We start from the raw sequence: 215,039 nt of genomic DNA, 5'->3' as shown, positions 1-215,039 counted from the left end.
ATAAGAAAGTTAAGGGTAGAATTAAAATTTTTCATAATGTTGATATAAAAATGTAGGTACATGCACGTATCTAGGCACCCTCCATGGATTAGGATTTTCATGATTTGCGAATTTCCTTTTTTTGTTTGCTTGTCAAGATTTATTCTGGATGAGTATGTCCCCTTTCAAAAACGATGCTACGTGCCTGTATTAGAATGGCTAGCATAGGCATTGCATGAGCCATAGTTATCGAATTTTTTGACGTTTCCCGCCAAACATTTTCGGAACCCCTCGTGCTTTTGTTTTGCATTTCTAAAATAGACTTTATAGTCACTCATTGATATGCTGAGTGTACTATCTGAACGACTCTTTATTGTGTGTAAAAAATAAACTGTGTTTTTCGCCTTTTCCGATCAGAAAGACGGTGTTGTGTGACTGTAACGTTAAGTGTTACGACATGGGCAGCGAAAAGAAACCGACCATCATAATTACAGGTAATTAACATGCATGAGGTTATTATTTAGGTCCGTAAATTCTATTTGTTTCCCACTTCACATACAGAGTGGTTGGGGTTTTTTTTTGTTTTTTTTTTTTATAAACGTGAAGTGGCCTTTTAAGATTTAATGGAAAGGCATGTCTGTTCAGGGACGTCCCTGGTTTGTTTTAATAGTGTGTTAAGCCGGCCTTGTCGGTCTGTTACTTAAAAAATGTTAAGGCCAATGTCATAGTTCTAAGACCCAAGGATAATAAATTCTTTAAATAGACTATTCATAAGAAAAAAATTATGTTAGTTGACTAAGTTAGCTAAAACTAACACTTCAAACAATAAAAATTCATATAACTTGTCTAAGTTAGTTTAACTAAGAGCAATTTTCTTAAAAGGCCTAAATTCCAAGAATCAAAATTCGAAATTCAAATAATACTCTGTTTTGTATAAATTACAGGATTTGGACCATTTGGAGAACATTCTGTCAATGCAAGCTGGGTGGCTGTACAGAATTTAAAGCGAAGGAATCTGTTGCCTCATCTCGATGTTCACATACAGGAAATTCCTGTAGATTATCAGGAAGTCAGCCAAATTGTACCAAATTTATGGAAAGAAAAAAATCCTCAGGTTCAGTATATTAAAAATTATGTGCTTAAAATGGAATGAAATATTTAATTTAATGATATCAATTTTTTAATTTCCTCATCTGTGTTCAAACATTGTGAATACTGATTTTAAGTTTTGCTTAATAAAATATGCACATTAGTATTCCTTCTTTAAAAAAATATTTCTGTAATCTTTTGTTCTATCAACTTCCTGGTATGAATTTAAAGTACTTCTGAAACTTTAGTATTAAGGTGAATACTTAGAGAAGGGTAGCATTCAAGATCATAGCAGCTACCTAATTCTACATTACCACAGTCATCTTGAATGATATGATAGCTTAACAGTAACATTATTATTTCTTTAGATGCATTCAGTAGGACCTAGATATCTAATCTAGCCTCTAGGTTAGCATGATCTTCAATGCAGCCCATTCTGCATGGCTAGGATATATGGACATTAACAGTATTTACCATTAATATGGCCAAGCAAGCTCAGTCTAGGTAGAAATGACTGTAAATTTAGAAAAGACATTTGCTAAAGACAAAATCAAAGTACCAAAGTGCTGACACTGCAATAACATTACATATTTTTTCTTACCAGATGGTTTTGAATTTATAAAATGAAAATAATGCATTCATAAGATTGTTACACTGTTTTATTTCTAGCTTGTGGTCCATGTTGGGGTCTCCGGGATGGCAAATAAAATCACCATTGAACAGAGAGGTAATAATACAGGCTATGAGAGGATGGATGTCAAAGGTCAAAGACCAAAGAAGAAGTGCTGCATCAATGATGGAGAGGAGTGTATATTGTCCGGAATTGACATGAGTCAAGTCTGTGATGAAATAAACAAGGCGGAGAATGAATTGGAGGCCGAGGTGTCACACGATGCGGGAAGGTGAGTCCATGACATCAAAGCGTAAAAGTTAAAAGGTGGAAGATATGTACTGTAAAATTGTAAAATTTGTGTTAAGTGTTATATATTTATTTCCATTTCACATGTTTACATTTTTGGTCTTGAAAAAAAAATTATTCAGAGTTTCAAAAATACATGTACATCCATATACCAGATATGTATATACAGTCAAGCTTTGTTATCTTGAACTAGATTGGACTGTTTTTAAAAAATTCAAGATATCCAAGTATTCTAGATATCGAGGGTAAAATACTTGAAAAATAAGTAGTTGGGTCTTAAAAATCACTTCCACATATCCACTAGACATCAGTGTTCGAGATATCAAAGTTCAACTGTATTATATAGAATTAATTGATTTAAAAGTTTAAATATTCATCAAATTTAAATTAACACTAACATTGAGAATGATTCCTATTTTCAAGGTGTCCACAATCTCCAACAAGCATGTTTGGAATGTATTATTGATATTCCTGTGTCTCTGATTTCACACATAGGTACCTGTGTGACTTCTCCTTCTACACCTCCCTGTCGATTGACAGGTCTCGCTCCGCCTTCATTCATGTCCCGCCCCTCGGACAACCCTACAGCGAGGACCAGTTAGGAGACGGTTTGGCCATAGCTGTGTCTGCCATGTTGAAGCAGCTAACAGATCAGAAGTCTTCTTGATCCACTGTAGCATCTGAATCTGCATTGTATTCTGTGTTTTAATACCAAAGACTGTGAAGCAATGCATAATCATTTTTATCTGTACGTTTTATTCCCCAACTACATCTATTTTAAATTTGTAATATGTAACAGTAGACATAAATTGATTTCCCTGACTAAGATTGAAAATCAAATTGAAAAAGAACTGTGTCAGACTGTTGCAAAACCAAATTTCTTGTGTGTAAACAGTGTATATGTATTTGAATTGCATATCCCAGAGAATTTTTCATCTTACGAAATATTGTAAAAAAAAAAGAGGGAAACTTCCCATTCAAATCATACGGAGCTTTTTCAATGATTTTTAATGATATTTTGAAGAGTTTTTCAGTGTGCCATTAATTTATTTTGCCACTTGGTAATTTTTTTATTGTGTGCAATATATAATATTACATGCATCATTTACTTCATCGGTCTCTTTATTTGTCCATTCATCTATCTGTCCACTCTCCTCATCTGCAAGTCGGGTTCATAACATTGAACAGAAGAAACATTAGGGGCTCATATTTGGTACAAATTTTGCACATGACCTTCTTGGAAGTCATGACCTTGATATGGCAAATCTGATTTGAAGTGAAATTAAAAAGATTAACTCACAAAGTAAGTAAAATAGATTTATTGCCTCAATCATACAGTAAAAACTAATTAAAATTAATGATAAGTAGTAGTATTGAGAGAAACAGAATCATAAATGCAGTCTCTACATTTAAATATCTTTCAGGACTTAATATAAGATATTAATATTTATTAACAAAAGCTAAACCTGTAATTTTGCAAAGAATTCTAACAATTTCAACAAGCAATATTATGGTAAACAATAAAGTAATGAGTAACAAAACAAAATATAGAAAATAAAGTCAAAGATGATCCACTTAGAACAAAAACAAATAAATAGAAATAAAGATATGTATCAATATTGTGACATTAATGCAAATTATATAGAAGTGATCGTTTCTCAGATATTGGGTCAATCACTTTGGGGTAACATTAGATCAAAAATATAAAATAGTGTGAACGTTAGTGTTAAAAATTCCACCCAAAATTACAGTGATTTTTGTTAAAGGGGGAATTTAGCTTTAAACCACAGTAAATATAGCTTTCTTCCAAAAATGACCACTTCAGCCTCAACCAAAACGAGTTCTAATATCTATTACAAATAGGGTATTATTTAGGTTTTTGCTAATTTAATATATTACATATATATGCATTATTAATTATGCATTCTAATATATTGCACAAAGAATTCATGAAAATCATATTCAGCACTTATCTGATATTAACTCATATTTTAAAAAGTCTACTGAACATGACGGGGCTAACTATACTACATGTATATCGTACTTTAGTATCACCTTCAGTTCTCTAACATCAAGCATTCCTCCAGAGCTTGGTATCATAATACTTTAGTTAACTGGTGGTATAAACAATATAAAGTCTGTCCCAAGTTATTTCTTCCATCACTTTTTGATTATTATTAATAAAAAACGCATACCTGTGAAAGAAATACACTTGATATTGATGAAAGGGAAAATATCCAAGATATCTTCATTAAGACATTTTCATTTTTCACCCAAAAAAGTTCACAGGGAAGAAAACAAATTTCTTACGGAGATTTATACTGGAAAATGTTTACATCTTTTCACTATTCAGAACTCACTCCAAATACCTCGCACAATTTTTCAACTTTATCATCAAGGCTATTTCATGGCTGATGTAGTGCAAAATCCTTGTAGACTTTCTATTTTGATCTGTGTATTGAAACCTGCAGCGGTAGAGGGGGCATTTCAAAACAGATAATCTGGACATTTTTCATATTAGTGAATGAACGTAGTTTGAGCACAAAGGTATTCATGATTTTCATAATATCAAGCGAAAAGTGGTGGAAGCAAAAACTTGGGAGAGAGTATAATAAATTTCTGTAGTAAAAATATGTGTTTCCCATCCCATGTGCTTTTCGAAAAATTTAATTCATTTACATGAAGTGAACATTGGACCTTAGAAATCTATCTATAATTGCATAAAAATAATTATCCACAAAGAATGAAAATGCATACAGTGGCATGCAGTCTGTGAAATGCCTCAAATATATATATGTCAACAGTCTCGTACAAGGAATAGCTATATAACAGTAACAGTGGTTAACTCGCATGCATACCCGTATCCATGGATAAAATAGGTCTATAGAGGCATTGGCCCCAACTGCTTCCAAAAAGTTTGCACAGCTGTCCATGAATAAGTAATATCGACTTTAAGGGAGACAATAGCCTTTTGAAAAAGGATTTTTATCAGATCCATGTAAGTTTTTTGTTTGTTCAAACTACAAAAATTAATTCATCTTGTTCAAATCTTTTCAAAAAATGCCATTTAGACCGAAGATTCACTTCCATAAAAGCTTATAATAAATATGAAATGCATTGGACAGGAAGTCAAATATGAGTTGAGGTCAAAATTCAAATAAATTACTGTACATATTAACACCCCCCTCCAATATTAAGTGTTAATTTTCATTGGAAGCTGCCAAAGAAAATAGAAAAATAAAGGGTCACTTGAGGGGAAAAGCAGGTTGTAATATAAAAAAAAGAATAGTTTTGAGCAGCTTCAGTGTTAAAATGAGAGAATACTGAAATATTAGAGAATATAAATACAGCTTAAAGTATATCTATTTTCATATCTGTGAATTAGAGCGTGATTTTAAGGACAGGAAGGTGTTTAAAAATGTTTGTGATCATGCAAACATGAACAAGTATAAAAATAAAAAGGCGCAAATACAAAAAATAACAATCAAGGTTTTAATCATGGATAATGGGATAGCCATCACCTTGGTAAAAAATTTCAACATAGAATTTGGTTTCAAAATAAATCTCTATGAGCATACCCTCTTCGTATATCATAAATTTAGTGACAAAAACCTCAGATTTAATGAATGTCAGTGAATATACATACCAGGTATATAAAAATTCTTTTCAAATGCCACTAATCTAAATAGCTAAGACATCCATTTCCTTTATATTCTATAAACCCTTGACCAAATGTACACTTTTTTGCTCTTACAGATTGTCTGAATTAGATTTATGATATCATTTATTACACCAAAAGAAAAATGTGTTCATGTACAAAAGTAAACGTACATTCTTGTAAATCAATGGTACTTATAAAACAATAGAAAATTTAATTAGACAACCAATTATGAAGGACACAGAGAGGGAAAAAAAAGAAGAGATTTTAAATAGTGTATATAGTAGTTCATAAAATAAGTAGGGTAAAATAAAAGTCCATGTGCATTCATAACTTGGCACTTAAATGTGAATTAATGATCAATGGAGTAAAAAAATCCTCTCAAAGTTTGTACTTAAAATTCCATTACGCCGTAATTATGTTCACTAATGCCAGTTTGATATGAATTTAAAAAAAATTCAAAACAAAAATCTGAAATGATGATAACAATATTGAAATCTGATTTGTAAATAATAGCAGTACAAGTTTACATTCATGAAATAACATGCAACATTCATAAGTCATCTATCTAACAATGTCCCTATCTATAAAAAAAACAACAAATAACAAATCTTTTATGTCAAAAATAAATAATTTGTTTTCCTATATATAACCATACATTAAAGCTTCTCGCAGAACACGACATGTCTGTCTGGGTCGTGGTAGTGGGGGTGGGAGGGATTGTGGTTCTCTTCCACCCCCTCTGTGGGGCCGCTGTCACCTGTGGCTGCATTAGAGGCGCTGTTAGAATTGTTGTTCTCTATGTAGAGGTCATTATAAGAAGGCAGGGGGGCACTGTCGATTTTGCTCACTTTTGTCAACTCCACTGGGTTTTTTTGCTCGCTTTTTTCCACCCTCTGACGCATGTTGAGTCCACTTGTAATGAGTTCTCCAAAACCTTCCTGGTGGGCGAAAGCGTAACCAGAGCGTAGAGACCTGGTGCTGCGACGAAGCGTTGAAGCGCGACGAATGTGAAAGTCTTTGGAGCGTGACTTGGATTTCGTTAGTCTCTGCTTGAGTCGGATACGCTCCGTGAGTGTTGGATGGACGTCAATGTAATAGAAACGATAGGCGATTATAGGCAGCAGCAGTATGGTACAGGTCAGAAGCAGTGTAAACCAGAACTGAGCTGAGGAGAACACCTGGTAGGCCACGCCTTCATACGTGTAGTTAAAGGAACTTGCATACATAGCCACGATGAAACAAAAGTAGTAGATGATACTGCCCCAAATAGCCACATGATGAAAGGCTGTCCAATAGGACATGTCCAATGCACACTAAAAAAATTAATGGAGAATTCATTAATTATTGCTGTAAACTTGGCTTTTTCCATTAGTAAACATAAGAAAAAGATTTGATAGGGAAGTTGTATCACTTGGCTATATGTAAATGCTTATGAACATTGCTAAAACTAAGTTACCAATACTAGAATATCTATGATATGCACAATATTCGTGATTTTTAGGTATGAAGTCTTAGAACATTTATTAAGTTGATGAAATTTTTAAAATTTTCAAAACTAACATTTATCAAATGGCATTATATCAAACAGACTTCAATAAATCTGCCTACCCTCAGATTGACAGCTACGACTAGTGTGCTGGCGACAGCACAGCCCAGCGACTGATGGTCAGACAGGTCTGTCCCGTCATAATGGACGCCATTTTGAAAGGCAAAGTATGGTATGAAGAACAGAACTAATGATGTGATGATCCCCTCTGTGGCGCTGAACACGAACACCTTCTTGTTGAACCCCGAGTCCAACAGCCCCGGAGTGTAGAGCTTCGGGTATCGTATTGAGTAGTAATCATCCACATCCTGTCATAGATCAAAAGTTAGAGGTCATATAAGTTTTCTACAATATTTAATACATAGAAATAAATTTAATTTGTATGACAATAGTACACACAACATACTTTTGTGGACAAATTAAAAAGAATCTGTATCATCTTTTCCTTTTCTTCATAAGATTACAACTGATTACAAAATTTAATGCAACTGATGTGTAAATCTACTTAAAACATCTTTATATTTTAGTTTCTTTATCCTTCCCCCATCAACGATAGTCTGCTTTATAACCACATTCTTTCACAAAAAGTTTGTAAGTGAGGCATGTACATTGCTCTAATTTTCATAATATTAAAAAAAAATTGGAGAAAAGGACAAATTAACCACAGATCTACCGGTATTCTTATTTTAATCAAAATGAAAATGGCACAGTTCAAATTTCTTATTAGAACATATAAACTGGGAAAATTGATTTGTTCCTCCTTTTGAATATATCAATAAAATAAATCAATGTGACATCTTTGACATAATCAATACAATGGTACTTTAGAAACAATAAGTTATTTTATCAAATCTTGAACTTATCATAGAAAGATCTGTCTTAAAAATTTACTATTGATTAACATCCATTCACTAAAGAGTGCATTAAGAATATTGCATTCAATACATGTTTCATATTTTGGTCACTCACCTGATCAAAACACGCCAAAATGAGAATTGGTATGGAGGTATAGAACACATTATAGAATGAAACAAAATAAGGATCGTACAAAGTCTGGGCCGAGAATCCACAGAAAAACGCAAACCACAGGTGACACAAGGTGAAGGCAAAGTTCTTGTAGAAAAAATACTTTAAAAATTTGCACATTCTGAAATACGACCAGCGTCCATGCACCAGAAGTAAACGTTCGAGATATCGGAACTGTGCTATTGCATAATCACTGGCTAAAACAGCCTGCATTCCTTCCTGTCCACTGATGCCAACGCCAATGTGTGCAGCTGTCAAAATAACAATGTATAATGTCATTAAAATCAAGTATTACATGTAGGTAAAGAATCTACTGTTATAAACACCTGCTGAGAATATGGCAGTGATCTGTGAATTTGGACATGAATATTATTAGTAGAACGCCATGCACTTGTCATGTTTAAGCTAGTAAAAAGCAAATAACTTTCAAGATCTTCTACAGATAAAATAATGTGAAAGAATTCAACACTTCTAGGTAGAAAATTGAATTATTCCTTCATCAGTTGAAAAACCCAGAAGTCTTACTTTTGATCATGCTGACATCATTAGCCCCGTCGCCTATAGAGAGGGTGATGGAGTTTTGGCTCTTCTTGATGAGGTCCACCACCATAGCTTTCTGCAGCGGGGTGACACGGCAGCAGATGATGGCCTTACAGCTACAGCCAAGCTCCACCAGTGTATCCTCCTGGTCTGGCCTCAAGGCATGGTACTGAAAACAGTGACCAAATACACTAAGTACATTTATATAGACTCTTGTATAACTCTCTCTTTTACTGTTCTTTTTTTTTGGGGGGGGGGGGGGGGGGGGAGGGGGGTCTTTCTTCAAAGTGTCGTTTACAATATATTTGGCGAAAAATTAAGATACTATAGGAGCAGAATATTTGTTAGGGATTGATTTTTGTTGTCAGTATAAATCAACAAAATTAAATCCATGACGAATTTTTAACCCAAATATTAATAAACACAGTGCTGATACGATATGACGAAATTTAATGCCTATGAAATTTTATTTTAATAAAAATTTTAACCCAGTGAAAATATGTGCTTCTACAGTAATCTGTAAGGTTTCTATTTGCCTGTCATATTTTGTAATTTTTTAGCTCACCTGAGCTGAAAGCTCAAGTGAGCTATTCTGATCACATTTTGTCCGTCGTCCGTCTGTCCGTCCGTCTGTAAACTTTTTACATTTTGAACTTCTTCTCTAAAACCGCTTATCCAATTTCAACCAAATTTGGCACAAAGCATCCTTATGGGAGGGCGAATATAAATTGCAGAAATAAAAGTCCGATCTGCATTCAAAGCGGAGAAAACCTTGAAACTGTAGAAAAAGGGGGGTGCATTTTTAAAAATCTTCTTCTCAGGAACTACCGATGCAAATTCAACGCAGTTTAGCATAAATTATCCTTATGGGAAGGAAAATATAAATTGCAAAAATTAAGGTGTAATTCTGTTTCAAATTTGAGTTATTACGAAAATAATAATAAAGGAAAGGCGTGTTTCAATCAGTTTAATAGCTTCGGGTTCGGCATGCGGTAAAATTATTCCATACTTCTAAAACGAGGTTCTTTGTTTCAAGCAGCCATGACATTATACGAAAAAGGGTCGATCGGACTATGATGAAATTGCTTGTTGTGCAACAGTTCGCGTATGAAGGGAAATTTTGAAACATGCAAAATATATTAGTGCCGATTTTGTGAAGTAAATTGAGGCTAAATATTTCAATGCGTTGACAGTTTTCACACATGACGTTGGTGTTAGCTTGTTCTGATTTTCGTTTCGTTTTCATTATTTATGCTTTGTAACCTGGAAACTATCGTCTGTATTTCGTGATTTTTACGTATCAAATCAAACAGAGACTTCGGTAAAGCAAGCAGTTAACTGTTTTCCTGCGCAAATTAAGCAAAATCTGATGTAGGGGTACTGAAATACAATTCATTCTATCGGTAATTCGGCATTATCTTTTGCGTAATGGAAGATTAAATTAATGCAATAGGTTTTGTTGAGATGCTCGGCATTTTCTCGAGTTTATTCAGTTTAAATAGAGTTTGATATCGCTGCCGGAAATATGTAGGTATATACATGTATCATATATATGATTCATTTCGAAAAAATAAATTGTGTTCTTTATTTGTTATACATGTAGTGCATGTTTCTTGTGTTTAATTGTTTACAATTTCTATTTACTAACCATATTTGAGTGTTAAACTTCGAATTATAAGCAAGATACATAGATTTGCTCACAATTCTATGTTTGTACACAGATCTTAAAAACTAAAGATTAAAAAAGTAAAAAAAATGTCAATATTTATTAAGAAAAATTTCAAAGTCTGTTCTTCCAGAAACCAACTTTAACAACTTATTGTATTGTAAACTTAACACCTTTTTAGCTCACCTGAGGGTGGGCCACAATGGGGGGTCGAAGTTTAACATAGGAATATATAGAGTAAATTTTTAAAAATCTTCTTCTCAGAATCTTATCAGCCAGGAAAGCTGAAACTTGTGTGAAAGCATCATCAGGTAATGGAGATACAAATTTGTGAAATTTATGACCCCCGGAGGTAGGATGAGGCCACAATGAAGGATCGAAGTTTTACATAGGAATATATAGAGTAAATCTTTAAAAATCTTCTTCTCAGAAACTAATCGGCAAGGAAAGCTGACACTTGTGTGGAAGCATCCTCAGGTAGACTAGATTCAAAGTTGTGGATATTATGACCCCCGGGGGTAGGGTCGGGCCACAATGGGGGTCGAAGTTTAACATGAATATATAAAGTAAATCTTAAAAAATCTTCTTCTCAGAAACTAATCGGCCAGGAAAGCTGACACTTGTGTGGAAGGATCGTCAGGTAGTGTAGATTCAAAGTTGTGATAATTATTACCCCAGGGGTACGGTGGGGCCACAATGGTGGGTCGAAGTTTTACATAGGAATATATAGAGTAAATCTTTAAAAATCTGCTTCTCAGAAACTAATCAGCCAGGAAAGCTGACACTTGTGTGGATGCATTCTCAGGTAGTGTAAATTTAAAGTTGTGAAAATCATGACCCCCGGGGGTAGGGTGGGGCCACAATGGGGGATCGAAGTTTAACATCTTTAAAAAACTTCTTCTCAGAAACTAATCAGCCGGCAATGCTGAAACTTGTTCGGAAGCATCCTCAGGCAGTGTTGATTCAAAGTTGTTAAAATAATAACCCCTTGGGGTAGAATGGGGCCACAATGGGGGGGGGGGGTCGAAGTTTTACATAGGAATATATAGAGTAAATCTTTAAAAATCTGCTTCTCAGAAACTAATCGGCAAGGAAAGCTGAAACTTGTGTGGAAGCATCCTCAGGTAGTGTAAATTCAAATTTGTTAAAATCATGACCCCCGGAGGTAGGGTGGGGCCACAATGGGAGGTCGATGTTTTACATAGGAATACACAGAGTTAATCTCAAAAAATCTTCTTCTCAGAAACTAATCAGCCAGGAAAGCGGACACTTGTGTGAAAGCATCCTCAGGTAGTGTAGATTCAAAGTTGTGAAAATCATGATCCCCAGGGGTAGGGTGGGGCCACAATGGGAGGGTCAAAGTTTAACAAAGGAATATATAGGGTAAATCTTTAAAAAAATCTTCTCAGAAACTAATCAGCCAGATGATTCTTCATAATTGTTAAGACTTTGGCCCCAGGACTATTGGCCTCCCGAGAAGGTTCAGAGTTTGATGTACGTTTATATCCCTTATATAAATTATATTGTTAAGGATCTTTTTGAGAACTGCAATACTCAACATATGATATGACTATAAAATCATCCTGTTAGAAAAGGGACTAATGATTATAAACATAAGAATATTCAAAGGAAAAAAAGGGTTTTTAATTATACAGGATCTACATGTATTATTATACATTGTCCAGATAGTTTGTATTATGACTCCATTAAGCTGATTTTATCATACCTATTGTTCCTCAGGTGAGCGATGTGGCCCATGGGCCTCTTGTTTTATAAGTTTTTTTTTACACATATTTCGTACAGGCAAAATATCTAAGTGTTTAATGTTTTGCATTGATATTAATGATCACAAATACATGTATCAAAAAAAAAATAAAAAATAGAGCATTGCAAAGTAAAACACTCGGATCTACTGTTTATCTCCTTAAATGGCATGATTATCTTCAGGTTTTCTAGACCTTATCCTCCTTTGTGAAAAATAAATATTCATGGAAACAGTTGCGTTTGTAACTTAAGAAGCAGTGAACATAATATAAACTGAGAGGTACACATACCAAGCTATGTCCATTGATAACCAAAGCAAAGTCTGGCCCCGGTGTCTCCATATTTAATTCTGTTGCCGATCCATTGAAGGTGACCCCGCCGTTCTGCATGTGGACGGTCTCCTCATGGTTCCGCTCTTCCTTGTGGTCCTTGATCGCCTTCAGAAAGTCCGTCATCTGCTTCTTGACATCTTGTTCTGTTTCTCCATCCACAATGAAAATCTCCTCCATTTCATCAGTAAGCAGACGACAGGAGTAACCAATGTTGATGGCAGTTTCTGAAGAAAATGAATACAACTTCAGGTTCCTCTTCACTTAGTTTTATAATGATGTACATGTACACAGATTAAATTGTTTGTTCTAGCTACAAAATTGATATACATGTACTTAGTAGCTATATTAAGAGACAGGTGAATCCCAAGCGATAAATTTGAATCTGGCATATTTTTTTTCCATTAATTTCATTTTCATATATAAATTTCACACTGTTAAAAAAACCTGTGTCGAAATCACATCTTAAATAATCTGACTACCAGTAGGTCCTCTTTGGTGAAAAAATATCTGTGCTTTTGACGTGCAATCAATTTAATAAATTTATATCTATAGATAATTTTTTCACCAAAATTTCCCATAACTGCATCTTAAATGTTTGAATACAAATTTTTTGAAACGCACAGATTTCAAGTGAGAAAACAATGCTTTTTGCTTAATCGTACATACCCTGTTTGTCACCAGTAAGCACCCAGATTTTGATGCCAGCACGGGCAAGGTTAGCAATGGCTTCAGGCACTCCATCCTGGAGTTTGTCCTCAATGGCCGTGGAACCAATCAACATCAAATCCTGTTCTATCTCCTCATACACCTCCGACAACTTCTCGTCACGATTCTCCATGGATGTACTAAAACAGAACATTAGAGAGTATAGATGAATTCTATCATGTCCTTTCTGTGCAAATTATTTATTTTCTACTTGGTACATGCTTTTGGGTTGAAAATTACTGGTATTTAAGTAACAGTACTCCACTACTGCTCAGTCATGACCCTCATCGACCAAAATTTTCTTGGTCAATTACTCGTTATTAAAGGAATATAATTCATAACATTTGATTTTTTTTCATAAATCAGTATTGAGGGCTCTGAATGAAAATAATTAGCTTTAATTTTTTTCTCAACAGAGTTACAGAGTGTTCCAGCTAGGCATTGCATGATGACCCTGTTATATTTTTTATGCGGCTACTATATAGGTGTCCAAGATCTCTTGAGATTTTGTATACTATATACCTCTGAAAATAAATCACCAAGTTTGAAACTAAAAGCCACTAAATGAATGGATTGTTACCTTGCTTCATGATGTTTGGCACTCCAGGTTTTCCAGTAATCCTCAGGAATATCCTTGGAAGCCAAACAGAGAGTTCGCAAGCCATCATTGGCAAATTCCTGTCGAAAATTCATCAAATTACCGCATCAAAAAAAATTCTACATAATCTACACAAAAAATCACTGTTCATTATTTTGGTAGGAATTTATCATTTTGGTTAATATGAATAATTGTTAAAAATGAATATTATTGTATTGCGTTGATGTATTTGTTGTCGCTTTCTTGAGGAGGTTCCAGATATCGTCATAGTACATAAGATACAACAGTTTTCATTTCTCTACAAGGAATCTAAAGACTTACATTCAAATGATGAGTAATGATTTCTTTGGCATCATCACACTTTTTATCCAGCCTCTCAAATATCACATTGTCTGCCCCCTTACACAGTAACTGAAGTTTACCATTCTTTCGAACAACTACCTAAAAACAGATAAAACACAGCATCTAGTACATTCACATCCATATAAAAAATGCCAGACATTGGAACTTACAAATTGTTTAATAAAACTAAACATGTCTTGAGAAAACAACTTATATGTTGAGCATTTCAATTTTACCTGGATATTGATATACACGTATAGTACCGGATTTCTATAAGGAATACTATAAATAAGTCATTTTAGACATTCGAAATACTACTCTGGGGGAAACTATGTTTTCAAAATGGTAATTTGTGTGTCAAGCAAGCAATCAACACGAAAAAGAAAATCAAAATGTTCAGAAAGATTTGCAGAGAAAAATCTAGAATCTGTGGAGAACTTGGGCACCTCATTCATAGAATATTATATCCTTTCATGTTTAGTCAAAGTAAATGACCTTTCAAATACTCATATATTGTATACTCATTCAACAGACAAACAGCGCAAGACCTTTCTTAGAATAAATTGACATCAGACACAGTATTTCTTAATGAATTAATGTATCTTTTTCTTTACTTACAGACATTCGTTTTCGGACATTGTTGAAATCCAGAATGCACAGCAAATCATAGACTTCCTCTTTCCCGTTGATTTCAATTGTAATTGTGGTGGGTGTACGAGACTAAAAGACACAAATCAAATAGCATGATAACTAAAAAGCTTTAAAGGTACATAAGACACTTTAAAAAAAAAATAATAATAAAATGCCAAGTCAGTTTATGACTGCTGTCTGATCATGAAGAAACAATTACGGATAGTTTATGATAACTAAAATCATAAAAAATTCAAAAGAAAATGAAAATGAATCTATAAGGAAAATAACATATAGTGAACGATTCAACAGTCTCCCAAATGACTACCAAATCAGATCTTAACAGAGAGTAGTATAGCTAATTATTAAAGGCCTATTGCTTCTTACCTTGAACACAAAGCCGAAGTTCCTGGCCGCTGACACTAGCGCCCCCTCATCAGGAGACTGGGCCTGGTACTCCAACACACCATCTGTAGAAGACACAAATGTAGGGACTTGTAACGACTGTGTATAATACATAAAGACTTGAACAGGTTACCTTCAGGCTGATAATCAAATGCATGTAAAAATTCTCTAACAGCATCTTTATAAATTTTCAAGAAACTTGAAAGTCTTCTACATTTTGCAACTCCTAAATAATGTATTAGTAAAGGTTTAAATATACTGTTACAATATTTTACAAGATATGTCAAATAACAGCATAACTGATCTATGGAAGTATTATTCTTAGCATTAAAAATCAAAATCAATATCATTCAAGTTGAAAAAGATTCACAAGTATCTGTATCTTTTGAATGGTGATTGATGTCTTGTTTACCTTTGACCTCTGGCATCACGGTATGACAGAGAGCGAGGATTTTGAAGAAGTCGTGAACCAGTGGCTCATTATTCTGTACAGCATCCAACAGACGCTGGTCAAAAAACTCAAAATTCTCTTCCGCATAGGGATTATCTGGGAACTCCACTTTCGCTGTTGCCTGAAATTTCCATTAAAATCATAATCCTTATACTTCAGGATGTATTTTAAAGAACTAAAATGATAACAAAATATGAATAAAATCAAATACTGTATGTGTATGATCCAAATCTATGTCTGTATGAAACAGACTGTTTTGTTTATATCTTTCTTTTTTTGTTTAATTTCCAAAAAATGCATGTCTTTTTACTTATAGTTTGAAAAATATATGGCATGTTTGATAACTTTTAAACAGATCAAATACTACCGGTATATCATATTTGAGTACAAGTAACAACAAACCAACAACATTGCTGCATAAAAGAAGTCACCCTTGAAACTTACACATCTCATAAAGTCTAATATGTGTACATGTAGTAAAACATGCTTATAATGAAGTGCCAAGGATGGGCAATTTGGCTTTGTTATAAACGCAATTCGTTATATAAGTTAGATTCACAATATGTTTCAAACCCACTAAAAATCACTTCACTGTAAGCGTCAATTCATTATAAGCATGTTCACTATAAGGGTATTTTACTGTATATTGATGTCTTGATCGTGTTGTTTGTTGGTGGATTTTTCATCACTTTTTTTTTTTTAAATAAGTAGTGTAAGTTTCAAGTTTGACAAAACTTCAACTGAACCAATTCATGAACAAATTAATAGCATGAACACAATTCACAAAATGCACATACTCACTCTGTCAAAGTCAAACACAAGGATCTACAGTTTAATTGATACAAACAGGATCTAGTTTCAGTTAAATTGATAAGTAATTTCCTTCACCCAAATCATTAGGTACATTAATGAAATACAGTTAAACTTTGGTATCTCGAACACTGATATCTCAAATACAATGAATATTTCAAAGTATTTGTAAGTCCCAACCACTTATACTTTAAGTATTTTACCCTTCACATCTCAAATTCTCGGATGTCTCGAAGTTTTACAGTCCCATCTAGTTCGAGATATCGAGATTTGACTGTTGAAGACTACCGTACAGTAATATCTGGTGAACAAACCACTGCCAAAATACACCATCCTCAAACAAGGCGTCCTGAATTTAAAATGTGGGTTGCAGTGATGTATACACTGTAAATAATGGTCAGATAAATCGTGTGTGCCTACCTCTGTGATATCCATGGGGTTTCCATACTCATCCACAACATCACCATAAGCCTTCCCATTAATGGAGCACTTGTTGAAAGTCATGATATTCTGCAGTTTATAGATATTAGTTAAATACAAAGTTAGACACCTCTTCAGAACTAGGAGAGTTATCATACCTCATAAGTTGTTGATAGTAAGCTCACAAAATGGACAGTGAAGCATATGGTAAAAATGAAGCTCCATGAAATCGCAATTCGTATTCACTATATAAAATGTAATTTGTGATATCTACAAACTGGGAATAAAATTCACTTAGCTAAAAGCATGAATTTATTAATAAATGTATTGTGTTCACTGTGATCCATCGTCGCAATTAAACCACAGTTTTGAGTCCACAATGTGATGATGGAGAGAATCAATGTGAATCACACGTGGGTCACCAACGATGACTGTGATCATGTTTTTTCTGTATTTGAAAACTTCTTGACAAGTCACTTTGAGGAGGAACATAAAAACAGAAGATTTAGACAAACTAACGACACAAACCTGAGTTAATGTCCCTGTTTTGTCAGTGAAGATATACTCGATCTGCCCGAGCTCCTCGTTGAGTGTGGTGGTGCGAGCTTTGGCCGGCATGTTTGTCTTCTCATAGTACATTTTGTTGTCCCAATTGATGAGAAAACTGTTTGCTAATCTTATCATTTCCACACTGCAAGCCAAGAATTAGTGATGTCAAATGAATGACCAGATCAATTAACACACGATCTTGTACAATGTACATCAATTCATTTAATTGACACTCAAATATAAATAGTTTTTTTCATAACATTTGCACTGGTATTATAGTGTCAATAAAATGCATGCATTATTTAAAAAATATTTCAAAGTTACATTTATCATTTTCAACAGAAGTTGTGCAAAAAAGCAGTATGCATAATGCACTAAAATATGATCATTGCTAAATTAAGACTCATCACTGTATACACATGAATTCCGTTTTTTTTTTTTAAATCCTGTATTTAAAAGCAATAAAGACTGAGTATCAAATTAAACCTAATTTACATAAGTTAGATAGGCCTACGCAGTCGCAACCACATACTGTAGATTCCTAATTAAACATGAGGAATAAATATCTGCGTAAAATTGTGAGAAGCAGCCCTCATGGATTTCAAAATCTTGCTTTTATTTTTTCACACAGTTTTGAACTATAGGAAATTATAACAAAAAATTGGTGCTCGCGATTTTATATTAACACAATTTGATACAAAATAGCGGAATCAGGGGATTAAGTACTCGTGTAAATTAAGGATTTTACAGTATGAAAATGAGTTGCTTTAACTGCTTTCCACTGTTCATTAAGTTAACAGTGAGTTAGTGGCATGTACCTGACACACACAGAGAGATGGGGAAGACCGTGTTGTAGATGATTTTTTTTTTTGTGAACAGAGATTCGTACCTGACATAGAGAGAGATGGGGACGACCGTGTTGAAGATGATGATGTAGGAGAAGAAGACTAGCAGGGAGATGGTGGTGGCTCCTTCCTCCATGTTTCCCGCTTTGTCCGCGGAGCCGGGAACAAAACTTTCCCAGGGAAGGTAAACGGTGAACTTGCTTCCAACCAGAGTTTCCCAAATACCACAGGATATGGTCATTGTTAAACACATTAGGAGCAGTAATATAAAAATCTAAACAACAAAGAAAACAAAAATTTCACATGCATTTGGTAACCTTTCCTTGAATAAATAAATAATCTCTCTTGATTTAAAGGAACTCTTCAGCTATCTTGCATTAGTTGTTAAAAAGAATCAACTTCACCAAAGATTTATCATAATGGAAATTTCCATTTCATTTGGATTTTGGATTTTGCATTGCGAAATACGTGTCAATTAGAAAATAGGTCTAGAACTGGTACATACCCCTATAATGATGAGATTCATAAGTCGGTCTATATGCGTGCGTTTAAAGACCGTCTTTCCACTGTTCATCATTAGCTTGGTGTCTTTCCCTGCGAAGATGACCAGTCCGTAGCACCACTGGGTGTTCCTGAGAATACAGCCCCGCAGTAATATCTTCTCGTTGTCCAATGAATACTTCTGGTTATGCCAGGTCATGGTCCCCTCAAACTTACTCAGGTTGTTGTTGGGAGCCTCACATTTGATGGCAGCTACAAAATAAAACAATTCAGATTTTATAGTTATCATGATTTCATTTGGTATAAAAAAAGGAGTGCCTGGGAGAAATAATCAGAACTCCAAGTAACAATGTACAATATAACTAACATCAATAAATATTAAAGGTGTAGAAGAAGATACATGTATGTGCAAAAACAGATTCTCTGAAGTGTAATATATGTACCCCATAAGCTGCATTTCATAGATGCCATATAAGACTTTCTGAAGATTTCCTGCTTATATAATAATGATAATTTTGCATGTACATGCAAATTGTTTATCCATATATGGAAAAATACTTGCTAAATTTGCATTTCCCAGAACTAATGGTTAAAACCAAATATCGAGCATCATTTCCAGAAAACTAAATAGTTTTCCAGAAATAACCACATAGTGAGTAACAACACCCTAACTGTTATACAATCATAATAATTGGCTTCCCCATTTAGAATGAAATTTATGAGAACAACACTCTGTAGATATATTTTGATAAGACTTGTAAATGTTCGTTATAAGGAAGCAATTCACATACACATATAGAATGATAAACAGGGATGACATTGATGAGACTTTGTTCCATAATAGCAAATTTTATTCCAATCATTACAGGAAACACAACTATTCATTTATAGCTCTCAGGGTGAGAAACAAGGCTGAGTATAAATATGGGAAAATAGCTGTTGGGCTCATTTGAAAAATAAAAGGCCAAAGTGTCTTTCTGATTCCAGAACAAAGGAGCAGCCATTTTCGAATGGACCCCAACAGCGCTGCTCAAAATGCCTCCCGATGTGAAATATGTGAGACCAATGTGGTACAGATGTACTGTCACACCTGTGAGGCTAGTCTGTGCAGAACTTGTGTAGGGAACCATGTCACCCTAAATCCAAAGATTGAACACCAAATTCTAGGACTAGGCTTACACAAATCCTCTCTGGTATATACAAGGTGTGGTGACCATTTACACAAGTGTTGTCACTTCTATTGCAAGGAATGTGATGTCCCAGTGTGTGCAATATGTATTTCCACCAAAAAGCATTGCCACCATGTTTTTCTGCAGATATCCCAGGTTTTTGAATCAAAACAGAAAGTGATAGAAAAAGATACTCAGATCTTGGAAGAGGTTGTCCGTCCAAAATATGAACATATTGCAAAAGATACGGAGGATATACTGGAACATCTTGATGTACAGTTTGGAAAAACAATCACAATGATATCTGAACATGGCAAAAAATGGCATCAAAAAATTGATTTGATCGTCACCGAGCTGAATGCTAAACTGCATGAAATTAAAAGTGAACAAGTTTATGCTATGAGGAAACACTTATCGCATATTAAAAACTCAATTCTAGCCATAGAGGATGCAATTGTGAAAAACAAGGGCACATTGAGTTCTAATGAAGTTATCAAAACACTTAATTGCCAAAATAAATTTTCCTTGTTCAACAAGCTGCCTGAAACACTTAAAATTCAGAGTCCTATTTTTTCAGAAGGATCAATCCAATTAGAGGAAGTTGGCGCACTGTTTGGATCACTGCAAACTTTTCCGATAATAAAACAAAATGAAAATGAAACTCTTAATCTCCCCGGAGACTTGTCATCGTCCCTGCTACTTGATGAACCTGAGGTTGTGGCTACTTTCCACACTGGTTTTCAAAGGCTTTGCAATGTTGCCTGTACCGATGCAGAAAGCATTTGGACCAGTGGTAGGGAAACCATAATCAAGGAATTCAATCAAAATGGTTCCTGCCTGAAAAATGTGATGACCACCTCTGGAATGTGGCCGGCTGACATAGCATGGAAAGGAACAGGGGAGCTCCTGTATTCCGACTCTGTCGCTAAGACGATAAATGTAGTCAAATGGGGACCAGTGCAAAAACTGATGAAATTCAAATCCTGGAAGCCAGGAAACATCTGCCTCAGTTCTTCTGGTGATTTGTTGGTAACTTTATGTAGTGAGGATGAAACACAGGTAAAAGTTGCACGCTACAGAGGGTCTGTCGAAAAGGAAAACATTCAGTTTGACGAAAATGGCAAACCTCTGTATTCTGGGAATTCCAAAATCAAATACTTGAAGGAGAACAGGAATCTGGATATCTGTGTGGCAGACAGTGAGGCAGGGGCAGTGGTGGTGGTGAATCAGGCAGGCAAGCTCCGCTTCAGATACACTGGTCAGCCCTCCCATGCCAAACGCAAACCATTTAAACCCTATGGCATCACTACAGACACTCAGGGCCACATTCTGACGTCAGACAGTGACAGTCATTGCATTCATATCATAGACCAGGCAGGGCAGTTTCTGTGTTACCTACGGAACTGTGACTTAAAGAATCCAAATGGATTGTGTGTGGATCACAACCACAACTTATTTGTGGCAGAGTACAACACTGGAAAGATCAAAGTTATCAAGTATCTCCAGTTACCAGACAATAAATGGCATTCAAACTGAACCCAGATTCAGACGAATCCCACTGAAACTGAATGCAAATCATCAAACAGATAAAGAGGTTAGATAATAGATACCGGTACTTAATTTTAACTCTGTACTCCTATAGAAATGCAAGTGGAAAAAATTTTTGGTGTCATAATACAAAAATAACATCAAAATGAATTTGAACAACTGCCAATTGAACTTTTATATTTCCATCAACAATTTCAATGGAAAACAAATAAAACCTACTTCAAAATTTCAAATATGTGCAACGATTAGCTAGGTTCTCTGCTAGAAAATACTTAACGAGGCCGGGTCTAATTTTTTCTGCCCTAGATTTTTGAATGAAATTTTTTACAAGAATTTCTAGTAATATAATTATCATTTTAAGATAATAAAATAAGACATTTACCACACCGTTTGTTTAAGGGGTCATCTCAAAGTTAGTTAATTTTTAACATAGGACCCTATGGGATTTTGCTTGAAATGTACCAAATTTGCACATTTTTTAAACTTCTGCCCTAGGGATTTCTTCTATTGTTCTACATATTAAAGTTATTGCTAAAAGGCATCAAATTGTCAAATAAAAAAACCCTTTTACCTTCTGGTTTGTTCCAGGGGTCTTATCAAAGTTATTTTTTGTACGCCCAATTTCCAAATTTGTCAGATAATGGCTATTTTTTATTTGACAAAGACGGAAATGATGATCTTTATTGTGTTATTTAAACATTACGACATATTTAAGTAATAAATAAATATTTAACTTCACATATTTAGGGTAATTAATATAAAATACATTGTAAATGTCTTGAAATAAATGAATTAAGCGATATTTAGGCGGGTTAAGAAAACGTGACAGAGGATTAGGCTTGCTTCACGTTTTCGTCCCGAGCCCAAATATATCTTATACTTCGAGACATTTATGTTTATTCCACAATATAATATCAATTTTACACAACAAACGAGCTATTTCCAACAAATTTCGCTGAATATCTGCAGTTGAAACTATCACGTCATGGCGTCAACAAAGCAAAAAGATGACGTCACAATACAAATGAAACGCTGCGCGAAAGCGTGCGTACTCGTTCTGTACTCGGCCTCGTTAAGAGTGGGAAGAAATCATCAATAGGAAATTAAGCTTTATGCACTCTACAGCATTAAAAACCATGTTCATGAAGCTTCATTATAAGATCAGACTAATTACCATCAAATCTGGAGAGCTGACTGATGTCATCCCCTAGCTCGGCTGTCTCCGGAATGGCCTGTCTCACCTTTAGATTGGTCTCCCTAAAAACCCAGACAGACAAATATAGTAGGCAAGATCTCATTAGATATTGTATGAACTTTTGAAAGTATGGTTAAGCTTATAAAAAGTGCATGTAATGTAGTAACTATGTATTCTTGTTACAGCTTTACTTTTCAAAAATTGCAATGCAAGTTGGGTTTATTTTATGGATAATGGATAACCTGTAATTTTCATATCAATATACAGATAGCTACTTTTTAGTTAACATTAACAGTTTTGTCATTTATTCTCAAAAAAGTCATAGGACTTTCATGTATAAGCTAGCGAGTACTTACCCATCTAGTTCTGCTGTTTCTATGTAACAAAGACTGTGGGGCTCGCTAGTGGACAGCAGCATAAGGTCTGCCTGTAAGCACACAAGACTTATACTGTAAACACATAGCACTCACGCTATAAACACACATCAGTGATACTGGAAACACACAGCAATGATGCTGTACATAAACACACATCATTGATACTGTAAACACAAAGCACTCATACTGTAAACCCACAGCACTAATACTGTAAACACATGGCAATTATACTGTAAACATACTTTAATACTGCTGTAAACACACATCACTGATACTGGAAACACACAGCAATGATACTGTTCGTAAACATACATCACTGACACTGGAAACATACAAGACTTATACTGTAAACACACAGCACTCATGCTGTTAACACATCACTGGTACTGGAAATGCACAACACTCAAACTGTAAACACACATAACTGACAATGGAAACACACAGTAATGATACTGTATGTAAACATACATCGCTGATACTTAAAACACATAACATTCATACTGGAAACATATAGCAGATACTGCGAGCACACAACCCTAATACTGGAAACGCACAGCACTGATAGTGTAAAAACATGGCAATCATACTGTAAACACACAACACTCATGCTGTAAAACACAAGACTAATACTGTAAACACACAGCTCTGAGACTGTAAACACACAGCACCAATACTGTAAACACACAGCAATCATACTGTTGATACACAGCAATTATACTGTTAAACATGTTAACTTTTGTGCAAGAGTCACTACTGTGATTTTCTTTCATGAAATAAACAAGATAAATAATCTACAGAAATATTAATTTACTAAGTAACTCAACATATTGTTTCTTCAAAAAATATATTTCATGAATGAAAAAACATCAATTACAATTATGCGTTCACCTTTGACTTGCACATTGTGTTTTAATTTTAACACTATACAGTAAAACATGGTTATAACAAAGTGCCAGGGATGGGTGATTTTGCTTCGTTAAAAGCTTAATTCGTTATAGCCGTCAAGTTAAATATAGTCACAGGGAATGAAAATCATTTGGCTGTAAGCGTCAATTCATTATAAGCGTGTTTGCTATAACCAAGTTTTACTGTAATGCACATACCAAGCATTTCTTTGGAAAAAAGTGCTTTCATTATCAGGTGCAACAAAAAATGCTGTTGACGCCATCAAAGTCAATAAACATAGGTAATCATAGATTACTAAGCTCACCGAGACGGAGCATCACCCTTATGAGACATCACCTTCATAAGACCACCTTTATCATTTTATATGAAAATCATACTTTATGATCTTGGATATTCATGGATTCTGTTTTGACAAAATATCGTATATCATCTGATAAATTTTTTTATGATAATCATATGTTCATATGTTAATCAATTCAATGATATAAAATTAAATATTGCATCATGTCATATTTATAATATATATCATATAATACAATAAAATACCGTTATAAACAATAATGAGATATGATATTGTAACGTATGATATGACATTGTATTGTGTTATACCTAATTGTATTTGATCACATAATACAATATCATAAAATATAATACAATATAGTATTATATTACAATATCATATTACATAATACATCATAACATTGAAACATGATATTATATTGTATAATATAGTATGATATTGTATTGAGTGACACTGAAACATATTTGATACATTATATGATATTATATCATATAATACAATATAATTTGATTCCAACATTGTATCTTATCAAATGATACAATATTATGTGATAAAGTAAAATATTATAAAATACATTATTATATTATACATATAGTATCATATGACACAATAATATATATTACAATATCATATAATACAATTTCATGTGATATCATAATATATTATATAAACCAATATCATATCATACATTATCATATGATACAATATTATATAATATTACAATATAATATAATACAATTTCATGTGATGTAATTCTATATTACTGAAACCAATATCATATTATACAATATTGTATGATACAATATTATAGAATATACAATATTGTATCATAGGATACAATATAATATTTTGCAATATCTTATGTAATTGTACCATGTGATAAAATAATAAATTAAAAATACAATATAATATTATACAATATTGTATTATAATATACAATACTATACATAACAATATCATGATACAATATCATATCATAAAATATCAAAAAAATTGATACAATATCATATCATATCGTAAAACTTATCATAATATAACATATGATATCATATTGTATCATATCAAACAATATTGTTTCATATCATACAATATCATAGGAATCATGTTATATCATTTATCAACAAACACATTTATCTATCAAGCTGGTTTGAGTGAGGTAGGAGATTTCTTTAGCATCCTTGATAATGGAGATCAGGCTCTGCATCTGAAGCAACCTCTGCGTTTAATTTATAATAAAGTTAAATCAACTATGCAGGCTTTCATCTATAAAACATGTGACCTGTTCCAAAAAACTAAACCTCATCCAGCATCCGAAACCTATGGCTGAGATTAAGCATTCAAGCCCATCAGGTGCATTGGTATCATAAGACGCATCATCCATGCAAGTTTGGTGAAGTTTGGACCAGTAATAACTAAGATATCATCATCAGAGGGCACTAACAATTAAAACCTTTACTTCCTCCACCATCCGCAACCTATAGCTCAGATTCAGCATCCATGCCTGTCAGGTGCATCTGTATCATAAGACACACCATACATTCAAGTTTGGTGAAGTTAGGACCTGTAATAACTAAGATTTATTTTTTAGCATCCTTGATAATGGAGATCAAGCTCTGCATCTGAAGTTACCTCTGCGATTCATTCATATTACAGTTAAATCAACTATGCAAGTTTGAAATAGTACTATCATCTATTAAACTTGTGACCTGTTCCAAAAAACTTAACTTTATCCAGCATCCGAAACCTATGGCTCACACTCAGCATTCAAGCCTGTCAGGTGCATCAGTATCATAAGACACACCATCCATGGAAGTCTGGTGAAGTAAGGACAAGTAATAACTAAGATATCATCATCAGAGGGCACCTGTTTCAAAAACTTTATTTAACCAGCTTTCAAAAACCTTAACCTCCTCCAGCATCCGAAACCTATTGCTCAGATTCAGCATTCAAGCTTGTCAGGTGCATCAGTATCATAAGACGCACCATCCATACAAGTTTGGTGAAGTTAGGACCAGTAGTAACTAAGATATAATCATCAGAGGGCAACTGCAACAAAAACTTTAACCAGCTCTAAAAACCTTAACCTCTTCCAGCATCTGAAACCTATTGCTCATATTCAGCATTCAAGCTTGTCAGGTGCATAAGTATCATAAGACGCATCATTCATACAAGTTTAGTGAAGTTAGGACCAGTAGTAACTTAGATATTGCTATCAATGGGCACCTGCAACAAAAACTTTAACCTGCTCCAAAAACCTTAACCTCCTCCAGCATCCGCAACCTATAGCTCAGATTCAGCACTCAAACCTGTCTGGTGCATCAGTATCATAAGACACACCATCCATGCAAGTTTGGTGAAGTACGGACCAGCAGTAACTAAGATATTGCTATCAAAGGGCACCTGCAACAAAAACTTTAACCTGGTCCAACAACCTTAACCTCCTCCAGCATCTGAAATTTAGGACCCAGATTCAGCATCCAAGTCTTTCAAGTCCATAAGTAGGTCCAGATGCATAATCCATGCAAGTTTGGTGAAGACAGGACAAGTAATAGCTTAGATACAGGACCTGCAACAAAAACTTTAACCAGGTCCGGACGCCGACGCCGAGGGTATAGCATAAGCTCTCCTTGACTTCGTCTCGGTGAGCTAAAAAGGGGAACCGTGTATTTTCTTTTTTGCGTGACATAAAATTCTTTTCACTACGTAATACACCTTAATCCATCGCATCAATGTGTGTAGGCAGACTGTGAAACTTACTGCGACAAACTGATTGTTCTCCATCTTGATGATATCACCGACGACAACCTTGTGCCATCGCTCTTCCACCAGTTTTCCATCACGCAGGACCCAGGACTGTCTGTTGTTGACCAGGGCATCATTACGATGTCTTTGCTATTGGTTTAGATAATTGTAGAATTACATGAAATAATTGTCTTTGCTTTTGGCTCAGATGAATTTTAAAAATACATAAAATAATCGTCATTCTAATAAGGACTTTAAAATTTTGCTATTTTTTTTTTTTAAACTTATCTTGTGGAAAATCAATATTTAACAAGGGTTGCCTAGCAACAAAATCCTGGTATATCAAGTATCAGGATTTTATTAAATTCAAAACAAATTCTTTGTCATCTCTGCTTATTTTTTTTCCATTGTCTTCAATATTTTGTGTTAAAAAGGAAAAGGAAATTGAAATCAAGTGTCAAATATTAGTAATAAAGAACTAGAAAAATTCCACTACGTTTACCACTACAGAATAGATTTCAATGCATGACTACAATTCACATCTCTATGCAATTTCAATCACAATGAAATCTTTGATTATCAGGATCACGATCTATATATAAAAGCTCAAAATCTCATTGCTTTGTTGCGTGTTATTTCAAATACATAGATGCATGACATAGATAAAATATTGAAGATGAATTATTAAGATATACGTTTTTTCATCATGCTGATAATAAATTTAGGAAATGGCTATTTCATTATTGGGTCAAGAATACATAAAACGTGAGAAGTGAATACTTCTGTGAAATACAGTAACATCTTTGTGAATGTGTTTAGGCAAAACCATGTAGTTAAATACAATTGCATACTTTTAAAACTGCTTGCTATATATAGACACAAAGTCTGTTCGAGATTTATGAAGGAAATTTTAATCAATATATTACATGGTTACATATTTTATATAGCTATTTGGCAATACAACATCAAACTTTTACAGTTTATATCGTTCATGGAAAAAATAAAACCCAACAAATTTCATTCAGTCAATGGTACCCAGTAAGTAATAGAAAGAAGTAATTTATAAGCAAGCTAGCAAACTACTAGTACTACTGCAACTTAGAAAAAGCTTTCAAATGATCTATTTAAAAAACAGAAAAATCCTAAAAGAGAAGAAAGCAATTTAAAAGCTAACTGATACATGCTAAAATATCATAGTTTAAACAAACTTAAAATGTGGAGTTGTTAGTGACTATAAATGGAGAAGTCAGTTTGGAAGGCGCTCTTTTATTGAAGAAAATGTGAGAAATCTATCGACTAACGAAATGAAAGTATCTTTTATTCAAGGATTAGTGAACTTAATGACACTAAATTTAAAAAAAAATAACATTATTTACTTTGGCACCTCAAAATCTGAAAAAATTCAAGAGTGTTTTATAGAAAGGTCTATGGAAATTTAACTATACTCATAAAAAGTGGTATAAAACTAGTCAATTTCTTTGCTTTTAAATAAAAACTTTTTAAGAAAGCATTTCCACAGTATGACAATTAAAACCAAACTGACACACCTCCTAATAAAATACTGAGTGTCAAAGAGAAAAAATTCCTACATATTTGATATGATATGGTATTAGCGAGCTACCTATTGTACAAGTCCACATTAATCATCCTTTCTTTATTACAATATTTACTGGCATATCAATGAGCTATTATTGTAAGAAAACAATTTTTAAAACATTACCCCCATTCGAAATCGATGTCTCCTTTTTTTCTTTGTACATTTATAAGTTTTAATTAACAACACTTTGCTTTCCTCTTAAATATGCTGTTCATTAGGTATCAGAAACCCATATATACATTATTTATCAAGAATAATAAAAATACTAAACCTAACATTATAAATCTAAAATCCACAGATTAAATGAAATAATAAATATCATTATACATAAAAGGCAATCTGCACCAAAAAAAAATCTACAAATTAAAATTAATTCCAGCCCTAAGGATTTAACAAAGAGTAATGAAAACTCACGAAATCATCAGCGGCATCTTTGACAGCGGATACGCCTAAAACTACCACCAGTGGGATAACGGTAGTTAGCGGTGTCAGGGGAGAAATTGCTGGAATTAGCTGAAGGGAGGAAGTTTAATAATCTTCAATCAGCAATATTAGTGTCTTAGTAGGGGATTTTGGGGGAGAATTGGGTAGGGTGTTTTATTTTTGTTGGTGTGCTTGGTTGTAGCTTGGAATGGTCTGCATCTGCAAAAGGTTTCGCTGCTAAAAGTTTACGTTGGAAACAAGCCGGATTTTAAAAATGTGAGAGGGTGTGCAACAGGCAGAAATAAAAATTATAAACTGGAGAAAAAAAAGCAGGGAATTGATTGCTACTCTAAAAATCAAAAATGCAAAGTTAACCACTACATGCACATGCAAAAGAGAGAAAATAAGAGCCTTATAAATCACACAATGTACAATTTACTTAAATGAAATGCCACTATAATGCATTATATCAGATATGTTGTCTTTGATAAATATCATTTACTGATGATTATGATATTGAAGCAGTACATATTTCAGATAATGAATATCAAAATCAGTATTGATATGCTGCAAGATTTTATGCAACCATCATTATGGCTTTTCTGAAGATAAATCAAACTCAGTCTGCAGAAGTTTAGCAATGCCCCCTCCCTTTCCATCTTCTTAGATATATTTCTATGACTATAGTCATTCTGTTCAAACTTTTGCATTAAAATTTTACGCAGGTAAAAAAAAAAATTGTTTTTGTCTTGTGTGTTTTCCAAATTAGTTTTCAATTGAAATCTTGCAGATCCAACATTATTAGTGGTTATTGTGATTGTACATTTTGGATTATAAGCTACAAGAAAAATTTAAAAGGCAAAAATTGCAGTCCACAAAATCAAAAACCATGGATACACATAACACAGGCTAAAGGTTAAAGGTCATTCAATGTGATGTGCAGACTTACAACATCATCAACAAGATCTTTAATGGCAGAAATCCCTAATACAAAGGCCAGGGGCAACAAGGTGGTATACCAAGGCAAAGAACTTATTTGTGGAATGACCTGAAACGAGAGACGGCATCTGTTAGTACAAATATCCACATGCACCAGAACAAAAGGAAGGAAGAGAAAACAGACAAACAAGCAATAAATGTCAAGGTCATTAGGTCAAGGCCACATATCACAGGTTTCACTGATTTAACCATTCCCTGAAAGAGAAAGAGATTGAAAGAGGTTTGTTGATTAGCTCTCAGGAGATGCATATGCATCAATGATCCTCACAATTTGATAATGACTATTTGCTTCGATTCCACTTGTGCTTCTTTAAACCTCTGGAATCATCCTAATGTGAGTCAAATCAGAATCAACCTTTGAAATATAAATTACCATAAAAAATAGCCAATCAATATCATAGTTTTCAAATAGGATGTGATTACCATAATTTTGGGGTTTTTTAGATTTCAAATGGAGTGTGATTAGCATATTATTCTTCTCTATCAAGTTTCTCAACACATCATTTGCATTTATGGATTCAAAATACAAGTATTTTTCAATGACTTTATTCAGATGATACTCATGAAGGACAAATACTTTGAAGATTAAAATGCTATGCATCTCAAAAATTTAAAAAAAAAAGTTATCATTGCAAGGGTATTTTTCTAAGAAATATGACAGAAAATATAATAGACAAGAAATGAGAAAGGTTTTGACCATGCCAATGTTTTAACTCTTGCTTGAAAAATGACAGATGCATACAATGTGTAGTAGAACTTCAATATTTCTAACACTGATATACAGAATAAATGAATGTAACAAAATGGGCTGGAACTATTAGCTGTTGAGGTATTTCAACCTCTACATCTTGAATCCTGTATATCTGGCAGTCTTCAATCACATTAAGTTTGAGATAATGAGGTTTTACTGTAAATGTATTGTACCGGTAATTTTACTAAGTAAACATTTAATGTTACACTTCCATTGAAATATATCAAGTAATTCTTCATATATCATAGAATCAAATTTAACAAAATAAATGTACTGTTTTCGACTGAAAAACAATTCTCCATTTTCAATGTGTACCAGTTTCCTGTAACCTCATGTCTAAGATATTTTTTTTTTTCAATTTTCTTTCAAACTTTTTTCTATCCTTTAATTATCCGTCTTTTGTCTTTGAAATTTCAGCATTTAATTACAGTCTCAAGTAGCAAAGGCAGCTTCCCACAGGGAACCTGATCACACTGACTGTCATTTAACAAATTGCTGTGTCGCACTGTCCTGTAGCATGCATGCATCATTATATGCTGTACCAAGCCACTCTGTCTGCTGCTGATCATAAAACCTCAAACTATTTATCTGATTAAATACAAGATCACTTCGGCAGGAAACTCAATTTGTCCATGCACATCCTCAGACAATTCACTGAGATTCATGAGATTCTGCTGCCAATTGAAACCCACCAGTGATGCAACATTTCTGCGTGGTTCCAGATATTATCTTCCATAATATCTTTACTCATTTTTTATATTTTTTAAAATAAATTTTCTCCTTAAAAGATCATCATCAATACATCTAATAAACATAACAACTTTTGATTTGCTGTTTGATTTTGAAAATTACATTAATACCAAAATTTTTATTCATATCAAATAACTCTTAGGTATGAAAAACATGCATAATCAAAAAGGCGTTTAGTGAGGAAGATGTGAAATTTGGACTCCAAAATAAATGACAAAAATTATTCGGAAATAAAAATGGCTGTTTTGTATATTACCTGCAGGATAAGGAGACATAAAAAGTAAAAGTTGGCAATCCTTTGGAACTGCTCAAAACCATTCTTTGGCAAAAAGGTGAGGACCGTATATTTGGATGTACAGATGTAGTTGTTCTGAAAGTAGAAAAAAAAGGTTAAACAGACAGCAAAGCAAAATTCTAAACCCTGACTGGGAACTCTGAAAATAAGGATGTTCATTTAGTCAGTACCCTCCCTATAATTAAAACATTACAATGTGTACACTGTATAAGATGAACATATAGCAAGCATTCTGTTCTGTTATTAATTAACAAGTGTTATCATCAATAATTTCATACATATTAAATAATACCAAACTGATGATAAATATAATATCAGTACATATATTTTCAAAATATGAATACGAATTTGTCTGAGAAAAAAAACCAGTTGCTCCATATTTTGATGAGTATCGTTTCATATAACGAAAGAGACCATGTTTGATTGACATGTGTAATATTAATGACATGATTTCATAAAAATTAGAGATATCACATGTTACCAGTATATTAAATGTAAAGACTGCTAAATATAATTTACAAAATAAAATCTCCTTATTCTTTTGTCAGGATAGAAAGGCTCTCAGTGTAAATACAGATTGGGTCATTTTTTTTAACCTAGACAGCAGAGAAAGGAGAAGTGAACTTTTTTTGCGGGTGCTTTAATATTTTACATCTTTGAACTCAGTGACCATGTGTACAAAAGTAAAGCCATGATAGATTCTGACTTTTCTCTTTAGATAGTTTCAGCTGACTTTGTCCTTGGGCTTTTTTACACTTTAATTAAATCAAGATGTCTTAGAGTTCTGACACAGTAACTCTCCAGCTGCAATATTGCCCAAATCATGTTGCCTATTTCCCTCCCAATAAAACCTCTCTACCCATATAATTAGGATTATTATCAATTTTTAAACCTTCCGAATCCTGATGAAATCCATGGGAGCTGTTTATGGTAAATTTGCCACATTAAATTTCCCCCCTCTGCTGCCATTGTAATTCCTGGCAGCGCTGTATCCCTGATTGTCTTTGTCCCTCACCGTCTCTTGTGGTGCTTTCTTTAATCACTCCTTGGACAATATTTACTTGCAGGTCCCCACCTCATTCGGTTCAATGGAATCAATTCTGAATCAGCGACCGGGACAGCCGCTGATCGATGGTCACAAAAGCATCTCACAAAACAGGTTTAATCAAAACGACCCTTATTACTTCTGCTCAGTTTAGAGAACCGGACGACCGTGGCCATTTTTATACTATATATCCATCTCCTTTACATGGAGTCTTTAAAAGCTCCATGAAAGTATTAGTAAGAATATTAAATCCAACACTGCAGACTTTTTCTTTACTAATAAATACCAGTGATTTAGGTCCAAATACATCATAGGTAAAATTGTAAGGAAGATATGATGTGTATTAATTTGTTGAACATCCAGCCTCCTCAATTAAAGAATTTTTTAGCCCCCCCCCCCCTCCCATAAATTCTTTTAAGGTGGCGGTCTATACACCAGTTTTTGATGACGCAGTACGCAAAAAAGTAAATCTGGAAGCATGCAATTCCGGTACTGGCTGATTTAAACTGAGGCGAATTGTATGGGAATTGCTCTTTTGAAAAATTTGTTAAATGAATAGATTTAATTTGATAATTGGAAAATTCATTACTTATAAGTAATGTGGTATGTGACACCTTCACGTTTTGTGGTATTATTTATCATAATAAACAATAAAATCAAGTATGATTTTTTAAGTAGTTTCTTTACCATCATCGATATTTACACCATAGCGCAGAGGGTTAGTGGGTTCACTACAATCCAGTAGGTCATGAGTTCGATTCCCGTTTAGAACAATAAATTTTTTAACTTTCCAAAAATTTCTAAAACGTATTTTTTGGTTGAATACCATGAAAGAAAATTCTAAACTAGTGAAAATATTTCAATTATAATATACTTTAATGCACATTAATATCGACACCTAACGGGGATGAGAGGTTTGCTTTGAATTTCTCTCAGGTTGGGATACATAAATCCTATTAGCCTAATCAATGTTCCCCTTTATTTATTTGACTTACTTTTGCATTAAAGCGAATATATTCACTTATAAAGGGCGAAGTCTATAATGAAATATATATTTACTAAATATTGTAATGATAAAAACATACATATGTATGTTTTTATCATTACAATATTTAGTAAATTTTCTTCAACTCAGAAATGAAAAGTCCCCAAGGTGTTTGGGCCTTGGGACTTAGGAACGATAACCCTTACCTGAGGAACTTTCATACCAAATAAAATTTAAAATATTTTTTGCGTTTATTTGCAATGGTTTTCATTTAATTTTTTATGTCACATTTATTAAAATAAATTTTCTTATAACATCAAGCAACTTTTTCAGATGATTTGTCAACAGAGTAAGAAAATATGAAAAATTATGTTTTGGGGATATACTAAAAAAAATTGCAATAATAACATTTTTGAATGTTAAGAAGTGTAATATTTTTTTTATGTGTCCGAAGGAAATATCCATCATATGAAAACAAATTTCTCTCAATATGTTAATAGCTGTCTTTTTAAAAAATATTTTACAAAAACACAAAAAACATTAAAAAATTCTTTAAAAATACCTAGAGTATCCCTATCATTATTTTAATATTTGATAAGTATATGTTTTGTGGTCTTCTATTGAAAATTGGAATAAACTGTGGGTGTATGGAGCCACCTTCAAGCAATATGAGCTGTACAGTATTTTTCAGAATTTTTTTTTTGCTGCACAAACCTGCTCGTATGATAAGTCTACATGTAACTTGAATTTAACTTTTATGATAGAAAAGATTTGAAAAAATCATCAATTTTTGTCAGAGGAAAGATTTCTCTTCTAAGGTTTACAGTATATAGCAGATCAATTTGTGTACAGGATGACAAAAATTCAATTTTGCCCCAATTAAGGCTTCTTAATAGCCTTTTCCACAAAAATATGGTTTGCAGAAATACAAAACCCATGATATTTTTTTGTCATTTTAGAAGAAAATAACATTTTCGTAAAAAAAAAAATTTTAACATGAAAATTGCAGCTCATATTGCTTAATTTAAACAACTTAAATTCAAATATGAAGCTGGTTTACGTACAATACATGTATCAGTAAGAGTTGTGAAGTCAACTCAATGCTTAATGTGGAATAACACACCTGGAAAAAGTCACTCAAATTAACAGGAAATTTTTGATAATAAAAGATATAATGATACATAAACTGTACAAATGTCAAATAAGCGAAAAATTTGCATTTTGGGTGAAAAAATGAATATCTAAAATAATTATTCTAGTAAGTAACAACTAAAGCCCTTGCGGGATTCGAACTCGGGATGTACGGATCTTAAGTCCGACACTTTATCCACTCAGCTATGAAGTAATTTGCATGTTTCAGTCCATAAAAATCCTTTTAATAAAACGAAATGTTGTTTCGATCAGCGGTCAGCCATTTTGTGATGATGTGTTATTCTACCTTAAGGCAACAATACCATACGCAAATAAGCTGAGGATTAGAAAAGGGGAAAAAACAGCTGCATTTAGAGTGTTTCTACAGAGACCAATGAGTTTGCACATGGTGAAGTCATTTGTCATTGAAATGCCTTTACTCTCCACAGAACATAATAAACAAGGAGATCCCATGTCAAAATTCTCATCCCTCATCGTTACTGTACAATAACAAAGCCCTTACAAATGTTTGTTTTTCTCAGGATAACATTATTTCTAATGTCACAAACAGTTACCCCAATCCATGCATTGAAAATCAACAGCTTGTCATTTTTTTTTATTCTCTCAATAAAATGTGTATTGCCTTGAAATATTTAATAACAATAATATTAAAAGCTTCACTACTAAAAAAACAAAATTGAAATTAAATTTAGGCATGCATCGATAAAATCAATGGAAAGGTCTTCTGAATTCCTGATTTATCCAATTTGGGAATTGCCACTGATAAGAAAATTCGGGTCTATTGCCTTATAATTTAATACTAGCTGTTAAACTTTGAACATGTAAACAAAATAATTTTGAATAGAATGAATGATGAGAATCTTACATTTGGGCAACAAAAATGATTTTTAAACAAAATGATTTTGCAAATTTAAAATATTGGAATTGATATTTGCACACAGCATTCATTAGAAAAAAAATAAAACTCTTTAGATTCAATCTAGATGTTTATGAAATGAATTTAGAACATGAAGGAAGACAAAAATTGAATTGAAAATATGGCTTGCAAAATCAATAAAACATTTAGTGTGACGTCACTCATCATAAGACCCTTTAACTCTTCAATTGAAACCAACCACTGGAATTCTTAATTCCAATTGGATTTCAATGCATTTAGCACAAATATTATCACAACTGAGTAATTATCTGCAATAATGTGTGTTTATTATTATACCATACATAAGTATAATTCTCAATTCAGCAGCATAGAAACCATACAGGACTGAGGTATTTACTGAAAGATACCCTGAAGAAATGGACTTTGATGAAATATGCTAATAAACTGTCATGGTCTACAGATGATGTGCAATAAACACACATTTGAATCTGCACTAGTAAATAAGCTCACATATAGAATATGTTAAACTTTCTGTACTCTCAAACAACTGAGTTTAAGCCAATTGTTCAATATCACAGCCTATCTGGCAAGATAAACACTACAAAAAGTTGTTGAAATGATGGACAAAGGCAACAAAAACTAGAAAAATGTTTTAAATTTCCTTCAAAAGTCATTATAATTTTGGATATTTAATAATTGAGTGTACCTGGCAATAAACAGAAAAAGGTAGATGGAGATCAGCCCTGTATACCGGTACATCCACAAACAAAAGGAACAATTTGCTCATCATTGCCTTACACTCACAAATTTAATACATGTAATATCTGTCACAAATCACCTGCATGAAGTGAAATAGATGTGTAGCACCACACAAACATATCCTCAGTATCTCTCTTGTCTGTTGCAAGCCTATCTCGTAAATTTGGAAACCTTCCTTTTGTGTAATCATAAAAAATTACAACAAAATTAAAACTGCTTAAATGAGAACATTTGGTGAAAATGGATAATGGATAGTTCTCATAAATTTCTCCAAATGGCAATCTATAATTGTGAATAAACTGACACAAGGGGGTATTCATCAATGCTTGATGTGTAGCTAGTGGCTTTATAAAGTGCAAATTTTATTCATGGAAATACAAGGACCACCATGAGTAAAATATAACCAAAAATTGCTTCCGGAGGTGTAACTGGAGTTGGGTAATTTCACTGCAGCAATGATGAATAATTGGTCATAAGGGTATCTAATTTTGCCAAACTTGCTAGCTAATATCAAAATTGTTACAGAGGAGAAAAAAATTTCTCTCTACAACAGTGCCTCGAGTTCATCTGAAACTATTTACCAGGGTTGTCTCTAAGACCCGGGAGGCGGGGAATTTCCCACCTAAAGTGACGTAATTACCCGGCTATTATTGCATTTCAAACACAATCTAGCTATAAGCTAGACCCCTAGATCCCCTTCTACTTTTTTATTTCTCCCTTCTACTTCAATTTTTAGAGACAACCCTGATTTACCATTAGTTGCTTGTTATTTCTTGAGTTTTAATTTGGTGTATGGCACCATTGAAATTGTACACCTAATATGGTAAACAAAAATGATTATGGTTGTATATACAGACAAATACCTATCCCTCCATCCCAACCCATTCAATAAACCACCATCCTATTTGTTTTCCTTTCCCTTAATTGGCACCTCCATCAATATACAATTGTTATTTTTGTTTTAATGAAAATTTTTAAAGTGCTTGTTAATTTATAAATAAGCAGTTATCTGCTGTTTCTGTTAGCTAGGTCATGCATTTCTGGTATACGTACACTGACCATAGCCATGCTGCACAATATGCTATATGCTGGTATACTTACTGCATATTCAAACTGGGCATTGTATTCTGGATCACTGCTTTTGATGTCTCTTTCTATTTCTGAAAAATAAGAATGTCAAAATATACAATTTCATGTATAGATGATTGACATAATGCTTTATGAACAGAATTTTTCAAAAAAAAAAACAACAACAGAATGATTATGATACTTTCTGCGGTATCGAATCTCAATTCAATGTACACAGATGTTCATAGCTATTGTCTTATGACAATGACAATATTAATGTACATTCATTTCTACCTTTACATTAAACTAATGCATATATTAAATTCCTACTTAGGAGGATGTTTTGAATGAATAAGAAAGGTGCATGTTGTGTGTGGTAGGGCAGGGGGGAAGGTAGGTGAAGGTAGGGGAAGGTAGGAGACGGTAGGGGAAGGTAGGTGAAGGTAGGGGAAGGTAGGAGAAGATAGGGGAAGGTAGGAGAAGGTAGGAGAAGATATGGTAAGGTAGGAGATGGTAGGGGAAGGTAGGAGAAGATAGGTGAAGGTAGGAGAAGATATGGTAAGGTAGGAGATGGTAGGGGAAGGTAGGAGAAGATAGGGGAAGGTAGGAGAAGGTAGGAGAAGATATGGTAAGGTAGGAGATGGTAGGGGAAGGTAGGAGAAGGTAGGAGAAGATATGGTAAGGTAGGAGATGGTAGAGGAAGGTAGGAGAAGGTTTACAAAATCCCTAGGCACTTCATGATTCTCAGCTCATGATTTAACTGCACTGATCATTTCCATGATATTAATAATCTCTATAATTCAATCAGCATAATTTACTAAAATTATTTTTTTTTCATTATACATTCGTACACTAGCAAGAGTTGAGCTTTTGATTAAAGGCTGATACAAAATCTCAATAAAAATATAATACATTGTATTATCATCAAATTTCCTTGATCAACCTGGAGTGACACATATATTCCTCTACAAAAGCTGACCTATATAGCAAAGCAAGAGACAAAACATTGTAATGGATTCATAGACAGTTACAGTAATAATGTATGCTTATAACCATTAAACTTCTAGCCTCTCTTTCGGAGAATTGTAAGCAACAAACCATGTCATACCTGTAATATCAGATACCTTTCCACTGCAAAACATAATCCAACATTAGATCTATCCACAAAAATTCCACACACGCAACAGTAAGGTTCTGAGCAGTTCACAATTTATGTTTTTTTTCATTTTTGCTTATTCTCGACACAAACCATATGAAATTTAAAAAAACAAAAAAATTCTTTTGGAGATTATCCTTACCGATAGGAATAAACAAATACTGAAAATCCTAATCAATATGGTGACCTTTTGCGAGTGTATAGTAACTCCACAAAAGTCTATATTTACATGAATAATGAAATCTTTTTTAACATCTTGTTATCAGTGGCACAGAATGGGTCATGAAATATTCATCATATAGATCATGTGTATGAACACTAAAACAGAAGCACAAAGGAGGGAAAACCAACGAATTGATCAGTTATCAGATTGATCTGAAAATTGTTGATTCAAAGTCGTCGTAGCTGCGAAGCAAAACCCACAGGTGAATATAAACAAGGGACTGAATGCTCGCAAGAGTGGCTAGATCCTTTTGTGATTCGCACTCAAGTGTACACTGGTCCCTTTTAGTGAGGCTACTCTGTTTGTTCAAACTAGGCAATACTTTTACGAATATTGATATCATTATATTATAGGGGAAGAATCTGATTTCACTAAGAGACTCGTCACTTGCTGCATATCAAACAAAGCCAAGCACAATTTTATTAACAAAGTCTCTGCAGAGATCTAGCTTCCTGAAAAATGGTAACTATAACTGATGATTCACCATGCCTTCAAAGTGTCCGAAAACACACTTTTCCCTCATGATTCACTTAGACAATGTGGAAATTGGAAATGATAAGCTGTACATGCTCATAATTCAATTGATTGGTTCACAAGCAGAATCAAGGAACGGAAAATTCTCCATATCAAGAATAATGATTAATACCAATGGATCTCTGATATGGAAATTCTAGGATATTCAATGAAGGAAAAAATATGGTAAAAAATTAACAAGATTTCGCAAAACTAGTTTTTCACTCAAGGCAAACAGATCCATAAATTTCAAAGTGGTGTTATCCTCCATAAGAATCCTAATTACAATGCTTTAACATAAATAAAGAATGATCAAACAATCCATGCGCGGATCTAGAGGGGCGGCAAAATTAAACAAAAAATTACCAAAAATATGCCTCGGACACCTGGCAAACTCAAATAACCATTGGACCTCCTGTTTTTATGAGTTATCAAACTTTGCTAAGGAGCAGACGACAATTTTGTTTCCTGTAGCACTTTTGTTTTTGTCCATACATGTATCTGATTAAGAATATATTTCAAGTGTACAGATATTCATTATCATATCGTATGCCCAGATTTTGCAAAGATTTTTACATCTGCAATTCAGAGTGAAAGTGTAATTGTCTACCAGTACTAGCTGAATCCTAGAATGAATGAACTGCTCAATCTATACTAGTCTAAGCAATTAATTCTTTTGTTTTAGACAAGATATACATTTAATATTTAAATGTAATATCAGAATTATATACAATATGTCACTCAAAAGTGAAAATAATGAAGGAAAACACAAATGTCATCTCCTTTGTAAGTGATGACATGTGGTAAATAAATACCATCAAATCCTAAATGTCATTGTAATAGGACTTAAGCTTCCAGAAAAAGGGCCATGGTGCCACTTCAATATGAAATGCACCCATATTACTGCCTAACAGGGTAATACATTTATACTTTGTAATAAACTGTTAAAACACCACCACACAGAGAAAACATTACTTATCTGTCTGGCCTACAAATATTCAAAACATGTCACTAGGTGGCATTAATCACAGATAAAAAGCTCAATGCTTGCCAGAAGGGTATCTCATCTTCAGATACTGTAACAATTAATTATCATGTCTACCAACATTGAAAAAAATAATTAAAACCCATATTTTCTTTTTGAGAAATGTTTTCTCCCTAAAGAACAGTTCAGTAATTTCTTCTCAATGTTTATAACCACACCTCTGAACAACTCTGCCCTTGACTTCATTTTGACTTAATTTTTTTAAGTTTGAAACTTTGAAAGTCAAAATAATTTTGCAAAATGTGTGGGGTTTTTAATTAACATAACAATATATCTTCCCATTCCCTTCTTGATCTCTAACTGGGAGAGAATTCAAACGGCTATGCCTTGCCAATTTATATACACACAAAAACTGATTATTAGATTACTGAGGATGGTGCATCAAATTTTTCTTCACACAAAGAAGCAGATTAACATATACATAGACCTTGAGTTTGAAATTAAGGCTTAATAAGTGATCCACAAAACTTTCAAACTGTTGCCGATTCACATGTGAACATTTGAAATTGGAAAATTCTGGAAATGGGATATCTTAGAATCCAGCCAGCAGTCATGGATGAAGTGATGTGCTTGGGTCCTAAGTTTTATCCTCCATCCTATGATCATTCTTCCTATGTATCTTATCAGTTTCTCCACTTACTAGGTATATGTATTGGCATTGAACAGGGTAACCTAGAGGGCTAGAAAGGCTTCTACTGACTTTTTGCTGAACCACTGGCAATCGTTTACCAGTCATTACAATTACAAATGTTGAAACCAGAATTACTTAATTTACTCTCTTCTTGTAGAAACAAAATCCTTATATTTTTTTTCTAGGGTTGTACTATGGGTTTCAGACGATGGGCGTTGTATAGATAATGTGTCATAGGAAGGGTGGGGTCTGAAGGTGAGCAGTATAAAATGAGAGGCTGAATAAAAACTTCAATGTCAAAGATGGTCAATGTCTTGTTGTAGGATTAGAAGAGAGTTTTTATCTTTAGTTTGTTGCACTCAAATATAAATCAATGACAAAATACATGAAATACGGTAGATAAGATGAGAGATGCCTTGTCTAAATAGGCAATGGTTTTGCATTAAAATAAAGAAAGTATTGTCAAGTATTGTTAGTAAACAATAAAATTAACTTGACTTTTTTATGAATTTTTTTTTTTAAATGTCATATACCAGGTATTTACACAAATGTCACATTGTTTTAAATGGGGATCATTCCAAAGCTATCCGTAATATTTTCATGAAGTATGGAATGTGACTAGAAGACATTCAAATGTAAAGATTCCATTTTCATTTATTCAATCATGTACATGCATGTTTATTCTCTCTTCAATTCAGGGGTTCACTTTTATCTATATCTCCTCAAATTTTATAGGCCTCCAACAGCTTGATAATAATTTATTGAGCATTTGTTTTTGGACTTCCCCAGCTATGTTTTTTTTTAAAAATCCAGCCATAGATAAGATTTGATAAATGCAACAATAAAGAATAAAGATACCGGTACTAATGTTTCTAGATTCTTTTGAAAATAAATGTATCTTAAAACTTTCATTGAATAATTAAAATATATACATAACATTTGACAGACAACTAAATTAGAAAGGGGCATTCAATGATTTGTTGTCAATTCAAATTCTAATGGGATTTTATTAACATTAAAATTACACCTAGCTATCTAATTAACAAGTAATTAACAACTGCATGGTCATTAAAGGCATCCCTCCTAATATTAATTTTTTAAATCATGGAAAATCAGGAAGTATATTTTTGTGGATCTCTTAATTGATCACTTTCCTTTTTTATCTAACACAAAAAATGTCTTCCTTGTGCTTAAAAAAAATTACATACCCACTGGTTTTTCTGACTTCCAAAACTGCATATTGAGGCTAAACTGTAAAAGAAAAAATACAAATGTACTGTTTTAAGTCCATTCTTCAAAATACATCACTGACAACGAATTTACAGGTAATTGTTTCAGGACCCGAAATGATACCAACGTAACCAGTAAACTGATATCACCTGACTCCACAGAGCTTTCCAGCGGAAAGGTGTGGCATGTTTCAATTGAAATCGGAGATGACTAGAGAGATTAACTTGTACACCCTTTTTTTTTTACCTGTCTCTCGCATCAAGCAAACCAGCATCGAACTTATCGGCCAATTCATTTTCAGTGGCTGAAAGAAAATGAAAACCGTTATTAATGTAGGTATGCAATATGTACAACTAATGTCCTGAAAATCTGAACAGTCAATAATGAAAAATAATTTCCATGTCTGCAACAAACTAAATTTCAAGCCATATCTCATTATTAAATGGTATACACCAACCCACATATGTAACTATTATATAAGGATAATATTGTGTGATATTCACTATTAATGAATAACCTGGTACTTTTTAAAGGGTATATATTATTATGTAATTAACAATTCCACAAAATTCCACAAAAAACAGAATAAATGAATACAGTTTCCTCACAGTTGCTCAATTGCTTAATTCCATGACATCCACATTAAAATCACATTAAAATCCATGCAGATTTTCAGCTTCAATGGTATTCTCTTTTGAGAAGTGGACAGGCATAGCCTACATCGTGGATGTAGGCTATACCTGTCCACTTCTCAAAAGAGAATACTTCAATGGCTGTATATAATTTATCTCCATGCATATATTCACAAACTTGAAAAGCTTATTGGTCAGCACAGGGGTGATGGTCTGCTTCTCTTCTCTTTGTAATGAAAAGAGGAAAGGCGTGGATTATCACCCCTGGCTTGTGAAGATGTATAACTGAGTGCTAGAAACATTTTACAGGTTCTTCCTTCAACTTCCATGCCAGGTAATTATAAAACAACTCCTCTCCTATTATTCTCTTTTGAGAAGTGGACAGGCATAGCCTACATCCACTATGCCTGTCCACTTCTCAAAAGAGAATACTCTCCTATCTGACAATACACTCCAAAATTGAATTAGAAAATAAAGTCTTACTAGTTTGTTCGAAACTCTAAATTCTGAATAACCAGGACCTGTTGTCACAAACTTTCCTTGAGCCAATACTCAGCCCAAGGTCCAAGTATTCATTATTATAGTACATGTACATTTCCAAGGATTTGAGTTGAAAACCAGTTGAGTGATTGTTGTTGGGGCCAGGTATAAAAACATATAATAAACAAAATCCAAAACATTGACAATTACAGCCTCACTGTCCATGTGATCAACATTCAGTAAAATTTCCCTGCATTTCAAACAATTTTCACCTCTAATGTACTGTGGTTATAAGTTCCTTGAAGTAGGTCACACAATATCAATAGACTGCAGGGCATAAACCTGTCATTTATACAATACAGCTCCAGTGATACACTGCTCCATCTGATAAGAGGGACATGGTTCATAGGATCTAAGGCCGGATCTAAAGCATTTGATAGATCAGTCTACATGCTCATGGTAATAGCCTGGTAAGCATGGTAAATGTCCATAACTGCAGGAACCACCTGTGTTCTACACAAACAGAGCATACATCAGCCGGTCTGCTTCAGTGTCTGCTTGGATGATGAATCAATTTCCTTATTGTCCCGAGTGTGTGGCAGTGTGGTAGAGATTTCTGCCACACTCCAATCAAAACAATTTAAGCACTGTTAACCCGTTATCTGTTGTGGCTAACGCCCACTCTACAACCCATGCAACAGCTGACCATGCAGGCCTATATACCCAGCCCTAGCATCTTGCATCCATTGAAAATCGTTACACAATGAGACATCCTTTGCATTGACATCTCTTTACAGGATAACTTATAGATCAGCTACCTAACTGAATTAAAGGGGTTTTATGGCTCATGTACAGTAAAAACCAAGCATTTAGTATGTGCCATAAAAATTTCCATGATATATTGGGCCCATTTTTTCATCACGATAGCATATAACTCATATACCAACAATTTTGGTGGGGGCTACATAGCAGTATTTATTTCTGTCCATCCATGCATATATAAATGTCAGTCTTTATTCAAGTGTAAAAATTTCGTGTAGAATATCAACCTTTGAAGTGAAAACAGTTCAGTTAGAACTCTGGTGATTATCATTTTAAAAAAATAAATATTTCATTGACAAACACTACACAACACATGCTGGTTCGTCCAAAAACAAATACCAGGCAATGACCACGACAAAGTTTAACTTCCTGTGCTCTTCTCATTTGTCAATAGGAAGAGGGATAGAATATCGGAAGATGCTATCATCAGGAAGCTGCCTTTGATACATTATCATATACATGAACATGTCTGATAAATGTTAAAAATCTGTACACAGTCGAATTCATCCATATCACGATACAAAGCTATAGATACAGCACCATAAATAAGCATCTGAAGTCTTCATCTTCCTCTGTTTTGCTTATAAATACAAGTACTCATTAACGAATAACCCCCCCCCCCTGCATATTTTTTCGCAACCTTCATTAAAACAACTGACCCATAAAGTAGTACATGTATAACCAACTTTCAGTTCCCATTGATGAACTGTCACTTCATCAATGGTATTTAATTTCACTATACATAAAAATATTCACTTTGATAAATATATATATTCATTACCAAATTTTCAGTGAGGCTTTTAATACCTCATTGACACAGGTATTCCAGAAAATGCCCTTTCCATTTACAGTATATCTCCTCCACTCCTCCTTCCACATCCCTGAGGGCATTTAATAGTATTTATAAATGCTTTACTATATCTGTGTCTTGTTTTGGTGCTAATTATCTGCACCATAGCAACTTCAGGCCACGTACAGCAAAAAATGACAAGTACCATATAAAAAAGAATAATTGGCATTTGCTTGCTTTGTCTGCAGGTTAATTGAACTTCCAACATGTACACCAGTAGGTCTTCCAAGACAATATACAACAATGATACATCTACCATAAACATTTCCCAAGGAATCCTCATTGTTTTATACGATGGTTAATGGATACCATGTGTCTCATCATTTCTTAAGAGAGTTTTCCCCACCTTCAACATTATGCTTGCTTTGGATCAATAAGATTCTTGGACAAAGATTGAAGAAAAGTATCTTAAAGACAGACAGCAGACATGTGTCTCCTCTATGTAAGACAGCTAGTCGGACAATTATCATACGTATTTGTATAATTGTGCCATCAATCAAAAGGGACCATTCCCGTAAACAGTACTTCGAACTAGTGCATCAAGTTATCTAGTACCCTGCCCCATGGCACTCGTATTCAAGTTAACTTAAACAATATATAAATTTAACTTGTAGTTGTATCCCAAAATAGCAGTCAACTTGATTTTGATTTCGACTGAGATGACCAACCATGAGGCCAAAGATTCCGTTCTGTATTCTTTTAGTTTGTATTTCCTCCCAAGTTTTATGTTTTATAATCAAACCTGGTTTCTATCAAAGCTCCCTTTAGTCACTTCATGTTTACAGTTACATTTCGAAATACCTAATCCCTGATTTCGTCATAACAAAAAAAGTATTTCAAAGTATTTGCAGGTTACTGTAGTCATGACTCTTATTTCATTTACATGTAACAAAGGACATTTCGTAATTCCTTTAAGACATTTAATTGGTAAATATCTCTCTTAATTAATTTAAATCGTGGCAATTATTTCTTTTAACATAAAACTGCAAGCTTGACATCGCAAATTCTCAACAGTGCAGTTTTAAACAATTGTAACTGAGATGAAGCTAAAATGTAAACTGGTGCTATAAACTTAAAATGAGGTTTTTTTTGTCTCTTTAGTTCATTAGCTACTAGAGAGGCCAATTTGAACATATGAATCTATTCATATGTGTACAACTAGAAGCATTTTCACAATCATCTGAACTAAATAAAAGTGTTTTGTTAAATAACCTGCACACGTGTTATCGTCACAAAAAACAAACTAATCCATTTCAAGTTTATGAAGATACAAGTTCTTAATTTATTCCATGTACCACTGATCGTACTGATTCTACACAATGTGTTCAACTTGTAGTTCTGGGCAATCTAAAGGTCTAATTTGATTTATAGAGAACATAAAAGACTCAATACCCTTTCTACATCCACTGGATAATGTCCTCATGTTACCTCTTTATCATATAGTGGTCTCTGTAAATGCCGGCAGGTAATGTAAATGTATTACAGATAAAGGATATGTAAGAGTCAACATTCAAAAAATATATGACATTTCATTATACATATTAAGTTATGAATATTAGACAAAATACAAGCAATATGATAACAATACACTACTCAGTCAAAAGGAAATGTTGAACTGATAAGGAGTGTATCACTAATGTGCTTTTTTTTTCCCTTTTACATGTACATGTGAAGACACCCTACCTCAGATCCGCTATTTTACAGGGCTTGTCTACTACATACTACATTTGAACAATATTGAGCAGGAAATGACAACAAACACTCTACCAAACTTAAGTGAAGTGTTACTGTATCTGATGTCAATCTCTTCACTATTTATACCAAGCACTGATATATATAAGTCAATATATTTTGTACACGCCGGGATAACATTAGTTTTGAAGCATACCAAAATAGAAATCACAAAGACATTGATATCATAATTAACACTTGAAAATAAATATGCTTTTTCGTTTTTAAATACTAAACATTTTTTATTCTTTACTACTGCCGGGGGATGGGTAATATGGCTGCGATAATAAACAAAATTTTGCAATCGACTCATTAAAAATAAATCAGATATTGACATGTTCTTAATCTAATAAGAATGAACCCAGTGATTATATTTTTTCTTACCTTATGCCACAAATTCCACATAAACATTACAGTAGATAATCATAATGTACACTCTAACATGTTCCCGTTCCCAAGGTGGTAGATTATTAGTTTCGAACAAAGGGCCCGGATATGAAGGGGGGACCGGTTGTTTATTTTCAAGAGCATTTGGTGTCATGATATTTATTTCGTTTATTTGTCAGATATAGGTAAGTTTTTCATCTGTTAAATGATATAGCATGCTATATACTTTAGTTTAAAACTAAGGAAATATTTACCTGACGAAAAATTCGAAACAATGGCTGAATTCCACTACGTTGTGTAACATACGGTTAGCATTGTTTGTATTTTAGTGGATAAATATGAGATCAAGTGCTTTAGCATCTATTCATATGTAGACAAAGTAGCGTTAAACAATGTATACTATATATTGCATGACGCTACTTTGTCTGATATAATTATGTCTGAAATAATTTTATAGAAGTGCTGATAGACCATGTAGACTGTCATGTAGACTTATATTGAAGATCTATCAAATATATATCTATATATTTTATAAAGGACGTTTATCAAGTGGTAGCACTAAAACACAAGAAGTCCCAGTAAGTTACAACACTGGCGAATGAAAAAGATGTTTGCCTTAAAATTGACTTTTGAGATCACCCCTGATATTTTGTATAGGTTGTACATAGTTTATTCTGGAACGTGAATAATAAATAGAAGAACAAGCTCATGTCTGTGGCAAAAAGTAATTTAAATTCGAAAATTTTGCGACCGAAGATGAAAATTTGTGTTTGTTCGCGAATATTTTGCGTCATGTATCTATTGGATATTTTCTTTAGCATCGAAAATGAGGAAATCGCAAGTTTGATTCATTTTCTACGATGGCGTATAAGTGCCGTTTCAAATGGGCAGAATAAAAAATAAATTCGTTTGTGAGGTTTTTATAAATTGTTAAAACGATTTTTAATCTTTAAAACGATTTAGAAAATCGTTTGAACGATTAGGAAATTCGTTCGTACGAATTATAAATTCGTTTGTACGATTTAGGAAATAGTTTATACGATTTAAAAAAATCTTTTAAATGATTTTTAAATTCGTGTTTGAAATAGTCGCTGTCTCGGGGGACAATAAACTTGTTATCGTCCTCATAGCCAGTAAATATATATATATATATATATATATATATATCAGTTACTGATGCGCAAGTATACACACCGTTCATATGTCCTAAAGAGGTATGTAAAAATCAAATTTGATAAGGGACTATTTATTCAATCAGCAACACTTATTCAAGTTAACAAAGTTCCAATGATTTGTTAGGGCCACGATTTATTTTAATGCTTCTTATTACCATCTCATAAAATACAACAAATAATCAGGGACGTATATACATCCATAATTAATACATATAGGTGTATGTCAACCCATGTCCGATAAATCTAGTTCGTTTATGATATCAACTTCGCTAATCCTCGGACCCACCCCTTTCACCAGGGATCAATTGCTCGTCAAAACGTTGTTGAGTAAAGACTGAATGACAAGGTATGCCTTACGTCCCTCCGTGAGATTCCGTCCCTTATATTTTCTATTAAATTTAGAATGATATAAAACAAATCAAACATTTGTTGATTTACTATTACCATGCAGTAATTACATGCTTGCGTTGTTATCGCTGTTGTTGTTATGACTAAGATATGACTCTATAACTCTTTATCTCGCATATATATCTGCAGAAATGTAGCTTCACGAAAAATTATGGTTGACGGGCCGCAATGTGGATGATCTTTTTTATTAAAAAAAAAAATATTGATTTTTTTTATATTATTCAGTTGTTGTTGTTGTTGTTTTCTTTTAGGACTGGCTCAAGTATGCCAGAAGACCGTCTAAAGCAGTTACGTAGCGGAAGTTCCAAAGACATAGGACCTTTTCCTGTTCTTACAGACAGCCCTTCCGAAATTGACATTGATAAGTTCAACAACGGAAGAAAATACTTCCAAAATAATGTTGCCATTTGTGTTTTAGCAATGTTGTGCTCACTTGTCTCAGGGTTCAGCGTGGTAAACCTCTTGGAACCGTTAGTGTTTACCAACAAATCGAACACACCCAAGAAATCGCTGAAACGATATTTAGACACAGTGCGTCACGTGGCTCTTTGGCATTATGGTGATATCTTGGACCCGTTGTCTTTAGCCAGGAAATCCATTAGGAAGGTTCACAGCATGCACAAAAGTGTTAGAGACCGTATGGTGGAAGCTAACACTGACGGTCGACATTTTACGCAATACGACATGAGCCTAGTACAGGCGGGTTTTGTGGGATTTATAATCTTGTACCCAGAAGAACTTGGACTTCAAGGCTCTAAATCTGACTTGGAAGACTTTGTTTACTTTTGGAGATGGGTTGGTTTCTTTTCAGGAATAGACGATGATAATAACATATGCATTCACGGACTAGACGATGCATATCGAATTTGCAAACAAGTCGAAAACGAAATTGTGTACCCCGCGCTTTTTAACCCGCCGAAACACTTTCATTCCATGGCAAAGGCATTTACAGATGGACTTTGCCTTTTGTCCTTTTGTAGGGTTTATACACCGGAATCTGTCATTGGTTTTTCGTTAGATATGGCAAACAAGAAAAGACGTCATGATCTGAGCTTTTTTGACACTTGCCGTGTTTTATATTTAAAGTTGTCCGTTTTCCTTTTAAAGCATTGCTCTTGGTTCAGAAGACTTGCGAACAGACTCGTAGAATCTTTAGTTTTACCGAAGCATTTTGATTTTTAATGAGTTTTTACAAACGTTTGATTCTGTATTAACAGTTAATTTTATTTCACATAAGAAGTCTCATTATAATTATTATCTCATTATAATTTTTTGTAGACGGGGTGATTTTATAGAGCTCTGCGTGTGAGAGAAGGATTCGCATTTGTTTCTAGTCATTGATGTACTGTTTTATGCCCTCCCCCCGAAAACATTATAAAATCATCATCCATAAATAAACAAAACCTCCGAGAAAAACATAAATGCTTTAATGGAGGTTAAACTCAAATAAATTGAAATGATCACAACACAAGATGAAGCTGTTCCGATGAAGTTGTTATCTACTGAGTAATTGTGAAGCTGGTTTGGGCTGTGTCGTAAATTTGACTGTGAGGATGCTTGCTTCCGCATTCACCATTGCAGATATCTGAAGAAATAGATAATGAAAATAAATGTTAACTTTTGTATATGTGTTTTAACAATATGCAGATCTATAAAACAGCGCACGGGACTTATGAACAGTAAACGTATGCATAAATTCAATTTATACTGATTAATTAATAAATAAACATTTTGATGATAAAGATGAAAACACGTCTGGCTCTGTTACTTGAGAATTAAGTGACTTTCGTGACCGAGTTAGTATATATCTGACCAGATAAGATATATATACAATATACGGAGATATAACACGGTAATACCATACAAAGGTTACAAATGTTATCAGCTATATATCGCGAATCTTTCCAAATTCTTGCATACAGTATTTGTGACCATTTCTGTCCATTATCTATGACAAACCGAATTTAGATCTAGGACAAATGATGTATTTTTCTTACATATTTTCACATTGTAATTTCCAGGCAGCCACTGTTCACATGGCCCCTGTGAGGGGTCGCAGTTCGGATCCGGTTCAGCTTTAAGGTTGAACTGCTTGGAGTATTGCCCTGCAGGTTGGGCTTCTGTGATAAACCCTCCGCCTATTTAAATGAAAGCAATGCCATACAAAAATTAGAAACACGTTTAAAACCATTCCTAAATTCGAAATAGTTGATGAAATTTCATATTTACAATTAATGCAGTGATCATTTTCACTTACTGACAGGAAGATGGTCAACAGTTTCGCACTCTAAAATGAGTTCACCCGTACCGGTGCCATTTTTAGAATCGAATTCGAGATCCAAATTAAAAGTTCCTGATTATGACAAAAACATTCATTTACTCATTATGACAATACGCATGTACATCAATTATCCTCTATGGTAATAACTTTATTTTGAATTCAAGGAAAGTGTTCGATTGGTTAGTCTGGAACATCCTTCGGGCTTTATAGGATTTGATCACGTGACCAACCCGTATTTATAATCCGATATACATCCAAAACCGATACCTTATTTCTTAAAAATACCCACAGGAATAACAATACTCTACCCTGGGGTCCAGATTGGGGGCTAACAGTAAATGATGTGATTTTGGCATCTCCGTCATCCTTAATAGGGCATGTTTTCAGGAGCTCGCAAAAATAGATTGGGTCAAGATCAGCTCTTTAAAAAAATGTGACAAAAAAGAAAAAAATGCAGTCAGATCAGAAAAAGTGCTATACACGATGTTAAACAAATGGTATTGGTTGGAAATGTTTCCGATGGATTTAACAACGAGAAATATGTGCTTACTTTTGGATAAGTTTGATGAATTCTTCTACCCCTACAACGTCACACAAGATGTTGCAGACGGCACCTAGAGCCTGACTTCCGGTTTTCTGGGCAAGAGCGCTGCAGAGAGCTCCACAAGAACCAATAACACCGGATTCTATAACCAAATGTAATCGTAGATGACATCATTGTGTAGTATGTACCCAATAAATATAAAAACGGTCATCGTAGATATCGTCACAGTGAGGGACGTATCAATCCGAAAAAAATACGAATCAATCCGGAAAAAAAAATCCTGCGAGTTTGGTATTCCAAAAATTGCTATTTGGTTGACTTACGGAGAATGATGTTCAGAAGCATGTCAATGGCTTGACCAGTGAATTGGATGCATGTTGGGCAGAGGTCCACGCCTACCTTAACTGCCTGGGGGGAGACATTAGTTATCTGACGGAAATAGCTGGGGGTTCTCTGGTGGGTGTTTACCGGGGTCTGGTTTAAAAGGCTGACCGCGAAGGCCTCAGTCAGCAGAAGTCCGCAGATAACGAACGCTGTACCCTAGAGGGAAAGTGTTCCAAACATTTTAAACTACTCCAGCTGATTGCTCAGAATTTTTTTCCTATTGTTTTAATAAAATTTGCATCAGACACTTTTATTTCAGTTTCATCTACATACTTTAAAAGAATTTTTAAATAGCTACATGCAGGAACCTATAATATTAAATAAGATGTAATTGCTCTAGCTTACATCTGTCTTAATAAATGCAACAAGGTTTTTGATTTCCATTGATTAAAATACAAAATTATGTAGATCGTTGAAAAAAAATGAAGATTAGTGATTTCACAATCAAAAAAATAAATTTTAAAACTATAATTAGAAACAAATGTAAAACAATATATCATAGCTAGACACAATAATATTGGTAGAGTCTTTGACCATATGCTGAAATACTATACCTTCATGGTGGATGGACTGCAAGTTTGTGTGAAATCGGACAGATCGTTACCCTCATTATAAATTGGGTCAGAACTATGGTGGAGTGGACGGGGGAAAAATAGAATGTCTTCCGCTCTATCTCTGTCCAATTCTAGAAATATGAAATAATATTTTGAATATCTGAGTGGATCGCCATATATATTTCTTATCTTTGTCATCCATTGCATGGAATCCTGAAAGTTTGATCACGTGGTTGGTTTTGGCGTTATCTGATTTCTGGTATATTCGACTACAAAGTTATCATGGATCTGTACATCTAATGTTTCTGTATAAAAGAAATATACTTGTAATGTTTTATATGTCTCACTTTTAGTGTATACTTAGTCGTATTTTCTAAAATTTATTTTAAAAAGTGTTATTTCTTACAAACAGTAAATTTGGTCTGTAAATTCAGCAAGGTATCCCTCACAATTATTATACCCCTTGCAACAAGTTTTGATCGAGGGGTATAATGTTTTTGACCCGTCCGTCCGTCAGTCTTTTATTTATTTATTTATTTATTTATTTATTTATTTATTTATTTATTTATTTATTTATTTATTTATTTATTTGTTTATTTATTTATTTATTTATTTATCAATGCAACTCCTCTTACTCAGCTGAAAAGAGTATTATGAAGCTATATGTAGGTAGATGTGTGTATTTTGCCAGGAAATTCCGATTCCATTATTTTTTCTGCTAATTTTGACACTTTTGAATTTAGAAGTTTGTTGTCGTTAAAGACAACGGATATGCATTAGCAGGAAGTTTTGATGTGATAATTCTTTGTTATGCTCGTTGATAGCAAATTATTTGTGTATTTAACGCATGTACCCTATCTTCCATTCAGCATTGTCAAGTAATTGTGGAGCGTGGGTTATGTGAACTTGCTCACTTTTCATTCACTTTATTAAAAAAATGAATTCATGGCACAAGTTTGGTCAGAAATCAAGAACGGTTTATTGGTATGTTTGGTTCATTATTTTTTTATAGAGGAATTGGAGAGCTGGAGTTATTTAAATATAGAATTTAGTAACTAGTATAGCTACATGTAACTTTATCTGTGTAATTTAGTATGCATCTATTTTATAAGAACAGAGGTTGTTAAAAAAATCTATATACCGGTATTTAAGAAGAGTTTTCCTAATACATGTAGTGCTATTACAGGAAAACACTCAAGTGCGTGTCATTATGGAAGGCGGTACCCAAAGAGAAGAAACGCATTAAATTAAAGTAACCAAAAAATAGCCTCTACACCCCCTCTTTAACCTCTTCTGACCCCCCCCCCCCCTTTTTTTAATATTCTAGATCAATCCATATGACTGGAAAGAACTGCATCGTATTTTGCTTCAAAAACTGGCATATAATTGTCTATCGTCATCCACAAAGTATTTTTGATAAATGTATGTTGTCATGTAATATAACCATAACAATATAGGCTGTAAATGTGGTTAATATCAATAAGCTAATGTATGAAACGGACAAACATACCGGTATATGGAGAAGTGATATTGCTGTGAATCACACTGAGTTCTTAATGGTTAATTGCTGGTTCGAACTCACTAAGTAGAGATATACATGTCCTTTACTAATTAAAGCAATATGAGATGTATTTTTTAGGTTTTTTTTTTTTTTTTTTGCTGAAAAAAAAAAACCTGCTAGTACGATAAGTCTGCATGTAACTTAAACTTTTATGATAAATAAGATTTTAAAACATCATTAATTTTTGACAAAAGAAAGATTTCTCTACTAAGGAATATATATTTAATTTAATTTAATAAGTATTTTATTCAAGTATATAAATACATTGAATTGGATTGAACAGCAGGCACAATGCCTATTTATGTTCTCTCCTGTAGTCAAGGTATAATATGAGTAATTATATAATTATATATAATATATATATATACATATATATTGCCATGGAATTTTGTATAATAGATTAATATTGTAAATAGGATTGGAAGGAGGTACAGTGCAAAAAAATAAACAAAACAAATAACTCATGATAGGAAAATGAAAATAAAAAAATAGAAAAATAATGGTTAATTGCTAAGGTTGGAAATAAAAAAGTATATGTAATGTAGGGAAAAAATCAGAAAGAAAAGAAAAAACATGTAATAAAAACAAAACAAAAATTAATAACAGAGTAGAAAAAATGGAAAGTTTGGGGGGATGGGGTGGGAGGGGGAGGGGGAGAACAAATAAGCAATAAAAAATGAAAAGAAAGGAGTGTAAGGAAAGTAAGGAATATATATATATAGCAAATCAATTTTTGTACAGGACGACAACGATTCAAGTTTGCTCCAATTAAGGCTTCTTCACGGCTTTTTCACAAAAATATGGCTATAGAAATTTAAAAACCATGATATTTTTTATCATTTTAGTAGAAAATAACATTTTTGTGAAAAACAAATTCAACTTGAAAATTGCAGCTCATATTGCTTTGACTGTCAATGAGTCCATGACTAATTAGTCATGGACTCATTGACAATGAAAAAATTGTTAATTATAGTAAAAGACATATTTGTTATTTTAACTTGACAAAGTATCACAATGGTTCACCAGCTAGCAAAGTCGTAAAGCCTATCTAGATATTATTCAGGCATGCTTCGGAATATATAAATAACCCATATATAAATGAAGGTTCTAAAGTTCATAAAAGGACATTTTAAACATCCCTAACTACATCTTGTAGAAAAAAAAATTCAATTTCTTCTTAAATTATGGACTGTTTGCAATGCTGCCTATTGTGTAAGATGGAACTATGTTCATTTTAAGAGGAAATATCGCAATTGATTTTTCAAATTCGCCTTTGAATTAAAAAAGCCGGAACATTTTATAAATAAAAATAAGTAACTTTTTCTTGCTTCAGGTTTTCGCAATGCTTGAGCAGAGCTGCATACCGTGATCCTATCAAAAATAGGAATATAAATATATGTAACCTGCAGCTCTTATAAGGATATGTTACTCAGTATTTTTATTATTTACATATAGACCTTTAATTTTCAGATGTGAGTATTATTAGTTTAAGATGATTTAAGAAATAAAATGCATCCAACGATTTTTTTTTATCAATGAAAAATTAAACTAAAACAGCAATAAATAAGACTTTAAGCCTGTTTTCTATGGACGTATTTTATCAACTTTTGACAAGTGGGTCTTCTCTTTATCCGACATTTTTGTGTTCAAGCTATCAATTGACGCATGCGCATTAGAAAAGTGGGAAATTTCAAAAAATGGCGGACCGTATTCAGTGTAGAAGTCGAAGATCAACGGAAAGTCTGTCAGCTATTATCGAAGATAGCATATCCAAAACATTACAAGCAAACGAAGATATTGATAACAACGAAAAACAGCGAATATTTGACAGGTTCAAAGAGGTTATTATGCTTTAATTATGTTGGAACATTGAAGCGGGTTACAGGTTGACGGGTTTGTTTACAAAAAACAACAATCTGTCTTCTTGTAAATACGAATGAATCTTAGTTCGTTAAGAAATTAAGAAATATTTTTGACAGTTTTAGTTTATTATGCTTCAGTTAGATGTTCACTAATAAACTTGTAACCGTTGTAGATATATTCTGGGTGTATCAAAAGCAACGTTGTGATTGACGGACAGAGATGGGATGAAGCATGTGGAGATGAAACTGCAGGTAAACCTGTGTGAAATAGTGAAACAATTTATGTTAAATATATGTTATGAAAAGCAAAATCATTGTATCTTATCCCAGCAAAACTCTTGTATCTCTTGGAATGCGTTCATAAACTGGGTACCTTAGTATAGACCAATCCACACTGCAGAAAGTTGTTTCCCTTTGCGGGGTCAACCCAATTGTTAAAAGGAAATAGACCAACAATCCCATTCTTTATGCTACCAAATATTTTGGTGTCCTGTTATAAAACTCCTTAGAGTATTATTTATCATCCCAAAGACAATCAACATAGTTAAATACACAACAGAAACAAAATGTCAATAAAAGAAATGCATCTTGTTTTTAGTTATGATGTTTTTGTTTTGCAGAATTCAAGCCAATTGATATTGAGAAAAAGAACTACCTAAACACAACTTTAGTTGAGTTAGTGTATGATTCCACCTTGGAAGTTTGTGGCCGACGGAAAAAATATCCTCCAAAGCTCACAATCAATTGTAGAAAAATTTTGGAAGCAAAAACGGTCCAATGTGTAAGTATTAATTAATAGAGCAAGAACAAGAAATTGAAGTTAAGAAATGTAAAATATAAGTAAATATTTCTACATAAATAAATTTTAATTTTTTTGTGATTCACCAGATTTGAATGAAAACCATAGAATTTCTTTATGGTCATAGATATATATATTTTAATTTCATTTATTGAAACTGTTTGTTCCAATAAGTCAACTCTAAGTGAAACTGTCAGTTGGGTATTTAAAGAAATAAAGTTGTGAAACTATTAATTTGTAATGACTAAAGTTTTACTGGATGATGACAACATATAAGCAAATATTTGGTCATATTGCACACAATTTTATTGAACTTGTGCATATATGACTTTTTTCTTGAAGGAGTTTTATTTCCAACTAATACAATTTACAGGTAAAGACAAAAATTCAGCTCCCTGGTGTTAAAGTGTGTTCACATACAACTGAGAATGGGCAGAAGAATTCTCTGACAATAGAAAAACTAGCTGACTCCTGCAAGGAACTGACTTCACAAATTAAGGTACATTGTAGTGTACTCTGTGTAGTTTTGACAGATATTCTCAATTTTAGAGATTTTATATATAATTTTTCTTATTTCTGTGACATGTGAATGATTGTGATATTTACATTATCTAGTGTCTTTGTCTGTGATAACACTACAGTCCAGTACATTACATCAATTACCATTTTAATATTAAATTGTTGTATAAATGTAAGTAGTAAGGAATCATTCTCTGAATATTATGAGGTGATCAAATAAGGTTGAGTCTGATCCAATCTATCATGTAGTCGCCATTTGGGCTTTATTGGAGTTGATCACCCCGACAGTATTTGATCACATCATAATGCTCAAAGAATGATTCCTTATTCCTTAAATAAAGTTATTAGTATACAAAATCTTTCTGTTTCAGTCTGTTCCAGATGTAGTGGTTAAGACAGAAAGACTGAAGAAATCAACAGATATGTTTAAAAACCACAAAATGACTTTGCCAAATGGTGTCTTGTTGAATGACAGCATAGTTTGCCCGCATGAAGACACTTCCCTGCGAAGCAAGCTTCTCTTACAGCTTCAGTAGTCCTTCACTGGTGTTTGATTTGTGTTTTGTCCTTGTTTTGTTCAGATATTATGTTGTGGAACTGTTACACATGTGTTACCATTTTTAAACAAATATACATATTTTTATGGAACTCTCCTTTTAGGCATGACATGTGACCTATTTGCTTTTAAAAGATATATCTGATTTTGTTAAAAATGTACATATATATAGTGTACTGATATGTTTATTTTTTTGTGTCTGATTAAAGTCCAAAGTGTGGTAATTAGACAATGAATCATATAGCTTTTAGATTTATATGTATAGAGTTGTTGGGGTATTGTTCCTCACATGCCAAAAAAAAGTATTGTCAAAGCAATGCAAAAATTATCTCTTAGTCATCTCTTAGTTTTTATTGGTATACCTGATGGGTAATTTGTTGACAACATGTGAGGAACTTCAGCCCTACAGATTGTCGGTCCAAATTAACTCGAAGATTAACAGATCTGAAGCTCTAAATCATAGTGAATTGTCATAAATGGCTGCTGTGAAACTTAAAAGTCTTAATTGTATCTTGATTCAAAATCATTGTTTCATATATTCTCTCTCTCTCTCTCTCTCTCTCATACAAGCCAAAGTATGTTACTGATATTGAAATACATGTATATTTGTTGGGATAGTGCTTGATAGCAGTTGTTGTTTTGTTGCCAAAACATCCATATTTGTATATTTAGATTTCTCTTCAGTTGATTTTGTTAACATTTTGGTTATTTTTGTTAACTTGACAACTGCTAGTTACTTGTCACTTCAACTACTAAGGATGGTTCTTGTATATAATTGTATAAAATGTCTCTCACCAATGAATTCCAAATAATGCCAACATTATGCACTATTTTCTTGATGCGTTGGGATACCAATTGTTTAAAAAAAAGAGAGAGAGAATATTCTCTGTAACATTTTATTTCAGTAAATTCGTTTCAAAGCAAATGTATCAAAATATTGTATCACATGTCTGCCTAGACTTTGTCTTGGCTTTCATTCATATGATAGTTTTCTACCATTACCGGTACACTGTTGTCAAATGGCTTGTGATTTCATTTTACAAAAGTACAAAAAATGGTGTACAAAATAAATATGATATTGAATGACTTTTTTTTAATTGGGTGCTGTAATTAACATCTTTGCAAAGGACAAAGAATGTAAAGCACACAACTTGTAGAATAAGATCGCAACCAATCGTATATTATGAAATATGATATATGTACATGTAACATACTCAGAGATATTGCACATAATGAAATGATTATAAAATATGTATCACAGCATTGTAATTGATGCTTCTTGTCAAAGTCTGCAAGAAGTAACTTTTTTTTTGCTATTGCAGTCATTATTTTCAAAGTTAAATGAACATTGAATATCATTGAAGTGGAGTCATCAGAAAAACAGGGAACAAAAAACAAAATACAAGAATATTTCAAATTGTAGCAATACAAAAAGACGGACAAGAATTTTTAAGATTCTAAACAAAGCGCTTTATGTTCATCATTGAGGGAACATCTGTAAGTTTCTTCTGGCAGAAAACAAACACTGGAATGTTAAGAATGGACGTTTTTGTGGATTTTAGTTTAACTACAGAAGCATCCTTGCTTTTTGTGAGAACCCCCTGCATTGATTGTTATGGTGGGCGTGTCATCCTTTATGTGGCCATTTTCACTGGCATGCTTGAGGTCAGACGCTAGAGTCGCAAATAGTTGTTCCACATTGTTGGAAGTTTTGGCACTTGTTTCCATTAAAGAAATGTTGTGTGTATCTGCAAAGTTCTGAAAATATAAGCGATGATAACAAAATTACTACTGTATCATGTTCACATCATAGGCGTTGAAACCGCTGAAGGTGGAGGGGCATAAGAGGTTATGAGATTTTTTTGAATCATGACTGATGTAATAGACTGGGAGATAGACCACAAAGAAGCAATATCTGACCTTAGCTTCGGCGTAATCTACCGCTCTCTTTGGGTGTAAATCGGCTTTGTTTCCCACCAAAACTTTGTAAACCTTTTCATTGGAGTAATGATCAATATCTTCCAGCCATTTGGAGACGTTTTTGAAAGAATCCTGCAAAAGGAGACGTGCGAATTACAATAAGTCCCGCATTTCTTTTAAAGATAAAGTAATATTTAAACTGTCGTTTAAATCAATCTTCTGTAATATCATCATTCTATTCTTGTTTACATATACATGTATGTCGTTTTGGATATATTCATAAAAATGTACGAAATCTATTTGTTGAAGTATATTAAAATTTCACTTTGAATTATAAAACGATCAGATATTGGGAGGGGGTGTGATATTTAACTTACTTTGTCAGTGATGTCGTAGATTATCAAGATTCCATTGGCGTTTCTGTAGTAAGCTGTTGTAATGGTTTTGAATCTTTCCTGGCCTGCAGTATCCCACTGTAAACAAAAATGCGCATACTCTTATTGCAATGAGGATATAGCAGAGAGCCAGTTTAAGGGGGTGGGCTTTTTGCAAATAAGAATGTTGATCGATGCACAATATCTAATTAGACTTTCATGACGAATTGTCAAACGGTCGTTCTTATTTTAAATAAAAAATCTGTAATATTTTTTTTTTCAAAATGTTTATTTCAAATACATTGTTTAAATCATTTTAAAATATGACACCTAATCACGACTTTTAAAAGAAAAACTAAAATACCAGATAAAAAATAAGAATCAAATTTTCTTTTAAAAAATATCTTACACTATGAACCAAACGTAAACTGAGTTGTATGTACAATGTCTCAGTTAATTGAAAGCATTATAATTGTATAAAGGAAATACTGTGTACATTACAGTATGCATAACCATCAATGCATAAGAAATCGAGCACGTAGCATCGTTTTTGAATGGGGTGGGTGGGGGTGCAGAATCATTTTTAAAAATCTTGACCGGGTGGGGGGAGGGAGGGGGGGGGCGCAAGTGAACCTTTAACTTCAATTCCACTGTTTGTTTCCTCATTTTCAATTCAATTTTTAGCCGGGCTCTGCTGAATGCAAAGTCCTGGCTATAGGCAGGCAAATCGCCAATGTTACTATAAATAGCACAACTTCAAAAGTAAACAAAAACCAAACAGCGTCAAAGCAAAAGCTTCCGCTATACCAAATAGTTACACAAAGAGAGAATTGTCTATCTTTTTTAGTTTTCTTATTAATAACGTGTTTTTAAAACAAGACTAATATGCATTTTGGACATAAACAATGCGCATGAATTTCCATGAACTACTTTGCTGCGCGTAGGAGAAATGGGGATTGAATATATAACGCTTGTTGCAAAATCCAAGGCAGCAACTGCCTTGAACATATTTTTGTTAATAGCCGCTTACAAAATTTGGTCGCTATCTGACGCTTTGCCGATATCAAAAACATGAGAGAGAGATGGAGAGAGAGAGAGATTTTCAGTCTTTACTACAAAGTATGCATAAAGACACACCAAAAGAGCCCGGCTTTCAGTACTTCAGTACTTTGTTTATATAGTCCCATAAAAGTGGGGGGGGGGGGGGGGCAACTCCATGTAAATTCAATTTTTGCATGTAAATTTTAGAAAAATCTTCGCGGCGCAAAAACGTGGAGGAGGGGGAGCCCCCCATCCCCATCCCCCACCCCGATGCTACGTGCCTGGAAATATGAAACATACCGCGTAAGTGAATGTTTAGCTATATGCAAATGAGTACTAGTATTTTTATTCAAACTATTCAGAATATCATTTTGCACACATTCAACTTGTTTTGATTGTTTCATGGTTTGAATGAACACCAAAACGCACGTTACTAAATTACTATGAACATATGTGTAGATCAATTATTATTTAGACAAGTACATAAGAGCTTGTAAAACAAGCACGTATTTTTGTATGAAAAGTTTGCACAGTCGGTGACAACTTACAATTTGTAGACGCACCGTTTTCCCGTCAACTTCTAGTGTCCGGATTTTCTACAACAAAATCATTGTTTCTCCCATGAATCATTTATTGTTATTTGTTTGAAGATGCTTATGTAAAAGCGCTTGCTGTATTTCACTGAATCGAATAGAATTATTACTTACAAAATCTACGCCGATTGTACTTATATATGTCTCAGTGAAACATTCATCCTGGAAGATAAATTGTACATGGATAATATTACTGATGTTATTACATACTACAGCGGCTTAAAATCACTTCCGTATATAATAAACAGATTAAAAGCTTTACAACTTTACAACAACAATTTTAACAACTAATATGCTGAATTTATCCTAAAACAAAGTCCTTTTGCCTGAAAGATATTAATAATTTTTGCATCCTGAACGACATACTCACAATGCGCCTTTTTACATTTTAAAAAGGAAATAATTATAGAGTTTGCTACGTTGGAAAGAGATTTTTAAAAAGTTGACTGGAAAATATGTGAAACAAGTTTAATAACTTACCGTAAAATTTAGCATCAAACTCGATTTACCTACTCCGGAATCGCCAATGAGCAAAATCTTGAATACATAATCACTGCATAATCGAAAAAAAAGAACAATTAGTATTTCTCTTTCTTTTAAGCAAGTGGAGCTTCATTTTCATAAACAATGATATATGAAAACTTAACTATAATAGTAATCAAAATATCTACCTGTCCATTTTGTCAAACTTCTGTAATTTAAAGAGCTGTAGCTACGATCGTTTGTATATATATGACGGTCCCCGATACACGCTGGAACTATTGAGCTAGTCGTTCGATCACTTCTATTTTTAGCGCAAGGGGAATATCTTAATGATTCATTCAAGTGGCATATATCAATATGCTTGTATCAATATACCGTAGATTTAAGCGACGTCACGTGTTATTTTTTGGTTTGGTGCCAGCATAATTCTGTGTAACAGACAACACACTTTTATCCTCAACGTTTATATCATGTTTGTAAATAATATTAGCTATTATTACAGCAAGTCATTGTAATAAATATTACTTACATATATATCTTATACCAAAAGCGGTTTTGTAATAAATATTAAGGTTTCTCTCTCTTACTAATGTGTATGAATTCAGTTTCTAGGCATGCAGACACGGTATATATCAAATTGAATCCTGCAGTTTTCAATGTGCTCCAACGATCGATATCTTCATACCCGGCAGAATCAAAGCATCCTCTCAGACTCTAAATTATATAATTCATTAAAAGGAAAAAAATATTTTGTTGCCTTCATCTTTCACGAACTATTATCGAATAGGACTCTTATGTTGTTGCTTGAATGTCGCAAAACACACCCAAAGAAAAAGCCAATACAAACAAAAAATAACAACCCCCCATAAAAAATAAACAAAACAAAACAAGAGGCCCATGGGCTACATTGATCACCTGACAAACAATAGACAAAACAAACTTAACTTTATGGAGTCCGTTTACAAAACATCTGGACAAATATAGTAGAATGGAGTCTATAAAAAACATTTCTCTGGATATTCTTATGTAAAACATTGAGCCCCTTTTGTAACATATGATATCATAGACATATCACATACATGTATATACTGAGCAGTTCACACAAGAGCATGACCTAACAATACACCTGACATTAACACTGAGAGAGAGAGAGAAAGGGGGATTGTTGTTCAATGTTTTTGTTATTTTGTCACCTGTCCTTTAATATGTAAAACTTACATCAAACTTTGAACCCCTTGTTGGGCCCAAGAATTGTCCAGGGTTCACAATCTATATAAACAATGCATCAACAAAATGTCAAGATTCTTGCATATTTATAAGTAACTAGACTTTGACCTGTGCGTGCACGGGTTGACATTGCATATGATATCGGACAATTACGAAATAGATACATCGACACACCGTATCTTTTACATTTACACAACCAAGCTTTAAGCCTAGAATAATGCTATTAATTTCACTACACTCTGCTAAGTTAGAATAATCTAAATGTATCTCGGGACAGGCCTTCACCACAGTTAAAATGCCTCCCATATACACTGTATCCCGTAATGTAGCAAAAAACTGCAGAATAGCTCCGAAACGATTTTGGAGAAAATTAATGAAGCTGAATTGAAAATAACAGTCAGATTATTCATAACAAACCATTTTGGTCTGTGAACACCTTTCATCTAAAAAATTTAATTCATATTAAAGAAGAATTCAACACTTTTTCACCAATGTTTTTTACTCGCTTCGAATTTACATACCATGTTGACATTCAAAACTCTCGGGATTAGTTAGAGTTATCTCCCGTATTTCCTTTGATGAACATAATATATGACAAATTTTCTATGAAAATTTACACGTATCTGTAATATTGTTTCTTTGTTTATGCATGCAAATGTGTTATCGTGGAAACACTAACCAAAGAACATCCCGTGATTTAGCGTGCATGTAATGCGCATGCGCAAGAGTGTAAAATCGAAAAAATCCAGATGATTTCCGGATTATTTAAAGGAATTTTCGTTGATTTTTAATTAGCGAAGCTTGATTGAGAAAAAATAAAAACAAATTGGTAATCTTTAAGTACCGATGTTGTTTAAAATATATAAAACAAAAGACAGTACTCCTCCAATTTCTCGGTATTAAAGCCCAAAAATTCGAGTCTATTATTTTAATATAGTAGTATATAGATACAGACACTGAACTAAATTGTTAATTCCGTAAAATTATCAAATACACGTACATGTACATGTAGTAGTATCGTTAACTTCGAGGTAAAATATCCCGAAATTTGGCTGACATTTAAGGAAAGAGATTAACATTTTTTTTAATTCTCTTGAAACAAAGTTTAAAAACCGGGAACGACAATTCACACGAATTTATATAACCGTCATGACTGACAAGTGCGAGCCCGACTTGAGTCTGTGTTTGTCGGACAGTGGTTCGAGTCTCACTGGTCGACTCGTGGTCATGATTTCGTAGCCCACCGTCTGGGGTGGCTTTGGGCGTGGTTCTACACCCCGCTCCCCTAGCTTGTACACTCTCTCCACACTCAGTTCTTTACTCGGCATATGTCCACGACTTAAACAGCGATTCTTCTTCCAGATCTCTGTCACAAAAGTAGACCCCTCACCATGCTCATTGCTGCGTCGGTTGTCCCTAGATCTGTGATCCCCTCCGAAACTTCGCTCCATGCGACTCACATTTCTTTCATTTAATTCCAACAAGCGTCGAAAACCTTCATTGCTATTGCGACCAAACTTTGGTTGATTCTGATTTTGATACAACTTATAGGGGTTTCCTAGCGTGTGAGGCCTTACAATCGGGGCTGTAGGTGCATTTTCATACACAGGTTCCAAAGTCGATTCAAAGACTGAAGCCGACATATTGGACAACGGCAACGACTCACTCGCGGATTCAAAATTTGTGGCAGAACCCGTAACGGGAAGCGACGCTAAAGTACTGGTCGATGACGCCGAAATTTTCTTCAAGTTTCCGCCTGACACAACTTGCTCTTTCTCGTCAGTCGTTCTACTGTTGTATTTTTTCACCACCTTCATTGCTATTTTATCCCGCTCCGTTTGCATGAGTTCCAACTCTCGTCTGGTTTCTATGATTTTCTTCTGAAGCTTGCGGACAATCACGTCGTACTTCCCCTGAAGCTCAGTCAAGTACTTGTTCAGCCTGGCCTCGGTAACACGATTCACTCTTGATACTAAAGAAATATCCAAATCATATAAATCTTCGCCTGATTTTTGAGAAGCCGACATTTTCGTTGTCACAACGTCTACATTTGAACAAATCTTGGTTTCGTCGAGTCATCTATACCACCAATACCAGACAGACAATCGAAGTTCTCGGATTACATGGAGAATTGACATCCGCTATGAGACTAGATTATATCACAATGTAAAAACAAAAGGTTAAATTTCTCATGGACGGCAATTTGACGGGGTGTGAAATTGTGCATCTTTGCGAAACACTGGATACACGGTCAGCTATATACAATGCTTGTATCTTAGTGTTCTCTTTAAAATGAAAATCGGCTAAGCGCTTCCTGAACTTCATATTTGTCTTATTTGTAGGTTGCATATGAGAACAATAGTTAATAATCAGTTCCATATACTCAATTGCATTAAATTGTTTTTTTTTTTGTTTTGAAACTGACTGCGCCTAACAACAAGAATCTATATATGCTGTACCAATCAGCCAATGTAATAATCAATGTAATGGGAGCTCATATATGTAAACCTCAAACTAAATCAATATTAAGGGTGCTCATATAAGTAAACTTCAACATTGTTTGTTCGGATGTCCCCATCTCCTATATCGATTCTTCCTTGCCAGTTAGTTGACATTCAGAGCCAGACCAGCCATTTCCTAGATATTGCTATGTCCATGCCTTTATCATCCAGGAAATGAACTAAGGACATCAAGTTATTTTTGGTGTTTTATGTGTGTAAATTGTACACAGGTTTATCATGGCTGCTGTGTCATCTAGGCAGGCACATTTAGAGTACATGTACTTGCAATTGAAACTCCGAACATGTTAACCAACTTGGTTAAAATAAACGCAGGAAAAATGATGATTGGAATAAAAAGACATTTTTTAATTTCATGTGTAATACTACTAAATATGAATTAAAAGTACATACCAGATCTTTTGTAAAAATAAGAATGATCTAATTCAGTTCCATTATAGGTAGTTTGGACTTTTGATTTCTGTATTAAAAAGTAATTACACATCACAAAATGATTTATTTGCTTTAGATGTCTAATGATATGACACAAACATTCATAAAACCATGAGGTAAATTTCAGTCTCACAATATACATACACAAATTTTTAATAATTTTTTTGGGGGGTGTAATTTTTCATGACTATTTCTTGATCTGTGATCACAAATAATGTCCCTTCCATAAAGAAGAGAATAAAGAGGGGCAAAAAGTTCAGGAAAAAGGGAGACAAATCAACATCCTCTACATCCGATCCCTTTCCTCTAGTCGCGCCTCTTTTTACTTTTGCTGCTGTCATAGTCTCGGCTTGACCGAGAGTCATCGGCCTTGCGCTTGTTGTCTCCCCTCTTGGCCTCCTCCAAGAACTGACCCAGACCAAAGGGATCCTCCTCCTCCTGCTCAAACTGAACAGGTCCCTCTCTCCTCGAGTTTCTGTCGCTACCAGCAAACCCTCTGTCAGGCACAAACCTAAGTGTAAAATAAGATGATTTCACGTACAACCACAGTATATATAAATAGAGAGAAAGACTAAATCTCAACTTCTTCACCCAGAAAATGAAAAGAACGAAGCAGTATGTATACCTATTGGACTTCATGATAGTTTCCAGATCGCCTCCATACATCTCCTTGTCTACGTTCTTGGAGGGTCTGTAGATGTTGTTGGCGATTTCTGACTGGCCCTTTCGCCAGGGCTGGTCATACACATTGTACGCCTCATCATCTCCATAACCACTGTCCATACCCTGAAACCAAACAACACAATGTGAAATTTTGTAAGTAGTCATAATGAAAGCTAAATTCAATTATATTTTTGCAATCTGCTTACCTTTTAATTAAATGTACAGTCTAATATATCCATGGAAACAAAATTTCACTTTGAGAGTCTTATACAAAAAGCATATATGCACATAATATACATATATATGTGCACATATGCTTTTTAGACTTCACTATTAAAGTTGATCCGTGTCATTTTAGAAAACTATCTTTATATTAAAATTAAAAAAATTAATCTATTCAATGCTTGTAAAGTTCATTTTTGGTAACAAACATAGCATACAAGATTAATATGAAGACTAAAATGAAAGAAGGTGACAGTTTAAAATTCAATATTTGACAGTTTAAAATTTAATTTGCATTGCAATTGAATAAATTTTCTAAAAACCATGAAAATTTAAGCAGTGAGGACACATTACCTTTGACTGATTGAAAAGTCGCTGATCAAACTGGACATCCCCGCTGCCTCCTGCTCTTGCGTCCGGTAAGTTGAGTGCAATCTTTTCACTGATGTCCCTTTCTCGCTCTCTCTGTATCCTAGATCTCTTGTCTGGGGCAGCCCTGGCCAAATTCCTGTCTCTCTGTCTCTCCTTTTGTCTATCTCTTCTGATTTCATCTCTTTCTTGCACCTCATCATCTGGGAATTAGGAAAAAAAAAGACAACTAAGACCAGCTACTCATCTTTACACTCGTGAAAAAAACATCAAGCAGGCTTGTTTTCTGACTATCTCTTTAAATTTTATATGGAAGCAATCATTTCCTAAGATTTTTAGGGTTTAAAATCACATAATTGTTGATATTTACTGTCATGAGATTTAATGCCCGCTCTCTCGTCCCTGGCTTTCTGGGCCAGCTGTCTGAGAGTTGCCTCCTTCTTTTCCTTTTCTCTTTGAGCTATTTTCCTGTCAATCTGTGCTCTCATTTCCACTGCTTCTCTAGCCTACAACCAGAAAAATCAAACATTCCAGAAAACCAGAAAAATTAATCATACATTACCAGAAAGCCATAGATCATTCAATGAGTCCCATGAGAAACAGAGAAACGAAACTTCAATATGAATGGAATTATTATACAATGAACCTTACCTTTCTGTCTGCAATGTATAAAGCCTCTGCAAGTTTAGCAAAGTTTTCATTGATGTGTACACCTTGCAAACCCCTCCCATCAGCTGCCAATCTCTTGTCCAGTGGAATTGTGTAACCCTGTCAACGAAACATTTAGAGCTGATATAGAATTACAATGCATGAAAAGTTTATAAAAAGATGAATTCATTTTGGATTGTATAACAAAGCAGTGAACTTGTTCTTTCAATTTAAAGAACTTAATCAAGCATTAATATATTAGAAAAAAATTGCAAGTTTCATTTCCTTAATTTTATCCTCAATTTAATAATATTGGATATACATGTATCATTGTCAACACAAATTTCTTGAAAATTTTAAAATTGGGTGAAACAATTTACATAAGTGAACGGTTAAAGTAGCAAAGGGGGAAGGGAGATATCCCTATAATAGGGGATATTTTTATGTCAATTCTGAATTCAAATCTTTGTTCTGAATCCTGTACAGTATATGTTAAAATAACAGTCACCCCCCCCCCCCCTCCCCCGGAAACTGTAGATTTACAGTGACTTAAAATCTTTATGAACAAGCTGTTGTTTCCAACAAATCATTCAAAATACACTTCATGGGCAAACACTTTGAAAAAACTTGTAAAAGTTTTGAATTTCAGTACCTTGGCGTTTTTCCAATTTGAGATACAGGGTGGAATCTTCCATTCTTGCTGTTCTTTCACAGTGACCTACAAATCAACAAGATGTATTGTTATTATCAGATGCAGAATTGAACACACAAATGTAAGACTACGTAACTTGTTCACTAATAATACTTTTAAGATAGCATACCTTTCTGTTAGGAGAGTGCATGACTGGAGCAGGGGGTGAGGGGGGGCCTCTGGGAATCTTCTTGTTCACTCTGTATGTAAAGATTTGAAAAATTGAACACTTTGTTTTGCAGATAACATAGTCCTTGCATCAGTTGTCAAATCAAAATAAAAAAAAACAACACATATCAGAAATTACTTTAAGTATATGTGTCAATAATGTATAAACAATGAACACATTAAATAATCATTTTCTGTGACACGGTTTTGCAATATAATTACTAACTTAAATTTGGGAGGTTCCATGGGGTCTCTCTGGGCTTCCACCATCCTGATAATTCTTTGTTTGGCTCCTGAATTGAAGGCAACACCTTGCTGTGATGGGGTGTATCTAGGAAAGAGAATTATTTCTTTTTTACACATGGAATTAGAAATATACTACGAATGCAATATTAAAACCCAAAATATTTCCAAGTCTATTAACTACAGTAAAACTCGTTTAGTACGAACACGGATATTGCGAATTCACGGACATAGCGAAGTCATCTTGGATCCCCAGCTATGTAAATTTAATAAATTTCTTATACGGTTATAACGAATTCAAATATAACAAAGTAATTCTTAGGTCCCAGTGACTTCGTTATAACCGAGTTTTGCTGTATATCTTTTATGTATATTTTCAAAATATATATTTCTATAGCTTACACGTCCAGTTCTTTTCTTATTACACAAAAAATATGTTTCTCTTGACTATTACCTGATATACTGGGCTGGGGCTTGCTTTTCAGCTGCCCGGACCGGCAGAGCTGCTGATATCTTAGTGGAGACCAGTTTTTCTAGGGCCTGCCTAGTTTTCTCAGTGGTGTCCATCACTGCTTCTTCATCAGGAATCTGCATGTCTGGATCATCCTCATCAATTTGTTTGGGTACCAAGTCTTGAAATTTGGAGTGAACAACCTAACAGAAGAGAATACACCATCATATAAAGTATTTATATATGTAAATTTTACTTACTTTTAGCTTTGTAGCTATTAATATCATTGGTATTTCCATCCAGGTGTTTCTTATTACATTGTATTCCATGCCCATTGCATGCAATAAAGTTACTTTAATTACAGTTTTTCTATTTTCACTCTTTGCTATATAAAGTCATGGATCTTGTCATTCTGTGAGGGAGGCAACTTGTCTTGCCTGCTTTATTTCTCCTGGAGCACTGATATGTATTCACAATGGAGGCTTTTAGATAAATTTTATGGCATGGGAAACTACAGATTATGCTTTATTAATTGTTTCATCTGTGATTGTATCTTGTGATTATAAATTTATCAAGGGTTGTTAATTTTGGTTTTCATTGACATTTTTCATGAAAAAGTAAGTCATTATCTACAATAATGTGGTTCTCTCCCAATTTCATTTTTTAGTGGAAGAGGGCTACAACTCCATAATACCCCATGAAATTAGTCAGTCATCAAAACAAAAAATAATGACTATGTTAAGTATTTACAATGAAACCAAACTCTATAATAATGCACATGCCTGCTAAAATTTACAGAAGTCCCTTCAACATAGTATTTTAAATCATCAATGCTCTTTACCTTGTCTTTTCCATGACCATATCTGGCAATGGCGTCATACTTGATTTTCCCACTGCTGTCTAGCTGTACTGCCAGTGCATTGGATGTGGACTTCTTTTGTCCCATTCCTAGGGGAAACTGTGCGACGGGAACTTCTGGAAAAGCCCCTCCATCTCCAAAATCCTGTTATTTCAAAACAGAAACATGCTACTGAATCAGAAAACTATTAAAGAATTTCTTCTATGCGAGGTATTAAACAAGCATGCATTTGATAGGAAATCATGGAAAATTAGGTCTTTGAATGTTAACAAGCTTATGATGGAGATCCATCTAAACTTACATCTTGTGTTCTTGGCACCCATCCTTTTCTGTGACCATAAGGTGGAGCTGTTCTTCTGCTCATTACTGGCATCATCTGAATAGTTTATGACAGAACAGGCTAAGTTACATTTTAAAAAAAAATACATGATATGAAAATAAATCAGCCCTTTCCCCCCTCCTATATGAATGGCCCTGAACACAGTTCTAATGTCAATGCAAAACATGCTAGATATATCCCAATTTTTAATTTAAAAAATTCCACATTCAACTGCTAAAACACAAAAAAAGACATCTTGATTTGCTTATGCATGAAATGTTTCATGAATTAAAAGAAAGAATTTTAACATTTAAATGATAACATAACATGTCTTTAAGTTTTTATAATTCTTGAATAATTGTAATTTGTTATGATAAATTCAGATTAAAATTTGTTTTATATCACTCTCATTTGGTAGTGAAAAAAAAATAAATCCTTAATTTTTTATTTGGTGCCGATATGGCTGTACCTGTGTCTGACTCCTCTGTTGTTGCTCATCATCCTCTCTATCAAACACATGCTGGCTTGGAGCCGGCAATATACTGAATAAAAAAAAAAAGACATTAAGTAACCCAAGCAAAGCATCCAATGTTCCTGCTAAATGTTATGGAGTTAAAAACATCATTAATAAACTTTTTTTACAACAGTCAGTTATTTAGAACATGTACCAGTACATGTATTGATTTAATGGTATGTAATCAACATGTTTTTAACCTAAATGTAATGTCAGAACAACGTTCAGAATTCTACGTTGGAACAATTATAACCATATTTTACTTAATCTGCATAGTGCTTTTCACAAAGAAATTGACATACCGGTACTAGTTTTGTGAAATATGATGCAACTGCAATTGTTTGATTAATGTCATTACTCATTAGCTATCTATCAAGTTATCAACTAAAATTTGTCAAACTAATATGAAACTACAAATGCCTTAGCAAGACCCGATTCTCATCAAGTATCTCAATTCTTGCCATATGACCACATAAGTTTGTGTATGTGACATTTTGATTGCAAAGGTGAGAAATGGCTATTGGTGAGAATAAATCAGTCAATCCAGTATTAATTTGCCCCACAAAAAGAGCAGCACCGGCTGTACAGCAGCTATCAGGAAAGGAATAAGGAGAAAACAAACATTACTTGCTGGTGGTTTAATACACATAGGGCATTTTATCATTTTTAGCAGAGTCGATTACTCTGTTTCAAGAAGTTAACAGGCACAGCCTTCGTCATGTTCATGAAGGATGAGGACTATGCCTGTACACTGGCAGTTCTCAAAAGATAATACAGAATGGATAACTTTTAATTTAGGTTAAAAATTCAACATGAATTATTTTGTGATAGGAAATCTGAACATATTTCACATATATTTAAAATTAATTGACCTTTTGTTTATCATGTTTATAGCACTGATTCCACTGAACATGCTGAACAATGATGGGAAGTGTACACATGTCATTTACTACATTATTTGGATTCTTCAGTTTTAAACATTTACGACCTTGTGATGATAATATACAGTTAATAATTTTTATCACATGATGTATGTAAAATCAATTATAAGCAGCAAAAAAGATTTAATTTTTCACTCACTCAGACAATTTCATCGCCATCTTGATTTTATTTTCAATCGGAACACCTCGGATGCTTACCAGTTAGAGATGAATCATCAAAGGAATTACGAAGGGAATGTTTGGAACCGTGGTAATTCGCTTCCAAGACAACTCGCCCACTTTCTTTATCCACATTGTAAAGAAACCATATTAAGACTGACCATGCCATGTTTTATAAATATTTTTTATCGATGATTCCATAATTGAAATGATTAAAATGGTTGATTTAAAGAAACATAAGGGAAAAATCCAAATTAAAAAAAAAAAATTGAAAAATTAAGACCCCCCCCAATGAAAATATCTCAATGAAAGCATGATGGCTTGTCTTACAACAAAAAAGTATATCTTCAACGTTATTACGCTTATGTCAGTTTATGACCGAGACGTGCTTTTTCTTAAAAAAAAAAAGCCTTGATATTCTGTAAGTTTAATAGCATCCATGATCACGGATTTGTCATAATTTTGGACATAAGATTAGAAAAATGGAAAAATGAATAAATATTGACCTCTGTTTAACGAGGCCGGGTCTAATTTGTTCTGCCCTAGATTTTTGGATGAAACTTTTTACATGAATTTCTACTGATATAATTATTATTTTAAGATTAAAAAATAAGACATTTACCACACCGTTTGTTTAGGGGGTCATCTCAAAGTTTGTTAATCTTTAACATAGGACCCTATGGGATTTTGCTTGAAATGTATCAATTTTTCATATTTTTTACATTTTTTCAAAACTTCTGCCCTAGGGATTTCTTTTTCTGTTCTACTTATTAAAGTTATTGCTAAAAGGCATCAAATGGTCAAATAAAAAAAAACCTTTTACCTCCTGGTTTGTTCCAGGGGTCTTATCAAAGTTGATTTTTGTATGCCCTATTTCCCAGATTCGTCAGATAATGGCTATTTTTTATTTGACAAAGGCGGAAAAGGTGATCTATATAGTATTATTAAAACATTCAGACATATTTAAGTAATAAAAAAATATATAACATCATATATTAAGGGTCATTAATATAAAATACATGGTTACTGTCTTGAAATATATGAATTAAGCTATATTTAGGCGGGTTAAGAAAACGTGACAGAGGGCTAGGCTTGCTGAACCCTCTTCTCGTTTTCGACCCGAGCCCAAATATAGCTTATACTTCGAGACATTAATGTTTATTCCACAATATAACATTATTTTAACGCATCAAACGAGATATTTTCAACAATTTTCGCTGAATATCTGCAGTTGAAACTATCACGCCATGGCGTCAACCAAGCAAAAAGATGACGTCACAATACAAATGAAACGCTGCGCGAAAGCGTGCGTACTCGTTCTGTACTCGGCCTCGTTAAATTTAGGGACTTGGACACGATTTGAACTCAAATTTATCATTTTTTTTTTTTTCATTTTTAATACGCGTAACGCCTGAAGAGTCGTATATTTAAATATTGACACATTACATGCACGTAGACGACTATATTTACAGAGCGGGTATGTTCCGTGTGTAGGCAAAATAAACAAACATTTAACGCGAATTTCTATCGAACACGGCAACCACCATTTAATTTCATAAAATTAATACAGTTAGGAAGATTACCATATATCAGAGACATTGTTATTTATGTCTCTGCATATATTCAGTATTCTAATGTTAACGTATATTGATTTGATTTCTACTATTTTTATAGCTGTCCAGCGAGTTTAAAATAAATTGAAATATCATTCTTTCGAGCTACATAAATAAATCTGATTATGGCTCTTCAAAACCGTCAGAGTTGTAATCATAATCATCGGTTTATATCTTTTCTGCATACTTATGAAACTGTATACGAATGTGTGTTTGAATTTAAATGAATTTAATGTAAAAACTTTTAAACCTGTCGACAAAAATATTTTATTTTTATTAAGGTGGTTCATTTTCAAAACTTGCTCCTCACAAAACCCGAATATTCATTAATGTCCTTTCAGATAATATATATAGGGACTATTTCAATCAGGTTATTGTGTTATTTGTATTCCTTTAAAGATATATACTGTAATTAAATATTGTTATTGTTTACAATTTTTGAAAGCACAATATTTTAGGCGATGTCATAAACTAAGTGTGTTCTACCTTTTTCCCACTTACGTATATTGAAAGCTCAATGCAAATTTTTCAGATATGAACACTGAACCTTTTTTGGTTACTTAATTATTACTAAAGACAAGGGCAATCAATTTTGTGGGGATTATTACAAAATAATATGTTATAAGTAATTAAATACATTTGAATGCATTAACCCCCCCCCCCCCCCCCCGGGGTTCTTGAATGGTTAGCGAATAATCATATCAATAATCTAACTTGAAAGAGTATTGTTATGTGTACTATATATATTGTCCATCATTTCCTCTAATTGTTTTTTTTATTTGTATATTATAGGCTCTAAATAAAAAATAAATATTCCGTTCTGTCCAAACTGTCATTTTCTCGGGACAGGTATTCTCAGACTAGGGGACGAATTGTCTTAAGGGCGAGATGACCACCATTCGAAATAAGTCGTGCAAAAGTTTTTCGACAAATACTTTCATAAAATATCATATTTTAAGAAGTTCATTAAATCAATGATTTAATATAAATTTATAAAAATCACGAACTTAGAAGAATAAAACATTTTTTGAACATTTCGTATGAAAATATGTTCAACGGAATAACAAAGAATTAACTTGTCAAATTTCTTCCACGCCCTCTAAATGTCAGTTTATGTAAGCAACAGTTGGGTAAGTGACTGGAATGTAAAGGGCCATTAGTATGTATTAGTAATATTGATGTTTTAGTTCCTCTGATTAAACATACATCTCATTTTTTAAAGAAAAGTTTCAGATTTTAAATAGATTTACACTTCATGCATTTTGTTATAGAGTAAATTCGGATTCTAAGGTATTTATTAACATTTAAAAATGAATTACACATTTATAAACACTTTTACAATCAAAAGATGACTGAAAGGATTTGTGATCAATGATTTAACAAATATTTTTGCGCTCTTTTGACTACTGTTTGTGATTACTTTTTTAAAATATCTTTAAATGTAGATAGAACATTAGTATGTTCTATCGTTTAAATGACAGATGTCCTACAGACCCGGTTTAACAATAGAAATAGTCCCCTATACCCACGTCGTAGCAAATGAAAAAAAAATATTGCATTGTATCTTGCCAAAATTTTCATATGATTGGTCCAAAATATGTCCTCCATTGTTGCTCTTTTATAGTCCCATTTACCGTTGCATCACTTTTGAAAATTCGCTGTTTACAGTTGTCATATTAGTGATAAAATTTTCTGTATGCAATTTCCGGAAAAACGGCAAGCAAATTCAAACATTGAAATAGTGTAAATGCCTTGGTCGTTATGGTGTGACCATTAGATGGATAACTTGTGGACTTAACTACATACACATTTTCCACAAGGTTTATTATGAATAAGCGTTTTTTCCCTGCAGATTATTTTTAAAAAACTAAAAATCTACACGAAGCAGATCTGCTTCACAACTGCTACATTGCAAGTATATGAGTTGAATTCTTACAATGACCTGAGCATAGCCTGGTCACAGTAAATTTATCTTTCTACTGTACATTTAGCGACATGCAGGGGCTCATCATGAACCCCTCTGATATAGCCAGTTATAGCAGGTTTGTAGTAAATATGATCAGATACCAATCTTCTTTGTTTATAAAAGTAACATATACACTCCCTACCTAGATAGAATGTTCTGTCGCTATTAAAATGACAGATGTCCTATTGACCTGGTTTAAGCGTGGTCACAGTAAGATTATTGGTATTCTATCAAAGCCATACTCCTACTAGCACTAGCTAGTGGGTTGAAACTTTAACTCAGTCGGTAAAGTGTTGGTTTTTAAACTGTAGGGTCCCAAGTTCAATCTTACTGAGGTCATTCCCCCGATTCTATTATATTGGTGCCAAAAATATAACTAACGTGGAGTGGATTGAAGAGCCTCGTGTGAGCTAGATTATAAGGGATAGAAATCTAATAAAAATGGGGGGAAAGTGTGAATATAAGCTCAGTACAGCCTCACTTCTACTAGCACTAGCTGGTGGGTTAAACCTTCAGCTCAGTCAGAAGAGCTGTGGTTTTTAAACTGAGGAATAACCATATGGGTTCTGTTAAAGTGAATTTTTTTTAATATTCTAAATGATCTAATGCTTTGTCAGATAATCAAAGTTCTGAAGTACTGACAGGAGTTTATTCTATTGATTATTATTTATCTTAAAAATCCATGATAATTCGCGGTTCTAAATACATGTACTTCATAAGCTTTAAAGCTCTATCTTTCTCTTTCTGACAGTCAAGATGGTGTTTAAACGACTGTGGAAGGTAGCAAAATATGGAGGACTGTTAGGAGCTGTGGGTACAACAGGCTATCTCCTGCAGAAGAATGACTGGGATATGTCAACCATAGGTGTGGTCCGATTTGGTCGAGCAGCATGGGCAGTATGTATTGCTATTTACACATGAATGACAATGCTACATGTTTCTTATAAAAATTTTTTTTTCACCATTGTACATTTAAACCCATCCAACCTCTTGCCGTGTCACCACCACTGCCTCACTTCTCCAGTATAAATCAGAAGATCTTAGGGAAAGTTAAGAATACTTATTAGATACCTTTAACCTTTATTAGACACTATAACCTTGTCACAAGTGCTGTTGAATGTGGAACTGACAAGGACATGGTTCTTACTGTATACATAAGATTTTGAATGTTCATCATTGCAGGCAGTGAGGCTTGTTGCAGATTACAAGATTAACCTCCGAGGCGTGGATTATGATTCTCCAGAGTATCAAAAACTAAAATCTGAGGTAAGAAATGTTAGGTATTGCATTTATATTAATGTACCGGTACATGAAATCTTTTTTTCTGAGACAGCCAGTTCTTCATTAACATTCAGGTTCTTATTTGTTTGTTGCTTTACAGCAATAGATTGTTTTTAACATTAAACCTAAATAAGCAAAATATTGAATTTATAATTTGACCACTTGCGCCTTGTTAGATTCACTTGCGGTCAGCATTGCAATTGAGAGATATGTGCTGTTTGAATGGCGGAGCTTTTATCAAGGTAGGACAGCATGTTGGGTCCTTGGAGTACTTGCTTCCAAAGGAATATGTGGAGACTATGAAGGTTTTGCATAATAAAGCACCACAGTCCAACGTAGATGAACTGAAAGGTGTTTTTGAGGAAGATTTGAAAATGAAGGTAACTTTGCACAAAGATAATATATAAAATTTGATAACTTGTCTCATAATATAAAATAAATACCAGTATGAAACATTTTTTGTTCTCTACTAAAGAGGTATAGCGCCTTTTCCCATTATTTCGCCTACACCTGTGTTTGGATGGAAAGTACCTGTTACCAAAAATAGCTTCGATCAGGTACCTAGCTGTCGCAATATGATTTTCGAAACCTGGATACACTGTACTGATTTTATAATGGTGTCTGAAACAACTGATTTCTCATAAATTCGGGAAACTCTGTGTATAACAGTAGTTGATATTCTGAACCATGATAAGTTCAAGTAATGTGCAATGGATCTAAGTGTAAATATAGTACATGTACAGTGTTAATGAAGAGAACTGTTTATGCTGGGTGTACTCATACTCAGACTGAATTAAAGAAGATAATTTTAAAAAAAACCACCAGAAGATTAGATATGTGTATCCTAATCTCTCTATTCAGTTCATGTTTCAATTTCGTGAAAAAAATTACTACTTAGTGGATTCAATCCAGCTACCACAAAATCAAAAAGACCTCCGCATTACCACTATGCCACGCATCTAACATTTTCAACAGATGCATTTTCAATATATATGGCTATAAACATGATTGTATTAGAAAAGACTAAAATTGAAATATTTGTCTAATTTTCAGTACGAAGACCACGTTAAACCAAAACTAATTCAATGTAAACCTGTACTACAATACCTGTAGAACATAATTTTAATCTGAAGTCTTTGGTTTAGAGTGGTTCAAATAGTCAAATATCCAATTGTTTATCATATACTAACCACTTTCCTATATATCCCTGACAAAACTTGAATATTTTAATGATGTCATGTAAGATAATTAACACTCTTAGAGCATGGTGATTGTGTATTTTGCGTTTCTTTGAATATATTTAAACTAAATATTGTATAATATTGAAAGTGTCTGATGTTTGCAAAAGCCTATATTTGAGGCCAAATAGAATATTAAGTGCGCTATACCTCTTTGTTCCAGATATATAGCAAAATATATATGAAAATCCACAAAATTATTTCTTCAGAAATATGAATTTTCCATGAAGTACAGGTATAATAAATAAATGTTTTAGCATTTGTGCTGTAAATATATTCTTGTCCTGGTAAAGGTCTAAATATTGTACAATGGTCCTATAGGAATTATTTGGTTTAAGTTGACTTGTGTATTGTCATTAGGTGGAAGATGTTTTTGATAGTTTTGAGAAGGAGCCACTTGGAGCTGCCTCGCTGGCCCAGGTTCACAAGGCAACACTCAAAGATGGAACAGTGGTGGCTGTCAAAATACAACACCCGCAAGTCAAAAGCCATTCCTTTGTGGATATAAAAACTATGGAGGTAATAAATATGGAGAATGAATTCCTGGTGTCATTCTCCTAACTAAATTTATACATGAAGAATTAAAATATCTAAAAAATTATGCAAATTGCAACCTAGGGTAAATTTTTTAAAGTGATTGCTCCAATTTTCTCTTGCAGCTTTTGGTTCACTGCATTGCCTGGGTTTTCCCTGGTTTCCAGTACATGTGGCTTGCTGAAGAAACAAAGAGGAATCTTCCGCTAGAGCTTGACTTTCTCCATGAGGGAAGAAACTGTGAGAGGGTTGAGAGACTTTTTAAACACTTTAGCTTCCTGAAAGTTCCCAAGATTCATTGGGATCTGTCCTCGGAGAGGGTGCTGACTATGGAATTCTGTGAGGGAGGAAAAGTGGATGACAAGGCGTATATGGAGAAACATGGAATAAATGTCAATGAGGTAACAGAATCAATAAAGGTGCAGGAGAAAAAATGGATGGCTGATACATGTACTTTGTAGTTCATTGCTTTAGAAGGGGAGAAAACTCTTACAGCACTTGTAACACAAAAATTGGTACCGGTATTCATTTAAATGACAATGTCATCTAAAATTTATTCTACGTTTAACTTTGCCTTAAAATTGAAAATAAAAATCTATAAGGGTGGAAGGAGGTTAAGCAAACAAAGATTTTAACAAAAGTTTATATAGTAAAAACCAAAGTGAATTTTGCTAATTCTTAAAAAGAAGGATTTTGTTTGCTTCTGAAGTTCGGGTTATGAACATAGAATTAACCTTGTTTAGACAATATGTAATTCTGATTATCTATGATTATCTAGGTCACAAAGAACTTGGGGAAGCTGTACAGCGAGATGATATTTGTCCAGGGCTATGTTCATTGTGACCCCCATCCCGGCAATGTCCTGGTCAACAAAACTGAGGAGGGAACTCAAATAGTCCTTCTGGATCATGGATTGTATCAGGTATAAATGTTGATATTTTGTTTCATCAATTCTTTTTAGCTTCAGGTAATTTCAAGTGATATTGAAATTATATTTTTAAATATACCTTTGATTTGTGGTTGTGCCCCTCACACCCATTGTAATATTTTCCACTGTATCATTTTCACTTATCATGATACAATACAAAATTTTAAAAAATGAAGAATTTGGTTATGTATGTAATACATGTACATGAACATGTAATGTATTTGTGCATGTTACAATTTGAACTGTCAGCACTGTAGATCTATACAGTTGCATGTGCAATCAACATGTATATCTTCAAGATTTTAGTCGTATACATGAAAAGTACAAAATGCTGACATATATACTGGAACAGTTTATCTTCAGGTCACAAGAGTCAGCCAATTAGAATATACCTGTAATTAAATAATTTTGAAACACCCCGATAACTTTTTGTATAACGTTGATTTAATACATCTGTTTTTGTTTTCTTTTAGTCATTGACAGATACATTCCGTGTCAGCTACAGTAAGCTGTGGATGTCTCTTATCAATGCAGACCTAGAGGGCATTAAAAAGTATGCCACAGAGCTGAACTGTGGCGACATGTATGGACTGTTTGCATGCATGATAACGGCTCGCTCATGGAATGCTATCACCAGTGGAATAGACAAGACAGAGATTACACAATCTGAGGTACATTATCAATAATAATTCACCCCATATAGTCCCAGCTAGGTTGGAAGGATCTTTAATATGGAATTTGACATTATGCAGATCACTAGCTGCAGGTCTGTAGCTCCTGGTCTGAAAAAATCTGGATGGACGACTTGGGAGCTTCAGTGCCTCCCATAATAAAAACTGCAATTTAACCGGCTTAAAAAATTGCGCTAGTTTTGGACTGATTAATCTCATTTCCAAACATATTCTGTACTAAGTTGCAATTTATGTTTTGGACAGATAAATCTTGTTTTATAACACAGTTATACAAATATTTGATTCCAAAAAAAATTCATGGACATTTTACTTCCTTTATCGTCACTTTTCTTGGTTCTGATATTCTATTAAACACCATCACCATCATCAGCCCCGTAAAGTGAAGTGGTGTATTTGTTTATGTTTAAAAATGGCAACTGTCAATCTGCACAGGAACTTACCTTACTTCATTTCGAGGTCGGTTTGCATGTTTAATTTAAGAGAAAGTGTTGAGGCAAGTAAAGCTGTGATAATAGCAGTAGTAAATTGCCCGAAGAATTTAATGGTACTAATTTTTCACAGAATATGTGTGGAATTAAAGTTATTCAGTCCAAAAGTAGCTCAATTTTTTTTTAGCCATAAATTGCAACTATTTAAATATAGCTTCTAAATTTTTTCAGCCTTAGAGCTACAAACCAGCAGCTATTCAATCAAATGAGCTACACTTAAAAATAATATACACAGCAGTCACAGGAGATTTAAGTTTTAAGGGTCAAATTCTTTTAGGATACTAGTATTCATCCTCAATTTATGTTGTGAACTAGCTAGTTTTCAGTCTAATAGATGTAAAAATGCCATAATGTATGGTACCCATCCCCCTAATGAAGCAATATGTTGGGTTTTTTGATTATATAACTCCTAATTGTTTATTTTTTCTAATGGACAGAGTAATGAAATCAAAGACAATGCTGCCAACTACCTAATACAAATATCTGAAATACTCAACAAGATTCCTAGAGAAATGCTTCTTATTCTCAAGACCAATGATGTTCTACGTGGGATCGAGTATGCATTGAACATTCAACCAAATGCCACATCTTTCCTCAACATGTCAAGGTGCTGTGTTCGCGCGGTTGGAGAGGACCAATACAGACAGTGTCATTCCTGGACCAATCGAATAAGAGTTCAGTTTGCTACCTCATGGCAGCTATTTAAAATCAGTGTCTATGAATTTTGTTTGTGGATACAGCTGATGTACTCTTGGTTGTTCATGTACAAGTTACCAAGTTGATGATAACCAAGTTTAGTTTACTTTTGATGCAGTGAAACCAGTCTATATTCATGTGCTTTTAGAAGGAATTCAGAATGGTCAGATTGCTGGATGTGACGATGTTAAAATTAATGAAAAACATGTAATTCTAATAAATTATAGAAATCAGAATTGTTTTTAGAATGGCCGGATACTTAGAAGAGAATGTAGATGCAGACAGGTTTCACTGTATCATTATCAATATAGATTTATTAAATTATATTTTCAAGGGTATTATGATTAATATTTTAACTCTGCTGCATGAGAATTAAAGACCCTTTATTCTTAAGTGAAAATATGAACACCCAGTTTGTTTCTGATGGGTGATCATTAGTAGCGGTAATTGTCATTACCCTCAGACTGAATTGTGCTCATTGACAATTAATGTACATCAAATTAAACTACTGGCAAGTACCTTTTCTAGATTTTTTAAAGGAGTAAATTACTTGGTAATGCATGGAAATATGGTTGCTTGATTTTGATATTAGTATGGCTAAAATCTTCGTTTGTCATAATTTTGAAGCTGTCAAAGGAGTTCTCTTTTTTCCACGTACAACATTATTAAAAACACTACTGAATTTTTATGATCTTTTGCCATAAAAACTACATGTTTTATCATGAAATGTCAATAAATTAATGAACTATGAATTACTTCATTCTGTTGAATTGTTGTTGTTTGTTTCAGACCAATGTTTTTAGATTTCACTCTTAACAATGAATAATCATCCCCATAAACAATTATTTTGAATAATTGAATATACAATATAAATGTGTTTCCCACAAAATCATATTTTTACACCAAATTATAGTAGCCCTTAAGAATTAATATGATTCCACAGTAAGTTTTTGTAATTTTTATTATTGCTAACATTTTCTTTTGGAGTCTGGATAAGAAGATTCCAGTACTTTTTTAAATTCTTCATAACGTTGTCGGTTTTCATGATGATCAACATCTTTTTGACTGTAGAATTTGTTCTTCATTTTGTAGCCTTTGTGAACGAGGAATGCGTTGTTCAGAACAGAAAAATCAAATCCAGCGACATGCATTTCACAAATCTGAAATATATAACAAGAGGCCCATGGGCCACATCGCTCACCTGAACAGCAGTCCCTTGTAACATTACATTTCGTAGCATATGCTTTTTCTATTTTAAACATTGAACCCCTTTCTGGGGACCTAGTTATGGTCCGAGGTTTATGGTTGGCTTGAACAACATAAATAGTAACATAGGAATGAAAATGTGAAGCACTGCGGTGGGACCGCATGTACACAACCTGAAAAACTGAACATAGCAGAGTTCCACTTCAAGAGGAATAACTCTCAGACTGTACAGAACACAAGAAAGATAACTCTTGGTTCCACTACATTAGAGTTTACACAATTTGAGGATCCTTGCATAGTAATCTCACAAACTGTAGCATTATAGTTCTCGAGAAAAACTTTTTAAAAACATTTTCAATATATCTTTCTATGTTAAACTTTGAACCCCTCTTGGGGCCACAGTATTAGTCCAGTGCTAAAGTTTTAATTATTTGGAATCTACATTATTTAAGGATGCTTGCCTAGTTATCTCACAAGCTGAAGCATTATAGTTCCCTAGAAAAAGATTTTTCAACATTTTCCCTCTATATTTCTATGCTAAACTTTGAACACCTCTTGGGGCCCCAGTATTAGATTGAGATCACGGCTTTTATAATTTCGAATCTACACTATTTGAGGGTGCTGACGTAGTTATCTGACAAATTGATGCATTGTAGTTCTCGAAAAGAAGATTTTTAAACATTTTCCATATATACCGGTACTTCTACATTTAACTTTAAACCCATCTTGGGTCTCTAGTATTAGTCCAGGGGTCACTATTTTAAAACTGTCGAACCTTCATTATCCAAGGTTGTATGCATGATAGTAATCTCACAAATTGAAGCATTGTAGTTCTCGAGAAGAAGATTTTTTAAAAATGTTACCTTTATATTTCTTTAATAAATTTTGACCCCATCTTTGGGCCCCAGTATTGGTCCAGGGGTCACGATTTTACCAATTAGGAATCTACATAAGCGAAGGATGCATGCATAGAAATTCCACAAACTAAAACATTGTAGTTCTTGAGAAAAATTTTTTTAAACTTTTCCTTTATGTTTTTTAAAATGTTTAAATTTTGAACCCCTCTTGGTGCCCATCAATTGTCCGGGAGTTACAATTTTTTTAATCTACATTATTTAAGGATGTACATGTATGCATAGTAATATCCCAAACAGTTGCACTATAGTTCTTGAGAAGAAGATTTTAAAACATTTTCCTACATATGTTAAAATCTAAACCCCTACTGGGGCCCCACTTTTTGTTCGGGGGTCACGATTTTAACAATCTTCACTATGTATACAACCTTTTGTGTATGTATTGGCATTTTTGGTGAAGTGGTTCTTGAGAAGAAAATTTTTAAACATTTTTCATATGTAGTTCTATGTTAAACTTTGAACCCCGCCTGGGGCCCCAGTCTTGGTCCGAGGGTCACGATTTCTACAATTTAGAATCTTCATTATACATACAAGCTTTTGTGTAAATATTGGCATTTCTGGTGCAGTGGTTCTTGAGAAGAAGATTTTTTAAACATTTTCCTAAGGTATTTCTATGTTAAACTTTGAACCCCGCCTGGGGCCCCAGTCTTGGTCCGAGGGGCATGATTTTTACAATTTAAAATCTTCACTATATATACAACCTTTTGTGTAAATATTGGCATTTCTGGTGCAGTGGTTCTTGAGAAGAAGATTTTTAAACATTTTCCTATGTATTTCTATGTTAAACTTTGAACCCCGCCTGGGGCCCCAGTTTTGATCCGAGGGTCACGATTTTTACAATTTAGAATCTTCACTATGTATACAAGCTTTTGTATAAATATTGGCATTTCTGGTGCAGTGGTTCTTGAGAAGAAGATTTTTAAAAAATTTTCCTATGTATTTCTATGTTAAACTTTGAACCCCGCCTGGGGCCCCAGTTTTGGTCCGAGGGTCACGATTTTTACAATTTAGAATCTTCACTATATATACAAGTTTTTGTGTAAATATTGGCATTTCTGGTGCAGTGGTTCTTGAGAAGAACATTGTTTAAACATTTTCCATATGTTGTTCTATGTTAAACTTTGAACCCCACCTGGGGCCCCAGTTTTGGTCCGAGGGTCACCATTTTTACAATTTAGAATCTTCACTATATATAAAAGCTTTTGTGTAAATATTGGCATTTCTGGTGCAGTGGTTCTTGAGAAGAAGATTTTTTAAACATTTTCCTATGTATTTCTATGTTAAACTTTGAACCCCGCCTGGGGCCCCAGTTTTGGTCCGAGGGTCACGATTTTTACAATTTAGAATCTTCACTATATATACAAGCTTTTGTGTAAATATTGGCATTTCTGGTGCCGTGGTTCTTGAGAAGAAGATTTTTAAAGACATGCACCCTAAACTTACTGTTTCGCAATTATCTCCCTTTTGAAAAGGGCTGTGCCCTTTATTTTAACAATCTATAACCCCCTTTCCATAAGGATGCTTTGTACCAATTTGGTTAAATTTGGCCCAGTGGTTTTTGAGAAGAAGTTGAAAATGTGAAAAGTTTACAGACAGACGGACAGACGGACGGACGGACGGACGGACGGACGACGGACGACGGACAACGGGTGATCAGAAAAGCTCACTTGAACCTTCGGTTCAGGTGAGCTAAAAACTGAAAGTAAAGAAGATGGGGGAATAAGATGGCGCAAATACCCATTCGGTTTAGTAGTGAAATACAATTTTAAATTTATTTTTCCCCAATTAAATCTATTCAAATATATTATAATACAACTTTGCAAAAGCAAAATTTCTAACTATAGTCAGTTTTTAATATATTTAACAAAAAATAAGAAAAAAAAATATTGTCGGAAATTTTGGTGGTATCGAACCCGTAACATAAAAACCCTAGATATATACGGTTAGCTTATGCCAGGTACTCTAACCACTGAGCCATTTCAGACACAACTGAGGCGGCTTTTTAAAATTTTATGTGTGACTAAGGTCACGAATCACCGGACTTGTATTATTTTTTCAATACATTCAGTTGTTGGGATACAAAATGATATTTTTAATGTATAGTGGGTCATCTCTCCACGTTTTTGTTGATTGAAATCAGTTTGTTTACCATTAGACCTTAATTAGACTATGAGAAAAATATGGAGCACAGACCCACTCTATAAAAGAAAATGCCTTGAAGTTCTTAAAAATTACAATATTTGCAGGTTTTGATACGTATACGCCTGTTTGAGTCAACATATTCTAAGTATTGAACATACCTACAGGTTACAAATCAATGACTCGTTAAATATATATTGTTTTAAATTATTTTAAAAAACCCATCAGATTTGTTGATACTTTAATTTTTTAGTAGTCTGTCCGACCGTGTATGGGCATTTTACACGCCTTATCCACCCATCTTCTTATTATGTGAACATACATGTATATTTTTAATGGTATCCTATATCTGTTAGAATTTTTTGAGGTAAATTTAGTATGTTCATGCACAACCACTATTTCCCATGGTTGAGCCATGTGGTAACTAGAACTGTGGATTCATGTATTTAATGGTCAGAATTGATCTTTACAGACATGTGCAAAAATGATGTTCTAATTAATTTTCATTGCAAAACACAGCATGTAGGTATTTGCAAAAAGAATATCTGGAAGGTATCTCATTTACCACAAAACGAAAAATACAATAGCATTGTGAGTTACCTGGCTGACTCTATTAAAGCCATACTGTTTAAATCTCTCCTGGTACAATGGTAAAGATGATTTAGAAGCAATGAAAAATGGCTCAAAAGGATATTTCCACTGCAACTCAAATGCTAGCTGCAGTTTGTCACTTTTTCTGAGATACTTCCATTTTTTATAATTGGTTTGATTTTGGCACTTTGGACACACATTTATGTAAAAGGGCTGAATGTTTCGGTCAGTTAAGAGGTCTTCCTTTGTGGATGGAATGTTATCGCCTTCACCTGTTTCAAACACAGGGACTACGTAGGCTGTCTGATTGCTTGCAATTTTGGAATTGATAATGTCTGTCTGGAATGAACTTGAAAGATTTGCAGAGGGCAAAAGGTCTATGTCCATGACTAGAACAAAACTAGTTGTCACCATTTTTAAGGCCAGGTTTCGAAGTATATTATGAGGATATTGCAGTTCTCCAATCTCAAAGTTTTCATAATGAGCTTTCATTGAAAGCTTCTTATCACAGTGAATTTCATGGGGTGTAGTGTTGATAATATCTTTATGACTCCAAACGGGAAAGACTAAGTGAAAAATCACTTTTCGTTGTATATCTTCATGACATTCATGTAATCTCCAAATTAAATACAGTGCATATTCGGCATCATGACTCTGAGTCAATACTGAAATGGAGATCTGTCCCTGCCATCTTTCATTCAACTGCACAAGATTCTGAAGATTATTTGAAGTGGTGTGAGTTGCAACAGCAACATCATGTGTGCCTGAGGATTGTGATTTTCTGCTTCCTAAAATATCAGGCAGGATAAAATAATACCCACTGCTGTCAGTAACATAGGCATCTCTAATCTTTCGCATTATTTGATCCCAGCCTGATATGTGATTTCTTTCTCCAACAATTGGGTTTCCCTCTTGTAACATGAGGTAAATGTGAAAAACTTGCAGAAATATCACAAGTAAAACCATAAATACTATTGCCTTCTGGATGCTGACAAAGCATTTTGGTTTCATTATACATGTACTTGGATCATCTATTATACTGGGTCCATTGCTAAGCCATCAACATGAACATCCTAAAATAAAAATATCTCCGATATACATGTAGCAAAGTCTTGTGCCCCCATAAAAAGTCTTAACAAATCCTTGACATGCAAAATTTAACCATTATAACAAATTTGAATATAACGAATTTACAAATATAGAGAAATGATTTTGAGCCCCAAATAGATGAAATTAATAAAGGAAACTTAAACATTAATAATGAATTTCTTTTTAGATTTAAAAGATAGCATTACTAATTGAAATTATACCGGTAGTTTGAATGAATTTATTTCACATAAATCCTTCATTTTACAGTCAGATAATTAAAGGGACCGTTCCAAAATGTTTCAAAATAATGTATTTTCATTTAATGCCCTGTAACGGGACGAGAGAAATAATGACGGACAAGACCGGGATTTAAACCCTATCTGGTACTGGTATTCAAACTGGTCTGACCATCACAGCCTCAATTATATATTGCATAAATAGTAGTCTGGTGAAAGAAAACAATTTACGGTATATATAATATATACATGTAGCGAATTTGTTATGCTTCTTATTACAAATTCATTACAGTATATGACTATAACGAATTATAAATGCAGCAAAATAATTACATTTGCAAACATGTTTCTATATATGAACCTATAACATTTTAATAGTAAAAGTGTTCAATTCTGTGTGAACTATTTAAGATCATTTCACAATGATTACTGCACACGCTTCTCTTTTGACAGTTGCAACATAAAAACATGGTTATACATGTATTATTAATTCTGAACAATTTGCCTGTCTCAAATGTAAATTTAAGTATTTAATAATTAAACAGCAATGTTAAAAAGTTCACTGCAATATGAACTTGGTTGGTACATGATCAAATCTTCTGACAAGCACTTCGGGCTTCAAAGGATTTGCTCACGTGACCAACCAAGTTCATATTCTGGTGAACTTTTTATCTTGCTGGTCATTTCTTAAGTAAATCCACTGGTCCCTAGGGCTTCGCTACAATCGAGTTTTACTGTAACCCCCCCCCCCCCCCCAAAAAAAAGAAAGAAATAAATAAATGGCAAAAAAGAAGGTCTTTTAAATACTGTAAAGCACAACATTTTGTGAAATCCCTTTGTAATTTGCGAAAATTCTGAAATCAATAATTAATACCTTTAAGAAATAGCTTTGTAACACCGTGTCAAATGCTTCTTCAAACCGGAAGTAAACAAAGATCTTGACACTTTTGACATGCGTAGTAGCAAACAAACAAATGAAAAAGGAAGAAGGTTTGTTCATTGTGAGTGAAGTTTTACTTATATATTGTACATCTACTGATTACTCTATCACAACCGTTTTACGATTATTGTTGACGATATCATAAGGCAATTCTTTTTTGCTCCTAATGTAATGAAAAATGACGAATGTTTTCTATTTTTAATTATGTCTTTGAGCCTATATTTAATATCACATGAAATGTATGAGTGTATAACCTTTAATATTCTGTAAAATTGAATATGGAAATTGACTGACGATAAGTACACTCGATCGCTCTAGTATTTGAATTCAATAATGTCCCTCTCAATTGTTCATCTTGTGCCAGACTGACTTACATTATAAACCTTTATGCATCATAGACTTGTGAAAAGTCCCAAGGTTTGTATATACTTGAAATTCTACGCTAGGTGTAACATATTCATTATTTCACAATAGGCTACAGAACTTCGAATATCTGATCATAGTTTAAGAATTTAACCATGAAACTTTTAATGAAGCTGAACATACTAGAGATCTATTAAAATTTCTACCAGCAATTCCCATGAATCTTTATATTTGAAAAATATTTGAATATGTCTGTCCTATAGTCTGTCTTAAGATATTTATGCAGCACATTTGGACGATTTTTATTAAAAAAACACATACCTGTGAAAGAAGGGCAATTAAAATAGTTGAAAGGGATATTTTCCAAGATAATTTCATTGACACATTATCATCTTTCACTCGGAAAAATTCACAGGAACGAAAACAGATTCCTTACGGAGATTTATAATAGGGAATGTTTACATCTTTTCTCCATTCGGAATACACTCGGAATACATCACGCAATTTTTCAACGTTATCATCCGGGCTTGCTGCAATACAAAATCTCCGTAGACATCACATTTTTTAGCATTGTATTGAAACCTGATAAGCTAACAGGGGCGTTTCAACTGAGAAATCTTGGAAATTTTTCATACTTTTGAATGAACATCGTTTGAATCCTGGGGTATTTATAAATATCAAGCAATTAAGCCAAATGTGAATCCAGAATATCTTGGGACAGAGTATAATCTTTATACTGAACAGTGGACACCCAGGTGCAATAAAATCTAATGGCATCCGGACATAAATGGGTCAGCCCAATATGAAACACCTCAGCCCATTAGAATTTTTTTTACATGCATTTTGTAATTTGAAAGTAAAAAAATTAAGGATTGAATGAAATTTGAAAGTAATCTCAATGATCTGAATGATCTCAAGATCATTTGAGAGTAAATCGTGAGAATTAAAAAAATATACATGTATATACATATCTAAGAAAGTAAGAATGTTAATTACAAATACAACTTCACAGTCCTTTAGAATCTCAAGTGTGCAGACAATGAAGTGAATAGCTTTTACTTAATATATTCACCCTTAGTCTTGATTTATAAATTTTATCCACCACTAATGACTATAATATTTTTTTTTCATATTAATCATTATAACAAACTTCCCTTTCTGAAGTGAGGAGGTGGTCTTTATTTATACTAGTGCTGAAACGAATACCATAAATCAGTATACTAATATTCGTGAGTGCTATTCGATTCGTATTCGAATATTCGTAGATGTCATGGACAAGGTATTAGGTATGTTTGATAGTTTGTATTACTAAGTGCGTGTATGTGTAGAGTCTAGACTGCTTAAACACCTCAGTTCATAGTTGACACTTAATGCAGGAGTATCCATTGAATTAGGTGCGCATTTATTTTTTATGCAAATAATATTAATATACTTATTTTTTTTTAACTTCCATCAACTACAATCAAAAGATTGATTACTTCTTTGATAATATACTGCATTCCTGACTCCTGTATGAGACCGATACGTAACTTCGTAAGTCATTCCAAATATTTCCGCCATGATATAGTGTTAGAAAGAAAACCAATAACGCTCATTACTCTGGAAATGTTCTGTTTATTTAAAAAAAAACAAATTAAAAAAAACTTTCGATGTACGTTTTGATATTAACACTCGGTAGCTCACACTAGTTCAAACTTTTAAGCAAATTATTTCTTCATCGTCCATTATGAATTGAAAAATCCAGAATGTTTGTCTTTGTTCGATGAAAACCCTGCTTTTACTTTCAATGTAAACAAGGCTTCTGATTATTTAGTGTATGTGAAATGGGCCAAGAAAGTTATGAATATAAAGTGTGACCTGTGTCACTTCCTCAGTATGCAACACACTTGAGAAGCCAAAAACAGGAGCACAAAACTGTCAAGAGTCAATTACTTTAAAACATCATGTATGATTATTTGATTGTTACTTGCAACACCTAAAGTAGTTATGACAGTTTAGAACCATTTTAACAAGGCCTTGGACTTTCCGTAGGACGTAACTGTCTATTTTTGCGTCAAAACAAGTAATAAATGACGCTGGTTTCGAGTGAAATATACACCGATTGCATAGTATTAGCTATAAAGCCAGACAAATCTTGTTGATTTCAAAGAGCAATGGCTGAGTGCCCTACAATGAAATAGACAGGCCTACGTCACATTGCTGTTTAACACCAACTACCCAAAGTCCAAGCTCTAATTGTTATAATGGTTCTATTTTGTGCTTTGAATTATAAATCTGTAAAACACTAAATTTGGGGTACAAAAAGCTAGACTCCAGCAAGAAAGCTGGAGAAAGAAAAACACAATTTTCTGGAAAAAAGTTAAGGGTCTGTAATTATTTAGCCTGGAAAAAATAGAGTGAGTCGGGAAACAGAGAGAGAGAGAGAGAGAGAGAGAGAGAGAGAGAGAGAGAGAGAGAGAGAGAGAGAGTATAATGCCAGAGGCCAAACTTTTAAGGTGCATGATTTAAGAGAGAAATCTGCTTACAAATGACTCATTTTGTCACAAAAACACTGTTTTCTCTTTGCAGGATGATGAAAGAAAGTTACTTCAGGCTTATTTTAATTACAACAGCATCACTTTATCATGTATGTTCGGGAATCAAAAATCCCTTGAAAGAAGGTGAGCTCATAAAATTACAGTTTTTAGCCAAATTATTTAAGACAGGTGAATTTAAAGATTATTTCATTTTAATCGAATTTCATATATTTGGTCAAATTATATCATTGAGTTAAAAATGCCATATTTCTTTAGTGGTATATTTTGATGTATTTTTCTATAGATCTTTTGCTTCATTCCTTTGAAATCCACTCTCATCCATCATGGTTCATGAATATTCAAATTTTCAATATTTCAAAACATGTAGTTAGAATATATCAAGAATGATGCATGGAATATGTTTTATCACAGGTTACGGTCCTGACCAAAGTTGCGGTGAATTTCCAGCTGTCTTAGATGGACAGATAGAATACAGAGATATCTATGCATTTGTAAAATGCAACAAGGGCTATGAATTGAAGGGGGATGAGACTTTCAAATGTGACCAACACTCAGGTTCAAAATGGAGCCCAGGAACAAGACCAACGTGTCTGCAAAAGGGTACTATGCAAAATAATTTAATTTAATCACCCAATCAATTAGCTAATTATCCCCTCACTCAACTTGTTGAAAAGGGGATATTGCACCATTGCTGTCATGTGTGTGTATGTGTGTCCATTTCAGCCTTGTAGCAAAGCAAGATTAAAAAAAAAAACCTGGCATGCATGTTTATCAAACTTCGTACACTTCATAAGCATGGTTAAAGGACAAACTCTATTCATTTTCAAGTAATTCTGTTAAATATTTATTAAAATTACGACACTTACAATATAAACTTTATATATCCGAAGTTTAAAAGTTTAAAATATCCAGAAAAAAATTTGATATCAAAAGTTTTTCTACAACATACTTTGGGAAAGAACTATATATGATAAGAGTTCAATTTGGCCCCCATAATTCGCCATTTTTTAAGTGTTTCGGGTACAAGAAAATGTTAACTTATTTTTTAGAAGAGTTGATATAAAATATATTTTTCATCTATTTATTTGATTTATTTGCACTCACTGGCAGTATATGACGTCAGAAGTGACGCCATTTCTATAATTCAATCAAAATCAGCCAAAAATTGACATTTTTCTTATCTATTTACGAATGGGAAATATAGAGCGCATGCTTGAACAAGGAATTTTTTTTTGTCACTGATCAGTCTTGGCTAGATACATCTCTGATTAAAATATTTTATTTGTTCAAGAATGCGCTCTATGTTTTCGAAAGGAAAAACTGCTTGAAAACAAGCTGTTTTACTCTAAAAATGCAAAAATGGCGGGAAAAGGTTGTCTTTACAATGTCATATTTCTAAATTGTGGGCACTTGAACCAAAATGATTATTATGTAAACACATCACATACATATCTGTACTAAGAAAACAAAGAATGATAGTAAAATGATGATGTTCATTTTAGGGGGCCATTTTAGGCCCTTATCATATATAGTCCTTTCATAAACTTGTAACTTGATTTGTCCAATATTTGAGCCTCTTAAGGTCAGAAGACACGTTCCTCGAGAATCTTTTTTGTATCTCCTCGTAATAAAGAGTTCCAATAAAAAATATTAATTTAATAATTACTTTAAAAATAATCAAAATTTACTTGGATTTGGTTATATGTCTAGATGGTCGAGTGGTTAGAACCGTGACCGCTCACTGCCAGAAGCGTATAGGTCGTGAGTTCAAAGCCCCATCCCGGCGGAGATATAGTTCTAATATAGTGAATTTCGCTGTGCTGTAGATGTATTTATTTTTATATCAGTAATTCAAGTGTATTTTCAAGAAGATTATATAGGATAATGCATACTCTAGTATTTTGCAGAAATGCCTGGTAAGGTACCCTAATGTTTTGCAAGAAAGCTTGTCAAAGTAGTAGTAAACCATTAACAAATTCCTGGAAAAAGTTATCTAAAATTGAGGAACGTGCCGTCTGACCTTATTTTAAGTTAAAAAAATTCAACACGCCTCAACATTATGTTTTTAGCTCACCTGAGCTGAAAGCTCAAGTGAGCTATTCTGATCACATTTTGTCCGTCGTCCGTCTGTCCGTCCGTCTGTCCGTCTGTCTGTCCGTCTGTCCGTCTGTCCGTCTGTAAACTTTTCACATTTTGAACTTCTTCTCTAAAACCGCTTATCCAATTTCAACCAAATTTGGCACAAAGCATCCTTATGTGAGGGCGAATATAAATTGCAGAAATAAAAGTCCGATCTGTATTCAAAGCGGAGAAAACCTTGAAACTGTAGAAAAAGGGGGGTGCATTTTTAAAAATCTTCTTCTCAAGAACTAATTAGTTCAATTCAACGTAGTTTAGCATAAATTATCCTTATGGGAAGGAAAATATAAATTGCAAAAATTAAGTGCTAATTCTGATTCAAATCTGAGTTATTACGAAAATAATAATAAAGGAAATGCGTGTTTCAATCAGTTTAATAGCTTCGGGCTCGGCATACGGTAAGAATTACCTACGGTAAAATGGGTAGGCAAGACTTGGTCTGAGCAAAACAAAAGATTGGCAGGTATTAATCTGCCAATCTCATTAAAATTTCGGGATATTTGATGGACCAGTTTATTTGTATTCGCTGTAAATATTGCTGCAAAATAATGCGTATTTGGAATTGACGATTGCCGATCTGCCCCGGCTTTTATTTTGCCACGGCCCGGGTTTGCATACCCATTTTATCAAGACTCGTATTCCATACTTCTAAAACGAGGTTCTTTGTTTAACTATGATGAATTTACTTGCAATGCAACCGTTCGCGTATGAAGGGAAATTTTTGAAACATGCAAAATATATTGGGGCCGATTTTGTAAATTAAGGCTAAATATTTCAATGCGTTGACAGTTTTCACACATGACGTTGGTGTTAGCTTGTTCTGATTTTCGTTTCGTTTTCATTATTTATGCTTTGTAACCTGGGAACTATCGTCTGTATTTCGTGATTTTTACGTATCAAATAAAACAGAGACTTCGGTAAATCAAACAGTTAACAGTTTACCTGCGCAAATTAAGCAATATCTGATGTAGGGGTACTGAAGTACAATTCATTCTATCGGTAATTCGGCATTATCTTTTGCGTAATGGTAGATTAATGCAATAGGTTTTGTTGAGATGCTCGGCATTTTCTCGAGTTTATTCAGTTTAAATAGAGTTTGATATCGCTGACGGAAATATGTAGGTATATACATGTATATATATGATTCATTTAGAAAAAATAAATTGTGTTCTTTATTTGTTATACATGTAGTGCATGTTTCTTGTGTTTAATTGTTACCCTACAATTTCTATTTACTAACCATATTTGAGTGTTAAGCTTCGAATTATAAGCAAGATACAGAGATTTGCTCACAATTCTATGTTTGTACACAGATCTTAAAAGCTACGGATTAAAAAAGTAAAAAAAATTGTCAAAATTTATTACGAAAATTTTCAAAGTCTGTTCTTCCAGAAACCAACTTATTGAATTGTAAACTTAACCTTTTTAGCTCACCTGAGGGTGGGGCCACAATGGGGGGGGCCACAATGGGGGTCGAAGTTTAACAAATGAATATATAGAGTAAATCTTTAAAAATCGTCTTCTCAGAAACTAATCGTCCAGGAAAGCTGAAACTTGTGTGGAAGCATCCTCAGGTAGTGTAGATTCAAAGTTGTGAAAATCATGACCCCCGGGGGTAGGGTGGGGCCACAATGGGGGTCGAAGTTTAACATGAATATAAAAAGTAAATCTTTAAAAATCTTCTTCTCAGAAACTAATCGGCCAGGAAAGCTGAGACTTGTGTGGAAGCATCCTCAGGTAGTGTAGATTCAAATTTGTGAAAATCATGACCCCTGAGGGTAGGGTGGGGCCACAATGGGGGATCGAAGTTTTACATAGGAATATATACAGTAAATCTTTAAAAATCTTCTTCTCAGAAACTAATCCGCCGGCAAAGCTGGAAATTGTGTGGAAGCATCCTCAGGTAGTGTAGATTCAAAGTTGTGAAAATAATAACCCCTGGGGGTAGGTTGGGGCCACAATGGGGGGTCGAAGTTTTACATAGGAATAAACAGAGTAAATCTTCAAAAATCTTCTTCTCAGAAACTAATCAGCCAGGAAAGCTGAAACTTGTGTGAAAGCATTCTCAGGTAGTGTAGATTCAGAGTTGTGAAAATAATGATCCCCAGGGGTAGGGTGGGGCCACAATGGGGTGGGGGGGGGGGTCAAAGTTTAACAAAGGAATATATAGGGTAAATCTTTAAAAATCTTCTCAGAAACTAATCAGCCAGATAATTCTTTATAATTGTTAAGAATTTGGCCCCAGGACAATTCTTTGGCCTCACGAGAAGGTTCAGAGTTTGATGTACGTTTATATCCCATATATAAACTATTGTTAGGGATCTTTTTGAGAACTGCAATACTCAACATATGATATGACTATAAAATCATCCTGTTTGAAAAGGGACTAATGATTATAAACATAAGAATATCCAGGGGAAAATGGATTTTATTTATACAGGATCTACATGTATTATTGTAAATTGTCCAGATAGTTTGTATCATGACTCCTTTGAGCTGATTTTATCATAGCTATTGTTCCTCAGGTGAGCGATGTGGCCCATGGGCCTCTTGTATGGCCTTTTACTTCCTCTGTTGATGTGTAACGTCAGTTTCAATTACATTGAATCCAAATCTTTCTGTTTCAGATGAATGTCCTATCCCTCCATTAAATCATGCAGATATCATGAGAAGAGAAGACCGTAAAGAAGCAGTCCTTTACTGTAGAGATGGATACGTTTTAAAGTCGTTGGCAGAGCCATTCGGAAGGTCATTTGAAGTATATTGTTACAAAGATGTGTGGTACCTCACTCCAGGAGTGCCAGTTAGAGACTGCGTAAAACGCACTGCATGTGAGTTTACCTGTAATGTTATAGAGTACTAAATGCTGAACATCATCAAGCCAAGTCAGATTTGGTAACTATTGTTAAATACATTGAAATAGAAACTTGTGTGAAGAGTACCAATGAAAATCTCACAACTGTATATTAAATCTTATAATCCTATGGAACCCTTCCAAGCCATGGGCAGTATAAATAATTTCACTCTGTAAGTGACAAATGATTACTAGTATCACTACCTGTAGTTTAATTTCTTCATATCATAAAACTAGAGGTGTAGACTTATATACACTGGTTTACATGTACTTAATATCATTAACAAAGTCTGATGATAAACTTCTTTAAAATTAGAAAACTAAGAAAAAAATATTATCAATGAAACTAGGCATTGTCTTGTATCAGAAAATCTTATGTTGGAGCAAAAAAATTTTATGGACCCCAAGTTAACAACAACATTGTATGGTTGATATACATGTATTGATGTTTCTGCAAATTACTCCAGCTTTCATTCATATTTATTCATTTTAATTTCAATAAGTTTTAGATGACAAATGTGAACAGCCACCAAAAGTACCCCATGCTAAATGGATATACGAACCAGATGAACAAGAAGAGCCTCCCTTTGAGAGGTTTTCTTTTGCTGAGGGTGACAAAATCCAGTATTATTGTGAAACAGGGTATAAGTTGATAGGGGAACCCACAGTTGTGTGCCAAGAAAAGGGGAGATGGTCTGATCTACCAATTTGTTTACAGACAGGTAAGAAAAGAAAAATTTGGCTATCAAATTTTTTTCTAATCTGTATGACATGAATTGTAAGAGAGTTGATTGTTTTTTGTAAACACGTTATGTAAATCATTTATTGATATACAAATGCAAACATGATATGAAAGAAGTTTTACATATTACTGTTTTTATAAAAAGTTAAACATGTATATGATACAACAGAAAAATGATAGACCTCTAACTATTTTTAGGTACTTCTGAACCTTGCCAAGTTCCAATAATTCCTAATGGAGAGTGTTCCTGTTGGACAACCAAGTCTAGCTCCTGTACCCATGTGTATCACTTGGGGAGAGTGGCGTGTACCTGTGACTCTGGGTATCAGTCCCTGGGTCAGGAGGTCCTCACTTGTAACAATGGCAAATGGGACCGCTACACTCCATCTTGTATTTGTAAGTCATGTTTTCACCTTTTTACGTCTCCTGAGTCACTCAGATGACCCTCGCAATTGGTCTTTGTCCTTTGTTGTGTGGTTCCTCCTGCATTGTCCGTTAACATTTTACATTTTAAAGTTTTTCTTGAAAACTACAAGGCAATTTGTGACTATTTTTGGTTTCAAGCATCTGTAGAATAATATGAATGGAAATTGTAATATTTATGACCGCACCACACCCAAGCCTCATAAGCAAGGCCAATATGCCAAATATGCAAAAAGGCCAAAGGTTTCAAAAATCGTCCTCTACACTCCCATACTTGGTGGAAAAATTTAAATGCATTGTCCATAAAGCCCTCTACCAAAATTATGAAATTTATTACATTTTTTACCTCTCCAAATATTTTCAAAAGCTATTTAATTAAATATTGTAAAATTTGAAATTCTAAACCAATGAAAGTATTCTAATTGTAACGTACTTTAATTCACTTAAATATCAACAAATGTCCCATTACCACCTTAATAGATGGTCGATATAAAAAATAAGGTTACCATATCATATAAATTAATGGTTAAATTTAATAGGTCAAATATTCGTAACATAAATGCTATAGTAAATATGTATTCTAATTTTAAAGTTATAAATATGGGTTAGATCATGTTACACAAATTTAGAGCATTAAAGCAGGGAAGTATTCATTTTGTAAAAAATGCATGTATAAGGAAAACTTTCTAGTTACAGTATTTTCATTATGACCCAACTTGATTTGCACATATTTTTATGTACAAAATCCGATTAAAAACCCCACCAAAGTTGATTTTTAATAAACTGCTTTTTGTTTTGTATAGCTCTAACTCCAACAGAAGTATCAGTGGAAGACACAACGCAGGACAACAGTCATATGAATACATTGGCTGTTGTCATTGCTACTGCTTGCAGTGTGTTGGGACTACTTTTAATGGTGATGGTAATTGTCATTCTTCGTCGCAAGAAGCCATCCCACCATCATCACCAGCGCTTTTACGATCAGGGTACCATGCCCCCACCATACGGACGGGTATACCCCATTGATGAACACGACAGAGTAGCTTTAATAGGGTACGAGTCTGCTAGGCTACCGACCTACGAGGAAGCAACCAATGACACTGCCTCCCAACAGGTAGCCAGCCCAAGGTCAGCTCAGGAATTTAGGCCTTTACCAAATATTCCATTCCAGCTTCGAAGTCCAGCTCTTCCAAGCATTGATAGTACCAGCAGACATTCCGTGATAACCACCACCACAGGGAACGCCGAGGTGTTCGGTTCAATAGATACAGTCAATTTTAGCATGAGCGACGCCTCCACTGCTGGAACAGTGGACACCATGGATAGTCGAACCAGTCGCCCCTCCCACGGATCTCGCACCGCTACCGCAGGCAGTCTGGAGTCCTCTAGAGAGAATTTGTCTTCAGAGGGTAATTAGATTTTAATTAATGTACATGAATTTCGAGAGTTCGAATTTTGATAAACAGAGGCTTTTAAGGTATCTCACTGGTCACATTTAAAGTTCACTGCACACAAGTATAACTTTATTCATTTATCACAGAAAGATTTTTATTTCATTATTACACAACATTCCTAAAGAAAATCAATTTAAAACTAATAAACAGGCAAGTTTTTCAGATGGTTTTCAAAATAAAAATTCAAGATCATGCATTCTTTGAAAGTTGATAAACACTAAACATTTTATCATATTTTTTAAGCAAACAAACTCAACTTGATATATTTTAAACATACATTAGGCCCTGTTTAAATTTACTTATAGAAATCAATATTAAAGAATTTTATTATCTTTTAGCATAAAACTATGCAAATATATAGAAAAGTCTGATTTTTTTTTTTTGGCCAAATGTTGGAAGAATTTTATCTTTGAAGCCCTCTTTCGTAAAAACTACATCAATGACACTCATGTTTTATTATGTCACTTGCATACTTAAGTCAAATCCAGACAAACTGGATTAGATTTTTTGAAGTTGGATATTCAGACAAATTTTATTTTAAATCATTACTATTGAAAAATTATCTTGTACTTAGTGCAGAAATGCCATAAACAATCATGTGAATTCTCTTAATCAATATAATCAATCTGATCATTGCATGTACATAATTTAAAACAATACTTGGTGTACTGATAAACATTCTAATTGGTTAGGTAAACTGCCGATATATGTCAATACAGCACAAACTGCAATTTTACTGCAACAAATGTCAAATTACATGCCCACTAACTAACCCAGAGGGATAAACACTGACCCCCCCCTTTTCTTTTTATTTTGTTGTTGTTGTATGTTTTGTCTTCAGATTTCAATAATATACTTTGTAAGAAATTCTTGCTACTTGCAACCACATTGAGGAGTGAGATACCTTAATACTCAGTGTTAATTGATGGATTGATTTAACACCTGTTTTAATTTCTCTATTTTTACAGATGCACCATTACTGGAAAATAATACTTTACAATTGAACACAGAGACTCAAGATGAAGTTATAGAAGAAGAAAACAAGGAATCTTAGATATTTCATCATGAATCTATAGATTTTGTTGGAAGACATTGGACTATCTATTTATAGTAGTTGGATCTGAGAATGTGCATTCTATATGATATTTCAATACATTTGTAGTAAAAAATGGTTTTTTTAAAAAAATGATTGTATGTTTACTGTCAGAATTATTCCTATAGGGACTTCTGTGATAAGAAATTAAATGAGTGTTGTGAAAATGTGTGTACAGTATGTAGAAATGATATTAAAAGGAATGGACTGTTACAATTTTTTTTTCAGAGATTTGATTTTTTTGTTCCCTTCACAAATTGGTGCTTTTTTGTTTTTAAAGAGATTTTTATCATTTATAAGGCATTTATGTTGAATTTGTATCAATGTATACAGAGGGTATTTTTGCCCCATCATACTTGCAATTATCTTTTCGAAACAAAGTTGTGTTTAAAAAGATATTTAATACGTTATATTTAAACTGATTGAAATTAGACCTGTTTGTAATTTGCCAACTAATGATGATTTTCAAAAGGACAAAACTAAAAGGGTTAAATTAACAAATACATGTTGCTGTACACAGTATTAATTTACATTGTACATGCATCGTAACGTATTTATATATTCCCGTACAGTAATAGACTCTGCTCTTCCTTCCTGGTTCTTTTTTAAACTCAACATAATTGAAAGGATTAGCTGTTTTCATTAATTTTTAAAATGTATAGGCACAAGAGAGGAAATACTTCAGTTTTTAAGCATAACTTTTGTGAATAAATGTTCATCAGTGAAATATCCACATAATACACCATATTTTAATCTCAACATAATTTTGTTTGTACTTAGTGTCTTGTTGTCCTAAAAAATGTACATGTATCTACTAGATAAAAACTTGACATCAAAATTAACTTATCATTATTTAAATGTGTATAGAAATTATTAAAGTGCTGTTTTCACCTTAAAGTATGTGTATTATAACGGAAATTCCATGAAATTATGGAGTTTGCTTATTTTTGACAATCTTTTCTCTCAAAACAATGATATGTAGCCAAGATCTGTATTTGAAATTTTTCCGAGTGAAGATCTCTACTCTTTTAATAGATCTAATCTATTTCCATTATTATTCCACCTATTACTTTGTGTAATAAATGATTATATTTACAGTCTACTGTGTTTTTCCATTAAATCCCGTGATTTTTAAATGCCTCTAAATGCAACACCTATTCACTGCGTATGAATTTACGAGTAATTTACATAAGTAGTTCTCAAACAGTGATTTCTATGTTATCAGTTAAAAAATGGATTTCATGAATGTTGTCAAAACACCATGTTTTATAATTATCAACAAAAAAGTTGACTTTATTGTTAAAAGCAACATTTCAAGAGTTATTTATCATGGATTTTATTTTCATGCTCGTCGATCTCATCTCAACAGTCTATGTGAAAACCAGTTTAAACCGGTTTTACAAAACAGCTGTTCTTGCTGTTACTTATTCACTCCCTCCGTGATCTGCACTTTATATCGATTTATTTAAGTAAACAATTGATTTCTTCAGTAAGGGAATGTAAATATAAGCATTGAATGATTTATTTTTGACGTTGTCGTGTCAATAACTGCTGTCAGATGAGCAGACAAATTATCATAACGCGCGTTATTCAATTTGTTTGCTCACCTGACGGCAGTTATTGACACCACGACGTCAAAAATAAATCATTCAATGCTATAGTATATTTACTATTTTTCTTATCATTCCAATTGGCACTACTATATAGTAAAATATATGAAACTGAAGTATACAGGTCACTGAGTTACATTAATGTTTTATTGTACATGTATGTACATACCAGAATGATGCAAAGATGAATGTGATGTTGTAATGATAGGGTAATTAAACTGGATAGCTTAATGTTTTAATACTTGAATAGAAAGGCAAAGGTTCTAGGTTGGAATCATAAACCAGCCATTTTTTAAACTGTTTCCACAAGGAAAAATCTGGTTATTAAAATGGTGAAAATGGCGGGTGGGCGGCTGCCTAAAGGGTATCTTTACTGTACGGATAACTCCTACAGATTTCAAGATAGGAAATTTTTGTTTTGCAGGATATCAGAGATGTGCATATCACTTGAATTTTGATATTTTATGAAAAAAATACCATCTGTTGAACTTAGTTATTTTGGGGCAAAATATGGCACATAGAGTACCCATTTCTTTGGATAGATAGTGTTATCAATTCAGAGTTGACAAAAGGATTATGGATACTGTTCACACAAAAGAAAACATTGTTTTCATCATATAATCGCTCATCCTTCATATGGTGTCATGAGACACATGGAACCATCAGGTTCAGTTTAAAGAACCTTGGATGTTGATCCTCAATAGTGATCAGTTAGGAGGGAAGGAAGAGACAGATGAGATTAATGGGCGGGGTTCCAAGCTTTGAAAAACTTTTGCCATTTAGTATTCGTAAGAAAAAGTTTTTGTGATAATTTATTAAAACTTCATATGTATAAATCTAACATGAAATTCTTAAATAAGGTATATTCAAAAATTAAAACAAATATATAACAGTGATCAATCAAGGCCATGAATACAATATAATGAGAAGAATGTTGATTTATCAAATATGTACCTCGAAAGTCGATTAAAGAATTTTGGGATTGAAGGCAATTCAACAGAATGACATTTATTAGTACTTTGTACTATAAAATTACCCGATACTCTTAAAGAAAAACTAGTTTTGCCAAGAATCAAATTACAAATAGGGCTTGATACATGTAACTGACAATTTTTTTTTTGCTCGCTTGTAAATGTATAACTATAGGGCATGGGGATTGACCTTGTGATTTGTTAAGCATCATTGAAGTGGTAGCAGCTTTTCAATGACTACCAATACATTTCTAATGCTACATTTCATTGACATATCTGACAGAATGTCTTGGTGGAATGTAGTCTTCGTCGTCTTCCACCTCATCAAACGACTCATCCACTGACAAGTCGTCTATACTTCCCACAGGGGGCAGGTTCTGGAGGCTGGCTAGCATTGTCATTGGGGGAGCTAAAAGTCAATATATTGATACAAGCTATACAGTGTACATGAACATTACAGGTATTAAACATTTACCAGAACTTTGGTATCAAATATAGGTTTATTCTTCGGGCCAATTTTTAGTTAATGTATTTTTTAAGTCTGCAATTTAATCATGTTTTTAAACTTACGAGGTAAATCTTCGCCCAGTATTGTTTTCTGTGTTTCAATATCATCATCTATAATATTCATTTGGTTGAAAATGATTAGTTTTAATCACTAAGCTACAAATCTAATTGAACACTGTTCTTCAAAGCATCACCATGGATATATATATGCATTAAATCTTTTAATCACAAATAGATACCTTCATAAAATACAAATTATAATATAAATCAAGCTTAAATCCTAGCTATTTCAGCCTATCATTTAAATTTGACTGTGAGATGTCAAATTTACCAATGTCATGCACATATTCAGAGCTAGAAATTTTTATGCACAAAGTTACTAGTAATTGATATTGAATACCTTTAGAATATAACAAACATGGTATTGAATTTGCTTGATAAGTCAATGAAACTCACCAGGTAAATCACCACCTCCCAACAGATTCTGTGTTTCATCATCCTTCCCTGTAAAATAGTTGACTCTGAATAATTACACTTGCAATAAATGGGAACAATAAAATGGAAAAATCATTGAGATGGTGACCATCTTAAAGGGACCCACTTTAATAAATGAAATTAAGATGACAGACATTTTAGAGAAATTCATTTTAACCTAAGGGATCCTTAAAACTTGACACCCTGTGACATTTACTTTCTATGAAAGTATATATACATGTACCTTCATAGAAAGTATTAATGCCACAGGGTGTCCATGTCACAATATGACGATTTTAACCATTGTGAAACTGTTTATATCGCAAATATGGTTGTCAATATATGTAGCGAAATTGGTATAGCTTTGGGTAATCCACAGGTACCCAGTTCAAATACAGCAGAGGCTTTTGTTTTTATTGATCGCAGTAAGTTTCAAAAGTTGATCTTTTCCACCAAATTTGAACCTTTTTTTCTGCCATTTTCAAATTGAACACATGCTAGAATTCCATATCTGTAAGGAATATTGAAGTAAAGGCTTTTATGCAAAACATTTCCCACAGGTTTGGATGACCATTAACTTCTGACTTATAAATTTAGTTCAAGGTCATTGCACATTCAATACCTAACAAGAACAATGCAGGTAGGACCAAAGGGAGAACAATTTGGCTGAGAGAGGTCTGCTGTAACCTTGACATTTGACAAAGCACCTTTATTTAGGGTCACTGTACAGCTTTTACATTCAATCTGTGTTTGGTAAATCTGAGCATGAAAATGAAATTATGGTGCAAATCTGGAATTTACAAAGATCATCTATAACCTTCACCTTTGACCTAGAAACTTAGTTCAAGGTCATTGGGCACCATTTACCCACAATATAAGCAAACTGAAGGATAAAGAGTACATGGTCTAAACTAAGAATAATCAAATGGGTCTTTTTCAGCCTTGACCTTAAATTTTGTTCAAAGTCACTGCACATTCTCTAATCACCCAAAAGAATCTCTTAATGTGAAGTATGAACCAGACTGGGCCAAGGGAAGAGAATATATGGTAAGGACAAGCATTTTTATATAAGTCTGCCATAACCTCCTTTGACTTTAACTTGGTTCAACATTACTGCTTGGCATTTCTCCCAAAGCATGTGCACCCTACTGGTGAAATATGAGCTAGAATGGGTCTATGGGAGAGAATTTATTAAGTAAATTCTTACATCAGACAGACAGGCTAATCACTATAAAGAAATTTGTGGGGGCCCTTATAATAATCAAATTGATGAGTTTTCTAGCATAAGGCCATAAACTACAAATAGTTCAGTGGATCTTGACCAAAATTTTTTTTCCACTAAAATTTTTTATTTTCTACACAACAGTAGCCCATATTAATTCCATTGCAATATCCAACTTCAGTATAATACAAATGTACAAGTACAGTATGTGTAGTGTACAAACAAAACTCTTGGGGAAAAATGAGAACTCAGGTGAGTTGTTTCTGTGATTTCAGATGCACTGTTACCTGGTAAGTGTTAGAAAATATTACATGAAGTTTTGTTTTTACCTTTCCCTCCTGATTTTCCTCCTTTAGCGCCACTAGGAAATAGATAGGCAGTTGAATCCTCCTCCTCCTTCAGGTTTTCTATTCCTGTCTGCAGCAGTCGTGTTCCAGTTGCAAGGGCCAACTGTGCATAAAAATGATATTTAGTACATGTAGTTAAAATATAGTATCCTATATGTCAGTGTATCAAAACTGATGTCTAATTTTATCGACAAGTGGTCAAGTTACGGTAACTTAAATTTTCTTCTTTAAAACCTTTTTAATAACCATTAATAATATATGGTATAGAATTCAGATATATTTCAAAATGCAAATTGATTTTATTTTTACAATGCTCTATTTTTCTACAGTTGGCCTGCTTTCAGCTGTTGTCTTAAATATAAAACATGTCTATGCTAAAACTATTTTATGTCAATCAACATTTGTTATTGTTTTCTGAATTAATGCCTGGTACATGTAATAAGACAAGGTTTCTACCTGAATTAATGCCAGGATGACAATGATAGCTCCCGAGGCATTCAGTATGTTTTTGTACGATTTCATCAATGCATCTCCACAGCCTCTCCTATACACAGTCAGGTCATTGGCGTAGTTATACTTAAAGTGGGTCTCATGAACCCTGGTGTTGATGCATGGTCTTAAGACTTTGAGGCTACAGCAGCTGAATGGGACATTGTCATCATACTTGCTGCAAAGTGCCTATAACTATTAAAAAGTCTGCCAACCTACTGTAAACCCAATATATTTATACATCATATTGTAAAATATTTGGCAGATATTGGTTTTTTAACAGGTTAGCATGGATTTATGTTTTTATATTATGTATATTCCTAAATGTGCCTATTAAATATTTAACATACCGGTACAAACACACATACATAGACAGAGCTAAATAAATCTCATTAAGTGATGTACACGGTACAGAATATTATAAAGCAGAAGCTCTGCTTTCTACCAAAAAGTGCTCATTAAATACACAGCCTATTAATGTACTGGTAAAATGTCTAAAGTACGTATTTGCTTTTCATCAACTTTAAAGATAATATCAGAAATTTAAATTATGGTGTAACTGTGAGGAAGTTTGCGTTCATTGCAGTTTCTTCTTTATTTTTAAGTAGATTACAAAAGAAAATTATTATTATGGGAACTTGTCAAAGATTAAATTTAATATACAAAAAATGTCAAAAAAGATTAAATTTAATATACAAAAACTTCTTTATTTATAAGTAGATTACAAAAGAAAATTATTATTATGGGAACTTGTCAAAGATTAAATTTAATACAGTGAGGTTGCCATTAACGAATCGTCTCCATTACCGAATCACTTTCAGATAAACAATTCTGTATTTTTCTATTAAAGGTTCAATACTTAACTTAACATATCCTGTCATGTAGAGTTATTCTTGTTTTAATTATTTATCATGAAATTATTAAATTTTATCTTGTTTTATGTCGTAATTTCTAAACAAACATGAACAAGCTTTTTGAAGACGCAGACAAAAAGCATGCGTGCAGCTGGCTACTTTCACTTTTCGGTTGAGCTCTGATGTGAACGGCTCATTGTATGTAAGCATATTTAGTATAGATGTTTAATAAATTTATCTGTCTACAAGCACTGAAAGCGTCAAACAATTTCTTAATCAGAGAATAATTATATTGGCTATAATGTTGTGGGTAGTCAGGGTTCCAATAACGAATCACCGAGATGCGGGGATCATGGAGGGATCATGACAAAATTAATTGATACCGCTACGATTATTTGCACATCTGCTTCAATAAAAAAATCCAGAAACAACAATATAAGATTTTAAAAACACATCTCATTCCCATTTTCTAGAACATTTCTCCATTCGATTATGATTTCAACCATATTGTGGTCTCCCCAATTCCCTGTATAAATACGGATATTTATTGATTTAAAAACCCATGCCTTACAAATTAAAGTTATTCGTATTCGATGACATTTAGTAGTTTATTTCCCAAAAATATAATTTTCCTTGAACATGGATCCAGTTTGCAGATTCACATATACATTTTTAATTTTGTTTTAAAAATATTTCATAAGTACAAACGATCGCTGAATCCATACATGTACAGGTCATGGAAAATATTTGTTTTCCTTGAACACCTATCCAGCTTGCACATTCAGTCATTCACTATACATTTCTAGATTTGTTTTAAAATATTTCATAGTAAAAATGATCGCCGATTCAAAACGTCTGTCTTCTTGGAACTTGTTCTTCCATTTCTATCGGTGGAAGTTTTTTGGTTTTTTTTTTTTTGTTTTTGGTTTTTTTTGCTGGATGTCAATACTGAGTCCTGTTTTTGTGTGTTTTTATTTTTTTTTATTTTTTGGTTGCTTAACTATACAATCACTAAACACGTTTCTAGGCAATTTTGTGTATTTTATTTTGTTTACTTTAAAATCGCCCTAGTATTTGCTTCTAGATCTTTTAAAACCTTTTTTATAATTATAGTTACCGTTGTGTATTCAAACTTCAACTTTTCTAACGTACGTGCTAAAAAATCTTTAAAAAATTCGGAATGGCTAAATTTTTTTGAATAAATAAAAAACCAAAAAACAATGCAGAAATTTAAATTCATATTTTTCTTCTTTTTTTTTTTAAATTCTTTATTCGATGAGTTATTTTCCTCGTGATAATCTTCAAGTTTCTGTATGTTTATTTTTTTTTAAGTGTCGTTGTGCCGCACGAAAAATCTATGATGTACATATATATATGTTATAAAAATCCAATCTGATACAGTATTTAATTAATATCGACACATAATTTCAATGCAAATAACGTAAACCCGTTGCGACACAAACTTCATCTTTCTGTGAGTTCTATGAACTGAATAACGTCACTTGTCAATGCAATTTTGGGAAAACCCTCGTGTGTCGGTTTTTTCTCGATCCATTTACATGTAAGCTATATTTCTTTGTAATTTCATGAAAAGATGTGCATATACATGTATCTCATAAAATTAACAATATTGATGACTTACAATAATGACTAAAAACTAAATGATTTTTAATAAATTGGTGGATCAAAGTTTACAAATCACGCAGTCATTTTTTTTCCATTGAATTCATTGTTATTTTATCATGAATTGTCGGGTTAAACAGAATGAACACTTCACTCAAAATGAAAAAAATTATTAGCTCTTCCATTTTTCTTATTCATGCTTTAAAGCATATTAAAACTTTAAAAAATATTTCGACACTGTCCCTAAAAAAAAATAATCAGCTGTATATCACGTGATTCGGTAATGGAGAAAATGATCCGCTAAAGGAGAAAACATCGTTCATCAAAGTACAGCGATAATTTTTGTTTAATCATTGGTTGTTGGGAAAGATATATATGATGTTATGAGTCAAGTATGATACAATAAAACCATGTTGTATTATGAATTTAACTCGAGCTTGAATACGTACAATCAACGCAAATTTACTTAGTGATTCGTTAAAGGCGACCTCACTGTATACAAAAAATGTGTGTCTCACGAACAAATTTAGATATCCTTGATATGATAAACTGACTTTTGTAAAATAAATCCATCTGAATCAACAGCAAACGTTTAGCTCATAATGCTTACTTGAATGTTTCTTGTTCCTCTTTTGTCATATAATCATCGTTGAGATATTTCTTTGAAACAATTTTGTAATTGAACCAATCTGTGTATCCATTGGAACCACAACACTTGTACTGGATTTGTAACACGTCAATGATATGCTTTTTATGCATGTCTGTGGAATACTTTTTCATGGAAGTTAATATTCCTTTTCCAAATAATTTGCGCAGTGAAGCAATGCTTGCAAAACAAAGCATGGATGAAACAAATACACACACAAATATTACCAAAGAAATATATACAAATATTGTGAGATATTTTTTCCAAGCTTCCCTCCTCTTTAGGTTTTGTATAACCCAGCACACGCGTGCACCTAAAACATTTCCTATCAGTCCAAAAAACGATAAAATAACCATAAACGCAGGTAAGGCGTTACGACTTCCTTCTATGAGCCCAACTTTGTCTTGTACAGCAAGCTCAATGTAAATTCCCATAGCCAGCATTATGAAATTAAAAGGAATTGTGGCAAGACATATTCCAGATGACACCTTTGAAAGTAAACATCTTTTATCCTCTGTTAGAGTAATTTCTGGTACCCCCATTTTCACATTATTCTTCCGGAAGTCAAACTGACGTACGTAATTTTGAAACGTCATAAAGATGACAAAATGGCGCCAACATGCGCAAAGAATACTAGACTAGCTGGACATAGTTTATGGTTTTGTTTTAATAAACGAGAATATAAATCTTAGAATAGGCATTATATAGATGATCATAGTATCATCGCGAGAATCATGCACCTAACCTAGCTGAGTGTAAGTTGGTTTGAAAAAAGGCGCGCGTTCAAAGTCTACTGGAGCTCTTCTCTGTAGAAGGGACTTAAACACAAACGATGACATGGAAGGCAAACAACTACTCGTGTTTACATGCCTTGTTTCATGTTTATTTGCAATTAATGTATACGATTTAGAAAACATTCATGTCGAGAACGAAGATGGAACTACCCAGATATTTGAAGTTAAACGCTTGGAGCCCATGAGTGGGGAGGCATGTGCCATTTGTTCACAGAACACGGCGAACTCGTCCCCTCGGCTTGCTCCCATTCGCTCTAACGTTTTCATTGCAGTTGGAGAAGTGGCAACAGAATGTGGTAAGATTAAGCATTACTTTTTAAGCATATTTAAAGTATTTCAAATCCAATGTTTTTTATTCACATTTTCCGATTAGAGATCTGATAATCCTATAGAATGCAATCATTTTATCTATGCAGTGCTGTGATCAAGTTTTATATATCTACATGTAGCGTTTATAGATCCCTGATAATGCAAGGGATTAAAAGTGTGATGGGTTGATTTATTGAAGATATTGTATTACATGTGAACTGTAGTCATTGATAATGCTTGTCGTTCAGATGTTTGTATGATGCATAATTTCCAAGAACAGATATTCATTCTGTTTATCACTTATGAAGTGGCCACTTAGTACATCACAAAAACCCACTCAAAACATCATCCGCTTGAAGCCACAATAATCAGATAATGGCTTCATGTGAAAAATGGAATATGATGATACAATTTTTATTGCAGAGGAGAACTCGGCAAAACTTCCAGTTGGTCTCTGCTCAAATGCGAAGGACCAGGGTCACTGCACCAGGGACGGTGTCTCTTGTGAGCACTCCCCAGAGGTATGTGTGTGAAGAAAGTTACATCTGTTTGTTTCCTTACTGCAGAGACATAAATAACAGAGATTGGCAACTCTGTCGTTAGCGTGTTTAATTGTTGAAAAATGTTTCAGAACCAACCTTACTTATACATTATTATTACTAATACATATTAATAAATTGATATATTGATCTTAAACCAAAAGTATACTGTTTTTATGAAAAATGTGCATAGGTTTTAGACATTTTTGAAACAAAAAATTGAAAAATAAGATTAATATATCGAAAATATATTGGCCAGCTATAAAACATCTACAAAATCTTGAATGACAGGTAGCCAACTGCCTCCTAAAACTCGTCTTTTAATATTGTTTATAAGACATTAACTCATGAAAATGTAATATATTGAATGTTTTGGTAATAGGTTTTAGCTGTTTATATTTTGATATAATTGTTTTAGTTTGCATTGGCACTTTTTCACTGGCTAAAAGGTCCTCAGCAAGATCCTGTAGTAAAAATTATAGTAAAAACCTTTGGTTTAATATGACTATTAGAAAGATATACTAGCTGATCTAAACTGGGAATACTTTACAATAGGGACTGCAAGATTTCGATCAGTTGCCGATCTCTGTTATTTATATCTCTGCTTACTGTAACTAACTTTATGTTACATGACAGTTGTTCCACTGCTGGTGCTGCAACCTTAATTTGTATATTTTTAAATTTATCTATTCAAGGTTCAAAACCTTTTCCTTTTTAAATAATTGCAAAATGCCCCTTTATTTAGTGTCTGTGTGTGTGGGAGGGTTGGGTTGGGGGTTGGGGGGGTCAAAATATTGAAATATATATAGTATAGTATAATAATGCATTTATTATAATGGTACATGTATTTGTATACAAATACATGTACCAGTTTAATAAACGCAATATACTATTAGTCTGTACTTTGAAATCAGATCTGTAAGTTTATCTGACACCTGGTAATGTTGAGTTGCTGTTCATATAGAAAATACAAAGAAGTACTAGTACAATTACAATGATTAGTAAGATGTTTATATTTCGCATTAGAACATGTATATATGCATATACTTGTACATGTATTTCACCAGTCTGTCTACAGGTTTTTGATGTATTTTTGTATACAACATGTATGACAAATATTGTGTTATACGTTTTATAATTACTGGCATGCTTTTTTACTACAGGATCTTGCTGAGGACCTTTTAGCCAGTGAAAAAGTGCCAATGCAAACTAAAAATAATGATATCGATTCCAAGTTGGGTGAGATTTCCAGATGTGTATTTTTGTGATATACTGCAAACATTTATATTCTATGCATCGGATTGTCTTTAAAATATTGTAAAAGATATAATTATATTTGATGAAATTCATTATTGATATACATGTACTATATCGGTATTTTCCAATTTCAGCTCTTGGATTTGTGTCTATAAATGTAGGAAATCTTGATGACGCTATGCAAATATTCAACAATATCCTTGTGGTATGAGACTTTGTATATTGTGAAGTATATTTGTATCATACATTGCTACATTTGGTATATACTGTAAACCAACTTTTATTCGTGAAAACTTTATTTAGCGATTTGCCAGAGATAAACTGGTTCGCGACGACTATTTTTGGCGACCACACTTGTTTTGATATAACACCCATACGACAAAGACTAATTCATGGCGATATATATTTGCGATGAAGAGGCCCTCGCGAATCTTGCAAATATTTCTTGCATGTGAATAAAAGTTGGTTAACAGTATTTGTACTAGAAAAAGTTTTGTTTATTTGGTTTTAAATCTACAGAGTAATGAAAAAGATAACTATTATCTATAGTATCCCATTATCAACTACATGTATATAATATACACAGTATAAGCATAAAATATATTTGCTAAGAATGATAAAATAATATTTCTCTGAAATATATGAGAGAAAAAAAATATATATATTTTACGGCACTTGGCAGTATACCTGGTACATAATAGGTTTTATCAAACACTCCTATGTCCACTCATGTAAAAAAAAAAAATTGCTTTGATTTAAGAAAAAAAAAGCTTATTAACATTTAAATTTCACATTTTAAGTATACATGTACCTTGTGGTTCAAAAACTGAATTTGATTCTTGTAGTTTTTAATTTCAGAGTGACATGTACATTATCACTCAGAGAATTTATGAACCTTTTAAAATATTTAAAAAGTTCAGAAAAAAGGATTACTTGTTTTTTGTATAAATCAAACACTTTTATTGATTTCAGTATCACCCTGACTCGGTTGGTGCTTATTATGGGAGAGGCATTGTCTATCAAAGAATGGGTATTCAGGTAATACTTAAGATTTCTATGAAATTCTTTCATTTAATCATTACTAAACAAATTCCAATATACTTTGCAAGTAAATGCATGATTATGCCTATATAAACTGAAACACTTAAATGTGACTTAAAATATTTTTGTTTTATAAACAAGGAAATTGCGAATGCAGCAAAGAGTGTTCGTGAATTCACTGAGGCCATAATGAAAGATGAAAACCACCATGAGATTTATGAAAGGAGAGCAGAGGTCTGTCTTTTGAATTATTCAGATATTCACTGAGTGGAAAGTAAAGCTGATTTTTTGTTATAGATAAGGCAGAAAGTATCGTTAAATCTCATTTGATAATTTAGCATGTACTATTATTGAATTTCTTTCAGTCATACATAGCTCTCCAACATTTCAATGATGCCCTGAAAGATCTTAATATTGCTGCAAAATCCAGTTCATCCAAACGCCTGTTTTTTATTCGAGGAATAGTGCACCTTTTATTGGAAGTAAGAACTATTTATATGGTGCTTATGGGAATTGAAACTTGCATATACACTGTATTGTTTTATGCTGAAGAGTTGATTAACATTGTTATGATTTTGACAGAACTTCGTGGAGGCAGAGGAAGATTTCAGGAGGAATCTGGACACAGACAATTCCTTGTATGTGGGATCTTACTTTCACTTGGGATTGGCTCTGTATTATCAGGGGAAAGTCAGGGTAAGCCAAGCAGTCTAAACTATAAAAAATAAAAATGCATTATTCAAATATTATTATTAAGTTCACTCATGTGGATTCATCAACTTGTAAAAGAGAAGAAGAAAGAATTTAGAATGTATTACTGTAGATTCCTTATTTTACGCGAGCACTTAATTCCGCGATTCATAGGTTTTCCATCAAATCGCGAGAACATTAAATCGCGAAATTAAAATTTTATCATAGTTTCATGTAGTTTACATATGTTTGAAAATTAAAAGCGAGATTTTAAAATTCACGAGACGGGCTTCTCGCGATTTTAAGCAGATATTAATTCCTCGCGTTTAATTAGGAATTTACAGTACTTGTTCATGTACTGGTATTTCTAATGGGTCATGACTAAATGTATTTCATTTGGATATTTTTTGTTTTTACAGAATGCAATTGAAGTCTTTAAAGATGTTTTGAAATTAAAACCTGACCACGTAGAAGCCTCAACAAGTTTAGGTCAAGCTTTCAGGTATATATAATTTTTTAAGATCGTTACTTACCTGTATTTAATTTCCTACGGACAATGGATGCACGATTCTTACAGATCTGTACACATATATAGAATCAGTGAATCTTTAATATTACCATTGTAGTGATGTGAAGTTCATGGTTTACAAATGATGTTTACATGTAAATGTTCTAATTGACAGAGAAATAGGAAATTTAAAACCTGCATGGAAGAGATTTAACCAGTCAGTTCACATGAACCCTAATCATGCCCAGACGTGGCAGCTGTGGGGCAGTATGTTGTACACTCAGGGCGAGCATCGGGGGGCCAGGCTCCACTTTGACGTATGTACATGTATATTGAACCAGAGATTAATTTATATGGTCAGACTCAACTTTGATGTATATATTTTGACCTCTTTATGAAGAAATTGATCTATATGTACAAATTGGATATCAATTTAAATGATGCCTGTAGACAAATTTGCGATTCTTTTGGTAGAAATGCCTGGATATTAATCCGTCCAACATCAATTGCCAGTATATGAAATCATTGACCTATATCACCATGGGAAAATACTACCAAGGACTCAAATCATCCATGAAAGTAAGTAAAGCTATTTTAACGAGACCTTGGACTTTTGGTATGGTGTAACTTCTTTCAGCAATATATGTTGAAGCGACATGGTCTCAAGTACAAAATACACAGATAACACAAGAGTGGACAAATCTTGTCTTTTCAATGAGCCATGACTAAATGGCCGACAATGAAATACACAGACAAATGTCACATTGCTGTTTGACACAACTACCCAAAGTCCAAGGTCTTGGTAAAATGGCTCTATTTTGTCTAGTCAGTGATCGAAACAAATCTTCCTGGATTTGCGATGTGCTTGTAAAAAGAGTTTATCAATTGTTTTAACATTCTAGTGATACAGTATATCATTTTATTGATTTGTAATAAATTATGGGTACAGTGATATGAAGTTGAAATAACCAGACTGTGCTTTATTTGAAGGTCATGATAAATAATACTCCAGCCATTAAAGCAAGTCCTGAGTTCATCAAAGCTCATTATCTTAGAGGTTTGTAACTCTGACTCCATTTTCTCCCATCATTTATGAATATTATCCATTGTGAAACTTAGCTTTTATTTTACAAGATCAAAGAGTAAATATTGTTTTAATTCTTTTACTACAGAATATGCAAGATTCCTTCATTCAAAACTTGACACCCCTTTGGTCGATTTAGACATAGATAGTTTTCATCCGGAGTTTAAAGATAGATGGACAAAGCAGTTACCTTTTCATTTTAAAAAAACTTATAAAGAGCAGCCTGGACTCCAACCAGAAATCAAGTAAGTATGGCACTTGTTAAGTGCATGAACCACTGGTATTTCAATGAAGAAAAGGGTAAATTCCCACTTGTTAAATACCGGTAATTCCCCAAATTTAATGGTACCATGTAAGTTCTAATAAGAAATTAACACCCAGGACCTAGTTTCTGCTTAGACCTGTCTGATTTGAGGAAAAGGTGATGCACATAAAAAGCTATTTTTTTTATGCATGCCTTAATAATTTGATGCACATTGATGACTGCTTTCTGAATGTGTATTGATTTTAAAAAGTTGTCAAAGTGAATTAATAATTGTTGGAATGCATTGATGGCATGTACATGTTTAAATGTCTGCTGTATGTAAAATTGTTATTTTATGGGTTAGTTAAGGACAAAAATTATTTGTAATTATGATTTTATAAAAAGCTTTTCAGCGATGTGTCTTATCATAAAAAACTTTTCAGCGATGTGTCTTATGTCTCCATCATGGATTATGGCCGAGAGCTACAAGGCCTCATCTGTAAAGCGCACAGAGTTGGTTTTTCCATGCAGGTTGCGGCAGATGGATATTTGCCCAGCAGGAGACATAATTTTGCCATGGGATTAGCCTCAATGCACATTGCTCAACTTTTAGATGTAAGTGTTCTGACTAGAGGAAAATCAATTACTTTCTGTACCATCCACACCATTCAGTGTTTTATGAAAGTTTTTTGCAAAAAGAATTTGGTGGAAAATATGTGCTTGTGAACTGTTGTGTCTATATTCTAAACCCCTTTTTTCTTTCAGAAAAGATGGAGAGAAATTAGATTAAATAAACAAATAGGTATGAAATTGATGTTGCATTAAGGCAAAAAATAATAAATTTCTATACTTTATAGATATGCTGCTACTTTGATGTTGATATTCTTTGATTTCATACATACAAACATGTAGGTAAACAAAAGATTGCTGTTATTCTTTGTGTATATTGTAATTTCAGATAGATCCTTAGATTGGAGAGAAGTTTTTAACATAGCTATCCAGTATAGGAGATTAGTTGATCCAGAGCAGCCAATTTTCTGGGTAGATAAGATGCCGGATTATAGTACAGAGGAGGGCTACCACACTGAAATCAACTTTATTAAGTAAGGAATAAATGTAGATGAGTTCCTTATGACTTAGTAACTTAAATATTTTTTGTAATACCCTTGCCTTTATCTTTCTGTTGTCATAGACAACTAGATGGTATTTAGTGGTTTTTGAATATCAATCATGTATATAAAAGATATATCTGATAACATTAAGTATTGGTGTTGCAGGGGAGATGTGCAAAATATAAAAGTAATGCAGTATTATGACCTGGTGTTCAAGCTTGCAAAAACGATGCTGGAGCATTATGCAGGGTAAGCTTATTTGTATTTTCATGTGAAATATTTGTACACAGAATCAATAAAATTGCTAATATCTGCAAGAAAATTCATGTGCATATACAATATATAATATTTTCCGTAAACTTTCTCCATGTCCATTTAAATAATGGTAAATCATATGAATTTTCCTTTACTTAGTACATGCTTTTTAACTTTAACTGCTAGCTTGATTTTAAAATATTGTGTACCAGTAAATAAATATTTTTACTATTTACAAACTTGAGTTCTGGTGGAATGGTAATTTAATGAATATATTTAGAATAGATTAAATGCATCAAAAGCCTTAAAGTAACAATTTTTTCATTTTTTAGAGAGGAAGCAGTATTTTATCATGATCTGCGACAAGATGTTGAGAGGGCAAAGACCTGTGATGATTTACTCATGATAGCCAGAGTAAGTATAACTCATGATAGCTAGAGTAAGTATAACTCATGATAGCCAGAGTAAGTATAACTCATAATAGCCAGAGTAAGTATAACTCATGATAACCAGAGTAAGTATAACTCATGATAACCAGAGTAAGTATAACTCATGATAACCAGAGTAAGTATAACTCATGATAGCCAGAGTAAGTATAACTCATGATAGCCAGAGTAAGTATAACTCATTTTAGCCAGAGTAAGTATAACTCATGATAGCCAGAGTAAGTATAACTCATGATAGCCAGAGTAAGTATAACTCATGATAGCCAGAGTAAGTATAACTCATGATAACCAGAGTAAGTATAGCTCATGATAACCAGAGTAAGTATAACTCATGATAGCCAGAGTAAGTATAACTCATGATAACCAGAGTAAGTATAACTCATGATAGCCAGAGTAAGTATAACTCATGATAACCAGAGTAAGTATAACTCATGATAACCAGAGTTAGTATAACTCATGATAGCCAGAGTATGTACATGTATTACCCATGATAGCAAGAGTAAGTTTAAATTATGATAGCCAGAGAAAGTATTACTCATTTTAGCCAGAGTAAGTATAAATCATGAAAGCCAGAGTAATTTTTATTCATGATAGCCTGAGTAAGTATTACTCATGACAGTTAGAGCAAGAATTAGACTGAAAAAAGGAAGAAAAAAATCTTGAACTCTCATTTTAAACTAGTTGTTTTATGAACAGTCACATTTTATAAATGAAAGAATTAAAACATTGAAATAAGTTTTTTTTTTCTCTTCTTTCAAATGTAGAAGCGTAACATAAATGAGAATGGTTTCATGGTTTCCACCCAAGTGCCGAGCTCCAGGAGTGATGAGAGGCTGGACGGCTCAATGGTGGTCTTGTCTCGAGATAAGTAGGTCATCAGATATCTTAACATGTATATGTACAAATATATTAAAGCACAGGAATAAATATTGTACATTTGTCGGACACATTTTTTTTTGCACACTTTCTCTCTGATTCTTATATGTTTCTATTGCAATGTGTATTTCAGACCACATCAGCAGTTCAAGTTTATCTCATAGTAATGGTGAAATCATGTTAAAACCTAAACCCTAGAGTCAAACATACATATACATGTATCTATCGGCAAAAACACCCCCTATTATTTAACTTAGTGTTTTTTGAAAGGTGGTTGACACTTATTTTCCGTTCTTCGCAATTGTAGCAGTAACAAGATGACATTTGCCATCAGCATTGTTAACAATAAGGCCCGTACCCAGCTGTATCATGCTGAGATAGACGCAGTGTTCAATCAGATTCAAGAGGAGATCAAAAGGATAGGGATAGGCAAGGCACTGGTAGGTGGATCAAACAACTTGGAAGCAGTATAAATGATGCATCCATGAATTTTTTTTAATAGTATTTGTAAAATAACACTAGTCATGATAGTGTGAAAGTAACCTGTGCATTTACTTTATTAAAGCAATATAAGCTGCAATTTTCATGCTGAAATTTTTTTTAAGAAAAATGTTATTTTTAACTAAAATGACAAAAATATCATGGTTTTTAAAGTTCTGTTAGCCATATATTTATTGGAAAAGCCGCAAAGAAGCCTTAAAAGAAGCAAAATTGAATTATTGTCGTCCTGTACAAAAATTGATCTGCTATATATTCCTTAGAAGAGAAATCTTTCTTCTGACGAAAATTAATGATTCTTTCAAACCATTTTTATCTTAAGAGTTTAATTTACATGCAGACTTATCATGCTAGCAGGTTTTTGCAGTAAAATAAAATTCTAATAAATACAGCTCATTTTGCTTTAAATCTTTGCTATCATTATTATTGATAAAAAAATTTAACAAATTTAAGTTTGAATATAAGCAATCTGATTAAAATCAGATCCTCGATGCTCCCGTTTTTATGATGCGTAGCGACATATAATAAAAAACGGGAGCATCGAGGATCTGATTTTAATCAGATTGGAAAATGAGTTGATATACATGTACATGTAAAAAATTTACCTGATTCAGACTGAGTTTTTCCTTACAGAATGGTGAATGATAAAAAAAGAAATTTTTAGAGAAATTCCATACAATTTGTAAGGAAGGAGATTTACAATTGTTGTTGTTTACTTACAGAATACAGACTCTGTGATGGATAAAATATTAACAATGATGTACTACATTTATAATCTCATGCCCCTGACAAAAGGAAATAGGTAATGTGTGAACTTCTTAAAAAAGTAATTTTAAAGAATTTTTTTTAGAAATTTGATACATATTTTACTGTTTTAATGTACCGGTAACATTTTTCTTTTTTAAAGAGAAATTCAGACAGTATAAAGACTGTAAGAATACTGTATCCTTGGACATGAAAACGTTTCTCTATTGTTGATGTGTGTTATAATATGCTTTCAGTGCTGTAATATATTCAGTTGCTGTGGGGATCATCATGTCCGTCAATAAATTTGTTTTTGGAAAGATTCCATCAGGGAAGGTTCGTTATAAAATTTGCGCTTCATTACTATTATAAGTTCGTATCAATGTGCTCTTTGTTGGTTGATTTATTGTCAGACAAACATTTTGCCCATTCAAGAAACATAAATGAGATTTACAAGCAACTTTTCTGCATGGACATTTTTGTTTACGGATGAGGTGTTGCACATTGGGAAAATGAATTTAAAAAAAGTACTTCGATTAAATTGTCTCTGAGACATGAAATTAGCTTAAATCTTAAAAATCTTTTTCAGCTTTTAGAAATGGAAGCCATATTGTCTGGCGCTCCTGATGCTTTCATACTGGTTACTAAAAACTGGATGAATGTGAGAGGGTAAGCAACCTCACAAATATGAAGCTTGATTTATAAACACAACCTCTACAGAACTTGATCATGTAGATACTTTTTTTAATGAATTTTTCAAAACATAAAAGCTTAATTAAAGAGAACTTAGACACAAGTTTAATGTTGATCAGAGAATTTAACCAAGTTTTACAAAAAAAATTTCAGTGGTATACATGTATATTGAATAGAAATTTTTTAAAAGACTTTTATTTTATTTCTACAGGGCGGATGTTCCAATCACCATTCACCCCAAAATATGGGATGTGTTACCCACAGTCCGCCATGTTGTTGAAGTATTGAATGTCAATACAGATCTTTGCGTTATGCCAGCAAATCCATGATCTCCGAAACCTTCACATCGAAGTCCTGTTCTACAAACTCTCTATGCAAATGCAATTCTTTTTTATCAGTATTTTGTAGTGTTATTTTCTTTTCCTTGAGAGTAGAAAGATATATGCACAAATTAACAATGATATTGTGGGCAGTATTCTTAGTTCACCTGTTTTAGAGATAATTTTATTCACAACTTTTAGGAGATACCTACTACTAAAGTATGGTAATATGTTAGTATTTTCATTGTTCTTTAAACAAAATTTCTTTCCTTTCATTTTTTAAATTTTTTTTATTTAATGTGAGGTACCAAGTTGTTTCTTCACAAAGCTAATTTCCGACTGAACTTTTACAACCTGATGTAGGACATTGTTTTTTTTTTTTTTAATTTTACTGATGTTAAAACTTTATGTTAACAATTTTCAAGGCCTGAAAATATAGTTTTGATTATCTTTTAGAATACATGTACATGTATTTACAAATATGTTATGAAATGTTTTATAGCACAGAGCAAATTACATGCAGATTTGTCTGATCATACTACTCGAGTTGTATTGGTTGTTATAAGTGTTGAGGACTAACCATTTAAGACTGTGATTTGGGAGGGGGTGTTTTGTTAATCTATGCAGTTTGTTATACATATCCAGTTTATATGTAACTAATTCTTACTTTTGTATGTTTGATGATATAAAATGCACAAGCAGTGATTAATATTGTTACTGGTTATTTTTTTAATTTAGATTTTAAGGATTGAAACGTATCAAGGTGGGTTTTTTTCATTAAACCTTCTATACTTTCAATTTAACTGACTCAGCGAACTTAAATCGACAATGTGTCATGTATCTACGTTATAGGTTTAGGAGACTTCAAATTAAAATTATGTTTTCAGTTTCATTGATTTCACCTACATGTGAATGTATCAGTGTTGAAATTTGATTTTTCTGGAACAAACAAAATGAGAAAAGGTGGTAGGGTCAAGGTCATAGGAAATGTCATGGTCAGAAAAATATGACACTCTTAAATTACCCTTAGTAATAAGTTTGATAAAATTACCTTTAACTGATTTTTTTGAAACAGGTAAAGATGTAGTGTAGAAAGATAGATGGAGGAAAGATGGAAGGCAAGGATAACGAACAATACATGCCCTGCCTGGCCGTATACTTGATAGCACAGTAACTGCTTCCCCAAAACATAGTATTGCACTGTTGATAATTAAACCACAGGCCTCTGAATTTTTATCAATAAGCTGTTAAATGTTTGAGATTGTGTATACTTATCTCTCTTTCCATTCATCTAATGGCTTATTGATAGAAATTCAGAAGCTTGTGATTAAACTGTGTGAACAAGTGTGAAATCATTTAATTTCGTGGGGGCCAATTTTCGTTGATTGTGGATTTTTCGCTTATTTGTGGGGATGTAATTTCGTTGATGTGTCAGTTTTCAGTTTTAGTAGGTAATCTAAATCTTTAATAATTAGTTTTCATTGAGGATGAAAATTCGTGGGCAATGGTTACCCACGAATACCACGAAAATTGAGCCACCATGAATTCTAATGATTCCACAGTACTTTATCACTACTGAATGAGCAGCTTTTGTAGTCTTGTTCTCATAAAAAAAATATATGTGTTCATGATAGTAAGGGTTTCAATAAAACAAGGAAAAGATTATTCCAGTTAGAACAAGTTTATATTGCTCAAAACTTTGATGTAATGATGCAGCACAGATAAATTTCCATATATTTATTTCAGAAATTGGAATGCACCTTTAAAAACAAAATAACAAAAAATATATTGTTCACATAATACACATGTTTAAATGGAATATATAAAAGGTATATTACATGTATGATTCAAAAACTGAATACTCACTATTTACATTTGTATTGTTATATATTGTACATACAAAGTTGAGAGAAAAAATCTTGTGAACACATAAACAACACAGCAACAATTTCATAAAAAATCTTGGTACAAAATATCACCACCATTTCATTATAAATCTTGGTACAAAATGTCACAACCTCTTCATAACAAACCATCATAATTACAGTGGGGTTTTTTTTCTAGTAAGAGAACATAGGTCACACAATGTAATTTAAAATAAATGATACCACGGCCAAACAGTTACTCTGGTATGATAGACACTCCTATGAAGAAAAGAACAAATTATTGTTTTTAATAAAGCAAAAGAAACTATAAAGATGAAGGCATGTTGTTTAAAAAACCTTTCTTCATGTTGGCCAAAGATCAAGCATTGGTTTGGGCTTGTAATAAAAAAAAATTCAAAATATTTATGCAGCAGTGTCCAAAATATTTTCTAACTGATCAACACACACAATGAGTTAAAGGGTACTGATATTTTTAATTGGAATTTAAGTTATTAAACTCAATATAATCTCATCATAACCTGACAGTCAGTTTGCCTGGTAGAATTAGATGCTCAGGAGAAGGTGACTCAGGTCTTCATACTGTGGTTTCATCAATATTCATTGAACATCGTATTACAGCAATTTTCAGGATTTCGTTATTGAGCTGATCCACAAAATAAAATGCCTATTGAAGTGAAATATCTAATAACACACTGTATTGATAGAATAAATGGTCACAAATATATGTATCCTTGAAACTCTGATTTTCACTAAATTCACAAAAATTGATGCCTACAAATATTCATGAAACCAAATTTCATAATACGGATAGCAATTGGTCACATTGAGTAACTTAGGTGATCTGAAATTTGGTCTAAAAATAATGCTGTTTTCACAGTAGATAAATACATGTCCAGTACACTAAATATTTAACTATAAAATGAAATGAGTAATATTCTAAATCTTGAGTATTATGCCTTTATCCTGGTCAGGGGTTGCATGGTGATGACCATGAGCTAAAACATATGAAGTGATTGAAGTCATCCTTTGTCTTTGATAAAGATAACAGAATACCAAAAATAGCACGTGGAGCTCTCAAAACAAAACAAAAAAATTTGGATTTCATCATTTCAAGGCAATTATATTAATTTTCCACTATGGTATAGTTTGAGGTTACAAAGTTCATATTGACATAGTGCAGTTCATAGCAGCTGAAATAGGTTTTGACGGCATATGTCACATGGTATTCACAAAATGGATTTCTTCGGTGGTTGAATTTACGAAAGTTTTTCTTTTCCAGTCCCTTCAACAATTTCACCATTTTTAAGTAATCATCCACTGTGGCATGTTTCGGATTGTTTTTGTTCTTGAACTTGGCTAGAAACTCGGGAGTGTGCATTTCAAATCCAATCTGTTTCACATTGTCCAGAGAATTATCAGATAAAATGTTGGCAAGAATCTTCCATTCGGTATATTCCACATCAAACTTCAGATAGTCAATGATGGACTGTTTGGAAAAGCAAACAAAAAAGTGTGAAAAAATATGTTATCAAAACTGTTTTGAAATGTTATTTGAATTTAACCAAACTGTGAAACCAAATCTTGGAGGCTGATAAACCTATAACATAGTTTTTACATCAGGTTAAACCTGTATGTAAAATACATGTATACATAAGAAGGGCCTTATAAAAGATTTACAGTATGCATAATATAAAAAAAAAAATTGGATGACACAAATAAAAGTACAGTTAACACAAATCATGAAAGAGTTAATCTTTAAGTACACATTCTAGTAGCAGTGTCCACATAATTTTTATATGGCCCTCATACATGAATATTTATACAATCCCTATTTCTTCATTTTTCTCATATTTTTCTCTGAAATGAAATTTTTTTTAGCACACCAAGAATACTATCCAATAATTACAGTTTATCAGCAATTCTCACCTTTGTGTGACCTTCATCTTTCAAATGCTGACTCAGTGTTTTCATTTTCCATCCTTTGCTGTTGATTCCATTTCTCCCACCTAATCCAATTTTTTGGAATGTGATTAGATTGCTTCGATTATGATTTTTCAGATCTTTTAAGCTGGAAAAAAGGGTGTAGCAATTAAAGAAATCTAAATCTGGGGGATCTTCTTACATTGTAAATGTTGAATGAATTAATTCTCTTCTTAATCTTTCAAAATTTACCCTTTATTTGTCTGATAATGTATATATTTACAAAGATCAATCTACTAACCTTGGATCAAAAGCCAGATCCCTACAGCCATAGATTTTGGAAACTGCGTCATCAAAGTTCCAGTCATTTCCAATACTGCAATGAAAGATTAAAAACCCCTATGATAAGTAAAATGTAGTGTGTTATTAAAATCATACTTCTTACAGATTATCCTATATGTTGTTGGTTCAATTGTTCAAGGAAGGCCATCTTAAGGTACCATTTGTTTCTAAGATATTTCAAACAAAGAAATGCTGAAGACTTACCCAAAGGAATATACAAGACATGGCTTTTTCAGACCAAATGGGGGTGAAAAACAGACATTATATCCCCCATCATGCTGAAAACCTAGTCGTTTATCTTGTTTGCAGATAACATCTTTCTGTTCCAGAAACCTGGGTTATAAATAAAAAATTACAATTCCATTACTCCAAGGCATTGGTATATATATCTAGTGCATTTCTCAACATTATATTTTGGAATAAAACTTAACATCATCAACATCAGGCATGAGCTTACTTGTAAAAGTTCTCCTCAATTTTTGGTAGTGGTAAGGATGGTGAAAAAGAAAGCTCTTCATTTTTTTTGACAACAATTTGTGGAACAAACTTTGTTGGTTTTGGTGTGGGCTAAAAAATTATTTGTAAGATGAAACCAAATGTCATTTATATGTATTCATGACAACTCCATACATACTATAGGTACATTGAATCAACAACTATTATGCAATTCATTGACAAACTGAAGTTAATGATACATGTAAGACAACAGAATTTCAATTTCCTATTTATCTTTTAAACTTCTTGTTTTTGTAAATCTGCAGTTCACTCTCATGAATTTTTTTCTCTGACAATGATAGTGATGGTGTGGGGGTGAAATCGTTGTTTTTGTGTTAACTATCCCAGTGTTTAAGGACAGGTTTTTTTTTATCTTATGCAAATATATGTATTTGTACAATCTCTATATATTTTTTTAATTCAAAAAATCTGTCCTAAAAAATGTTTGCTTTTTTACACCGAATATGGAACTGTAGCTCCCAGGTCGTCCGTCTTATCTTTTTAAGACCGAGAGCTACAGACCTGCAGCTAGCAAGCATGTTAAAAATAAAGTCCTTTAATGCAAAAAGATAAAATGTTTAATTAAAGAAAATTTCAATCGAATTCAGTTGTTTTTAAGTAGTAGGTAATGAGAGTTTTGATGCAGAAAAAAAACCTGTGTACAGTGCATTCAAGGATCAAGATGCGAGAGAATAAAGTCAACATAACACTCTATATCATAGCCGATTTTGCTAATTATCGTTTACCATCCAATCATGACGAGGTCGTATAAAAATTCCTATATTTTCCTTCGTGTAATTCCATTTCGGTACATGTTTTCTGGCGTGATTGATTCGAGCTCTCTCGTCGTAATCTCCGTCTCCATACTCGTCGTACTCAAAGACATTTCCGTGATGATTGTAACTACGCCATGGAATCAAGCGGAAGATATATATAACAATTATCAAGAAAGCAACACATGAAAACAGTCCAATTTTCTTCTTGGACTGCATACTAACATTCCAGAACCCACTCATTTCTTCATATCACCGAAACGTTGCATTTCACGTCTATGTTCTCATGCCATGATTTACATTAATGGGTTCTGTGCATGTTTCGGTTTCATGTCTTTAGTCAGAATGAGCCAAATTTTCCATTAATCTTCTGCAGAATTTCTGTTTTCCTCATTAAAATTGTAACCGGAATGAAATATAAACACACTAATTTAAAAATGGTCACAAAAGAAATATTTAATCCGGTATATTATTTGATGAGGATGGATGCTAAATACTTAAATTAAAGATTGCAAATTGAATATTGGTCTTTTGTGATGTTTGTTATAGACTTTTTTCTCCAATTTGAAGGGATGTCTTAATTAAATCGTGAGTTAAATGTAATTTAAATTTGAAGAACCATCTATTAAATATATACTGCAGTTGACATGCATACATGTTTGTACGTTAGGCCTACAAAGTTGAATCTTCTGAACAACACATAATATGTATCCAGTAAATCCAAAATCTAGATTTTCTTTCATATGTTTGAAAAATCAAACTGCGCAGCCTTTTATTTTCATGCAGTGTTCTATGCGAACTTATTTAGATTAGCATTTGAATATTTTGCTATTATTCAGTCAAAATTGAAATCATCTGTAAGATGCATTTACAAGTTAAAATTAGGATTTACCAAATCTAGGCTTTACTTCTCCAATTCCTGTAAAAAATATAAATAACTCACGTTTAATTTATTAGACACAGAATAAGCAATGATATATAGTGAGGCAGGCATTTATTACCATCATTGATACATTTTGTACAAGATTGAAACATTTCAAAATAAGGACGCAGAGTTTTTTTTAAACCACCATGCAGTCACTAGTTTGGTCCTTTTGATTTTATTTATTATCAAAATTTTATATATGATATTACATAAATAGTGTCTGTTTGGGAGAGTATATAACAGTTGAACTTGACACCTCCGAGAAAACCATTGTCAATTAACCGATACGAAGCCATGTTAATTTTGTATTACATTTTTAATATTTAAACATGAAATCAAAAAGTACTTATCATTCGGATCATACCATCTACGGGATCGTACAGAAAATTAATTGCTTGAGAGAGATGATAACATTCTACATATATTTATATAGCATGTTTCTTATGCATTAACATTGCTGACAACGTATTCACGGTCGTATGAAATCTATGATTTGTTTAAAACGAAAGATCGAATTATTACAAATTTTTACCAAAAATTTATTTTATTTCTGTTAATTGGTATATGCATACATGTGTTAAAGAAAGAAGATTGAAAATAAGCAAAACAGACTAATCCTGCAAATATACTAGTAAAAGATTTGAAATTAAATATGTATTGATCTTTTGCAAGTGACTTTTTTTTAAAATAAAAGTTTCTTCCCATTTGGTTAAAATAATGTAATTTAAGTTTTCAAAAATGTAATATATAGATAAAATGCATTAAAGTTACAAAGTTAAATCTTCTGAATAACACTAACGATATGCAATCAAACATGTGCTGAAGGATTTCTTTCATATATTTGAAAACTCAAAGTAAAGTGAAATATCTTTTTAAAAAATCGGGTAGTTTCGAGTTTGCATGACTGCGCAGCTTTTTATTTTTATGCAGTGTTTGGTGCGAAGTTATCAATTTGGAATAATGCTATTATTCAAAAAATTAAAATAATCCATAACAATTGAAATTAATATTTTGCCAAACTTAATTTTACACCCCCCCCCCCCGTGAAAAAAGAACAAAAGAAGAAGACGTTAATCAAACAAAAATAACCAATGATAAAGCAACAATATACCGTTTTTTCACGATTTATGCACTTAGTTAGAAAAAAAAAATTAAAACAAGAACACGAAAAAAAAAATACCAGTCGATAATTCGGTATCGTCATTACAAGGTACAAGATATTCCATTTCAATTTAATCACACAAAAAACCAGTCAATAATTTGATATCATTTTCAAATATACAAGATATTCCATTTCATTATAATTACATACTTCAAGAAAATATCAATACACAACAGTATATAAAGCAGACTATTGAGTGTTGTTGGTCGACAACAATTCACAATGTGGACACTGGTTGTTATCACGATGGTTGTGTTGGGTGTTGATGCCAAGGGAATCAAACTTTACCTCTCAGGTACTTAACGATTAAATTATCTTCAGCTTACATTTTTCCGTTCTTTAAATATAGATCTTAAATATGCAAACGTGTCTAATTTAACTTACTCTAGTTTATTGAATATTGATATTTTTACACTCAGCTCTAGCTATATTTTTGAAAATTAATATCTTATTTTCTGCACCTAAACTATGCGACGATATATAGAATCAAGAAGAGCTAGACATCAACAAATGTTTTCGCTGTGTAATTTTAGAGGACGAAGAAATAAAGTTACATATCTGAAACTGCATACATTCATAAATTACCTATCATAGATCAGACTGAGTCACACATTTAATTGTCGACATGAAATAAGATCCATGTAATCTTGGTACATTTGCAGATGAGATGAAGTCCATGTTAGAGAAATCTGACTGGGACCACCAAGACACAGCTCTGTCCATTCACGGTCCAATGACTCTAGATATCCAATCCAGCTTTAAACTGAAGAAGGGACATGTCTTCCTAAACATGCTAAAATCACGTACGTACAACTTATAAAAATATATATATATCTAAAAAAGATAACCAAGTCTCTAATTTTCAATTTAAATTTTGTTTTATTAAAATGTCCAAGGAGTCAACAGAAAATACAGGGACTGTGCTGACATAAAGAAACACAGACCGTCGAGTAGAGACGGGGTGTACACAATTTACCCAACCCCGGGGACAAACAAGACAGTGTTCTGTGACATGACCACTGACGGTGGGGGATGGACGGTGAGTAGTCAGTTAACTGTGGGTAAACTTGAATGACTCAGAATGCTAATAATTTAAACTTATTTACCTACTCGGTCCTTGCAAAATTCTTTGATTGGTATTTTTTCTAGCTGTAAATATAAATATTCATTGCGAGAATTTTGCAGATATAAAAAAAAAATCCAAAAAAAATCGATAATTACTTTTTTAACCAATTTTCTAAATGTTTAGTGATATCTACAGATAATAAAGAAAAATTCCAAACGTTCATATTATGATTTATTATATATGAACTCACTATGCAAATAATTCTACCACATAAAAATCTTTGTGCTGGTAGGTAATTCAAAGGAGAATAGATGGGAAAACAGACTTCTACAGAAAATGGAAAGATTACAAAAACGGGTTTGGTCACGCCGATCATGAGTATTGGTTGGGTAGGTCATTATATAAATAGTGCCTGTTAGGGAGGGTAAGAGTTGAAATTGACACCCCGAGAAAACCATTGTCAACCGACGCGAAGGCGGTTGACAATGGTTTTCTCGGGGTGTCAATTTCAACTCTTACCCTCCCAAACAGGCACTATTTATTTTATTATACTGAATGTCTTAATTTCAAAGATAATTTTACTGCTTTTTTATTGGAATGACGTGAATTCTGTTGCGAACCGTACGCGCATAGTTTACGCGCATGTAACAATTCGTTGTGTTACCCATTGCCAAGTGTGTTGCTAACGCTGAGGGTAATAGAACGGGTTATCAACTGCGTTTTAACCAATCAGATTTCAGTGTTTAACATGAAAGTATAATAAAGCAAATATATCTTCAAAGTTTTTTTTTACATTATACATGATAGAACCGATAAATACAGTGTGATTTTAAAATTTTTGTATTTGCAGGAAATGACGCTATTCATGCATTGACAAACAAAAAGAAACAAATTCTGAGAATTGACCTGGTGAAATTTTCTGGAGAGAGAGCTCATGCAGTTTATTCGTCATTTTTTGTTAATGACGAGGCTAACAAGTACAAACTGGCGCTAGGGAGTTTTAACGGAACCAAGGGATTGGGTATGTTTAAGATAAACTGGTTGTTAACAATAAACCATAGAATTAATATAAGGCTACTTGTTGGTGCACATAAATATTGAACGTGCGTATTCTGGTAATAAAAAAGTACAGTAAAACACGCTTATAACAAAGTGCCAGGGACGGACAATTTTACTTTTGTGTATGTTATAATGTATCAAATTGTTTAGAACATTTTTATTTCAAATTAAGGCGATAGTTTGACGGTCCGTAGCAACAACATGTACTTCAGCACTAAAGATAAAGATAATGACAAATGGGATGGCAACTGTGCAGTAAGCTATACAACTGCGGGATGGTTCAAAGCTTGTTTTCATGCCAATCTGAATGGACAGTACCAAAAAAACTCACGTAAGGATTCAACGGAATTATCTTGGTACGACTGGGGATCCACATGGAGATCGCTGAAGTCGGCTAAAATGATGATACGACCAATGTAAACAATTGAACGTTTGAATAATTAAAATATACAAATCTCTTTTCAGTTTAGTTTTTCTTTCATTGATTGTAAAAAGTTTCTTATTTCTGAGGAAAAAAGAAAATATTATTAACCAATAGGGAACATTTCAGTAAAAGAGTAGCAATTTTAACAAATACAAATACCGAGGTACTTCAAATACTGAAAACAAAAACAAATACTTTATTCACACTGCTGACGAAAATTACCTACAAATCTTTATCATCTTCGAAATGATGTTTTAAAAAACTAAATAACTTCGACGGCAATAATTGAATTGCGTGTGGTCTGACTTCTTTTAATGAAGATAAGATATTTCTAGCTACTTTATTTTGTCAAACAATCGAGCTTGAACCCATCATTTGAAGCCCTCTGTTAGACTTCCATTGGTTTTCTAGTCATGGACCAACTAAACTGATAATGTTAAAATTATAGCAAAATTCTTACTATTTAAGAAGGCTCGAAAGTCGTGCCATTTTTAGATTTAATCTCCTTCAAAAGAAGAGCTCTACATTAAGGTATAAGGCAATCAAATTTTAAAGCTAAAATATTTGGACTTTTTCTTTATTAAATGTTCGTTTATGGCCAAAAATATCATATCCATTGTCAAAATTTAGAACATTTCTGATGGTTAGTTTATTGACTACCAACCCTCCTTAATCGATAGCTCTCGCATCTATTATCAACCATGATAATCGGATGCCATTCTTACATGTAATGAACTATAAGGAAAATGCACAGATATAAATATTTTTCTTGTGTTCCCCTTAAAGGGGCATGGTCACGATTTGATCAAAAATTATTTTTCCGATTTTAATACTTACAATGCCTCAGAAAGGCATTTTTTATAGTAAACCGAAATTTGAGTGTTATCTTTTGAGTTATAAGCGAGTTACATACCTTGAAATTCTTCTCTATGTAAACAAAGCGTTTGTTTACATTTCGAACGTTGAAGTAAAACGAATCTGTTAAACGTTAGGAACTGTTTATCTATGCTTAAAATAAGTAAAAAGATAGAGAACAAAGCTGGAAACAGAATTTTTACTGGTATATTGAACCTTTGTAAACAAAAACAGGGCACGAGCATTGTTTACTTGACAAAGAATTGTGAGCCCTGAATTTTGCTTATAACTCCACGAAAGACTCTTAAATTTTATTTGATCATTAGAAATGCATTTCCAAAGCATAGAAAATGATGAAAACATCAAAATAGAATTTGACCAAAATCGTGACCATGCCCCTTTAAATTGGAGGTATGCTTTAAAATACTTAATTAAATTCTTAGCATCTGAAAAAATAACACTTTTGAAAGCGGAACGTTTTCCATAGAAAATCGAGTGTTACTAAAACGCTGAATGGAACGGAAACGGAAATTTATCAAGATAAATTTTCGAATAGAGTATATACTAGACAGAAACAATGTTCGTTGTACAAGTTGTTCATATTTGACGAAATTTTATGAATAGTTGGTTGTTTTGTTTGTAAAATATTCTTTTGAATTTTTTAAAAATATTATAACAATGCATTTAGCTTTGTGATGCACAGAACGGAAATATAAACTAGACACGATCTCCTTGCGAGCAACGAGGAGGTCTTCCGTCCGCTGAATACGGAAGACCCTAATTATAAAAAACTGTTTTTGTCTAAATCTTAATTAAAGAGTGTTTTTCAACTTGTACTATAGTCCAACACCCTTTTATGTTGAATATTTTAGTTAGAAAATTAGATAAAAAAAGGAGAGAAAGAACAAATCTTGGCTCCGGCGAGATTAGAACACACAGCCTTAGCAGGTGTCTCAAAACATGGCTGACGCGAAATAATTCCCGAATTTGTCTTTGAATTTTGGAAGTTTCCGCCCGGGAGAGGAGCTGAGTTTTTGTATGAGATGAAAAACAACGTGTAAGATGTCTGACTATTCAGGTTTGGTAACAGTGTGAGGTCATTTGAAATATTGATGCGTGTTTGTGTCTGGAGGGGGGTGGGGGGTGAAAAGACCCGAGCTTGATTTTCGTCTTAAATAAATCGAAAATAGAATTTTGAGGTGTGGATCTCAGATTCGGTTAACAACAATTAGGGGAAGTCCTAAAACAATGACTGATGCATTTTACCCATGTATTTCAGTGTTGAGAATGTTTTTTCGTGTCGTTTACTATTATGTTTGACTGTTTTATTTCAGCAGGATTGATAAAATCTTTATAAATGTAGAAATAACGAAATCAGTAACACGTAAATTTATTCGGTAAAAATTTGATGACAGTAATTTCCACAGTTGTAACATTCATAAGTAGTTCACACGCTATCGTAGATACAGACTAAACGGAAAACAAGAAATATACATGCAACAGAAATATTACGCGGCTGCTTACATCCCTTGTACTGTGTAAATTTTAAGTCCCCGTACAGGCTATACTCGCGGTTTGATCTCAGGAATTTCTTCTTAATTGTTCAATCCACTGCATATTTCACAGACAATAAGAATGGGGTCCGAGGTACATTTACACAAAATTTCATTAGGATTGAGTAAGGGGCTCGGGAGTTAGAATTTTTTTCTACAGTACATGTCAAGCACGCCAATCGAAACTCGAATTCCCAAAAATTCATATCTCTCTTAAAAATGAACGAATAGGTCTGGTCATTAGTACAGTAATCTAGACTTGAACTAGGTTGAAAATAAAGGTTCAAGATGACAGATCCAGTAAAATCAGGCCAGGAAAATTAAATGCTTTTGTGAATAGGAAGGGGCGGGGGGGGGGGGGGTCGGTGCGTGTACTGTTTAAATTTAATTTCCAGGTATAGGCAATAAGCGCCGTTTAATTTCAGGAATTTTGTCTTAATTGTTCAATCCGCTGCATATTTCACAGACAATAAGAATGGGGTCCGAGGTTCATTTTCACAAATTTTCATTAGGATTGAGTGAAGGGCTTGGGAGTTAGAATTTTTTTTATAGTACATGTCAAACACGACAATTGAAATTCAAATGCCAAAAACTTCATAACCCTGTTATTAATGAACGAATTGGTCTGGTAATTAGTACAGTAATCTAGAATGGTAATTAGTTAAAATTAAAGGCCCAAGATCAAAGATCAAGTAAAATCGGGCCAAAAAAACTAAATGATTTCATGAATTGGGAGGGGAGGTCGGTCGTTGACAGCTATATTAAACGTAGAATATTAAATTCTAAATATCACATATTACACAATTTCTAAATAAAATACATATGTTAGAACAATATATAAGCGTTGTTTGAAAGATGTAACTATTGATTTTTTTACATCTATTTATTCTTAGGCTCAAACACTCATAAACGGGTGGTCAGTTTTTAAACCTTGTCGCAGTCACCCGTTCGTTTGTATAGTTACGTGTATAAACTTCGGAGGCTTTTCTTAATCCCGACAGGCAACATATTTGTATCAGTATATAGACATGGACAAAAAAGGAAAAAGTACACCATCTTTAATAAAAATGACTTTTTAGCGTTGACTTCCTATCAGTAAGAAGACAATCATTTAACAATGAATTTCAAATTATTTGAATCCATAGACATTAGCCCGTAATTAGATATAAAATATGTATAATTTTTTGGACGCCAATGTACATTTAGCCTCTATCCAATTTACTCCACGTTACCTGTACTAGTTCTTATTCAAATGCTAAAACATTTGTACTTGAGAGAGAGAGAGAGAGAGAGAGAGAGAGAGAGAGAGAGAGAGAGAGAGAGAGAGAGAGAGAGAGATTACATAGCGTTTTATAATGTTCAGGAAATCAATATATAAGCAACCTATGTCAATAAACGCATGTATACATCCATGTGTGTATCTATATATGGGATTAAATACTAAGCAGTCCTCCTTTTTAAGCCGAGTAGAATTACGTGGGTGCATTGCTAAATGTTGTGTGCATCCAGTCATTGAGATGGCGGCATTTCTTTGATGCCGGCAAAGCGACCCAGCGAACTATAATGCGGTCGAACTGTAGGGGCACTTCGGCGGCATGTCTTTGATGTCGGCGATGCGACGAGCGTCGTAATTTAGAGAGCTGCTGACAGAGAAGAGCTCTATATTTGTACTAAAAAAAGCCGCTATTTTTTTTTTATTTATGACAAAAATAAAACGGAAAACATTCAAATCCATCATTTTAAAGATAAACCCATTAATCAAAACACAAATGAGAGAGAAAAAAGATTCGGCACTCAGGGACTGAACCGGGGTCGCCTGGGCACAAGTCCACCACTCTAACGACTGAGCTACGCGGACCCTCGCTTCAGAACTTTGGAATCCAAAATCTCAAGAATGCATGGATTGATTTTAAAACGAATTTCATATTCTGAAGTTTTGAGAGCGTCTCTATCGAATGAAAAAATAAAAAAAATTCAAATCCAAAAAATTAAAAAAATTAAGGTTTTTCATTTCCTTCCAGTGACGACCGGAAGTGACGGCGGACGTTCGGATATGCGAAGGGCACTGCGGCCGTTCACTTTCTACCTTTTCTGAAAATTTGAAAGTCCTATCTTGAATACTTTTTGAGAAAAATTGTGAACAAGCAAAAACATAAAATCTTTAATATCTCGGTACCGGAAGTGACGACCAAAAAAATCTCGTGTAATTTTCTTACAAATTTTGTCCTGAATAAGATTTGAAAGTTTCACGAAAATCGGCTGAAGCGTTTTTGAAAAAACGTGACAGAAAAAAAAAAAAAAATAATAATAACTAGACACGATCTCGTTGCGAGCAACGAGGAGGTCTTCCGTCCGATTTTTAGAAGAGGAAATGACCTTGCCTTTTATCTTCATCAACGAAACATATCAGGAAATGCAGATGTGATCTAAAAGTGCGATGGATGAAGGATTATACACCCCGTTGGATCCCTTATTTAAAGAACCAGCCCCATATATTTCATATTAAATAACAAGTCTTTTGACCTAATAACAGGTCTAATGACCTGTAATAATCAAAGTACTGAAAGTACTGACACGAGTTGATGCTACAGGAATCAGACATTCATTGCCCCTTTTCTGCTCTCAACAACCAGAATTTGAAATAAATCATTAATAAAGTATACAGGAATCTTATTATCATAGGCCATAACATATCAAAGATGAAAAATAATGAATCGTGAAATATCATAGAGGGATATTCGGCCATCTTGTACATTTGAGGGTCAAAAACTGACTAAAACAGTTTTCATGAAAAAAAAAAAAGGCAATAGATATAAGTTCGCAAAAACAGAACAACACCTTTTTAAAAGCTGCATGGCCCGATTTTATATCAAATGTTGTGTACGCTTTTAAAAGGATGGTTATGCTAAGTATGTGTATAATAACAGACATTGCTGTAGTTTTCCCTGTCAATTAAGCCATATTTCAATAAAAAAAATTATGACTTTTTTTTAACAAAACAAACGTCATAAAAAGAGTATCGCGTTACTTCACCTCATATTAAAATTCGCCCTGAAGTCGAGGAGGGTATGATTGTATTACGACTTTGACATCAAGTGTAAATGTGAGTAATGTTCTGGCAAAACAAAAATAAACCTGCGTACAGTTTGTTCACTATTATTTCTGAAGTTTGTTTTGTTTACAATCGATGCATTTTGTTTTGTTTTGTCAGGTTTTTTTTTGTATGCTCATAAAAAATCATTTTTATTTACTTTGAATATTTCTAACTTTGAAGAAGACCGATTCTGCTGGTGTAAATACTAAATAGGTGCGGGTTTATAACTCTCTAAGATATTTGCTTTGTATGGAAAATTAGACCATGCAGCTTTGAACAGGTGCATGACAGTTTGTATTGTTATGACGATCGACACAACTAATGTTAAGTTCATTCAATCGGCCACATTTAACTCACGTTATATATCTTTCTCATAATTAAAAATATATACCCTCTATACCGGTACCTTATTATTACGTAGAAAGTATATATTTTTTATTATGAAAAAATGTATAACGTCTCTGCCCATGATGAATCTGTATCTACTTCACTAAGAGCAAATCGTCAATATGATCAAATGATGGTCTCTTCTTCTGTCATTTCTCAAGTTATTATACTTCCTTTCAGAACCTTGTTCCATTTAAATAATTTACATTAAATTTCAAACCGTTTTTACAAAACTATACAGGCACAATATTTTAAAGGGTTTTATAAATCACATGCACGTGACATTTTAAACTTTTCTCTTTAGAATTCTTGTATTATAGTACAAGGATTTTTATTCATTTAAAGAGAAGTTTTTAAAAACGTCAGGTTCCTGTGTTATATTTAAACAATAAAATGCTTTCTTTGGTGATTCATGGGGGATATGAAGGTGGCGACATTGCAGAAAAAATACATAATCCGCGTTAGCGGGCTATATAATTTTTTTCTGCAATGATCGTTACTTTCATAACCCGCATGAATCATCAAAGAAGCATTTTATTGTTTATATAAAATATCTTTAATGATTAGGGTCAATTTGTAATATTTACATTTTAGTGTCTTTAATATGTCTGTGTAAATTTACATCTTTCTTTTAACAAATTAATAAATTGATTGTAAAAAGTAAGTAAAATTCACTAAATTACTGTTAATGTACATCATTACGTTAGCTAAAAGAAACACCAAAATCGTCTCCAATGGGAATTTGAGTCTGTCATCATCATGAAATCTTATATTCCGCGCAGTCCGTGATCTTTTTTTTTAAGTCGCTGTATTATGTTTCGACCAATCGATAAACGGGGCGTTTTGATTTCAGTTCTGGCTGTTTCTATCATATAGCATTTAAAGTTAGTCTACACTGATATATAAATATAATATACTTAGTATAAAATTCAAATCATTGCATCAGAAAACAAAATGACAAGATTCTACTCATGTCCAAAATGCACACCATTAACTATACAAGCTGCTATTCTATAGATAAAGTAAAATAGATTGCCCCTGTTTATCAAACCAATTTGTAAAAAAAAATCATGTTTAAGGTACTATTTCTTAATCAACGCTGCTCAAAACTATAAATCGCCACACAATATAAACTACCACGCTAGTCTATTTTTAATCTATGACGTACATGTACATAAACAGGCGCGCAGTTTTCCCGATGTGCATGTTGCAGGGCCACACTGACCTTCAACTCAACGAAAGATAAAATCACATAGACACCCCCCCCTCCCCCGCTCTTGATTATTTTCAATTCTTTTGCTTCACCTCTTTGTTTTGTCACACTTAAATGATTTCACGTTTGATAAATTGTAAGTTATGAAAAGCATTCATGTTCCTGAATTTCAACTCTTGTGTGGGAAAACGTTCAACATTCACCACTGAGCTGAGCTAATTTGCATAAAGGCGATTACAGCGCGGATATCACTGAAGTTTCATTTCCATGCATATACGTCAAATTTAATTATAGCGATATTTTCATCAGTCAATAAAAATGTTCTTGGTTATGAAGAAACATACTTGGTATCTTTTATACAATTTATTGATGGCAACAATAATGTATCCTTAGTATATGAAATGTGTCAGAAGATTTTTCTTGAACCTACATTCTTGTGCGGATTGATATCAATTAACAAAAAGAAAATCATGATTTTCTGTTGATTAAAATACGTTGAAAACAAATTTTACTTCCGATAAACGAAGTCATTCTTTCATCATTCATATCATTACATTTTGATAATTGATATATTAGTTTGGCCATCAATACGAAAATGTGATTTAACCCAGTGATGGGAAACCCCTTTGGAGTGACTATACTGAGTTGATATACATCAACTCGTAAAAAGAAACCGAAGAAAAAAAGAGGGTCTGCCTTTGTAAACGAAAGACCCTAATAACATTAAGAATAGAAGGGTCTTAAGCGGAAGACCCTAATAATAAAAGACTGATTTTGTCTAAATCTTAATTGAAGAGTGTTTTTCAACTTGTACCACAGTCTAACAACCCTTTTATGTTGAATATTTTAGATAGAAAATTAAATAAAAAGGAGAGAAAGAAATAGAGAGAAAGAACAAATCTTGGCTCCGGCGAGATTAGAACACACAGCCTTTGCAGGTGTCTCAAAACATGGCTGACGCGAAATAATTCCCGAATTTGTCTTTGAATTTGGGGCGTTTCCGCCCGGGAGAGGAGCTGAGTTTTTGTATGAGATGAAAAACAACGTGTAAGATGTCTGACTATTCAGGTTTGGTAACAGTGCAAGGTCATTTGAAATATTTATGCGTGTTTGTGTCTGCACCCCTGCGAATGTGTTCGGAATGTTTTCTTTATCGTTGCTAAGTAAGTAATAAATCCAGAGGTGCTCGAATGAAACTTCACGAGACTTCACCGATATTTGTTCACTTCCTGTGAAATTTCGAGCGGAAGTATAAGTGTTCGGATAATATTCTCAAAATACGTAAGTACTGGTCGTTTTTCATATCACATCCTACTATGATTTATGTTAAAACAGGAAAAGCTTTCAAGATGTATGTCTTATTTTACCATCTAGCAGTTATTTATATTTTTTTTTTTTTTTTTTTTAAACCTTTTATTGTCCCATCACTTAATATAAAGCAATATATTTGGTGCCAGGGTTGGGGCCCTGGGATCACCAAGTACTAAGTTACATACAGTTATATATAAATATATAAACTTGTACACTTTCGTGAGAGGTTTTTCTCTTTAACATTTATACATCATTCATCCAAACACATGCATATGAAAATATGTAGACAACTATAATTTTACGTTAATCTTGCTTTTGCAATAGATAATTGTATTACATCATCTGTAACTGCATAAAAAATAATGATCCTTTTTCTTAAAACATTATCAGGTTCCATCGCTTGTTAAAACTTTCCATGTCACCATTTTTTTTATAAATATGTTTCTCACAGTGAAAGTAATAAACAATTTCCTCTTTAACCCTTTCAAATGAGGGTTTACAATTCTTGCTCCTACTTCTATAAATATGTTTTTTAATTATGCATATTATTAAATTAAATATATTGTAATACTTATAGTATTTTCCTAACAAAACATCAACTTTGTTTAGAGATATATCTATTCCAAACTGTTCTTTGAACCAAATCAATGCATTTTCCCAAATATTTTCAACAAATTCACATTCCCAGAAAAGATGACACAGTGTTTCTGGATATATCTTACAAAAACTACATAAATTTGTATTGGTAATGCCAATTTTACATAAGAATGTATTCGTTGCTAAGATTCTATGTATAATTCTATAATTGAACCATCTTAATTGTATATCATTGGTTATCTTAAAAAACAAAATATTTTGTTTTTTCCACCAAGAGTTGTCAACATTTAAGTTTAAAATATTTTCCCATTTGATTTCACTTTTTGGCTTTCTGTACTTCTGATTAATAAAAACATCATAGAAATCTCTACCACCTTGTTTGCTTTTTGTAATCAATTGTAAGAATTTTGGGAAAAAAGGTTGACTTCTTTGGATATTATCATAGTCATAATTCAAATGTAATTTTCTAATACAATCAATTACTCCAAAAAATAATGTAAATGGTGTTTTTAAATCGAATTTTGTACAAAATTCATGATATCCTAGCAAGGTTCCGTCCGTATTGTAAAAATCAAAAACAAACTGAATACCCTTTTTTAACCATGATCTATAACAGACACTTTTGCTGTTTATACATATATCTTGATTATACCATACTGGACTTAAAACAGATGTCAGATTATCAATGCATAGCCTTAAGTCTGATAAAGCTGAGAAAACATCAATCCAAAAAGCATTCTTGACATCTTTCTTAAACTTTCTATAAAAATCTACACCATATATAGCTAGATAACTTATATCTGGAATTAAATCCTTTATTAAATGCTTCCATTGTGAACTACAGGAATTATCAAAATATCTGCGAATCCATGTGATTTTTAAACTTTTACAAAAAGAGTCAAGACATGTCATTCTCATGCCGCTGTATTCATAACTTTGGCATATAATGTTTTTAGCTACCCTTGCTGTTTTGTTATTCCATATATAATTAAACAATAAGTTCTCAATTTCTTAGAGTTTTTCTTTAGGTGGGCTTGGTAGCGTCATCAATAAATGACTGAATTTGGGTATAAGCAAAGTCTTTACTACTGTTATGCGGCCTGCAGTAGTTAAAATCCTTCTTGACCATGATGATATTAATTTCTTAACTAATTCAATTTTTGGCAAAAAATTTAAATCAAACATAGTATTTGTATCTAAGTCTATGCAATATGTAACACCTAAGACTGTAAATGGTTCCTGTGACCACATTAGGTTTTTGTATTTTTCATATAAATTATTGCCAGTATAAGCAGTAGATCCAATCTTTATACATTGTGTTTTATCATAGTTTGGTTTCAATCCAGAAAATTTGGAATACTGGTTGACTAAAGATAAAGTTGACCTGATGGAGTCCTCTGACCCATCCATGAATAAGACAGTATCATCAGCATATTGTAATAATTTGTATTCCTTATCTTCAATAACAATTCCCTTAATTAGATTATTATTTCTAATCATTATACCCATTATTTCTGCGCAAAGTAAGAACAAGTATGGTGAAATTGGGTCCCCTTGTCTACAACCTCGTCCCATATGAAAAAAATCAGAAAAAATACCATTTTGAATAACACATAATTTAGGCTCTTTAAACAAAATCTTTATCCACTTTATAAAATTTTCACCAAAATTAAAAAAATGCAATACTTTGTAAATAAATTTCCAAGAGATAGAATCAAATGCTTTTTCAAAATCGACCAGAAGAATAAGACCAGGATTATTATATTCCTTACAATAGTGCATAATGTCATACAATAATCTAGAGTTTTCTCCTATGTATCTACCAGCAAGAAAGCCCTTTTGATTTTCGTGAATTATTTTCGTTAAAGTTGGTTTCATTCGATTCGCCAAGACACTAGAGAGCAGTTTATATGTAATATTCAGTAAGGTGATTGGTCGCCAGTTTTTTAGAGATTCCCTTGGCTTATTGCCTTTTGGGAGAATAGATATAATTCCTAGCTTTTGATTATAAGATAACTGTCCCATTTCATAACTATAATTAAAAGATTTGAGAATATAAGAATCAATATCCCTCCAAAAGAGTTTAAAAAATTCTGCAGTAAAGCCATCTGTTCCAGGTGTTTTGTCATTCTTAAAGCAGTTATTTATATTAAACGATAATATTCAGAACAGAGTTATCGTTCGTGTTCAAACACGTGTAGAGTGGTTGAAAATATAACCATTGGGTTGCTTAATAAAATCATAGCCATGTTTGATGCTTGTGGTGTGCAATTCCATGTTTTAAAAAAAAATAGTGGGTGTCTGTTTTGCATTAAAACTTAGTATATCGAGCCATTTTCAAGGAACATTCTGCATAAAATGGTATAGTCTGTTTCACTATTGATGTTATTACTAGGTCAGGCGCGGATCAAAAATTAATCCTCAGGAGGGATCTCTTTTAAACATGTTAGTTGTTGCAACAGCAAACAAAAACTAATTTTTGTATAGTCACATTTATTTCTAGAACACATTTTATTCACCAAGTAATGAAGATAAAGTTTAAAATCAATAAACCTCTAGATTTTATATTTGACTACCTATATTAAGAACCTAGATACATGTACTGTGAAATAGACTTTTTACACGAGGTTCGATTTTTACTGCGAAACTGAAAGGGTAAAATAAAACCACGTGGTCTAAAATTTGAATGACAATAACATTCGCAGGGGTGTCTGGAGGGGGGGGGGGGGGAAGGGGGGGGGGTGAAAAAACCTGAGCTTGATTTTCGTCGTAAATAAATCGAAAAAAGAATTTTGAGGTGTGGATCTCGGATTCGGTCATTACATGTAGTACAGTAATCTATAATTGAACTAGGTTGAAAATAAAGGTTCAAGATGAAAGATCCAGTAAAATCAGGCCAGAAAAACTAAATGATTTTCTGAATAGGAGGGGGGGGGGGGGGGGTCGGTGCGTGTACTGTGTAAATTTAATTTTCCGGAATAGGCAATAAGCGCCGTTTAATCTCAGGAATTTCGACTTGATTGTTCAATCCGCTGCATATTGGCAGACAATAAGAATGGTGTCCGAGGTTCATTTTCACGAATTTTCATTAGGATTGAGTGAAGGGCTTGGGAGTTATGATTTTTTTTGACAGTACATGTCAATCACGACAATTGAAACTCAAATGCCAAAAACTTCATAACTCTGTTAATAATGAACGAATTGGTCTGGTAATTAGTACAGTAATCTAGAATGGTAAGTAGTTGAAGTTAAAGGCCCAAGATCAAAGATCAAGGAAAATCGGGCCAGAAAAACTAAATGATTTTATGAATGGGAGGGGGGGGGGGTCGGTCGGTGACTTCTATATTAAACGTAGACTATTAAATTCTAAATATCACAAATTACACAATTTCTAAACAATATACATATGTTAGAACAATGTATAAGCGTTTTTTGAAAGATGTAACTATTGATTTTTTTTTTACATCTATTTATTCTTTGGCTCAAACACTCATAAACGGGTGGTCAGTTTTCAAACCTTGTCGCAGTCACCCGTTCGTTTGTATAGTTACGTGGATAAACTTTTGAGGTTTTTCTTAATCCCAGACAGGCAACAGATTTGTATCAGTATATAGACATGCACAAAAAAGGAAAAAGTCCACCATCTTTAATTTTAGCGTTGACTTCCAATCAGTATGAAGACAATCATTAAGCAATGAATTTCAAATTATTTGAATCCATAGACTTGAAATAAATACATGTATACTTTTTGGACGCCAATGTACATTTAGCCTCTGTCCAATTTACTGCATGTTACCTGTACAAGTACTTTAGAGAGAGAGAGAGAGAGAGAGAGAGAGAGAGAGAGAGAGAGAGAGAGAGAGAGAGAGAGAGAGAGAGAGAGAGAGATTTTCTAGTTTTTTATAGTGTTTAGGGAATCAGTATATCAGCAACGAATGTCAATAAACGCATGCATACATGCAAGCGTGTATCTATATATGTGAACAAATACTAATCAGTCCTCCTTTTAAGGTCATGTAGAATAACGTTGGTGCATTGCTAAATGTTGTGTGCATACAGTCATTGAGATGGCGGCATTTCTTTGATGCCGGCAAAGCGACCCAGTGAACTCTAATGCGGTCGTACTGCAGGGGCGCTTCGGCGGCATGTCTTTGATGGCGGCGATGCGAACTGCTGACAAAAACGAGCTCTATATTTGTACTAAAAAAGCTGTTATTATTTTTATTTATGATAAAAATAAAACGGAAAACAATAAAAACCATCATTTTAAAGGTAAAATCGTTAAACAAAAGAAAATTAGGGAAGAACAAATAATCGGCACTCGGGGATGGAACCCGGGTCGCCTGGGCACAAGTCCAACACTCTATCGACTGAGCTACGCGGACTCTCGCTTCAGAACTTTTGAACTCAAAATCTCGGGAATGCCTGGATCGATTTTAACACGAATTTCATATTCTGAAGTGTTTTAAGCGTCTCTATCGAATAAAAACATAAATAAAATTCAAATCTAAAAATTTGAAAAATTAAGGTTTTTCATTTCCTTCCGGTGACGACCGGAAGTGACGGCGGACGTTCGGATATGCGAAGGGCACTGCGGCCGTTCACTCTCTACCTTCTCTGAAAATTTGAAGTTTCTATCGTAAATACTTTTTGAGAAAAATCGTGAACAAGCAAAAACGTAAAATCTTTAATATCTCGGTACCGGAAGTGACGATCAAAAAAAGCTCGTGTACTTTTCTTACAAATTTTGTCATGAATAAGATCTAAAAATTTCATGAAAATTGGCTGAAGCATTTTTGAGAAAACGTGACAGAAAAAAAAAACAATAAAAATAATAGTGAAAAAGAAACAAAGCAATAACAATAAGGTCTTCCGTTGGAAACGGAAGACCTTAATAATAGAGGAAAAGAAACAAAGCAAAAACAATAAGGTCTTCCGTTTCCAACGGAAGACCTTAATAAACATACTACATGCATTATATTGTGATCATTATGTAGTCTGTTTGACTTGAAATAAACTATTTAAACAAGTGATAAAGATTTGCAACTCATTTATCGCGAGCAAATTGTATATGCATATTTATGTTAAAGATATGGGAATAAATAAAAACAAGAGGCCCTTTGGCCTCATTGCTCACCTGAATTATAGCCATGATAAAGCAGCTTAATGCAGTCAAAATACAAAATACCTGGACAATGTAGTTTAATACGAGTAGATACTGTATAAATTAAAAACCATTTCCCTCCTGGATTTTTTTATGTTTATTACATGTATCACTAGACCCTTTTCTAATAGGATGATTTTTATAGGCATAGCACATGTTGAGCATTGCAGTTCTCAAAAAGGTCCTAAACAATTGTTTATATATGGGATATAAACCTTCATCAAACTCTGAACGTTACATAAAGATCTTTAAAAAATTTCCCTATATATTCCGATATACCTTTTTGCCCCCCCCCCTCCACGTTGTGACCCCATCCTACCCCCGTACACTTCTTTGGTTCTTAATTACTTGGATAGGTTAGTAGAATATTGAGAGCCCTTGGTTGAGCGGTTGTCAACTTTTTGAAACTTTACGTCCATTATAAACAAAATAATGTTATTGTCACAACGTAAATAAAAATGAATATATTATAAAGATAATTTAAAAATACCCAATAACTCACGTGTGTTTGAATTAAACTTCTCGATAAATTATTTATTAAAATAGTTCATAAAACTTCTGGTTTTTCATATTTTCATGTGACTATTATAGTAACATGCAATTGCTATACATACATACATCATTGCATGATTTTAAAAAGATAAACTTGAGATAATCATCAAAAGGATCAATTTTTGTACAAACAGTTAATCAAATAATTATAATAAATTGATATTTAGCACATATATCTAAATGCAAGTTTTGTTCAAAACTGTGAAATAAAAAGAGGCCTGAGATGCTATAAAAATAAATTATCAGAGGCAAGGCAAAATACGTACTGTACACGAATTATTGCTAAAATTGAGCGATTTTTAAATTGTAGTCCATCAAAAAAGAGTATTTTAACCAAATAGGGTTAACGTTGTACTTAACGTCCTGTGTAACTACGAAAAGATTAACAAGGGTTGTTGTCAAAGACTTTGTTGGCTCCAAAAAATAAGCGGTCTTTGCATCTTTTTACGTGTGTGTGTTGAAGAAAAATTACCTCGAGAAAAAATATTCTTCACTGTTTTGTGTTTATGACGTAACAGTATGATAATGAGTCCAATAGTTCCTTTCATACCTTTTATGGAAAGGACAAATGACAGATATTCACAAAATATATTACAGGATGTTTTTAAACCATTTTAACTTACTTACATTGGCAGTACGAATGCACCTGTGTTCAGCCGTTCGTTTGTAAACTTTTTTACGTCTAGTTTGTGCAAGTTAATTTTAATTAAAATTACAAGAAAGTTTCCTACCCTGCATACATGATCGAAGATTTCTTATTGAACAATACAATTATTCGTCAAACCTTATATAACCATAAAATACCTGGTATATTATCTTAAACGTAAAATACTAGGATATTATCTTAAACGATGATAGATTATTAAACAATTCAAATGTACGGAACCCCGTTGGTGACACATGTTTTATCTGATGGACGCCAATTTAACTAAGTATCTGTCCAAGAATTAAACGGACAGTTATTTATCAAGCTTTATATAATTTAAAACATGTAAATAAGAATAAGGATATAACTTTTTAAAAACCAGTTAATAAATTGGTATCATCAGATATTTTAAATAGCTTTACTCACTCCAATTTAAAAGAGAGAAAGAAAAAAATGGACAAAAAATTCTTAAGCGAACAGTTATTTATCATGTTTTATATAATTTATAACATGTAAATAAGAATAAGGATATAATAAAAACAGTCAATAATTTGGTATCATTTTCAAATGTACAAGATATTCCATTTCATTATAATTACATACTTTAAGAATACATCAATACATAACAGTATATAAAGCAGACTGTTGACTGTTTTTGGTCGACAGCAATTCACAATGTGGACACTGGTTGTTATCACGATGGTCATGTGGGGTGTTGATGCCAAGGGAATCAAACTTCACCTGTCAGGTATTAAACCTGTAGATTGTCTTCAGTTGACAATTTCCATTACTTAATGCTGATCTTAAATATGCAAAAATGTTTATTAAATAAAGCCCATCCCTAGCTAATTGAGAGTTGATATTTTATTTAATGATTATCAACTCTGTGGCAGTTATATCTACTTTATATAAGCTCGTCATAAACCAATTTTTGTAAAGTTATTTTAATGATATTGCTATGCAGTTAATTTAAATAACGGACAGGTTAAAGGCCAACTATCAATTTGGATATATCATTTTGATATTACTTTTCATCTATACCTTCTATTATTTCCTCTACTTTTCAATATGAGTGACCTTTACGACACAAAGTTAGTCCGTAATAGTCATGCCACATGTATAATGATAATGGAGATAACTTACATAGGCGAGTTTGCCTGTTGTTCAATCCATATTCACTTATATACTTAATTATATGTATATTTTTTTATAAAATAAACATGCTACATTTGCAGATGAGATGAAGTCCATGTTAGAGAAATCTGACTGGGACCACAAGGACACAACATTGTCCATTCACGGTCCAATGACTCTAGTTATCCTATCCAGCTTCAAACTGAAGAAGGGAGAAGTCTTCCTTAAAATCACGTACAATCATTTTCAAAAAAGGAAAGAAATTAAGTGAGAATTAGATTATCATAAAAATTTTATTCTCCAGTTTTCTTTTAAATTTTCATCTATTGAAACGTTTAAGGAGTCAGCAGACACAAGGACTGTGCACATATTAAGAAACACAGGCCGTTAAGTAGAGATGGAGTGTACACAATTTACCCAACCCCGGGAACAAACAAGACAGTGTTCTGTGACATGTCCACTGATGGAGAGGGATGGACGGTGAGTATTCAGTAAAACATGGGACAAAATTAGATGAATCAGAGCCAATAATTTTGGACTCGTTTATTCTTAAATGATACTTTTTCTACTGTAAAATTAATGTTTTGTTTCTGCACGATAATTTTGCAGAAATAAACTATAAAATAAAACTGACACGGTATTTTTGTGAAATATTGTTTAAATAACTAATCTAGAAATCGTAAAAAATTGCAAAAGTAACAATTTTTAAATTTAAAAAACCCCGCAACAATACATAAATAATTCCACCACATCTCGATTTTGACTGTATTTCATTAAAATCGTTGTACTGGTAGGTTATACAAAGGAGAATTGACGGGAAAACAAACTTCTTCAGAAACTGGAAAGATTACAAAAAAGGGTTTGGTCACGCTGAACAGGAGTACTGGTTGGGTAGGTACAACTAGATGTACCGCTCTCATATACATGTCTTATAAATGAATAGTACGGTGTAATGATTATGAATGTTTTGTTGTTATAGGAAATGACGCCATTCATGAATTAACAAAAGATAAGAAACAAATTCTAAGAATTGACTTGGTGAAATTTTCAAAAGAAAGAGCCAACGCAATATATTCGTCTTTTTTCGTTGGTAACGAGGCTAACAAGTACAAACTGACTCTTGGAAGTTTCAACGGAACTAAAGGTTTAGGTATGTTGAATGTAAATGCTTGTTCATTATAAATCATAAAAATGAAATTATACGACTTGCTGTTGCACATTATCGGGAGTTAACGTATAAAACTGAACGTGCTGATACATGTATTAATTTTAAACAACTTAACGTTCAGCAGCACATTTTCTTTCAAATTCAGGTGATAGTTTGGGCAAGGTTAGCAACAACATCTACTTCAGTACTATAGATAATGATAATGACAACAAAAAAGGCAACTGTGCAGAGGACTACAAAACTGCAGGATGGTTCAACAATTGTTTTCATGCCAATCTGAATGGGCCGATCCTAAAAGACTCGCCGAATGATGCAAAGAATTTATGCTGGTTCGACTGGGGATCCTCCTCGTGGAGATCGCTGAAGTCGGCTAAAATGATGATACGACCAATGTAAACAATGAAAAACATTGCATTAAAACAAAAAAATCTGTTCAGTGTTTGTCTTATGTTAATTCTTAATGATACACAATTTATAAGAAAAAGAAGATATTACCAACCACGTTCATAATCGGATAACATTATGTAAATGAAATGAATTTTATTCAGAAATATGCACAAAGATAAAAAAAATTTCGTGTTTGTCCATTGATTGTTTGTATGGTTTGAATGCCTTTTAAATTCTTTGCATCTCAAAAATAACGACAGTTCTGAAAACGGAACATATTCTATAGAAAATCGGGCAATTACCAAACTTTGTTGTGACAAAGTTGAATCATTTTTATAGTTTTTCACGAGATGACTTCCTTAATTACTCGTTAGTTTTTGTTATTTTAAATGATTAATAATAATTAAAAAAACCTTCACTTGTGTTACTGTTACATTAAAAGTTTAAAATCGAAGATTTCTAAACTTATCTATAACAATCTAGATTGTTATAGATAAGTTTAGAAATCTTCGATTTTAAACTTTTAATGTAACATTACTAATCTAATGATGAAACGTGTAGGTAAACTTTGTTTCGTGTTTTCCTCCTCACGAGTGTTAAGTACTAGTACAAGTATTATCATTTTCAGGACAATCATGCACTAAACAAATGATTTTTATGAAGAATTGAAATTAAGATTGAACATTTATGACAAGCCCCATAAAAGTTGCAGAAATGATAATCATTGCAAATTCATACAAGAAGGTTAGTTAGTGAGTGTTCATTATTTTTAAAGTAAAAATAGCTCTTTTTGTGTCAGTGAACATTTTCAGTGAAGCAGCAGCATTGGAAACAAATACGAGGATTCTTTAAATATTTCAAACCAAAACAAATACTCATTCAGACCTCTGCTAAATGGGGAATAAGAAAAAGGAAACCGTGTAGCTGCGTCTCAACCAGCAGGGCGATGGAATGGAGGAATAACAAACGTCACTTCCGTGTTCTGAGAAGGTTAATTAGCTTGATTGATGTCGTGAGCATTTAAAATATATTAAAAAGTTGATTAAAAATTCTGTAAAAAGACTTAGGATGGTCAACAAATTAACAATCAGATCTACCTAAAATATTAGGATAAGATTTGTTTAGCTATAAACTATTACATGTATTCAGTGAAGAAAATTTAAGGAATAAGGAATCATTGCTTGAGTATTATGAGGCGATAACTGTGGTCGGGCGCGGTCAAATCCAATAAAGTCCGAAAAGCTTTATGATAGATTTGACCACACTCCGACCGAAATTATCACCTCATAATATTCAAAGAAAAATTCCTCATGTTACTTATATTTATATTATTTCCAATTTGTAACCACTTTTAAATTTAATTGAAAACCACTGTTTTCTTATGTAGCAGATGCTATTCATTACTACGCGGAGCAGCCAATACCGTTTCTTGGTTATGCTATACATTGTAAGACACGCCCATGTTGTGTCACTCATGTATTATGAAGTTATATGGTTTTAGGATTCAAAATTGATTCGTAATGTTATCACAGCCAAAGACAGTTGAAAATGTAAACATATCCTTTTATATTGAAATGTCCCTTATATTGTAATTTAAGGTGGAATAACACATCGTCATGAAAAACCTCTTATCGAAACGACATTTTGTTTTATTAAAAAGATTTTATCGACAGGAATATATAACTAACCTCATAGCCGAGTGAATAAAGCGTCGGGCTTTTATCTGTACATGCCGAGTTCGAATCTCGCAGGGGCTTTGTTGTTACTTACTGAATTGATTTTTTTTTAGATAAATTTTTTTATCCCTAATTTGCAAATTTTTCGCTTATTTGACATATGTATAGTTTATTTATCATTATACCTTTCATAATCAAATAATTTACAGTTAATTTGAGTGACTTTTTCAAGGTGTGGTATTCCACCTTAAGAGAAATTTTTTAACACAAAATGTAAAAAAAAATTGTGCAATATAGGTAAATAGATGAAGAATGCCTTTGTAATCAGAAAACTCAATTGTAGGTATAAACTTGCTTTTTTTTTCAAGTGACCCGTTTATATGTATATTAAAATGTGTATGAGTTGTACGGCTGTTGTTGTAATAATTCGGCCGCACTCATATACTTACCTTTTAAAAAGGTGGATGGTCATGGCCATTTTTAGACTATACGTACCCCTTGTAAAAAAAACTCTGTAAAAAGATATAGGAAAATGCTCAAATTTTAAAGGTAAACCATTTGGATTTTATCTCTACTGAATGTAATTTTATGGCCACAAATATCATATGCCAACGTTACAGGCAGATCTGATGATTAATTTGTTGACTACCCTGCCTCCTTAAAATATGAATATTTCATTGATAAATTGGGAACAAGTTTACACATCCATTTATCTGTTTAAGAATGTAATTATATTGAGATTGAAGCGTAAAACAGATTAAAATTGGAATACTTAACAATCTTATTCAATACACAGCATTTTAATTAGATTAAATGCTTTAAGTAAGTCTTTGATGGTTAGTAAAATGATAATAGTGAATAATATCAATTTTGAGAATTGGAAATTTAATATATGTATTGATCCTTTGCAGGTGGTGTACATGTATCTTAAAATGTTTTTCCAATTTGGTGGGATATCTTTTTTTAAAGAATTAAACAATTAATTAAAAAAATCTAATTATAGATAAAATGAATGCATAATTAAGTTATTCTTCCGAATTACACAAACAGATATTCAATGTATACCGGTATATCTTACAGAGATTTTCCTGTGTATGATTAAATTTATATTAAAAAAAGAATGGCATGTTGTTTATAAGTTAAAGATCTTATTAACATAGATATAAACATACTTTGGTTCTTAGTACTGGGCAAGCCAATCCTCCTTGGATAGGTTAGTGGAATATCAGAGCCTTTAGTTTAGCGAATGTCAATTATTTAAACGTTACGTCCTTTTTTAAATAAAGAAATGTTATTGTCACATACATCGTAAATGAAAATAGATATATAATGAAAATAATTTTAAAAACACCCAATCACTCATATGTGTAAATTATACTTCTCTTTAAATTATCTTATTGAAATTAGTTCACAACACGTGCGATTTACTAAATAAAAATAAAAAGAGGCCCGAGACGCGTTTTAAAATAATTTATCAGAGGCAAGTTTGCTTAGTAGAATAATTGTAAAATACGTAACGTACAAGGAAAATTGTTAAAACGGATCGATTTACCTAAGGAATAAGAAATCATTCTTTGAGTATTATGAGGTGATAATTTTGGTCGGGGCGTGATCAAATCCAATAAAGCCCGAAGGGCTTTATGATAGATTTGATCACGCCCCTACCGAAATTATCACTTCATGATATTCAAAGAATGATTCCTTATTACTTATATTTATATAATTTTAAACCATCGTACGATGTAATGTTTAAATATGAATAAGCAAATCCCGCTTGTGCCTTAATTGGGCTTTATGAGTTATATAGTACAAAATCGATACGTAGTGTTATCACAGGCATAGACACTGGAAAATGTAAATATAAAAAGGTATTAACACCAAATTATTTTTAAACGATCAAATAAAGTTGATTCAATCGGGATATGATGGTAGCGACATTGCAGAAAAAAAAACATTACCCGCGTTAGACCAATTGATAAAGAGGGCGTAACAATTTTAGTCCTGTCAGTTTCTATAGAACTATGAATTAACTATAAGTTTCCGTAAGAAATAGAGGGAATAATACTTGATAGATGTAAATATTTTCAAATAAACATTTGTGGGAAGACACTACAAAAACACTAACCATGGGTTGTTGTAGAAGACTTGGTTGGCTCCAAAGAATAAGCGGTCTTTGGATCTTTTTACATGTGTGTTGTGGAAAAATTGCCTCTTTAATTTGTTTCTTCACTGTTTCGTGATTTTTAATGTAACTGCATGATAATGAGTCCAATATTTCCCTTCCCCTTCCTGGAGGAGACAAATGACAGATTTTCATTATACGACCATTTTTTACTGACCTACATTGGCAGCACGAATGCGCCAGTTGTTCAGACGTTCAATTGTAAACTATTTAAAGATCTAGTTGGTGGGAGTTAATTAGATAAAAGAAAGTGTCCTACCCTGCATACATGATTGAATATTTCTCATTGAAAAATACAATTATTCGACAAACCTTAGCTTAATTACCATACATAATCTAAAACAATGATAGGCTATTAAACAATTCAAATGTACGGAACCCCGTTGATGACACTTGTTTTATCTGACGGACGCCAAATCAAGTAAATACATGTATCTGTCGGCCGGCAAATGATTATCTGAAGGCCACCACATATTTTAAGTAGCTTTACTCACTCCAACTTAAAAGAAAGAAAGAAAAAACTAAAGAAAAATAAACAAAAAATTCTTAAGCGGACAGTTATTTATCATGTTTTATATAATTTATAACATGTAAATACGGAAGCCCGTTGGTGCTACTCAGAAAAATATTTTGTCTGTCGGCCGCCAGATAATTTTATCTGGCGGCCGCCACATATTTATCTGGCGACAGCCACATAATTATCTAGCGGCCGCCAGATAAAACCTGGCTTCCTGATGCGCGCACATGTTTTATTGGGAGCTTTGTAGGGAGTTGTGGATACACTCTAATTTATAAGTTTCATTAATAATTTCTGAAACTTTACAATAAATATCAATTGCAGAGCTTAAGTTTTTAAAGACTGGTCGAGTTGTATGTATATTAGACTTTGTTAAAACCTAGAATGATTTATATATTCCTTTGTGCCTTGTATTGTACATTATGTTATTATGTTGTAAAACATGGTATTTTAGAGTTGATTCTAAACTTTTAAAACTAACTAAACACCCGTTCAAGAAATCGTAACATTAAAAAACCTTAACTTGAGTGGACTGTTATGTAAACAAGTATAAGTAAAGGAACGCACTGCTTTCTATATGTTTTAATTTTGGTATAAGAATTTACCAACGCAGATTAAAGTCAATTTTATTGACCAGGACAGCTAGTACAGACATATGACATCACTCATTCATATGAATGATATGAATAATGGTCAGCATACAAATTCAAGCGTAAAAACACATTGGCTGAAACAAAACAACAGAAACACTGTAATTACTTCATTTAATACGTTCCTAAGAGTTTTTAAAATATGACTACAAGTTATATATCAAAGTACTGAGAGTACTGAAAGACGGGGTCATAGAAGTTTGAATGTGTAATTGTCCTGGATTTCCTCGAATATGCTTCCAAAATTTATGAGTTTGAATTAGTTGTTACAATCTATGTTAATTCGGCTTTTTTGCAATTGTCTGATACTTTGTCTAAATTTTACTCAGTCCCGGCCTTCATAATTATAGAAAATTGACACAACGGTATATTATGTAAAATAAGACCCCAAGGAAAATTTTTAAAAATTACTACTAACCGGAAAAATCATACACCTATATCAAAGTAGATAATTTTAATCATTAGATTTATTCAATTTTGTGATCCAAGGGGAAACCCGCAAGTCGGACGGTATCCGTAATAAAAGTTTTATGAAAACCCCGAAAACTCTAAAACTGCTGAATTAAAAAACAAAGTGAACACTTGTATACCGATAACAAACACAGCACCTGACGTTAGAAATATTTTTTTACAATAAGATTCCAAGAACTTTGACAATAAAAAGATTTATCACGGTCGTCATTTTGATTTTTAAGACCGACTTATTTGACGCTATTTTCTTCATTTGCGATTCATGCAAAATTAATAGGTAAAAATAAATCCGTTCGCCACTTACAACTTTTTTGTGTAAACTCGTGCATCACCTACACGAATTACGATACAACCGTTCCTTTCATTAAAAATCATACTCCGAAAATCAGAGACATAAATAACAGAGATTGTCAGCTCAGCCATTAGCGTGTAAATGTTACGGGACCAACCTTACTTTGAGAACTACAAGTGCAACAGCAATCTTGTATAAGTCATTAAATTTGAACCTGATAGTGAACATGAACATGAACCTGTAAATATTTTAAGCATGTTTTATTTATGAAATATTTACAAAAACTCTTTATTTAGTTTTTAAATTACTTTTTTAAAACTTATTGACTTTTCACAAAGTAATGGTAATGCATTACTTTACTCATATAATGGTAATGTAATGAATTACTTCAAGAAAATTAAGTAATGGTAATGGTAATTAAATGCCCTAATTCATGAAGTAATGGTAATGTAACGCATTATTTTACAATGTAATTCACCCCAAGCCTGATTCCAACTAAGCCGGAAAACATGAACATTAACATTTAACTTGGTTCTTCAATCGATAAGATTGTAAATATTATATGATGTATAAGTCTTCCAAAATGTGTAATCTTTTATAGATTTTGCTTACAATGCATTATTTAAAATTTAAATTCAGTTTAAGAGCCAACGAACGAGAAGGCAAATTCAGACTTGTTTTTATTTTCTTTGTACAAAATTCCTTTAGAGACGAACAGCAGTCATACCGCAAGTAGACTGGAAGCCAATGAAACACCTATTAAATTTGTAAAACATCTGTGTATAACCCGTCCCGATTTTAACTTCGGCTTGCGCATGAAGTTTGGTAGTATTAAGGTGAAAGATTGTCAAAATAAAATTCACAACTTTTCAAAAATGGCACATTGCGTTTGGGAACTTTATTTTCGATTCCACCATCAACCTCTTCTATTGATTAATAAGCTCGTACACAATCTGAATCGTCAACGGCGCTGTGCATTCAGTTACGTAACTCATTCCACATTTGAACCCGAGCAGGAATATTTTGATCAATAAAACTATTTGTTTATTTTCTAAATAGAATTTTGTTTATACACAGAGGCTTTAAAAAGATTTAATGCGTGTTTTTATAATACATATTTACTGAAATGCATGAAAACTTTTTGCACTATTTTCTTACGCGTAAATTCAATTCATGTGTTCTAAGCGTGCCTTCCGGTTTGAGACTTCTGCTGACAGTAAACCAATAGACGGGGTCACGTAACCCCATCTAATAACAAAACAATATAATGGGCATAACAAGGACAGCTTGCATTTTTATCCCATTCTTATAATAAAAATATATAATCATGCTTGTAATCTAGCTTTCGACATGTTTATTTCGTGGTGTTTACACATGTTTTGTAGGTAAACACCAAAAGCAGCGGCTGTGTCAACATCCATCTTCTCAACCAAATATAAATACACTCACACTCACGTTTTGCAAAATAATTTATGTGGCGGCCGCCAGATCAATTATTTGGCGGCCGCAATATAAATTAAGTGGCGGCCACCAGAGATATTATAAGTGACGGCCGCCAGAAAATTATATATCTGGTGGCCGCCAGATAAAATATTTTTCCTACGTGGCACCAACGGGCTTCCTTGTGTAAATCAGAATAAGGATATAATAAAATCAGTCAATAATTTGGTATCATTTTCAAATGTACAAGATATTCCATTTCATTATAATTACATACTTTACGTATATATTAATATATAACAGCATATAAAGCAGACTGTTGACTGTTCTTGGTCGACAACAATTCACAATGTGGACACTGGTTGTTATCACGATGGTCATGTGGGGCGTTGATGCCAAGGGAATCAAACTTCACCTGTCAGGTAATTAAACATGTAGATTGTCTTCAGTTGACAATTTCCATTTACTTAATGCTGATCTTAAATATGCAAAACTGTCTAAATAATGAAAGCCCACCCCTAGCTTAATGAGAGTTAACATCTTATTAAATGGTTATTAACTATGTGTCTATAGTATCTACTTTATCAAAGGTATTATATAGAAGCTCATCATAAACAAATGATTTTGCTTTAGAGTTAATTGAAATAACGGACAGATTAATGACCAACTATAAAACTGGATACATTATTTTGATATGACTTTTCCTCAATACTTTCTATTACTTTCTCTACTTTTCAATATGAGTGACCTTTATGACATAAATTAGTCCTTAATAAGCATGCTATGATGATAATGGAGAGAACTAACATAGACTATTTTTGCCTGTTGTTCAATCGATATCCACACACATGTATATAATTTTATGTATATTTTTAGAAGAAAATATTTTAAAAAAATAATCATGCTACATCTGCAGATGAGATGAAGTCCATGTTGGAGAAATCCGACTGGGACCACCAGGACACATCTCTGTCCATTCACGGACCTATGACTCTAGATATTCAATCCAGCTTTAAACTGAAGGAGGGACAAGTCTTCCTTAAATCACGTACACAATTTTTTCAAAAAGATAGAAATTGACATTTATATAGGAATCCTATTCTCCAATTTTCTTTAAAATTTTCATTCTATTGAAACGTTTAAGGAGTTCATAGCAGACACAAGGACTGTGCACATATAAAGAAACACAAACCGTCGAGTAGAGATGGAGTGTACACAATTTATCCAACTCCGACGACAAAGAAGACAGTGTTTTGTGACATGACCACTAATGGAGGGGGATGGACGGTGAGTAGTCGGTTTCACTGTGGACAAAATTAAAAGATTCATACCCAACAATTTTAGACTCACTTATCCAATCTTTCTTTGTTTTGAAAAATTCTGAACTGTTATGTTTATTCTACCAGTCCCGTAAAAATTAATATTTTGTGTATATAAAATAAAACTATATCGGTATTCTTTGTGAAATGTTGTTGCGAAAAAGATGCAGAAATTCAGATATCGTTAAAAAATGCAAACGTTAAATTTTATCATAAAATTAAAAAAAGATACACAAATAATTTTGCCACATCTCGATGTTGATTGTATTTCAATTGTAACTCAATTCTTTGTACTGGTAGGTAATACAAAGGAGAATAGACGGGAAAACAAACTTCTTCAGAAACTGGAAAGATTACAAAAACGGGTTTGGTCACGCTGATCACGAGTACTGGTTGGGTAGGTCAAAAGAAATTAACAGTGTTCATTTGTCATGCACAGTAGAAACGATAATGTTTTACAAAGAGTTATTTTCAATATTTTTTGTAGGAAACGACGCCATTCATGAACAAAAGATAAGAAACAAATTCTTCGAATTGACTTAATGAAATTTTCGAGGGAGAAAGGTCATGCAATGTATTCGTCATTCTTTGTTGATAATGAGTCTAACAAGTACAAGCTGAAGCTTGGAAGTTTCAACGGAACCAAGGGTTTAGGTATGTTGAATGTAAATGCTTGTTCCTTGTAACCCCCAAAAAATGAAATTATACGACTTGCTGTAGCACATTATCGCGAGTTCAAATAAAAATGAACTCGCTGATTTTAATTTTTAACAACTTAACGTTCAGCAGCACATTTTCTTTCAAATTCAGGTGATAGTTTGGGCAGGGTTAGCAACAACATGTACTTCAGTACTAAGGATAATGATAATGACAAGCAAAAAGGCAACTGTGCAGAGGACTACAAAACTGCAGGATGGTTCAACAATTGTTTTTATACCAATCTGAATGGGTCGATCCAAAAAGACTCGCGCAAGGATGCTATATTATTATGTTGGTACGACTGGGGATCCACGTGGAGTTCACTGAAGTCGGCTAAAATGATGATACGACCAATGTAAACAATGAAAAACACTGTATTAAAACGAACAAATCTGTTCAGTGTTTGTCTTATGTTAATTCTTAATGATACACAATTTATGAGAAAAAGAAGTGCAATTTTTATTAACATTTTGGCTACAAATTTATGTATCCTTGAAACTGTGATTTTCACTTTATCCACGAAAATTGATGCCATTGAATATGATAAAACACAGTATTTTATAGAAAATCTGGCGATTACCAAACTTTGTTTCGACAAAGTTGAATCATTTTATAGTTTTTTTACGAGATGACTTCCTTAATTACTCGTAAGAAAAAGATTAAAATTTTAAATGATTAATATTAATTTAAAAAATGATGAAGACGTGGTAGGTAAGATTTGTTTTGTGTTTTCCCCCTCACAAGAGTTAAGTACTTTTACACGTATTATCATTTTCAGGACAATCACTAAACAAATTGATTTTTATGAAGAATTGAAATTAAGATTGAACATTTATGACAAGGCCCATAAAAGTTGCAGAAATGATAATCATTGCAAATTCATACAAGAAGGTTAGTTAGTGAGTGTTCATTATTTTAAAGTAAAAATAGCTCTTTTTGTGTCAGTGACCAATTTCAGTGAAGCAGCAGCATCGGAAACAAATACGAGGATTCTTTAAATATTTCAAACCAAAACAAATACTCATTCAGACCTCTGCTAAATGGGGAATAAGAAAAAGAAAAACGTGTAGTCGCGTCTCAGCCAGAAGGGCGATGGAAGAATAACAAACGTCACTTCCGTGTGCTGAAAAGATTAGTTAGCTTGATTGTTGTCGAGGGCATTTAATAAAAAATATATTAAAAAGAGTTGATTAGAAATTCTGTAAAAAGACTTAGGAGGGTGGATGATCAACAAATTAACAATCAGATCTACCTAAAATATTAGGATAAGATTTGTTTAGCTATAAACTATTATTCAGTGAAGTAAAAATCCATATATTTTACATTTTTTAAATTTGGGCATGTTCTTATATTTTTACGTAGAGGTCTTCTTATAAAGGAGATCAATACAGTCTAAAAATGACCACGACCATCGAGCCCTCTTAATGTACTTAAAAACTCCATTGTTTATAATTGTTGCCAAAGATCTGGTCAGGAAATCGTACAGGGTTATAAATTTATATGTGAAAATTCTACTTCTCTGGTAGATACATCTTCAGAATTTAAGGGAAAAGGAATCATTGCTTGAGTATTATGATGCGATATTTTTTTTAATTTTTTATTTGTTATTGAGTTTTTCACTTTCACATCATATATACATACATACATGACTTATCTTGTACATGTATTTATATAATCATCTTGAAAAGCTTCTAAGTATATGATTATTCTATATTATACAGTTCTTATGTAGTGAAAGTAAATTTAGAGAGAGAGAGAGAGAGAAAGAAAGAGAGGGAGATATATAGAGAGATAGAGAGTGAATAAAGGGGAGAGAGCAAGGGAAAGGTTTGGGGCATTGTTCACATATGGATATAAAACTTCAACCATAATCATGTGATAGATACCTGTTCTACAGGGATACTGAAGGGAGGAAAAAAGGATAAAACACAAAAAAGGACATCACATTTCAAAACAAGATTGAGATGAGACACAATAAGGAGACAATTTAACTATATATACTGCAGTGCTACAGCTTATCACATATTTTTTGCCAATAGCTATTATACTCCTTATATCTACAATTTTTCATTAGCATATATTTTTCAGTCAAGAGCCTTTCTATTACAACATTTTTTAATCCATGTATATTTGGATTTGTATTACTTTTGTATTTACAAGAAAAAATATATTGCTTCACAATAAGAACCAACAAGTTAAAAAATCTATAAATATCTCTATTTTTATATTTTCCAAAGAGAACTGATTGTTTATCAAATGTTATTAACAGATCAAACTGTCGCAAAATCCAGTCTTCAACAGCAGACCATAATTTTTTTAGAATAGTACATTCATAGAATAAATGCCCAATACTCTCTTCATCTCTTTTACAGAAAGTACATACAGGAGACTCTGCTTTTTTATTTTGAAAAGATATTTATTTGTCGGAACAATCCTATGAAGAATTTGGAACTGTAACCAATGTTGTTTTGATTCTTGTGTAGATTTAAAGGGGAGTTCAAAAATTTTGTGCCAGGTTTCTTGTGCATAGTTATGACCCTTTTCTCTCCATTTTGGTATAGATGTACATGTTTTTCTCTTTTTATCTAATAATAAGTTGTAAATAAGTTTGCAGCCTTTACGATTATTATTAAACATTAGGATATGATTAGGGATAACAGGGCCATATTCTTTTATTATTTGTAAGTTTGGTATGTTTAAATCTTGTGTATGCAGTCTGGTCCTTACAGCAGTTCTTAAACTTGCATATTCAATAAAGTTTGTCATTGGATTTATTTTTTTCAATTTTTCAAAGCTTATAAATGTTCCATCAATATTAAGTAAATCACCAACAAAAATAAATCCTCTATTGGCAAAGCTTTTAAAAAATACTGATTTATTGTCTACTGTGATTTTCGGATTGTACCATATATTATCATTTATAACATGAGGTTTCCTTATTAATACATTTTGCTCCTGTATTTTTAACCAGCTAATGAACACTTCTTTCCAGAATGAATTTCCCAAAGTTTTACATAAACTATATGAATAATCTGTGCCATTCCTCCATATTTCTGGAATGATGCGATAATTTTGGTCGGGCGTGGTCAAATCCAATAAAGTCCAATGGGCTTTATGATAGATTTGACCACGCTCCGAAAGAAAATAATCACCTCATAATATTCAAAGTATAAATCCTTATGAATACTCATATTTATATTATTTCCAATTTGTACAATTTAAAACAACATTTTAAAAGCACTATTTTTTCATGTAGCACATGCTACATGTATGTATTACTACGCGCTGCAGCCAATACCGTTTTTCGGTTATGCTATATGATACGCCCATTTTGTGTCTCTCATCATTTATGAAATTATTTAAGAAAAAAGGAATCATTCTTTGAGTATTAGGAGGTGATAAAATTCTTAAATTAAAGAGAGTTTCCTTCCCTGCATACATGATTGAATATTTCTTATTGAAAAATACAATTATTCGACAAACCTTTGCTTAATTACCATACATTATCTTAAACAATCATTTCAAATGTACGGAACCCCGTTGATGACACGTCTTATCTGACGGACCCCAATTAAAGTAAGTACATGTATATGTGTAAATAAGAATAGGATATAATAAAATCAGTCAATAATTTGGTTTCATTTTCAAATGTACAAGATATTCCATTTCATTATAATCACACACTTTAAGTATATATCAATGCACAACAGTATATAAAGCAGACTGTTGACTGTTGTTGGTCGACAACAATTCACAATGTGGACACTGGTTGTTATCACGATGGTTGTGTTGGGTGCTGATGCCAAGGGAATCAAACTTCACCTCTCAGGTAATTAAACCTGTAGATTGTCTTCAGTTGACAATTTCCCTTTACTTAATACTGATCTTAAATATGCAAAAATGTCTAATAATTAAAGCTTACCCTTAGCTTATTGAAAGTTGATATTTTATTTAATGATTATTAACTCTGTGTCTATAGTATCTTCTTTATAACAGCTCATCATAAACAAAAGATTTTGCTATGCAGTTAATCTATATAACGTACAGATTAATGACCAACTATAAAACTGGATATATTATTTTGATGTAGCTTTCTATTATTTTCTCTTCTTTTTAATGTGAGTGACCTTTACAATATTAAGTTAGTCCCTAATAACTATGCTATGATGACAATGGAGAGAACGAATATAGACTATTTTTTGTTGTTCAATCCGTATTCACCTATACATGTATATGTATATTTTTTGGATAAAATACTTTGAAAAAATAACCATACTACATTTGAAAATGAGATGAAGTCCATGTTGGAGAAATCTGTCTGGGACCACAAGGACACAGCGTTGTCCATTCACGGTCCAATGACTCTAGATATCCAATCCAGCTTTAAACTGTATAAACATTTTTAAAGAAAAGGAAAGAAATTAAGTGAGAATTAGATGACAATTTTATTCTCCAGTTTTCTTTTAAATTTTCATCTTTTTTAAAAGTTTAAGACGTCAGCAGACACAAGGACTGTGCACATATAAAGAAACACAGGCCGTTAAGTAGAGATGGAGTGTACACAATTTACCCAACCCCGGGGACAAACAAGACAGTGTTCTGTGACATGACAACTGAGGGAGTGGGATGGACGGTGAGTATTCAGTAAAACTCGGGACAAAATAATATGAATCAAATCCAATAATTTTTGACTCTTTTACTTTTCTTGCAAATTTCTTAAATAATACTTTTTCTACAGTACAATTAATGTTGTTTTGTTTCTGCAGGATAATTTTGCAGAAATAAACTATAAAATAAAACTGACACGGTATTTTTGTGAAATATTGTTTAAATAACTAATCTAGAAATCGTAAAAAAATGCAAAAGTAACGATTTTTAAATCAAAATAAAGCACCAATACACAAATAATTCCAACACATCTCGATGTTGACTGTATTTCATTAAAATCGTTGTACTGGTAGGTTATACAAAGGAGAATTGACGGGGAAACAAACTTCTTCAGAAAATGGAAAGATTACAAAAAAGGGTTTGGTCACGCAGATCACGAGTACTGGTTGGGTAGGTACAACTTTATGTACCGTTCTCATATACATGCATTATAAATGAATAGTACTGTGTAATGATTATAAATGTTTTGTTGTTTCAGGAAATGACGCCATTCATGAATTGACAAAAGATAAGAAACAAATTCTTAGAATTGATTCGATGAAATTTTCTTGAGAGAGGGCTCATGCAGTTTATTCGCAATTTTTTGTGGATAACGAGTCTAACAAGTATAAAATGACGCTTGGGAGTTTTAATGGAACAAAAGGTTTAGGTATGTTTAAAAAGAATTAGTTATTACAACATGTACGGTGCATACTTAATCCATGATAATGAAATAAGACCTGTCATGCTAATTATCGTAATCTGTAAATAAAGAATAAATACTGGTATTGTTGAGTTTAGTACATGAAATAGAGAAACACCTATAATAGTCAGTGTTTAAAATTTGTCTAAATAATCTTTATTCGGTCTATGTGTTCATTGTTAAGAAGACATTTCATATTAAGGCATACCTAAAACTTTCTAAATTCCTTATTTTTTACTCCAACCTGATGCATATAATACATGTATTTTTTTTCTTTCAAATTCAGGCGATAGTCTAAGACATTCTAACAACGCGTACTTTAATACTAAGGATAAAGATAATGACAACGACAAAGGAAACTGTGCAGAAATCAACAAAACAGCAGGGTGGTTTAACGTTGGGTGTTTCAATACCAATTTGAATGGGGAGTACCGAAAAGACTCCCAGAATAATAGCAGAGAATTAAATTGGTACCATTGGGAAAACACGCTGAAGTCTGCTAAGATGATGATACGACCAATGTAAACAAATTCGTCGAGTAAAATTGATAAAGAATAAAACTAAGCAATGATATAATAGTGTTTTATTGTTTGTCTTGTTTCGATTGGAATCAGTATGAAATGTATTTCATTTAATGACAATAACTGTACAACCAACTCTTTTTTAATTGGAAAAAAATATGTCATGTTAAAATCGAAATAAAATAATTAACTTTCTACAACAAAGAATTGATTTTTTAATTTACTCACTATACATAGAAGTGTATTAATCTAGTATTAAACTTTTTAAAATATTGATCCAATTCATGAGAAAATGACTTTTCGTAAAAATTGAAATCTCCTAGTGGAATATTCGGAGCCTTTCGTTGAGCGATTGTCACGTATTTGAAACTTTACGTTTATTTTAAACAAAATAATGTTATTGTCACATAGAACGTAAATGAAAATGAAAATATATAATAAAGATAATTTTAAAATACTCAAAAACTCATACATGTATGTGTTTGAATTAAACTTCTCTATAAAATGTTTTATTAAATTCGGATTTCAACACTCTGGTTTTTCCTATTTATATGTGACTATCATAGTAACATGTGATTTTGTACAAACAGCTTAACCAATAATTATAATGAATTGGTATTAAACACACATATCTGAATGTAAGTTTTGTTCAAAACTGTGATTTACCCACTTAAAAAAAGAAGCCGGATAGATGCGTTTAAAAATAATTTATCACAAGCAAAGTAGCTTAGTAGAATTTTAAGAATTCGTAAAATACGTTCTGTATAAGGAATATTCCTTAATCGGGGCGATTTTTAAATTGTAGTCCATCGAAAAGAGTATTTTTACCAAAATAGGGTTAGCGTTTTACTTCACGTCCTGTGTTATTATGTCCTGTGTTATTATGAAAATATTAACCCTGGGTTGTTGTAGAAGACTTGGTCGTCACTAAAGAATGGATCTTTCTGCGTGTGTGTAGTAGAAGAATTACCTCTTAGAAAATTATTTTTTACTGGTTCGGGATTTATGACGTAACTGGATGATAATGAGTCCAATATTTCCCTTCCCCTTTTCTGGAGGAGACAAATGAAAGATTTTCATTATAGAGATTACACTTGTTTTTCTTACCACTTTAAATGAGCTACTTTGAAAACATAAAGCTAATAGATCTAGTTTATTCGAGTTAATTTTAATTAAATTAAGTTTCCTACCCTGCATACACGATTGAAGATTTCTTACTGAACAATGCAATTATTCGACAAACCTTAGCTTACCATATAATATATTATCTTTAACAATGATAGATTATTAAACGATTCAAATGCACGGAACCATGTTGGTGACATATGTTTAATTTGAAGGACACCAATTAAAGGAAGTAAATGTATCCGTCGGCCGCCAAATAATCATTTAGAGGCCACCACATATTTTAAATAGCTTTACCCTCTCCGCCTTTAAATAAAGGGAAAAAAACACGCAAAAAATAAACAAAAAATCCAATAATTAAGTGGACAGTTATGTATAATGTTTTATTTAATGTATAACATGTTGACGGTTTGTTATAGTCATTTTTTTTCATTTAAGAAAAAGATTAATAAGGATATTACTTTTTAAAAACCAGTCAATAATTTGACATCAATTTCAAATGTAAAAGATATTCCATTTCATTATAATTACATACTTCACGAAAATATCAATACACAACAATATATAAAGCAGGCCGTTGACCTTTTTTGGTCGACAACAATTAACAATGTGGACACTGGTTGTTATCACGATGGTCGTGTTGGGTGTTGATGCCAAGGGAATCAAACTTCACCTGTCAGGTAGATTTAAGTAAAGATCTTAAGTTGAAAAGTTCCCTATGTTTTTTTTTTAAATAGATGCTATATATTGCCTTTGTCAGGATTGAGTGCACAAATGTACATGGCATAGTCACAATTTTGATCAAAATTATTTTTCCGTTTGGAATGATTAAAATGCTTCAGCAAGGTGTTTCTGATAGTTAATTTTGTCATTTGTCGAGTTATAAGCGAGATACAAAGCTCAAAATTCTTTGGGAGTAAACAAAGCGCAGGTTATGTCGTTTTTGTTGAAATTCCGAATGTTGGAAAAAAAAACCCCAGTTTTAAACCTAAATGAATGTGGTAAACACAAGGAACTGTTTTTCTATGTTCAAAACGAATTAGCAAAGAGAAAAATATGCTGGAAAAAACTTTTACCAGCATATTAATCCAATGGAAACAAAAACATGACACAAGTCTTGTTTACATAACAAATTATGAGCTTTGTATCTTGCCTCTAATTCGACGACAAACACTCAAATTTTGGCTGATCATTTAAAATGCAATACTAAAGCATTGCAAACAATAAAAAAAGAATAAAATTTGACCAAAATCGCGACATAACCCTTTAAAATCTACAACTGCATTCTTTTATAGAATAAATCATACGCATTTTGCTTCGATCTTTAGTAACGCTCAACATGATCAAGCGACACATTTACCTTTTTTCAACATAAATTTGGATCCTTGTTGCTAAATTTTCAGATGAGATGAAAGTCCATGTTAGAGAAATCTGACTGGGACCACAAGGACACAGCTCTGTCCATTCACGGTCCAATGACTCTAGATATCCAATCCAGCTTTAAACTGAAGGAGGGACAAGTCTTCCTAAAATCACGTATGAACAATTCAAAACTATATTTATTTAAAACGGCAGGTCTCTACTTTTATTTGAATTTCAATATTGTTGAATTGTTTTAGGGATTCATAACAGACACAAGGACTGTGCAAATATAAAGAAACACAGACCGTTGAGTAGAGATGGAGTGTACACAATTTACCCAACCCCAGAGACAAACAAGACAGTGTTCTGTGACATGACCACTGATGGAGGGGGGTGGACGGTGAGTAGTCAGTAAATAAATGACTCAGACCCAATTATTCTGGTATAAAGACTCATTTACTTACTTCTTCTATAGAAAATTCTTTACTGTTACTAAAATTTCTACCTGATAAAATAAGTGTTAAGTGCAGGAGAATTTAGCAGAATTTAACTGTAAAATAAATATAACATGTTACTTTTGTAAATGTCGTTTGAATCACTAATTTCCCTCTATGCCCATCCATCATCTTAACGATTACCGATATAGACTATTCAATTAATAATTTCAAATTTTTGTTTCGGCTACGAAATGCAGTTTGTTAATTTTTCACCTTAAGAAACAACTAAGTAGTCAATAACGAAATAATGTCATTTATCAATGACGAATCAAAAACTTACACAAATTAACTACATCACAAACCAAACAGAGAGATCCCCCGACAAAGTCAACTTATTCATAAAATGTTTCATTGAACAGGTACTGTGGAATGTCCCTTATAAGTTAAAAAAACTGAGCAAATGTAAAATATATACAAAAAATAGTAAACAACAATAGCAGGTTGATCTCCCTTAATATAAAGATGCAAAAAATTAAAATGGCATATACAAAGCTCTGCCGTAAATCCAATGCCTGTTGGATTCCCGCCACCCAATGCAGAAATGTAGACATCGTTTAGAATCGCAAACGTTCTAATTATTATGATTAAATAATAATTAAAAAAAAAAAAACACAACAAAAATAATTCCACCACGTACATATTGATGTTAATATTTTTGAACTGATAGGTAATTCAAAGGAGAATAGACGGGGAAACAAACTTCTACAGAAACTGGAAAGATTACAAAAAAGGATTTGGTCACGCTGAACATGAGTACTGGTTGGGTAGGTGCAACTTAATGTACCATTCTGATATACATGTAGTATGCGCGATAGAAGAATTAGTAAGAGTTATACGGTTTTAAAATTCTAAAAGTTTTGCATTTCCAGGGAATGACGCCATTCATGAATTAACAAAAGATAAGAAACAGATTCTTAGAATTGACTTGATGAAATTTTCGAGAAAGAAAGGTCATGCGACATATTCGTCATTTTTTGTTGATAACGAGGCTAACAAGTACAGACTGACGCTCGGAAGTTTTAACGGAACCAAAGGTTTAGGTATGTTGACTGTTTGTCCCTTATATAAAACCATAAAAATGAAATAAGACGACTTGCTGTTGCACGTTATGGCGAATTGACAAATAAAATGCAACGTGCTGATATAATTTGTAAACAATTAAATGTTCAGCATAATATTAATTTTTCTTTCAAATCAAGGCGATAGTTTGAGCGGGCAAAGCAACAACATGTACTTCAGTACTATGAATAGTGATAATGACAACAAGAAAGGAAACTGTGCAGAGATCTACAAAACTGCAGGATGGTTCAATAACTGTTTCAGTACCAATCTGAATGGTGAGTACCTAAAAGACTCACGTGCCGATGCAAAGAAATTAAGCTGGTACTATTGGGGAAACACTTGGAGGTCGCTGAAGTCGGCAAAAATGGTGATACGGCCAATGTAAACAATTGAAAAATAAAAACAAAATGAATCTACATTCTGTTTTGTTTGTCATGTATCAATTCTATCAGTAAATAATTTTTAATAAATAGTAGATTATTTCCGAGAAAAAATGCGAGGGCTATTTGAAACAGTTACAGTACATGTACTCCGTTCTAATTTTACGCCTGATTAAACTAACCATTTGTCAAAATGTTAATGTCATCCAGACGATTGAATTGATATGAAATAACAACATTTGAACATACATGTAGCGATATATAAAGAAACCACCTTTTTGGACCCATCTTAAGGAACTGAGAATATAAAGAAAGTCCCGAAATGAAATTTCAAACATCGGGACCTATACTAAATATCATTAGCTAATGACAATTACTGGGGGACAAAAACTGGAAAACTCATCTTCCCAAATCAAGAGTTTCTGATCCGCTTCACTTTACATACACATTTAAACCCTAGACTTGGGAAGATGGGAAAGCTTAGATCACTTATAAGTGAGAAATCAATCGCAGCAGTGAAATTCATCATTGACAGATGGAATAGTAACGGTAAACCAGATAGCAAAAATAGTATTCATTCCACCGGGTAGCGTTTTAAAGATTTTAAAAGAATATTAAGCGGACAGGAAGGTTTCTTTCCCCCCACATTTCGAATGATGAACAAAATCCAAAGCGATTGCAAATTTGTAAATAAAAACTACTGAATGTTTATGAAAAGTGTGACAGAAGACATCTACATAAAATTATTACAGGGGATCTTGGTTCCATTTTTATAAACCTGAAAAAAACCTGGAAAATAAAATATGCCTCACTAAACAAAGCAACCTACAATTGAAAAACTGGGGAAAGCAACATTAAAGGTTCTTCGCATAATTGCCTTTAATTGTGATGGTTGAGTTGCTCAGATCTCCAAAAAAGGCCGAATGTGTTACAGAAGTTATATTCATGAAATATTATAGGATGTAAAAAATATTACAAGATCAGAAGACCGAAGTCAGAAACGATAGGGATCTACCTTTTACAGGTAAGCTAGCGCTGTAACCATCATAAAACACAGAAGCAGATTTCTAAAACATTGGTTTATATTTCTGAATCGATTAATTAAATAGGAAGGCACACTGGTGTACTGGAATTGTGCTGGAGTGGGGTCTTAATTTAGAACTGTGAATCTAGAGGCATGGTATAACTCAATGACTGTGCCTGAACTACTGTAATTTCAATTTTGAGGTGAGAATTTTCAAGAAACATTGGTACTGTTTTGTAGCAATCGTATCTTTTCGGGCCTTTCTGACAAGTCCGGAAAACATATCCGAAGCTGTTTTCCGAGTTTGAAGATATTTAAGATAAAGCTAGCTTTTTATCATTATATTTAAAATAACTTTGCGTTATAAGACCTACTGTTACTTTTTGACATTTCATTTCAAAACTTCATGTGAAAATGATAAAACAAAATTCAAGTGGTACAGTTTATCTGCAGTAGTACTGTATTCCCAGAATCCCCTACTATGGAGTCGAGCATGCGTATTCCAGTAAAAAAGACTAATGTAGTTGCTAGCGCTCGAGAGCGCTAGCAATAATTAGTGCTCCTGCACACACTGCAAAGTACACACATGACTATTTGCTTGAAAAAGAAATGCAATAAGATAAAAATAAATTACCATGTGACTTTTTTCTATAACCGAAATAAAAAATATTCGGAAGCTTTTTTCACTTCAGTTCCAGACTACATTTGGCGGTTTTTTTAGTGTCAGGGCAGGACAGGGGCTCATTCCAAAGCATGATAAAAAAAAACAACTTAATAAGTGGGTCAAAGTTAAGGGTGATATTATGTTAAAAGAATATTTATAAAATAAGAGTGGATTGTACATATTTTACCAACTAAAGGAAAGGTCTTACTATTTAACAGGTCTAGGCAACCTCCGTTTTTGGAGGATAGCTCAATTTCAAGATGGCTGCTGATTTTTACCATATATGGAAAGTCACTTTGCATTGTGGGTGAAATTATCCTCCATTTTTGGAGGATAGCATGGGTATATTTCAAAGGCTTCGTGCATATCTTTAATGAGAAAATGCAAGCACCAGACCATATGGGAATTAAAGTTAAGGAAATAAACTAATGATTGTATGCGGCGATTTGAAATTCTATGTATAGTATTTTCACAATATGCTTTGAAAGTGTGTACTTCCTGTGTTTAGTTTTACAAATGACATAGACTATTTACATCTGTTTCATTTAATAAAAATCACAAACTAGTGATGTTTATTCCTCATTAAAACATTAATGAGTTCATTCACATTTAGAGACACATAATAGATATCTTGATCTGCTATATTGTATATGTACAAAGTAAATGTTTGCATATACCTTAGGAACTTTGTAGCTCTTATTCTAATTAATTCACAGGTTATTAAGTGTCATTTAAATTTAATCCCTTCACACAAAAAGATATTTTTAAATTTTATAAATCAAAATGATTCCATTTATAGATATTAATTATCCTGAATATTGAAAAAAAATGTGAGAGTCTTCACATAAGATATTTTTCTTTAAAATCAGCCCTGCAATTTTTAAACTTAAATATTTATTAAATATTATCAATAAATATACTTACTAATAGCTAAATAAGGTGATATTTTTATTGTCTAATAATTATATTTTATTCATAGTTAACTCCCTTTGTAAAAACAGAGTTAATTGCCCTTCATCTGAAAAGATCCACCAGGGGGCGCAAACATCTATCCTCCAATTTTGGAGGATAAAATCTATCTTCCAAAAACGGAGGTTGCCTAGACCTGTTTAAGAAGGCTCGAAAGTCGTGCCACTTTTAGATTTAATCTCCTTCAAAAGAAGAGCTCTACATTAAGGTATAAGACTATAATCAAATTTCAAAGCTGAAATATTTGGACTTTTTCTTTATCAAATGTTCGTTTATGGCCAAAAATATCATATCCATTGTCAAAATTTAGAACATTTCTGATGGTTAGTTTATTGACTACCCACCCTCCTTAATCGATAGCCCTCGTATCTATTATCAACCATGATTCTCGAATGTAATGAACTATAAGGAATATGCACAGATATAAATATTTTTCTTGTGTGGGCATGGTCACGATTTGGTCAAAAATTATTTTTCCGATTGTTGCGTCCTTGAAGCCGTCTTAAATTCTTAGGTCTAGGTGGGTGAATATGAGCCTTTATTGCTGTCACAAGATTTAGTCTTTGCTTTTTAGATAAAATAGATAGTTTTACGAAGTTTGTTTAATAGTAAAAACTAATTACCGTTTGGTTTCTTTTAAGACAAACTGGAAATGCCATTTAATGTGTAAACGTCGAGTAGATACGGATAGCGTAAATATTTCCGGATTTACTCCAGTATACGAAGTTCATATTTTAAATAATAAATCAATACGGCGATATTGGTTTATGAATTGATTAAAGATGTTTTAATAAAGTTTAGTTAGTTGATTGATCTTTAATTTTAGCTGTTGTTCATAGAGAATAACTTTAGATTCTTTATGAATATTAATTTTCATACAAAGTTATGACGTAAAATATGATGTGCGTCATGGTATAAAAAGGAACGCACGGAGTGCGCGTTGTCAGAGGCCAGAATTAATTAGAAGAAAGTACCAGAGAATCAGATTATCGTACCTGCACCGAGAGAAGGTATGAATATGTAGAATTATAAATTTATGTATTTGTGCGGATTAATGTAGGAGAAATGTAGAAAATTCATAGTAAGAATGTAAAACTAAAGAATATTGAAATAATTTATTAGTTTATCAGTTTAGGAAATATGTAGAATTTAGTCGGTGCATCCCTGGACTCTGACCCCGGGGAAATTTATTTCTCCCGGTTTTCTCTAATTATGTGTTTTTAAAAGTTTAGATAAAGTTTTAGATTTGCCTTGTCTTTAGTAAGGCGCAGAAATTGCTTTGCGTAAAATTGGCTAAATTAGTGCAATTTAGTCAGGTTGCACCTTCCAAGTTTACCCGGTGTGCACCGAGTCTTTATATGGGTGAAGTTATGCATGGCACTACCCGAATCTCGTATTTGTATTGATTATATTATATGAACGTTGAATAATTAGATAAGTCGGTTGGCGGTAAAGCTGTTGTAGTACAAGAACTTTATATAGATAAAATTGCAGAATTTAGCACCCGTAGCACCGGACTAGATGGAGCATCAATTGCAGAAGTTTTAGTTTAGCACCACGCAACCGGGTTCGGTGCAGAACCGAGCACCGACTATATAGAATTAGCACCGACGGGAGTCAGCACCGACCTTCTGGATTGAGTTTGTGTTAATAAAATTCTAAGAACTTTACCTATTATGTGATTCTTTTATTCATTGTATTAAAGGTACCTTCGAACCCAATATTGTAACGTGCCTCAAAGGTACCGCCTGTAATATTCAGGTTATTTTATAAAGCGAGAGCGCGAAAACATTACACGATTTTAATACTTACAATGCCCCAGAAAGGCATTTTTAATAGTCAACCGAAATTTGAGTGTTATTTTTTGAGTTATAAGCGAGTTACAGAGCTTGAAATTCTTCGCTATGTAAACAAGGTGTTTGTTTACATTTTGAACGTGGAAGAAAAAAATTCAGTTTTAAACCTAAAACGAATCTGTTAAACGTTAAAAACTGTTTATCTATGCTTAAAATAAGTAAAAAGATAGAGAACAAAGCTGGAAACAGAATTTTTACTGGTATATTGAACCTTTGTAAACAAAAACAGGGCACGAGCATTGTTTACATGACAAAGAATTGTGAGCTCTGAATCTTGCTTATAATTCTACGAAAGAGTCTTAAAGTTTATTTGATCATTAGAAATGCATTTCTAAAGCATTGAAAATGATAAAACATCAAAATAGAATTTGACCAAAATCGTGACCATGCCCCTTTAAATTGGAGGTATGCTTTAAAATACTTAATTAAATTCTTAGCATCTCAAAAAATAACACATTTGAAAGCGGAACGTTTTCTATAGAAAGTCGAGTGTTACTAAAACGCTGATTGGAACGGAAACGGAAATTTATCAAGATAAATTTTCGAATAGAGTATTTCCTAGACAGAAACAATGTTCGTTGTACAAGTTGTTCATATTTGACGAAATTTTATGAATAGTTGGTTGTTTTGTTTGTAATATATTCTTTTGAATTTCTTTAAATATTATAACAATGCATTTAGCTTTGTGATGCACGGAACGGAAATATAAATAAACATACTACATGCATTATATTGTGATCATTATGTAGTCTGTTTGACTTGAAATAAACTATTTAAACAAATGATAAAGATTTGCCACTCATTTATCGCGAGCAAATTGTATATGCATATTTATGTTAAAGATATGGGAATAAGTAAAAACAAGATGCCCTTTGGCCTCATTGCTCACCTGAATGATAGCCATGATAAAGCAGCTTAATGCAGTCAAAATACAAAATACCTGGACAATGTAGTATAATACAAGTAGATACTGTATAAATTAAAAATCATTTCCCCCTAGATATTTTTTTGTTTAATACATGTATCACTAGACCCTTTTCTAATCGGATGATTTTTATAGACATAGCACATGTTAAGCATTGCAGTTCTCAAAAAGGTCCTAAACCATTGTTTATATATGGGATATAAACCTTCATCAAACTCTGAACGTTACATAAAGATCTTTAAAAAATGTCCCTAAATATTCCGATATACATTTTTGCCCCCCCCCCTCCACGATGTGACCCCATCCTACCCCCGTACACTTCTTTGGTTCTTAATTACTTGGATAGGTTAGTAGAATATTGAGAGCCCTTGGTTGAGCGGTTGTCAAGTTTTTGAAACTTTACGTCCATTATAAACAAAGTAATGTTATTGTCACATATAACGTAAATAAAAAAGAATATATTAAAAAGATAATTTAAAAATACCCAATAACTCACGTGTGTTTGAATTAAACTTCTCGATATATTATTTATTAAAATAGTTCATAAAACTTCTGGTTTTTCATATTTTCATGCGACTATTATAGTAACATGCAATTGCTATACATACATACATCATAAACTTGAGATAATCATCAAAAGGATCAATTTTTGTACAAACAGTTAATCCAATAATTATAATAAATTGATATTTAGCACATATATCTAAATGCATGTTTTGTTCAAAACTGTGAAATAAAAAGAGGCCTGAGATGCTATAAAAATAAATTATCAGAGGCAAGGCAAAATACGTACTGTACACGAATTATTGCTAAAATGGAGCGATTTTTAAATTGTAGTCCATCAAAAAAGAGTATTTTTACCAAATAGGGTTAACGTTGTACTTCACGTCCTGTGTAACTACGGAAAGATTAACAAGGGTTGTTGCATGTAAAATACTTGGTTGGCTCCAAAAAATAAGCGGTCTTTGCATCTTGTTACGTGTGTGTGTTGAAGAAAAATTACCTCGTGAAAAAATATTCTTCACTGTTTTGTGTTTATGACGTAACAGTATGATAACGAGTCCAATAGTTCCTTTCATACCTTTTGTGGAAGGGACAAATGACAGATATTCACAAAATATATTACAGGATGTTTTTAAACCATTTTAACTTACTTACATTGGCAGCACGAATGCACCTGTTGTTCAGCCGTTCGTTTGTAAGCTTTTTTACGCTGAAAACATAAAGCTAACATGATTATTTTGATATTACTATTCATCTATACCTTCTATTATTTCCTCTACTTTTCAATATTAGTGACCTTTACAGCATTATAAAGTTAGTCCGTAATAATCATGCCACATGTATAATGATAATGGAGATAACTAATATTACATAGGCGATTTTCCTGTTGTTCAATCCATATTCACTTATATACTTAATTATATGTATATTTTTGGATAAAATAACCATGCTACATTTGAAGATGAGATGAAGTCCATGTTGGAGAAATCTGACTGGGACCACAAGGACACAGCTCTGTCCATTCACGGTCCAATGACTCTAGATATCCTATCCAGCTTCAAACTGAAGAAGGGAGAAGTCTTCTTAAAATCAAGGGTTGTTGTCAAAGACTTGGTTGGCTCCAAAAAATAAGCGGTCTTTGCATCTTGTTACGTGTGTGTGTTGAAGAAAAATTACCTCGTGAAAAAATATTCTTCACTGTTTTGTGTTTATGACGTAACAGTATGATAACGAGTCCAATAGTTCCTTTCATACCTTTTGTGGAAGGGACAAATGACAGATATTCACAAAATATATTACAGGATGTTTTTAAACCATTTTAACTTACTTACATTGGCAGCACGAATGCACCTGTTGTTCAGCCGTTCGTTTGTAAGCTTTTTTACGCTGAAAACATAAAGCTAACATGATTATTTTGATATTACTATTCATCTATACCTTCTATTATTTCCTCTACTTTTCAATATTAGTGACCTTTACAGCATTATAAAGTTAGTCCGTAATAATCATGCCACATGTATAATGATAATGGAGATAACTAATATTACATAGGCGATTTTCCTGTTGTTCAATCCATATTCACTTATATACTTAATTATATGTATATTTTTGGATAAAATAACCATGCTACATTTGAAGATGAGATGAAGTCCATGTTGGAGAAATCTGACTGGGACCACAAGGACACAGCTCTGTCCATTCACGGTCCAATGACTCTAGATATCCTATCCAGCTTCAAACTGAAGAAGGGAGAAGTCTTCTTAAAATCACGTACAAACATTTTCAAAAAAAAAAGGAAAGAAATTAAGTGAGAATTAGATTATCATAACAATTTTATTCTCCAGTTTTCTTTTAAATTTTCATCTTTTTTAAACGTTTAAGGGGTAAGCAGGCCCAAGGACTGTGCTCAGATTAAGAAACACAGGCCGTTAAGTAGAGATGGAGTGTACACAATTTACCCAACCCCGGGAACAAACAAGACAGTGTTCTGTGACATGACAACTGAGGGAGGTGGAAGGACCGTGAGCATTCAGTAAAACTTGGGACAAAATTAGATGAATCAAAGCCAATAATTTTGGACTCGTTTATTCTTAAATGATACTTTTTCTACTGTAAAATTTATGTTTTGTTTCTGCATGGTAATTTTGCAGGAACAAACTATAAAAAAACCTGACACGGTATTTTTGTGAAATATTGTTTAAATAACTAATCTAGAAATCGTAAAAAAAATTGCAAAAGTAACGATTTTTAAATTTAAAAAAACCCACCAATACACAAATAATTCCAACACATCTCGATGTTGACTGTATTTCATTAAAATCGTTGTACTGGTAGGTTATACAAAGGGTTTGGTAACGCTGAACACGAGCACTGGTTGGGTAGGTTCAACTAGATGTACTGTCCTCATATACATGTCTTATATAAGGAATAAGGAATCATTCTTTGAGTATTATGAGGTGATAATTTCGATCAAATCCAATAAAGCTCTTTGGGCTTTATAATAAATTTGATCACGCCCCGACCGAAATTATCACCTCATAATATTCAAAGGATGATTCTTTATTACTTATATTTATATAATATTAAGCCATCGTACGATTAAATAATTAAATATAAATAAGCAACCCCGCTTACACCTCAATTTAGTGTCATTTGTATTATGGGTTATATAGTACAAAATCGATACGTAGTGTTATCACAGACAAAGACACTGGAAAATGTAAATATAAATGAATAGTACGGTGTAATGATTATGAATGTTTTGTTGTTACAGGAAATGACGCCATTCATGAATTAACAAAAGATAAGAAACAAATTCTAAGAATTGATTTGGTGAAATTTTCAAAAGAAAAAGCCCACGCAATATATTTGTTTTTTTTTCGTTGGTAACGAGGCTAGCAAGTACAGACTGACGCTTGGAAGTTTCAACGGAACCAAAGGTTTAGGTATGTTGAATGTAAATGCTTGCTATTTATAAACTATAAAAATGAAATCATACGACTTGCCGTTGCACATTATCGCTAGTTAACGAATAAAACTGAATGTGCTGATACATGTATTAATTTTAAACAACTTAACGCAACACATTTTCTTTTAAATTTAGGCGATAGTTTGAGAAGGTCTAGCAACAACATGTACTTCAGTACTACAGATAATGATAATGACAATTACAAAAGCAACTGTGCAGAGGTCTACAAAACTGCAGGATGGTTTAACGATTGTTTTCATGCCAATCTAAATGGACCGATTCGAAAAGACTCCCGCAATGATGCAAAGGAATTATGTTGGTACGACTGGGGATCCACGTGGAGCTCACTGAAGTCGGCTAAAATGATGATACGACCATTGCAATGTGAACAATTGAAAAACATTGTATTAAAACGAACAAATCTTTTCAGTGTTTGTCTTATGTTGATTCTTAATGATACACAATTTATGAGAAAAAGAAGTGCAATTTTATTAACATTTTGTATTAATATGGGTCATTGGCCACGAATTTAGGTATCCCTGAAACTGTGATTTTCACTTCATCCGCGAAAATTGATGCCATTGAATATTAATGAAACCACAGTGTTTTATAGAAAATAGGGCGATTACCAAACTTTGTTGCGACAAAGTTGGATCATTTTTATAGTTTTTTACGAGATTACATCCTTAATTACTCGTAAGAAAAAGATTAAAATTTAAAATGATTAAAAATAATTAAAAAATACCCTTCACTTGTGTTACTAATCTAATGATGAAGACGTGGCAGGTAAACTTTATTTTGTGTTTTCCTCCTCACAAGTTTTAAGTACTTGTACACTTATTATTTTCAGGACAATCACTAAACAATTAATTAATTTTTATGAAGAATTGAAATTAAGATTAATCATTTAGGACAAGGCCCATAAAAGTTGCAGAAATGATAATCATTGCAAATTCATACAAGAAGGTTAGTTAGTAAGTGTTAAGCACATGCTATATGTATGTATTACTACGCGGCGCAGCCAATACCGTTTTTCGGTTATGCTATAAGACACGCCCATTTTGTGACTCTCAGCATTTATGAAATTATTCAAGAAAATTGGAACCATTCTTTACGTATTATGAGGGGATAATTTCGGTCGGGGCGTGGTCAAATCCAAATAAGCTCTTCGGGCTTTATGATAGATTTGGCCACGCCCCAACCGGAATTATCACATCATAATATTCAAAGAATGAAATCTTATTACTTATATTTATATTATTTTCAATTTGAACACTTTAAAACATTATTTTAAAACCACTATTTTCTTATGTAGCACATGCAATGTATAACTACGCGGCGAAGCCAATACCGTTTCTCGGTTATGCTATAAGACAGGCCCATTTTGTGTCACTCATGTTTTATGAAGTTATTTGGCTTTAATGTTTAAAATTGATTCGTAATGTTATCACAGACAAAGACAGTTGAAAATATAAATATATGGCTATAGGGTTCAAAATTGATTCGTATTATAATCACGGACAAAGACATTTAAAAACGTAAATATATCATTTTATATTGAAATGTCCCTTTTATTGTTATTTAAGAGAAAAATGCCTTCAGAAGTTTTACTGTATTAAACCCTCTGTCTTCAAATTAATTCAACTATTGTCAACACAAAATGTAAAAAAAAAATGTGCAATTTAGGTAAATATATTTGGAATGTAAAGGTTATTTCATGTGAAGATGGTGCTTTTTTATGTAAAGGTGCTTTTTTATGTGAAGATAGTGCTTTATTTATGAGGATGGTGGTTTTTAATGTGAAGATGGTGCTTTATTATAAGTAGATAGTGCTTTTTTATATGAAGATGGTGCTTTTTTTTAATATGAAGATTGTTCATATGAAAAAGTTCCATCACATAAAAAAGCACCATCTACATATAATAAAGCACCATCTTCACATGAAATATCCACATAAGGCAGCGTTCCATAGTAATCTGTAAATAAAGAATAAATACTGGTTTTGCTGAGTTTAGTGCATAAAATAGAGAAACGCCTGTAATAGTCAATGTTTAAAATTTTTCTAAATAATCTTTATTCGGACTATGTGTTCGTTGTTAAAAAAACATTTTATATAAGGCAAATACCAAAAACTATCTAAATTCTTTTTTCTTTTTTACTTCAACCTAATACATTTAATCCATGTATTTTTCCTTTCAAATTCAGGCGATAGTCTAAGACATTCTAACAACGCGTACTTTAATACTAAGGATAAAGATAATGACAGCGACAAAAGAAACTGTGCATAAATCAACAAAACAGCAGGTTGGTTTAACGCTGGGTGTTTCAATACCAATTTGAATGGGGAGTACCGAAAAGACTCCCAGAATAATAGCAGAGAATTAACTTGGTTCCATTGGGGAAACATGTGGAGGTCGCTGAAGTCTGCTAAAATGATGATACGGCCAATGTAAACAGACTCGTCGAGTAAAGTGGATAAAGAATAAAACTAAGCAATGATATAGTAATATGTTATTGTTTGTCTGGTTTCGATTGGAATCAGTATGAAATGTATTTCATTTAATGACAATACATGTACAACCAACTCTTTTTTAATTGATAAAAAATATATATCATGTTAAAATTAAAATAAAATAATTAACTTTCTACAACAAACAATTGAATTTTTAATTTACTCACTACACATAGAAATGTATTAATCTAGTATTAAATTTTTTTAAATATTGATCACATTCATGAGAAAATGAGTTTTCGTAAAAATTGAAATCTCCTAGTGGACTATTCGGAGCCTTTGGTTGAGCGATTGTCAAGAATTTGAAATTTTACGTCTTTTTTAAACAAAATAATGTTATTGTCACATAGAACGTAAATGAAAATGAATATATATAATAAAGATAATTTTAAAATACTCAAAAACTCTTACATGTATGTGTTTGAATTAAACTTCTATATAAAATTTTTATAACAATCAGTTTACAACACTCTGGTTTTTCTTATTTCGTGTGACTATCATAGTAACATGTGATTTTGTACAAACAGCTTATTCAATAATTATAATGAATTCGTATTAAACACACATATCTGAATGTAAGTTTTGTTCAAAACTGTGATTTACTTACTTAAAAAAAGCAGCCTGATAGATCCGTTTAAAAATAATTTCTCACAAGCAAAGTAGCTTTGTAGAATATTAAGAATACGTAAAATACATTCTGTATAAGGAATATTGCTAAATTTTTAAATTGTAGTCCATCGAAAAGAGTGTTTTTACCAAAATAGGATTAACGTTTTACTTCACATCCTATGTAATTATGAAAATATTAACCCTGGGTTGTTGTAGAAGACTTGGTCGTCACTAAAGAATGGATCTTTCTGCGTGTGTGTAGTAGAAGAATTACCTCTTACAAAATCATTTTTTACTGGTTCGGGATTTATGACGTAACTGCATGATAATGAGTCCAATATTTCCCTTCCCCTTTTCTGGAGGAGACAAATGAAAGATTTTCATTATAGAGATTACACTGTGTTTTTCTTACCATTTTAAATGAGCTACTTTGGCAGCACAATTGCGTTGGTTGTTCATTCATTCGTTAGAAAACTTTTGCGTTGAAAACATAAAGCTAATAGATCTAGTTTGTTCGAGTTAATTTTAATTAAATTAAGTTTCCTACCCTGCATACACGATTGAAGATTTTTTACTGAACAATACAATTATTCGACAAACCTTAGCTTACCATATAATATATTATCTTTAACAATGATAGATTATTAAACGATTCAAATGCACGGAACCACGTTGGTGACATATGTTTAATTTGAAGGACACCAATTAAAGGAAGTAAATGTTTCTGTCAGCCGCCAAATAATCATTTAGAGGCCACCACATATTTTAAATAGCTTTACCCTCTCCGCCTTTAAATGAAGGGGAAAAACACGCAAAAAAATAAACAAAAAATCCAATAATTAAGTGGACAGTTATGTAAAATGTTTTATTTATTGTATAACATGTTGACGGTTTGTTATAGTCATTTTTTTTTTCCTGTAAAAAAAGATTAATAAGGATATTAAAAAAGTCAATAGTTTGATATCATTTTCAAATGTACAAGATATTCTATTTCATTATAATTACATACTTCAAGAAAATATCAATACACAACAATATATAAAGCAGGTCGTTGACTGTTCTTGGTCGACAACAATTCACAATGTGGACACTGGTTGTTATCACGATGGTCATGTGGGGTGTTGATGCCAAGGGAATCAAACTTCACCTGTCAGGTAGATTTAAATAAAGATTATCTTAAGTTGAAAATTTCCCGATGTTTTTTTTTCCAAATAGATGCTATATATTGACTTTGTCAGGATTGAGTTCACAAATTTACAGGGCATGGTCACGATTTTGATCAAAATTATTTTTCCGTTTGGAATGATTAAAAGGCTTCAGCAATTTTGTCATTTGTCGAGTTATAAGCGAGATATAAAGCTCAAAATTCTTTGGTGAGTAAACAAAGCGCAGGTTATGTCGTGTTTTTTTTTTGAAATTCCGAATGTTGAAAAAAACACACCCCAGTTTTAAACCTAAATGAATGTGGTAAACACAAAGAACTGTTTATCTATGTTCAAAACGAATTAGCAGAGAGAAAAAATATGCTGGAAAAAACTTTTACCAGCATATTTTTCAAATGGAAACAAAAACATGACACATGTCTTGTTTACATAACAAATTGTGAGCTCTGTATCTTGCCTCTAACTCGACGACAAACACTCAAATTTTGGCTGATCATTTAAAATGCATTACTAAAGCATTGTAAACAAGAATAAAATTTGACCAAAATCGCGACATAACCCTTTAAAATCTACAACTGCATTCTTTTACAGAATAATTCATACGAATTTTGCTTCGATCTTTAGTAAAGCTCAACATGATCGAGCGACATTTACCTTTTTTCAACATAAATTTGGATCCATGTTGCTAAATTTTCAGATGAGATGAAGTCCATGTTAGAGAAATCTGACTGGGACCACCAGGACACAGCTCTGTCCATTCACGGTCCAATGACTCTAGATATCCAATCCAGCTTTAAACTTAAGAAGGGACAAGTCTTCTTAAAATCACGTATGAACAATTCAAAACTATATTTATTTAAAACGGCAGGTCTCTACTTTTTATTTTGAATTTCAATATTGTTGAATTGTTTTAGGGATTCATAGCAGACACAAGGACTGTGCACACATCAAGAAACACAGGCCGTTGAGTAGAGATGGAGTGTACATAATTTACCCAACCCCGGAGACAAACAAGACTGTGTTCTGTGACATGACCACTGATGGAGGGGGGTGGACGGTGAGTAGTCAGTATATACATGACTCAGACCCAATTATTCAGGGCTGCATTTTACAAAAGAACTTACGACAAAGTCTTAAATATTTATAGCCTCGTAAAATGATCTTTAAGGAGCAAAATTGACATAAAACCATTTGTTTACAAATATTTCAATTCGCATAATTATATTTTCCAGTCATAAGAATAATTCATTGATTAGTTGATGATTAAATAGCATTCATTAATTTGGTCGTAAGTCATCAGTTATTTTGTAAACCGCAGCCCTGGTATAAAGACTCATTTACTTACTTCTATAGAAAATTCTTTACTGTTACTTAAATTTCTACCTGATAAAATAAGTGTTAGGTGCAGGAGAATTTGGCAGAATTTAACTGTAAAATAAATATAACATGTTACTTTTGTAAATGTCGTTTGAATAACTAATTTCCCTTTATGCCCATCCATCATCTTAACGATTACCGATATAGACTATTCAATTAATAATCTTTTATATTAATAATTTTTCTTTCGGCTACGAAATGCAGTTTGTTAATTTTTCACCTTAAGAAACAACTAAGTAGTCATTGACGAAATAACATGTCATTTATCAATGACGAATCAAAAACCTACACAATTTAACTACATCACAAACCAAACAAAGAGATTCCCCGACAAAGTCAATACTCCAACTTATTAAAATGTTTCATTGAACAGGTACTGTGGAATGTCCCTTAAAAGTTAAAAAAAACTTAGCAAATTTTGAGATCACCAGGTAAAATATATACAAAAAATAGTAAACAACAATAGCAGGGTGATCTCCCTTAATATAAACATGCAAAAAATTAAAATGGGATATACAAAGTTCTGCCGTAAATCCAATACCTGTTGGATTCCCGCCACCCAATGCAGAAATCTAGACATCGTTTAAAATCGCAAACGTTCTAATTATTATGATTAAATAATAATTTAAAAAAAAAACAAAATAAAAATTATTCCACCACGTACATATTGATGTTAATATTTTTGAACTGATAGGTAATTCAAAGGAGAATAGACGGGGAAACAAACTTCTACAGAAACTGGAAAGATTACAGAAAAGGATTTGGTCACGCTGAACATGAGTACTGGTTGGGTAGGTACAACTTGATGTACCGTTCTCATATACATGTAGTATGCGCGATAGAAGAATTAATAAGAGTTATACGGTTTAAAAATTCTGAAAATTTTGCATTTCCAGGGAATGACGCCATTCATGAATTAACAAAAGATAAGAAACAGATTCTTAGAATTGACTTGATGCAATTTTCGAGAAAGAAAGGTCATGCGACATATTCGTCATTTTTTGTTGATAACGAGGCTAACAAGTACAGACTGACGCTCGGAAGTTTTAACGGAACCAAAGGTTTAGGTATGTTGACTGTTTGTCCCTTATATAAAACCATAAAAATGAAATAAGACGACTTGCTGTTGCACATTATGGCGAATTGACAAATAAAATGCAACGTGCTGATATAATTTGTAAACAACTAAATGTTCAGCATAATATTTTCTTTCAAATCAAGGCGATAGTTTGAGCGGGCAAAGCAACAACATGTACTTCAGTACTATGAATAGTGATAATGACAACCGCAAAGGAAACTGTGCAGAGATCTACAAAACTGCAGGATGGTTCAATAGCTGTTTCAGTACCAATCTGAATGGTGAGTACCTAAAAGACTCACGTGCCGATGCAAAGAAATTAAGCTGGTACTATTGGGGAAACACTTGGAGGTCGCTGAAGTCCGCAAAAATGATGATACGGCCAATGTAAACAATTGAAAAATTAAAACAAAATGAATCTACATTGTTTTGTTTGTCTTGTATCAATTCTATCAGTAAATAATTTTAAATAAATAGTAGATGATTTCCGAGAAAAACTGCGAGGCCTATTTATGAAACAGTTACACTACATGTACTCCGTTCTAATTTTACGCCTGATTAAACTAACTATTTGTCAAAACGTTAATGTCATCCAGACGATTGAATTGATATGAAATAACATTTGAACATACATGTAGCGATATATAAAGGAACCACCTTTTTGGACCCATCTTAAGGAACTGAGAATATAAAGAAAGTCCCGAAATGAAATTTCAAACATCGGGACCTATACCAAATATCATTAGCTAAAAAAAATTACTGGGGGGAAAAATCTGGAAAACTCATCTTCCTAAGTCAAGAGTTTCTGATCCGCTTCACTTTACATACACATTTAAACCCTAGACTTGGGAAGATGAGAAAGCTTAGATCACTTATCAGTGAGAAATCAATCGCAGCAGTGAAATTCATCATTGACAGATGGAATAGTAACGGTAAATTTTATCTAGAAAGAAACAATGTTCGTTGTACAAGTTGTTCATATTTGACGAAATTTTATGAATAGTTGGTTGTTTTGTTTATAATATATTCTTTTGAATTTCTCTAAAATATAACAATGCATTTCGCTTTGTGATGCACGGAACGGAAATATAAATAAACATACTACATGGATTATATTGTGATCATTATGTAGTTTGTTTGACTTGAAATAAACTATTTAAACAAGTGATAAAGATGTGCCACTCATTTATCGCGAGCAAATGGTATATGCATATTTATGTTAAAAATATGGGAATAAATAAAAACAAGAGGCCCTTGGGCCTCATTGCTCACTTGAAGAATAATAGCCATGATAAATGCAGCTTAATGCAGTCAAAATACAAACTATCTGGACAATGTAGTATAATACAAGTAGATACTGTATAAATTAAAAACCATTTTCCCATTGGATTTTTTTTATGTTTATTACATGTATCACTAGACCCTTTTCTAATAGGATGATTTTTATAGGCATGGAACATGTTGAGTATTGCAGTTCTCAAAAAGGTCCTAAACAATTGTTTATATATGGGATATAAACCTTCATCAAACTCTGAACGTTACATTTGTGAGGCCCAAGAATCGTCCATGGGACCAAAGTCTAAATAATTTTAAATAATCATCACTATGTCACATATTGCATATAAGTAAATATACATATATATTAACATTTCAGTTTTTATGCATAATTAAAATGTTTTTCTTAGTAAAATTGGATCCTCAACCTACTCCTTAAGAGTTTGATTTTAATACATTTGAATCTAAATTATCTGAGGTTGCTATCCCTAAAATTACAGCTTTTATTGGCAAATAGTTTTTGTTTTAGAAAAAGATCTTTAAAACTTTTCCCTATATATTCCTATATATATTTTTGCCCCCCCCCACCCCTCTACGTTGTGACCCCATCCTACCCCCGTACACTTCTTTGGTTCTTAATTACTTGGATAGGTTAGTAGAATATCGAGAGCCCTTGGTTGAGCGGTTGTCAAGTTTTTGAAACTTTACGTCCGTTATAAACAAAATAATGTTATTGTCACATACAACGTAAATAAAAATGAATATATTATAAAGATAATTTAAAAATACCCAATAACTCATGTGTGTTTGAATTAAACTTCTCTATAAATTATTTATTAAAATAGTTCATAAAAACTTCTGGTTTTTCATATTTTCATGTGACTATTATAGTAACATGCAATTGCTATACGAACATTCATCCTTGCAAAATTGTAAAAAACAGAAACTTCTACTGAGATAATAATTTTGTTCAAAACTGTGAAATAAAAAGAGGCCCGAGATACTATAAAAATAAATTATCAGAGGCAAGGCCAAATACGTACTGTACATGAATTATTGCTAAAATGGAGCGATTTTTAAAATGTAGTCCATCAAAACAGAGTATTTTTACCAAGATAGGGTTAACGTTGTACTTCACGTCCTGTGTAACTACGGAAAGATTAACAAGGGTTGTTGCATGTAAAATACTTGGTTGGCTCCAAAAAATAAGCGGTCTTTGCATCTTTTTACGTGTGTGTGTTGAAGAAAAATTACCTCGTGAAAAAATATTCTTCATGGTTTTGTGTTTATGACGTAACAGCATGATAATGAGTCCAATAGTTCCTTTCCTACCTTTTGTGGAAGGGACAAATGACAGATACTTACTATATATATTACAGGATGTTTTTAAACCATTTTTAACTTACTTACATTGGCAACACGAATGCACCTGTTGTTCAGTCGTTCGTTTGTAAACTTTTTACATTGAAAACATAAAGCTTACATATCTAGTTGGTAGGAGTAAATTAAATACAAGAAAGTTTCCTACCCTGCATACATGATCGAAGATTTCTTATTGAACAATACAATTATTCGACAAACCTTAGATAACCATAGAATACCTGGTATATTATCTAAACGTAAAATATATTATCTTAAACGATGATACATGTAGATTATTAAACAATTCAAATGTACGGAACCCCGTTGGTGACGCATGTTTTATCTGATGAACGCCAATTCAACTAAGTATCTGTCCAAGAAATAAACGGACAGTTTTTTATCATGCTTTATATAATTTAAAACATGTAAATAAGAATAAGGATATAACTGTTTAAAAACCAGTCAATAAATTGGTATCATCAGACATTTTAAATAGCTTAAAAGAGAGAAAGAAAAAAATGAACAAAAAATTCTTAAGCGAACAGCTATCTATCATTTATAACATGCAAATAAGAATAAGGATATAATAAAATCAGTCAATAATTTGGTATCATTTTCAAATGTACAAGATATTCCATTTCATTATAATTACATACTTCAAGAATACATCAATGCATAACAGTATATAAAGCAGACTGTTGACTGTTCTTGGTCGACAATAATTCACAATGTGGACACTTGTTGTTATCACGATGGCCTTGTGGGGTGTTGATGCCAAGGGAATCAAATTTCACCTCTCAGGTAATTAAACATGTAGATTGTTTTCAGTTGACAATTTCCCTTTACTTAATACTGATCTTAAATATGGAAAAATGTCTTAATAGTGAAAGCCCACCCCTAGCTTATTGAGAGTTAATATCTCATTAAATGATTATTAACTATGTGTCTATAGTAACTACTTTATAGAAGGTATTAGAAGCTCATCAAAAACAAATGATTTTGATTTAGAGTTAATTTAAATAACGGACAGATTAATGACCAACTATAAAACTGGATACATTATTTTGATATTACTTTTTCTCTATACTTTCTATTACTTTCTTTACTATTCAATATGAGTGACCTTAATGACATTAAATTAGTCCTTAATAATTATGTTATGATGATAATGGAGAGAACTAATATAGACTATGTTTGCCTGTTGTTCAATCCATATTCACCCACATGTATATAATTTTATGTACATTTTTAGAAAAAAATATTTTCAAAAAATAATAATGCTACATCTGCAGATGAGATGAAGTCCATGTTAGAGAAATCCGACTGGGACCACAAGGACACAGCTCTGTCCATTCACGGTCCAATGACTCTGGATATCCAATCCAGCTTTAAACTGAAGAAGGGACAAGTCTTCCTTAAATCACGTATAAAATTTTTCAAAAAGATAGAAATTGACAATTATATAGCAATCCTATTCACCAGCTTTCTTTAAATTTTTCATCTTATTGAAATGTTAATGGAGTTCATAGCAGACACAAGGACTGTGCACATATAAAGAAACACAAACCGTTAAGTAGAGACGGAGTGTACACAAATTACCCAACTCCGACGACAAAAAAGACAGCGTTCTGTGACATGAGCACTGATGGAGGGGGATGGACGGTGAGTAATCGGTTCCATTGAGGACAAAATTTAAAGATTTACACCCAACTATTTTAGAATTACTTATCTACTGTTTTTTCGCAAAATTCCCAACTGTTATGTTTATTCTACCAGTCCCTTAAAGATATATATTTTGTGTATGGGATTTTAAGCAGAAATAAACTATGAAATAAAACTAACACGGTATTCTGTGTGAAACGTTATTTTGAAAAATACTAGTATGCAGAAATTCAGATATCGTTAAAAATGCAAACGTTAAACTTCATGATTAAATAAAAAAAAAATAAACAAATAATTTTTCCATATCTCGATGTTGTCTGTATTTCAATTATAACTCAATTCTTTGTACCGGTAGGTAATACAAAGGAGAATAGACGGGGAAACAAACTTCTTCAGAAAGTGGAAAGTTTACAAAAATGGGTTTGGTCATCCTGATCATGAGTACTGGTTGGGTAGGTAAAAAGAAATGAACAATGCTCATTTGTCATGCATGATAGAAACGATAATGTGTTATATGTAGTTGTTTTCAAATTTTGTTATTGCAGGAAACGACGCCATTCATGAACTAACAAAAGATAGGAAACAAATTCTTCAAATTGATTTAATGAAATTTTCGAGAGAGAAAGGTCATGCAATGTATTCGTCATTTTTTGTTGATAACGAGGCTAACAAGTACAAGCTGAAGCTTGGAAGTTTCAACGGAACCAAAGGTGTAGGTATGTTAAATGTAAATGTTTGTTCCTTATAAACCATAAAAATGAAAAAAAAGACGACTTGCTGTTGCACATTATGATAAGTTGACATATAAAATGCAACGTGCTGATTTAATTTTTAACAACTTAACGTTCAGCAGCATATTATCTATCAAATTCAGGTGATAGTTTGGGAGTGTCTAACAACAACATGTACTCCAGTACTATGGATAATGATAATGACACCGGAAAAGGCAACTGTGCAGAGGCTTACAAAACTGCAGGGTGGTTCAACAGTTGTTTTCGTGCCAATCTGAATGGGCCGTACACAAAAGACTCGAACCAGGATGCAAAGGAATTATTTTGGTACAACTGGGGATCCACATGGAGATCGCTTAAGTCGGTTAAAATGATGATACGACCAATGTGAACAATGAAAAACACTGTATTAAAACGAACAAATCTGTTCAGCGCTTGTCTTATGTTAATTATGATACACAATTTATGAGAAAAGAAGATATTACCATCCACGTTCATTTAAGCATTGAATGCTTATTTTTAAATGTCGTCGGTCCTATGACACACCAATGCGGTGCAAACAAATTGAATACCGCGCAAACGAACGCGCGTTATTCAATTTGTCTAAAGGAGATCAATAAAGTTTTTTTTTTTTAAAAAGCCACGACTTTCGAGCCTACTTAATATTCTTAGAAACTCCGTTATTTATATATTTGATGCCAAAGGTCTGGTCAGAAAAACGTTTTATAAATTCATATGTGACGTCATCAACGTGATGGCAAAAGTCTTGCATTGTCAGTGTTTTGACTTTTTTTCTTGAAATTTTCATGGACCATATCTTTAAGGGGAATTTTTATTCTAGAACCATTTTAACAAGAGCTTGGACTTTGGGTAGTTGTATCAATCGGCAATGTGACGTATGCCTGTCTATTTCACTGCTGGCCATTCAGTCATGGCTCTTAAAAATCAACAAGATTTTTCTGGCTTATGAGTGAAAACTACGTATTCGGTGTATATTTCGCTCGAAACCAGCGTCATTTTAAAAGAAATAGATATGACATCCTACTGCAAGTCCAAGGTCTTTTTTCTCCACTCTTCAGAGTCAGAGCAAGGAGTCAACAGTCTGTGAAAGGACTTTATGAACTGACCACATGACTATTGTAATTCAAATTGATTTATTGTAACACTTCCACAGTGTAAGATGTATCTCTCATATGTATTTCTATAACGCTGAATAAAAAAAATCAACATTTGAAATAATGGTGATACAACAAACTCTTTTTAAAGTTTGAGATGTGATGTTAAAATTGAAAACAAACATACCATATAATAATCATATGATATTATCAGCCATGGTATTTTTGTAGTCATGAATTCGCTATTTAAAGCTGACATGAATTCAGTAATACGCATTTTTTCCCATTATAACCTTATTTCTACGACTACTACCATATTAGTTTTCGATCATCGCTTCGTATAACGCCGAAAGTACTATTTATGCTTCAACGCATTTAGGTATTCCATTCACCCGTTAAAATTATGTGCGGCATGGTTATAAGTGTTCGATTGGTTTTGAGTCACGTGATTTAGATGTTTAAATAGTAGGACCATGCGGTAGCGCGGCACTCTAAGCTCACTTGCTAGTGAAGTGAGAAGAGAATGGCGAACGATATGGACAATAGTGATACTGAATTGGGTTTATTAAAAGGAGAAGCTGTTTCCTTGTTAAATTCGTCGTCAAATAAAGCATTGGAAATGCAGAGCCGTATAATTTTAAACTTCATAACGGGTCTCACGGAACAACTTGCTAAAAACAATACAGCGAACAGTACAGTGCACGTGACAGAGTGCGGACCAGCATTTGAATTCAAACAAAAGGGCACAAAATTCAATTTGGTTTCAATCAAGAAAGGATTTCAAAGTTTCTGAAATTGAGGGACTGTTAAAAAAGGTGATTGTAGTAAGGCGGCGCTTGTTATTACCGAGGAAAAGGCCTCTCTACAACAGAAAAATAAAATTCTAAAAATTGCCTACCTTCATGGCTTGGACACAGTGCATGAGTATCTCGACCGATAGTACTGAAGATACTGCTAAGCTTCGTTTTGCTGTGGGCCGTACTGCAAGAAAACGTTCGTTTAGAACCAGGCCGCATGACGGACGCAGAGGAAAGGTTGACTGCACTTAAGAACATGCGATATTTGCGAGAAAAATAAACTTTTAAAAGGAGGTTTTTTCTTTCAATTGCAGATATGGTCAACATCTAAACTGCAACTCTACGTAATTGCGTTAAATAAAAGTATGTTGTTACCAAGTACGAATTTGTTTTCTTAGGTGTGGGTAATCACGATTTCTTCAATCTCCATACGATAATGAGGACGCCGACTTTAATACTGACTTCATGCATAGTCAGCGCATGTTTGTCTATTGATCTCCGTTTAACAGTAGTGTATATTTGCACTATCAAAGTTATGTCAAATGAGATTAATAGACAAACATGCACTGATGGTTTAAATGAGAAAAAAACTGCTTCTTCTTACTTTCGCTTTCCCTGTTGTAACCAAGGGCTGATGCATTTTGAATATCATAATTCACCACGTGATTTCTCACCTCAGGTAACTTTTTGAATACAAAATTCTATTACGTGTAAGGTAGCATGTTATTTGCTATTTAGGACAATTTTTTCGAACATGTTAAGTTGAGAAGCATTGATTTATAGTCTTCTGTACTAACATGGGCGTGGGCTAATTGTTGAAACGATAGTAAATAGTATATTTGTACCACATAGAATAGATAGGGTTATGGTGAAAGAGTGATCACATAAATTTTGTACATGGCATTGTCATTCATGCTAGTTTAATTTTAGTACCATTCTAATGATGTCAGCTCCACCTCTCATGCATATCAATTATATAAATCTTATGTTTAATCAAAGGCAGATAAGCGAAAATTCTCCTTTTTTCGAAAGTTGTAAGGAGAAAAACATAGAATGAGCTTATTGCATCACAGTCTAAAATCTTAATTGATGTTGGAAATTGACTAGCCTCTTTAAAAAATTTAACAAAAGTGGTATTAGGTTAAGAAATAAACGCAACAGAAGCGACTGAAAAGGGCCTTATACCCGGTGCTAAGTGCAGTCATCCTTTCGCTCCCAATGACTTTTTCGTGGCTTTAGTCAATCGGTTAAAAGCGACTGTCGAGTAACGATTATTTAGTAGATTTTATCCACAGACTAAAAGAGTATAATTATGCAATTCTTAATTTTCATTTTCAAGTAATTTTTTAACAAAAGAAAAATCTAAAGGTTAATTTGGCAGTCTTTGGCATGGTGCATCAATTGCAAAACAATGTTTTGCTCCAAAATGTCGTGTTTACAGCCAAAACAAGTTTTCCGGTTAGTTTTAAAAAAATTAATGCGCCAGAGAGCGAGTGAATTGTTTTGTTAGCGGCTTTAAATAAAAATATGTCTGTCTAATAGAAAAAAATCAACAGTTGCGTTGAAATTTGAAACAAGCGTTATAAAATCAACCCCCTTCCCCTCATTACTTCTATGTGCAGCCAAACACCAATGCTTTGAAAAGTAATTCATGGAAATTCATGCACATTGTATATGAGCCCAAAACGCATCGTCTTGTTTAAAAAACACGTAATTAATGAGAAAGGAAAAAATTCAACACTAAATTTATTCGCAAACAAATAAAAAACCAATAGATTGGACAAAAGATGGCTCTCTGTGTAACTATTTGGTATAGCGGCCGCTTTTACTTTGACGCTGCTCGGTTTTTGTTTACTTTTGAAATTGCGCTACATGTATTTATAGTATCATTGGCGATTTGCTTGCCTACAGCCAGGGCTCTGCTTTCAGCAAAGCCCGACTAAAAATCATACAAAATAATTGAAAGCCGATATTGGTATCCTATTTGTGGAATCATAATTAATAGAAATTTTTATCAATGAAAAAAAAATGACAATAACAAACTGTCAACCATCTCAAAAATACGTAAAACGAAATAAAAATTCAAAGCAGAGCAACACGGACCTCTAAAAAGATAGAGGTAGGATCAGGTGCCATGGAGGAGTGAGCATCCTTTGCTGACCATCAAATAATTAATATATTTATGTGTCGAGCCACCTTCATATGTAAAATCATTGTGTCTTCCATGCCTGTACGTAAATAAAATTTTTTTATATCGCATCATATTTTTTTTATACCATTATACGCTCTGCTTCTGTAAACCTATAAAAAGATATTTATATACTGTATAAAATTGACTGTTATAATTACATGTACTGTGATATATATGAAGTGAAGTCATTATTTTTCCACATTAAATTAAGGGTTCCCTTTTAATATAATGAGGTCTACATCAAAATAGAGTGCGAATTTAGCAATTTTTCACTTTGTTTTCATTTTTATACATTTATACATGAAGGATATAGAAAAACAAGTAAAATATCAGCATTTAAAAAGGATCTATTTTCAATCTTTTCCAAGGTCTAGCTCGGTTGTGTTTTTACATTTTTGTCTCATAGATGTCTTTTAAAATGTAACAAATTACCAATAAATATGTTGTTGAGTTTTGTGTGCGAGAATTGGCACAAACAAATTACCAATTCATAGATGTATGTAAAGGCTGTTCCAGGTTCCGTTTTCGTCATTTTTTGACGATTTGTAACAAAAATACACATACATTACAGAACTACATTTGAAATTGATACAGGGGAAATATTCCAAGATTTCTGTATTGAAGTGATGTCTATATTGACCTTGATTTAGATAGATAAACAAGAACGAAAAAAAATCATTTACGGAAATTTATAATGGGAGATATAAACTCTTCATCTTTACTCGATTATGAAGTACTCGGTACACCTCGCACAGCTTTTCAACGTTATCAGCCGGGTAGTTTCATGGCTGCTGCAATGCAAAATCTCCGTAGACCCGATGGAGGGGCGTTTCAAATGGGAAACTTTGGATTTTTTTATTCATATTGTTGAATGTACATCTTTGAAACCAGATGTATTTATAAGTATCGAAGAATGATCGAGGACATCTTGGGACATTATATAAAGAACGTAATTTATTTTCTAAGAGTGTTATGCTCTTATCATGATACACCCAAGCTGAAGTGTGTAGTTGTTAAAACTGCTTTTTGTTAACGGTGACTGAATAACATTATTTACATTCACTTTCTTCTCCTCTATTAAATTGCATTGATTGATTTGAGTGATATTTACGCATAACACAGAAGACCCAATCACCAAATCTGGTGCGTATGAATACATTCAGTATTTCTCAATGAACATGACTGACTCTCCTCGCGACTTCAAACCGGATTACGACCTGATATTATACTTACGCTGATTAATATTTCGTTGTTGTGAATATTTTCTAAAAGTTAAATGACTTCAGTTGATTATTGTTTTAGTATACCAATTTAGTATACCAAAAGTCAAATTCATCAGATTACAGAATGAAAAGTAAAATTGTGTTACAATGATTTAAAACGCTGTGGACTATATTTGTCAGCATAATTCTACTGTTCCAATGGCTCTTCCGTTAATTGCACATTACTCCTTGAATAAGGCAGAGATTTTTTAAAATAAATATATTTGCAGAAAGGGAAAAAATGTTTTAAAAAACGTAAATATAAGCATTAAATCATTATTTTTTGAAAGATGTGTTCTCATAACTGCAACGGTGTGTGCAAACAAATTTTCATAACGGGCTAGCGCGCGTTATTCAATTTGTATGCACACACCGTTGCAGTTATGAGACCACATCTTTCAAAAAATAATGATTCAATGCTTAGATATATCATTCTTCGAAAGGAAAAGATGTTTAAACGGATCAATATAGATCAGCGTAAAAGAGAGAAGATAGGAAATATTGATTTCACTTAAATGTCCATATTTTCTTAAGGTGGATCTCTACACCAAATAAGTGTAGGAGATTTTTGTTGCATGCATTTGTTACCAATACTAGGCACAGTATTCAACAATAATATACCTCAAAATACAATACACTATTTTCTAGAGAATTTTTAAAATATCAGTCTGGTTCCAGATAACCCCTTATTTATCAAATTTTTAAACATTCCTGTTTTAAAATTCTTATGAAAGTGAAATGTTATTAAGTTTAGAAATGAAAAACAAAAAAATCATGAATGAAGTTTGTATGATTTTTATTGGAATCCACATAAAAATGAAACTAAAATATAAAAAAATTCTTTAAAGGCAAACTGCTGGACAAAATCCCACAAAAACCTGAAAATATAAACAATATTCGTATGTGAATGGGATGAAGAAAAGAAATTGAATGAAATTGAAAAATTAAAGGAAATACTTAATTATTGCAAAAATCTTGGTATGAAAGATCCTGTTTAAGAGTTGTCTTTCTTTATTTTACATGGTCTCAAATATCTTGGGATCAATTTTTTAATTAATAAAAATCACGAAGAAAAATTAAAAAAGGGAACAAGTTTATGCTAAATATGTAGATATTAGATAAGTAGTGCTTATGATAATGTTTGAAGCTGAAAAATCATATTATTGATGAATGCTTTTATATATATATATTTAACTCTTCAGAACAAAATATTAGTAGTTTATTATATTATAAATTGCCTTTTACTTTTTTTATATACAATAGCAATTATAAACAACAACCATACGCATATTAATACATACATTAGATGTCCATAGTGATACACATGCATGTATGGAAATGAAAAACATGCTCCTTTTCAGAATTCTGTCTTTCCCTCATTTGGCTTGCAAATCCGGGCTTTCACTGCTATTGCTACCTAGTTGTATCTATTTTAATCAAAATACATTAGTTTAATGTCAAAGTTTCAGTGAAAGTCTTTTACTGCAAATGTTTTTTTTAATTTGGGAAGTTAGGATCAATTCAAGAGATCGTACTACGGTACTTTCGTTTTATATTCATCGTACATATATAGTTTAAATGAAAATTTGACATCTGCTTACCTATATCGATAATCCGCCACATATGTATGATCGTCTGTTGCAGATGACATGACAAAAATGTGTTGCCAATAGCAGCAGAGCAGGGAAACTGTATATCATTTAGATTCCACGTTTTCCGTACAAAACAGCTGATAATCAATGTTAGTTAAAAGCTTTAAACAGGAAGAAAATTGACATATTTTCTAAGCGTTTTGGTGATTTCATTCCCATCTCACCTCCTTAGTTAGAAGAGTTCAATTAAACGGTGTATAGCTATTTTGTACCACGACATAATGTTATCAATCCGGAACACAATGGCGTTTCGAACGGAAGTCAGACATGTTTTGACGATGTAGCCTTCCACCTTAAAAAATTATATATACCTGAAAGCTTGCCCTAAACTTGTTGAGGCTTCTACGTGGTCAGGTTTTAATTTCAAAACGTCTTTAAAGACTTCAATTGCATTCTGTAAAAACAAAAAATATCCAAATGAAATACATTTAGTCATGACCCATTAGAAATACCAGTACGTACATGACCAAGTAATACATTCTAAATTCTTTCTTCTTCTCTTTTACCAGTTGATGGATCCACATGAGTGAACTTAATAATATTTGAATAATGCATTTTTATTTTTTCTAGTTTAGAATGCTTGGCTTACCCTGACTTTCCCCTGATAATACAGAGCCAATCCCAGATGAAAGTAAGAGCCCACATACAAGGAATTGTCTGTGTCCAGATTCCTCCTGAAATCTTCCTCTGCCTCCACGAAGTTCTATCAAAATCATACCAATGTAAATAAACTCTTCAGGTTTTGCAATAAATACTGTTACAAATGCTAAACTTGCTTACTATACCTCAGAGAATGTTTTTTTACGGAATCGAAACGGTAATTTAAAAAAACCCCAAATGCATTTGGTAACTAAGGAATAAGGAACAAGTAGAGTGTACATGAATAAAAAAATGGATGTACATGCAAGTTTTTAAAATTCTCATAAGCACTATAAATAGTTCTTACTTCCAATAAAAGGTGCACTATGCCTCGAATAAAAAACAAGCGTTTGGATGAACTGGACTTTGCAGCAATATTAAGATCTTTCAGAGCATCATTGAAATATTGAAGAGCTATGTATGACTGAAAAAAATACAAAAAAAATACATGCTAAATTATCAAATGAGATTTAACAATACAGTCAAACTTTGTTATCTCGAACTAGATGGGACTGTTTAAAAAACTTTGAGATATCCAAGTATTCGAGATATTGAGGGTAAAGTACTTAAAAAATAAGTGTTTGGGACTTCCAAATTCACTTCGACATATCCATTGTATTCGAGATATCAGTGTTTGAGATATCGAAGTTCAACTGTACTTTCTTCCTTATCTATCAAAAATATCAGCTTTACTTTCCACTCAGTGAGTATCTGAATAATTCAAAAGACAGACCTCTGCTCTCCTTTCATAAATCTCATGGTGGTTTTCATCTTTCATTATGGCCTCAGTGAATTCACGAACACTCTTTGCTGCATTCGCAATTTCCTTGTTTATAAAACAAAAATATTAAATGTTTCAGTTTATAGGCATAATCATACATTTACTTGCAAAGTATATTGGAATTTGTTTAGTAATGATTAAATGAAAGAATTTCAGAGAAATCTTAAGTATTACCTGAATACCCATTCTTTGATATACAATGCCCCTCCCATAATAAGCACCCACCAAGTCAGGGTGATACTGAAATCAATAAAAGTGTTTGATTTATACAAAAAACATGAAGTCCTTTTTTCTGAACTTTTTAAATATTTTAAAAGGTTCATAAATTCTCTGAGTGATAATGTACATGTCACTCTGAAATTAAAAACTACAAGTATCAAATTCAGTTTTTGAACCACAAGGTACATGTATACTTAAAATGTGAAATTTAAATGTTGATAAGCTTTTCTTTTCTTAAATCAAAGCAATTTTTTTTTACATGAGTGGACATAGGAGTGTTTGATAAAACCTATTATGTACCAGGTATACTGCCAAGTGCAGTAAGATAAACTGTATATCATTTAGATTCCACGTTTTCCGTACAAAACAGCTGATAATCAATGTTAGTTAAAAGCTTTAAAAAGGAAGAAAATTGACATATTTTCTAAGCGTTTTGGTGATTTCATTCCCATCTCACCTCCTTAGTTAGAAGAGTTCAATTAAACGGTGTATAGCTATTTTGTACCACGACATAATGTTATCAATCCGGAACACAATGGCGTTTCGAACGGAAGTCAGACATGTTTTGACGATGTAGCCTTCCACCTTAAACCTAAAATAAATTTGGTAATATTTGGTTTGCTTTTTCTCAGAAACTCATCAAATTTGCTGCTAAAGGAGAAGTGAATTTGTTTTAAAAAGTAGATTTTTGATTTTTCACACATTTAGCTTTCCCTCAATTGATTGTTATGTGTAGGAATTTGGAAATCAGTACTCTATAATGAAAACTAGCATGCAGGACATGTCTTCTTGTCAGAAAAATGTTACACAAAAAGATCAAATTTATTAGAAATAATGTTTAAAAAATAAAATTAATGAAATTGTCACAAGCTTCATAATAAGAGGTGAAAATTTTCAAATTATTACTTTTTATTAAGATAAAAAGATAAGGGGGGGGGGGAGGTGTGAACAATAAATTGTTTCTATAAGATTGCGTAAAGGTGTCCTACGAATCTCGGTTAAGTAGGAATCATTGGAATGGAATCATTGCTGGGTTTCTTTAACTTTCTTATATGGACGTATGTGGCAATGCACTTTGAAAAAACTACGCTCTTTGAAAAACATTTTCAGACTACGTTAATTTTAGACCAAAATCAACGCACTTTGAAAAAAAAAAATTTTTTCCAAAGTGGATTAATATCGTCGATATTATAACGCACTTTGAAAAACAAAATGGGAATCATGAAAATCATTAACCCATAGTTTCCAAAAAAAATTTTATCCTGTAAAAAAGAAAGTTTTTATCAATTTTAAGCGAAAAAATTGCACTTCTTGTAACAGTGAACATGTTTAAGTAAGGGACAGTATTTTTAACAAAAATAAAATACCAGCTAAGGTACTTCAAACGAAATCAAAACTTTTAAACCTGATGTGGTTTTCAAAACCTTACGATTTTCGGCAGTTATTGTCTTGATTATTGAAGTAATGATGATTTTTAAATGCTTTATTTTGTCAAACAACCAAGCATAAACACATTATTGGAAGCCACCGGCTAGGCTTGCTTACTGGTTATAGGCCAACTCATTTAACTTTTCTTGTTTCATGAATATTCATTATTCTCATTCCACTCATGTGGAGATTTCGAGTCTTTCTACACTGGACAAAATATTAAACAAACCTTTCTAGGCGAGGTTAGAGTCTTTACTGGTTAGGTGCAGAGGGCTAGAGCAACTTTGATAGTACGCAAATAGAAACTAATCATTCAGAAAGCCAACGAACAAGAATTCTATTTCGTTTCAGTCTGCTGTTGTTTCCTAAATGTTGTTTCTCAAGCTTAACAGTTTGTTGAAGCTGCTCAAGATAAAGTAATAATGAACCTAAACTTGTAGTTGTACTTAACTAAATTTCAATGCAAGGGCTGTTTTGTTTTAAAAAATTAAGTTATTTCTTAAGGAATTCATTAAACTTTTTTTTTTAACAAAATTTGAAATTCTATGACAACAATCAAACTTATAAACTTTTGTCACCATCCAAAACAACAGATTTAAGAACGGAAGTGACGTTTGTTTTCTCAATCGACCTTCTGACGGTTCCTAACTTGGCTGAAACGCTGTTATATGTTTTCCTTTTTATTCTTTCTCTCCATTTAATACTGTTCATTTACTAAACATCGCTTCAATATTCATTTTTTTTTCACCAAAAGTGTGGTCAGAAAATAACACGGATTATAATTAATTCATAGATAACGCCATCAAAATCTTCTTTTATGATCTACACTTTTTCCTCTTGACGGAGTTTTGAAAAGGAGTCAACCGTCTGCAATAGGACAGGTATTTATTTTTCAATATTGTATTAAAAGATATTCAACTTATAAAGTGTATTTCATTTTTAATGCTAATCAGCCAATTCTTTTTGAATGCGAGAATTTCAATGTGTCATGTTAGAATCTAAATTAGTCTTTCTACAACAAAATGATATCATCTGCAGAAAATCTGCTTAGTGCTGTTATTTGTTTTAACGCGTCTTTCGTGGGATCTATCAAAAACAGAGAAAGATAATGAGAGATTATCAGCTATTAGTATGCTTATCTAACCCACTTGACTTAAAATTTCTAAGAAAGTACCAGTCATTTATTCCGGGCAAATGGTATATGCATACTTTTGTTAACGATAAGAGAAAAAATAAAAAAATAAAAACTCAAATAGACTGTTCCTGTAATATAGTAATTCATTATACCAGTTTCAAGAATTGAAAATTAAATACATGTATTAATATTTTGCAACTGATTTATCTTATACAAAATATTGATCTAATTTGGAGGGTTATCTTTTTTAAAAATGAAAAAAGAAGAAAATCTAACTATGGATGAAATGAATGCATTATTAAATTACATTGATAGATTTGGTATCATTTTCAAATGCACCAGATATTTCATTTCATTATAATTACATACTTTAAGAATACATCAATACACAACAGTATAAAAAGTAGACTGTCGGTTGTATTTGGTCGACAACAATTCACAATGTGGCCACTTGTTGTTATCACGATGCTCATGTTGGGTGTTGATGCCAAGGGAATCAAACTTCACCTCTCAGGTAATTAAACCTGTAGATTGTCTTCAGTTGACAATTTTATTTACTTAATACTGATCTCAAATTTGCAAAAGTGTCTTAATAATTGAAGTTTACCCCTAGCTTATTGAGGGTTGATATTTTATGTAATGATTATAAACTCTGTGACTACAATATCTGTTTTATAAAAGCTCATCATAAAAAATTGATTTTGCTATTCAGTTAATTTAAATAACGGACAGATTAATGGCCAACCATAAAACTGGATATACCATTTTGATATTATTTTTCTTCTATTCATTCTATTATTTTCTCTACTATTCCATATGAATGACCTTTGCGACATTCAGTAAGTCCCTTATAATTATGTTATGATGATAATGGGGAGAACTAATATAGACTATGTTTGCCTGTTGTTCAATCCATATTCACCTATGTACTTATTTGTATATTTTTGGATAAAATACTTTAAAAAAAAATAACCATGCTGCATTTTCAGATGAGATGAAGTCCATGTTGGAGAAATCTAACTGGGACCACAAGGACACAGCATTGTCCATTCACGGTCCAATGACTCTGGATATCCAATCCAGCTTTAAATTGAAGGAAGGACAAGTCTTCCTTAAATCACGTACATACATTTTCAAAAAAAAGAAAAAAGAAGGACAAATTGGATAACAATTCAACAGTTTTCTTTTTAATTTTCATTTTGTTGAAACGTTTAAGGGGTCCATAGCAGATACAATGACTGTGCTGACATAAATAAACACAGACCGTTGAGTAGAGATGGAGTGTACACAATTTACCCAACCCAAGGAACAAACAAGACAGTTTTCTGTGACATGACCACTGATGGAGGGGGGTGGACGGTGAGTAGTCAGTAAAATTTGGGACAAAATTAGATGAATCAGAGCCAATTATTTTGGACTCGTTTATTCTTAAATGATACTTTTTCTACTGTAAAATTAATGTTTTGTTTCTGCACGATAATTTTGCAGAAATAAACTATAAAATAAAACTTATTTAAAATAAAATAAAATGGTATTTTTGTGAAATATTGTTTTAATAACTAATCTAGAATTCGTACAAAATTGCAAAAGTAACGATTTTTAAATTAAAAAAAACCCCACCAATACACAAATAATTCCAACACATCTCGATGTTGACTGTATTTCATTAAAATCGTTGTACTGGTAGGTTATACAAAGGAGAATTGACGGGGAAACAAACTTCTTCAGAAAGTGGAAAGATTACAAAAAAGGGTTTGGTCACGCTGAACACGAGTATTGGTTGGGTAGGTACAACTTTATGTACCGTTCTCATATACATGCATTATAAATGAATAGTACTGTGTAATTATTATAAATGTTTTGTTGTCTCAGGAAATGACGCCATTCATGAATTGACAAAAGATGAGAAACAAATTCTTAGAATTGATTTGATGAAATTTTCTGGAGAGAGGGCTCATGCAGTTTATTCGCAATTTTTTGTGGATAACGAGGCTAACAAGTATAAAATGACGCTTGGGAGTTTCAATGGAACAAAAGGTTTAGGTATGTTTAGAAAGAATTAGTTATTACAACATGTACGGTGCATACTTAATCCATGATAATAAAATAAGACCTATCATGCTAATTATCGTAATCTGTAAATAAAGAATAAATACTGGTATTGTTGAGTTTAGTACATGAAATAGAGAAACGTCAGTGTTTAAAATTTGTCTAAATAATCTTTATTCGGTCTATGTGTTCATTGTTAAGAAGACATTTAATATTCAGGCATACTTAAAACTTTCTAAATTCCTTATTTTTTACTCCAACCTGATGCATATAATACATGTATTTTTTCTTTCAAATTCAGGCGATAGTCTAAGACATTCTAACAACGCGTACTTTAATACTAAGGATAAAGATAATGACAACGACAAAAGAAACTGTGCAGAAATCAACAAAACAGCAGGGTGGTTCAATGCTGGGTGTTTCAATACCAATTTGAATGGGGAGTACCGAAAAGACTCCCAGAACAATGGCAGAGAATTAACTTGGTACCATTGGGGAAACACGTGGAGGTCGCTGAAGTCTGCGAAAATTATGATACGGCCAATGTAAACAGACTCGTCGAGTAAAATTGATAAAGAATAAAACCAAGCAATGATATAATAGTGTTTTATTGTTTGTCTTGTTTCGATACGAATCAGAATGAAATGTATTTCATTTAATGACAATACAACCAACTCTTTTTTAATTGATAAAAAAATATGTCATGTTAAAATCGAAATAATATAATTTACTTTCTACAACAAAGAATTGATTTCTTAATTTACTCACTACTAGTATATATAGAAATGTATTAATCTCGTATTAAATTTTTTAAAATATTGATCACATTCAAGAGAAAATGAGTTTTCGTTAATATTGAAATCTCCTAGTGGAATATTCGGAGCCTTTGGTTGAGCGATTGTCAAGTATTTAAAACTTTATGTCTTTTTTAAACAAAATAATGTTATTGTCACATACAACGTAAATGAAAATGAATATAGAATAAAGATCATTTTAAAAATACTCAAAAACTAATACATGTATGTGAGTGTTTGAATTAAACTTCTCTATAAAATGTTTTATTAAAATCAGTTTACAACACTCTGGTTTTCCTATTTTCATGTGACTTTCATAGTAACATGTAATTTTGTACAAACACCTTATCCAATAATTATAATGAATTGGTATTAAACACACATATCTGAGTGCAAGTTTTGTTCAAAATTGTGATTTACTAAAAAAAAAAAAAAGAGGCCTAGGACGCGTTAAAAAATATATTTTTAGAGGCAAAGTTGAATATTAAGAATACGTAAAATACGTTCTGTATAAGGAATATTGCTAAATCGGGGCGATTTTTAAATTGTAGTCCATCGAAAAGATATTTTTACCAAAATAGGGTTAACGTTTTACTTCACGTCCTGTGTTATTATGAAAAGATTAACCCTGGGTTGTTGTAGAAGACTTGGTTGTCACTAAAGAATGGATCTTTCTACGTGTGTGTAGTAGAAGAATTACCTCTTAGAAAATTATTTTTTAGTGGTTCGGGATTTATGATGTAACTGCATGATAATGAGTCCAATATTTCCCTTCCCCTTTTCTGGAGGAGACAAATAACAGATTTTCATTATTATAATAGAGATAACATTGTGTATTTCTTACCATTTTAACTGACGTACGTTGGCAGCACGAATGCGTTTGTTGTCCAGTCGTTCGATTGAAAACTTTTTACGTTGAAAACATAAAGCAAAGAGATCTAGTTTGTGCGAGTTAATTTCAATTAAAATTACAAGAAAGTTTCCTACCCTGTATACATGATTGAAGATTTCTAATTGAACAATACAATTATTCGACAAACCTTAGCTTACCATATAATATATTATCTTTAACGATGGTAGATTATTAAACGATTCAAATGTACAGAACCCCGTTGGTGATTAATGTTTTATTTGAAGGACACCAATTAAAGTAAGTATCTGTCGATCGCAAATAATTATTTAGAAGCCACCACATATTTTAAATAGCTTTACTTTCTCCACCTTTAAATAAAGAAAAAACATGCAAAAAATAAATAAAAAATCCAATAATTAAGCGGACAGTTATTTTTCATGTTTTATTTAATTTATATCATGTAAATAAGAATAAGGATATTACTTTTTAAAAATCAGTCAATAATTTGATATCATTTTCAAATGAACTAGTGTTCCATTTCATTATAATTACATACTTTAAAAATACATCAATACACAACAGTATATATGGCAGACTGTTGATTGTTCTAGGTCGACAACAATTCACAATGTGGACACTTGTTGTTATCACGATGCTCATGTTGGGTGTTGATGCCAAGGGAATCAAACTTCACCTCTCAGGTAATTCAACATGTAGAAAGTCTTCAGTTGACAATTTCTATTTACTTAATACTGATCTTAAATTTGCAAAAGTGTCTAAATAATTAAAGTTTACCCCTAGCTTATTGAGGGTTGATATTTTATTTAATGATTATCAACTCTGTGACAACAATATCATAAAAAATGATTTTGCTATTCAGTTAATTTAAATAACGGACAGATTAATGGCCAACCATAAAACTGGATATATCATTTTGATATTATTTTTCTTCTATACATTCTATTATTTTCTCTACTATTCAATATGAATGACCTTTGCGACATTAAGTTAGTCCCTAATAATTATATTATGATGATAATGGAGAGAACTAATATAGACTATGTTTGCCTGTTGTTCAATCCATATTCACCTATGTACTTATTTGTATATTTTTGGATAAAATACTTAAAAAAAAAATAACCATGCTACATTTTCAGATGAGATGAAGTCCATGTTGGAGAAATCTAACTGGGACCACCAGGACACAGCTCTGTCCATTCACGGTCCAATGACTCTAGATATCCAGTCAAGCTTTAAACTAAAGAAGGGACAAGTCTTCCTTAAATCACGTACATACATTTTCAATTAAAAAAAAAAAAAAAAAAAAAAAAAAAAAAAGGGAAAAATTTGATATCAATTCAACAGTTTTCTTTTTAATTTTCATTTTGTTGAAACGTTTAAGGGGTCCGTAGCAGATACAAGGACTGTGCTGACATAAAGAAACACAGACCGTCGATTAGAGACGGGGTGTACACAATTTACCCAACCCCGACGACAAAAAAGACAGCGTTCTGTGACATGACCACTGATGGAGGGGGGTGGACGGTGAGTAGTCAGTATATAACTAATCCAAACCCAATGATTCTGGTATAAATACTCATTTACCTACTGTTTTCTTGCAAAATAATTAACTGATACTTTTTCTAACTGTAACAATAAATGTTTTGTGCATAGATATTTAGCGGAAATAAACTTTAAAATAAAAATAACACAACAGTTTTGTTAAATATTGTTTAGATAACCTATTGCCAAAATTTATGCGGAAATCTAGACATCATTTAAAATTGTAAACGTTCCCACTAATTTGATTAGATTAAAAAAAAACCACTTCACAATTATTTCATCACATCCCAAAGTTAACTATATTTCACTTAATAATTGTTGTAATAATAGGTAATACAAAGGAGAATAGACGGTAAAACAAACTTCTTCAGAAACTGGAAAGATTACAAAAATGGGTTTGGTCACGCTGAACACGAGTATTGGTTGGGTAGGTACCACTTGATGTACCGTTCTCTTATATTACAGGTATAAATGAATTACATACGGTGTAATGATTATAAGTGTTTTTTTTTGTTACAGGAAATGACGCCATTCATGAATTGACAAAAGATAAGAAACAAATTCTAAGAATTGACTTGATGAAATTTTCGAGAGAAAAAGCTCACGCATTATATTCATCATTTTTTGTGGATAACGAGGCTAACAAATACAAGCTGACCCTTGGGAGTTTTAACGGAACCAAGGGACTGGGTATGTTGAATGTGAAATCGTTGTTACGCATATACCATAAAATTAAAATAAGAGTTCTTGCTGGGTATATTTACAATCTAATTAAAATTAGAACTTCCATCCGCTCCCCGGTTTTCGATATAGCGTATCGTAGAGGAGCGGAATTACAAGTCTAATTTTAATTAGATTGGGTATATTTACATTTGTTGTTTCTTATAAGCAATCAGAAAGAAATTTTAAAATAGTCGGTTATGCTGAATTTGGTGTAAATTACAACGTGTGCACTGTATTTTTTTTACTTAAGGAGATAGTATGCAGAATTCCAACAACACATATTTTAGTACCAAAGATAAGGATCATGATCACTATAAGGAAAATTGTGCAGCAACCTTCAATTCAGCAGGGTGGTTCAGTTCCACATGTTTCTATACCAATTTGAATGGAGAGTATCGAAAAAACTCACGTGTCGATGCAAAGGAATTATGTTGGTACCATTGGGGAAACACTTGGAGGTCTCTGAAGTCAGCGAAAATGATGATAAGGCAATTGTAAATAGACTTGTTGCGTCAAATTAATAAAGAATTAAACCAAGCAGTGATTTCATATTTTATTGTTTGTCATGTTTTGATAGGGCTTAGTAAATACATGTAATTTAATACTTACCCAACTATTACTTATTACATATGATTTGATTAACGTTTGCATTTCCTCCGAACATAACATTTGAAATTTGAAAGAGAAAAATGATTATCGAATTTTTTCAACGTTTTAAAGTTATATGTATAGAACGGCAAACTTGTGGTTATCAAAGTACAAACAGGCCTATATTCATCAGAATAAAAAAAAAACTTTTAAAATCTTCATATAGATTAAAAAAATAATAGAAGTCCTAAAAACGGACATGTATTCATTAAGATAAGAATTATATTCAGTTGTCTGATAAGTTGACTTAAAACGTTCATATGTGCACAATTTTTCATAAAATAAGAAATGCATGGAGTAAACCATTGACTAAATTGATATTTTGTTAGTGCTGTTTCTTTGAATAAGGCCTTTTGCTGTAAATTGGACACTCACTAGCATGGTACACTGTCGTATGAGAATGCATGTACGAGATCCTATTTCAATCCCTTATCCGAAATAGCTGACATTATCTTGGCTTGTTTAACGATTTTGATATTTTCAATGCCAGAAAAACGTCGTTTTTCTGGCAGGTAAAATACCAAAATCGTTGGAAAAGGCCAGGAAAGCATTTGGTATTTCGGACTATTCGATCCCATGATCTTTGAAATAAAAAAGTTTTTCAGAGTTAATGTTTATCGGATATGTGCAGTTTATTAATCTCGTATTAGTTTCATTAAAAATTGCCATGTACAAGAAACATGCACATAATAGGTAGTCTAACTATTGCATACAATATGTAATTAAACATTAAGGTCATTATCATTTTATCAAACTTTTAAGAGTTTATCAAAAAAGAAAATTACTTTCATTTATGTTTCATTGTTGCAAAAATATAGTGTATTTTACACAACAGTATATTATCAGAATACTGGGATAGAAAATCATAAAGCATTTAAAGGGGCATGTGACGATTTTGGTCAAATTTTATTTTTCTGTGTTTAATTTTTACAATGCTTTATGAATGCAATTCTAAAGATCAAATGAATCTTGAGAGTCAGTCGTAGAGATATAAGCAAGGGCTCGCAACTCTTTGTCATGTAAACAAGGCTCGTGTCCTGTTTTTGTTTACATGGGTTCAACATACCAGTAAAAATCTTTTTCAAACTTATTTGTATATCTTCTTATTCATTTTAAGCATAAATAAAAATTTCCTAACGTTAAACACATTATTTTTGGTCTAAAACTGGAATTTACATTTCAGTATTCAAAATGTAAACAAAAGCTTTGTTTACATAGCAAAGAATTATCATCTCACTTTTAACACCACGACTGACACTCAAATTTTGGTCAACCATTACAAATGACTTACTAAAGCATTGTAAACATTAAAAACGGAAAAATAATTTTTGACCAAAATTGTGACCATGCCCCTCTAAACTATCGCCAATAAATTAGGCATATTCCAAGTGCTTCACATATGACTTATACGTACAATATTTTTCGGCCTAATGATTTCACTTTAATGAAAGAAATTTACTCAATAACATTTCTGAATCGTGATAGCTTAACTCCCTTGTTATTTAAAAAGCTTGCACCTTATTCCTATCTAAATATTCGAAATATCGTTTTGGTTTATACAAAATAAAGCCCTTATATTATATTAAATGCATTAAGAAAGTGAGCAAAATAAATTAATCATGCTACTTTTTAATAAACACATATTTTCATGTTCAAAAGTGCATCACAATAATTTTATCGATATTTTCATCTGAGAGATGCACCTTAACTTTGATAGAGTCCTAGCTAATCTAAGTCATACCCTAATTAGTCCACTTTATAAAAATGGTGCACGTTGTTCAACAACAGAAAAAGTCTGTCATAATTGATATATCGTCAGTGCAATAAATTGAGAGAATTCAGTGATGCCCTGCAATTATATCCTCTTGCAAGTGACATATTGCTGCAAGTGATATTTGCATCGCACTTGCAATCGATTAATGAAACAAAAAAAAGTCTCTATGTTGTAGCTAAAGTTTTATTACCATAACGGTAGTATTCAGCAAATTCATTACAATATATAAACCTCACATTTATGTTTCAAATGATGGCGAGCAATTAGAAAAGTTATGCATGGTGTAAAACAGTCGATTGCATATTGAATTACTAATTGTAAAAAATGTGAAGCATTCATATGTAAAAAAAAAATATCAGTTCTCATTATGAATGATAGTAACATATATACATGTATAGTATATAATTTTTCTTTAATTTCATTGTGTCTTCCGAAATTCAGCGCGTCATAAAATTTTCTTCATTACTTGTTTATTGTCTAGTAACTTTTTCTGAATATGTAGGCAAACAATACAGCAATGGTTAACAATGAAATACAGAGACTGCTTTTGTCACTGCCATTACACCGGCTGGATTTGCAATAGCACACGGTAAGCTGGTTCATTTCCTGACAAGTGGCCTCTGGATTCCAAGTGTAGTTCTGATTGCTTCGATCAGCTACGCATTTTCTTACGACAAGTGGTGCTATGGATAAATAAAAGGATTAAAATAATACAGAATCGTATACTAGTAATAAAAACATTAAACTTCTGTACAATTGATTTTTAACATTTAATAATAATGTATATCAAGACTCGAATGATGCTGTACCTTATCAATATAACTAATCAAAGCATTGTAAAATTGCCTCTCTAACTATTTTTTTTAAAAAGAATGATGTTTAACAAAGAGTTAAGAAAGTCTAAGAGAGTATAATACATGTATTATCCGGTGAATACAAATACATTACAAGCGGTGTCTCGTCAAATTGGATCTCGTTAAAACCAAAGTGGACCGAATACTTACGGGATCGAATGTCTTCAGTGCTGACTGTTTTCCCGCAGTAAGTTTCCTCAGGTTCACACTTGACGAGGTATTTCTCTTGATTTGCTGTGAAGGGGTCTCCACACTCTTTGTCAGTCGCCGAGTCGCATGTTATACAGTTTAAAGCATAGCCTGTTAAAAAAAATCAAGTACCTAAATGCAGTACTGGCGCTTATAAAAGAGGTTTGTTTCTCAACTTTGGAGAGGATGTTAAAAAAAATCTATTTTGATATGTCTTCCAAAAAATACTCAAGTTTTAGTCTAATTTTATATTTTGCATTCTACAATGTCTCTTTAATTAATTTCACTAAAATGGGTCAAGATAAGACCAGGATTTTCATGAAGATAACGGTATTTTTTTTTTAATATACATGTATTCATAACTCATAAATTAAAATAACTATAAATTATCTTATATGAAATTTCGATTCGGCCTTGGATTCGTCAATCTTGAAACAGAAAGTTAGACCTTGAAGAAATTCGTAGTCTGTTTCACCCGAGACAAAAACAATCAATGCTGTGGAATGGTTTAAATAAAGCCCCACAGTGTTGTGTGCTTTTACTTTCCTTGAAAAAAGCACACAATTCTTCAAAATTATAAAATTAAATAAATTTGAATATGAGTTGGTTTTGATCGACAATATATATATATATATATATATATATATATATATATATATATATATATATATATATATATATATATATATATATATATATATATATATATATATATACAGTAACGTCAACGCGGATCCCGTATTTTCCGCGCAACCCCGTGTGTGTATATATATATATATATATATATATATATATATATATATATATATATATATATATATATATATATATATATATATATATATATATATATATAGACACACACACAAATACACACTCGTACATGTAACTTTAACACAGTAACAGCATCGTGATTAGCTCAACTTGATTTCATAAAACATTTGGTGTGAGCAAAGGAACGAAACAATGACAAGTGTTTTATAATTGTCTCCTCGAAAAATTTACTTCGGTTAAAAAAATGTACCTAGAACCGCTGGCTATTGTTTGTACTTGTTAATCGGAACCGGAGACAGAAAAAGAAATCATGTCACCGCTCATCAAAGTTAAACATTGCGACAAAGGTTACAAGGACTTAATGTTCTACCTTTCCCAAGGGTAATATAAAGGACGATTCAACGAATTAATTGCTTGGAGGCAACATTTGTAATTCAAATGACATGTCAGCAACTATAATTCATATCTTCTATTGTTTCAAAATGCAAAATTTGAAACTATGTACCGGCGTCTCTGTTTGTCAGTCTCTCTCCTCTCTCTCTCTCTCTCTCTCTCTCAAACAAAAGGTGACCCCTAAGATATTTGTGTAAGGACAACGTGTCAACATGTGTCTTTCAATCTTTCAATTGTACAATACAGGTTCAAAACAATTACTCCTTAACGGTTAGTTACTATACATATAAAAGACATGTGTATTCAGTAGAATTTGATCCTTAAAACTAAATACACGTATCGTGAGCAACGTCTGCATGACAAAAGGTGAATGCAGTATGTTGTAAAATTTTGTGCAGATTTCATTTGTAAAACTAGGCCCAAATTTGAAAAAGAATCAATGAAATCTATAAAACATAACACTATGTATTACTGCTCAATTACTTCCTTTTTTGTGAGTGAAATCGGAGATATGAACTTAAATATGCAGTGGTTTGATATTTGTATTGAAACCTAACGTACCTATACAGAGAGGCATAAATACAACAGCCGATCATATACCTTTTATATTATATTTTTATAGAGTATATCATCTACGTATCCGGCATTATACAGTTGGATTGATCATAACGGCTTTTATAACATGGGCCACCTTATAGCGAACCAGAACAATACATAAATGCCCATTTAAAAAAAAAAAATAGGAAAACTTTTTTAAAGTGAAAAAACTATGTTAGGAGATATGAGCGAAAGTCAAAAATGGTGTTATAAGTTTGACCTTTAATCAACATTGATTAAAATTAGCCGTTTATGCACATTCTTCTGACAAAATAACTAATCATCAAAATGCCAAAATATATAAATGTCTTACCTGATGTGAAACAAACTGCTACAAGCAAGGCAATCGTCAAGTATTTCTCCATATTTAAAAGAAAGATGTGTGTATAAAACCTCCTGTAGAGACCGACGAAGAAATACAACTGAAGGTCGTTTGAAAGTTCTGCCTTGGGGCTACGTAGATTCAGACCGAGGCGGTCGGGCACAAATCTGACAGCGTTAACTAAGACTACTGTGATTCGTCAGACAGCACAGTCAACAATTTGTTAAGATGACAACAAAATTGAGCTCCTGCATATTGCACAGGTTTAATTTATTAAATCAAGAAAAAAAGGCTTTTAACATATTTTTGTTTTCTTTGTCAGAGTATACGGTATTTATTGCTTGATCTTAATGGTCATCCTTTTTTCCGGTCGATTTATCTTGGTTGTCCTTTTGACCTTTGACCTAGTCAGGTGGGTTTGACTATTTTTCAGAGCTATTTACAGCTTCATAAAACAGTTACTTCATATTTCAAACTCGGTCAATTTAGCTAGGTAAGCAAACCTTTTCTTTATGAAACTTTTGCTTGTAGGACGATATGAACTCTACAAAAATATATTTTCATACACGTTGCGATTTTTTCATGCATGTACTTTAAATAGTATACAATGAGATATAATTGCAATTTTTTTTTCATTGAACACAGTCTATAGTTCAGTTCAAAAACTGTAACAAAATAGGCCAGGTAGTAAATTTTAAATGAACATTCATGGAAGTACTAGTATACTAAGGCTAGTTTTTTGGGGGGCAAACATGTACTATCAATTGATGGGTAAATTTTTTTAAAACATTTGTCTTTTACTTCTCAATATGAGCTGTATTTTTTAGAATTTTATTTTGCGGTAAATACCTGCTAGTATGATAAATTTTGATGTAACTTAAACTTTTATAATAAACAAGATTTGAAAAAACCATAACTTCTTGTCAGATGAAAGATTTCTCTTCTAAGGAATATTATTAAGGCTTCTAAACGACTTTCCCAACAAAAATATTGCTGAAAGAAATTTAAAAACCATGATTTCTTTTGTCACTTACGTAGAAAATAACATTTTCGTAAAAAAAAAATTTCGACATGAAAATGCAGCTCATATTGCTTTAAGTAATTAAAGCACAATAAATAACTATATTTATTTTGAAAATTCACAAAGTGGTTCGTAGTTTTAAAATTCGCAAAGAAAGAGCACTTGTTATCTCGAATGATTGAATCGTATTTTTCGCTCACAAATTTCTTCTCGAGCGACTCGCATCACTTCGCTTTATTTCGTGCGCTCGATTATCTTGTTTGTTCGCGCTGTAGATGAAATACGAGGGTATTCTCTTTTGAGAAGTGAACAAGCATAGCCTACATCCTACATGTAGGCTATGCCTGTCCACTTCACAAAAGAGAATAATACGAGGATTGTTCCAAAAGTAATGTCACACTATGCACCGCGTTTCATAATGGCGCAGTATTGGATAAAATAATACATCAAAGCTTTCCTTATCAAAATTCAAATTTGAAGTAAAATTTTGATTAAATTTTGTTGAAGACTTACAAGATATTGATGTTTATAGCATGATATATATACGTGACATCACCCCGCGTCATGAATTTACGTCTTTTTTAAGGTGTGTATTTATGAAAAATTACATGCTTAAAAATTTGGAAAAGCCCCAAACAACACAATATTTTGAAACAGATTTTCTAACTGTTTTGTCTCTAGATCAAGGAATTAAAAGAGTGGACATGCGAATAGTAATACGAGGCACTTTTTGCTTCGATGCATGGATAGGTATTGCTAGAAAATTTACTGGAATTGATATATCAACCTAAAATTGAGAGCGAGTGAACAGGGTACCCTTAACGTGGTTCCAATATCTAATAAAAGCATACATATGTATGTCATGTTAACATTCGGGATATAAAGGTAGCGACATTGCAGAAAAAATACATTACCCGCGATATCGGGTTATGATCGCGGGTTATGTAATTTTTTTCTGCAATGATCGCTACCTTCATAACCCGCATGAATCATCAAAGAAAGAATTTTTAACATCTTTTTTTTAATAGCTAATTGATTATGAAAAGTAAGTAAAATTCACTAAATACTGTTAATATACGAAAGTACGTTAGATAAAAGAAACCGCCAAATCGTCTCCTGTGAGACTTTAAGGGAATCGTCATGATTATACCGTGCAGTCTCATTAAACAGGGCGTGTCGATATATGTCCTGTCGGTTTCAGCCGCTATAGATTTCGACCAATCGATGAACGGGGATTGGCTGTTTCTATAGAGCTATGACTTAACTACATGTATAAGTTTCCGTAAGAAATAAAGGGAATAATACTTGGTTGGTGTAAATATTGCACAATAAATAATATCCAATATACTACCCCATCGATTACAAAAAGAGTAATTAGCCACTTTATGATAAAAAATGGGGGGGGGGGGGGGGGGGGGGGCTGTAAAATAGAGCATCGTGGCCAATTTTTATAGAGTACTAAATTTCGAAATTCTTCCAGAACGCCAAAGATCTAGAAATGAAGTCGCTACATGTAGCATGCGGCGACTATCCTTACCTCACGCTCTGCAAAATATCTTCAGAAATATTTGTTATAATGCGTTAAAATTTTCAGATCTAAATTGAAATAGGTAGATATTTCGAAGCACTACAGGTTTTTGTCACTTTACGCAGATTGTTCACGGTTTATCGCACCTGTGACATCACTTTTGGATCAACCCTCGTTCCATCATATTCAGTTGAATTT

General features: G+C 32.7%; 17 protein-coding genes and 2 pseudogenes across 26 annotated transcripts; 11 read left to right on the top strand and 8 right to left on the bottom strand.

Annotated features, from left to right (window-relative positions):
• The first annotated feature begins 307 nt into the window (after window positions 1–307).
• Window positions 308–3,100, top strand: LOC128177559 (pyroglutamyl-peptidase 1-like). Its single transcript, XM_052844308.1, has 4 exons — window positions 308–473; window positions 924–1,093; window positions 1,738–1,970; window positions 2,483–3,100. The coding sequence occupies exons 1-4, from the start codon at window positions 437–439 to the stop codon at window positions 2,652–2,654; spliced, it is 612 nt and encodes a 203-aa protein (XP_052700268.1). The 5' UTR covers window positions 308–436; the 3' UTR covers window positions 2,655–3,100.
• Window positions 3,101–3,290: 190 nt separating this feature from the next.
• Window positions 3,291–47,544, bottom strand: LOC128177554 (phospholipid-transporting ATPase ID-like). Of its 6 annotated transcripts, none has more exons than XM_052844296.1 (25): window positions 47,415–47,544; window positions 42,762–42,819; window positions 42,494–42,536; window positions 37,751–37,809; window positions 31,793–31,906; window positions 29,986–30,084; window positions 27,032–27,166; window positions 23,047–23,117; window positions 22,670–22,752; window positions 18,783–19,030; window positions 18,322–18,551; window positions 17,412–17,574; window positions 16,884–16,973; window positions 16,455–16,478; window positions 15,615–15,774; window positions 15,185–15,267; window positions 14,786–14,887; window positions 14,147–14,266; window positions 13,808–13,905; window positions 13,189–13,367; window positions 12,481–12,746; window positions 8,746–8,929; window positions 8,164–8,471; window positions 7,257–7,502; window positions 3,291–6,961 (listed from the first exon to the last, which is right to left on the bottom strand). In XM_052844296.1, the coding sequence occupies exons 3-25, from the start codon at window positions 42,522–42,524 to the stop codon at window positions 6,305–6,307; spliced, it is 3,750 nt and encodes a 1,249-aa protein (XP_052700256.1). In that variant the 5' UTR covers window positions 42,525–42,536; window positions 42,762–42,819; window positions 47,415–47,544; the 3' UTR covers window positions 3,291–6,304. The 6 variants fall into 6 exon arrangements, with proteins under 6 accessions (XP_052700256.1, XP_052700257.1, XP_052700261.1 ...); XM_052844297.1 differs by lacking the exon at window positions 29,986–30,084 and adding an exon at window positions 29,028–29,126; XM_052844301.1 differs by lacking the exon at window positions 47,415–47,544 and adding an exon at window positions 45,231–45,250.
• LOC128177555 (uncharacterized) lies at window positions 47,475–50,411 on the top strand. Of its 3 annotated transcripts, XM_052844305.1 has the most exons (3): window positions 48,699–48,938; window positions 49,252–49,795; window positions 50,279–50,411. In XM_052844305.1, the coding sequence occupies exons 1-3, from the start codon at window positions 48,931–48,933 to the stop codon at window positions 50,285–50,287; spliced, it is 561 nt and encodes a 186-aa protein (XP_052700265.1). In that variant the 5' UTR covers window positions 48,699–48,930; the 3' UTR covers window positions 50,288–50,411. The 3 variants fall into 3 exon arrangements, with proteins under 3 accessions (XP_052700264.1, XP_052700265.1, XP_052700263.1); XM_052844304.1 differs by lacking the exons at window positions 48,699–48,938; window positions 50,279–50,411 and adding an exon at window positions 47,475–47,602 and having other exon boundaries at window positions 49,252–50,268; XM_052844303.1 differs by lacking the exon at window positions 50,279–50,411 and having other exon boundaries at window positions 48,706–48,938; window positions 49,252–50,268.
• On the bottom strand, window positions 50,411–52,911 carry LOC128177556 (countin-1-like). Its single transcript, XM_052844306.1, has 7 exons — window positions 52,764–52,911; window positions 52,149–52,365; window positions 51,832–51,967; window positions 51,590–51,702; window positions 51,258–51,353; window positions 50,998–51,138; window positions 50,411–50,585 (listed from the first exon to the last, which is right to left on the bottom strand). The coding sequence occupies exons 1-7, from the start codon at window positions 52,767–52,769 to the stop codon at window positions 50,500–50,502; spliced, it is 795 nt and encodes a 264-aa protein (XP_052700266.1). The 5' UTR covers window positions 52,770–52,911; the 3' UTR covers window positions 50,411–50,499.
• A 3,102-nt stretch (window positions 52,912–56,013) lies between these two features.
• LOC128177557 (uncharacterized) lies at window positions 56,014–59,143 on the top strand. The gene is made up of 5 exons (XM_052844307.1): window positions 56,014–56,165; window positions 56,360–56,438; window positions 56,807–56,967; window positions 57,359–57,484; window positions 57,876–59,143. The coding sequence occupies exons 1-5, from the start codon at window positions 56,022–56,024 to the stop codon at window positions 58,038–58,040; spliced, it is 675 nt and encodes a 224-aa protein (XP_052700267.1). The 5' UTR covers window positions 56,014–56,021; the 3' UTR covers window positions 58,041–59,143.
• LOC128177560 (ras-related protein Rab-1A-like) lies at window positions 58,943–62,802 on the bottom strand. Its single transcript, XM_052844309.1, has 7 exons — window positions 62,660–62,802; window positions 62,469–62,541; window positions 62,103–62,150; window positions 61,944–61,991; window positions 60,358–60,453; window positions 59,981–60,112; window positions 58,943–59,818 (listed from the first exon to the last, which is right to left on the bottom strand). Exons 1-7 carry the CDS (start codon window positions 62,665–62,667, stop codon window positions 59,624–59,626), a joined length of 600 nt encoding a protein of 199 aa, XP_052700269.1. The 5' UTR covers window positions 62,668–62,802; the 3' UTR covers window positions 58,943–59,623.
• Window positions 62,803–66,541: 3,739 nt separating this feature from the next.
• Window positions 66,542–72,970, bottom strand: LOC128178457 (SNW domain-containing protein 1-like). The gene is made up of 13 exons (XM_052845625.1): window positions 72,877–72,970; window positions 71,752–71,824; window positions 71,265–71,339; window positions 70,946–71,107; window positions 70,108–70,307; window positions 69,637–69,741; window positions 69,373–69,442; window positions 69,204–69,269; window positions 68,555–68,671; window positions 68,274–68,409; window positions 67,889–68,106; window positions 67,275–67,435; window positions 66,542–67,160 (listed from the first exon to the last, which is right to left on the bottom strand). Exons 1-13 carry the CDS (start codon window positions 72,894–72,896, stop codon window positions 66,956–66,958), a joined length of 1,608 nt encoding a protein of 535 aa, XP_052701585.1. The 5' UTR covers window positions 72,897–72,970; the 3' UTR covers window positions 66,542–66,955.
• Window positions 72,971–75,593: 2,623 nt separating this feature from the next.
• On the top strand, window positions 75,594–83,114 carry LOC128177516 (aarF domain-containing protein kinase 1-like). Of its 2 annotated transcripts, none has more exons than XM_052844242.1 (9): window positions 75,594–75,639; window positions 77,227–77,372; window positions 77,658–77,741; window positions 77,933–78,136; window positions 79,355–79,513; window positions 79,654–79,929; window positions 80,307–80,450; window positions 80,930–81,127; window positions 82,074–83,113. In XM_052844242.1, the coding sequence occupies exons 2-9, from the start codon at window positions 77,232–77,234 to the stop codon at window positions 82,416–82,418; spliced, it is 1,551 nt and encodes a 516-aa protein (XP_052700202.1). In that variant the 5' UTR covers window positions 75,594–75,639; window positions 77,227–77,231; the 3' UTR covers window positions 82,419–83,113. The 2 variants fall into 2 exon arrangements, with proteins under 2 accessions (XP_052700202.1, XP_052700203.1); XM_052844243.1 differs by having other exon boundaries at window positions 75,597–75,668; window positions 82,074–83,114.
• A 161-nt stretch (window positions 83,115–83,275) lies between these two features.
• LOC128177522 (beta-1,4-glucuronyltransferase 1-like) lies at window positions 83,276–89,451 on the bottom strand. The gene is made up of 3 exons (XM_052844247.1): window positions 89,382–89,451; window positions 87,192–88,255; window positions 83,276–83,492 (listed from the first exon to the last, which is right to left on the bottom strand). The coding sequence occupies exons 2-3, from the start codon at window positions 88,191–88,193 to the stop codon at window positions 83,301–83,303; spliced, it is 1,194 nt and encodes a 397-aa protein (XP_052700207.1). The 5' UTR covers window positions 88,194–88,255; window positions 89,382–89,451; the 3' UTR covers window positions 83,276–83,300.
• On the top strand, window positions 89,439–101,106 carry LOC128177515 (sushi, von Willebrand factor type A, EGF and pentraxin domain-containing protein 1-like). Of its 2 annotated transcripts, none has more exons than XM_052844241.1 (8): window positions 89,439–89,508; window positions 92,379–92,470; window positions 92,759–92,947; window positions 97,114–97,317; window positions 97,850–98,062; window positions 98,281–98,478; window positions 99,309–99,914; window positions 100,928–101,106. In XM_052844241.1, exons 2-8 carry the CDS (start codon window positions 92,380–92,382, stop codon window positions 101,011–101,013), a joined length of 1,587 nt encoding a protein of 528 aa, XP_052700201.1. In that variant the 5' UTR covers window positions 89,439–89,508; window position 92,379; the 3' UTR covers window positions 101,014–101,106. The 2 variants fall into 2 exon arrangements, with proteins under 2 accessions (XP_052700201.1, XP_052700200.1); XM_052844240.1 differs by having other exon boundaries at window positions 97,844–98,062.
• A 2,171-nt stretch (window positions 101,107–103,277) lies between these two features.
• On the bottom strand, window positions 103,278–110,514 carry LOC128177520 (peripherin-2-like). The gene is made up of 6 exons (XM_052844246.1): window positions 109,760–110,514; window positions 106,640–106,850; window positions 106,166–106,286; window positions 104,597–104,644; window positions 104,204–104,251; window positions 103,278–104,042 (listed from the first exon to the last, which is right to left on the bottom strand). The coding sequence occupies exons 1-6, from the start codon at window positions 110,389–110,391 to the stop codon at window positions 103,891–103,893; spliced, it is 1,212 nt and encodes a 403-aa protein (XP_052700206.1). The 5' UTR covers window positions 110,392–110,514; the 3' UTR covers window positions 103,278–103,890.
• Window positions 110,515–110,602: 88 nt separating this feature from the next.
• Window positions 110,603–121,914, top strand: LOC128177514 (tetratricopeptide repeat protein 13-like). The gene is made up of 24 exons (XM_052844238.1): window positions 110,603–110,885; window positions 111,322–111,419; window positions 112,601–112,676; window positions 112,829–112,899; window positions 113,667–113,732; window positions 113,877–113,969; window positions 114,101–114,217; window positions 114,318–114,431; window positions 114,845–114,927; window positions 115,109–115,250; window positions 115,408–115,512; window positions 115,924–115,990; window positions 116,106–116,262; window positions 116,705–116,876; window positions 117,027–117,063; window positions 117,220–117,364; window positions 117,539–117,622; window positions 117,961–118,042; window positions 118,839–118,942; window positions 119,258–119,390; window positions 120,171–120,250; window positions 120,450–120,528; window positions 120,782–120,861; window positions 121,097–121,914. Exons 1-24 carry the CDS (start codon window positions 110,633–110,635, stop codon window positions 121,212–121,214), a joined length of 2,556 nt encoding a protein of 851 aa, XP_052700198.1. The 5' UTR covers window positions 110,603–110,632; the 3' UTR covers window positions 121,215–121,914.
• Window positions 121,915–122,927: 1,013 nt separating this feature from the next.
• On the bottom strand, window positions 122,928–127,031 carry LOC128177523 (probable methyltransferase-like protein 24). Its single transcript, XM_052844248.1, has 6 exons — window positions 126,595–127,031; window positions 125,811–125,920; window positions 125,558–125,686; window positions 125,313–125,387; window positions 125,018–125,159; window positions 122,928–124,577 (listed from the first exon to the last, which is right to left on the bottom strand). Exons 1-6 carry the CDS (start codon window positions 126,862–126,864, stop codon window positions 124,215–124,217), a joined length of 1,089 nt encoding a protein of 362 aa, XP_052700208.1. The 5' UTR covers window positions 126,865–127,031; the 3' UTR covers window positions 122,928–124,214.
• A 1,862-nt stretch (window positions 127,032–128,893) lies between these two features.
• LOC128177517 (uncharacterized) lies at window positions 128,894–149,327 on the top strand. The gene is made up of 11 exons (XM_052844244.1): window positions 128,894–129,003; window positions 129,371–129,511; window positions 129,605–129,747; window positions 130,067–130,163; window positions 130,625–130,795; window positions 131,006–131,142; window positions 147,864–147,996; window positions 148,104–148,243; window positions 148,558–148,654; window positions 148,743–148,913; window positions 149,077–149,327. The coding sequence occupies exons 1-11, from the start codon at window positions 128,931–128,933 to the stop codon at window positions 149,325–149,327; spliced, it is 1,554 nt and encodes a 517-aa protein (XP_052700204.1). The 5' UTR covers window positions 128,894–128,930.
• Window positions 149,328–156,895: 7,568 nt separating this feature from the next.
• On the top strand, window positions 156,896–164,439 carry LOC128177519 (fibrinogen beta chain-like; annotated as a pseudogene).
• Window positions 164,440–166,167: 1,728 nt separating this feature from the next.
• On the top strand, window positions 166,168–180,059 carry LOC128175792 (uncharacterized; annotated as a pseudogene).
• A 1,862-nt stretch (window positions 180,060–181,921) lies between these two features.
• Window positions 181,922–189,931, top strand: LOC128177518 (angiopoietin-2-like). The gene is made up of 11 exons (XM_052844245.1): window positions 181,922–182,046; window positions 182,753–182,884; window positions 182,970–183,112; window positions 184,127–184,223; window positions 184,329–184,499; window positions 184,654–184,791; window positions 188,440–188,571; window positions 188,670–188,809; window positions 189,165–189,261; window positions 189,355–189,525; window positions 189,684–189,931. The coding sequence occupies exons 1-11, from the start codon at window positions 181,974–181,976 to the stop codon at window positions 189,929–189,931; spliced, it is 1,542 nt and encodes a 513-aa protein (XP_052700205.1). The 5' UTR covers window positions 181,922–181,973.
• An 11,219-nt stretch (window positions 189,932–201,150) lies between these two features.
• LOC128177524 (angiopoietin-related protein 7-like) lies at window positions 201,151–207,278 on the top strand. Its single transcript, XM_052844249.1, has 11 exons — window positions 201,151–201,273; window positions 201,749–201,880; window positions 201,976–202,118; window positions 202,447–202,543; window positions 202,632–202,802; window positions 203,110–203,246; window positions 205,612–205,744; window positions 205,858–206,000; window positions 206,349–206,445; window positions 206,538–206,708; window positions 206,992–207,278. Exons 1-11 carry the CDS (start codon window positions 201,201–201,203, stop codon window positions 207,237–207,239), a joined length of 1,545 nt encoding a protein of 514 aa, XP_052700209.1. The 5' UTR covers window positions 201,151–201,200; the 3' UTR covers window positions 207,240–207,278.
• Window positions 207,279–209,328: 2,050 nt separating this feature from the next.
• On the bottom strand, window positions 209,329–212,441 carry LOC128178581 (uncharacterized). The gene is made up of 3 exons (XM_052845827.1): window positions 212,284–212,441; window positions 210,168–210,317; window positions 209,329–209,846 (listed from the first exon to the last, which is right to left on the bottom strand). The coding sequence occupies exons 1-3, from the start codon at window positions 212,333–212,335 to the stop codon at window positions 209,641–209,643; spliced, it is 408 nt and encodes a 135-aa protein (XP_052701787.1). The 5' UTR covers window positions 212,336–212,441; the 3' UTR covers window positions 209,329–209,640.
• Window positions 212,442–215,039: the final 2,598 nt, after the last annotated feature.

Source organism: Crassostrea angulata, chromosome 3, assembly GCF_025612915.1.
Source record: "Crassostrea angulata isolate pt1a10 chromosome 3, ASM2561291v2, whole genome shotgun sequence".
Taxonomy (NCBI): Eukaryota; Metazoa; Mollusca; class Bivalvia; order Ostreida; family Ostreidae; genus Magallana; species Magallana angulata.
Note: the sequence above shows the minus strand (reverse complement) of the source record. Positions and strands in the feature narration are given on the sequence as shown.

Coding starts and splice junctions, on each gene's coding strand:
- LOC128177559 (XM_052844308.1), top strand. CDS start 437: ATGGGCAGCGAAAAGAAACCGACCATCATAATTACAG. Junction 474..923: donor ACCGACCATCATAATTACAG/GTAATTAACATG, acceptor TATAAATTACAG/GATTTGGACCATTTGGAGAA. Junction 1,094..1,737: donor GGAAAGAAAAAAATCCTCAG/GTTCAGTATATT, acceptor TTTTATTTCTAG/CTTGTGGTCCATGTTGGGGT.
- LOC128177554 (XM_052844296.1), bottom strand. CDS start 42,524: ATGCAGTTTTGGAAGTCAGAAAAACCAGTGG. Junction 14,888..15,184: donor ACTTCGGCTTTGTGTTCAAG/GTAAGAAGCAAT, acceptor TGTGTCTTTTAG/TCTCGTACACCCACCACAAT. Junction 14,267..14,785: donor ATGTCCGAAAACGAATGTCT/GTAAGTAAAGAA, acceptor ATCTGTTTTTAG/GTAGTTGTTCGAAAGAATGG.
- LOC128177556 (XM_052844306.1), bottom strand. Junction 51,354..51,589: donor CCCCCAATCTGGACCCCAGG/GTAGAGTATTGT, acceptor TGTCATAATCAG/GAACTTTTAATTTGGATCTC. Junction 51,139..51,257: donor TGTTGACCATCTTCCTGTCA/GTAAGTGAAAAT, acceptor TCATTTAAATAG/GCGGAGGGTTTATCACAGAA.
- LOC128177557 (XM_052844307.1), top strand. CDS start 56,022: ATGGCGGACCGTATTCAGTGTAGAAGTCGAAGATCAACGGAAAGTCTG. Junction 56,439..56,806: donor ATGTGGAGATGAAACTGCAG/GTAAACCTGTGT, acceptor TTTGTTTTGCAG/AATTCAAGCCAATTGATATT. Junction 57,485..57,875: donor AACTGACTTCACAAATTAAG/GTACATTGTAGT, acceptor TTTCTGTTTCAG/TCTGTTCCAGATGTAGTGGT.
- LOC128177560 (XM_052844309.1), bottom strand. Junction 61,992..62,102: donor GTACAATCGGCGTAGATTTT/GTAAGTAATAAT, acceptor ATTTTGTTGTAG/AAAATCCGGACACTAGAAGT. Junction 60,454..61,943: donor AAACGGTGCGTCTACAAATT/GTAAGTTGTCAC, acceptor TTTTGTTTACAG/TGGGATACTGCAGGCCAGGA.
- LOC128178457 (XM_052845625.1), bottom strand. CDS start 72,896: ATGGCGATGAAATTGTCTGA. Junction 69,443..69,636: donor ATGGAACCTCCCAAATTTAA/GTTAGTAATTAT, acceptor CTTTACATACAG/AGTGAACAAGAAGATTCCCA. Junction 68,107..68,273: donor GGGCATTAAATCTCATGACA/GTAAATATCAAC, acceptor CCTAATTCCCAG/ATGATGAGGTGCAAGAAAGA.
- LOC128177516 (XM_052844243.1), top strand. CDS start 77,232: ATGGTGTTTAAACGACTGTGGAAGGTAGCAAAATATGGAGGACTGTTA. Junction 77,742..77,932: donor ATCAAAAACTAAAATCTGAG/GTAAGAAATGTT, acceptor GCGCCTTGTTAG/ATTCACTTGCGGTCAGCATT. Junction 78,137..79,354: donor AGGAAGATTTGAAAATGAAG/GTAACTTTGCAC, acceptor TATTGTCATTAG/GTGGAAGATGTTTTTGATAG.
- LOC128177522 (XM_052844247.1), bottom strand. CDS start 88,193: ATGAAACCAAAATGCTTTGTCAGCATCCAGAAGGCAATAGTATTTATG. Junction 83,493..87,191: donor GCTTTAATAGAGTCAGCCAG/GTAACTCACAAT, acceptor TATATATTTCAG/ATTTGTGAAATGCATGTCGC.
- LOC128177515 (XM_052844240.1), top strand. CDS start 92,380: ATGATGAAAGAAAGTTACTTCAGGCTTATTTTAATTACAACAGCATCA. Junction 92,471..92,758: donor CAAAAATCCCTTGAAAGAAG/GTGAGCTCATAA, acceptor GTTTTATCACAG/GTTACGGTCCTGACCAAAGT. Junction 99,915..100,927: donor AGAGAATTTGTCTTCAGAGG/GTAATTAGATTT, acceptor CTATTTTTACAG/ATGCACCATTACTGGAAAAT.
- LOC128177520 (XM_052844246.1), bottom strand. CDS start 110,391: ATGACGTTTCAAAATTACGTACGTCAGTTTGACTTCCGGAAGAATAAT. Junction 106,287..106,639: donor TCATCCTGGCATTAATTCAG/GTAGAAACCTTG, acceptor TTTTATGCACAG/TTGGCCCTTGCAACTGGAAC. Junction 104,043..104,203: donor ACTGGGCGAAGATTTACCTC/GTAAGTTTAAAA, acceptor ATTGACTTTTAG/CTCCCCCAATGACAATGCTA.
- LOC128177514 (XM_052844238.1), top strand. CDS start 110,633: ATGGAAGGCAAACAACTACTCGTGTTTACATGCCTTGTTTCATGTTTA. Junction 114,432..114,844: donor ATTATCAGGGGAAAGTCAGG/GTAAGCCAAGCA, acceptor TTGTTTTTACAG/AATGCAATTGAAGTCTTTAA. Junction 117,064..117,219: donor TAGATTAAATAAACAAATAG/GTATGAAATTGA, acceptor TTGTAATTTCAG/ATAGATCCTTAGATTGGAGA.
- LOC128177523 (XM_052844248.1), bottom strand. CDS start 126,864: ATGAGTGGGTTCTGGAATGTTAGTATGCAGTCCAAGAAGAAAATTGGA. Junction 125,388..125,557: donor TGTCTTGTATATTCCTTTGG/GTAAGTCTTCAG, acceptor CTTTCATTGCAG/TATTGGAAATGACTGGAACT. Junction 125,160..125,312: donor GATCTGGCTTTTGATCCAAG/GTTAGTAGATTG, acceptor CCTTTTTTCCAG/CTTAAAAGATCTGAAAAATC.
- LOC128177517 (XM_052844244.1), top strand. CDS start 128,931: ATGTGGACACTGGTTGTTATCACGATGGTTGTGTTGGGTGTTGATGCC. Junction 129,004..129,370: donor AATCAAACTTTACCTCTCAG/GTACTTAACGAT, acceptor GTACATTTGCAG/ATGAGATGAAGTCCATGTTA. Junction 130,796..131,005: donor TAACGGAACCAAGGGATTGG/GTATGTTTAAGA, acceptor TTTCAAATTAAG/GCGATAGTTTGACGGTCCGT.
- LOC128177518 (XM_052844245.1), top strand. CDS start 181,974: ATGTGGACACTGGTTGTTATCACGATGGTCATGTGGGGTGTTGATGCC. Junction 182,047..182,752: donor AATCAAACTTCACCTGTCAG/GTAGATTTAAAT, acceptor CTAAATTTTCAG/ATGAGATGAAGTCCATGTTA. Junction 189,262..189,354: donor TGATCATGAGTACTGGTTGG/GTAGGTAAAAAG, acceptor TTGTTATTGCAG/GAAACGACGCCATTCATGAA.
- LOC128177524 (XM_052844249.1), top strand. CDS start 201,201: ATGTGGCCACTTGTTGTTATCACGATGCTCATGTTGGGTGTTGATGCC. Junction 201,274..201,748: donor AATCAAACTTCACCTCTCAG/GTAATTAAACCT, acceptor CTGCATTTTCAG/ATGAGATGAAGTCCATGTTG. Junction 205,745..205,857: donor ACAAGTCTTCCTTAAATCAC/GTACATACATTT, acceptor GAAACGTTTAAG/GGGTCCGTAGCAGATACAAG.
- LOC128178581 (XM_052845827.1), bottom strand. CDS start 212,335: ATGGAGAAATACTTGACGATTGCCTTGCTTGTAGCAGTTTGTTTCACA. Junction 210,318..212,283: donor AGCAGTTTGTTTCACATCAG/GTAAGACATTTA, acceptor TTTTTTTAACAG/GCTATGCTTTAAACTGTATA. Junction 209,847..210,167: donor CACTGAAGACATTCGATCCC/GTAAGTATTCGG, acceptor ATTTATCCATAG/CACCACTTGTCGTAAGAAAA.